Here is a 288358-nt window from a genome sequence, read left to right as displayed (position 1 = left end):
CTCCAGTCACATTCTGCTGGGAGGAGCAGATAACCCAGCTATGCCTCTGCTTCAGATGTTGTTGGGTCCTTCCATTTGATTAAGTTTTGCTGAGCCATAGAATCTGGTTTCACTTACGTTGCCTGTCCATTTTGTTATGCTGCAAGCTGCCAGGGAGAGATGCTGGGAATTATAGCAAGGAGAGGGGGGGAGCGGGTGGCGCTGAGGTCTAAACCACTGAGCCTCTTGGGCTTGCTGATCAGAGGGTTGGCGGTTCGAATCCGCGCAATGGAGTGAGCTTCCATTGCTCTGTCCCAGCTTCTGCCAACCCAGCAATTGAAAGGGGGCAGGGCTTCTGTTGAGGTAGGGGATTAGCTGTGGGAGGAGCTTGTCAGAGCTTGTAGGGCAGCGGCTGAAGAAGGAACAAAAAGGGTTTTCTTGTGTGAGTTTCTTGTGGCTGATTAGCTGCTTTCTCTGTGCAAAGGTCAGAGGGGGCAGGGCTTCTGTTGAGGTAGGGGATTAGCTGTGGGAGGAGCTTGTCAGAGCTTGTAGGGCAGCGGCGCGCGCCTAGCGGCACGCGCAGTTTGATCCATCTTTTAGATTTAGGGGAGCTAGTCTCAAACGTTTGTTGGGGGAGATATAGGTTTATTTGGGGGGATTTATTTGTCCTGTCTTCACGCTTTTTATGATGGAGGACCGCTGTAGTCACCCCCAACGACACCTTCTCAAGATGGAGGGTGAGGGAACAGCTGCAGTCGCCTGTGGTTCCTGCGCAATGTTTGCCATCTTGCCAAAGGTTGCAGGCAGCTTTACCTGCAGCAATTGCATGTTGATTGCCCTCTTAAAAGACAAAGTCCAGCAACTGGAGGAACGTGTAGCTACGCTCCAAAGAATTAGAGAGCTGGAGCTCTTCTTGGAAGCAACAGAGCACACCGTCTCCACCAAGGAGGAGACAGGGGACTCCCCTGAGAAGGAGGCTAGTTCACCAACACAGGAGCCAGATATATGGAGAAACGTGACTCAAAGAAGTAGGAGGCCCAGGGTTCGCTCTGATTGTTTAGAAATACGCAATCGCTTTGAGGTCCTTTCCCCTAGCATGGAAGACGAAGAGCAGACTCCATTTGAGGATCTCTCCCTCATTACAGTCGATCAGGTATATGAAGACGAGCAGCAAAGGCAGTCTTCAGGGAATGTGCAGGCGACCTTGGAACGGACAGCTCACGGAAGAACCCCGACCAGACCTAAGAGGAGGCGTGTAGTGGTGATAGGGGATTCCCTACTGAGGGGAACAGAAGCAGTGATCTGTGGGCCTGACAAGATGTCTCGGGAAGTGTGCTGTCTCCCCGGGGCTAAGATCCAAGATGTAACTGAACGACTGCAAGGAATCATAAAACCCACTGACAAATACCCCTTCCTCTTGGTTCATGTGGGAACCAATGACACTGCAAGCAATAGCCTCCAGAAGATCAAAAGAGATTACGAGGCTCTGGGCAGGAAATTGAAGCAATTAAATGCACAAATTGTCATCTCATCTGTCCTCCCAGTTGAACGACGTGGCCCAGGGAGAGAGGGAAAAATAGTGGAAGTGAACAACTGGCTTCGCAAATGGTGTAAACAGGAACGGTTTGGATTCTTAGATCACGGAATGCAGTTTCTTGAAGATGGACTTCTGGCAAGCGATGGGCTGCACCTCACAACGGTTGGTAGGAATGTTTTTGCAAAAAATCTCAGAAACCTCATCAGGAGGGCTTTAAACTGACTAATGTGGGGGAGGGAGACAGTGCTCCTGAAGGTAGGAGTCTATCAATTGATGAAGATGATCATCCAAATGTCATAGACCGAATGGAGCAAACAGCACGCAGACCTAGTGGTGGGAGGAAAAAATCCTTAAATAGGAGACACGGGGGAATGATTAATGGACTTCAATGTCTGTACACTAATGCGCAAAGTATGGGAAATAAACAAGATGAGCTTGAGCTCTTGGTACAGCAAACTAAATATGACATAATAGGCATCACTGAAACCTGGTGGGATAAGTCCCACGATTGGAATGTAATAATGGAGGGATACAATCTATTTCAGAGAAACAGACCAGACAAGAAAGGAGGAGGAGTGGCGTTATATGTCAGGGATGTGTATACCTGTGAAGAGATCCAAGATTTAGAACCTCAAAGCCAAAGTGAGAGCATTTGGGTCAAAATTAAGGGAGAGAAGAATAACAGTGACCTCATTGTGGGAGTTTACTATAGATCCCCAAGCCAAACGGAGGACATAGATGATGCCTTCCTGGAACAGATGGCCAAGCATGCAAAAGGAAGGGAGATAGTAGTAATGGGGGACTTCAATTACCCGGATATTTGTTGGATGTCAAACTCAGCCAAGAGCATAAGGTCAAACAGATTCCTCACTGGCCTTGCAGACAACTTCATTGTCCAGAAAGTGGGAGAAGCTACAAGAGGAACAGCCATTTTAGATCTGGTCCTAACCAATGTTGATGACCTGGTTAGTGGGGTAGAAGTGGAAGGATCATTAGGCGCGAGTGATCATGCTCTTCTGAAGTTTACTATACAGCGGAAAGGAGCAGCCAAGCATACTAGGACTCAATTTCTCGACTTTAAGAAAGCCGACTTCATAAAACTTAGGGAAGTGCTGGGTGAGATCCCATGGACAGTAATACTAAAAGGAAAGGGAGTTCATGATGGCTGGGAGTTTGTTAAGAGGGAGATAGTAAAAGCACAACTTCAGGCAATACCAATGAGACGGAAACATGGAAGGTGCCTAAAGAAGCCAGGGTGGCTATCTAAAGAACTTTTAACTGAGTTAAGATTAAAAAAGGATGTGTACAAAAAATGGAAAAGGGGGGAAACCACCAAAGAGGAATTCAAACAAATAGCCAGCACGTGTAGACACAAAGTCAGAAAAGCTAAAGCACAGAATGAACTCAGGCTTGCTAGAGAGGTTAAAAGCAACAAAAAAGGCTTTTATGGGTATGTTCGTAGCAAAAGGAAGAACAAAGAAACAGTGGGGTCACTCAGAGGAGAAGATGGTGAAATGCAAACAGGGGACACAGAAAGGGCTGAACTCCTCAATGCCTTCTTTGCCTCAGTCTTCTCCGATAAAGAAAACAATGCCCGACCTGAAGAATTTGGAGCAAATGATTCAGCAGAGGAAACACAGCCCAGAATAACTAAGGAGATAGTACAAGAATACTTGGCTAGTCTAGATGTATTCAAGTCTCCAGGGCCAGATGAACTGCATCCAAGAGTATTAAAAGAACTGGCAGATGTGATTTCAGAACCACTGGCAGTCATCTTTGAGAATTCCTGGAGAACAGGCGAAGTCCCAGCAGACTGGAGGAGGGCAAATGTTGTCCCTATTTTCAAAAAGGGGAAAAGAGAGGACCCAAATAATTACCGCCCAGTCAGTCTGACATCAATACCAGGGAAGATTCTGGAGCAGATCATTAAGCAAACAGTCTGTGAGCACCTGGAAAGGAATGCTGTGATCACCAATAGTCAGCATGGATTTCTGAAAAATAAGTCATGTCAGACTAACCTGATCTCGTTTTTTGACAGAATTACAAGCCTGGTAGATGAAGGGAACGCAGTGGATGTAGCCTACCTTGATTTCAGCAAGGCATTTGACAAGGTGCCCCATGATATTCTTGTAAAGAAGCTGGTAAAATGCGGTCTTGACTATGCTACCACTCAGTGGATTTGTAACTGGCTGACTGACCGAACCCAAAGGGTGCTCATCAATGGTTCCTCTTCATCCTGGAGAAGAGTGACTAGTGGGGTGCCACAGGGTTCTGTCTTGGGCCCGGTCTTATTCAACATCTTTATCAACGACTTGGATGATGGACTCAAGGGCATCCTGATCAAATTTGCAGATGACACCAAACTGGGAGGGGTGGCTAACACCCCAGAGGACAGGATCACACTTCAAAACGACCTTGACAGATTAGAGAACTGGGCCAAAACAAACAAGATGAATTTTAACAGGGAGAAATGTAAAGTATTGCACTTGGGCAAAAAAAATGAGAGGCACAAATACAAGATGGGTGACACCTGGCTTGAGAGCACTACATGTGAAAAGGATCTAGGAGTCTTGGTTGACCACAAACTTGACATGAGCCAACAGTGTGACGCGGCAGCTAAAAAAGCCAATGCAATTCTGGGCTGCATCAATAGGAGTATAGCATCTAGATCAAGGGAAGTAATAGTGCCACTGTATTCTGCTCTGGTCAGACCTCACCTGGAGTACTGTGTCCAGTTCTGGGCACCACAGTTCAAGAAGGACATTGACAAACTGGAACGTGTCCAGAGGAGGGCAACCAAAATGGTCAAAGGCCTGGAAACGATGCCTTATGAGGAACGGCTAAGGGAGCTGGGCATGTTTAGCCTGGAGAAGAGGAGGTTAAGGGGTGATATGATAGCCATGTTCAAATATATAAAAGGATGTCACATAGAGGAGGGAGAAAGGTTGTTTTCTGCTGCTCCAGAGAAGCGGACACGGAGCAATGGATCCAAACTACAAGAAAGAAGATTCCACCTAAACATTAGGAAGAACTTCCTGACAGTAAGAGCTGTTCGACAGTGGAATTTGCTGCCAAGGAGTGTGGTGGAGTCTCCTTCTTTGGAGGTCTTTAAGCAGAGGCTTGACAACCATATGTCAGGAGTGCTCTGATGGAGTTTCCTGCTTGGCAGGGGGTTGGACTCGATGGCCCTTGTGGTCTCTTCCAACTCTATGATTCTATGATTCTATGATTCTATGAAAAGCACACCAGTGCAAGTAGATAAATAGGTACCGCTGTGGCGGGAAGGTAAACAGTGTTTCTGTGGGCTCTGGTTACCATCACAGTGTCTTGTTGTGCCAGAAGTGGTTTAGCCATGCTAGCCACATGACCCGTAAAGCTGTCTGTGGACAAATGCTGCCTCCCTCGGCCTGAAGCGAGATGAGAGCCGCAACCCCATAGTCGCCTTTGATTGGACTTAACCATCCAGGGGTCCTTTACTTTTTTTACCATTTATAGCAAGGAGGGAGTCTGTAAGATTGTTCCCCCTTCTCATATCACTAGGAAACACCATGTCTCGGCCTTCTTTCCTACCCAGAGCTTGGTGATTTTTAAAGGAAGGGGAAGTGGGAATGGCTCTACCCAGGATTGCCTTTGGCAACTTGAAAACATGCAGTATTTCCTGTTGCACACATGTTCTTGATGGGGACCACGAGTGGGTTAGCTTAGTGTGTGATTTTGTACTGCAGGGTCTTCCTTTGTGTAAGCAGATGAGGCACGTTGAAAATGAGCGTGCATGTGGTAACCTCCAGACCATAGAGACAGTACTGAAGAAAGTCTCAATGTTGTTACTATTGCTACTTCACACACTATGCCCAGCCTTAACAGGCTCCCCTGTGTGGCTGATAATGGCAGCCAACTGTGGATTAACCACAGAAGATATGGAAAAGGGGACTGCTCCAGTCTCCAGCTAACACAGCGTTATATGCCACTGTTGACGGGTGCGGCACTGCAAACCAGAATGGCAACAGAAATGCTCCAAAACACAATCCACATTACAAAAGAAAACAAAGAGGATCATTTTGCCATTTAATAACATGGCAGAGCAGATTTAGGGAAATATGAACAGTTCAGAAACGTTGGGCGTGGAGCTTCGGGGAATCACAGCTCTGCTTTTGAATGGGGAGTAAGAGGCCGGGGGCACTGAATTTTGACCTCGCACAGGACACCACTGAAAATTGAGACCTTAAGGTCTGCCACTGAACGTGGTCATGCACTTCTACCTACAAACCGTGTCTTTCTTTCTCTCTTTTTTCCCCTTCTCTCTCTCTCTCTCTCTCTCTCTCTCTCTCTCTCTCTCTCTCAGAAAGAGAGACCAAAACAAAATGGGTAGATACACGAAAGAGAACAAATGTGGAAGGATCTAAGCCACTGAACTTGCTGCTACAGTGAAACCATTAGGCTGCCTCCAAGTTGCTGCTCTTTTCGCGGGCAATGCTGTCGTATACAAGCAAATCCAAGTAGTTCGACTGAAGCTCTTGTGCAATAAACCCCTTCCCCCCAAAGTCTGGGCTTTTCGCAATAAGGGGGAGAGATTGGGGGAGATTGCTCTGTGCTACGTCATCTAACCTCTCCACGAACAAATGGGAATGACTGCTCAATAAATAGTTGGCATCGTCTAATCTCCCTCCAAACAAATCAGGGTGGGCGCTCAACAAACAGGTCACCTGAAAGTGAATTTGTGTCTGTGTGTTTGCTTGAAATCCTAAGAGTGTCAAGTAAGTGGCAAATGGGCCATATGCAAAACATTTCTCCCCGGTTGTGTGAATATTTCCCCAACCTGGTGCTAATATACCAAGGATGGATATCCTTCCTTTAAAAACTAGCTGTGCATAAAAGGCAAATTTATTTTTATAGTATCATCTCTGTGCCTCTTATACCTCGTTCATTGGGGAGAAGCCACACTGGGGCTACTCGGGGGGTGGGGAGGGATATTAAGTGCTGACATTTACCAGGTGGCAACAAGGTCACGTCGGGTATTTTGTACCAAGTGTGTGCATGTAATTATCAGGTAGAATTACAGGTAACAGAGGCTCAGCACATTTCAAGGGGCTATTATGAAGTAGCTCTCTTGCTTACCTTAGCACTACCCTCTTAAAAGCAGATAAGGGCCAGGGGGGATTTTGTGCATATGAAAAGTGTGTGTGCCAATAGGTGCAAACATTGGCCTGGGGGCAAACAAAATAACAGATACAGGAACAGTTTGTGTACTGAAGAAAACAATGCTCACTACTGAACATCTACCAAAACTTAAGGCCGGTGGAAAATCATATACTGTACCTTAGATCTCCCAAAGCAATAGGAGATAACTTCTCCTGTGCATTCACTCCTGGGCCCTGACATCTACTTTTCATCCATCTTTGCCATGTAACTTACCAGGTGGGCATATGACGGAGGATTTGGACAAATCCTCAGGCAAATTGAGCCGTTTTCCAAAGTGGTTCTGAACCACCCCTAATACCTGGAGCCCTGATCAATTACAGCAGGTTGTGGATGGGGTGGGTGATAGTGCTTGGGGATAGGGGATGACAAGGACAGGCATCAGAAAGCACAGCTGCCTTATCTCCTGCTGTATGGAGAGATTTAAAGGACTATGAAAATTCTCTTTGAATCTGGCAACCCTACTAACATCTAAAATCCACTAGAAGAAATAGTCTGAGGGTTTTTTCTCCCCTTTTTAAAAAAAAGGAAACTTGCAACCAAACCAGATTTTCTTTTCTGATGTCAGCCAATCAATCCGTATCTTCTTAAAACCTCAAAGGATTTCTGCTTTCAGCTGCTGAAAGGAGGAAAGAAATCTGCCCATTTTCTAGATTCTTTTCTTCTGCGCCTAGAAGAGAGTCCGACAGAAGTTACTTAAATCAATAAGAAGCTTCGCTTGGGATTAGAGTATCAGGGAGTAGATCTGACGAGACTGGAGTTAAATTACATTTCAAAACGGCGTTTAAAATAGAACAATCACCCTTTCTGAGTCTTGGGTGCCTGGATTTTAGCTTGTTTGGTTTCCTTTAAAGCGCAAAACCTTCCCGTCGCTGAAGAGTTGCCGTCTTAAGTGTAAATCCAATCTAAGCATCTTCTGGCAGAGAAGAAAAGCCTCCCTCACCCCCCAAAAAAATCTCAATTTGCACTTGAAGCTTTAAAAGAAGCACAGCGGGCCAACTTTGCACCCATATTTTTGCATTTCCCTGGCTATTAATGGATAATGAAAATCAGATGACTCACTGCCACCTAGTGGTTTCTGGAAAGAGTGCATCAAGCTCTAGGAGATGATATTCAGAGTGTATTCCATAGAAATCTCTGTCATTTTCCGTAACTCTGAAAAGCGCACAGTTATCAAATGTAGCCTTTCCCGACACAGGCTGATGAACATCCAGGCACCTTGTATAGCTCAATGTGAGCCACATATTTTGCATGCAGAAGGTCCATGGGCTACATGGGCTAAAAACTAAAGAAGAATGGCAACTTAAACTGATGGAATATGCGCAGCTTGCGGACCTAACATATAGAATAAGAGAACAAGAAGAACATACGTTTAAAGACTGGAAAATGGCCATTGAATATATGGAGGAAAATTGTGTATATTTGAAAACGTGGCCAGTATTAAGATAAATTCAACAGTGTAAATAAGTTTTGATGGATGTAATAATGGAATGCTGAATGATTTAGTTTATATAAAATATGCAGGGATTTATGCCATGCAAAATGAACCATGGAAAGAGAAGGGAAGTCACTGATATTTTAAGGTTGTTTCAATGAATATTCTAAAATGTATAACAGAAAATTTAATAAAAATTATGGGGGGGGACCATCTCTTGTCTGAAAGCCACTGCCAGTCAGCAAAGACCAGGGATGGCTAAATGTTTTCGATGTTAGGGCCAGATTCACAGTCAGACAACCCTTTGAGGGCAACATGAAAGCGCTGAGCACAACCACTGCATATGCATACACACACACATACAATTAAAAAAAAGTTTATTTTTGCGATATATAATAAACAAAAACTGTTACACACATCTTGGCTGTCTTTGCATTATTCATAAGAGCATAAAAAGTATTGAGAATGAAAGTAAAATACCATACAGAGAGCATACAATAATACCCTCTAATCCAAGAGATCTCGCCAAAGTCCACCATGCATTTGTGGGAGAGCCCTTGCCTGTTCTTCCTGCCTCATATAAGATATAAATGTTTGTCATGCCATATAGAAAGAAGAGGGGATTTTCCTTCCTTCAGCTACTTGCTGCTGAGCAGAATCTTTGGTACCACAGTTCAATGGTTGGAATTTCCCATGCTAATTGCTTCCAGGAAGAAATATGTTTGCAGCCCTGCTGATCCAAAATAATCACAGGACAAAATTTGGAGTGGTGTTCCAGCACATACTTCTTTCCATGGGAGAATCATGGGGGAACCAAAGCGAACATGAGCATAAAGGAGACATATCTGGCGACGTCTGTGGTTGTCTCACAACATGCCCCCTGGTAGGAAAGAAATTTAGAATGGTGGTATTCCAATAAAAAAACAACCATTCCATAATGCAACAGGTAAAAGAAAGGTAAAGGACCCCTGACCATTAAGTCCAGTTGCAAACGACTCTGGGGTTGCAGCATTCATCTCGCTTTACTGGCCGAGGGAGCCGACGTTTGTCTGCAGACAGTTTTTCCGGGTCATGTGGCCAGCATGACTAAGCCAGAGCAGCACACAGAAACACCGTTTACCTTCCCACAGGAGTGGTACCTATTTATCTACTTGCACTTGTTTTCGAACTGCTAGGTTGGCAGGAGCTGGGACCGAACAACGGGAGCTCACCCTATCGCAGGGATGCAATAGGTAATGCAGTGTAAAAGGAAGACGAGGAACTGGGAGAGAAATGCTAGTATCATAACCAGGAAATCTAATGCAGTAATCCCCATGTCTGAATGCACCCTCAGATTCAAAGGCCTCTCAAGTTGGCTTCTGTGGGTGGAACAGGACCCGCATCTTATCCTTCACCTTAGACAGCAAAATGTATCAGGCCTTCCTGGAATGGACATTTCCGCCCCAATACAAGAAGGAAATCAACCGCCACCTTCACAATGTATTGGCCAAACAAGACATAAAACTAATCTCCCATGGAACTTACATGCAGCCAGCCGCACTTGAAGCTGCTTCCAGTGGCTTCCAGTCAATCAATCCGTGGCCCGTTTGAGAATGGGCACACTCTGGGTAGCCATTTGGCACAAACCTACGCAAGATGTGAAAAATCTGCAACCTTTAGGGACAGAACTAAGTCACCCAAGAATGTCACCTTGCCAAAATATTTTTGAGATGATGTTGTTATGATTATGAGCAGGTGGGCCATGATTATTCAAGAGAAGGAGGTTAAATCAGGAATGAGAAGCACGTATAGGAAGGACAGCTGGGTGCTTTAACTATAAGGTTCCTTCTTGATCTCATTTAGCAGCCATGCTCTCTGTTATTATAAAGCTCTAATGCCAAATCTTGAGGATCCAGCCTCATATTACACTCTGTGAGATCAGTTTCAATCTCACTTATGTTATCTGAACTTTGCAGGATTTACATATTTATTCACCCATTTATTGCCTGCTGCCCATCCTCAACAGTACACAAGGGTGTTGTTGTTGTTGTTTTACAATATTGTGAATTTTTGTCTTTTCATTTTGCTAACTGCCTTGTGATCCTCGGATGAAGGGTGGCATAGAAATTTAATAAATAATAATAAAAAATTCCCCAAATTCCCAGCAGTGTTTTTGAAGGCAAAGCTGCTTCAAGCCCAAACTTTTTCCCCCTCCCCAAACTCAGATTTCAAGACGATGCTCTCTCATTGTATAAAAATGTGCTGGGGCTTGGGTGTACAAAGCCAGGTTTACTGGCACCGGTTCTGTTGTTGCCACCTCCTCAGCTTAGCAAATGTCGGCCAAGAAAATCCCACGAAACAAGAGAGTGTTAGTTCAGGGAACAGCCGCAAACCCAAAGTACAGAGAAAGAACGTGAGGAACCGTGGACCCTCCAGATGTTACTGGACTTGCAACATCCATCAGCCTCAGCAGGCATAGCCAATGGCCAGCGAGTCATAGTTCAGAAACACCAGGTGGGCCAAAGTCTCCCCACACCTGGCATACAAGAAGTGGTCATAGTCGTGAACTTAGTTGGCTTCAGTTTGTTCTGTGATGTTTCCCCAGTGCAAGCACATTACTGAGGTCCAGAGGAGTTTTGTTGCAACAAAAGCAGGACCAACATTTGTGGCATAAAGTTACAGGATTTCAGCACAAAGTTACAAGGCATGTACTGATGGGATATACATGTATATATTGGGAGAAATTCACACTAAAATGCAGGTGAATTTTCATGAGAATACACACACACACACACACACACACACACACAGCCCACAGCTTAAAGGTAAAGGTAAAGGGACCCCTGACCATTAGGTCCAGTCGTGGCCGACTCTGGGGTTGTGGCGCTCATCTCGCTTTACTGGCAGAGGGAGCCGGCGTACAGCTTCCGGGTCATGTGGCCAGCATGACTAAGCCGCTTCTGGCGAACCAGAGCAGCGCACAGAAACGCCGTTTACCTTCCTGCCGGAGTGGTACCTATTTATCTACTTGCACTTTGATGTGCTTTTGAACTGCTAGGTTGGCAGGAGCTGGGATGGAGCAACGGGAGCTCATCCCGTCGCGGGGATTTGAACCACCGAACATCTGATCGGCAAGTCCTAGGCTCTGCGGTTTAACCCACAGCGCCACCTGCGTCCCAAAGCCCACAGCTTATGTACATCTAATTTGTGCACATTCAGCTTTAGGTGCATGACAAAAATTTAAAAAGTGAGCAGGGTTCCAGGATAAATGACTTTGGCAATCCCACCTGCCATTGAACCCAGTGGGTTTTGACTATACACAATTTTGGCTTTAGGCACATTTCCATGTAAGTTTGCAGGCTTAGTGTATATGGAAATATGAAGGGCTGAACTTATGAGTGGAAAAAGGAGAAACTGAGAACTGAAATGGACAGATTCACCCATCCCTAGTTAAGAGACACATGCTGCTACAGGCCTGGTTGGCTCAAGCTGCGAATTGAGATCATTTGTGTCATTTTGGAGGTGCAGGCTGATGAAGTACAGAGCTGGAAGGATGGAAAGAAGGAGCTTGAAGGAGCGGGAGACAGTTAAGCGTACTCTCTGAGATGTCTAGGATAGAGCATGGAAGATCTGCAGATGTTTTAAGGGAACGCTGTTGCATAGGATTTGGAAAACTCAGCTCCAAGGATTGCAAATGTGTCAGGAAAGACATAGAGCTGCTCCTGAATTCTTTACAGATCACTTTCTGACAAAGAAACAGATTTACAAGCCCTTTCCACATTATGGTTTTAGTTATGGGGGCAATCTATGGGGGAAGTCACTCCCCATGGCTGCAATGAGAGTTGGATATGGTCCTTCCAATCCATTCTCAACGAAAAAGAAGTTACAAGTCATTTGCTCTTCTCATGATGAGTTGGGAGGAGACATTATTAGAGACAGAAAGTGCTGAGTACAGAACCATTTTTTTCTTCCTTCTGCTCTCCTTTTATCTGATCATCTTCTCATGTTTTTCCACTCTCTCCCTCTTCTTCCTTCATCCTATAGTGGTGGCTGTGAATGCTAATGAGATGATAAATGGGCCAACCCCAGGCAATCATTTTCGGGTAATTAGTTCAACTACTGAACTTTGAAGAGTCATTTGCTTTCAGCCAGGAAACTTGGGTGGTTAGTTACCTGGTTTCTTGCGATTCTTCAGTGAAGGTGTGGTTTTCTTAAGCACAGGTGTTTCACTTTGCCTTATGGGCATGTTTTGGTCAGAAGGTGAGGGTATTAATTTTGGGGGTTGGGGAGACATCCGGGATATTCAACTGAACAAAGCCTTTGTCTTGCAACTTTCCTCACTTTTTTTTTTAAGTTCCTCTACTTAAACCAGACATCAGAACAAAATACATGTAAACTACCAGTTATTTAGCCATCTAAAATAGATGGTCATTCATTGCAAATTGTAGTTACTCTCAAATGGTAGGTCAGTGCTAAGAATCAGCAGCTGGCAGTCCTCAGGCCAATGCCAGACATTAAAGAGTGTAGCCTAATTTTCTTTCTTATTTTTCTTATCTATCTATCTATCATCATTTACATCCCACCTTTCCTCCAATGATTTCAGGAATAAATAGTTATTCTCGCCATTTTATCACAACAATCCTGTGAGGTAGGTTAGTCTAAGAGGCAGTGACTGGCCCAAGGTCACCTCATGGCTGAGTGGGGTTTTGAACCCTGGTCCTATTCAGACATTTTAACCACGGCCCCCCACTGTCTCTCTTTGCTCTTTCCTGCCTATCACACACATTCCCATGCAGGGCCAGACTGATACATTTTGGCATCTGAGGCAAATCACAAAACACCCACCACCACTGGTGAAGAAGGGTGAATGAAGATCTACCTCAGGAATGGGGGCTGGGGATGGGGGAAATATCCTACACTGGGATCTGCTACCCCTGTTGATCCTGCCACCTGAGGCAGTTGCCTCACCTTGTCTCATGGGTGAGCCGCCCCTGTTCTCATGTAGGAGCGAGGGACAAGAGCTCTGAGAAAGATTTCCTTGAAGCAAACAAAGAAGAGGGTGACGGTGAAAATAAGCATAGACAGAAATGGTGGCACAGCGGAAAGACATTGTGTGGTGGTGGGGCTTGCTAATGACTCAAGGTGCTCTAGTGGGTCCGGGTATCTCGTGGGTAAGCCTCAAATAAGAAACGAGGTCTACATCAGGGGTTGCCATCTTTTTGGGCCAGCGGACACATATGGAATTTTGAGGAGGCGTTGTGTGGGTCGTGGTCACAAAATGGCTGCTGTGGGGTGCGTAGCACTGCAGAAAATGACTGCCACAAGGGACATGGCAGAACAAAATGGCTGCCATGGTGTGTGTGGCATAACGCAGAAAGGCACCAATAAATCAGTCACCAAAGGCAGTGCTGTTCTCTAACTCTTCAATGGTGCTCCCCACTTCCAAACATTTGCTATCTGAGGAAGAGCCTCACTCTGCTTAATAAAAGGGACCGATTTTCACTGAGATAATGACCAGGGAGGGAAAAGCCACTCCACCCCACTAATAATAGGGAGTGCAGGTTTCCCTCAGGCATCTGGTTGGCCACAGTGAGAACAGGCTGCCATTGGCCCAATCTTATTTTATTATGTGCTTCCTAATGACACATCTAGTATCACATCAATCACATTCAGTTCATCTCAGTTTTTCATTTTTCCAGTCTCAAATTCATTCATTTCTGCTTTTTTGTGCACACTTTCCCATAATATAATCTTTTTTTTATTAAAAACAAACAAACAAATTCCCCCCCCAAACTGGAGAACTGCATTGCAAAATTCAGAGAAATGTGTGTTTCAAAGGAGAATTGGCATTTCGCTTTGTGTCTTGTGCGAATGAGGGTGGTTCCCATAAAAATGTGATTGAAATGTGAACTGAACTAATTTCTCCACTATCCCTCGGCACATCTAGTTTGATTCAGAGCTTCTGCCAATTCTCTCCCTTTTATGCACCTCAGCTACTGATTCAGATGCATGAGCCAAGAGGTTGCCAAATGGGAATGTGCAGCTGAGGTACAGGAAGATGAAATTCTGCCAACGCTACCGTTGTGCTCATGTTGGGGAAGAAAGGGCTAAAAGATCCCTTCCTTGTGCCTTGGCTTGCGCAAAAGAGAGATGGTGGACACAGCCAATGCCGAGGAGCCTTCAGCTCTTGCTTGGTTCAAAATATGGCCTTTATTATTATTGATTGATTGATTGATTGATTATTCCCTTTACACCCTGACCTCCCTCCTAAAGGAGCCCATCAGTTCCCCACCACAGCTGCAACAAACCAAACTCTGGCGTGTACACGAATTTGCAAAAGGAAAACAATTAAACGGGAACAATAAAAAATGTTGTCTGAACAGCTCGTTTCTATATGACAAATGTGCGCTAAAGACTGCTTCCGCAGAAAAACCTGGACGTTGTCCAATTTGAAAGAGCGAGCGAGAAAGAGAGAAACGCACACCAAATAAGTGAATTAAGTGTGACCCACCGCATATTATAAATAACTCATAGGAGGAGAACGTTTTAAATCAAATATCTGAACTAATATTTTGCAAGCCATATGATAAAATATTTTTGCTCAAGCCATCTGTTCAGCAATTTGGACAAAGTAATAATCAGCCCTACAGCTTTCATCTCATCAACCGCTGGTGTAGAATCTGCATGTGGAGAGATGACCTTTCCTTCTCCATAGACCCTATGCACACCTACCCACTATGTTGGGCATGGTGTAAAGAAATAGGAGCTTATGCTTTCTCTCGGGTTCTCTCTGCGCAGGTGAACTAAATATGCGCGTACTTGTTTTATATCTTCTACTAAGGTCAGAATGAAATGGGACGCAGGTGGCGCTGTGGGTTAAACCACAGAGCCTAGGACTTGCTGATCAGAAGGTCAGTGGTTCGAACCCCCGCGATGGGGTGAGCTCCCGTTGCTTGGTCCCTGCTCCTGCCAACCTAGCAGTTTGAAAGCATGAAGTGCAAGTAGATAAATAGATACCACTCCAGCAGGAAGGTAAACAGCATTTGCGTGCGCTGCTCTGGTTTGCCAGAAGCGGCTTAGTCATGCTGGTCACATGACCCAGAAGCTGTACGCCAGCTCCCTCGGCCAATAACGCGAGATGAGCGCCACAACCCCAGAGTCGGTCACAACTGGACCTAATGGTCAGGGGTCCCTTTACCTTTACCTTAAGGTCGGAATGAGATATGACGTCAGAAGACCTGTGGCCCTGTGCTTTTTGAGAAACCGGGCAGGACAGCTTGGATTGGTGTTGAAGAGAAAGGGATTTAACTAGGACAGCCACATGCCCTGCTTTACAGTGGAGGGTCTTCTATTTGAAAGGTTGCTATAGGACAGACCTCTATTTGAAGGACTGTCTGGTTCAAGTCTAGTTTAAAGACTCAGAACTGTAAGAAGGGAGAGCAGGGGCCTGTTAGCAGACTGAGCAGGTGCACTGATCCTGGCCACATCCTTGTTCCCCCTTATGGGGAGAGATATTGTTTTTCTATATGATTTTTCATATTTTTGCATCAATACAAATAAAGTAGCACATGCAAATCATGAGGTCTTCTTTTTTGGTGATTCCCTAAGTTACACGTAGCTACATTAGTAAAGAAATAATGATTCGAATGTGGTATAAACATGCAACACCAGATGGTGCCAGAGAGCAGAAAATTTTTATACAAAATTTTCCATACGGGTTTTTAAAATTTTGTTATAACAATCTAATTTCTGACTTATTTATAGCGTGTGGTTTTCTGGTTTTGAATTCCTCTGTCTGGCCACTGTGGGAACAGAATGCTGGACTTGATGGGTCTTTGGCTTGATACAGCAGCGCTCTTCTTATATAAGGGGGACAGGAGGCAGGCAGCTATGGAGGACTCCCTGGTCCTGAATGGGGTAACTGTGCCCCTGAAGGACCAGGTGCACAGCCTGGGAGTCATTTTGGACTCACAGCTGTCCATGGAGGTGCAGGTCAATTCTGTATCCAGGGCAGCTGTTTATCAGCTCCATCTGGTACGCAGGCTGAGACCCTATCTGCCTGTGGACAGTCTCGCCAGAGTGGTGCATGCTCTGGTTATCTCTTGCTTGGACTACTGCAATGCACTCTGTGTGGGACTACCTTTGAAGGTGACCCGGAAACTACAACTAATCCAGAATGCAGCAGCTAGACTGGTGACTGGGAGCAGCCACCTACATTGGCTTCCAGTACGTTTCCGAGCACAATTCAAAGTGTTAGTACTGACCTTTAAAGCCCTAAACAGCCTCGGTCCAGTATACCTGAAGGAGTGTCTCCACCCCCATTGTTCTGCCCGGACACTGAAGTCCAGCGCTGAGGGCCTTCTGGTGGTTCCCTCGCTGCGAGAAGCCAAGTTACAGGGAACCTGGCAGAGGGCCTTCTCGGTAGTGGCACCCAGTGGCGTAGCGTCGGGGTGCAGGGGGGGCCGGCCGCACCGGGCGCAACATCAGGGGGGGCGCGCTCACACTCCCAGCTCTCTGCCCCTACCTGGCTAACTCAGGGTTAGGGGGCGCAAATTACTTGCCTTGCCCCGGGTGCTGACAACCCACGCTACGCCACTGGTGGCACCCGCCCTGTGGAACTCCCTCCCACCAGATGTCACCAGACTTTTGGAAGACATCTAAAGGCAGCGGGGTATAAATAATAATATTATTATATATAAAAACACAGTACCAATCGTGCTAGAAATAATTAAGTATGGGCCTGTAAGATAATAAATATGGCATAAAATTTATCCCAGGAGATTCCTTCATAATGTTCCCTCTGCTGAGGATGGACATCAGTCTCTGAGGTTCTGCAGACATTTGAAGTCCAGTTACTGGAACGCCAAATAGATGAGATTTTGATGTTTGATTTCCTCATGTCAGATTTTAGGAATGATAATTTTCTGGAGGAATTCTGTGCAGTTGGGACTATTTGGATTTGCTTGATTTCCTTGTCACTCAGACCCTCTCAATTCATTTTGGCTCTGGCTTAAAGAAGACACTTCATTGAGTAACATACCAGCTGCTCAAAGAACTTCTGTTGACCTGAGGACAACCACTATCGATCCCATAGCAGGTCACTTTTGGTATTGGGTCAGAAGGTCACTTTAGATGGCCACATGGACACTGAGCGGTGCCATCATTGCTCTAGACTCTTGATACATAAAGAAGAGATCAGCAGCAGAGGAGTTGCCCATGTTACTAGTTTCGCATGATAACCTTGCTTGTCACATTAATATCTCACCCAGGGAATCTAACCCACAGCAGACCCTCGCACTACAATTGAATTAGCATTGGGTTTGGTCCAAAAGCCGTATGTGGATTCCCTGCCCCTCCCCCATCTTCTGGACCTCCGGCTACCGAATGAGCCACATTGACACCAATACCCACAATCAATTTGTTAATAAGGATCGTGGGGAGATTCTGCAGATGGGAAGAGCGAAGGGGGAGAAAGGAGATCATTATTTTTAATTTAAATAAATCAATGTGTTAATAAGAGATGTGAAACATGATGGGTAGAGGAGGAGGAGGAAGAGGAGGAGGGCAAATGGGAACAGCCTCCTCTCACTTTGACAGTTGTTCGATGTGTTTCAAACCTAAAAAGATTCTCTACTCCTACCCTTTTTAGTAATAGCAAATAACTAATTATATACTCCTGAGTTTTAGGGGCATGGGCAGTGCTTTCTTTCTTTAACACAAATTAGAGAATAGGGAGGCTTGATTCCCAGAAGGGTTTATTTTCAAGCCTTCTCTGTTCTAATACACATCTAAGAGGACAGAGGAAATATCTTTTATCGTTCAAATCTCCCTGAAATTTAAGAGCAGCTGGGGATTAAAAAAAAAAATACAGATATGATTCATTAAATTCATCTCATTCCAAAGACACCTTCCTGCCAGTTTATCTTTGTAACTACAGTCATCTCTCCAGAAGAGCACCATTTCCTGAATGTTGTCAACCTGAACAGTTGTGTGTGTGTGTGTGTGTGTGTGTGTGTGTGTGTAAGGGACAGCACTTAGTCTATTTTTCCCCCTTCAAAATACAGAACCCCAATCCTTATTCCTCCCCTTTCCTCCTAGCGTGCTCATTTGTAGAACTAATTATTCAAATTAATAGGAACCAAGGAAGTTACCTTATACTGAGTCAGACCACTAGTCTATTGAACTAGTATTGTCTGCACTGACTGGCAGGTTTCAGACGGGTGATATTCCCAGCCCTCTCTGGAGATGCTGGGAACTGAACCTGAGGCCTTCTGCATCCAAAGCAGCTGCTCCACCACTGAGCTAGGACCCCTTCCCAATTAAAAAGATAAGAAGAGAATTAGCAATTGGGCTGCTATTTCTCTTTACCTTTGTAATCAAAAGCAAAGCATTTCCTATAGGCCCTACTGGGTGCTAAGATCCACAGAGGGGACCCTCTTGGTAGTTTCAGCTCACTCAGGAGTTGGGGTGGCGGGGAGAGGGCATTCTCTGTAGCGTTGCGGAATTCCCTCCCTATAGAAGTGCGTCTGGCTGCTTCACCATACAGCTTTTACACCTGGAATGTGTGCTTCCAGGACCCACCCCATTCTTGTGCTGTAATAATTTTTAACTGGTTTTAATTCTGAATTTTATATTGCTGCAACCCCTCTCTGGGACCAGTTGGTAAAAGGCAGATGATAAATTTTTCAGGAAGAAAAAGGGGGGGAGGAGGAGGAGGAGGAGGAGGAGGAGGAGGAGGAGGAGGAAGAAGAAGAAGAAGAAGAAGAAGAAGAAGAAGAAGAAGAAGAAGACGACAACACTGGAACGGTCTCCTTTGGGAAGTTGTGTGTGGACCCTCCTTCCTTGGAGATTTTTTAGCAGAGGTTGGATGGTCAGCTGTCATGGATGCTTTAGCTGAGATTGGACTAGATGGTCCTTGGGATTCCTTCAAACGCTACAATTCTATGATTCAAGAAGAAGAAGAAGAAGAAGAAGAAGAAGAAGAAGAAGAAGAAGAAGAAGAAGAAGAAGAAGCTCTTTATTCCTTTTATGCCGACGTTAGCAGAGACCACAGGGAAACTGTGCCCTGGGATCTTTCATACGTTCTGTGATCTCTCCCGACATACCCACACACGCACACCCCTCACACACAATATTTCCCATCGTGAAGAGCATGTAGAAAAACATTAAAATATGAATTTCTAGTGAGATACACCCCCCTCAAGCATATGCTATAAGAAACTTGTTAGTCTGCAAAATGCCACCAGATTCTTTGTTGTTTTAACAAGATGATGTTGCCAGCCAGCCCCACCATAAAGGCAAACTAGGCAGCCACTTTGGATGCCAGAATTCCAGAGGAGCCTGCCTGGGCTTTGTAAATGCCTTGACGGAAGGAGATGGTGCCTGCTCTTTTGGGAATATCCACTTTGTCAGTGCGTGCTTACGACTGTGAATAATACTCCAGAGGGGGTTGTATTTAGTTCGGATTAACGAACAGGGAGCACAACAGACTAATAGGTAAGACATACTGAGCATAAACAGAAAAATAAGAAAAGCATATCCTGGTCAGCTCCTGACCATTATGTGCTATTGCTGTGGCACAATTAGATAAGCCAAACTATGATTTACTGAGATTGTGATTTTCCCATAATTATACACTATTTGTAAATTAAGTAGTGTATAAATCTTCATAAGTAAATAAAATAGAACTGTAGCAAGTGGAAGTTCAACTTTCACAGCCACAAGTTTGTCTCAATATGACCTTCGGCAGAATCATTTGCCCCAATCCCGGTCGGGGTCATTTGTCCAAGGGAACAGGCTTCTGAAATGCATCCCTAAATCGGATTAGGAATCCTGCGCTCAATGGTGTGCTAAGCATACGGTCCCTCTTCTCTCCACCCAAATCCAGCTGCGGCAGAAGCGGATGCAAAACTGAACTAGAAAATCAGCAATTCTTCCATTCTGCTGTTCAGAGGAAGGGGGTGAATTTAGTCCTCCCTGTACCTGCCTCTGCCATTCCTTGCTGAACAGTTAATTTGCACATTTGTTGCTTTTCTAACTGGGATGCAGCCCACAGGATGTTAATAACTTACTTTTTTAAGTATTATTATTATTATTAAGCATATTAAATTGGTTAATCTGTGTGATAATGTTCACAATGTGGCTTCTGTCTTTGAGGGAAGCCCATTGTTAGAGCACCTGACCCTGCCACCTTGTCACCTAAGTGATCAGATTATTTCATTCACCTCTAAATACATATGTACCCTACGCATCCGTATAATATAACTCTGCAAAAAGCATTCAGAATCCTCAAGTTTTAAGTGCTCGATTGTGTGAGACACTCTCGGGGTCAGGTCCTGTAATTCTATATGAAATAGATTATTGAACATTACATGGGTATCAGATGCTCTTTGTTCCACAAAGCACTTTAAAAATGTATTACCCATTGAACTTAATTATTGGTGGGGAAAGTCATTTTCACCATCCTGTTAACTAAAACACATACATTGAAACGATTGGCTGCTTGTACGACTCCCCATTATAAAGCCCAGACCAAATCCTTTTGCTTAAAAAATTCAGGGCGGGGGGAGCGAGGGGGAGAGGAAAAAGAAGGCTAGAGCTTATACCATAAGTACTTTGATAAAAATTTATATATAAGATCGGTTTCGTCCTGAACTGCAAATGCCAATCTCCAAAACTGCCTGATTCTAAAATATACTCAGAGCTTGTTCTAATCACAGGATATGTATTCTGAATAAAATAGCCCCTCTATCAGCAGCTAAGTCTCTCTAAGTCATCGTTTTCAATGTGTCCGTTTTTTTAAAAAAAAAAAAATTAATTCCTTTTCAGAAATATTCTCATCTTCTACTAAAAGGAGGGAGTGGGGGGGGAGCATTTTGATGTTGAGTGACAGGATTATGAAGTGACCCTTCAGGTCAGAAGGAGACTTTTTCCTTTTCTCATCAAGGAAATCAATTTCTAAGTCTGAGTCTCTTAAAATAATATATTCTTGTGGCACGCATACAGCTTCTTTCTCCCCCCCACCCCCTTCCCTGATCTGTTATGAAAAGAATAAGAGGTAAAGAGGATCAGGGGTGGCGCTAGAATATTATAATCTGCCACACTCACACATCAGTCTTTCACTAAGTAATTCCAGATAAATTGAGGATTTACATATTTAAGATTAAACGGGGGGGGGGGAGAGAGAAGCCGAGCATAAATAGAGGACCATGAAGAACCAACTGGAGAAGTTAACTCTTAAAACTTATTTTTTATATATATTTTAAAAACCCACACACACACACATACATCTATTATTACCCTCTGAATGCAATGTTTACGAGGAATCCGGCAGGGTAATCTCGATCAGATCAACGAAGCACAAACAGAGATGCCTCAGGCTTCCACCGCCTCACCTCCCTGCCAGGCCTTCCAGTACTGTACTCAGAAATACCAATTACCATGACAGGAAACAGTTAAATGCCTCCAAAGGCTCATACAGGCAGCAGATGGAAAACAGGAGGAAACCAGCTGGAAGTGTGTTTCCCTTAGAACTGATTTTCAACAGCCCATGCACAAATAACGTCGCACTAATACAGAGATAAAAATAAAACATAAATATTGAAAAGGTGACTGGTCAAAGCAACAAGATGGCACTCGAGAGAGAGAGGTAGGTGCTCCCAATTCCTTTGCCCTCAGAGGCCACCACGCTCCTACAAGTGCTTCAGAGAAATCGCACACCTACACAAAAACGAGGTAGAACGAAGCTCCGCTGGTGTGACTTTTAATCTCGCAGCTATGGATTCTGGCTGGAACTTGGGGTCATGATCTCGTAAGTCTCAGAGGCTTCCCTCTTTCGTTGCTCATCCCTTACGCCGCTGGGTATTGCCCTCACCTTCCTGAATTCGAAATAACCCATTTTGGACTCCAACTCCCACCAGCTGAAGCCAGCATGCCCAATGGTCAGGGAAGTCATAAGTAAGAAAACCCTTCTGGATCAGGCCCACTGCTCATCTAAAATAGCATTGTCTTCTCTCCGCAGCCAACCAGATGCCTATGGGAAACCCCATAGGTAAGGAGCCCTCTCCCCATTTGTGATTCTTAGTCACTGGTTATCAGGAGTGGACAGCTTCTGATATATAGGAAGCCGGTGTAAGCTTTTCAACACTGGGATTATGTGTTGGCAATAACTGGTAAGGGTGCCAGTATGGCATGCCCTCATATCACCATCATACTTATGCCACTGAAAGCCATTTTTACTGTGCTTATACGCAATCCCAGTTTCAGTGCTGTTTGCTCCTGTGGACATTTCAGGGCGGACATACCACTGTTTATGCCCCGTAACTTCCTGAAATCTTGAAACTTTTTACTCTGCAATACATTCCGGTTTATTTTTTGTCTGACTTTGGTTGTGCTATAATACCAGAGTGCCCCTCCAGGTGACAGTAATGCAACAACATTGGGGAAGCATTGCAGAACATCAAAGGAAGCAGAATGATGTGCAGGTGGTCGAGTATAAATCCCCAACTAATGCGCTACAGTGGTACCTCTGGTTGTGAATGGGATCTGTTCCGGAGGCCCGTTTGCAACATGAAAAGAACGCAACCCACAGCGGCGTGTCTGTGCACGCACGGGTTGCGATTTGCCGTTTCTGCGCATGCGCATGATGTCATTTTGCGCGTCTGTGCATGCGTGAGTGGTGAAACCCAGAAGCAACTTCTGGGTCGCCGTGGGACATAACCTGAAAAAACGTAACATGAAGCGGACATAACATGAGGTATGACTGTATTATTGCATCAATGGCATGTTGCCAAATATATCAAGGAAAAGTTGCAGAATTACACACACACACACACACACACACACCATTTTGAAGAGGCCAAAGGAAGAAAACTACTAACTTGCTATTGAAATTGTAGTTACAAAGACACGCTTACCATAATTATTGCAATAATCCTTTTAGAAGTGTAACACAAAATAAGTGGGGCCATACTTTTCATTAGCCAACTCATTGCGGAGTCAATTGCTGATTGTTGTTTACTAGTGTTAGCACAAGTCATTTACTGTTTAATAAACAAAATTATCTCATTTCATAGTCTCTCTCTCTCTCTCCCCCTTTCCACAGGACAGATTGTGGATAACTCTAATCTGAAAAGCAAAGCTCTGAGAGTGTATAACGGATCTACTGGCAGTAGAAGCTACCTGGATCTACTGGCAGTAGGTTCCTTAGGATTTGATCTGCCAGGGTTTCACAACGGCAACAACAAAAAGGCACTTCCCTCTCCACTTAAATTTGGCTGGTGAAGTGAAGAAAGTATGGGGTAACCAGGAATGGAATTTGTGTGTAAAAGGACTGCAAACTTAGTACTTCTGGAAATAAGAACAAATTCTTAGCACGCAGAAATGCACACAGAGGCCCCCTCCTCTTCAGCTGTATCTGTGTGTCTTTTGCACTTGGCATCAGGTGTAGATCTTTTATATAGTTTATAAAACAGCCACAACTAGATCCAACAAGCTTGCAATGTGCCCCCTCTTGGCATAGCTTATGAGCATACAGAACTTCCAAGTGTCCCTATTTTCCAGGGATGTCCCTGATTTAGAAAAGCCGTCCCAGTTTCTGGTTTGATCCCGGAATGTCCCACTTTTCCTTAGGGTGTCCCTATTTTCATTGGAGAAATGTTGGAGGGTATGGAGTTATGTGACCTCCCCCCAAAACTGTCTGAAGGCAATCCTATATAGGGAAGGTTGTTTTTAAAAAATGTTTTATTATGTTTTTATATATGTTGGAAGCTGCCCAAAGTGGCTGGGGCAACCGAATAGGATGGGTGGGGTATAAATAGTAAAATTACCGTATTTTTCGCTCCATAAGATGCACCTGACCATTAGACACACCTAGTTTTTAGAAGGGGAATGCAAGAAAAAAATTTTTTTTAAGGGAGCGCTGAGCAGAGCCTGTATGCATCCCAGGCTCTGCTCAGCGCTCCCTTTCACGAGCCGTGTGGAGCATATGTGTAGCGCTTGCAGGCTTTTCCCCTGGAGGGAGAAGCCCCCAAGAGCCACACACACACTCCACGCAGCTCGTGAAAGGGAGTGCGGCACTTGGGGGCTTTTCCGGGAGGTGGGGGAAGGGACTGAGGGACTGCCCTCTGTCCCTTCGCCCACCTCCCGCAAAAGCTGCACAGCACTCCCTCTAGCTGTTCTCGCTTTGGCTTAGCCCCGCGAAGCTAGAACAGCTAGCGGGAGCGCTGCGCAGCTCTCCCTCTAGCTGTTCTGGCTTCTGGGATAGCCGTGCAGCCTGCATTCACTCCACAACACACACACACATTTCCCCTTACTTTTTAGGAGGGAAAAGGTGTGTCTTATAGAGCGAAAAATACGGTATCATTATGGAATGGGACACCCCTATTTTCGTCAGCTAAATGTTGGAGAGTATGAGCACGTTTCATTACAGACATACAGAATTGATGAGGTTGTTTTACATTACATTTGGGGGGGGGGCTTTTTTTCTTTTTTGGTGCTGCATCTCATCACCACTGTGTGATTAGCTGGGCCTCAAATGAAAGGCGAGGAGCTTGTGGCACGTTTGGCAGGGCTTCACTTGCTTTTGTCACAACATAAAGCTGCATTTGAAACACTATTTGATGTATTTCATTTCCTTGTTAAAGAAAGACAAGAAAATGAAAGGAAGAGGTGTTTCCTCTGATGTTTCTTCACCTCCCTGAATGAATCGGGCCTTTATTTTGTTTTTTATTGTGCGGCTGTATTTATTTCTGCCACCTTCAAATGCATATTATTTTAGAGATCTGATACCATCTACTGTTATTGCAGGCTTTTCACGTCTTGCACTTATCAAACGGCAACAGTCAGAAACATGTCAAGGTTCACACAGGCACCGCGTCAGTCGAAAAAAAGCCCCTCTCCTCTCTCTCCCCCCTCAGTATCTATATCTCCACACCCAACAGCTGGCTGAAATTTATAGTTGATCTAGGAGGTTTACCCTCATTGACTGTCCAGAGATCCACAGTCTATCTCCTCGTATACCTGCCATTATCTTTTTACTGGGCTTCCTTCTCTGATTTATTCTGGTCACAGAAGCAAAGGGACTTCTGTCACCAGTAATGCCCGGCAAACTCTCCTCTGTGATTCTTGATCAATTTTATGTCCATGTTCGATCTGTATGAATGAATGAGGGTTTTTCACTGAACAATTAAAGAAGCTCTTTCTACTGAACTTGTTAATGATTCAGTAACGAAGTATCCCTAGGGAATGGGGGAGAATTTCAATTTAGTTTTCCATTTAAACCTACTCAATCTGCACTTCCCGAAACAATATATGAACAGAAACACAGTCATTCTCCTTTGAATATTGAAATGCAGTTCTCTAGCAAATTAATGTATACAAAAATGCATATATTCGGGAAATAGAAAAATGCATTATATCATATAAATTGGCTTAGCAAGAATTATTTATATTAGGCATTATTACACTCCCAAAGCAGTTTGGGAATTGTGGTTGGCAAGAACAGCTTCTTGGGGGCTACACTTTCTGATGAGACCTTGTAAGATAAGTAGCAACTCCCACCTGAAAATTTCAGAACCGCCAGCCTTTGTCCCACAATACTTCACTTCATCCTGCTCCCATGTTTCTATCTGTGCAAGGCTAGAAGGTAGAGAGTGCAGCAATTCAAGCAAGAAATTATACCAAATTATACCAAATATTACAAGACATAGAGGTTGTTAAGAACAAACCATTAATAAACTTTTTGAACAGGTTCAGTGCAGCTGTTGCACTTAAAAAAAAATCCTGACATTTTCAGAATTTGTCTCCTTCCAGCCATTGCAGGTAATGACACTCCCCCACATCACCTGTTGTTGTATTTTTAGACTAACTTAAACTTATTGGGAAACGCCCACTCAGCTTTCCAAATACTGAAGGCTTGTGGGAAAGAACTTTTGGCAGGAGCAGAAGGGGAGGGAAAACTTTATCATCTGTAGCCAAGGATAGGGAAGCAAGAAAAAGCCCAAATCTCTGCTCAACAAATATCCAGCATAGGAAGGCACTAAGGAGATTGTATCTAACCATATTGATTCAGAGTGAGCCTGTTGAAACTCATGCCCGTTAATTTAACGAAGTCTACTCTGAGTATGGCATGTATTGGACCCAACCCTATGCACAGAATCTCATTTCTGAGACCACAGCTTCCGAAGAGCATGGCAGAGGCTTTGACAAGTAGCAGCAAAGCATTACACCATTAGACGTTCCCTCTACCGTCGCCAGTTCTGGAGCCTACTGTCTCTCATTACTTAACCTAATGTGGAGACCAGTAATGCATATAAAAGCGGATAAAAGAATGTCAGCTGGATGGAAAGTTTTATTTTTTTAAAAAAAAATTTTATTGGTTTTTCAACATGTAATATAAAACAATACAAAAGACAAACAATAACAAACAAACATATAAACATGTATAATTTCATAAATTTTTTTTTCATATACCCAAATTCGGCGACTTCCCCATGCCTCCCTTTTCTGCATCCCTGTTTTAAATTTTTTCAGCAACCCCTAATCAAATTTTATAATTCCTTTCTTTAACCCTTTTCTTTCCTCTTATCCAATCATTTATCACTGCAAATCTACTATGCTTAAACCATGACATTTTAACACTCCATAATCTTACAAGAATTTTTAAGATAAAGTTTAAATTTCTTCCAGTCTTCCTCCACCGTCTCTTTCCCTTGGTCGCGGATTCTGCTCGTCATCTCTGCCAGTCCCATATAGTCAATCACCTTCGTCTGCCACTCTTCCAGTGTGGGTAGTTCTTGTGTCTTCCAATACTTTGCTAGTAACACTCTTGCTGCTGTTGTAGCATACATAAAGAACATCCTATCTTTCTTTAACACCAATTGGCCCTGGAAAGTTTTAATATTGTTGCATGCCAACCCAATCTCTGAGCATTGCGAGATTCCAGGGGTTCCAGGCACTAACCCAGGGCTTGAGGTTCCTTTTGGAAAATGAGGCACAGCAGAGGCTGTGGTATCTTTAGGATATGCAGTATGGTTTATTTACACATATGAGCCTATGAGGGAGGTATTCACAGCATTAAAGGGTCTTGTTTCTGCCACAGCAGCAGCCTTACATTCAAGCAGAAATCAATCATATCTCTCTCTCTCTCTCTCTCTCTCTCTCTCTCTCTCTCTCTCTCTCTCTCCCTTTGCAGCCTGCAATCTTTTTGTATTCAGCTTCTAGCTCTTTTAACTCCTTCCCTAACCTCTCAACTCTAAACAGTTGCTTTATCTCCTGAGGGAGGGGGTCCCCATCCATTTACCATCTCACACCGATCCCCCTTGCGCCTTTATACTCTTAATGGCCCATCACCCAGGCGATCACCTCAACACAGGGAGCTAGGCTGGCTTAATTAGCTTTTAACACTCACCAAATCCAGGGAGTAGAAGCCTGTCACCCACAAACTCATAAAAAAATATGTTTTATGTGCGACATTTATAAATAAATTACTCGTTCAAAAGGGATGTGTAACCTGTTGGGTTATTTTCAACTTGGTTGGATATTTTTATTTGTAGGCTGCTTTGTGTTTTATAGGATAGTTTTAATTTTTTTATTGTTCACACATGTATTATCTTGTTTATTCAGGTGTGGGATTTTATTATACCTGTATCTTTTTTTTCTTCCTTTCTTGTATAGTGCCTTGGGTATTTTTGTTTGAAGATGGTTCATTCAAGAGAGAGAGGAAAGAAAGAAAGAAAGAAAGAAAGAAAGAAAGAAAGAAAGAAAGAAAGCGAGCGATGGGTGAGTGGGTGGAGAGCCAATATTGCAAAAAAAAAAAAAAGAAAAGGATAAAGCTCAATCAAAGACCAGGAGTAGAGAAAAGGAGACGGTTGCACTTACTCTCAGAACTTCCTTCGCCTCCTCGGAGAGACTGGACTCTCACTGTTCCTTCATATATTCAAAGCTTCATTTGCATTTGCACTCAGAATTGCCTTTTCTTTTAGCTTCAGACTTCTAACATTTGAGAACATTTAAAATGCATTTTAGCTTTTGTTTTCACCAGTTATAGCTCTTAAAGGTTTCCTTATTTTTCCCTCAGAGCTCATTCTCTCACATTAGCAATTAAAACGTGCCAGTACCTTTTAAATCTTCTCCATAATATGTTGTTACTGCTGCATGCCTCGTGCAATATACAGGCGGGCACATCTCGTCCCCTTTTATGCAGCAAGCCTAAGTGATCGAGAGATGTTAGCAATCAGTCTAAATTATTATGAACCTATATTAAAAGCCTGGTTCTCATAAGCAGTTAGCAATGTGTTTTCTGAAATCTCCCGCAAACCCACAGTCCAGATCTTATTCTTATTCTCCCCCCCAAATAAATAGTTTAATGGGGGTGTGGAATGCGCTTAGAAAACAAATCTTACATGTTTTCTGCTTTGCGGTTCTCCCTCATCAAATGGCCCCTTCCCAGGAGAGTGGCTGCTAAAAAAACAAATCTTGTTTTCCGTAGAAAATCTCCAGATAAGCACAAGGTGAAACATGTTTTATTTTAATCAAAAGCCAGTTCTTAACATTCTTTAACATTGATATTCTTCTTTTTAAACTGAGAGAGATTCTGCAAACTTCTGAATTCAAAAGGCCTGAAGCATCACTTGGGATCTTTTTGTGGGTGAATTTATAAACACAACATTCTCCTCAGCTGTGATTTCCAGCAAATGCATACTGATGCCACGGTGAAGGTGGGAGAACATAGGCCTCATGGCTAGTAATCCTGATAGCCATGCGCCAATCTAATCCAACATCCTGTTAGCCAACTAGACGATCATGGGAAGCCCACAAGCCCTACCCAAGAACAACATTTCTGATTCTCAGCCACTGATATTCAGCAACAAAATTTGTCTTATATCTTTATCTGTGCATTTTAAAAAATTCCTACACGTTCCTGAAGTGTTTTGTGTTCTCTCTGCTATGCATTCCTATCCACTCTCTATTCACTGTAGTAGGGAATCTAAATACAGCTACAATGTTTTCCTCTTTTGGACAAAGTAGATGAAATTAACAGTCACAAGAGATCCTCCACAGTAGATTAGGCCTGGCAGACTGCAGACAATGACAGTATGTCCAGGGCTTTTTGCGGGGAAAGAAAGGGGATTCAGTTTCCTCCAGCATACATATTCCAGCAGTACATTTGTTAGGCTGATTAAAACTCCAAAATTCATATTAGTTTCATATTGTTTAAGGGTAGCAGGGATTTGTCTCCTGCTGTTTCTTACTTTGTAATAAGGTGGTCAAGTGGTATATATTGTTACTTGTGAATAATTTAGAAAAAGGCAAGAAGGCAAGCTCAATATGAGACATGGTCGTATGCTGGCAATTTTACCAGAGCTGGGATAGGAAGCCTGTGGCCCACCAAATGCTGCTGAACTACTGCTCCCAGCATTCCTGACCACTGGCCATGCTAACTTGGACCAGTGGAAGTTGGAGTCCAACAACATCTGGAGGACCATAGGTTTCCCAACCCCTTGCACTAGAGAAAAATGTTGATTTTGAACATCGTTTAAGGGAGAATTGTGAGTATTTTGAAATTATTGAAGGTTCAGTTGATTCACAAGCCTTTGTGCAGAGAATTATGCAAGGGCTATTCTTTGACTGTGCATGGAATCAAGTACTGTTGTGCCAGTTTGGTTGCAAGCAATAAGCCCAGGGCACAAATAGTAACTGAATAATAATTTTATTATTTGTACCTCAGCCATCTGATTGGGCTGTCCCAGCCGCTCTGGGCAGCTAAAATAATTGAGAAGGTCCATTTGGAGCTGCCAAATTTTGGTATAACTGAGGGCGCCATACTACCCAAGATTACCAAGATCCACCCCTGTTTCTGCTCTCTCGTTCTTCCATAACTCCCACACTCCCAAGGAGCCATTCCCAAGAGCTACTTTATACACTAAGCCTGCAACTTACATGCATTTAACTTGTGTGCATTCAGTTTTACGTGCATGGGGAGGGGGGAAATAACAAAAATTAAACCAGGGTGGAAAGGGAGCAGGGTTCTGGGAGAAATTACTTTGGCAATCCCACCCACCATTGAACCCAATGGGTTTTGACTATACACAATTATGGCTCTAGACGTGATCCCCAGAATGTAACGCCCCCATAAGTTGCAGGTTTCCTGTATAGCACTATCATCTTTGTGTAATTTATTGCCTGCAATAAGAACGACTGAAATCTATAAACCTCCAGTGTAAAATTCTGCTGCAGCTTCTTCTGGTTGCTTTGAAGAGTGTGTGTTGCATCATTGGGGTTTTCTTCGAGAGAAGCTGAAGGTAAACTTCACTTATGCCTGACCTCTTTGGCCTTCGCAGCTGGAATGTGTTGGGAATCACTTCTGGCACAGAAAAGGTTAATTGTCTCCTGCTGTGAGGTAGAAGCTGAGCAAAGGATGCCACATTTGGTCAGAATTAGAGTAAATGAGGTTTCCTTTATACCGCTGCTTATTCTCAACATGTTGAAAGGGCATTAGTTCACAGTCACTTTTGCTGGAATTATCAAATCTGCTCAGGAAGCTTCATTAGGATATTAAACAAGACTTAATAAGTGAAAGTGATTTGCATTGCTGATAATCGGGCGCATTAATCAAGGCAGCTTCTGTCCTTCTCCCTCCTCGCGCGGCAATATGCTTCATGCTCTATTGTAAAGCCTCTTTAATTCTGCGTGGCGTCTTAAAAAGGGAAGCGTTTTGTTTTTAGAAAGCCATTTTTATAATGATTTACTTAGCAAAGATCACTATAAATAATGTCCAACTCACTCCTTAGCTTTGCCCATCAATATAATTAATATTGTGTGGGGTTTGTGTCCAGAATATGGACCAGATGTGCTTCCATTTATCAGACGTAGATTGCACTTACTTTAATAAATTCAGACGGAGGAACTTTGGAAGCCAAATGATGACATCTCACACTTTAATCTGAAGTCAGAATGTTAAATTAAAGTACAGATATTTTATGTAGGCTTTGCTGCAATATGTTTTGTCTCACCTCAGTATAAACAGAGAAAGCTAAAGCATGCAGCTAATAACTTCGTGAAATCATTTCAACCATTATTAAATGATGTTGCTTGTCTGGTCACTCCATGGGTTATCTAACCACAATGCTTTGTTCCATTACTCCTGTACAAAGTACCTTATATTTCTTATAAGAGCCATGTGTGGTGTAGTGGTTAAGAGCGGTAGTCTCGTAATCTGGGGAACCGGGTTCGCGTCTCTGCTCCTCCACATGCAGCTGCTGGGTGACCTTGGGCTAGTTATACTTCTTTGAAGTCTCTCAGCCCCACTCACCTCACAGAGTGTTTGTTGTGGGGGAAGAAGGGAAAGGAGAATGCTAGCCGCTTTGAGACTCCTTCGGGTAGTGATAAAGCGGGATATCAAATCCAAACTCTTCTTCTCTTCTTTTTCTTCTTCTTATGGCATACACAACAATCTTGTGAGGTAGGCTAGCCTGAGAGATATGGACTTGCGTTCATGGGATCACCTAGGAAATTATATGGGTGGGGCAGAGGTTTTGCTATGTAAAAACCTTGCAACCTAATGGGCTTTTCCAAATAAGCATGAGAACCCATGTCTGCAAATCTTTAAGAAATGTGTACAAGGTGTCAAGGTCTCCTTTTTGAAGATGGGGACAACATTTGCCTATTTTCAATCTGTAGGGCCCTTGCCTGTTCTCCAAAAATTCTCAAAGACAGACGCTCTGAGATTACATCTAACCCCCAATATTTCTGACTGTTGCCTATGCTGGCTGGAGATGATGAGATTTGGAGTACAGTAACATCTAAATTGCCAATGGTTCCCCACTCTTGACCTAGTGGGTGGTAATACTATGGGCTGGTGGTCATGTGGTCCAATCACAATCCAGTTATTCTGCTTGGAAAGCTGGCTCCTCCCCATTATTGTCCAATTAGCTCTCCTGCGCCCTCCAAACAGGGTATGATCAATCTTAGCGAATAAACTCTGGCCCATTGCCCATGGGCTGCTCTTGAAATTGCCCTATACAGTAAACTGACTGGTAATTTCTATAATGATGTGCCAATGGCATTGGGTTGCTGGGTGCCTTGCAGGGAACCCTTGTACAACGTGTCAGTGTCTGTCATGTCATCATGTCATATCACATTTTGTGTGACATAGCCTTTGGAATTGCATCATTTGAGGTTCATCACCTCCCCCCACCCTCCACCCCCCTTTCTCTAGTGGTCATTGAAGGGTGTTCAGAACAATGCTATCTTTGTCAATAGTTTAGGAGTGAGAACACTCCTCTTGCATTTCCAGGAGAAATCCCTAGGTCAAGGAGACAGTATTCTTCAGTATCATCTATGTAGGCAAGGGGAGCATTAAAAGAAAATATGGACATGATCGTATCCTTTTATATCTTGTTATGCAAACAGTTTTCTTGGCCTTACTTGTCTTATCACCCACTTAGAACAGAGTTTTGCTGGAGTGTTATTCTGGAGGGTGCACTGTGTAAGAGAAATATATATATATTTGTGGGGGATAAATTAGTTATTTGTTCTATTGTTACTTGATGTATTACATTCATCAACCTTTGCAATAACTGTTACTGACCCAAAAACAAATATCTGTACTGCTGAATACATCTTTATTATTCTGTACCAAGGTATTATACTTGAAAAGAAATAAAAAATATGCAAAAAAGAACGTATGGACAGATCCACACAACTCCTGCATTTAAAGGGCATCCAAAACACATTCAATGCACTAGATTTCCTCCGCAGAATCCTGGGATCTCTGGCTTGTTTAGGGTCCTTAGCATCAGTTGCAGAATCAGGAGGTGAAGAGAAGTGGTTGTGACCTCACAAGTACCTGCCAATCAGTGCTGTGTACAGCTGGCCATCACCATTCCAAACTAACTGTTTGGAAATCTCTGCAGAGATTTATGTTTACGCAGCAAGAAAAGTGTTGGTGCATTTTGAGAGCAAATCAACTCTTCTTTCGATGTCTCTCAGTAAGCATCCAGCTACAATTCTAGACAATTTGGGTACATCTCAAAAGCAATACTAGAATGTTCCAGCCATCCCTGATTGAAAGCCAACCTAACATTCGACCACATGTAAACACAAAGCTCAAAAGGTCGCTGAACGGAAGACCTTCTATTCTGAAACACTTGATCCAGCACATCAAGGGAAATCGCCAGCTAAATTAGTTCTGTGCTGGGGCATTTAGAAAAGCAGCAGTACAGACTCAACATTCATTTGTTTGAGGTTTCCTGCTCACAACTACAATGTCTCCTCCCTCTCCTACAAAAAGAAGTACTCGTCATTCAAAGCTTCTTCTTTTTTTTGAAAAACTCCTCTTTTTTTGTTAAAATTCTTCAAATACTTTCCTCTTAAATGAATGCATGAAATGATGGCCTTCCAACATTTCCCCTTTGCCTATGAATCCGAACGATAGGAACCAGGTGCTAAGGCTGAGAGGACATTGTTCCACCAGCAACATCTGGCTCTTTAGGAGGCCATAGGAGAATCTTCAAAGATGCATCTCTGCCTCTCGCATGGTTGGGCTGCCCGTTGCCTGTCGCTTTCTCTTCTTGGATGTAATTTTCCCTTTGATTCACCTATAATTCTGAAGGAACTGATGCATTTGTATCCATTTTGAATGCCGTTCTATACAAACGCTCCATTTGATCTCAAGGCAGATCTTTCTCTTTTTTTATTTCCTCTTATATGATCTCAGTATTAATTTAGGCTTTGGCTCGGGAACTGCACAGATCTACCCTGGGTGATATTATGCATACACCACCATTTCTTTATCCTGACCTAAAATCACAGCCATGCATTCACCTTGACAAAACTCTTAACGTTTGTTAAGAATTAATAGCTTCTCTTCCAGTGTGTTTCGCAAATCAAGTACAAGTTAAGCTGCAAAACTTTATCATTTCCACAATCATACATTGCAGGTGTCGTGGGTCTGGAATATTATTGTGGACTGGAGTGGAGAACAAACAGCGGAACCTTGACTTCATGGAATATTGCATTGTGATTTGGTACGCCCCCAGTAGAGTTTTGCACCTGTCAGGAAATACAGGATTTTCTCATATAGATATAAAATCCTTTTCTTTATCTGACCATTTAAAGTTGTTTAAAGGGGCATGCAGGTAAGTAAAAATAATGGACTAAGAATGTGTGCTATATAGAAATATAGACTTGCTTGTGAATATGTTGATAGTCCACTGTCCTACCCACCCACCGGTATAATATACCCTAGCCTTGCTGTTGGCTTCTGCCTGTCTTGGAAGATAATAAGGAGTGGACCTTTGGGGGTGAAATCAGACCAGTGGAGAGTTACAGTGCCAGCTGTGGCTGTAGAGACCGATACAGGAGCGACATGTTTTGCTGCAGCTGGGGCAGATGAAAGCATCCAGTTGTGCTACTGCACGGCAGTCATTCCTCCTCTGGTCATTGCTGTGGATACTTGACCTGACTGTCTGTCTCCAGGCACTGCGATTGTCTGCAAGGGCTTCCCACATGGCAGGGTTGATGTTCCCAGCCTTCTGGCACATCTGCAGCCATCTTTGTAACACAGAGTTGGTCTGCCAATGGGTTAAGTGCCTGAAACAAGCTCCCCACAGAGCTCCGAAGGAGTGTATCCATCCCCATTGTTCAGGTCCAACTCCGAGGGCCTTCTGGCAGTTCCCTCACTGTGAGAAGTGAAGCTACAGGGAACCAGGCAGAGGGCCTTCTTGGTGGTGGTGCCCGCCCTGTGGAACTCCCTCCCATCCAATGTCAAGGAAAGAAACAACTACCTGACTTTTAGAAGACATCTGAAGGCAGCACTGTTTAGGGAAGTTTTTAATGTTTGATGTTTTAGCGCTATTATTATTATTATTATTATTATTATTATTATTATTCTGTTGGGAGCACCCAGAATGGCTGGGGAAACCCAGCCAGATGGGTGGGGTATAAATTTGTTGTTGTTGTTGTTCTTGTTGTTGTTGTTGTTTACTTGGGGATCCTGTTCCTGCCATCATCCAACCTCAGATATAGAGGCTGACATTAGAGGGAAGCTACATTTTTTTGGGTAGATCAGCAATTTCACATTAGAGTTAGGAACTCTCAGGCGGATGCTGCCCAGACCCGGTGATTGCCACCGCCCACCTCTCCCTAATTTTAGGGCATTTGCAATTGACCTTGCTATGCCGCCGTATGTCATCTGTCATTGGGACAGGGGCACGGCAGGAATTTACCCCACTTGGCTGATTGGCTGTGGCCATTTGGGTTTTGCCTGCCACGTGCAATTCGCCACAACTTGTAGGGTTGCGGATAGGCACTGGTTCATGTGATAGGGATGGGAGAACGGTCTCGTCATTCCTATGTGAAGGGTATTCTGTTAAAGGAATCCAGGGACTCAACTTGGTTTGGTCAACCCCTGAGAGGGGGTTGTGCCCATGCCTGAGTCCAGGGGGAGCATCTGGGGGAGTGAACAGAGTCTGTTCCCAGGCTTTTCACCTGCCTCAGGTGCCCACCCTTGGCTGACCTATTGTAGAGCTCTGGGTCAGCACTACCTGCAAGGGTGTAGGGAGCTAGTTGAACCAGAGCCTATTCAACCACTCACTTTTCTGTAATCAATAAAGTTGTGGCCTAAATTCTGCCAAAAACCCAAACTATAATTTGAGTCAAATGTGCCTTTATTTAGCGGGGAGGTCTCTGGGTTTGAACACACAACTAGCAGTGCTTTTTAAAAGCTGGAAACAAAGTTTAATGTTGCTGTTTTTTTAAAAAAAATAACGAGTGGAAATACAAAAAATATTCCATCATTTTAATAATAAATACATTGCTTCTACAAAGCGCTCAAGATAGACACTTCCAATTTCCTCTAACTCCACCATTGTCATCTAATTTTTCTATTTTATCACAAGCATATAAAATCAATTCCTATCCCTGAAATTCCTAACTTTTCCTTGATCTGTTAAACCACAGGATCCCAGCTACCTTCCATATCCTCCTCCTGCGTTTTCATCATCACTGATAGTTTAATTATCCCCGACTGCTTCCGTAACTGTCAGATCTGCTCTCTTTAGCAGTCCTCCCTCCTCGACATTTAAATGGTTCTTCTAGCTGCCTCAGTAAGCAAAGGCTGCAGTGTAGGCACCGTCCTGGTTACTTTACCCAGAAGGCCTCACTCTGAGGATGGACCTTCTTGGCCCTTACATACATACAGATATGCTTCATTTTATCTGTATGCTGCTTTTCCATAATTCAAACCTTGCTCAAGGCGGCTTAAAACACATTTATCAGTTACACATGATGTGAGACATTAGTGTTGTATACAGAATAAGGTTGGGGAAGAAGAAGAGAGGGGAGGGAGAAGTGGTAATGTGCTGGTCCCGTGGGCTAACCGAGAGGCGAGGTCCGAGTCCAAGGCCCGCCCCCCCGTGGGGGTGGCCGCTAGCATCTCAGACTGAGCATGGGAACATGGGTCTGGGAAGCGCACAGTCCGATTGACCCAGTCGATCTGAACATTGTGAGACTCCAGCCAGTCCATCCCGAGCACCAGGGGAAACCGGGGCATGGTAGCAATGTCCAAGGTTCACATCTCCCGGTGCTGCTGGTGACACAGAACCACTGGCTGGGTCTCCTGAGTAACGGCACCCGAGCGCAGGAGCCTGGAGGCGAGCACTCCTCCTGTGGGAACTTAGTTCCCTCCGCCTCTCTGCCCTGAGCCTCTGCAGCTCAGGAGAAGCTGGAGGGTTACCAGACCCAGAGGCAACCTCAGCTTCCCCTGACAGGGCTGAGAGTAGAGCACCTGCAGGCAATGGGTCCTTCACCCCCTCAGGAGCCAGAGCAGACTCAGCTGGTGCCTGCACATGAGGATCCAGCACAGGTGAGGACCCTTCAGGCTCATGCCCCAGCCCCGGCTCAGCTGGTTCTGGAGGCGGGGAATCCTGTGCAGGCTGGGATTCCTCAGGTTCAGCATCCAAATCCAAATCCCAGGTCATCCCAGGTAAACTTATATTCTTATACTTAGTGTGTATGTGGAATTTTTATGTCAGCGTCATTTGGGTAGGTTCTCTTTCAATCTGAGAAAAGGGATAATGCACATATTTTTGTAAACCAAGAAAATCTTTAATAAAAATTAAAGAAAGAAAAAGAAAACACATAATTAAAACAACAAAAATAGTCATAAACAGTAAATAAAACATAAAAAACACAACCAAATTGATACAATTTCCACATAGGATCTAAAATAAAGATACAAAAAAAAATTATATCAACAACAACCACCGCCAACAACAGCTCCTAAACGATATATCCAGCCCACGAGTCTGTTCAGCAGCTTCAGCTTTTGTGGCTGGAGTCAGTCAGCCCCGCCCCCTTCCAGGCCAGGTGGGAAAGGGCATGCAAGGCAGGGGAGCAGCTCTTCCAGGGCTGACAACCAAGATGGTCTCTTTTGCTAGAGTGAGGCAGGACAGAAGGGAAGATGGAGGTGTTGTAAGCACTGCTGCAATGAAAGAAATGTGCAAAAGAAGTGTGTTAGCAAAAAAGAAAGTAGGAGATGAGAAGAGGAGGAAGGGTGGCTGAGGAAGTGGAAGAGTAGGGGACAGCAGTGGTTGTATGAAGAGGGGGCAAGGACCCTCATAATATCCAATTTATTACAATCTGTTGACAGTCCAAGAATAGTGAGCTGGCAAAGGTGTAGTGATCAGCGTGCTGAAATTTGGCTATACAGATCATAGTTCACATCTCTGATAAACTAGAGATGCAGTCCATCTTGCAATGAGATGTTATAATTAAGCTGCTAGCAAGATCTAATAACTGCATTAAAGAAAAGGAACAAAGTACCCAGCCTCTTCTTGATTTTTCCCCCACCCCACCCTACTAATAAAATTTATTATTATTAGGCCTTTGGTCAGGGCACAGCCTGACTCCCTCCTTTGGCAATCTTCACAGAACTTTAGTCTAATGGTTCCCATCAATTTGAGTTGAATTAATTTTAATGAAATGATTTTAGAATGTTGTATTATTTTATTGTTGTTAGCCGCCCTGAGCCCGGCTTCGGCTGGGGAGGGCGGGATATAAATAAAAATTATTATTATTATTATTATTATTATTATTATTATTATTACTTCTTCTCTGCCTTTCTTTATGCTTGAAAGCCTCAATATCACCTCATTTGTCTGCCAGACCAAAGAGGGTCTTCCAATTACCTTGGCATTCTGGCAGATGACATCATTGCTCCCAGAGCTGCATTCCCCCTCCACTCCAGCACTGAATGGCAGCAGTAAGGCCAGTTCACCCAATACAGACAGGGGGATACTATATCTGCCTCAGCTGCATCTCTGGAGTGGTAGTTCTGTGTATCACCAAAGCATTCGTAGAACCATGAAACTGTAAAGCTGAAAAGCACCCAAGGGTCATCTAGTCCGGGAATAGGCAAACTCGGCCCTCCAGATGTTTTGGGACTACAACTCCCATCATCCCTAGCTAACAGGACCAGTATTCAGAGATGATGGGAGTTGTAGTCCTAAAACATCTGGAGGGCCGAGTTTGCCTATACCTGATCTAGTCTAACTGCCTGTGACACGATGGCCCTTGTGGTCTCTTCCAACTCTATGATTCTATAGGAGTGCTCTGATGGTGTTCCCTCTTGGCAGGGGGTTGGACTCGATGGCCCTTGTGGTCTCTTCCAACTCTATGATTCTATGATTCTATAGGAGTGCTCTGATGGTGTTTCCTGCTTGGCAGGGGGTTGGACTCGATGGCCCTTGTGGTCTCTTCCAACTCTATGATTCTATGACACAGGATTCTCTTTTGCCCAACGTGGGGCTCAAACCCACAACCCCGAGATTAGGAATCTCATGCTTTACCAACTTAACTATCTACAATATATTATAGGGGGAAATCAGAGATATTCAGGCCAAGATGGTCTGCTATGTACCTTTTTGTTAAGAATGATCATTATATAAAATTTAAAAATGCACTTATGCTAAAGCAGTGTTTATAGTTATATACCTATACAAAACCCTTCAAAACTACCGATTAAAATTCTGATGAAGGAAAGTGGAAAGACAAGCAAATGCCATATTGTACTTTTTATTTATAGTTTGGAATAACTTCTGATCAATTGAATTGGTTCTTTAAGTAAGCAGCAGCACAATCTCCTGAAAGATCTGGATACCACCGTATGTTGAAATGCAGAACGGAGTCTGTCTTTTGCTTAAACCAAATGCAAAATTCTAATTTTCAAAAGTATTGATCGAGCGTCCTTAATCCATTGAGATATTGAAAGCAAGTCCTTGGATTTCCATATCTTTTACTTTAGAAAAAGAAAGAAAGAAAGGTTGTGTACCTTTTCATGCAGCTGGACTGACAACTCAAATCATAGCCACTTGGTAGAACATGAATAAGACCAAGAGACAAATCCGTCCCCCAAATTAGGGTTTCGCTTCCCCAGAGAAACACTAATGCAAGGCTACACATTGTGGCTCTAAGTGAAATAGGTGCTGTGCTCTTCTTGATAGGCTCTATTAGAAGTCAGTCGCTGATCATTTATGTATACATGGGAGTGGGGTTCCAGTTCTTGTCTCCCTGAGTCAGGGAGAAAATGCAAGGAAGCAAATGGGACTAGAGAGCACTTGCTTCCAGGCAGAGCAGCAGAGCTCCCTCCTCTTTCGTTTGCATCAAAGGAAGCCCCCTACCATTCAACACCTTGAGCCCACTCAGGGTGACAGTAAAGTACAGCAGATCTTTCCGCCCACTTGACCCAGCCTCGTGTGATTTCAAGGAGCAAGTCTCCGGGGGGTAAATGTTGCGTGCGTGAAATTCAGTCCGCCACCCGTCATTGAAGAGACCGAAAGCAAAAACTTGCACTCACTGAATCACTGGCTGATGTTGACAGATAGAGAAGAGCAAAACCTGGGCTTCCAGGACCACAGTCATGTCTCAGAGGCTATCTAGTTCTCAGTGAAGGATCTGCAATGCAGGACACAACAACATCCAGCCTCTGCTTGCTGTGGAGAATAGGCCACCTTCTCCTAGGGCAGCCTGCGCCATTCTTGAGCAGCTCTTAGGAAGACTCTCCTAAGGTTTAGCTGAAATCTGCCTTCCTGCAATTTCCTGGAGGTTCTCATCCTGCCCTCCAGCGCAACAGAAAACAAGTATGCTTCATCTTCTGCATGACGGCTCTTTGGATATTCAAAGACCATGAACATGCCTTCCCTTAATGTTCTCTGGATGAAACACCAGCCACTCTTTCGACTGATCCTCATAGGACTTGCTTGGGGCAGAGGGCGAGGAAAAAGAGGTATACTGTAATCCTTTCAGAACACAGAGGATCATAGCTATTCATTTGTACATATTTATGCAGGTATTCCCATAAACTATAGGCTCAACAACCAGCTAAAACCTCTTCACATGCTGGGCTTCTCAGGTAGACTGGGGTGGGGGCAAGAGTCTTGATTACCTATTTCCTCCCAAGGTAAGCAGAAGTGACCAAGATAAGCCTGCAGGATAGCTTACTCTATGGTATTAACCTCTTCATGCATTGATTAGATACGATGGTTATATGAGGCTGGTCATCCCACACTTTGCATCCTGAGTGCTTCTCAGATGTCTTATATTTTTATTTTTAAAGACTTTAAAGACATGCCCCGCCACTGTCATACATGGATGTTCTTTACAACACCCCTGTGAGGTAGATTTGCTGGGTGCTTACGACTGGCCCAAGGACACCAAGTAAACTTTATGTTCTGAACCTGCTCAGCCTTTGTCGAATCCTCAACTCACTACCCTAACAAGTTTTGAAGAGGTGAGCTATCCAAGCCATTTGCAACTGACAGGGTATTGTTTTTAATATTAGAGTCAAAAAGCTATGGCGCATTCTGAGGCCTTATGGTCTAAAATCTTAACTTATACTTTTTTATTTTAAAAAAGTATGTAACTTTCTCCAAGAAAATTGGCCTGTCGATTCCCCCCTCCCCCTTTTCTTTTCAACACACAGATACGGGCACTAGCTGGGGGCACTCTTAATGTTTTCAGCTCACAACTGCCATTTTGATGGCTTTTCGTTCCTCCACCCCCGCCTGCAATCCTCTGCCTGCATTTCATATTGTTTTCAAAGGGTCTTTTTCTACAGCTTCTTGTCAGGCCTGCACCCACTGATTCCTGGACTGCCTCCACAGATGGTGGCAGGTCCTCTTCTCTTCAATCGCTTTTGTATGCCATGTACGTGCCTGAATTTCAGCAGTGGTAGACTTATGAAGTCAGGGGACAGTATTCTTTTATTAACTGCTGATAATATTTCCTTTGTCTCCTGTGTTCCTTCCCTCAGAAAAAAAGCACCTGGGATAAGATAACAGCAATTAGAATTCATTTTCTCTTCATTTAACTTGATATTCTATATAATTTCTTTCTGACACATTCAGTCTCTCTAAGTAGCTTGAGATTAGAAGGGCTACAATGACCTGTGACACATCTACAAAATACCCAGGAGTAATTCTTGGTGTTAACCTTCAATAAACGGATGGATTATATTATAAATAATAAGATAGCTAAATATAGGCACAGCCTATGAATTAAACATGGCCCCAACTTTGCATGATGCTAATTTATTCTGGCACATCTTGATCCTTGTGAGGCAGCTGTGTCCTTCTCAATGTTTTTTAATTGTCCAGTAGTTGTCCTTTATCATCTAGCTGCTGCCTGCTGTACAATGTACAGTAAATCTGTTGCCAACCCCTTTACATCATATATGATCAGAGAGGTGGGCTTGGCTTCCGGTACAACTATGGAAAAATCAGGGAAGAATATAGCTACAATAAATTGGTTGCTGTCTCTAAGATACTCTATTAACAATATCATGCTTAGGCAAAAACAGCATGTAGAATGTTGGCCACAAAACAAACATATTCCTGTGCTTCTGCTAAAACAATGATAAGTATTGTGGCACCTTCAAGATGTAAGAATTCGTCCAACAAAGTGGTCCTTTTCGCACAAGGACTTCTACTTACACTATGGACCTTCCCCTCCCTCTTCTCCTCTGAGGGCCCCCCCAAAAAATCTGAGAGTTCCTCCACTTCTCCAATTTAGATTTGGGGACATCCATGGGGCATGTGGAGAAAGGAGGGGATTGAGAAATTGCATTACGAAAGTCCTTGCATGAACAGGCCAACTTTGTTGGATACAGCCATAACAGATTTACTAAGGAATAAGTATTTGTGTCCTAGAGCCAACTTCATCAGATCCATGAAGTGTAATCCTAAGTAGGCAGGTATACATATGGGTGTAAAAGGGAAAATGTGTCAAAAAAACGATTCATTTAGAGATTAAATGCACACACAAGTGTTTCTTCACAACGGTTATCAGAGATAACACCAGTGCTTTTTTTCTAGGGGGACGCATAGGTACGCATAACCCTAAACATTTTGTGAATCTAAGTTTGGCCTCATTGAAGGGCAGTATTTCCAAATGAGTAGGAAAATGAGAGTACCCCTAAACATTTTTAAAGAAAAAAAGCACTGGATAACACCATCAGCATCACTGAGTAAATCCACATTTCTTGTGGGGGCAAGAAACCATTGTCTTAGACCCAAAGAATGGAAGTGAACTTCCTTATATGCTGAAATTCAAAAGTTTCACACTAGAGATTCCCTATGAAGTTCCCTTTCTTCAAGGTTGGTCACTTTAAGGTAAGTAATGGAGAGAGTCCTGCTGTTTTCTTGATATTGCTATTTCAGATATGTGTCCAATGATACTTTTGGATAGCAACCATCCTGTTTTTCCTGCACAAAACACAGAAGCACCAGATTGAGCACAAAATCACTCTGAAAAGTTCCTCTAAGCAACAGTGGGATAATGAAATGGTGGTGGTGAAGTAGTGGTTCTTCACCAGCATCACACTCACAACTTGGCTCTTTCATGAACTCTCACCTGTGCTTTATGATATTTGCTGCAAGTATTCTACTACGTTCTGGTCTATTTGCCTGACTGCTTCCAAACTCCCAAATAACCAAATAGTTCTCGCTGTTGCTTGCTGGGAAGGAGAGGGGATGGAGCAAGGAGGTTGATAAGGTGCAAAAGCACCAGCAGAAGCACAAGATTGGCTCTTCTGGTGTGTTAGCACTGAGCTGACCTCCAGTAAGCAATATCAATGCACCCACTGGACAGGTAGCATAGTGACTCTGTTCCACCTTGGCAATCTACCACTTCCTAACCATCCAGCAATGATGCTTGGGTTGCGAGAGTGACTCCATCCCAACACACATGCCCATTACAGCTTGTGACCCTCTATATGTGGTTGGATTTCCCCTGCAATCAGCTCCAGCCAGCAAGATCAATGGTCTGGGATGATGAGCATTGTAGTCCCATCACGACTGGAGGACCACAGGTTCCCTACCCCGTATCCCAGAATGCTTTTCTGTGGAACAAATTTACACATTTAATTCCTAGTGCTGAATTGCTAACCATTGAGTAATCAGGTGGCGATACATTTTGTGAATCTTTGATGCATGCAAGCCATCCCATCATGTTAGGAGAACGGAAGTCTGAAGAATAACAAACATCAGCCCAGTGGGGCATCTAGGAACAATCAACATACTCCCTATATCTTTAATCTGCTGCTCTTTGAAGACCCCACCTCAACAACCATGCCTCATCCACTTCTTATTTACTCAATTGGCAATCTGAAAAATTCTACATAGACCCACATTCCCTTTAAAACAAAAACCAAAAAAAAGGAGAGCTAGGAACCAGCAGTATATGAAACAATAAATACTGTACCTGCAATTGTATGTTTAATTCATAGAGCAAATTACCAGAGATTACTTGTGCAAGTAGCTACAGTGTCCTTAAAAATATTCTTTAACTGAGAAGTTTTCCGACCTTTGGAGGAAATGCTTGCTTCTAGCTATGAGTAGAAAGTGATTTCCTTCTTTCTCTGTTGTGTTAAGAATCTTTTCTTCTTATAAAGAAGGCACCACAGTGGTTTATAACTGCCATGAAAGCCTGACAGCCTTTTGAGGTTAAGCTACTCAGCAATTCAACTTTTACTACAGAAACTTTGAAATTCAAAAAAGAAAAAAAATAATGTAAGTTTTTGAAGGACATGTGTTGCTGTAGGTGATCCTCTTAATTAAAAGTGATTGCCTGCTAGGAAATCATGCTTTTAAAAGTTTCATGAATTTATTAGAACCCTGAAGGTATCTTTGTATGCATAGGACTTTACATGGCGTTTATGCAATTTTTTTTTTTGTTTCAGATCTGTTTAAAGCCTCACCAACACTCCCTGAGCAGGGAACAGCTCTGCTGGCGTTTGTATGTATTTTTGGCTAATTGAATTATGTGAAAATACATACTAATGAAGCTTTACTAGTGATGTTTGCCGAGGAGAGCATACGACTCATTTCTTCTAAATTAGGGGATCTCTCCCCTTCCTTCCCTCCTCCCTTTTTAGTAGTGAATTAACATTTTTGATAGGCAGATTCCTGCCGAGTTTTGTGACACAGATGACAATTTGTTTTGAAGCATTACACAAGAAAAATTCTTGGGTATATATGTGTGTTGAATTTAAACACACATACGTAATGTATGCATATATTTAAGCAACAAACAAATGAGGCACAATCTGACAAAGGTTAGCCATGATAGGCAGCAGGATCCTGTGCGTGTTTACTCAGAAGTAGGTTCCAAATAGTCCAATGTGACAAATCCCATATACATATGGGTCATGTACATCCTACCAAATTTATGGGTCACAGAATAGTCTTTTTTAATTGTTGCATTTAAATCCCATCTTTTTTCTCCAAGGAGCTCAAGGTGGTTTCATGGTTCTCTCCCTCTTCATTTGATCCCCACAACAACCCTGTGAGGTAGGTTAGGCTGAGAGGCAGTGACTGGTCCATGGTCACCTAGTGTGCTTCATGGTGGTGTGGGGTTTTGAACCCTGGTCTCCCAGGTCCTCGTTCGATACTCTAACCTGTGTGCCACACAGGCTGGGGACTTAGTTCCATTCTAATCCAGTGAGGATTAGCAGCGACCCTAATTTATTATAGATTTATAATGCGCCACATCAAACCTCGCCATCTGAAACCCTGGAGACCCACTGCCAGCCAGTGTTAGCAATACTGCATTGTTTGGGCCAGCGGTTTGATTCCTATGCTCCCAAGTTGCTTAGGTTGCAATTATTGATGTGGGGTATTTTAAAACTACCACAGATTGTGGGCACAATTCAACAGAAGAAAAATCCCTCACTTGTGCCCAGTGAAAAAGCAATGGAATGAGACTTTGGCATCCCATAAATTTAAGCCGGATGTGCAGTCAGAATACTGGTCCACCTAGCTCAGTATTGTCTACACTGGTTTTCAGTGGCTCTCCAGGATTTCAGGCAGGGGACTGTCCTAGCTGGAGATGCTGAGGATTAAACATGGGACTTTTCTGCATGAAAAGTTCTCTACCATTGAGTCACAGAGTTTCAAAGCTTTGCATCAAACCATGTATCCTATGAGAAGGGAAATCTGTCTTTTGATACTGCCAAACATGAAGGCAAGGGTGGGGAACCTCCAGTCCATAGGCCAATCTTTGCCCGTCATGGGGTCCAATTTTATCCACAAGCCCTTTCCCCCAAACCATGCCTACCGGGTGATGTCAGCTGATGGGTGTTGGGTGGGGTTCAATCCTCCTGGATGATCCTTTCCCTGTGGAGAACTTGCTAGGGAAGCAGACCCTGTAGTATAGAGGACTGAACTCTCCACACATCAGCTGCACTAAGCAAGCAGACCTCTCCCCAAACTCTGCAGGTTGATGTTGACAAATGGGTCAGGTGGGTGTGCCTGATGCCCCGCCCACTTGTCAGTCACCTGGTGACATCTTGACATACAGTATAAGGATCTCACCTGCTGAGCCAAAAAGGTTCTTCACTCCTGCATTGAAAAGTTGAGTGAAAACTGGCCACTAAGAGGATATAGACTCAAACTGCAGAGAGCTAACATTCAGCCAGGCTCAACAACCTTCCAGCTGATCTTTAATCTGCCTGTTGATTCAGATCTGACTTTTATCAGGTCGCATACCCAGAATCAGGACTTGATAGCTGCAGGAAAGCCTGTGTAGGCTCACAGCCTCTTCGAGTCTGAGGTCACCCCACTGCCAAGCACATACCACTGCAAATGCTTACATGTCACAGCATTGCCCTCAGCATGCCAAACTGCCAATCAGCCACCATTGCAGAGATTCAGATAGTAAGGTTGTCAAGTACAGTGGTACCTCGGGTTAAGTACTTAATTCATTCCGGAGGTCCGTACTTAACCTGAAACAGTTCTTAACCTGAAGCACCACTTTAGCTAATGGGGCCTCCTGCTGCTGCCGCGCCACCAGAGCACGATTTCTGTTCTCATCCTGATGCAAAGTTCCTAACTTGAAGCACTATTTCTGGGTTAGCGGAATTAAGTACTTAACCCAAGGTATTTTAATTGATTGTCTGATTTTATGTTAATGTGTTATACATTTGATGTTAGCCACTCTGAGCCCGGTTTCGGCTGGGGAGGGCGGGATATAAATAAAAATTATTATTATTATTATTATTATTATTATTATTATTATTATTATTACCACTGTATTTATCTTTAAACCAGGCCTGGACCATACAGTCCTTCAAACGGGGGGCTGTTCTCTGCAATGTGAGGTGCCAATGGATTTTAAAAGCCTGGGAACAATAATCGGTATTCATAACCAAGGTGTCACCTCCAAAATGGCCCTGTCACTAATAGCCACCCACAACACTTGACTTTACATGGGCCTCTGAAGGTGATCTTAGCATTTGGGTAGGTATATATGTGGGAGAAGGTGCTATTTTGGGTAGTCCAAGTGGCAAGCTTTTCCCATGACATGCGACTTGAAGCAGAGAGGAGATATTAATCAGTCCCCGTAGTTCATTATCTGAGAAAACTTTCAATGACTGCAAAACGCTTACGCTTTAGTCATTTTTCTGTCCCCACAGCAAGGAACAGCTCTCTTAAAAGCCACCCAGCAAGTACTCCACAAAGTCAAAATTTGAAACGAGGCCTCCACGTCTGTTTGGCCAGAGTCCAGATGCTACATTCAAGGATTAAGCGATGGAACGATTCAACAAGTGCATCTCCTTAAACAAGGCGAGAAGTGTCCAAAGGATAACAAGCACATTGTCATGCATTGCGCAAACACCATGTTAAAGGAAACCTTGAAATCAAAACAAAGATTTACTTCTCGTCAACAGGAGATTGCTTAACCTTTGTTATTGTTCAGCTTGTCATATCTATGCCATATCGGAGTATCCACTCGCTACAATCGTGTAGCCTGCACTGCAAGTCAAGGCTAACTCAATGACAGGCTTCCCTGGAACAGCTACATATTCAGAAGCTCTCACATGCTGTTTCCGTGCCCCCCACCCTTCTCAGGGTCTCAGTGCCTGGCCTCCCTACCAAATGCTAAGAAACCTCGTTGAGATGCAGGCAATGTCTCCAAGCTCCCATTATGTGTTTTCAGCTCCGAGCTCTGAAAAAATATTGATAAGGGGCAGCGAATGAAAGAGAGAAGTCACAAGATGCTGGAGAGGGTTAACTCTGCCTGTGAGTCTTCATTATTAGTCAGTTTAAAACAACACAACCCATTTCGGAGAGGCACAATTGAGGGCTTCATGCTTCGTGTTGATCCTTGATTGTTTTGATCACTTCTTTTTTCTTCAGTGGGAGAGCGAGAGAGAGAGAGAAAGAGAGAGAAACATTATGTCTTTTATTTCTGCAGAACTCCAATAATTCACATTTGCTCAGATTCTCTAGTCTCACCAAAATGGTCAGCCTCAATCACAGCTATTGTAACATTTCACCCTGAATTATATATTTGTGGAGGGAGGCAGCAGGCTTTCTGGCCAAGCCGTTTCCACACTGTCAAGAGTTCCCCTTTATCAAAACAGAGAAAATGTCTGTTTTGATAAAGGGGGATCTCTTGACAATATGGTAAATGGCAATCTAGCAAAACAAAACAATAGTACTCAGAAAGCACACTGGATTCTTGACAGCCCTTTCTATAACCAGGCACATGTTTGCTATTAATCCCTAAGAAGCCAGCTTTGGCCCTCTGTTCCTAAAAGTCCTAAAACTGAGGTCACATCCATTTAAAGCACAATGATCGCACTTTAAACAGCCATAGCTTTCTCCCACAGAATGCTGGCAACAGTGCTGAGCATTGTTAGGAGACTCTGATTTCCCTCAGCAGAACTTCACCTGTCACCTCAGAGTTTGCAGCTACTGTGTCCAAGATATTTTGCTGGGGCACTCTATCTTCCAAAGAGCACCCTGCCTCGCTAGGTGGTCAGAAGACAGGCCTTCTGGGTACTACCTCTCTCTCTCAACTTTTGCAGAATAGCAGATATTCCCGCTGATTCATTGAGTTAAAGAACCCACATTTGAGTATTATGGGTTCCCAAGGAACACTGCTGTAACGCTGACATATTCATGGCAAATACATTCTGTACTTTTCTGTGTATAACATGCCCCCGTGTATATTTCGGGGTACTAAAAATTAAGAAAATGGGGGCAGGGAGAGAGAGAGATTGACCGGAGTTGTTGAGCTTTTTTGGGGGGGGGAATCACTCACCCACCTGGCCAACGCTGCCAATAGCACACGTGCCAGAAGCCAAAAATCGCCTGCCCACTCTCACCAGCAGCCACCAATCACCCGCCCAATTGCCGCAAAAAACAGCCAATCGACAGCACCCTTCAGTGCAGCTACCAATCACCAGAAAAATCCCCGCTGACAATATCCTACTTGCAGCAGCAACCAATCACCCGTCCCCACTCTGAACTACCCATGTATAAGACGACCCCAATTTTGGACATTATTTTAATGGGAAAAACATCATCTTACACACGGAAAAGTACAGTAAATCACAGAACTGCACCCAAGATGCTTAGGTGTGCTGTAAAACAGGGATTCTCAAAGGGCAATCCTAGGTACATCTATTCAGAAGTAAGTCCCATTGAGCCAAATTGGCTTTCTTTTCAGGTACAAGGGTACAGGATTACAACCTTAAGTGTCATTTGTGAAGATGCAGGTAATTTGAATGCATATAACCCCAAACAGGTGTGTCCCCCCAACTTTTGGTGTTTAGTTAGCAAAGCTGGAAGATAAAGCAAATGATGCTAGTGAGATTTGTCGCTCTGCCTGGAACATGGTCTGCTCTTCAGATCTCCTCCAGTTGAAATGCCCACTAAAACCTTCTGAAATAATGCATGATGTAGCCAGTAGATGTCAGTAAGTGATAATGAAAAAGGATTACATTAAACCCAGCCAAAGTATTGCCACAAGTTTCATTTCAAGTATGTACTGCCTGGCTGCAAACCAGTAACCATAACTCTGTGCCACTTTCTGAAGAGGCCCAAATGTCCAAAATGTTTCTCTTCTACATTAATAGACGTGGAACTCTTTTTTGAAAAATCCGTGTTTGCCTGAAATACACAGTTTCCCAGATTCTGGCAGCAATGACTGTGGTGCACAGTTCCGCAAGGAAGAAGACGCCATGGTGGTATCTGACAAAACTGTATTTCTAACGTGTCCATTTTTCGATCCTCCCTCCAAGCATCTGACTGCCTGAATAATCCACATTGGTGCCATCGAGGCTCAACTCCAGCCTTGAGGGAGCAAAAGTATGTTGAGCCCTCCTGTGTCAGAGAGCCTTGATGATCTTACCTGGTAACAGTGGGCAGCCTCTGAGCAATGTCAGGTCACCCAGTATAGCAGCCATTTCGTAAGCTGCCATGCACATTTGACTTGCACTATATGAAGGCTGGATGGCAAATGCACCACTTGGATGTTTTCATGCCCAGTGCAAATGTCAGAAGCAGTTGGGACAGTCAATGTCCTAAGATCTCACATGGCAAATGCACTAGGTAAAATAAACAAGGTCTGACTATTTCTGGTGCACACCACAATCTGAATTATGGGTGTCATTGTTTATCCATTGATTATGGGAAGGATGATACTTTGCATGCAGACTGCCCATGATTCAGTCACTATCATTTCCAATTAAAAGGTTCAGGTAGCAGGCGACAGGACAGCTTGAGACCCTAGAGAGCCATGGCTAGTCAGAGGAGACAATATTGGGTTAGATGGACAAGTAGTTTCACCTGGTCATCTTCTTGTGGATAAACATCCTTTAAAGTAGACTGTGTGGTTCTGAGTTCTGCAAGCACTGCAACACCACAAACATCCAGTTGTTGTTGTTTTAAATACCCCAATATTTGCACTATAGTGAGCAAATTGAGACCAAACCTATTAAACAGATATTGCTTTCACAAAGTACATGGCTGAAGAATGTGGGCAAATTGTAATATGCTGCTCCTGAATGTGCTCACTGAGAAGTAAGGTCACTTCCAGATAGGGGTGGGTGAATCTGTCAATTTTGGTTTCTCTCAGTCTTTCATTTTTCCAGTCTTCAGTTCACTTCTGCTTATCTCCGTGTCAGTTTGTGAATTTTCTAAAAAAATTTTATCCATCAACATTTTAGTGTATGCTTCTCCTGATGTAACACATTTTTGATGCGATTTGATACACTTTTTTTGCAAAGCAACCTTCCCTAATAGAATGTATATTTGAATATTATTATCACTAATATATTTTTCTTCATGCTGTACTCTAATATATGTGCTTTTGTACACATTACTTGGCTGGAAAAACTACATTGCAAAATCTGCAGAAGTGAGGACTTTGAAGGATAGCTGTCTTTCGTTTTTTTCAGAAAGTGCAAACTGGACAGAGTTGTCTTGCAATGTGAAGTGAGTTGAATTCCCCCCTCCAAATTGTGTCCTCACTAAAAGAGTGCACGTGCTGCGGTGCGACCTGGAGACTGACCTCCTGTGTTGTGGGTGGGTTGGGTTGGTTAGCCACAACACCCGATTGGTAGGTCCCTCAATGTTGGATTCAATCTGGCCAATGGGGTGCAGTCTAAACGGATCGAGGGACCTATATATACCCATGCACGTGACCCAGAGCTTTCTCTTTCAGCTCATGCATTTGGAACAGCCACCCACCTCTCCCTACTTTTAGGGCATTTTGTGATTGACCTTGCTATGCCATCGTGTGTTGTCTGTCGTTGGGACAGGGGCACGCCAGGAATTTCCCCACTTGGCTGATTGGCTGTTGCCATTTGGGTTTCGCCTGCCGCATAGCAATTTGTCACAACTTGTAAGGTTGCGGATAGGCACTGGTTCAGGTGATAGGGATGGGACAGTGGTCTCGCCATCCCTTTGTGAAGGGTATTCCATTAAAGGAATCCAGGGACTCAACTTTGTTTGGTCAACCCCTGAGAGGGGGTTGTGCCTATGCCTGAGTCCAGGGAGGCATGTGGGAGATCTGGGAGGTGAACATAGTCTGTTCCTGGATTTTCACCTACCCAGGTGTTCACCCTTGGCTGACCTATGCTGGTGCCCTGGGTCAGCGCTGCCTGAAAGGGTGCAGGGAGCTAGTCAAACCAGAGCCTATGCAACCACTCACCTACTGTGATCAATAATGTTGTGGCCTAAATTCTGCCAAAAACCAAAACTAAAATTTGAGTCAAGTGTGACTTTATTTAGGGGGGAGGTCTCTGGGTCTGAACACGCAATACCTATTTCCAGATAATCAGTGTTCACGGGGAGGTTATACAGCATCAATTGCTGTCTATGGTGCATTCCTTCTGCTTGGTTTGCAGGGCAGTTAGATAACATCAGGTCATGCAATTGTTAGCTTCACTTTCCTGGTCATTGACCTGTCACTTTCCTTACCGCAAACAATCCAATTTGGGGGCCAGAGCCTAAACTACCCAGAATGCCATTGAAAAACACCTGCAAAGTATCAGGAGTCCAGAAGCGCACTAAGCTCCAATGAGTACTCGTTTGCTAGTACAAGCAATTGCAGCTTTACCTACTTTGGGGGTGGGGGGAGCGTGGAATGGCAAACCAATGAGGCAATGCAATCGCAATTAGCCATATGGATAACACACACACACACACTCCATGTTAATTCCATTTCCTGCACCTAGAAGAGAGGAACGAAGAAGCTGTTTCTTCTATAACACAGTTATTTTTCAGGATATATTATTGGGTTTTTGTTTCCAGCCACGTATTTCATAACTATCTCCAGCATCTCTTACCAGCTCATCCCCATGTCATGTGCCTTCTCCTTCTCCAAGCAGGAAATGGCCTCTGCCCCTCAGCGGGAAGACGGCTCACTCCATCCGGCTTCTCTTTCCACATGGAAAGCCCAGCACAGTTATAAGAATTCCATTCAAGAGAAAACAGTTCTCTCTCTCTCTGTTGTTAATTCCTGTTTTTCTCATTCTCTCTTGTGATGTGTAAGTAGGAAGTTCTCTCAGGGGACACTAGAACTGTGCTATACTCAGTTGTAAGTACAACAATTGTAAGTGCTATATATCTTTGATGGGTTGCCATCTCATCTCGACGTCAGCAACTTGGCTAGCAGTTCTGCTGGGGACCATCTTAGAAATCTTAACCCGTATCGTATTTAAGATCATCTTGAAGGCTGAAAGCATATGTTGTAGAGAAAGCAGGCGAAAGGCCTGCCCAAATTATTACTGTTGCTACCTGGCAATAGTAAATGCACAACAGCCAATGGCAGCTATGGAGACTTCCTTCCTCTCAGGGCCTTCTCAAGACATTTTGCTGCCTGGGGCAAAGGACAAGATGGTGCCCCCTCAACACTCCAAATGCAGAAGCTGACTGGACTGGCAGTTGCATTTTACTTCAACACTAAGAACACTAAGCTCATTGATGGGGTATATGACAGGCCTGTGGCACACATAGCTCTGAATTCCAAGAGAGAGAAATGGTTGTGCGTGTACATGCGTGTGTATTGGGATGGCCACCACTGCTGCCCTCAATCATCTGCTGCCTAAGGTGACTGTCTCACTTTGCCTAATGGTAGGGACGGCTGGGGTTGGGGGCATCAGAACGCAATCAAAGCCATCAAATGCTTGGAACCCAGAAGCTTGAGACAAAACAGGGTCAATTATTTACCAAGGCTAGGTACAGAAAACAGCAAGCGTTTCAGGTAAACAGAGACAGCTAGAGCCTATGAGTTTGTGGATAATGGTATCAAACAGAGGGTGATGGTGATGGCAATGCCTATTATTCTTTTCTGCAACACAGAGGTCACTCTCTTCCCTCCCATCAGAGCATTTTTGCCGTTATTTTTGTTCTGAGATAGCTTGAGTTCCCAAGTCAAAAAGTGGCGCACTTATTCATCTGGCAGGCTTAAGGAACAAAGAACCATCATCTGGTGATCAACAGGAAGAGGAGTGCTCTTGCTATTCTGATATCATCTGCCGGTGTTATTGTTGCTGCTGCTCCAAGTAATAGGATTCTGGAAGCAAGACCATAAATCTTCCATGCTTTGCATTGTCTCATGCTCAGTTGAAGGCCCTTGTTGCTGATTGAGTCATGCATTTTTCATTCGCCTGGCTAACTAACACGCCTCAAGTGAAACAGACAGAAAAGTGCTGAAACTCCACCTCATCTTCTCCTTTCCTTTCGCCTGTGAGCTACAAATAATAAAAAAGAGAGATTCTGTGCTCAGGAAGTGCCGTTGATTGAAAACGTTTTTTGGTGTGTTTTTTTAAGTTCAAGAATAATTTTGGTTCAAGAATAATTTCCCTTTTCAGAAAATGGAAAGGTGTTGAGTGCTCTCTACTGGAGGGGGCGGCTCATGTGGAGAAGCCTCTGGGGCTGTTGAAATAAATGAGGCAAAGTCAAGTAGCAAAACTACATGCTTGAGTTAAGTCCTTAGCTGTTAGCCCTGACTGGCATTAAGCCTCGTGTATTCTTCTAAAGCGGAACGCGGGTGGCACTGTGGGTTAAACCACAGAGCCTAGGACTTGCCGATCAGGAGGTCGGCGGTTCAAATCCCCACGACAGGGTGAGCTCCCCTTGCTTGGTCCCTGCTCCTGCCAACCTAGCAGTTTGAAAGCATGTCAAAGTGCAAGTAGATAAATAGGTACCGCTCCAGCGGGAAGGTAAACGGCGTTTCTGTGCACTGCTCTGGTTCACCAGAAGCGGCTTAGTCATGCTGGCCACATGACCCGGAAGCTGTACGCCGGCTCCCTCGGCCAATAAAGCGAGATGAGCGCCACAACCCCAGAGTCGGTCACGACTGGACCTAATGGTCAGGGGTCCCTTTACCTTTACTTTATTCTTCTACAGCAGTTAAGGGGAACCTGAGGCAACTCCAGGTGTTGCTAGACTTCCATCAGTCCCAGCCGGCATGGCCAATGGACAGGGATGATGGGAGGTGTAGTCTAGCACATGTGGAGGGCCACAGATTAGTCACCCCGTTCAAAATAAAGCCTGCAAACTTGCTGCAAAACCCCTAGTGTGCCCCATTCTTGTTGTCGGTATCCATCTGTTTGGGAGACAATGGAGGAGTGCGTCTTCAGGAGTGAAGTCAAACTGTCGGCATGTTGCAGAGCCTGCTGTGGCTGTAGAGACTGATATGGGAGAGACATGTTTTGTTGCAGCTGAGGCATATAATGTCATTCGGTTGTGCTGCTGCAGATGCACCATGGGGTTTCTTCTCTTTGCGCTCCTCCATTCTAGTTTTCCTATGTATTCAGTCAGGTGTTGAAGGGTATAGATTAGCGGTCAGCACCTTGTTTCCTCTCATGTGATTCCCAGTAGCTGGCATTCTGAGGCTTACTGCCTCTGACAGTGGAGGGAGGACATAGCCATATTGGCTGGTAGCCATGCATAGCTTTAGCCTCCACAAATTTCGCTTAATCCTATTCAAAGCCATCCAAGCTGGTGGCCATCCCTGCCTCTCGTGGGAGCAAAATCCAGAGTTTCGCCATGAGCTGAAAGAAGAAGTGCCTCCTTGTGTCCTGAATCAGCTTCAACGAATAGCCACTGTCAGGAGTTCAGCCTACACTTGAGTAGGACCCTGGCAGAGACACATGCCCAACTGGCATGTTCTCTCCCTCCTAGTCAATCTTTCAGGAGCTTCAAAAGCTTTCTTCAGCCCAAACATCACAGTGACCGATGCCAACCGACACTGGCACACTTAGGGATCTGCAGAGTTTGCGCAGTTCATGCGTAACAGACCTCAGCAACTCAGCATTTTGGCTAATCTACTTTATTTACATATAAACACACACGGAGCACTGAAACATGGCTCCCTCTCTCTCTAGCATCAGACAGCAAAGAGAAAAAGAACAAAGGACAATAGTCCCACTTCACAGAACACAGTAACACAAACATCCTGTTTCCGTCACTTCCCACTCTGTAGAGTCAAAACATATCATGTCGTGTGAAAGACAACAATCCTATGACTGCAATTATAGAGCAGGAATTCTAACAGCCATGGGTTCTAGTAGCATAAGAGAGGGAGTAAAAACCTGCCCTCCACATCATGCACAGCATTTGATAATTCCCGTTTAGAGAAAGAGGTTACATGACAGATATAAAATTATGGACAGCATGGAGAAAGTGGATAGAGAAATGTGTTTCTGCCTCATAGGGCTAGAACTCACGAACATCCAATGAAACTGAATGCTAGAAGTAAAATTAATTATTTCTTCATGTAGTTCATAGTTAAGCTACTTCCACAGGAAGCGGTGACGTTCAGCAACTTGGGTGGCTTTGAAAAAGGATTGGACAAATTCATAGCTACCAATGGGTACCAGTAGCAGCAATGGCTATTCTCTGCATTCACAGTCGGAGGCTCTAGTACTTCTGAACACCAGTTGCTAGAAACCTCAAGAGGGGAGAGTGCTCTCATGCTCGGTGTCAGGGACGGGCTGGAGGAAGAGCAGTGGTGGGAGGTGCCAGCCTGGGAACCCCCAAGAGAAACCCCAGAGGAGGAAGGCTCAGAGTCAGGGGATTGGTGGTGGAACCCTGAGGAGAGGTCAGAGAGAGAAGATTGGGAGGAGGGACTAGATGCTGAAGGGGCAACAGGGTTTAGTGAGCAGAAAGAGCCCGTGACAGAGAGCAGTTTAGACTCCACAGCTATAGTGAGGGGGGTGCTGAAGGATCCAGGGAGTCTTCCTCTCCTGCTGCAACAAGCTCCCCTCCACCTTGGTTTCCAAGAACAGGCAGAATAATAAGGAGAGCAGAACAAAGGCCAGAGGTGCACAGGCTCAGTGTGAGACTGCTTGGGAAACATCTGGGAGAGGAGGAGTCTTAGAAGGGGTGGAAGGCAGGGACCTTCAGTCCTGGCAACTGCTCCCTAGAGGCAAGACCAGTGCTATTTTTCTAGAAAAAGAGGTGTTCTCTTATAAAGGCAATGGCACCCACCTAAGAGGTCCCAGAACTGAGTTCTGACAAGTTCCAACTAGAAGAAAAAAAAGCCCCAGGGAAAACCTACTGGGAGGAGTTGCTGAGTTGTATGCCATTTCCTAGAATAAAGAGTTAACTTTATTTGCACCTTTGCTCCTTTTGTGCTGATCTCCCTCTGACTCCAGCCCTGACACCTGGGTCCTGGCTGAGTGTTTCCCACAGGGATATAGGCAGCCACTGTGAGGAGAGCATTAGCTGGACTGGATTGACCTGATCCATTAGCCTCATCTTGCGTTTTCATATTTTTACACTTCTTTTTCTTTCATAGCTGCCCCTGCATTCCCTATTTGTTATTTATTTATCCCTTCCGCTTAACATCCTGCCTCGTGCTTCAAAAGGCCTCGGGCCTGCAATGTCCTCCGTCACCTGCTTGAGTTTCAAGCTGCAGGTTATACAGCTTGGCAAGCGCATAACCTGATGAGCCTTGTTCCTATTGAGATTTCCTCATCACTATTAATTTCTCCCCTGCTCCTGACAGATTTGGGAGCCACTTATTGAAATTCTTCCTTCTCCCGCCTTAGCGGAATCCAGCTCAGCCGCTGTCAAATCTGCCAACAGACGCAGCAATGCTGCCGTGATAAAATAGGTCCAATTCTCTCCCAATCTTACTTTCCTGGGGAAGAACAGAACTCATTAAATAATTATCAACTGTGACAAGAAAGTCGCCGGCCAAACACTTGCCGCTAATCTAGGCATGACAGCAGGACTATACCTTTCAAAGTGGTAATTAGCTAGATTAACAACAACATAAGTACCAGACAATGACATGGAAAGGACTGTCCCTAAAGGAGAGATTCATTATACATAGGGTTTAGTGTTTGCATGACTTATGAATGGTATTTTGCATCACACAACGGCACTCTGTCTTCTTCTTCTCCCCGCTCCATTTCGGCAAAGGAAGAAGGGAAGGAAGCATAGGTATAAGTGAGGCTGAGTGTCATAAGAAGAGACTCTGGTTCATCCGACCTATGATGGGGACAAATGGCCATCGCTGATCACAGAAACACATGCAAAAAAAATGCACCGCTATTTCCAGAATTAATTAGCACAGCAACAAGGGGTTAGACCAAAAACAATGCACCTCTAGAGAAAGCTGGCCAAAGTCCAGAAAAGTGAATGAAACTATGGTGCTTATTGCCAGCTGAAGTCCCAGCATAATAATTCATATGGTATTTGCTTGCAGAGGACAAATGTCTATATTATAGTGGTTTGTTTGTGTCCATTCCCTAATAACTCAAGTGGGGTTCGGGGTGGTGGGGTACCCCATGAAATGAAACTGAACTTTGACAATTCCAAAAAACTGCAAACACTAGAATGCCAGCTTGCCAGAATGCCAGAATGCCAAAGCCAGTGTGGTGTAGTGGTTAAGAGTGGTGGACTCATAATCTGGTGAACCGGGTTTGCGTCCCCACTCCTGCAAGGAACCAAATGTTTTAAAGTGTTTTTGTTGTTTATATTAGAAGAAGAGGTGTAGCTCAGCATCTCTTTTGCATGCAGAAGCTTCCAGATATGATTCCTGGCATCTCTATAGACCAAAAGTCTGCCTCCGTATAAGACAGCTTCCTATGTCCCTGTAGTGATTAAAATTTGCTAAGGCAATCAGGAATCAAGTAAAAGGGGTTTGGGAGCTGAATTTGGCTCGTGTGTCTCTGAGACCTGTCCCAATATATTTTGCTGCTTGAGGCAACAAGATGGCGCATCCGTTCAGTGATAAGTGGAATGGCAGGTAAATCTTACTTCAACACTGGTGATGGGATAATGTTCTCTGTTTCTCCTGAGGGCAGCACGCTAGCCTAGCAGTTGCAAGGCTGGTGTAGGGCCAACAGCTTTAACCAAGGTAAAATTTTGGTGGCCCAGGAGGAACAGTTAGGGGATTGCCACTGCTGCCCCCAGCATTTGACATCTGAGATAACTGCCTCAGATAGGGCTGGTCTAGAGGTCTATCTGCACGTTACATGAAAATAGTCATGTCTACTTATAATATGGTTACAAGATTTTTTTTCAATGAATCTGGGGACACTGTTTTTGTTTTTTGTGTGTGGGTTTTTTGAATCTGAGTAGCAACAGGGAGTCAGTAGTGGGGATGGTGAGGCAAAAGACCCTGGGCACAAGCACACATGCATATGGTATAAAGGTGCAAAGCCCTTCTTTCACACCCTGTGAAACCTAAATGCACAGTTTTTTAAAAACTGGGCAACGGTGTGCCACCTACCCGTGACTCCCAAACCTTCCCCCTTTGTTTTGACAGTTTGGGGGAGGCTCGGGAGTCATGGGCAGGCAGCCGTTGCCCAGTTTTAAAAAAACTCTGCGCATTTATGTTTCACAGGGTGCGAAAGAAGGGCTTTGCACCTTGCCTGGCAGAGAAACCGCACACCTTGTGCCCCCCCTGGGCAACTTCCATGACTCCTGAGCCTCCCCCGATCTGTTAAAACAAAGGGGGCAGGAGATCTGTACCACCAGACATCCCCGGTTCACCTTCGGCTCTGGTGGCGGCAGTGAGCAGCAAGCAGCTCCTGAAGTCAGACAGAGGCAACTGCGCTACCAGACTGGCTCCAGGCTGCTGAGGCTGCCGCTGCCACCTTTCCCAGGGACAGATTTGCAAATCTGGGGACATTCTGGGGATGGAATTTGTCTGGGGACAGATATGCCAATCCGGGGACTGTCCCCGGAACCGGGGACATCTGGTAACCCTAACTTATAACCCCAGCTCAAATGCTGAAATCCCCTTGATCCCTCCCTCCCCCCCCCAACCTCCCAGGATCCGAGCAATACCTCTGACATCACTCAGGCTATTCACAAAATGAAAATGAAGCGCTGCATAAATATTTGCCTAACTGGAAGAAGCCAGGGGAGTGGGTTGTTTGGAGTGTTTGCGCAAATCCAAGTGGAGATGGATGAGCCGGCGAGATGGCCAAAAGATGTATACAGTTTATCGCACAGCCCTGTTATTTATCACATGATAATCGCAAGCAAATATTTGGTATGGGGATATAGATGCACACATGCACACAGATCCGGACGGAGCCAAAGTTTTCCTGGCGCGCAGAGTCCTCGCCGCCTGCGCTGCAAATTGTGAGTCTGCGGCTGCACTTGTTCCAGAATTGCTTCTCAGCTGCCAGCCCACTGAAGCGCCTCCGGCTTCGGCCTCATCCTTTGTTTGCTTGCCCATTAAAGTTCTTATCCCGCACTCCGTTTTGGCAGAAGATCCCATCATCTCTGCCTTGTGCTGGCCTAGGCCTTTCTCCTGCCTCGCTTTCTATTAACCTACAGCAACAATGGCCAGGAGTAAACTGGAGCAGCTGGTTACAGATTCCCACTATCTGACTGTGAAACAGCTGCTTTGCAGAAGGACCACACTGCAAAATGTATACTGTGGAGCTGGGTCATATTTTAAGCCAACAGAGAACAAGAGAATGAAGAGAATGCTCCTTGTGCCTATTTGATGGCTGGGGCAGGGGGAGGAAAATCTGAGTTGCATACATCACTCTTCCTGGGTGCCATGCCCAAGCATCGCCTTCCAGGTATGGCCTTGGCATTATATCATGCCATTATCTATCTCTGCACCGGCGTCCATTGGCCCTCTTTCATCAGTCCGTGCAAAAAAAAAAAAAATGCTTTCTGGATTTTCAGTCAAAATTAATATTTGTCACTTGGCTATTTTTGGCAAGGCATTTAATAGAAATGGCAAGCACGGGAACCGAATTTGAGCCTGTGAACATTTACACTCAAATAACTTCATTTAGATGAGTGGGAGCAAAATGAGACCGATTCAGAGCACTGTGGCTGCTCTTGTATCTTTGAAATGTTTCAGCACAACCTTCCTCTTTCATCCCTTAAGAATTATGCCCCATCTTGCTGGCACATTTTACGTTCCAGAGTGCCCAATAAGCAATGGAACTGGAGCATACAAGGAAGGACTAGCTGATCAAAACTAACCTTAAATAAATAATAAAATCAATAGAAATGCAGCTCTGATGAAAACCTCTGGCTGAATGCAGAGGAGTGGTGGGAGGCACAGGCTGTGGAACCCACAAGGGAAGAAGGCTCAGAGCCAGGGGGTTGGTGGTAAGACAACAATGAGTGGTCAGATGGAGAAGAGGTAGAAGACTGGAAGGAGGAGGTGTCGGAAGCTGAAGAGGTAACAGAGCTTAGTGAGAAGGAAGAGTCTGTGGGAAAGAGAAGTCCAGAATCAGAGGCAGAAGCAGAAGAGGAGGGAGGCCAAGAAGCAGAGATGAGCCAGGCTGCTGAAGAAGACAGGGGGTCTCCCCCTCCTGCTGTGACCAGCTCCCACCCCCCTGGTCTCCCAGAATCCGAAGAGGTACTAAGGTAAAGGTAAAGGGACCCCTGACCATTAGGTCCAGTTGCGGACAACTCTGGGGTTGCTGCGCTCATCTCGCTTCATTGGCCGAGGGACCCGGTGTACAGCTTCCGGGTCATGTGGCCAGCATGACTAAGCCGCTTCTGGTGAACCAGAGCAGTGCACGGAAACGCCGTTTACCTTCCTGCTGGAGTGGTACCTATTTATCTACTTGCACTTTGACATGCTTTTGAACTGCTAGGTTGGCAGGAGCAGGGACCAAGCAACAGGAGCTCACCCCATCGCGGGGATGCGAACCACCTACCTTCTGATTGGCAAGCCCTAGGCTCTGTGGTTTAACCCACAGTGCCACCCGCGTCCCGAAGAGGCACTAAGAGGGCAGAGCAAAGACAGACAAGTCAGAGAACCTGGGGGACGAACCTTAGAGAGCAGTGGGAAGGCGAGAACCTTCAGTCCTCACAACTACCTCATTGGGGCAAGACCTACTGGGAAAAGTTGCTGTGTTCATTAGGCCTGGCCTTCTGGGTTGTCTTGTTGTTTTGAATAAAGAACTAACTTCACTGAAGCCATGTCAGTTCTTGCTGACCTGCTCCTGGCACCATATCCTAACACAGGTCCCTGTGTAGGAATTTGCAAACCAGCGAAGAAGAGATTGCTTGAGATTCCATTAAATCCCTTCAAACAAGTTTGGCAGTGCTTCTTTATCATGTATATTGACATCGCTCAAAACAGAAAGGTAAAATAAATGGGTGCCTTCCCCTTTTCTGCAAATGCAAAGGAAAAGGAAAAGAGTATTTCTTGATTTCCTTCCTCAGTAACATTACATAAAACTATTACTTACCATTAAAATCTTTAATTAAAATCCTTTCACTAGTTGGGATTCAACTAATGAGTCCTGTCAGTGGAAGCTCAGCAGAAGGACTTCCACTTGCACAATGGGGCTTCTTCCCCCCTCCTCCCCCCATGTGCCCCCAAAATTTGCTCAGTGGGGTTCAAGAGAAAACCCAGATGAGCATGCAGAGGAGGAGAGGAGATTATTCCATCTGGCAAGCTGAAATGCTTGCCCTGACAAAACAATTGCCTTGCACAATTGCCTTGCCATAATGCTGAACTCTTTGCATACCCTTTGTGTACATTTCAGGCTATTGTTACCAAATGTATGAGTACGGAGTTTCCACTGAAATTATGGAGTTTGTAGCACATTCCTTCCAAAATTGATTTTGCTTACTCACAGGATGACTTCATGCCAAGCAAGTATTTGTTTAAAACTGTATTTAGTCCTCCTAGAAATGAATTATAGAAATAAAAGGCTGGAAGAGACCCTCACTTTCAGCTCACATTTAAAGGCAAACCTACCAAACAATGCACTTTTCAAAACAATGCAAGAACTGATATGCAGCCATTCTTAGAAATTTGTGCTTCTCTAAATTTTGCACTGTGGTTGTTCAGTAATGTGTACAAAACTGCATATACTAGGGTAAAGTGAGCATAAAAACACACATATTAATGAAAACAGCATAGACAAATGATTTATATCTCTGAAATTTGCTCTGCACATATGTGTATATTAGGTAAAATTGCATACAAACAGGTATATTGCAAGAAATTCACACTAAAATGCTGGCAAATTTTCATAAGGACTTTAAAAATCATAATTATAATTGTAACCAGAATGTGTGCTGAAATTCATGTCCTTCAGATCTGTCCCAGCTATTGGATGTTGCCTGTTGCTTCCCACTTTGCCCATAGAAGTCATAGGCATAGAGAAAGCTTCCTTATACAAAGTCAAACGATTTGTCCATCTAGCCCAGGGATAACCAATACGGTGCCCTCCAAACGTTGTGGGACTACAGTTCCCACCTGCCCTAGCAGGTGAGTGGTCAATGACCAAGGAGCATGGGAGTTTGAGTCCAACAATATTTAGGCTAGCACAACATTGGCTACCACTGATTTAGCCCAGACTGCTGGTAACAGCTCTCCAAGGTCTCAGACTGGTGTCTTTGCCACCTCCTGCTACAAGATTATTTTTAAGCACATGCCAAGGGTGGAAAATGGGACCTTCTGCATGCAAAGTAGATGCTCCACCACAAACTGTGGCCTCTCCCCAAATGAAAGATCCTCACACCACCAGGCTCTCAGATACAGATCTTTCTGCTCCACTTTCCATTCTCACTGTAGCCCTGAGAAAATCGATGACTGCAGATGATCAGAAGAAAAGCAGATTTGTTAGAAGATCAGATTTCAGAGCAGGAGCTGAGGAAGTCCAGATAAAAACCTCCACCATTTCTTCAATGAAAATGGGAATGTTCCATTTAGCAGCAGCAGCAGCAGCAGCAGCAACAACAACAACAACATTTATACCCCACCCAACTGACTGGGTTGCCTCAGTCACTCTGGGCAGCTTCCAACATATATAAAGACATAATAAAACATTAAACATTAGAAGAAACTTCTCTGTGCAGAGCTGCCTTGAGATGTCTTCTAAAGGTTGTAGAGGAACAGCTCCTTAGCTTGGGGGTCACATAACTCCATACCCTCCACCATTTCTCTGATGACAATTGGAAAGTCGTAAGGAAAAGTGGGACATTCCAGGACATTAAATCAAGAACCAGGGTGGCTTCTGGAAATCTAGGACTGTCCCTGGAAAATAGGGACACTTGGAGGGTCTGGCACTGCAGATCTGGAAAAGGTTCGGAAAAGGGCAACCTAAATGAGTGAGGGGATGGAGCAAGTCTCCTATAAGGGAAGGTTGCAGAGTTTGGAACTTCTTAGTTTAGAGAAAAGGTGGGCGAGAGGTGACATGCTAGCAGCTTCTAAAACCATGGAGAAAGTGGATAGAGAAGGTCTTTTTCAGCTATTGCTGAAAACAACTGCAAGGATGCTGTTTGCCCAAAGCTGGAAAGACAACAAGGTCCCTACCAGAGTGGACTGGCAGACTAAATTTTTGGACTATGCAGAGGTGGCAAGAATGATTGGGAAAATCAGAAACCAGAAGGACCAAAACTTTGACAAAGAATGGGAGAAATTTATATTATATTTGACTGACCACTGTAAACACTTGAGCTCTTTGGCAGGTCTTAAATAACTCTTGTAATGTTACAGAGACTTTGGATATAATGGAGGATTGAAAAATTAGGAGGGTTTATCGTATGCAGTTGAAAAGGTTAACTGAAGAACCCACAGAGGGGAGGAGGAAAGTCTAGAGATTCGGAAGAATCTTGTGCAATTTTTATTATTTGTGATTTTGTGTGTGAATGAACTTGTAAAATCAAATAAAAATCATTTAGGGAAAGAGAAAGAGAAAGAGAAAGAGAAAGAGAAAGAGAAAGAGAAAGAGAAAGAGAGAAGGGTTTTTTCTCCTATTCTCACAATGCTAGAATTCCTGGACATCCAATGAAGCTGAATGCTAGAAGGTCCATGCTGGTAGAAATCTCCTGGATACCATTTGCTAGGAACCACAGAAGGAGAGAGGGCTCTTGAGCTCAACTCCTGCTGGAGGGTTTCCCACAAGGGCTGGATCTAGACACATCAAAAATGTGATTCAGTTAAACGCACTGTAAACTTCATAAGGGGAAATCCTGTTGGTGAAAGTAGGGACTCCACAGCGCCATCTGGTGTCACAGTGTTATGATGCATATAAAGCGCTTATTCTTGACTAATGTAGCCGAGTCCAAGATTGGCCACTGTGAGAAGAGGAAGTTGGACTAGAGGAGGCATTGGCCTAATCCAGCAGGCTCTTCTTATTTGCTTGTGTTCAACATATCTTGTGAACCGCCCTGAGATCTTGTGATGAAGGGCAGTATTAGTAGTAGTAGTAGTAGTAGTAGTAGTAGAGTTGCCCAAAATCCAAAGCCAGAGGAACAAAGGAACTTAATGTGCCCGTCTGAATTCTAGCGCTTAACTTTCTGCTTCCATAGTTTGGATTCAGATAAAGTGAATGTCTCGTCGCCAACAGTTTGACAATGTCCACTAAACAATAATCAGAGAAGTAGCACTTACTTGTAGCCAGGATGATCCTGCAATGTTAGCAATCACAACCACCCTGTTGAACAAAGAGGAGCATTCATGTTAAGTACCTTCATCATGCCCTGCTGGATTAATCACTTAAAAAACTCTTCAGCCATTGCTCGAGTGAAAACGATATAGCAGAGTCATTGATCAGACACAGGAGAGCCAGGGTTTATTCAAATAAATGAATGTGATGCAAACCACATTGTTGTCCATTGGCTCTATTGTGTGGGAGATTTCCAGCAAATATAGGAATGCATTCTGTGCTGATTAACTGTACACATTCCATCATTAAAATCATACGGTTTTAGGCAAAATGATTGTTGGCATCCCTCTGTCTTGGGATACAATGGAGGTGTGCACCTTTGGTGGTTGAGTCAAATTGTTGGAAGGTTACAGCATCTGCTGTAGAGACTGATACAGGAGAAACATCGATGTTTATAACCCAAACAACTTACAATTGTGTTTTAAGGTTCTGCCTTATCTAATTTCATTCTCTCTAATGTGTTTCTTATTATATTGTGCTGTTTTCTTACACTTCAAACCCTGCTGGGGTCTTTGCATATGGGAAATAACTAGACTAGAAAGGGGTTTTCTCAGGACGGTGGAGGGTGTGCGTTCTGCGGGGGTGGGGGGCAAAAAAATGGGGGCCGAGGAGGGTCAGTTGTGGGGGGAGTGAGAAATGTCCCTATTTCCATCTGAGGAATGTTGGAGGGTATGGGATGATGGACTAGATAAGGCTTTGGCCTGTTCCAGAAGAGCTTCTTCTCATGTTCTAAGATTTTGGAATAAGGGCTCTATGACCTGCCCACACCCCTAAGACCATGTAAGGCATTCTACAGATACGCTGAACTTTGGAACCTATGTGCTGGGGTTCCCCGCACACCCACACTCCCAATTTATCATCTTAAAGGCAGGGGAACTTGGTGAGTGAGCCAAGGCCACCTCACTGAGCTTGTGGTGACACTGATAAATATTCAAGCTCATGTCTTTCAAACGTTATTGTGATTCACCTTCCCCTCCTTCCTTCCCCTGCTCCAGTCATCTTGCTGGCTCAGAATTTTCTACTTTTGTCTCAAACCTCAGCTGCCTTCGGTTTATTGCAGATGACTGCTATTGTCTTTGTCTCTGTCTATCCGCTTCGCTGTGTCTCATTTTCCTAAAGTACCTGGCACCCACTTTCCCGTAACGTTGTTCCTTTGTTTCAGGAAAAGCATAATTTCAGGAGACAGCAGAAATACCGTTCCAAAGGCCAGGGGGTGACATCCTTTCTCACCTGATCTTTATTCATATCTGGGTTTAATTGCATTCTTTTTTATTTTCCATTTCTCAAGCACCTTGCACCTCCCTTCCTCCCTGACAGGAAGATGCATTTTGTTTCTCATAAAAATTGCTTTCCTGCAGCTTTTCCATTCTTCAGAAATGTAAGGACCTTCTGGCATCTGGTGGCGTTTCGCGTGCATTGAAACACACACACACCCAGCTTGTTGCTTGTATAACTTATGACATTCTTCTCTTTCTTAAGCTGTGCAGCCCTTACAACCTGGTGTGTGTGTATATATATGCATGTGTGACATTCATTTGCACTACACACACACACACCCCAGATTGTAAAGGCTGCACAGCTTAAGAAAGAGAATAATATCAAAAGTCCCGTCCCAACATTCATTTGCACTTTCATCTGATACTTTCTGTTCCACTGAAATTGGTTCATTTTGCACCAGTGTTCCTTCCATTTCGTTATCTTCTGATGCACATTTTGCATATACATTTTAATGTAATTTTTAAATGTACTTTTTACAAGTGCTTCTGCGCAAGTGTGAAGCGCGCAGAACACTTCTGCCCATGCGCGTGCGGCAAAACCCGGAAGTATACACTTCTAGGTTTGCCACGTTCGCAAGCTGGAAAGACGCAACATGAACCTAACGCAACACAAGGTATGACTGTACTCAGAAATAAGTGCTACGGAATTCAATTGAGATTACTCCCAAGTAAGTGTGCTGAACCCTTCTTGCCAGTTATTATTGCAACCTATCTTAACCCACTTAACCACATATAGGTTATTTTTTTAAAAAAAATTGCAACATTTTATTTCATAAGTGTATATCTTGCTATCATGATTTTATAGTTCAGCATAAACTCAATCCCGTCTCTTTCCCTCACTCAAGTAACAGAGAAAGGTTTGCACCTTGATGATATTTTGCTCTTTGTGTCCTGGATTGCATGAATTCCTCTGGGCATTTTCAACAATTCAGGGGCACTCAGTGTAATGCACTTATATGAGTCCTTTCTGCAATGCAACATTTTATTTCACAGATGTACATTTTATACAAACAATGTGTCCGCAACTGCTAAAAACTAACATTCAAACTAATTGATGTTTTAGATGTTTGTAGTAGACATGATTTTGCATTTGTTAGCCTGAAATCCTCAAACCTTTCCTGAGGAGCACTGATTAATACCCCTTTATTGGGGAAAGTAACAACACATACAGAAATAAAATACATTGCAAAGCAATGCCGTATCTATTTACATATTTACAGTGGTACCTCTAGTTAAGAACTTAATTCATTCCGGAGGTCCGTTCTTAACCTGAAACTGTTCTTAACCTGAAGCACCACTTCAGGTGCTATTTCTGGATTTCTGGATTAGCGGAGTCTGTAACCTGAAGCGTCTGTAACCTGAGGTACCACTGTACTGTGCATTAAAAGGGGGAAAAACCTCTTTCAACTAAAGCAAAAAAGAGTAGCTGGGGAAACCAGCCAGATGAGTGGGATATAAATAATAAATTATTATTATTATTATTATTATTATTAATAATAATAATAGCAAGAGCCCCTGCTGTGGTGGTGGTCAGGTCAAATGGGCAGAGAGAAGGAAATCCACTTCCTAGTTTTCCGTGGATCCCTCCAATACACTAATGAGAAAAACCTGCTTTGACTTTATCCAGTTTGAATGAGACCGTGAGAGTTGTAAAGATGCTCAGAGCAAAACTTAAGAGCTGATGCGAGTCACTACTGGGCTAGGCAAGATCCGACTCAGGATAACGCAGCACTGTATATTCCAATGTATTGAGTGTTAATATCGCATGCTGTGGCTCAGGTATTAGGTGAGTGTAAGGGTTCACATCTGAGCTAACAGGCCGATGAAATAAGTCCCCAGTTTAAAACTCACCTGTCATGATTTTTCAAGATGGCCTTGGGCAAGCTGGTATCTCTTCTGTAATGGTTCCAGGGCTTGCTCGTGCGTAAGCCGGTGCTTATCTCCCCGGCTGGGTGCAAACACCTGGCTGGGTTGCCAAAGTGAACCTTTTCTGTCCGGACAGCCACTCACCCGTGGCTGACTCAATCGCTGGCAGAATCCGTCAGTGGGCGTTTCTTAAACTTCTTCCAGCAAAGAAGCTCTTTGACGCCTAGTCTCCTCCTACTCTCTCTGTGCGAAAGCCTTCTGCGCAAGGAGGGCGTGGGCAATGGAGGACCCCTACTCTCCCTGCTGGTCCCAGGCAAGGAGTCATGGGACTGCCTCGCCGCTTCCCCCATCTGCCCCCCTTCTCCACTGGTGCTACGCTGATTCTCTTCCCCAGAAGATGGGCTGCTTCTCCCGATCCCTGGACGCTCTCTGGAATCCCTCTGGCTTTTGCTCTCTCCCTCTGGCACTGATGGCAGTTCCCTGACATCTTCATTTCAGCAACCCATCTGTAATGTGAGGCTAATACTACTAATATGCATAGAGGACTTAAGAGGATGCAAGTGAAATACTATGAACACTTCAAAGCACCATATAAATGCCAAGTCTTACTTTATTATTGTCTTTGTCAAGAATGGGTAAGCCTCAGGGCTAGGGACCAAATGCAAGCCTTTCTGTTTAGCCCTGGTAACACCTCTTACCAGTCCAGTTTCTGCATGCCCCCACTGCCTGTTTGTGGTTTTGCATGGCTGGAATGTGTCCTTGAACTCTGACCATGCTTCTAGTTTGCCTCCGTGGAGGACAGAGGGGTGTGTGCAAGTGTGGCTAGAAAATAGCCTACTGTACAAAGGTAAAACTCAACACTTGTCGATCACCCCTCTTTTGCCTCTTGCCTCACCCAACAGTGGCATATGCCCAGAAGGGAAAGCAGCACTCGGGCTGGAAAAAGCTTCCTCTCTCCCGGTTTCCAGAACGTGCAGTTGCATTTAAGCCTTGGTTTAAATCCTATACCAAGTGTAAGTGGGCCTAGTAAGCAGGTTAACTGCACATTCACCCAGGATCTGTTACATGAAAATGCCTCCCAATTTCCTTGCTAGTGCAGAAGCTCCAGAAATTGTTGGACGGAAGCCCACTCCTCTCCTAAAAAATGTAACCTACCGAACAAGCAAATTTCTATTTTAAGGTCAAAATATTGTGTCAAAACGCAGAGAAAAATAAGGTCGGGGAAATGAGGAGAGAGGGATAAAGAATAGCATTTTTATTATTATTTTTTAAAAAAGAATGAAATAACCAATTGACTTCTCTGCGGTCAAGGCATTCACGCTGATTTGGTTCCTAATGATCTTCTAGTATGTATTGTGCTCTGTTTTATGTGCACTTATGCTAGTTAAGAGGTGGAGTACAGTGGCACCAGCTTTCTATTATGGTTTGACGGGGAAGGTGTATGAATTTTTAATGTAAACAAGAGCATAAATCTCCCTATCCACTGAATATTTAAACAAAAAGATGGCAGCTTTTTTGGCTGGTACTTACTCATAGTCCCACAAATGTTTGCTAAAGTTGTTTTTTAAAAAAAAAATCAAAACAAACACACAACAGCATGAAAAGGAATCATAGATGAACAAAACCAGCTGTGACTTAACAGCTGCCCCCTTTAGGAGACCACTCAGGAAAGTGCCAAACATCACGGGTGTGGTGGCTTTGAAAAACCAACAGCTTGTTTTTCAAATGGGTCTGTCCTTGACTGAGACAAAGAGCTGTGTTTAAGGAGTGGCATATTAACCATGACCTCATTCATATCCTTTCAAACCTTTTCTGAAGAACAGCCGTATGTGGTGCTAAGTAAAAGCTCTTTGGAGGTATTATGTACTAAGCTTGGATTCTAGAACAATAGGCAGGTAGGATCCTAGAATGCAACAACTGATTGGCTTGCAGGAGAAGACCAATCAGGCTCCAGGAGGAAGTTAATCAGCCTATTAGGCTGGTAGGATTGTAGAATGCAACAACTGATTGGCCTGCAGGAGAAGACCAATCAGGCTGCAGGAGGGAAGCAGAATCAGCCAATCAGACAGGACTCATTGTGTAAATAATTAATATAAAGGCCTGAGGTTGGGGGGGGGGCGATTCAATCACTGTTTTACAAGCTGCAATAAAGATCATGAAATCACTGCAGGACTCTGAGTAGATTTCAGAGTATCCCACCATTCCGTGCCATATTCAGATTATAGGGTTCAACAAAAACAAACAGGACCTTTCAGCCGCATGGTGTGTGTGGGAAAAATGTATTACATGAGGACAATAATAGCAAGTGATGAGTTGTTTTTATTCTGTTAAATTGATGCCCATGGCATTCCACTCCACAACACAGCAGCTTCTGTCATGAACATCTGAGAAAACTCAGATCATTACGGATAACTAGCGAGTTTGCCACCCAATGGCGGAAATGCATCTAGAAAAGTGGCTGCAAAAGATGGGACACAGCTGAGTGAGCTGAATGCTTAGCCCAACTTCCATGTTTCCAGGTGGCTTGACCTCACCTCTCACTGCTCCCCAAGCACTGGTGCACTTAAATCCATTGCAAGTCATACGCTTAAGGAAGCCTAAGTGCATAGGGCTGCATGGCAAGACTGCAGTCTTATGCATGCTTTAGGACTAAGTCCCATAGTGCCTGGATCTCAAACTGTGCTGTGCTTTCTGCCTTAGATAGAGCCTTCCAGCTTTCAAATATCACCTGGATTTCCATTTCCCCTTGCCACCAGCTCAAGTTCCTCCCAGACTCTATTTCTTCACCCTTATGCATCCAGTATTTATTCTTTCCTTAGATCCCTGCTTTCCAGTGCTCCACCCACTCTCTTTCTATATCTAGAATATTTTATTCATTTGCAGTAAAACAGCATTGCTCAGTTTCAACAACACATGCAGTGTTACATCTTTCTATTTATCACATTTAACAAGAAAAATTGAGCAGTGACACTGTCAAATAACTGAACCTCCTACTCCATTCATTCAGTCACCCTGACTCTCGGCTAGGGCTGCTTCACACCCATCCAGCACATGCCTTTGGACTCTTTGCCACTTTGCTTCCCAGCCTCCTGTGATTTCCAGTCACTCAGCTTCTCAGTCTCTACTGATGGAGCTCCTCCCAGTCCTGGGTCCCTGTGGGCTGACCTATTGCATTCTTCCCAGAAGTTGGACCTTTGTTCTCTCACCCACAGCAGTTGGAATGTTTGGGAGTGGGAACCTTCCATAGCCTTCTTTCGACATGCTCCCTGCCGCATGCAGTGAATGTGTGAGGGGAGATCAGGATTGCGCCCACTAGCCATGCACACTGGTGTTGGCATATCCACTGGTCACAGACTGTGCATTTGGTGTAGCATGGAAGGGGAGCTAGGCTAGCACATTTGTTCATAGAATTTTTCCGTGCAAGCAGGGTGTCTCATTTGGTGTAGCATGGAAGGGGAGCTAGGCTTGCACATTTGTTCATAGAATTTTTCCGTGCAAGCAGGGTGTCTCAGCTAAATGCTGCCAGAGGCTTCGCTCCCACCAGAACCCTTAGCACACTACATAGTTGACAGAACAGCGCGACAGCTGTGGCCTTGCCACGCACACCTTCTATAGGGATGTGGCGTTAGAAGGAAAAGGTGACAAGTGTGACAATATTAGTTTGAATTCCTGCTTCCACTTGCATGCTTATATGCAGATGAGATGTAAATTTTGCTATTCTTACGAGACTGTTTTCATAGGTTGGTGTTCCGAGAAATCCTTGTGGGCAGCGAGCAAGGCAGGTTACACATATCACAAGCAAATAATATATTTAATTCTAATGAGCTATAAACGCAGCTAATTGTAGCAGATTGGAGCCCCTTTGTTCATCTCGTGTTTTTAGCAAGGTCACATTGCTTAGCCCTGCTTATCCACGGCATGATCCCAATTTCAAATTTATGTCTCTGTCAATTAAAGTCACTGATAGTTTATCAAACTGATGGCCCGGACAATTTGACATGAGTAATATCATTAGCGGTGTTTAAGTTGGTTTAATAGCATTAATGGAAATAGTAAACATTAACAGAAAAGCAGAATGACCCAATATCTCCCCTCATGGACAAGGTGTTTTTGTTGTTCTACTAATGCAGCTTGACAAATCTAATTTGTTTTGGGGGAAAGCCCTACAGACCCAGATGGCAGGGCAAGGGTGAGACCTCCACGTATTTCTCTACCCCCTAGAAATCATTGCAATCTAGGAAGTTGAATGCCTCATCCCTTGTAGTGATTGCCAGTCACAGGCTAGGCAAGTGTATCCCAGTACTCAGAAATCCCATTAAATTCAATGGGAACGAGTCAGTAGTGGTTCATGGAGCAGAGACAACCTCTCGACACTGGTGTCACTGCAGCTCCTCTGAACAGGGCTGGAGTGAGGTACAGTGGAAGTGGCCTTGGGGCAGTACCAGTGGGAGTGATAGAGTGGTTCTGCCAACCCCAAGCTTGCTGTTGCCTGACCCCAACCCTATCTAGGTAAGTTGCATTGAAGTCAGTGTTGGGGGAGGTGGCTCTCCCTCACCACACCAAGCACAACTGGAGCCAGTCCTAGTTAAGCATGCCTTAAGACTGCAGTCTTGCCACCCAGCCCTATGCGCCTAAGGTCCCTTAAGGCCACAAATTATAATGGATTCAAGTTGGCAAAGGATTGCACTGTTAAATTTCTCTGTCTGTAGGTGCTTTCAAGTCTGGTATGGGCCCACATGAAAGAGATGTGGATGGTGCTGTGGTCTAAACCACAGAGCCCAGGGTTTGCCAATCAGAAGGTTGGCGGTTCGAATCCCCGCAATGGGGTGAGCTCCTATTGCTCAGTCCCTGCTCCTGCCAACATAGCAGTTCGAAAGCACATCAAAGTGCAGGTAGATAAATAGGTACTGCTCCGGCGGGAAGGTAAACAGCATTTCCGTTCGCTGCTCTGGTTTGTCAGAAGCAGCTTAGTCATGCTGGCCACATGACCCGGAAGCTGTACGCCAGCTCCCTCGGCCAGTAAAGTGAGATGAGCGCCGCAACCCCAGAGTCATTTGCAACTGGACCTAATGGTCAGGGGTCCCTTTACCTTTACCTTTATGGGCCCAAATATGGCCCTGGTCCCTCACTTTCCCTTAAAATAAATTGCACCTAAAGTTTTAGCAGGACTGCATGCTGTAACAGTGAACTGCCAAAGTATTCTGCACATGGAGGGCCATGTTGTATTTTTCCGTTCATTGTGCACATTGCACATTGCACCATGATTCAGGCAACCCGGGTTTGCCACATACGCATCACAACCAGGGCCAAGAACGAGGGGGGAAAGCCTGTGGCTGCAGGTGGGATGCTTCCGTGAATCGGCCCATTGTGACACTTGAGAAAAGCTGGAACAGTTTCTGTCTTCATTTACAGAGACTCGCTCTGACAAAGTTTGCGAACCTTCCTTCTGCATTAATGAAAGCAAGATGAGTCAATGATCTTGAGCTGTGCCCTTAGTGTGTCATACTTCAGCAGTACTTATTTAGCAAATCTTTCTTCTCATGCCTCCAGGCTACAGACTGCAGGTGTAGAATGCCCTCTGCTTACAGCCATGAAGGGTTTCTAACATGTTAAGATTTTTTCTGTGATTCATGTTTCACATTTACCTCCTGGGAATTATATCATTAAAAAAAAAAAAAAACCCTTCAGCTTGATTAAAATCTTAGGTTCTAAAGAGCATGTCCACATTGGAGTTTCAGAGCCTTAGCATATAATAAGAAATTGCAGATGCAGTACTAGTAAAATGTATTGTGCTGAATGCGTTTTGGCTCGGGAAACCTTCAGATATTTGTTGGAATCAAACTCCCAGTGCACCCAATGGACAGGGGTGATGGAAGTTGTAGTCCATGGACACTTGGCAGTAGCCAGAAATGACTACATCTTTGATAAGCTCTTGTGTCTCAAGCCTCCTCTGCCTTGCGGGATCTCTTTGGGAAAAGAAAAGGCTAAGGAGTAAACCGTACAAACAAATCCAGAGTGGAGTCCCTAAGACAGTTAGATGATGCCTTGTACGCCTCTTTCCGGCAACTCCTGCAGCCAAGTTGCTGCCTAATTTATTGCTCTGCTTATCTTTGGACCAGGGACGCGGGTGGCTCTGTGGGTTAAACCACAGAGCCTAGGACTTGCCGATCAGAAGGTTGGCGGTTCAAATCCCCCGTGACAGGGTGAGCTCCCGTTGCTCGGTCCCTGCTCCTGCCAACCTAGCAGTTCAAAAGCACGTCAAAGTGCAAGTAGATAAATATGTACCGCTCTGGCAGGAAGGTAAACGGCGTTTCCGTGCGCTGCTCTGGTTCACCAGAAGCGGCTTAGTCATGCTGCCCACAGGACCCAGAAGCTGTACGCCGGCTCCCTCGGCCAATAAAGCGAGATGAGCACAGCAACCGCCGAGTTGGCCACAACTGGACCTAATGGTCAGGGGTCCCTTTACCTTTGGACCACTTCAAGGAGGTCGAGGGGGGCAAGTCTTGTCATCTGGGTAGCCCAGGACCTCCATACACACAACCCTGGCTTGCGCCCTGGGGAGGTCACTTCAGTGTTGCCAATGCAGGGGTTTGGCTTCACCTTCGGAGGTGCACTCCATTGTCTCTGGAGACAGATGGATGCAAACAACATTCCCCACTGGGGTGCACTTGTTGCTGGGTAAAACATGCTTAGGACTGGAATTTAAAGACCTTTCATTTTGTACCACATAGCTGTGGGGGGAGCTTCTTCGTTTTAGCCAGGGCTTTTTTCCCTGGCCGGGGAGCTCATCTCCAGAGCTCTCAGGTGGGTGCCATTGCTAGTCTAAGAGAAGTAGTTCATAGTGAGCTCCTCCTGCACCTCTTTTTCTAGAAAAACAGCACTGGTTTTAGCTTTTAGAATGGTTGTGTGCTAAAAGAATTCTTTCAGCCCAAAAATGGAAACAAGAAGTACCAACGAAAGAAGAGTGGCAGATGAAGATGATAGACTTTGCAGAACTGGCGAAGCTGACAGGAAATATCCGAAAGCAGCATGATCACACATTCTAAAAGGACTGGAGTAAATTTATACGAAACAGTAGTACCTCGGGTTACATACACTTCAGGTTACAGACTCCGCTAACCCAGAAATAGTGCTTCAGGTTAAGAACTTTGCTTCAGAATGAGACAGAAATCGTGCTCCGGCGGCGCAGCAGCAGCAGCAGGCCCCATTAGCTAAAGTGGTGCTTCAGGTTAAGAACAGTTTCGGGTTAAGAAAGGACCTCCAGAACAAATTAAGTACTTAACCCGAGGTACCACTGTATTTGAAAGATTATTGTAAGCAATTCACTAGCAGGGTAGACCTAAGACTTGTAATGGAAAAATTTCTACCTTTCTATATTTAATTAAATTTTGAGTCATTTTGTAAGGAGTGTAATTGGAATTGGAAAACGTGCCAAATGCAATGATATAAAGGTTAACCTTGATAGCCATGAGGCAACTTAAAAAAAAGAGAGACGACTTCTTAACCCCTCAAAGTCAAACGAAAGACCGTGAGAAGGGGGGGGGGGTAGCAGAAGGAAATTCGGCTTCCCGCCCAACCGAAAGCCTCCAGCGCCAGGGCCCGCCACCCCTCACCTCCGGGGCGCCGCGCGGCCAGCCGTGCCCGCGTTGCCTCTAGGACCCAGCGGGTTCCCGGCGCGCTTTTCCCAGGGAGCCGGCCGCGGCCGCCACTGCTGCTGCTGCTCCGGCTGCCCATGCCCATGTATGTGCTGCGAGCTCTGGCTGGCCGGGGCCGGGCGCTGCGGGTGGCTGCTGCTGCTGCTGCGCGCCATTAATAGCCACGGCACAGGCCGCCGCCACGACGGGGCTTGTGCCAAGAAGGAGGCGGCAGCGCCTGGCAGAGAGGAGCCATGAGCTCGGCGAGGAGTTCCGAGTCTACGGCGCTGGAGCGTTTCCAGAGCCCGGGCAAAGGCCGGGGGCTGCGGGCGCTTCGCCGCTTCGCCGTCGGGGAGCTGCTCTTCTCGTGCCCGGCCTACACGTGCGTGCTGACCGTCAACGAGAGGGGCAACCACTGCGAGTGCTGCTTCGCCAGGTACCACCCGGCCGGCCTGCCCGGCCGCTGCCCTTCGGCGCTCGCCCGTCCCCTGCCGGCGGAAGGGAGGAGGCCGAGCGGGAGGCACGAGAAGCGAGGGGGCAGGCGCTCGCCTTGGCGGCGCCCGCGAATTCCCCGCGGGTCCTAGCACCGGCGGCCCAGGGCGCGCTTCTCTGCGGAAGGGAAGGCCCTTCCCGGGCGGCTGCTGGCGGAGGCCGGGCGCGCGCGGGAGGAAGAGGGGCCGGGGCTCCTCCGGCTGGCCTGCCTGCCTGCCTGCCTGCTGCCTGGGCCCTCTCTCACATCCAACAGCCTCCTGCCTCAGCCCCACATGGGGCGCCCTCTCCCGCACCCCGAGACGTCATTCTGAGTGCTGCGTGGCTTTGCCGGTAGCCAGAGAGGCAGCAAACCCACAGGTGGAGAGGAGGATCTCTTCTTCCTGTCTGGGAAACCCGCTGCACCTGTTGGATTTCTGGCTGCCCTTCAGCTGTCTCCCAGGGAACTCGAAAGTGGGATGGGTGGGGGGGATTAGAGGAGGCTTTACACGTGTCCAGGGGGCGTCGATGCTCAATAGCTGGATCCAGGGCTGAAAATGGCAAAGCTGTGATTCAAAGGAAGCCATGCTTATCCTCAACTGTCCTTCAGAAAGAGCATGCATCCTTCTTTCTTTGTAGTTTGAGCTGTCAACTAAAATTCGCAACATCTCTGGACAGTAAAGGAGTAGAGAAAGGATTATCCGGCAGTCAATCATTTAATCTAGTAAAGTTAGTTGAATTAAGATCTTTCCACGCAGTTAGCCTGAGCTTAGTTAGATTTAGGTAGGCCTAACTAAGCCCACTGAAATCAAGCAGTTTAGGGACATCTTGCTCTGCCTATGTTCAGGTGGTTGGTTGCCTCTTAAAACCAATTACGTTCCTTCTTGGCACTGTTAAACTGGCATAAAAAGATGTGGTCTCCTCCAGTGCGATTTATAATTGGCATGGAATATTGTGCAAGTTATCTCTTCCTTGTTAAGAAAAGCAAAACTGAGGCTGAGTTCGGATGGCCCATGAAGGCTTGAGATCTGTACATGCTATACCTTTAAAGCACATTCAAAACACATTTCTTTCCTCAAAGAGTTCTGGGCACTGTAGTTCATTGGATGTTGCTGGGAATTGTAACTCTGTGAGGGGCAAACTACAATGCCCTGAATTCTTTGAGAGAAAGAATGCATTTCGAATGTGTTTTAAAAGATATAATGTGTACACAGCCATGGTTGTTTAGCTAAGCCATGGTTTGTGTTACCTCTGAACCCAAGGTGCTGTTTGCGACTGACATACCAGGATTTGGAAGCTTGTTTGCAGATGAGCTTGTGCTAACTTTGGTTTGCGATTATGACTGAATTCATGGAAAAGTAGCAAACCATAGTTAGGGCCATTGGTCCACTTTATGAAATGGCAGTTGCATCATGGGAATGAAGTTTTATTTTCCTTGAGAGGCTATCGCACCGTGGGTATAGGAGTAAACGTGGAGCTTTTGTAGCTGAGCGAGGAAGGAAAAAGACAGCGAAGAAACACCTCTAAACATGATTTGTCTGCTATATGTCTCAAAAGATCAAACCATGTTTTGGGTTCTTATCTATAGCTAGCACAAGCCATGGTTTCGCATTACATCTGAATCCAGCCTGAGCCTGGTACAGCGGCCCCTAGAGGTGGCTGATGTATAGAAAGAATAGGTAGTAATCTTGGCAGGCAGAAATACCGCAGTCATCGCATGCAAGCTTACAGCTGTCATGGAATCATGTTGGAGTTTCAAGACCTACAGTTTCAAACAGGTGTATCTCTAAGAGAGATTGCTTGCAGAGGCCTCAGTATATTTCATCAGAGTCCTTTGGGTTCTGATATGCTTTAGAGTCTCCTGCAAGCATACTGTGGCACTGTAACTCTTCAAGATTGTTTTACCCCAGGCACTTTATATTACAGTCGTCATAATAATAAGAATCCACAAACACCCATGTATGCATTGCAGCAGGCAGACTAGAAGACCCTCGAGGTCCCTTCCAACTCTGCAGTTCTGTGAGTCTATGGTTCAATGTCCTGAGGATCCCTAATCATTTAGTGTTAAAGGTAATATCAGAGTTGTGTTATAATGTCCACTTTATAGAGGTCAGAATTAGGAACATCATATTTTGTTTTAGAGAGTTTGTTACTCAGGTCTTCTGATTGGTCGTGTGGCTGTGTAAGCTCAAATGGAATACAATTCTATGCTCAGGCACTCTAAATCTGGCACCAAGAAAACAGATTCTGCCATCTGTATAAATTATTCAAAAGAGAGAGAGAAGAAAGCACAATTCTGCCCTTTTTCATAGAGCTATAGAGTTGGAAGGGCCATCCAGTTCAACCCCCTGCAATGCAGAACTCGAACCTAAGACTGAGTCTCATGCTCTACCAACTGAGCTATCCTAAATTCACTCTTTTTTTGTTTTGTTACTTTGCATAAATCATTCTGGTTTTGCCAGTCATGGGGTGGATGAAGACACGTGCCAGCTCCAATTCAGCCACATCTCTCGCTTCTCAGATTTCATCAGGGATTGCTCACATGCTTTCAAGAGCAACCGTGTCATCATATCAAGAGCTGCAAACTTGATTCATTTCATATACCAACTTCATGCCCTCCACCCAAATCATCGAATCATAGAGTTGGAAGGGACCTTGAGGATCATGTAGCCCAACCTCCTGCAATGCAGGAATATGGAGCAATTCAGGAGTTTGTAGCTGTCCCATACCTATTTATCTATCGAGGAAAATCTTTAGCTTTCCTTCCAAACTGTGCTTAAGAGCTCCCTGAATGAGGGTCCGTTAATCCAGTCTCTTACAGCATTAACATGCTCCTAGGTGGAATTCCCTGTGCCTATGGTTTTGCTAGCATTGACAAAGGCTATGCTAATTGGATGCAATGTTTGTAATATTTGCCATGGAATGGTATCATGGCTGTTGTCATAAAATGGTAGATTGATATTTATGTTCTGCTTTGTATTCTTAACTTCTGGATTTTGGGAGTGAAGTGAAACTGATTTGACCCTTTCCTTTCTTTCTGCCTGTCAAAAGTTTGATAACTTTAACTAGTACATTTTCTTTCTATTGGATATCACATATCTTTTCCATCTAGGGTAGCGGTTAAATGGTAACAAAATATATGACTTAAAACAAATGTTGCTCCCAATAAACATGCATCCTCTGGAGGAGTTAACTGTAGCAAAAGATAAATTAACACACAGTATCCTCAAAAGTATTTTGTTAAGCTATTGTCATGGGCCACATAATATGATATTTTATTGCACAGTATCTTATTTATAAAATACTTGAAATGGCTGGGTGCTGTACCAAAATAACACCAGTCCTGCCCTCAATATGAGAGTTTTGCAGACACACTATAAATAGAAAAAGAACTGCGGAGGAAATAAAATAATAAAAAATTGATATACTGTATAAACTTGTTATTTTGACCCCTAAACTCTTTAGGTAAAGGTAAAGGGACCCCTGACCATTAGGTCCAGTTGTGACCGACTCTGGGGTTGCGGCGCTCATCTCGCTTTACTGGCCAAGGGAGCCGGCGTAGAGCTTCCGGGTCATGTGGCCAGCATGACTAAGCCGCTTCTGGCAAATCAGAGAAGCGCCGTTTACCTTCCCGCCAGAGCGGTACCTATTTATCTACTTGCACTTTGACGTGCTAACCTAAACGCTTTAGGAGCATTATTATTACCTACTTTATCTGTATATGGAATAGTTCATGGTTCTTTCATATTACTAATGGAGGCAACGTTGCATATAATATCAAAATATTGACGTGAGCCTCAGGCTTATGTACTCGCCCCTTCCCCTCTCTTCCTCCAGTGCAACCATGAGGAGGAGATTGAAAACTTCACCTTCTGTTTTAGATTAATTGTCCAAACTCCTAACTGTGGCTGGCAGAAATCTTAACTATGGCTGGTAGGGTGGGGAACTAGTTGAAGTTGTCTTTCCACTAACCGTCATTAAGTTGAACCAGTGTTTGTGTCGATACTGATGGCATTACAAACCATGGTTAGCCTAAATTAGAAGTGAAAGTGCCTGATCTTCCTGCAGCTGCAGTGGAGGTGGAGGTGCAGTTTGACTCACTATGCCCCACTTATGTCCAAAAGGCTCTCCAGGCTATTTACTTCTTCATCAAAGATGAGATGCATTTAGTACATCAAAAACTATTCCTTTGCTGCTGGGGTGGGGCATGGACTAGATCCCTTAAGATCCCTTATTATTCTTTGTTGGATTGTAGCCAAATAAGGTTTACTCAGAGTAGAGGCATGTTAATGAACCTAAGTTACTCATGTCCATTGTTTCAACTGGGTCTTCTCTGACTAGGACTAGCGTTGGCTGCATTTCCTTGCTATAAATAATGTACAAATTGCGAGGTATTTGCTGTAGAATTATCAGTTTGACTCATTAAGTCTATAAGAACATATATGCTTTATTTAACTGCCAATTTTCAATGTAAGAGGTGGGGGGTTTGGCCTTAGAGCTCTTGACAAAAAGAATATCATGAGCTTTTCTCTCATGCTGTAATTATTTGATGGTTTTAATAATAATGTAACATAAAAGGAAAAGGTAAAGGGACCCTTGACCATTAGGTCCAGTCGCAGACGACTCTGGGGTTGCAGCGCTCATCTCGCTTTACTGGCCGAGGGAGCCAGCATACAGTTTCCGGGTCATGTGACCAGCATGACTAAGCCGCTTCTGGCGAACCAGAGCAGCACATGGAAACACTGTTTACCTTCCCGCCAGAGCGGTACCTATTTATCTACTTGCACCTCGTGCTTTCAAACTTCTAGGTTGGCAGGAGCAGGGACTGAACAACAGGAGCTCACCCCGCCGTGGGGATTTGAACCGCTGGCCTTCTGATCAGCAAGCCCTAGGCTCTGTGGTTTAACCCACAGCGCCACCCGCATCCCTTATAATAATTTCACACACCCTCCCCCAAAAAACCAAGTAATATTGTTAGAAGTTTCCCCAAGAGGCAAGAGGTTCCAGGGCACAGTGCTTACCTGGGTTTGTCTTTCTTTGGAGAAGAGAACACTGGGGACTTCTGATGGTTTTCTAACATCTTCTAATAATTCGAAGATCTAATAATTCTATTACCACATAAGGAAGTAGTAGAGCATAGTTAGCTAGTAGAGCATAGGCAGTAATAGTCCTGAACATCAATTGCTGGCAATCCCAAATGGGGAGAGTGCTCTTCCTCCAAGAACTTTCTATAGGCATCTGGTTGGCCACCACTAGAGCAAGCCTTTGGCCTGATCCAACAGGCTCTTCTTGTGTTTACAAAATGGCACACTCTCACCAGGCATGAAAACTATCCTGTCTCATTGGATCCACTATGTACCCCAATATTCTTTTCAGTCTTTAGCTAACTCTGCCTCCGTATCTCTTTCTGCCTCCAAACTGCTCTTCATTCATATGCACCTGGCTCGCTCTCCTTGGCTGTTTGCCCCAAGCCTTCTTTTCTTTTTTCTTTTTTTATTCCATTGTAATTATGATCCCCAGAACAACAGAATTGTTACACACTTCCCCAAGATGCTTTTCAGCCTTTAGTCTTCATTTTCTTTATTTGTTAACAAGATATAAAAATGCCTCTAGGCAATGTACAGAAAAACACACACCTTAAAATCACCAGTAAAACCAGATGTTAAAAACAAGTTGGCTAAAAAAATTGCAAAAATTGAATCGTCAGTTTTAAAATTTACATTATATTAAAATACATGTCATGGGTAGGCTTGCTGAAAGAGAAAGTATGATCAAGGTACCTGCCAAACCTTGATGGCTTTGTCATTCACAACTTTGCACCAGGACTATGAAGAAATGTTATTAATACAGTCATACCTTGGAAGTCAAGTGGAATCCATTCTGGAAGTCCGTTAGACTTCCAAAACGTTTAAAAATCAAAGCACGGTTTCTGATTGGCTGCAGGAAGCTCCTGCAGCCAATCAGTAGCCACTGAAGCCCCGTCGGACCTTCAGCTTCCAAAAAGAGTTTGCAAACCAGAACAGTCACTTTCATGGTTGCAATGTTCAGGAGCCAAAACGTTCAGGAACTAAGGTGTTCGAAAACCAAGGTACAACTGTACCCTACTGTGAAATCCCAGACTGTGCTCAGACACTGCTTTCAAGGCAAACTCATAGCGATAGTCCAACCCGCAGTAGCCTAACAGCTGTCTTGCTACAATATCTTAAGTTTAAGTTGAGATGCTTGTGGAGCACTGTTTTGTAAATATATCTGGGAGGTTGCTTGGCTGTGACCATAGGGAGATCCCTATGACGGCACTCAGGTGTAATGTGTTGCATTGCAGTATATAGCACAGTAGGTTTGCTGCAATGCAGCGTGCTCTGGAACTAAGCTCGATAACTTCCTCTTGCAGCCACTGTGAAGAGGTGTCCCAAAGGGAGATGACGTTTATATATATAAAAAAACAGCTTCACAGTTTATCCATTGTATAGAAAACTGTGCTCAGAAAGAGGGCCGCTAATTTAGTGCCTTGGTTGCAGAAAACTCAGCATGTTAAATAACTTTCTCTAGCATTTACGGCTTCAGGGACTGGGGTTGTTACAATTGTTTTCTTTTATGTAAGCACGCCCCAGTGTTAAATAGACACAAAAAAAGGGAGCCTTTGAGCTTCTCCGCAAATTAGCAGATTAAACAAAGTATATTACTTTTATTTGCCAAGAAGCAAATTATATCATCGTGCCTGTTAGATTCAGTCATTTGCAGTGTGCACAATGCAATTAAAGTGATAACTGTGAGCTCCAGGGATAGCTCTTTCTTTTTATATGATAGCTTGACAAACTCATGCTCGAAGAGGAGAGGAAAAGGCTGGTGCACAGAACCACTTTTTCATGTTTAGAAGTGAATATAATTGAATCATCCCCCCTGGTTTACAGGATAATTCCTCTCTCCAGCCCACCCCCCAGTTTAAAAACAGTTATAAGATGCCATCTGAGATCTTGCATGATAGCTCAGTTGGTAGAGCATGAGACTCTTAGCCTCAGGGTCATGGGTTCGAATACCATGTTGAGCAAAAGATTCCTGCATTGCAGGGGGTTGGACTAGATGACCCTTGTGGTCCCTTTCAACTCTACAATTCTATGATTCAGTGACCATATGGGTCCCATGCCTATTGACCAGGTCAGCTTCTGCATGCTGGAATGCTAATGGCCATAGTATTTTTATTAAATGATTGTCACCGGAGAGGCATGACAATTGTGTGCGTTGTCTCTTTTTAAGGAAAGAAGGCTTGTCCAGGTGTGGAAGATGCAAGCAGGCTTTTTACTGCAACGTAGAATGCCAGGTGAGTGTCACAGGAACCATGATGGGCAAAAAAGGGCATTGCTTCTATTTTATTCCAAATGTTTTCATACCTTCCTTCAATCTAAAAAAAAATGTCCAGGGCAGTTTACAATAGGTACCGTATTTTTCGCTCTATAAGACGCACCAGACCACAAGACGCACCTAGTTTTTGGAGGAGGAAAACAAGAAAAAAAATATTCTGAATCTCAGAAGCCAGAACAGAAGAGGGATCGCTGCGCAGTGAAAGCAGCAATCCCTCTTTCTGTTCTGGCTTCTGGGATAGCTGCACAGCCTGCATTCGCTCCATAAGACGCACACACATTTCCCCTTACTTTTTAGGAGGGAAAAGGTGAGTCTTATAGAGCAAAAAATACGGTAAATAGCAAGGATTTATGGATTCAAATGGGTTCTTAGCTGAGAGAGGAAAGGAGTTTGCTGCCGAGGGACGGTGCCACTGTGGAATCATAGCCGTGGCCTGAATAATTCTAGGAATTTTGAAATTGCCATAATGAGTCACAGAGGATCATCTGTGCTGGGTCATAGTATCGCTGAACCATTAGATTAGTAGACTGCTACATGGTCCTAATTGCTTCAGAAGCTTCTGCCTGCTTTAAACATACCAGATGGCTTAACGTTATTTCACTAAGCTGGTGAGGAAGCTTGTGCCTAGCTGAGCAATCAGAAATAAAGGCTGGATTTAGCTTTTGCGGGGAAGGGAAGGAATCTGTTTACAAATGTACAGTCACCGCTGCTGCTAATAATAATAGCGTGCTTAGAAACCAACTGTGCTTTCACTTGGTTAGTCATATGCATTCATTACAGGGGCAAAGGAAGCTGCAAGTAGACCCATTTAGAGTAATTAACAGTTAGTGGGGGCAAAACTTTAATGCACAAAAGCAAAGGCCTCTAACCTTATTAAGTGTTTCTTTCCCTTGCTACTCTGGCACTTACCCACCTGGGATCATTAATAAAAACCCCAGGGTTGCATTTGTCATTTCTGAAGTGTGTTTGGTGTTCTAGTCCTCTGAGCTAATTCAGGGGTGAGGACCTTTTTTTTCAGATCGAGAGATATACTTTCTATGGAAACATCTGGTGGGTAGGGAGGGCATGCTAGCAGCGGGCAGGGCAAGAGGCAAAAGAGGTCCAAACAATGGATGTAAATGCTACTTTTGAACAGTAAACTTCTTTGTCTACATGCTCTCACACACCTCTGCTCTCCATCTAGGCAAGCAAGAGGCATTATCTCAGATCAAGGACACATTCATGCCCAGCGAAAACACTTCATTTTACTTTTTCTTTGTACGGTAGTCTAGGTTCTGTACACACCCCTCTCTATCCTTTATCCAGACAAGAAAGAGTGATTCTCAAGCATTCAAGGACACATTCCAGGCGAAAACACTCCAGGAAGCTGTGAGGCAAGGCTGGCGAGGGGCGTGGCCTGGGGTAGAGGGCGTGGCTCAGGAGGGCGGAGTCCCAGGAGCCAGATAAAGATTCCTGCGGGGCCACATTGGAGCTAATCCACACAGCCATTTTTGAGGTTAGAAACATCACCGGGATGTAAATTGGTTGTTGGAAGGTGTCGCTATATGAAAAGGTTGCACAGGTTACTTGATAGTGCTCTATCTACCTCAGAAAGGGTTGTCATGTGAACAGTTAGTCATATTTTATTTTTGCCAACTCCCCCCCCCCATATTATGGCACCAAATTGAATATTTATGACTAATACAGCGTTTTCATCCTGTCTTTTTGGTGCAAAAATGGCAGGTGGCGTCGTCTTTAAAATTACCCATTTGAAACAAAACAAAGAGCTGAACTCATATTCTGTGTTCAGAATATATCACCCTCCCCCCCTTTTTCTGCTGCTGTTTTCTCCACTGTAGAGACATTGGCCTTGACATACATATTTGCCCCTTTGCTTTCAATGCAGGAATATGCATTTTGACTGATTTCGCCAGCCTCTTCATGGATCAGGTGGGAGCTGAAGCCATATTTCCAAGTCCTGCCACTATGGTCAGAATCATCTAGTTTTAGCTAAGCAGGCATGCTCCTCTCTCCTTAATTGTGTGTGTGTGTGTGTGTGTGTCCCCTGAATATGCTGCCCATCATTTTCACTAGCTGATCCAAATAATTATTCCTTTTAAGAGAATTGGAGGAGAATGGGAGAGAGGAAGCTGATACTCAGGAGTGGAGAAAAAACCTCACATCCACTGGCCAAATGTGGCCCTCCAAGTCATTCCTTCTGGCCCTCAGGACTTGCCCTAGCTAGGAAATGTGTGGCTATCCCCAATGCCGTGAACTCCCATCAGCTCCAGCCAACACGGCCCAGTAGTCAGAGATGATGGGAGTTGGAGTTCTGGGCCATACATTCCTAAACCCCGAGTTGCAGACTGTCCTACGTTCCTGCGCTTGCCTGCTCAAAGTGAGTGCTTCCCACGGCGCCTGCAAGGCAGTTGTAACAAAGCAGCCTTCCAAGAATGAAGGGTTCTTCTATCAGGCCCTCTGGACATTAAAAAGTTGCAGGAGAGTTGAGATTTATATCCAGGTCTTAAGATGTGCAATTATATAATAATTTCATAAAGCCCTTCGGGTCATCATGTGCGATGTAATGCTTTATTCAATAGGACTTCAAGAGACTTGATCTTTATATTTTGAACATACCAGTATTGATCGTGCCTTTTTCATCACACTGTATGAAATGCTTACGGGTTGTTGTTTTTTGCTCCTCACTTGGTAGAATGCTTCTCTTCAGCATTTGGGGGCTTCTTCCAAAGTACTGTAAGAACATTGCCAACACCGAATTCTTTTTCAAAGTTACCTTCAAGCATTGTGTTCCTTAGAACCTAGTCTCTGCTGACTATGTGCTGCACAGACAATCTGTATCACATTTTCATCTTTATCTTCTTCAAAGACTTTGGGTGGTGGTTTGGTTTTTTTTTTTAGGTTTTTTTTTAGTGGCTCAGCAATTCTGTTTTGCAGCCGAGAAGGGCATTGGGGCCTTGATATTGAACTTGTAAGACTCTGTTGTATAGCAAATGTTTCCCTTTCGTACCTCCATGAAAATGCACGCTCTTTGCTTTGGTTTTCTTCACATTACACAGTCAACCCTTACATTTTCTCTAAACTAAAACATCCCAAATGCTGCAACTTTTCCCATCCCCTTGATCATATTTGTTGAGCTTTCTTTTCTTTCATTTGCATCGTGGTGGTCTTGATAGGAGAACTAGCTTGATAGCTAGTTGGTTCCATTCTGCCTTTCACAATTGACGGATCAAAGCTGGCTAACAACCCCAATTGAATTCAGATAACATGCACAGCTATTTATCTAAAATAGTAACAATAAATTTTGGGTCAAAGGAGCATTAGACCTAGTGCCGTCTTCTTTTTATTCCACCTCAGAAACTGGCTGTTAACAGCACTGTAGATAAGTACTTTGAGAGGGCAGCATTTTACAAGTGTAGATATGATGAACTAAGTCTTGGGGACACAGGCTGTTTTTTCCTACTATAAAACACCTCTATTCAATTCTTAATAAGTTGAGGTCAGCTAATTATAGTGGATGCAGCCCTTTATTTGTCTTTTTTCTCTTTCAATGTTTGAAGAAGCTCTCAAAAGAAAAGAAAACATAATGGGAAAGGGGGTGGGAGGTTCCCCCCTTCTTTTCCAACCATTTTGTGCTTCCACTAATATGCCTGTTAACTTCCTCAAGAGGCCACCTTGACAGATAATGTGGGTAGTTTTGGTTCTTTGTTTTTAAAGAGCATCAAAATATTCAGAAGTGATAACAGAAGCATTCAGTGAATTTGTTTCCTGGCATAGTCATTTACTAAAATGCTTGTGCCTTTGTGTGGCAAATAAAAAGACCCCAGGGTATGACTTACCTTTAAAAAAATATATGCACAAGTAAATAGGTAAAGGGACCCTTGACCATTAGGTCCAGTCGCGGACGACTGGGGTTGTGGCGCTCATCTCGCTTTACTGGCAAAGGGAGCCGGCATAGAGCTTCCGGGTCATGTGACCAGCATGACTAAGCCGCTTCTGGCGAACTAGAGCAGCACACGGAAACGCTGTTTACCTTCCTGCCAGAGCAGTACCTATTTATCTACTTGCACTTTGTGCTTTCGAACTGCTAGGTTGGCAGGAGCAGGGACCGAGCAACGGGAGCTCACCCCGTCACAGGGATTCGAACTGCCGACCTTCTGATCGGCAAGCCTTACGCTCTGTGGTTTAACCCACATGTATTAAATCCTCATAATATTGATAGACCCTGTAGGAAAGCTTTTAAATGACAGGCCAATCCTGTAGATCAGGGATGGCAAACCTGTAGATGCTGTTGCGCCTCTACTCCCATCAGCCTCAGCAAGCTTGGTAGGGAGGTTTAAAGCAGGTTTTCCAACTGTGCAAACTCCTTTTCAGACACCCCCCCCCCCACAAAAAAGCTCCAAATGAACACAAAGCTTGCTTAGCTCCTTGCTTATACAGTGGTACTTCGGTTTTCGAACGTAATACGTTCTGGAAGACCATTTGGCTTCCGAAACATTCGAAAACCGAGGCGCAAAGGGCAGCCTGCAGTTTCAATGGAGAAAACTGGAAAAAAAACCGCAGCAGAATCCATTCGACTTCCCATGCACATTCGAAAATGGAAGCATTTACTTCCGGGTTTTCGGCTTCCGAAAACCGCAATATTTGGCTTCCAAGATGCTTGAGAACCAAGGTACCACTGTATTAGTGATGGTTTCTGCATAGCAGTGAGCAGTTCTTACCTACTATACATAGATAATTCACTTATGAATCTGCCTTAGGCATGCACACGCACACACACTCAGAGTACTTTAAGTGTATTTGCAAGGATGTGGCAAAGCATTAACTGCCCGGAGATGACGGTGAAGAAAAGGAGGTTCTGCTCAAAAAGGTGGCTTGTTTAAATATGGTTTGGGCAGTTTAAGTATTGAAGCAGAGCACATTATATAATTTGTGTGCATGGTGTTCCTCAGGTATCTGATCTACCTCCCCTATTTTCCAATGGCACATTTTTCAGCTGCACAGTTTCCCCTCAACACTACATTTTGCATCCAGTTGCGTAAAAAACCTTGCCAGCAAGCATGGCTGAGGGCCAAGGATGATGGGAGTTGTAGTTCAGCAGTGTTGCACAGCCCCAGATTCTCCACCCCTGCTGTAGGTTCAGTTGTGGTGAATAAGTAAGGGCGCATTCAGATGTGGGGAATCTTGCACTGGTTTTCCCAACTGTAATGCTGGTACTTTGGTTCCTTTTCTGGTGTTCCTTTCATGCTGTCGAACCAGCTGTGTAATGTGGCTTTTTGACTGATTTGCTAAATTTCACCCACACCAGTGAGTGTGATGTGTCACAACAACGAATGGACAGCGTCACTACTCCCCCACTCTTTCCGCACATCTGTGCTTCTGTTCCCTTATGAGTCACCCATGAAAATGGCAAAAAAAGAACTGCATGCTGGTATACAGCCCCAAATTTACTCCCGTGAGTTTTCCAGGTTAAGGAGACAGCAAACTGGGTTTTTTCTGGACTCAAATAACACAGGAATGAGCGCTGAACATGCATTATATTCCATTGGTTTTCTGTGTCATGTGAAAGCTCATGTGGAAACCAACTCTTAGGGAAACTTGGCGGGGGGGGGGAATGGAATAATACAGTGTGAACAAACCTTTCAGAAAGGTGAGAATCACACTTTTCTGTATACATGGCATTCTTCTTATCCTCAGGGCTGCAAAGCTATGTTGCCAACCTAATTTTGAAGAACTAAACAGACAGAAATAAGAAGAATGGTAATCAGAAATGTAAATTCACCTTCCCTCCCCTGGGCCACTATTCTGCTTTTTATATAATGTCAAGGGTTGATTGAGTCTAAATTTTCACACTTGAGAGCACCAGTTTTATGAATAGTGTCCTTGGCTCTGTTACGTGGAATCAAGGATGTTAGGCTCTCCAAATGTGTTTTGGCACCAGTCCAATTTGTGAAAAGAGCAATACGAAAATTACATGAGTTTTTTATTCTCTTTTTTAAAAGTGAGAATTTCGCTCGTTCATTCTAGAAATCTTCCCCTGCCCCTTTGACCTTTCCTCCATGTAGACATGCCTAGAACACATAGGCTAGCTTTGAGGCCATCTGTGGGAGATTCCCCGCCCCAGCCCCACAGATTCATTCAAAGTATTGGCTTCCGGGGACTTTTGTTATTGTATTAGAATCCTATAGGCTTCTTGCACATCTGTAGCCGATGGAAGCCATTTTGAAGAACCCAATGGAGGTAGCTCATGCTTCCGCTTTGATTTTTATAAAAGCAGGTGCCCTAGCAAACTTGCTTTTCCAGACATTTTCTCATTCTGTCCTTAAATCAGAGAGAAATATTGTCTGCATAGTCCCCACCCCCACCCCCTTGAACCTACAGTGTCGTTAATACAGCACTGGGGAGTTGGCTAGAACAATGCTGCCCGCTACCAGTCAAACGGCTTAGAAAAATTGTGGAAAAGAATGTTAAATGCGGTCCTGCTGTGATCACTAAAAAGGCTGCTGTCACAGTCTTTCCATGCCAGGTATTACTCAGACACTGCTCCCCTCTTCTGCAATATTCCTGGCTTTTATCTTGTTTTGCACAATTCAGCCATATCTTGTCCCTTTAACCACCTTACTAGTTCACATAGCTCAGTCGGATTCTGCCTGAGGAAAAATTTTAATTAACTATGCTTAAAGAATCAAAGGGTCAGGACGGAACATTGGAAGGACATATTGGCATTGTCAATTTTGTATCTTCCTTAACCTTTTTTTCTTTTTCTTTTTCTTTTTTCGGAAGTACAAACCCAAGTGCGGAATGTGGTATTCTACCCCTTGTGTACCAAAATGTTGATTGTTTAGTGAAGAATCTAAGCTGCTACTTGACAACTTCCTTTCTGGTCAAGTGTCAGATATTGTGACCATGAAATAAAGCCCTTTTCAGTCTCTCTCTCTCTCTCTCACACACACACACACACAGAGCTTTATTATGATTGCTTATTTGGCAAATATAAGTGGAGATTTCTGGGAAATATTTCCCACACAATCAGGTTTCTGAATGGTCACCATCCATTTGCTGGTGGGAAACTGAATGCTGGACTTCACGTAGGCCTTTGGCCTAGTCCAAAAAGGCTCATCTTTGGCTCTTATGCTTATTTCTTGACAACTCTTGGTACTTCCAAAATTTGCCCATTTAATTTTTGTGTTTGTTATGTCCATAATACTCTAGGTATAAAGAACTTAATCCAGTGACTTCAACCAAGTCATTGTCATTAGATAGCTCAGTTTGACTGTTGTGGCCTACCCAATAGATACATGGGCTTAGATAGCATTTATTTCAGAAGGACAAGCTCTTAGGAAGCTGCCTTGTATCAAGCCAGGCTATTGATCCATCCAGGTCAGTATTATCTACACTGGGTTGCAGTAGCACTTTAGGGTTTCAGACGAGGGTATTTCCCAGCCCTGCCTGGAGATGCCAGGATTGAACCTGACACCTTTGAATGCAGAGTATTTGCCCTGTGGTGGAACTGCAGCATCTCCCCATTCCCAGGTCCTTGGCTAAGGGATGAGCTGCAGCTGCAGGACAGTTGTGTTTGTTTTGCATTCTCATTCAGAAGAAAAATGCTAGGTCATCTATAGGTCTCATTGAGTATTTTGTCAGTAGTGTCTATCCTTGGAGAGTTAGTTAGTGGGTGGGTCATGAAATGGAAGCAGAGGCTGTGGAGGATGCGGGGGGGGGAGGGCAAGCAGAGAGCATGTCAAGAGTCCTTTGCAAGAGATGGGAATGTGGGGAGGCTGAACGGTTTGAGTGGGTAGTGAATCTGACTTCTCCAGGCTCCAGGCCAGCTGGCAGCCAAATCCGCAACACTGCTCTTGATCTGTGACCTTGCAACTAGTAGTGATGGCCACCAACTTAGATGACTTTAAAAGAGGATTGGTCCGATTCATTGAAGGATAAAGCTGTCAACAGCTACCAGACATGATGACCATGCTCAGGATATGCCTCTGAATACCAGTCGCTGGGAATCACAGGCAGGGAGAGCACTCTTGCTTTCATGTCCTGCTTGAAGACTTCTCATAAGCCTCTAGTCAGCTACTGGGAGAGCATGGTGCTGGAATTGATGGGCCTTAGGTCTGATCTGGTAAGGCTTTTCCTGCATTCTTAACTAGTCTAGGGTGTGACTTTTATAACATATAGTTTTGGAGCATGTTAAAAACAACCTCATGAAATAGCTCTTTTATCTTCCGATTGGTTCCATCCTTAGCTGACTTTAGCAAGTGTCCTAGAGGAAACACATTTCACTTGACCTCCAGGCCCAGGTGGGGCGCAGGGCATCCTCTTCTCATTTGCAAAGCACAAATCTGCAATGTTGATTTTTTTTTTTTTTAAAAATGCCTGTTTAATCTTCCAGAAACAGGACTGGCCCCTGCACAAGCTGGAATGCTCGGCCATGTGTGTGTTTGGGCAGAACTGGAATCCCTCAGAGACTGTGAGACTCACTGCAAGGATTATTGCCAAACAGGTGAGCAGGACCCAAAGACTTCGGCCAGATTTCTGTTTTGTTTTGTTTGGAGATGGAGAGAGCCAGGGAAGTGACTGTGTGCTCCAGTAGCCTCCGGTGCAAAGTCGCTTCACAACATCTTGTTTGTGTATATGCCGGCAGTTGCTCCTAACATGAGTAGTTGAAGCATCTGCAGTGTTTGTGCTTAAGAACCTCTTGAAGTACTGTGCTCTTGAACCCTTTCCATCTATTAAGTCACCTCCCTCGTTCTTCATTGAATTTCTCCGTCAAACATGCTTTGCGCAAAGTCTTTGGAAAGCAAAGCCTTACAAATGTAATAGCACCTTTTATTCCCAATGTCCTCGGGCACAAGACTTGACTGCAAGCAGTTCACACAGTGTTTTTTGCATTGCATAACGTTGATGTGAAGCTCAGTGAAACAGGGTTTATTAGGGGAACTGCACAAACCTCTGTTTCAGATGCTCATTATGGCCGTGTTGCCGTGAATTCCAAATTCTTCTGTCTGTTTTGGCCAGATTCTCTGCAGTCCAGCTGTCTGGAGGCTATTGGTTCCTTCACATATGACATTACATACACATGGGCTTCTTGGCAGCTTGACCCAGGACAATCTTGTTCCCCAGGCTGAAGACTCAACCAGATGCTCCTCTCACTAGGAAATGAAGCCTCTGTGGCAATATGTCCTTCCCAGATGGAAAGGACACCTTTCAGGGAAGAACGGACCACTTGTACTTAAAAACAGGGAAGGATCCAGAGGAACTGCAATACCTTAAAGACCACCTCTCCCCATATAAACCAACCTGGACTCTGTGATCCTGCTCTAAATCCCTTCTTTGTGTGCCTCTTCCACAAGAGGTTGGGAGGGCAGCAGCACAAGAACGGGCCTTTTCTGCAGTGGCTTCTCATTTGTGGAATGTTCTTCCCAGGGAGGTCCGTCTGATGCCTTCATTATACATCTTTAGGTGCCTCAAAATGTTCCTCTTCTCCCAGTCCCTTGGCTGATGAATACTCTACAGCCTTTTTAACTGTGTTGGGTGTGGGTATTCATCTTCTTTTTAAACTATTTATTTTGTGGTGTTATCTTATGAACTGCCCTGAAGTAGAACCAGAATCTTCGGACGTATATAAATTTAATAATTAATAGATAAAATCCATAGAATTACAGTGTTGGAAGGGACCTTGAAGGCCATCTACATGAACTCACTGCTCAATGTCGGATCTGCAATCAACTGCAGCATTGCTGGCAGACATTCTGTTCCAATCAATATCTTTTCCCAAGGAACTCTGGGAGTTGTAGTTCGTGGGAAACAGGGGTCTTCTAACAGCTCTCAGCATCCTTAACAAAGTACAGTTCCCAGGATTCTGGGTGGAGCCGTGGCTGCTAAAGTATACTATAGTAGTGCTTTAAATGTTCAGTATAGATGTGGCCCAGGTCTCCATAAGTAGGAAGCCCTCTAAGCTGGAGGGAAATCTGACCCTATTTATGGAGGCTTCTCCCAAGGCAAAATGTGGTTTTCTGAAGCATGTTCTCTCTCACTCATAGAGTGTTCGCAGGGAAACAAAGTGGGACCAGTAAGTTTCAAGGTCACAGCTTTGTATGTTATCATAACGCTCCCAACTTCTCTCCCCCTCTGTAATAATGATTTAAAAAAATCAAACCTCCTAAACAATGGCCTTTGAAGAAATTCTGTACATTTTGAGAACTGCTTCTGTGATAAGGGTGACCCAGATGCAGTGGGGAGAGAGGACTCTGAAGGCATGCTGGGATGGTAGCTTGCCTGACTCCCCCTGTGCTTCTTTCCTTTCCTTTCTTTTTTAATTTTTTTTAAACACACTCTAGTGGTGATCCACAAACAAAATTAGATGTTTAATGATGAAAAGTCATTGGAATAAATTTGTGCTTTTATAGCTTGCAGGGACGTGGGAGGGAGCCCTACATGCCATATGAAAGCTAAATATGCAAACCATAGTCCCTGAACCTCAGCTGCTGGGCCACCTGCAAACCCATATTTAATGGCCAAGATTACAAAGAAGTGGCCTTAGGCCAACGCTGGAGTGTTGCTTTTGAACTCTGTCAACATTGAGATTATTCACTTTCCTCAAAGCAAAGTCTGCCTTCTAATAGCTTGCTGCTGTTAGTTGCTTTCTGCAAATCTGCAGCTAAAAGAAATTACGATTTTCGTTTAAAAATAATAATTAAGAAATACTTGTTCTGTTTGTGCAGGCATTTTCACAGGAGTTTTGGGATATAGTGGCCTAGGGTGTCAGCAGATTTAAACCAGAGTGCAGTTTGTTGACTCATCTGGGCAGTGTGCGTGTATGTGTGTTAGAAAGGACAGTTGTGAATAAGCTGATGGAATGTGTGTGGGATTTTTTGAAAATGTCACTTTTCTTTTCTTCATTACTAGAAAACACACCCTGGAAGGACTGAGTCAGAAAAGCTCCTTTCTATAACAGAGTTTGAATCCCGTAAGTATAGAAAAAAGGAAGACTCCAAGGGTTATTCCATAGGGGGTTCAGAAAGCATTTTGTAGCTGTTCAACAAAACCTGCCTGTTTTTACATCTCTCTCTCTCTCTCTCTCTCTCTTCCTGTAGTATTGAGAATGATATTTATTCATCGCTCTTTAGATAAAGTCTCAAAGTGACTAACAGTACATCAAAAATACAATGCAATAGGCAAAAACAATAAAAAACAGACACAATACAGTACCAAAAGGTTACATTATCACTTCTGTTATCATTGTTTATCTTGAATACAGTGAGTTTTCGTGGAAAAGTCACAGGCTATATATACCCTCTTTGGCCTTGCTGTTTGCATTTTGCCTCTATAGCTTTGCATATACTAATTATAGCGCAATACACAAACATTTTATGCACGTGCTTTTCTATATCTACCTCAACAAGGTGTCCCATTCTCCTTACCCCCCACCCTGCTGCCACCGCCAATGGTTCTATTGTTCCCCTTAACTTGGGATAAAAGTGAATTGAAATTCTGGTCCATTGATTACACTTCTGTCTTGTCAAAACAGCCTTCCTGGCAACTCGGGTGACTTTGGTGGATTGTAATGTGAAATTTTAAAACAGCCAGCATTGTTACCAGGGGGCATCTAGTCAGTGATGGTACAGTTGCTTGATAGTGACAGTGTCTTTGGGGCTAATTGCAGGGCCCTCCAGTGTTGAGTTGCATATCTGTCACTGCCAGTCAAATCTGACATGTCCTCGGCGGTTGCCGCATCCCAAATGCTCCAAAGGTGATCTAAGGAGGAGTGAAGGCCTGTGTGTGTGTGTGTGAACTTATTTCCCCAGCTCAAGGCAGAGCTCAAAACTGAGCCGCTATTAAGAAGGCTAAGCAAACTGGAATTGCCTGCCAAGCATTCGTAGTGTTGCTCTCTTCCTCGGTGCTGACAATAAGGGGAACAAGTGAGCACAACCAATCACATATTAGAGAACTATAATGTTTTAGATTTGCCTTCTGCTCAGTCGGAACACCTTGAGATGCGGTCATGAAATGCAGCTATCTCTAGGAATAAATGTACAACTTTTGTGCTTTTGACAAGAATACCACTTCATTTATATTTATTGCATTTTTAGGAAGACCATTTTAAAAAAACCCCACCAACCTTCTGGCTTTAGCATATTAGGTTGTTTAATGTGTCGCTTTTTCAGGCAACTTGATGCTGAATTGAGCAGAAGTGGGCTGCAAGATCACATTTTTATGCTGTATGGGGGGGGGGAGGGAGAAGAGTTTGGATTTGATATCCTGCTTTATCACTACCCGAAGGAGTCTCAAAGCGGCTAACATTCTCCTTTCCCTTCCTCCCCCACAACAAACACTCTGTGAGGTGAGTGGGGCTAAGAGACTTCAGAGAAGTGTGACTAGCCCAAGGTCACCCAGCAGCTGCATGTGGTAGAGCAGATACGCGAACCCGGTTCACCAGATTACGAGTCCACCGCTCTTAACCACTACACCACACTGCATCTTCTCCCCCCCCACCCCCCTCCTGCCACACACACACACTCACTCTAGGATCTCTATCATTTACTGAAGTCTGGTGTGGCATTTATCAATATTTTATTTTCGATTGATTGTTTTTTTAACCAGCGTAAAAACCCAGTTTTGATGTCCTGTGAGGAACTGTTCTTCCCACACAGGGAGGCCTTTCATTAGGTGTCATTTAATTCAGTGGTTCAGTGGCTTACTTGAGCATTCGTTAGTGGTGCATTGACAAATACACAAAAAGATTACACAGTGCGTTTCATAAGCCAATATTATTCCCAGCTAATATATGGGTAGAAATGTGCCAGCTGTTAGATGCTTCCTGGCATTGTTCCCTTCCACAAGGCCTACAAGGAGGAAAATGATACTCCCTGCAGTTCAAAGAAGAGTTCTTGTGACTGATTCTCTTTTCTTCGAGGGCGTCCTGTCTTGAAGCAGACTTCGCTGCACTTCACTGCAAGTAAATTGGTCTTTGTATTGAAAAGGGATTTCTTTTCCTTTGCAGATCTCGATAAGCTTGACAATGAAAAGAGAGAGTTGATTCAGAATGACATCTCGGCTCTCCATCACTTTTATTCAAAGCATATAGAATACCCTGACAATGCAGCTCTTGTGGTCCTTTTTGGTCAAGTAAGATGGATTTTAAAAAGGGGGTAGGGGGTTAGGCTGGATCCAAATGGCACCTTTGGGAGCACGTGATCTTGCACTGAACCAGAAGTACAGGAAGTAAGGTTGAAAAAGAAGCTTAGAATTGTGTGCAATTTTGTGTGATAAATCCCACATTTTGGGCCTTGCCAGCCCCACAAAACTCTGTCAGATGGGGCAGGAGGAATGGACTTTTCTTCAAAATGGTTTAAGGGTGTTGCATGCACTAAATTGAATCATCCCCAAAAACCCTCTATTAGAAGCCTCCTAGTGGTTCTGGAAACCAAAGCCTTGGCAAATAATTTTATGCATGTTTGCATATTACATTTCTTCAGTATTTGTCCCAAAAATGTAAAGTGTGGAAGTGATCTATGCAGTTCTCATTTCCCCCCCTTTTGATATAGCCTAGTACTCAGTCCCATTTTCTTTAGCTTTTACCCTTTTAATTTATTGTTGACTTTCTTTAAAAAAGAAACAATATGTATCATAGAGTAGATATACAAAATGCAGACCAATACATAAACATACTGAGCACATATTGTAAACATAAACACTATATATTAGGAAATGATTTTTTTTACAAACATCGAGATAGTAATGTTTGATGTCAGTACATGACATGAATGCTGTTGTATACACATTTTAAAAGATGCTGCTGTCTAAATGATGTAATGGAAGGTACGGCTTGGAACTGAATGTCATTTTGAGACTGAGAATAACACACTCAGCTGCCTTTTCGTCCCACCTGGTTCCAGGATGCTGACACACTCTGCTTCAGCTCAGCCCGGCTGCCACATCCTTAATCTTCCACTATAAAACTAAATTGCAGGCAAACTCTGACCTCCCTTCTTATAAAGCTAGTCGCTCAGCAGCAAGACTTGATTAAGAATAAGCAGCATTCTAATCAGATTAATCAGGATGGTGCAGACAAATATGGTCACTTAGGCATGCAATGCTCAACAAGCCAGCGGATTTTTAATTTCTCTCCGTCTTTCCCTTTCTCTCAGGTGAACTGTAACGGCTTCACAATTGAAGATGAAGAACTTTCACACTTGGGATCAGCGATATTCCCCGAGTAAGTGTTTTAGATGCAGTATCTCCTCCAGGGGGGGAAACACACACACACAATTTCTAAGATCTATCAATTAGTTTCCAACAACAACAACAAAATCCCCCAATGCTGTAAGTTATTTGCAAAGCTGAGCAAGGCATCCCTTTCTCAGCTCTTGGAGTCCTGCACACGGCTCCCTTCCTCTTCGTGTTCAACATCTGTGCCTGTCTTATGAACCAGGTCCTCACCGTATACCAGGTCTGAGTGGTCCAGGATCTCAAAGGGCCAATACTCGGGCCAATACGGTAGTTGCCTTGAAACTGTTGAGATTTTAAGGTGCTTTGCTGTGGCTATGCTGTAAGCAGCTGTTTCCTAGGACTTCACTTGTGGAGGTGAATTCTATAAGCTGATAAGACATTTTGTTGTCTTTGAGATTCCTTCATGAACTCGCAAACTTTGCCCTGATCGTACAGTTGTAATAATAAACTTCATAAAGAGACTTTTGAGCTGCTTTGCACATAACATTAAATCAAATACAGGCTTGCTGCAAATGCACAGGTTTCCAGAAAGGCGTTTGCGGCTGCTGAGCTACTGCTCTGGTCCTGCTGCTGTTGCACTGCTGTGAGCTAAATCATGGTTTGCCTTAGTGAGCCATCCAAACCCAAGCTCACGGTTTGTTTCACTCCAAGCAAACCATAGGCTTTAACCAAGGTTTGTCTGGAGGAGATGAGCCTCCACAATGTTAAGCCAAACTATGGCTTGCTTTCCATGAGTGTAATAGCAGGAGGACTATGGGGAGGACTGCAGGTGCGATCCATTCCCCAGGAGCCCTCACACTTGCACATCTGCGCTGAGCCATGGTTTGGCTTGGTGTTATGTGCAAACCAGCCCATTCAACACAGGTAATGGTTGCAAGTCCTGCAGTATACAGTGCTCTTCCTTGTGGTCTTCAATATTGCTGCTCATGGAACAAATGGGTGCCCTTTTGTTTTTGTCAGTGTGGCGCTCATGAACCACAGTTGTTGCCCCAACGTGATTGTCACCTACAAAGGGACCGTGGCTGAAGTCAGAGCTGTGCAGGAGATAGAAGCTGGCGATGAGGTAACTGTGCAGTGAATGCATGCTTTCAAGGGATGGGGAGGGACTGGTTTGTAAAACACAGGGCCTGCCGTGCACCTGCGGTGTGTCTTTCCATCTCTGTGGTAAACTCATCCTCCACACCCCGTTTGAGGATTCTCCCCTTCATTTCCGAATCCAGTTATGACGATGTGGTCTTTAAACTCTGGGAGCCAGCACCTCCCCCTCTCGAAATGGTGGCTTCTTTCTCTGACAGAAACCACACCTGGTATTTAAAGGAGGTCTCCTCTCCAAAATGGCAGCCCCCTCATGAGTTCTCCCTCACTTCTCCCCACAAGTATTAGCCAGACTTAACCCGTGTTTCTTAAGCATGTTGTTTAACCATGTCATCCTCCTCTCTCTGAGGAATGGGGATTGGATGTAAAATAGGATGGTGCAAAAGGTTAACACGGGCCTGCTGTTTTTCAGCAACAGAATCATGGGTATTTCCCCCCCCCCCTTGAACTCAGGTTTGAAGAGATCACTTAAATAGGCCAAGGGTAGCTTCAGATACTGCTTGCAACATGTCAGGCCGGCCTGTTTCATAACCTAGCCCACTCCACTAATCCACCACACAACTACCACTCCCTTCCCCACAGATCCATGCTCACCTGACGTTCCCACGAGGGGCGAGGACATCGTTTACTTTTGCTGCATTCCAGAAATCCCAGTTGTGGGGTTATTCAGGAAAATATTTACGTGTTCCCTTTGAATGTCTTATACTTATTCATTTATGTAAAATAAAGACGATTAAACGGAATAACAGCAGTGCCAACAGAAAGAGTGTGTGTTAACAAGTTGGTAGAATATTCCTAATCAAGGGAGTATTGAACTCCTGGAAAAGGTTCTCTGTCATTCAATTAGCGCAGAAGCGCAACAGATTTATCCTCTGTGGTGTGGCCTGTGCCTCCACCTTCTGGCTCAATGTGGGTACTGCATGGGAAACCTGTCAAGATTTCTGTGTGTCTGCGTGTGTGTTTAGATTGGCTTCCATATTTTCTGCCTGGAGAAAAGCAATTGAGATGCACTCACTGTAGGATAAAAACAAGCAACTGCAAACTAAAATCAACTTGCCCTGGGCATGTTGAGAGAAGGTGAAGGACACACATGCACACAAACAAGAGCAGGCTCGATGGAAAACCATGCGTTGGCGCTGGAGCAGATATGTGTTTAGTTTTCCTTGTAGCCTTTTAATTGTATTATATTTTGGGTGAGAAATTTTAAGATCAGCATTTGAAACTTTCTCTCTTATTTTATAACCGGAAGAAAATTATTTGAGTTTGCATGTATTTGTGTATTTGGAGTTCTGTTTTCTGCTTCTGCTTTTGCTTCTTCTTCTGGGCAGATAAGATACTTTGCTAGCCAAAGCAAACTGAGTGGCTGTTTACTTTTTTGCATCCACAAAGAGGCTTAGAATAAATGTGTCTCTGCCTATATGCCCTTCTGTGTTCAGACTTGCAGCAAAATTCAAAATCCAACAAAAACAAATCTCAAGATTCCGGCCATGATATAGAACCCTGAGGTCATCTAGTCCAACCCCCTGCAGTGCAGGAATCTCAACTAAAGCATCCATGGCAGATGGCCAGCCAACCTCTGCTTAAAGTACACCACCTTCCAAAGGAGTCTATTCTCCATCTATTAACAAGAGTATTGGTGGTATCGAACAAAACTGATCTGCTGACGCACAAAATTTTGGTTGTGCAGTGGAACTTCCCCTTCCCTCCCCTCCTTTTGGGAGATGGTGGGTCCGGCTCCCCACAAGGTCTGAGGGACGGTGGACTGGCCCCATCCTGAAAAAGTTTGCTGACCCCTGGCTTGGAACCTTCTCCAGGGAATCTGATAACATCAGGTTCCCAACTGCAGGAAGGCCTCTGAGCTGGATGCAGTTAGGCTCCCTCTTCAGAATAAATGTAGAAATGGAGCAAGCATGGATAGGGATGTTGTGTGTGCACCTTCCCACTTTAAGCTGACACATGTTCAGCCATTAAAACCTTCAGATTCTATCAGTAGTAAACAAACTGAACTTGGGCTGTATTTTCCTGGGACTTAGCCCTGAAACCTGGCGCATTGTGCAAATGCAGCAAGTTTCTGGCCACTCACTGCAACTAGTATGTAGATCAGTGTATGTTTATGTATAACCTGTAGCATTTTAATATCTATCTGTTGTAATATCTGCTGTTATTATATTACCCGTCTGTCTTTTCCAGATTTTTACCAGTTACATTGACCTGCTATATCCCACAGAAGATAGGAATGATCGATTAAGAGATTCCTATTTCTTCACTTGCGATTGCAGAGAGTGCATTACTAAAAAAAAGGTGATTGTATTTAATAGAGTGCACACGCTTTATTTATTATTAAGATTTATAGCTCGACTTTATAGCAAAGGCAAAGCATTTTTTTTGGTTTGGGTTCTTTACCTCATCATCATTTATTACCATCTAATATCTATATTGTGCCTGTAATATGAGGCCTTAAAGCAGATCTGTGACATGGCGTACCTCCTGCTTCCAATTCCCATTGGTGCAGCTGTGTCTGGCTTATTCAAAGTCAACCATTTAGACTGCGGGAGTAGTGGGCTCCACATTAGTTACTCCCGTTGGGCTCCAGCTCCAGCCATCTCTGACTACTGACCATGTTCCCTGGGGCTGGTGGAAAGAGGAACCCAAGAACTATCATGTTGGTCACTCTTTGTCAGAGCTGGTTCAGCTGCACATCAGCGCAGAGACTCAGAGGTGAGCAGCAGAGTTGATTCTCTATTCAGGGAAACAGAATACAGACAGAGAAACCTACGGTCAAGACTGGCCCCCAGTAAATCAGTTGTCTGAATTGACAATCTGGGCCTCCCATTTCTCCCTAAGTCTCCCCTCTGTCTGGCTGTTTTCCCAGCAGACTTAAACTCCCCCTGTGCTCTTTGCTCTGCTACATTCAAGGCCCTCCATGCCCTTGGAGACGAGGGAGGAGGAGGGATGAATATAGTAGGACTGCTGCAATCTATTGCAGCCTCACCCCCTACCTCCTCCCTAGCTGCCTGTCCTATGTCTGCAGTGCTTTCCGTCTCCTCTTCCTCTCTCTCACTGAAGCCTGTTGCTTGTTCTATGAGTATAGGGCAGTATACAAATTTAATGCATAAGCATCAACATCCAACCCTTCTGGCCTTCCCCCTTCATCCTCTGACCTGTTTTCAGTGTCGTCGTCCCCCCCAGGCTTCGAGCCTTCCTCTTCTGAGGCTTCCCGAGGGAGTTCTCCAACTGAAGCCTCCCACCACTCCTCATCGTCCAGCCAGTCGCTGACACCCTTGCAGTAGGGCTGTGGCTGAGCGCAGTCTTACCCCCTGTTCCCCCCATAAAGCTTTGCCACAATCTCTCCCTCTCTCCAGAGAGCAGATGCAGCATTTGGGATGATCAAGACATTAACCTGAGAAATTTGGGGAAAGGGTGTGTGTGTTAAGGGAACATCTCCCAGAAATCAGCTTGCTGGGGGAGGGGGAATAGCCACCATGCTAGCTCCCCAGAAGGTGGGTCACTGGGAGGGATGTTGCCGCTGTGCAAATGCACCAACGGAGCCAATCTGGTGTTCCTGCTGGTGCATTCGTACTGCACCAACCTCTCCCCCACCTTGGCCTCCCCATACAAGCAGCAGCAACCCACCCACCAGGAATTCAGCGCAGTGGCTCCACCCACTTCTGGCAGGCAGCATTTGAGTCTCACGCCATCCAGGGTCCAAAGCAGCCCCTTTAGTATGTGGCATCTTCAGGCAGTGCTTGGAAAGGTTCCAGCTTAAAGCCCTAGGGTGTCGTTGGATAGGGAATACTGACTCTGTATAATGGAGCTTCCTATCACCCTAACAGTGTGTGGAAGACATGGGTAGGCAACAGGGTGCCCTCCAAATGCGGCTGGACTCAAACTCTCATCATCCTTGACCAACGTGGCCATGCTGGCTGGTGGGAGTTAGAGCCCACCAACACCAGAGAGCCATCCATTGGCTGTCCCTGGAGATAATCAGTCAGGGACCCATGCAGATGCTACAGCGCTACCCTCATGTCCTCTGTGAGAAACTCTGGTTAAATTTTATCATGGTTTTAAGTTCTCTTCTTTTAACATATCCCTATAATCTCTCTCTCTTTCTCTCTCTCTCGCTGTGTGTGTTTTGCACAGCTATTGTTGGTTTCTGTGTGGATCTGCTTTTTGTCTCGGAGCTGGGGGAGGCCTTGTAACTCTCTCGCAACTCTTCCCTCAGGACAAAGATAAACTGGAAATCCGCAAGCTGAATGAGCCTCCATCAGCAGAAGCCGTGCGAGATATGATCAAATATGCCAGAAATGTGATTGAGGAATTCAGGAGGGCCAAACACTACAAATATATCCTTTGGTGTTCTCTTTCTCACTCGCTCTCTTTCTTATCTGTGCTCTCTGTTTAAGCTGAACTTTAGATTCAATTGAGCAGCCTCATTTTGTTGAGGCATGTCCAAAAATGCAATTCCCCAGCGTCAGGCTGCTGTATTCCTCTCTCATCTCCCCCCACCGCTTGCTTTGTTTCTCGACCCCAGAGTTTCTTTTCCAGCAAGTAGGTTTGGTTTCCCTTAGAGCTGAACTTGGCTGCAGTAAAGCAAGGTAGAAAGTGATTTGCAATTGCTCCAGAGTGTAATTTTTTTGACCAACAATGCAAGAAAGGGAGCGTGCAAAGCTCTTTAGTCTAATAGAGTAGGTGCGTGCGAGACCCTCCACTGATTTAAGATTTCTTTGGGGTTATTTTACATAATTGTGGGGTGATTCCAGGTGGGTAATGCAATCCTAGCCCAGCCCAAGGATGGTCAAAACAACAGAGTCACTGCCACAAATGGAGCCCTGTTGCTTCCTACTAACAGGGTCGACAGTGTAGAGGGGTTTCCTCTCTAGTAGCTGGACTGGTACAGGATCCAACAAATTTCAGGGTCCTATCCTGGCAGTGGGACACGGGTGGCGCTGAGGGTTAAACCACAGAGCCATGGACTTGCCGATCAGAAGGTCAGCGGTTCAAATCCCTGCAACGGAGTGAGCTCCTGTTGCTTGGTCCCTGCTCCTGCCAACCTAGCAGTTTGAAAGCACCTCAAAGTGCAAGTAGATAAATAGGTACCGCTCTGGCGGGAAGGTAAATGGTGTTTCCATGTGTTGCTCTGGTTCGCCAGAAGCTGCTTAGTCATGCTGGCCACATGACCCAGAAGCTGTACGCTGGCTCCGTCGGCCAGTAAAGCGAGATGAGCGCCGCTACCCCAGAGTCAGCCATGACTGGACCTAATGGTCAGGGGTCCCTTTACCTTTACCTTTATCCTGGCAGTAGCTTTGTGCTGGAGGTCGGGCCTCCAGTGCAGTGGAGCCCCCTCATTGGAAGTCTGTGGGTCTGGGCCTGGAAATAGGTCCATGTTTCATTCTCACTCCCAAGCTCCATATCTGATGCTTCAGAGGGGCGTGCAACCCAGTGCAAAGCAAGCTGAATACTGCCACCCAACAGTGTCTCTATCTCAATGGGCTTACATTTCCTCTTGTTTGCCTGCATTGTCTTATCACTGATCCCAGACAGGGGCTCGGAACCTTCCTGGGAGCTGATGAAAATGCCAGAGAGAGACTAAGACTGATAATATTTCCCCCCAATTCCATTGACAGTCTTAGCCAGCAGTTTCATGTAGATTTTACAACATCATGTGGGAGAAGATGGAATTATGTGCTCTTTGAAATGCCTGGGTATAAGAGTCCACCACCTGACCGTTGAGCTATCCGAGCTCACGACCTCCACCCAAGATACCTAATAATAATGTCCAGATGCAGTTTGCCTCTGAATGTCATCTGCTAGGAACAAATACTTGCAGGGCTGTCATGGCAAAGATGGGGCAGGCTTATCTTCTGATGCTCCTGGAGAGCAGTGGGAATGGCAAGGAAACAAGTTTTTTAAGCTAAACCTCAGGAGAAAAGTCTATGCAACAGAGGAACAAACTGCCTCCAGATACCCTGGGCTTCCTTTGTCTAATCAGAGGCCCAGGAATGTCTTTCTTGCATCCTGCATTGCACTTCTGGAGTGGAGCAGGAACTTGGACCACACGAGCTCTTAAGTCCCTTCCAACTTGTGTGTTTCTGCAACGGAGCAGGGCTATACGTTTCTGTATGGAACGCTTGTGATTTTGCTTAAGAAGACTTGGCTTTTAAGGAACAGGTGTTCCGCTGTGTAGCCCTGGAGTCATAACTGGGCATTCGTTCCCCGCTTACTTTCTGCGCTCCTTAACTTTTGGCTTACCCCCAAGTGAACTGCTCGAGGTTTGCGAGCTTAGCTTGGACAAGATGGGCGCTGTGTTTGTCGAAAGCAATGTTTACATGCTGCACATGATGTACCAGGCTATGGGAGTCTGTCTGTACATGCAAGACTGGGAGGGTGCTTTGCGCTACGGGCAGAAGATTATCAAACCATACAGGTAGCGTTCCTGAATTTTTCTGTGTAATTTGTATGAAGTGTCTCTAAAGAAACACACCCACCCAAACACACCTTCACCTTCCAATTCAATGAACTGATCTCATTAATGACTGTTTCTGTGTAAGCCAAGCCTAGCAGGTAGAAGCAAAACAAGATAATTATGTGCTTGTTATCCCAAGAAATCAACTCCTGAATTATTTACATATTTCGGAAGTGGGGCTGTCAGCTGATTGAAGAATACCTAGTTGATTGTGTGAGGTTTAATGTTATTTAAATCTCCATATGAATGAAATGGTAGCTTTGAAGGAAGAAGGAAAGCATTTTGTTGTAACTGAATGGGAGAAGGAACATACAAGTATGTGTTGCAACGGGCATAATCTTGGAGCTACTCCTTCCTGTGTGATGGAAAGTGGGAAATCCCCTTAGAATTTTTCTAGAACAGTCCTTGCCAGGTGCAATTTTTATATGAAACACGGTTAGCACTTTTAAAAAGTAGGTTGTCTGGTGATTCAGGAGAATCATCCTAGTAGATAAAATGTCTCCCCCCGGAAGGTTAGATTTGATCTACCGAGATAAATCACTCAGTGGAGGAGGGGTTAAATCTGCATGACAATTTTTATTTAAATACATATATTTGAACATATTTTATCCAAAATATATGCATATTGGTACTTGTTTTCTGCTGGAAAAGTGGAAACTTTGGAGAAGTGCAAAAACTGCACATTTGTCTAGGAATTGTAAGTGGCTCAGAAACTACAATTAATCCAGAATGGGGCTTCTAGATTAGTGACTTGGAGCAGCTGCCGGGACCATATAACACCAGTCCTAAAAGATCAACATTGGCTCCCAGTTCGTTTCTGAGCACAAATCCAACTGTTGGTGTTGACCTTCAAAGCCCTAAATGGCTAAACCAAGAAATCTTTAATAAAAAATACTTTTAAAAAAAGCCCTAAATGGCTTCGTCCCTGTATACCTGAAGCAGCATCTCCACCCCCATCATTCAGCCTGGACACTGCGATCCAGCGCCGAGGGCCTTCTGGCAGTTCCTTCCTTGCGAGAAGTGAAGTTACAGGGAAACAACCAGAGGGCCTTCTCGGTAGTGGCACCTGCCCTCCCATCAGATATCAAGGAGATCAATAATTATGACTTTTTGTAGACATTTGAAGGCAGCCCTGTATTGGGAAGCTGCTAATGTTTGAGGTTCTGTTGTGTTCTTTTATATTCTGTTGGAAGCATCGCCCTGCAGCCCATGCAGAGAGGAGCACAACCAGCAGCATGTTAAGCCCAGAGACTGTGGAATCGCGTGACACACCCTACCGTTGTGTGTGAGCCAGTCGCAAGGCTGCTCAACGAATTATCTCGGGGCATAATTTTCTCTCCAGCTGTGGAGTGTAAATGAACATCTCCCTTTGAATCAGATGCCAGTATGAAGTCATAGATCAGCTGGTGGGGAGCGGTGACTGGGAAAACACAATGGCACATTCTTCCCCCGGAGCCCGAATCAGATTTATCACCCTGGTGATTTGCCTAGGTTTTGGGGGGGTTTTGGTGGGGGGACTTGGAGACTGATCTTCTAAGCTGGTTTAGGCTGGCTGCGCAACCAGTGGCATGCTGACATTGCAGCTGTGAGATTGCTCTTGAGTTGCCCCTCTGCTCACCTGATCTCTGGTCTAAGTGTGTAGTTTGCCCTGCAAAAGTATGAGCCTCATTTGACCAAAGTCCATTTCGTAAGACGATCACAAATTGACCATGTGTGTATATGTTGGCAACAGCCGGAATGCGTTAGCAAAAAGAAAGAAAAGTGGAGCGCACCAATAATTCCTTCCATTGAAGAATAAGAGAGCAAAGTATATGCCTGTGGGGTTATGTCTGAATAAACTAATCCCGTGAGATCAGAGTGGAAAGGCGAAGGGAACACTTTGATAGAATGGAATAGTGGCAGAATAGAGCACATGCAGCTATGACACAGTTCCTTGATTTATTAAAAGTAAATGGATAAATGTTATTTTTACAAAGTATTTTATTCTTTGTGCAATTTGTTTTATGTTTGTCCTGTACAATTCATTTGGTGAAATTGTTATGCATGTTTAAAAAGAAAATGGTAAATCAACCATTATCAATAATTGCATAAAAGGAAGGGCAAGATGTGTGTCTTGGCCTGCCGAGCTGTTGCAAACAAACTTTGTAGAACTGAGGTTTCAAGTTCTGGTGAAAGCAGATGTTGTTCCTGTTTTTCTTTTTTTGCAGTAAACATTATCCTTTATATTCCCTCAATGTGGCCTCCATGTGGCTGAAACTGGGGAGACTTTACATGGGCCTGGAAAACAGACCTGCTGGCGTTAAGGCTCTCAAGAAGGTATCCTCACCCCACCCCCCAGCCCCTTAGATGCCCTTATGACATGCATATAAATGTTTCGCTTGGGTAGAAATTCTGAACTGCCTTTGCATTGCTATAGTACTTAATTTTCCAGCCACCTTCTACATCTTCCTGAATTGGCAAAGTGAAAGTCCTCCTCCCATTCCAAAATGATTATTTTAGAACTCAAATCTACGGATAGTACTTTTGCTCCTACCTTTGATGCCCCAAATCTCCTTCAATTAAGGTGGCAGCAACCAGCAGTTCAATTTAATTGGTACACACGGTTTTCCCAACAGGATCCGTCACTGAAAAGTCACTCTCAGCTTCTGTGGTTTTGTGTACAATCAAGAGCTGTTCAGAAACTGAATGTTCTTGGCTCTGATGGAAGCTGGCATATGGCACAAAGCAGATTGCATTTCAGTAGCTGTCTTGAATGTTAGTGCATATGGTAGTCAAAATATTTTTTCCCCTGTAGCTGGAAAACCTTGTTAGGTGGGGTGGGGGTGCACGCAGTGTATTGATTGGTTGTGGAGGGTTTTGGTTTGGCCTCCCCTTCCTCCCCTTCACCTTGCAAGGACTTTGCTGTGGAGCCCTCTCTATACTGACAGACATGTGAGCATTAGTTGGTAGGGCATCCCTAAGGCAGTGGTTTAAAAACTTCTTGAATTCACGGCTCCCTTGACCAGCTACATTCTTTCCGTGGCACCCCTGTGGGGATCAGGAGCCTAGGTCTGTCACCCCTTGCCTGCAGAGCTGGCAGCCTCTCACCCTTTTTTGAACACCCTTGTGGAGTGTTCCCTCAGCCTCCTCTCCTCTCCCCTCTCCTTGGAAGTGCTCTGGACAGCTGTTGCCACCACCCTTGGTCTCTGAGCTGCCCCTCCCCAAAGAGAGATGCCTCCTCACACTGCCCCACAGGGGCCTGGGACTTGTCTGTCCATTCCCAACAGCAAGGGCTGGCAGGCTGGCTGGCTGGGCTCCCTTGCCCGCTTGCTTGCTTGCTTTCTCCGAGGCTGCCTCAGCTTCTGGCAACCAGTACCCCCTGACCAGACCCAGAGGAACCTGAGGAGCTTGTAGCCAGGGATGCCGCAACAAACAGCTGTGCAAGCCTTTGGGAGGCAGAGACGCAAGAGGAGGGAGGGAAGGAAAGAGGGACAGAGGCCAGTTTTGCCCACAACACCCCTGACCATCATTCAAGGCAGCCCAGGGTGCCACGGCACACTGGTTGAAAACCACTGCCCTAAAGCAAAGATGGAAAAAACAGCTGGATTTTGTACATCGACCTAGAAATGGTGTTGTTGAGCTTCACCAGTGAATCCTAGGCTCGCTGTGCACAGCTTCCTTAATTTTTTAGTTACATTAATTCAATAAGGAAGGGACGGCTAAAACACGCTTCTGCTGCACAGGTGTGCACCATCAAAAGGAGGATTCAGGTGGACCTTTTAAAAATAGCATGTAAAGTATTATTTTACAGTGCAATCCTGTACATATCTATGTATAAGTAAATCCCCTTAAGTTCATTAGAACTTGCTCTAGGTAAGTGGGTACAGGCAACGACCAATTTGCACGCGGGTTCTGTTCTTGATCCCCGTGCACGTTGACGGAGCATGCATAAGCCTGCTCCATCCCATTATACCTCACTCCACCCCCTTTTCCAGCCACTTCTGGGTTGCCATGATGCATGCGGTCGCAGTTGCATGTCGGTTGGTCGTTGCCTGCATAGGGTTGCAGCCTTGGCTACAAACTTTATTTTGGAGTTGAAGACCAAAGTAGTGCAACACAGGCTTGAAATGCAGATCCCAAGAAGTCGCCTCAGTGCCAGTGGTTCCAGGCAACTTGGCAACTAAGCTTCAGCTTCTGTCTGCAGCATCTGAATGTTGTGGCTGTTGCGTCATGAACTCGGGGGGAAATTGGTTACAGGAGGACCAGCAAAGGGCGATGCCGGAGGAGATACATGGAGGGTTGTGGTCATCCCAGTTAATGGCTAAAGCATCACACTCTCCCATTGACCATCCAGACTCCATCTTGCTTTCGAGTACAAGCAGGCCCAAATTCTGCTCGAAGCAGCTCTGTTTGAGAGTCATCTTCTGGTTAAGTTTAGAACAGAAAGGCAGATACAATGTCGTTTAACTTTTTGCTTGTCTGTGCCTTTCAAAAGAGTTTGGAGATCTCTTAGGATCAAAAGGTGCTGTGTATATAATAAGGTTTGATTCTTTACAATCAAATGGGCTGTTTTCAGTTGGGTACATTTAAGGGGACAAAAACCAGTCAGAGGTTTCTGACTCTTTGGAATCCCTGACGAGAACATTTCATAAACCAAGGCTGTCTGAATCAATTGTATTTTTTCTCTCCCTCTTTCGCAGGCAATTGCCATCATGGAGATAGCACATGGGAAAGATCATCCATACGTTATAGAGATCAAAAAGGAATTAGAGGCCCACTGAGTCTTTGAATCTATGCAATCCTTCAACCTTTCTTTAAAAGCCTTGCTATGGAAACTTCAGGAGTGCTTTGAAAATTGACATGGGATGAAAGCTTTTCTGTAAAATAATTGGAATGACAAACATGTGGTGCACCCGGGCCTTACCTCTTGCATTCTCTGAGGTTGATGTGAAATATCTTGAGCCTTAATGAATTAATTTTGAATGCTTTTCCCCCACTAAGGAAATGCCACGGTTTCATACAGCTAATGCCTTTGATTGATCATGTGCAGAGATGACCAATTCTTTTCTCTACAGATTTTAATGTACTATGTATCTTAGCCATGCAAAGCAATTAATTAAAATGGGACAGCCTTGCTTGAGCCTGCTTGATTGCTTTCCTTCTTATTGTGACATGAACTTTGTCATTCAAAAAATGCATTGCAGGCATATTCGTTGTAGCTGCAACGTTTGTTGTAGCTGTAACATTTGCACTCCAAAATTTAGTTACAAACTTAGCTCTTGCATATATTGACTCCAGTTATTCATTTCTAACACTGTGTGTCCACGCTTAGGATAACAATGTCAACATGGATAATGGAAACATACTGTTCCCTGCAAATTGTGTATGGATGTATTAGCACACGTTTCTGGGGTCTTACGTATCTTCAGAAATAAGGAGAGATGTAGGGTTGACTTTACTATTGTTCTTTGGTAAGAACTGGATGCAGTATCACCCAAGAAACTGGTTCCAGTCAATTGCCGTATTTTTTGCTCTATAAGACTCACTTTATCCCTCCTAAAAAGAAAGGGGAAATGTGTGTGTGTGTTATGGAGCAAATGCAGGCTGTGCAGCTATCCCAGAAGCCAGAACAGCAAGAGGGATTGCTGCTTTCACCGTGCAGCGATCCCTCTTGCTGTTCTGGCTTCTGAGATTCAGAATATTTTTTTTCTTGTTTTCCTCCTCCAAAAACTAGGTGCGTCTTGTCGTCTGGTGCGTCTTATAGAGCGAAAAATACGGTAGCTTTGCAGCCCAATCTTAGCAGCTCCAAAACAGTAAGTGGAAGATTCCAAAGGGCAGGACTAGAACCAAAGAGTGGAAAATACAGGGAAGCCAATTTCAGCTAAACATTAGGAGAAACTTCTTAAGAACATAAAGAGTCCTGTTCCATCAGGTCAGTGGTCCATCTAGTCTAGCACCCTTTTCTCATAGTGGCCAACCAGATGCCTTTGCAAAGCATGCAAGTAGAACCTGACCTCAACAGCATTCTCTACTTAGAAGCATTTCTGCCTCGGGCAGTGGAGGTAATGAAAAGAGGTAATGCTCAGCAGTAGAGCAGATGATGATGATGATTATATTATTATTATTATTATTATTATTATTATTATTATTATTATTATTATTATTTTGCTGGAGATATTTATGCAGAGGCTGACAAAGCCGTCTGTCATGGATGCTGTCATTTCATCCTCCATTGTTGATCCTGCACTGAGTAGGAGCTTGGATGAGATAAAATTCAAAGCTCCCTTCCACCTCTGTGATTCTCCATGTGTGTGGGAATTTTCTTTTTCCAGTGTTGCATATTAATGTCTTCTAGGTTGAGAGTTTCATAAAAGTTCCCTCCATTTAAAACCTGAAGCCTTCTGTACTTGGCGATGTTTTCAGAGCAGTCATTGTAAGTGGAACTTACCTGAAAGGATGTGCTTCTATGGAATCTGGATAAACTATAAATGAATGAATGAATGCCAGCAGCATAAATTCTCAGTGAAATCCTATGCACGTCTACCTCGAAGTAAGTCCCACTCCTTTCAGTGAGGCTTATGCCCAGGTGCATGTGCTCAGGATTTCAGCTTTGTGGTTTATGTCTTGGATACACATGGCCATGTGTAATGGCTTTGGATAGGCATGTGGCTCTGTATTTCCCCCTCCTCCCTTAAGAAGGCATTCCTCTTCTGCGGAAAGCAAGCATTATGATGATGTGCATCAAGATACACCTTAAGGTGCACATGTTTGTCCAGGGCCCTCCACTGAGCAGCTGAAGCTCCACATACAGGTTGTGTGTGGAACAGGTCTGTGTGGAAGTTAAATGGTTAGATCTGCCCTATTTGTGCTCATGAGTAGCAGCATTTAGTGCACAGAGGCAGTACAGACCAACTGCATGCCGTGGACAGAAGTACTGCCTCGGCTTTCCCTCCCCTCTGAAGGTACTGCCATAAACTCTCACACTTCAAAATATAAGGACGAACAGTTGGAAGCTAACACTTAACAAGTCCATAGAATGCCCTGAAGCACATGTTTTACAGGAAATGAAATTAGTCAATGAAACATAATTTCCAAGCAGATGGGCCATGTCTTGATACTTTCAGATAGCAGAGTTTTAATCAAATGCTTGCTATGGCTGGGATGCAGCAGTTGATGAAAATCTTTCTGTGAATTGCATTGCTGCTAGCGGATGGGACAGTGTTACCAAACTCCAAACAAAGGGTGCTAACAGTGCAATTCTAAAATGGAAGGCAATTGGAACTAAATCGAGTAGTGGCTGTACCTTAGGCACACATGCAAAGGAAAAACAATAAGATCATCTATTTACTTGCTACCCTTTGCTATCTCATCACGTCAAGATGTCTGCTAGATAAGAGAGTGTAGAATTGCTATCAGGGATCAATATGCACACTGCTGGATGGCACAGTTAGAGACGGGTGTCTTTTTATTTTGGACTCTGTTTACAAGCCTTGGGATGCTCCTGGGATGCTTTGAGACAAGTCACTACTACCATTGTGTGTGAACTGGGAAATAGCATGTGAGCGAAGGACTTTGTGTGCAGGTCACACAAAATGAAGTTGCAAAGGCACTTTTTAAGTTTTTTTAATATTCTAGTAAGATCAGCTTAGCAGCCGTAGTCTCTTCCACCACCCATCCTCTGAACATACATCCTACAAACATACAAGCATCACTTACCTCCCAGCATGCAAATTTATTGTGCAAAATTCACTGCACTCATTTGTCATCCTGCAAGCACTGTGGCATTGCAGTGTAACCTGGGTAATATTGCCCTAATACAGGGGTCAGCAAACTTTTTCAGCAGGGGGCCGGTCCACTGTCCCTCAGATCTTGTGGGGGCCGGACTATATTTTGAAAAAACAAATAATGAATGAATTCCTATGCCCCACAAATAACCCAGAGATGCATTTTAAATAAAAGGACACATTCTACTCATGTAAAAACATGCTGATTCCCAGACCATCCACGGGCCGGACTGAGAAGGTGATTGGGCCAGATCCGGCCCCCAGGCCTTAGTTTGCCTACCCATGGCCTAATCCATCAAGAATGTTGGGAGATACATGGTCTTGCTTTGCACCAAAGTATCAGACCAGGCATTTAAATTGACATCATTCCCCATCACTGAGAAAATGCTTTAATACATTCCTTCTTTCACAGGTGCATGGCAACCCTCCCATTTTTTGCAGTCATATATTATGCTGGGTGGTAGACATGGGCACAGTCCTACTCTATGATGAGGGAAGTTACAATGTTCAATAAATGTATCCCATCCGTTGTCTTCAAATCAATAAGGTGACCACTAGAGTTTTGAGGGCAGAAAGTTTTATTGCATAATATGAAGGCTAAGCATAGTCTCTTACAAAACAAAAACTTGAGGCAAAACTTTCTTTCGCTGCAAAAGGCAGGTATTTACACAAAGGTAGTGTAAGGAGTAAAAAAAATATTGCAATTATTAATGCTAAAGAAAACTTTATAAAAACAGGAAGGAAAAGGAAAAAAGTGCAAAAATACTGTCAAAAGTCAATCGGTTCCATACGAAACAAAACCGACAAGCAAAAGCTTATGTTCTGATATGAATATACATTAGGGTACAAAATAGCATGCATGCATAGATTTCTTTTATTTAAAAACAGACTTTCAATAGTACAAAAAGGTGTCTGGCAGTCATACCGGATTAATGGAGATAAAAATAGTTGAACTCAATTGTTTACAAAATTTATACATACAGAAGAACGTAAGTCTTTCTCATAATGGCTCTGGACTCAACAAAGTAAATCCCTGGTGATACACAAAAATACTGCAGTAAAACCAGACTAACAACAATCCAGTGATGTAAAATTGATTTAGCCTGTTAGTCTGTAAAACACAAGTCAGATATGATTATACAGGTGCAATACAGAAATAATGCACATGCAACCGTTCTGTAAAACAGATACTCCTGTTTACACAAAGAGAGAGAACGTTCCCATCAGAGGTGATCCCAAAAGGCTAATTTTAGTTCCTTGCAGCTTCTATTTTATTATTATTAATGCCTTTAAAGGCAGCAGCAGATAGCAGCAGAAAAACAAGAGTTTTAGAAGAACAGGGGCTGCGAGGAATTAATTTCCAGACGTTATGTTTTGGGGGAAGGGGGAATTTAGATTTCGAACCTGTTAATGGAACCAGGGTTCATAAAAAGTGTTTCTTTTTTTCTTTTGTGTGTGCCCTACCATGGCATTTAAGCCACTTTGCAAAAATCTGCAGCATACAACTATAAAAACATCTGTAAGGCAGGCGGCAAAAGCAGCCAAAAACAGATAGGCAAGCCATGACCAGTCTAAAAAAATCAACCAACTGACATTAGTCCTCTTCAGGTGTTATTGCCCTCAGATGCAACACAGGTGGAAAGGAGCTGCAGAGACATGACCTAAGCCAGGGCTCAGCAAACTTTTTCAGCAGGCGGCTGGTCCACTGTCCCTCAGACCTTGTGGGGGGCCAGATTATATTTTGGGGGGAAAATATGAATGAATTCCTATGCCCCACAAATAACCCAGAGATGCCTTTTAAATAAAAGTACACATTCTACTCATGTAAAACCATACTGATTCCTGGACTGTCCGCGGGCCAGATTTTGAAGGTGATTGGGCTGGATCCAGCCTCTGGGCCTTAGTTTGGCTACCCATGGCTGCCCTAAGCCCTTCTCCTGGAGCTGTGAAACACCTCCCAGCACCTTGTGTGATCTTCCAGGGTTCTCAATTGTTCAGGGAGCCTCTGCAGATACACAAGGTTCCACAATGCAGAAGTTCACATAAAGCTAGGATGTACAAGGGAGATTTCATCTGGTACCGGAAGACAGCAAAGATGATGACTGGAATATGTCCCTGAGCAGTGCTTCCATAATCTGGGGACAACCAGATAAAAAGACCCGCATCTACAAAAGCTACCCATCCAACATTAGAAAGCAGGAATGTTCATAAAATAGGAACCAAATATCTATGTTTCTGAGAATGTTCATATGGGAGAAGAATGTTCTTACAGTACACCTAATGGAGGAAGCCAGAGGAGGCCTTTTCAGGAAGATTTTAAACTGTGAGGAGATCCATATAAGAGAAAGCAATACTTCAATAATTTAGGGCTTAAAAGGCCATCGCCTGCACTTTGCATTGGACCAGGAAAACAACATAGTTGTTTCAACATCAGCATCATAAGCTCACTGTGGTTTTGCTCGATGTCTGGACTAGCTGTAATCCCCAATAATAATATGACAGGTGTGACAGTCGTGACCTGGATATCACTAAAGCAAGAATCATCATGGCCAGTTTGGATTTGCCCAGGGAAGGGCATAAAACTACTGCTGCCATCTTACACACGCTTAAACTGTCAACAAGACTCTCCTACATCTTTAATAAAAATACATTAAAAAAAACACCAAGACTCTCCTAAAAGTTAACAAAGTACTGGTCATCCAACAAAGTCAGAAAGAAAGGTCATGGAGTTTGGGTGCACAGGTCAAATGTCAGTCAGGGCGATTTAGTAAAGCATTAATTTTCTGCAGAAAGAAATGGGGTTCCTATAAACATCGCTCTTCTTTGTATGCAGATACCTGGTTAATAACAGTTTATATTAAACTCCCGTGTTAGATGAACCCTTGGGACACGACCCAGCTTTCTCAACAAATCTTGCTTCTTTCAGCCCTCACAGGACCCATTCTTGAATAGGCATGTGGTTTTTCAACTAACTTTATCTGGATTACGGGCTACTGAGCAGAGACTTGTGTTAATAAAAGAAAAACAGCCAAAGGGCTGCATAATAAAACTATGGCAAAGTAATGGAAAGCAACTCTCTTAAAAGTCCTGCTCTCATTTATTCTGGGGCAAATTCATTCCCAAACTTGGATGCGATCCGAGAAGGAACTTGGGTTTTGAGAAAGCACATCATTGAAATCACAACCTTAAGTTTTACTTTTGTCAAGTGACCCTACTAAAACCGGGGGGGGGGGGGAATATGGACCACACCAGTATTGATAAACTGGTGAGTGTTATAATTAAGGGTAGAGAGGAATAACTGAAGATATGCAAGGATCTCTTGTTTTGAGTAAGATGTTAAGAAAGTTGCCAAGGTCAAATCTAATGTGAAAAATCACACTAAATTTAACAGGTGTTTTAATTAAAAAAGAAGGAAAGTCACTTTGAACACCCATCAGCCATTTTAGGAATAGCATGAAAATTGTTGCTTATTATTTTAGCAACTATTTGGCTCGCTGGTGAGCATTGTTCGCTCACTGCAGGAGGCTTTCCCTTGTAATTTTGTGTGCAAGATGTGTGCACTGTGACAAAAAGCCTTGGCGGCTTTGCATCGACTTTTCCCTTTTAGCATCCATTATGCCTGCTTATTAAATATGGCTCTTTTTTTGTTTGCGCACTTCCACAAAAGCCAAGAATATACCCATTCCAACCCAGATCTCGTCGTAATCAGACCTCGGAGTGGTTGATTTCCCCCATCTTACTCCCTACCTGTCAGGCCAAATGGAGCAATGGGACTTGACAGCTCTGGGTTCAAACTTAATTCATCATTAGGAAATTATTCAAAAAGCTATAATGAGATAACTAATTTAATACACTTTGCTTCAAGGTTTATTCCTTGGCCGGCTTCCCAGATACAAAGCGTCTCTGTGCAATTATCATGCAGATGCCACTAGAAGACTTTAAATGGTTGCAGCTAATTTAACAAGAGATATGTTGGCATCGGCAAGGAGATGCTGGACTGAAAATTGGAGTTAACTAAGGAAGCAGCAGAATTTCTAAAGGTGCATCAGCGAGAGGCTTTCCCCGTGCTTTCTTCACTTCATCTCAATGTGGTCTACCATTTCATTAGGAGGTATAAAGTCTGATTGATTCATCAATTAAAAACAACACTTTCAGGGAGAAATCCTAAGCTCCCAAGAAGGGCAGTTGGGAGTCCCACTGGAAACTGTGCCTCTCTGCAATCTGAAATGGAAGTCTGTGGCTACAGGCCTCCGGGCACTGAATGAATGTCATTGGTGGCACTGAAATGTCATTGGTGTCCCAAGGGCGAAAGGGTTAAAAAGAAGGTCACATCAGTGGCAGATCTGGATCTAGTAGATTCAAAGCCCCGTCATTGCCGAAATTGGCCCCCAGAATTGGAGCATGGGGGGAAGGGGGAGAGACTAAACGAGTGGAGTTATTTTCCCTCCCACTGGATTTCCATGGGATTAAAAAAACAAAAACCTTTCATTTCTTCCAATGGAAGAGGAAATGCCTAACAAATAAAAAGTGGGTGGGGGAGAACAATGGAATTCCCTCCATGATGTATTCCTCCACCTCCCTCCATAGATTTGCTCTAAAGGTCAAAGTGTGCAGCTTGATTATGCACCAGTACTTATAAAAGGGTACAGATAAGAAGCCAGCACCATCTTAAAATACAGGTTTCTCCTTTTCTCTTACACAGAAGAGAATGCCTGTTCTAAGATGAGCTCTGCTATGACGTTTGTGTGCATTACCTAAACATAAAGGGAATTCATTTCTAATGCTCTTTGCTTCAGAAATTGAGGGCTGGGCTCAGCTAATCAGTGGTTCTCAACCTGTGGGTCCCCAGATGTTGTTGGACTACAACTCCCATCTTCCCTGACCACTAGTCATGCTGGCTAGGAATGATGGGAGTTGTAGTCCAACAACATCTGGGGACCCACAGGTTGAGAAACACAATTGGACTCCCCCCCCCCATTCTTTGTCCTCCCCACACAACACTCCTCGTGCCTTCCCACATCTGCTTGGGAAGACTGGGAGAACCCCCAGTGCTGGCGGTGGAGAAGGGAGATTTAATACAGTAATGTCTGAACTGACGGAACTATCACCTTAGCGCAACATCGAGTTCCACCCACTTTTTTTAATTCACACTTAACAAATCCATACGATTGATTAAATGAATAAAAACTGGGATTTGTCCCTGCTTTCTTTTGTTACATCCAATGTTGCTCTTGGGGAAGAAGGGTACCAGCTGCCTGCCAACCTCAGCAACAGCTGCTTAAGCACTATTGCCTGAAATTGACGGCATGCAAGGAAATAAACAAACAGAAGGCCAAAGAACCAACTACAGAACATCATAGATGCATCGTTGAAGGAGGGGCCATGCACAGCTTAGAAGAGGAAAGCACCCTCTTCCTGCAAACAATTCCATGGCCAATAATCAGGTTTCCCAGTTGAATGGCCACCGGACAGCCACTGCCGGTCTAGACTAGGAGGTCACAGGTCTGACTCACAATACAAGGCAGCTCCTGATGTTCGAAAGTATTTCTTTACCATAAAAACGTACTCTAGGAATCAGAGCGTGGATATTTATGGTACCTATGAGGTCTGTTGAAATGAGTGGGAGCTGTGAAATCTCTTTGGCCTGCACAGAAGTTCCCAGTGGCTGGTTCCCTGAACAAGGCCTGAACAGGCTTCCAACTTTCTTTTGTACTAGAACTCTGATGTCCACCAAGGGGAGAAAAAGTGGGAAGCGAAGAATAAGAATTAAAGAGAAGGGAGCCTCTGAGCGCGTGCTCAGCCAAGGAATTTGTGATCATTACCAGAATTAAATCCACATACTGTTTTCACACAAAATCAGTTCCGGTTTCCCTCCCAAATGTTCCATAAACTCACTGATAGGGCTGGGTGGGTGGGGATTTTGCCCTGTCTGCATTTTTTTTAAGCAAACAAGCCCCATTCTCATTTCCTGGGGACAAAGGCATGGAATGGAAAATCATCACTCTTCAGGTTTTGCACTTTCCCAAATTTTGCTACACGCTAAAGTACCAAAAATTTGTCTGTTTTAAAAAAAAATCTGCATTTTACAGTAAAATACATTTAGAAACCCGTACATTTCTTCTGCATTAAGATATGCAGTTAAATACACATTTAGAATACGTTTTTAGATTTGTATTTAAATACGAGTTTTTGTACAGAGTTTTACTTTTCTAAAAAAAAAATAAAAAAAAAAAATCAGATTTAATGTGAAAACAAGGAGGAATGTGACTGATAGCCAAAACATGTGACAAACTGACACACAACCAGAAACAGGACCAGGTGATCCATTTCTACTCACAAGATCCTTTGCTTAGTCAAGTGAAATCGTTTTCCTGAGCCATTTATGGGAGAAAAAGGAAGTGAAGTGCGTCTGGGGTGTTAGAGGATAATGTCAATGACAGATTCTATTTAAACCATTTGAGCTTTTTTTGTGGCTACACATACAAAAGTATTGCTTTCACCATCACCAAGACATTATGAGCATTCCTGCCCAAAGCTGCTCACCTAGATGTTAAAAGTCGACTGGAAAACCAGCTGCTTTCCTATAAAAAGCTGCATGCATCACACAGAGCAACGTAATATTACAGGCAGCAACTGTTTGAGGCGCATCTGATATGTGTGCGACTACACACACACACGCATCACACCGAACGCAGAAGTGACTCGAAAACATCACAAAAATGTCACAAAAGGGGGCAGAACAAGGAGGGGGCTAAATGGGGTGTTTGCAGCCTTTTCAATGGTGTTTCAAAATACATGGTTTCACTTAGATGTGCAGTGCGTTGGAACGTAACCCCTGCGTAAATTGGGAGTTGCCTTTATAGAAAAAGATACTTGCTTTTAGATTCGGACAAATTCCATTATTTTTTAATATGAGTCACCTCTTCTATGCCCTGAAAATAGGTTGCATCCCTCCAAATTGAAGAATAAAAACAGCATACCAGGTCGTACAGAAACGCAAAAGTCGAGAGAACGCTGTCAGATAGGAACTGTCAGGTTGTAAAAAGAAGGTCAGCCATATGAAATGTGTTTCCATAATTCCAAAGTCATAACGTGTTTCACAAATTAAGAACATTCACACATCATTGCGAGGAAAAATAATAATAATAAATTATCTCGTATAAAATAATTTGTAGGAAGAACAAGGTCTCCCTACTGTCAATTTTGCGTATTCGTCACAAAATACTGCCAAAAGAACACGCCCCTCCCCCCACAACAACATGGAGGGAGGGATTCTCAGCCAGATCCAGAAGGCTGCATGTATGGGGAAACAGCTGGGTCTCTTCTGAGGCTGTTAAATGAGTCTAGAGTTTTGCAGGAAGAGGATGAGGACTTGATAGACAAATTTATACTGAGCGATGGTTTGGATCATGAACATCCTTTGCTCCCTCAGGTGTTGCAGCATCACTGGAACATCCACTCTCTGCAAAATCGAAGGAATATAAATATGTAAAAATATGTACATGTACAAATATAAATATGTGAAAAAAATTGTGACGTGGGAGAAACCGTGAAGCCGGCTATCCCTTCCCTCATGATTCCTGCCGCCCCTGTTGCTCTGTACATTAAAATAACAAATGTTAATAACATAAGGTAAGTAAAAGATGTATCCATTTTAGAACCCTAAAGTAGTAGAGGTTGCCAGGACATCACCCTGTTTGCCTCTACATAGTTCCATCCTCATTTCAGACATTGTGATATATCGGTATAGCGCTATGTTTAGCTGGTGATAGATCACGATGTTGAAAACCAGACATCACCCAGCCCTTCTCAGTAGCTATCAAAACTGGTACGTTGAATGAAGTTGCAGAAAACAGAGTGGAGATAGGTAAGATGGCAAAATTAGAGCAAACTGCAGATGGAGCAGCCATTAAAAGCATTTATTATCGTCTTCATATGAGAAAAAGAGAACAGTAATGACTTCCTAGAAAAGAGGTTGGGAAATCAAAGGACATCTGTCACTGAGCAACAGCCAGCTCTTTCTTCCAGGCCGCAAGCTCCTCACCTGAGAGGATTGCTCGCTCTGCATCAATGGCTCGACAGTCTCCCCTCACTCACCTAGTGACTACAGTCATTAGGGGACTGGCGAATCTCTTGACCCACCAGCCAGGCTTTTCCCCTTTGTAGAATTAGTACACTTCTCACCTCATCACTTTATCTCACCAATGACCTTCTTCAACTCTGCCATTATCTTTTTGACTGGAAGAGTCACCCTGTTAGAATTTCACTCCTCTGTTGCTGGATGTGTGATTGTTACATCACATGTCAGTGTTTACTTTCTAGGCTTGGAAAATGTGAGAACGGAAGTCAGTCTTATCTCTCTTCTGCTGTACTGTACTATTGTACTTTTCTTTCTCTCTTGGAGAAGAAGTGAGAGGACGCCATGATTGCTTTGTCCTGTATATATTGCTTAATAAATCACTTAGAACGCTACACTCATGCTTCATGATCGTTTCTGCTATACTCTGCTGATTGAGCGTGCACATTTGTTCAGATGTGTCGCTGGTGCGCACTGGGAGTAATTTGTGATTGTCCCGGGCTGCGCTTCATAAGAAAGACACCCAGAGAGGTCTGTCTCATTCCGGGGGCTGCGTGTGCCCCCCAGGCGTGTTCCGACAACCCCAAGAACAAATGCCTTCTGTCCTTTCCCTCTAAATTAACCTCAGGATTTCACACCAGTTTCATTCACCAAACCACGTTCGTTTCCAGTGTACAGACAACCTCATTTCTGAAACTTCCCTTTCCACACAAAAAGGGGCTTTCCCAAGCTGGTTCCCAACAGATGTTTACAGACTGCAGACCCTCATCAGCCCCAAGCCGGCTTGGAGTTTGTGATCCAAAACATCTGGAGGAAACCAGGTTGGGGAAGACTGGCACAGACCATGCCAATGTGGCAAGAGCCTCTTTAGCTCCCTTGCCACGGAAATAAGAGGACTTTGCTTTGATTTCATGTAGGCCGCTCTGGGAGCCTTTCTGGCTGAAGAGAGAGGTACAAATACTCTAAATAATTGCATCTTGCATCACAGGGCTTGTTCAAAGGATGCACTTTGGGAAGTTCTCAAGATGGTAGTAATTTCACTTCTCATGCATTCCTCTCCCTCGCCGCGAGGAGAAAGACCATACGGAGAGCCCTGCTCGATCAGGCCAAAGGCCCATCAAGTTCAGCAGTGACCAACCAGATGCCTATGGAATTCTGCAAGTAGGATTCTGAGGCAACAGCACTCTCCCGGTCTGTGATTCCTAGCAACCAATATTCAGAGGCATAGTGCCTCTACAGTGGAAGGGGAACACAGCCATCGTGGCCAGTAGCCACTCAGCCTTATCCTCCATGAATTAATCATCTGGCCTGTACTAAATTTTTGGAGGGTCAGCAGTTCCCCAGCTACCCAAAGAAGCTGATGAAACCAGCATTATACTGAGGCAGACAGCTGGCTAGAACTGTCTGCTGCTCTCCAAAGGCCTCAGGCAGAGATCGTGCCCAGCACTGCCACCATGACCTGGTGTTTCAGCTACAGTGAAATCACAACAGTCTGGGACAAGAGAGAGCATATTCTTAGCGGCTGCACCCAGATTATGGAACGCCTTGCCCCGTGAAGGTTGCTAGCTCCTTCCCTCACTCCTTTTTGCCAGTAATATTGATTTGTACAGCTTTTATATAAGTTTGCAATCTGCTCATATATCGTTCATGAGCTATATATTTACAATAAAGCAAAAGCACTGTACAGCTGAATATTGTTCTGGTATTTATCATTCTAAGGCATTGCAAACAAGAGACCCTCTTTCTACAAACTTACTTGGTTCTTCTGTAACATGTTTGGTCATTATTACGATGGTTTGTATTTTAATCAAGCTAATCTGCCAATCCTGGGGTGCCATTCTATTTCCAGTTCTTTGCAATACTTATTTTTGCAGCTGTCAATAACTGAAAGCCTTTTTATTCTAGCAGGCTTTTATTTTATGAGGCAGACAATGTTCAATCAATCAATCAATCAATCAATCAATCAATCAATGTTTATTATGGCGAACGGTCAGCAATAGAGGCAGACAATGTTCTTAGGGTGTTTTGTTTAAACCGCCACCTGGTCTCTTGGTCTCTCTGGAATTGTTTTGTATTGTTTTCAGGAATGGCAATTTTTCATGTAGTTAGCTGCCCTGAGCAGTGTCTTTTAGGCTAGGAGGCTGGGATATAAAAAATTAAATAAAGGAAAACTTAAATAAAGGAAATCTTGTTGCGTGCAAAGCATGGACTAATGTACTAATGAGGGCAAATATTATTATTTTTTAAAAAAATAGTGCAGTCCAGTTCATGTATTACTTTCTCCCTGAAAAGAATGAGAGTGGGGTACACATACCCAAGTCTAGAACCAGGTAGACAGCACCAACCAGAATGCAAAGCCCGAATAGGACCACATTGACCAGGTTTCCTGATGGAGCAATCCATTTGAGGCACCTCATTCAGGCAGATGCAGGTTAAGAATGCCAGCTCTCTATTCTGAAATTTGCTATACTTGCACACTCTTACTAAAGAATGCTGCTGTGCGGAATCTGATAAACAGCTCATGATCTAATTGCTTTGCTAAGCCAGTTAGAACTTAGCCTGGCTCAGGCATGGGGGCAGGGAATGCAGACCAGTTGGGACTCGCACAGCCCAGCCCAATAACTGAGCATCTGCCATATTTCTCTTTTCCCCCCTACCTGATGCAAAAACAAATCAGTTGCTACATCCTTGTTTTCCAAGTCAAGCTTCCTTAATGTTTAGCGATCTGGGAGAAATATTTTATATGTCACGGCATACTTATTGCAACTCTCTAAATGAAAACATTTTCTTTTTTGCACTCAGTATTGCAAAAATGTGTTTTTCATTTTGCCAGCCCATATCCGATTACCTTGGTTGGCCATTTTGTTCCTGAAAAAAGTACCTTAAAGGTGGTGGGTGTGTAGAGGAAGCAGCACCAAGAGCGCAGTTCTTACTTGAAAGAAAGTAATGAACCTTGCTTACCAGTCTTGGGGTCAGGTTATAAAACCTATCTAAAGGGAATCGCATAATAGTTTGGAAAGGTGTTGTAAACGGACGTTTTGCTTACCTTAAGCTTTGCAAAGAACTGTCAACAGACTACTTCTTGCACCGCTCCATTTTTTCACAACACCTGACAACCACTTTGGGCATCTGCTGAAGCAATTTGCAAAAGCTTCCGCCAGGCTTTTGGGTGTTTGTTGAGACTTAACCTGGTTAACCCTCTGGAATTTGTGGACCTCCTCCCCACATACTTTCACGTTTTGCAGCAGGAACACACCTGTATTTAAGCAAGAAGAGGCCCACCTTCTGAAAGACCCGTTTGCTCACCTCATTGTGCTCCAAGCAGCCAATCATGAGCTCCGTCAAAATGACGACCCCCGTCCTCCCCACGCCGGCGCTGCAGTGAACTACAATTGGGGGGTTGCAGTTGTTGCTGCTGTCCAGGACACTGTTGGTGTGGCGTCGCACAGATTGGATCTCTTCCAAATAGGCTGCGTGGCGGGAATAAAACGGAAATCGCATTCCTGAAATGCTACCCAGCTTCACATAAAAAGAGGACAAATGCATGGAGGAGCAAGCTTCCCTTTAAATTATGATAATTTACCATTCTTAGAAGACACTAATTATTTGGCCTCTGGACAGCAAACAGCACTGAGTTAAGCAAGAAGCAGCAGGGTGTCAATTACTACTTGGGACTTCGGTCCTTTAAATTAAACAGCTCTTTTTTTAAAAGAAAAAAATAACACACTCTCTCTCTTTCCCCCCTCTGCAAATCCCCAAGTCCCTTAAGCAGATGACTGTAGACATTACTTACAGCAATTCCTGCTATTAACAGGCTGGGATCAGAACAGCAGCAAGGTCCCCTTGAAACAAATGCCTGTCAGAGCCAGTATCTAATGGGCAGGGAGCATCCATCTGGCCCTCTCCTTACCTTGCAGAATGCCTCTGAATTTCAAACATGCCTGCTGACTCTCTCTCTCTGTCTCTCTCAAGCAGGCCTATTTCATGCACAAATTTTCCTACACAGAGAAAGCCCCGTGTAGGGTAACAAAGAAGGAAAGAAAACAGTTGCCTTGCATGATAACAGACAGTCCTCTTAAAGCGGGTTATATGTCACTGAAAGTCACCCCCCAAAACCCCTCCTCAGTTAAGTAGACATAGGAAGGGTGTGTGGTAAGCACACCAGCTTCATTGCTAATACTATCACCCTCCACAAGTGGCAGCCTGGAGATGGAATCTGCATTACAAGAGGCTCCCTGCTGCAGTCATCCTTCAATTTGTGGAAGCCAACCAGGGTGTGAGTGTGTGTGACAGAGCTAGCATGCTCAGACCCACTAATCCCGCCACTAACTCACATGCTTACTAAACACAGACCTATTTAGGAGTGAAGAGGGCTACTGTCCTTAACAAAACCTAAAGGCTCTGTGGTCTACATGAACCCAACCTTTAAAGAAGAGACATGTTGCATTGTGCCATAGGCTTCCAAGGTTCATCAGCTAAGAGTAGGGCCTTTAGAGTGGTGGCACCTGCCCCTTGGAATGCACTCCCAACGAACATCAGGCGGGTACCTACAGTATTAGCATTCAGGGGCCTGCTCATTTATCTGTCACCCATGTTTTCCCTGATGGGGGCTCTGTCTATGTATTAATATGATCTACTCATTTGTGATGTATTATTTGCTTGTTTCATGAACGTAATTTTGCTGTAGTTTTCATGCTGTTCATCGTCACAATCATTTTTTCCAAATTCTGATGATTTTCAAAGTTTGCAAATAAATGCAGGGGTGCCACCAGAGTCTGTGTTGTAACGACATAAGGAAAAGAATTTGTGCAACTATCACACATTTTTAATTTTATTTCAGGGATTTAGGCAAAGTCTGAGTGCTGGCATAATCCAGTTTCTTTTCTTCTTAAAATGAGCAACAGCTCTTGGGCATGCTGATTCCCATCTATGTTAGCTGGTAATTCTGGAGATGCCAGGGAATCAATCTGGGATCTTCTGCATGCAAAGCACATCCTCTTCAACTGAGCAATGGCCTCTTCCTCTGCTCAATAAACACTTTACGCGCAAGACCACCTTAAGCCTGGGACAATGGACCATCATCTCAATCCCCATTCCATGGAGTGATCTGCAAGCAGCTTCTGCTGCCATAAACTCCAGGAATTTCACACAGCCTCTAGGCTGGCATATGGGGATATGCATCCCCCAGATTAGACTCAGCTGACTCCAGCTGCTGATCCCTAGCATGCATGCTTTTCTCCTGCCCTAGTAGTGTCAAGGGAAACGAGGCAAAACCCTGGCAAAGTGGAACTCCTACACAAGGCCTAGACACAATTCCACAACAAAGCTATTGACACAGTCGAGAAAACATTTCCCTCCCTTTTTGTTATTAATAGTTTTTCACATATTCTTTTTAACATACAGTTCAACTTTCGGTCCCTCTCCCCAGCCTGCACACATCCAAATATAATAATAACCAGGCAGAGGGCCTTCTCGGTAGTGGCGCCCGCCCTGTGGAATGCCCTCCCATCAGATGTTGAGGAAATAAACAACTATCTGACTTTCAGAAGACATCTGAAGACAGCCCTGCTTAGGGAAGTTTTTAATGTTTGATATTTTATCATATTATTATTATTCTGTTGGAAGCCACTCAGAGTGGGTGGGATATAAATAAATTATTATATTATTAATCTTCCCTACAACTAAAGCTCAACAAATAAATGTCAGTATCATTATATAGCGCACATATATATATATATATATATATATATATATATATACACACACACACACACACACACACACACACACACACACCATATATATGTATATATATGTGTGCACATATGTGTGTGTGCATCAGCAAATAGTTCTAAGGACCCACTCCAATATTTAATTCAACTTCACTGATGTCCTCACTCAAAACAAAAAGAAAGCACCCACGTTTCAAACACACACACACACACACACACACACACACACAACTTACAGAGAAAGCCTTGTTCTTCTGGGCAACCGTGATCCGGCCAGTCGGTGTACTGCAAATGCCACACCGTCTTCTCCTGCCCCAGCAGAAGGTGCTTGACCTTGAGACCCGTCGTGGCATAGCAACCCGAATCGGTGCGGAATTTGGTGGTCACCTTGAACTTCCCGTAAGTGGCTGAGCTGTGCTTGGAGCCGAGTTTCGGCCAGTAGCGATGGCTCTTGGCTCTTCCTCTTTCCTGTCCCACAGCAAAAGGAAGGAGAAGCAAAAAAAAATCAGCACTGTCCTGTTCTTACAGCCACAAGCCACAGTGAACAATGGGTATGCCTAAAAATCAAGTACAGTGCCAGTGTGGTTTAAAGCAAGGGTGGGAATACTTCAGGAACACAGGCCAGTCGTGGCCCTCCAGGCCTCAAAACTCTACCTAGGCCTCACCCATCTCTAGCCTTTGTCCTTGAAAGTTTTGGCTCAGCAGATTCCAGTTGCTGATCCCTAGCATAAATGCTTTCCTCCTACCCCAGAAGCTGCTGTAGGGTCAAAGGAAACTGGGCAAAACCCTGGCAAAGTGTAACTTCTCCGCAAACTGACCCCTTCTCCCTCAGGGCGCCATAATAAAGCTGGTGCCACCAACCAGTGAAGACTTCACAGCTACAGAACAAGTGAAGTCAAGCACAGTATTACATACCCTTAGGCACACCTGTATGGACTGTACACACCGCAAGCAAAATCTGAAGACCCGTGTAAAGGAATTAAGAGAATGGCTCGAAATAATTGTTCACAGTCCCAAAATGTGTGTTGAGACTAATAACGGCACAACAACATGCAGCCTCAAACGATGCTGTGTGCTCCAGACAAAGCATTTCTAGTGTGTGTTTACAGCACTGCACAGAAAATATCACAGATGCGCTTCGTTGTGGGGGATAACAACAAACCCAAAGTTCAAGCAACCACCTCAGGGCATCATGTTATAGTTTCCCAGAAAATAGCCGAGTGAGGACATCAGAGGAAAATGGGGAGCGGGCAAGGGACTGATCCTATTTGACTGTTTCCCCATGAACATCTCCCTTGCCTCTGTGCATCCTGGGGTTCCAGGAGTGCCCTCTTATCACGGAGTGTGCATTCATACTGCAATTACTGTCTGCAAATTTCCACCGTCTCAGGACAGTGGAGATTCCTCATTGTTTCCAAGCATCATAAAAGCCATAATATGAATGCGTGCATATAATCAGAGTTCAGGTCATAAGACAGCCCTGTTGCCTGCCACCGCTTAGAAAGAGGCTTTCTCTGTGGTCAGATTACTCTGTAACTGTGCATTTAATGGACTCTTGCTCCCCCTTCTGAACAGCTGATAGTGCTAAATGTTTAAAATGGGGAAAATCGGGCCACACTATTTAAACAGAACAGCTGTTCCTGTGTGCCTGTAAAGGCAGCATAGTTCTGAACAGGATGCAGGGCTGGTTACTTGTGTGTGCCAGGTTTATAGCACAACATACAGTTGTGGGATTACAACAGAAATAACTGTTTTGCTTGGCATGGGAATAAAGGCGACTTTTTCTCTCTCTTTTTACTGGATACTTTAACTGGAACAACAACTTCTGATGTATTCGCAGCTGATAAGGATGCTAGTAGTGCAGAGGTGGCCTTGGATGGGTTGAGAATATCATTCTTCTCAAATAAGGGCAGCTTTGTGTTCTCAGAATTCACTGCTTTGTTTGGCATGCAGCAATCTTCTAATGGAGCTAAACTTCCATCATTACACTGTGTGGCCAGCTAGACTGACACAAACAAGGTTGTAAGGGGTTGAGTCATCCCAGGCAAAGGTTCAAAGGAAGTTTGAAAAGCAAAACAGCAAACAGGAGAGCAAAAGGACCGGCAGAGAGAAGCAGATTGTCATGGAGAGCTCTTCCTAAATCTTCAAAACATGCACGCAACTATTTGAACCTCCCTTAGCGTACACAAGATAAAACATGGTCCAATCTCAAGAGTGGCTCTCGCTCTTATCCTCTAGCACAGGACAAGCTGATCAAAGGGTAGAGAGCAAGCCCACAGAGGCCCAAGGAATGCATGCTCTCAGGTTTGAACTAGGACTGGGTGGGGAAGAGAAAATGCAAGCAAACAAAACATCTTTGAATGTACTGCCTATCTCTGCAGTGAGGGTCGACCTGAGGTCGGTGGCAGGCCCACTTGGACGAATGCCATTCCAAGAGGTTTTCTGAGGGGACAGCTCATTGCCACCAGGACTTTTGTGGCCGTGGTGGTGCAGTGAGCAACTCCCCCCCCCCCCCAGTGGTGGACTTAGGGGCCTCAAATTTCAGTGGCGCCCTGTGCAATGTCAAATCCCCGCCCCCGCCTCTCACCTTCCATTCTACACCACAGTTGTGGTGCCCCTGCAGCACCCCCAAGGCTTCACTCCCAGTGCCACCAAACCGGTCATGCTCCTCTAAATCCACCTCTGCCCCATTCTCCCCCACTTCCCTGCCCGAAGATGGGCCACCAAATTGTGCTGTTCTATCCGAGTATCAGATGCTAGTGACTAAAATGGGGAATGTGTATCACCATCATGTTGTGAACCTCACCACACCTTCTGATGGGACACATTTATAAGATATAACGCTGGGACAGACGGAAATCTGCCTTTGTCCACATTCACGCCATATATGTAAATTGCTACGACAGCAACAGTCATGGCTTCCCCCAAAGTTTGTTAAGGCTGCTGAGAGTTGTTAGGAGGCCCCTATACACCTTACACCTCAGGGACGCGGGTGGCGCTGTGGGTTAAACCACAGAGCCTAGGACTTGCCGATCAGAAGGTCGGCGGTTTGAATCCCCACAACGGGGTGAGCTCCCGTTGCTCGGTCCCTGCTCCTGCCCAACTAGCAGTTCGAAAGCATGTCAAAGTGCAAGTAGATAAATAGGTACCGCTTCAGCGGGAAGGTAAACGGCGTTTCCGTGCACTGCTCTGGTTCGCCAGAAGCGGTTTAGTCATGCTGGCCACATGACCTGGAAGCTGTACGCCGGCTCCCTCCGCCAATAAAGCGAGATGAGCGCCGCAACCCCAGAGTTGGTCACGACTGGACCTAATGGTCGGGGTTCCTTTACCTTTACCTTTATACACCTTACAGAGGTACAATTTGCAGAGTTCCCTGTGAAGAGGACTTGGGAGATTTGTTAGCATGCAACCACATATTACATACCTCCTCTGCTGTCACCATGGCTATCACATTCACCCCTTCTTCCCACACCATTTGCCAGAAATCATGGCATGTTTGTGGCAAAGGTCCTTGTGTGGCTATGTAGTGCCATTCTTCTCCGCCCACTGTAACCTGAGGTAGAGAGAGAAAGAGAGAACAATAGATTACTATAAAATTCATGCCACAATTGAGCATCTTCACCTCTCTCTTTCTGCCACAGCAACTGTGCATAGTTAGGGAAGGGCCTTAGCTCACTGGTAGAGCTTCTGTTTTGCACGCATGAAGTCCAAGGTTCAATTCTTGAATCCCTGACATCCTCAGGTTGGGCTGGTTCAAGACCCTGGAAAATAGCTGCCAGGACACTGGTAAACCATACTGATGGACCAATAGTTTGACTCAGAACCAGATACCGTCCTATGCTCTTCGTCATGAGCTCATAAAGGTTCATGCTTATCAGCCAGCTTAACCCACTCACCCATCCTTGCTGCTGTTACAGCAACATGCAATTTTCTTACATGCACAAAACATGACCCTCTGTTTATATTTTGGCTTTAGGACCTGGTTGGCTTAGCTTCAGAGGGCAATGTTGGAAACAAGGAAGCAACAGAAAATGACCAGGGCTGTGGAGGAAAAACAACAGTTAATGCAGCGTTCAGAACCCCTTTCCATCCCTCCTGGGTGGTGGGGTAGAGGGGAGAAACCTGAATCAGAAGATGCAGGTCTGCCTCTGGCACATGATGATGACGACGATGATAACAACGACAACAACAATTTATATGCCGCTCACCCAACTGAGTTGCCCCAGACACTCCGGGAGGCTTCCAACAAATTGAAACATTAAACACAGTAAAACATCACACATTAACAACTTCCCTATACGGGGCTGTCTTCTAAAAGTCAGATAGTTGTTTATTTCCTTCACATCTGACGGGAGGGAGTTCCACAGGGTGGGCAACAAGGGAGCCGCCAGAAGGACACTGGAACTGGACCTTAGTGTCTGGGATGAATGATGGGGGTAGAGACGCTCCTTCAGGTATACAGGGCCAAAGCCATTTAGCGCCATCCCAAGATTCAAGGCCTATATAAACATGCTCCTAAGGTGAGCACATCATTATGGTGTTTGTGTGTGAGAGAGATAGACATGTTTATTTCATCTGAAGTGAGAAACACCAAAGGCTGTTGAAAAACTAGTTAAGAATGATCCCAAAAATTTCAGTGAGATTCAGAATCTGGACATAGGAACGTAAGTAGAGCCCTCCTTGACCAGGCCAAAGGCCCATCTGGACTAACATCCTGTTCTTATTGTGGACAACCACATACCAATGGGAAGCCCACATGCAGGAATTGAGTTCAATGACACTTTCTCCACTTGCAATTTCCAGCTACTGGTATCCAGCAGCATAGCGTGTCTATATTCCAACAGCTCAAAAGTAAAGAGAAAGTTGTTTGCTGATGTGGAGATATGAGTGCACCCACTGAAAACAGATTTCTTCTTTTTTTAGCATACACAGACTGAAGGCATGTTAATCTTGACAGCCAGGATCAAAGCAAAAAGGGAAAGGCAGACAACCCTACTGAAGCTTGGGCCTAGCAGCGTAGGAGTCTGGGGCAAGATCTTATCGTAGTGTTACAGGAGTTTTGCTCCGCCGTGGTCCAACCGCCCAGCCTGCTGGCAAAAGGCATGGACAAAAAACCCATAAATAGTCCAGAGGGAGTGCACTGCCTGGAACGCGGCAGCACTCTGCGGCCCTGACTGCAGGATATTAAAAATTGATAACTGGGTGAAAAACACTCGCTGCGTGGCAGAGGTAAAAATCTGCAGATGCAATTTCACCTTCTGAGCAAAAGAACATCTGCTTGGCTTCTGCAACAGCCCCTTGGAAGAGGGGGAGGGGGGAAGTGCTGGCAGCACACAGGGTTGTATACTACTAAGCATCAGCACATGTCGCTACATGCGCTACAGAACAATGTGGGTACGTCCGAGGCTGACACACAAGATGAAATATGAACTCTTAAAAGCTGGCTGGGGAGAATTCTTTCTGGGCCCCTGCCACCTGATGGAGCAAAATTATGCTCTCAGAAATGATTTGTCCCCCCCCCCAATGGATGGGGGGGAGGGGAATTCAGATTCCGTAATCAGTCATCCAAGCTGAGGTAGGTTGTGCCAAAAACACACAGTATCTGCTACCCACCAGATCTTTTGGCAGAAATCTGACAGGGTTCTGGTTTTAGAGAGGTGTTTTGACTCAACAAGGGCTTAGCGTTGTAAATTTATGACCAAACCAAGCTTGGAACTTGGTACGGATGTCTTGCAGCCAAGATATGCTCATAATTTAATACTGTTTTGACCAATGCAGAAAATGTTCATAAAAGCAGATCCGTTCAAGTTTTGTCAAATCACCCTTGACCATTAGGCTTGCTGGCCAAGGCTGGTGAGAGTTAAGAGTCCCAACAGCATCTGCAGGGCCACAGATTCCTCACTCCTGACGCAAAGAGCAAAGAGGTTTGCTTCCAGAGCCACTCTCCTATAGGCCGTACAATTAAAGCGTATTTAAAGCACATTTCCGTCTCCCCTAAGAATTCTAGGAAGTGGAGTTTATCCCGCACAGAGCTACAACTCACAGGAAATTAACCAATTGTAGTTCTCAGGTTTCTTTGATAAATGTACGGTGTGTACGGTAAAAGTAAAGGAAGCGGGTCTAAACCACTGAGTCTTTGGGCTTGCCGATCAGAAGGTTGGCGGTTCGAATCCGTGTGATGGGGTGGGCTCCCGTTGCTCTGTCCCAGCTTCTGCCAACCTAGCAGTTTGAAAGCACACCAGTGCAAGTAGATGGTGTGTACACAAGCACAGTGGATAAGAGTCCTGGATGTGGACAGGAGAGACCCAGATGCAAATCCCCAGGCAGCCATCAAGCTTACTGTATAACCCTGGGCCAGACACTCCCTCTCTACTTAACCTACCTTGCAGGGTAATTAGAATAAAACAGAAGGGAGAAGGGTCACGAATGCCACCCAAATCTACCTTCCTTTCACAGATTGTTCAGCTTTTCCAAATTCAGGGTACAGAATGTAGGGACGGCATAGGGCCAGGGTCTGAGAAGCAGCAGAGTTCAAAGCAAGGTTCAGCAATGGACTGAGGATGGCAGAGATTTTCCTTTGCAGACAGCACCTAGGCTAGAACCCAGGGTGCCTTACTGGGCTCAAGGCAAAAGTCTTTACAGAACCTGCAGCACTCGCACAGCTTTCCAGCCTGTTTTTAACTTTTGTTGCAAGACACTCAGAGTAACAGGAATGAATAACTGATAATACCTGCACTGGTGGAATCTGGGCAACACGCAAATCTACTTGTACCAGGCATCTTTGTGCGTGCTCTGAGTGAATTGTGAAAACCACAATCCACACTGAGGTTTCCCCCCCCCCCTACCAGGCTCACAAAGTGTCCTCAAGGAAGCCTGCTGTCTTCGCTTACAAAAGAGGGACATAACAATGTGATCCTACTTATGTTTGCTCAGGGCCACTGGGAGGCTGCCATTCAGAAGAACATCATGGCAAACTGGAGATCAACCTGGCCCTATTCCCTGGTCACAGAGGGAGAAGCTACACTTGGCTTCAGCTGCCAGCTGCCCCAGGACTGCACAATTGAAGGGCAGCACACCCTTGCCCCTGGCTTTGGCCGCGGGACTTAAGGATCCTGGCTCCAGGAAGAACAGTATGGCAAAGGGAGACTAACGTGGCCGCATTCATCAGCCAAAGAACAGAGCTTGCTTCCCCCTACCTTCCCTGCCAGAAATAACACTGGTGAACTGGTGCTCCGAGTTTGCTTTTTTCCTCCTCCCTCCCAAGTCCCTTTTCCCTTTGTGCTGTTGCCTCTACATTGTAAGCCTGACGGAAGGGACTGCCTTATTAATGATTGCTTTCAGTTGCTTTGTGTGGCTGAAGAGAAGGGTAAAAAGAAAAAAGAAAAAAAAGCCTTGTGTCAGCCCAAGCTGAGTCACGGAATAAGGTTATTGTGAGGACGAAGAAAGGTTAAGGCGGGAGAGGCACTATTCATGTTTAAAAAATGTTTAACAAATTATAATTATTACAATCCTGTGACGACAGGCATGGATTGTATATAGGTTAATTGAGGCTGAGAAGAGTGTCTGGGGACTGGCCAGCCCGGTAAGTTCACATCCCAGCACAGTTCACATCTGAACTCTGGCCTCCCAAGTTCAAGCCCAGCCTTCCTACCCACTAAGGCAGTTTCTTTCCGTCCCCCCAGTCTTTACCTTTATGTGTGAGGCGTTGATGTAGCCCGTGTTGTTTTCTTTGGTTGGGACGAGCTCCACGCGGTTCTCCTCATACGGAATAACTTCTCGGACACGGTTACGCTCGGAATTCTCCGGAAGCGTCGCTGTGGTAAAGACCCCGTCTGCCTTCCTCTTTGGAATCTGCTCATATTCAGTGAACACCATCCCCTCTTCTAGTTTCCTCCTCAGGATTTTGCACTATTTTCAATTTAAAACAAAACAAAATCACAAAAGAGGGCATTCTATTCAAAAGTGATTCCTCATATAAAATACAGTCAAACCTCGGGTTACAGATGCTTCAGGTTGCGCGTTTTCGGAAGTACCAGAACAGGTTATTTCCAGGTTTCGGCACTCACGTATGCGCAGAAGTGCCTAATCGCAACCTGCACATGCGCAGACGTGGCGCTGCGGGTTGCGAACGTGCCTCACGCACGGATCACGTTCGCAACCCAACATCCACTGTACTGCAGTTGCTTGTCTTTCAATGATGAGATAAGTCATCCGAGGAGCCCCCCCAAAAAAGAATGCTAAGGGTGTCTATTTCTTCCATCTTGCCTGCATTAAACTCTCTACCAGAGTTACGTTCTCTTCAGGGTGGGGTGGGGAGGTATTTTACAGATGACACCATAATCTAAAACTCCTGATAATCTATCCCACCTGTTTCACATAGAAGACAGTTGAGAAGAAGTATACACTTGAGGCCAAAGGACCATTCAAAGAACAAAGAGGTGAAATCAATAATCACCCCATCCCCAATTACCTTCTCTGACTGTAACATTGGGGGAGGGGGGTTTGGAACCATTTTAAAACCCTTTCATTTCCTAGGGGATGAAAAAATATTGCATGGTCCACCGGATCAAAATCTGGTGAGAGGTCTAGGAAGACCAGCAGGGCTGAATTGGCTGTGTTGATCTTTAGATGGAAATAGTCTGCAAAGGCTAGAGTCTCAGTCTTACGATGTAAGGACCTTTGGTCATGGAAACATCCTCGATGAACACTACTATACATTTCAACCACATCCGATATTAGCGTGATCACACACACATGTGCCACACCCGGAAGTGACTCAAAAATGTCACAGAAAAGAGGGGAACAGGGCGGAGCAGGGTGTTTTCAGGCCTTTTCAACTGTGTTTCAAATATACACAATTTCACTTGAACACGCGGTGCCTTGGAACGTAACCCCTGCATAAATTGGGAGTTGCCTGTACCCACAGTTATGGCCACAGCTAAATAATGATGGCAGTGCTTGATTGTGCAAACACTTCGTGAAAGACTTAAGGCCACTGAAGTTGTAACGGTGACAGGCAAATCGTTGCGAACACAGGAACCAAGGGAACTGGGCATTGGGGCAACATTGTTCCTACATTGGTGTCTAAATTTCGAGGGAAATGATAGCGCCGAGTGAAAGTCTGTGAAACCATGGTGCACATTTGCACGCGTTGAGTGCATCCATACTGTGTAAGTGAGAAAAGAAAATTACTAACAAGCACTGTGGGTGTGCAGATAACAGCTGCCTAAGTCAGTTTCCATTTATTTTACTTTTATCCTACAAAAACATGCTTATGGAACAACAAATGTCTACAGGTGTGTACATTTCATTTATTCCAATACCCTTTGGTGCTTATGGAGACTTCTGTGGGCAAAATACTCTTCTGTTGTGAGGCAGAGGTTTTGCACAAGGGCTCATGGCTGAGGTAAGATTTGCATGAGCCAGCTCTGTCCCCAGTTACACACATCCTTATGTTACACCAGCAGTCTTATGCACAGTCGTGATTTCTGCAGCCGTGTGCTAACTGGGGCATTGCAATACATCACCTGGTTTTTAATACTTCAGAAGCCGTTGCCGACAGAAACCAAAATGGCGGCTCTTTGTTTTGCTAGTCCTATTCTTACCCGCTCATCCATTGGCACCTTGACTGCTTCATCCTGGCTGTCCTCAGGCACTGGAACTCGAGCGACTGAGAGACCATTGAGCGCTGCCAACATCAAGGGCCTCTTCTGGGCCTCCAGGCCTGCCATCTTCTGTTTCTCTAGATACTTTTGGCAAGAAAAGGCATGCTTTCATCTCGGGGTGATTAGAAATAATGCCAGCAGAATGTTGGAATGCCTTTTTAATCTCCCACAAAATCTACAACTCCGGCCGAGGAGTGCAGATGACGGCCATTAGCAGAGCAAATCCAAATGCGTCTCCTAAACTTCCTATTATTTCCCCGGGGGGCCTGTTCCTACATGAGTGCAGAGCTTTAATTTCAAAGGAACAGTCCCACGATACAGGGGACCTGCGATCAAAAACAGTCTCTCTCTCTCTCTCTCTCTCTCTTCCTCCCGCCCCCCTTGCGTGCTGTGTGTGTTTTTGTGTGTGTGTGTAAATGTTAGGCACAGAGTGAGCCACATCAAGCAAGCCAAACAAACCACAAAGATGATACATAAGCCCAGGCTGGTGGCGGATTTTTAAACAGCATTGTTACATTGAAATTAGTACAATGGGCTCTGTTGAGCGTAAAGTGAATAAATACGGATCCAACGCCCACCCCACCTCCAATTCAAGAAAAGGCCAATTGGAAATGCTCCGTTGCCACCAGATAGAGGTGTTGTGGAAGGCAGCAAAATTGTGACATGTAAAACGAGAACGTTTCAAAGCTCTAAAACGAGTTAAATTATTCTTTTGTGTGTGCGTTTTCCCCTGCCTCTAAATTTACTTCCAAATGTGGGTTCAACATTCAGAAGCACCATCAATTCTCCTAAAACTAAGGGCGAACAAAGCACTTTCTAGACCTACATTTTAATTGCTGTGTTTTAAACAGGACTGTTTTACTGCATATTTTAATTATGGGTTTTTTTTTTAAAAAAAACGAACACGCTTGTGCAATTGGTTTTTATAACTGTAAACCACTTAGAAGCTGGTTTCAGCCTTTAGCAGCATATTAATTTATTATTCTTAATAAAAACAACAAATTGTTAATTTTCACTGCCTTCCCTCTGAATGAATGGACTCTTCTGTGACCTTTTGATTGGCAAGGGTCACTGCCAATCTGGGAGCACCCAGCAGTGGCTCCACCCATAGTGTGTCCTCTGCCAATCACAGCCGCTTAGATGGTTGATATTGGGGGAAGGCGCTCTTCTCGGCTCTGCAATCGCTCAGTGGGCTAAGGAATAGCTGCAAGTCAAATCCAGGTGTTTCCAGGAAAGCTGCTCTTACGGCACTCCCCAAGCCTTATCGCCTCATCATCCTCTGTAGTTGGCAGAAGCATATAACTTGGGTGTTTCCAGATCTGTAAGAGGCAATGCATTTCTGTCTAGTTGCTTCTGGCTGACCTGGAAACTGCATAAACGAAGGAATTAAGCTCTTGGGAGTGGCTGTGGAAGAAAACCTTGCCCTAAAATGAATTAATATTCTTCAGTGTGGGTAGCTTTTGATGGTGAGGGGGAAGAGAGAGAGATTGGAGGTGTGATAATGACTTCAGCTATTTTGTATTTTTGTCTGTACTTGATGAAAGAGTCCAGGCCTCCTTCTGCTCCAGCCTCTCATTCAGGACAATGGAGTGTGTTAGGTTGAAATAAATAGCAGTTTAAAAGTTTTTCAGGGTGGTTGAATCAGTCCAGTCTTTGTTTGCAAAGCCTCCTCACAAAATTACTTGTTCTGCCTTTAACTGTATTTGACAGAGGCTGAGTTCAGATGTAAACTGAGCCCATGGTTTGTTTTAATAACTAGTTTTATTCTTCTTTCAATGAACCATCATTTAAACTAACTATAGTTTGTCCTTTTTGGATACAACAGTAAGTTCTGGTCAGTGAAAAACTGTAAAGGTGCTACTATTTCCTCATTGCAGTTGTGTATAGAGAAGAGAGGAGAGGAGGAACATGCAAGCCCAAGGTCCACGTCTGCTCATTCACATAATTCTGAACAATGGTTTAGCATCACTCCAGAAACAGGACCAGTGGCTGTACCAAAGTACGCTCACAAACAATGGTTTGCTTGGAGCCGACAAACCAGGATCAAGAACCACAGTTTGAAGCTGATTTGCACACAAATAATTTGTGCTAATTCTGGTTTGTTGTTGAATTCACAGACAACTGACAAACCACAGCTAGGACCTCAAGAGGTTTCTGCACCATGGAGCTGGGAGTCAACTCATGAAACTGAGTTCTGAGTGTGTGGGAAATGAAAATCAGACAAGCAGCTCCAAACCATGGCTGCCTATTGTATACTTCCTCAAACTATGGTGTGGCTTAATTATGGCTGGCATGCTGTCACAGTGCCTGAATCTGAATCATTACATGTGAAGCTCTTATACCTCAGAGGCATGATTAGGAGCTCTGAACCCAGCATGGCAGAACAAGAAAAAGGTATGCAACAGAGTCAAGTGCTGTGAACAGCACTTCGATAATCTCAGCATCATTCTTTAAATTAAGTTTCTAGCCAGTATGATTACAATCTCAACTTTTACTAAAGCTACATTCTTGATCTGACTTCTTGACAGCCAACACGATTAAAAAACGGTGTTGACTTTACCTCTCCTTTTAAGACTGTCTAGCTCAGTGGTTCCCAAACTTGGGTCCCCAACTGTTTTTGGACTACAATTCCCATCGTCCCTGACCACTGGTCCTGCTAGCTAGGGATGATGGGAGTTGTAGTCCAAAAACAGCTGGAGACCCAAGTTTGGGAAACACTGGTCTAGTCTTTCAATGGCTCTGCAAAACTTTAAAAAAAAAAAATCTATTGTAGCAGTTCGATTGAGAGATTCCACTCCACCCCACCTGTGTGCTAATTGAAAATATACTTACCCTCATCTCTCTTTCTATGATACTGTCTTCAATCGAAAACATTTCCGACACGGGCCTCTCCTTCACTGGCTCTTTCTTGACTCTTTCCTTTACACTTGTGAGGTCCGGTTCGGAGATGGATGGGCCGAGCGAGGACCCATTGACTGAGGCCTGATCAGTCCGAGATATGCTGATGGCTTTCGCAGGACCTGGCCTGACAGCCCTGGCTCGAGAGGCGGCCAGCAAAACGTTCGCCTGCTCATTCCTCAGGGCTCCGTTGCTGACGCTTTTCCTGGGGCCCGGATACTCAGGGGGAGGTTTGTTTGGTATCCTAGCCAAGGCAGCCTGCAGCTGAGCACTGTACTCCACGTTTTCATGGAGCGCCGCCATGGAAGGCACCGATTCCGAAGCTTCTTCGTCCTCTTCGCTTTCGCTGCTGTGTATCAGCATTGTGGCGTCCGAGAAGGTCTTCTTGTGGTGGTAGTGAGGGAGCTGCTGGACCTCGTGAGCCCTGGGCACCACTTCCTCCTGCTGCACCTGCTCGCGCAACGTGTTCCTGCGTGGCAGGGGGGCGTTGAGGCTCTTCAAAGCCATCGCCTCTATGCCGCGCACCATGTTGCTGATCACTTCCAAGCTGTGGCGCTTGTTGACAGCTGCGTGGTGCTTGACCGCCATAAGGGGCTCACTAACTTCCTGGAGAGATTGATGAACCACCGGGGAGCTGTCCTCTTGGAAAGTCTTTACCAGGAGCTGAACCTTGCGAGTGACCAGATCGGGGCTGCTGCCGCTGACATACTTGTGGCGGTGACTCGCGAGGTCGGGTGTGCTGGTGGCAGGACGGGGGCGCGGATACGGCGGCGGGGGCCTGAAAAGGTAGTTCTTTAATATGTGCGCCGTACCGCACCTCTGGTTGTTGGGGACTTGCATGTTGGCCAGTTCCGGGGTGCTAACAGTGTGGGAAATGGAACTGGCCGCTGCTTTCGTCTGCGCAGCGTTGATGGGGTTCACTTGCTCAGATGGCGCGGCGTGTTTTTTGTAAGTGCCCTGAGGCCCGTATGTAATGGCATAAGGAGGCCTCTCCCGGATCTCCGGTTGACTGTACACAAGGTCTTTGGGTTGGTTGTACGCATGGGTGTTCCCAATGTTGAGGTTCCTCAAGGACTGGCTCTGGCTGTCCGGGTGGACAACCCCCCTCTTCATCTGCCTCATGACCGTCTCGTAGTCTGGCGTTGGCCTATAGGAAGGCACGATGATCGCGCTGTGCCTATGGCTGGGGATGTAGTCCGCTCTCATTATGTCACTCCCAGGGATGCTGAGGTTGGAGGACACCGGAGAAGCCTGGATGAAGTTCTGCGAGTGGTTGAGAGAGTTCATGCTCTGGGCGCTGCACACGCTGCCGTTGGGAACGTTGCCGTTCAAGTAGCTGAAATCCATCGCGCACCTGTCCAAGCTGCTCTGAGATCTACAGTAAAACATATCTTCGTTTCCGTGAAAAATGCTGTCTGTGGGCAGGAGAAAGCGAGAAACGAACAAGAAACATCATGAGCAAACAGGCTAAGGACAGTGGAGTAAGAGATGAGAATGTAAGGCGGGTTTTTTGGTAGCGTGCAAACAGGAATGCAATTCCCAGCAAGTGGTATTCAGAGGCATATTGGGTCTGACAGTGGAGGCAGAACATTGCCATCATGGTAAAGGGACCCCTGACCATTAGGTCCAGTCGTGACCGACTCTGGGGTTGCGGCGCTCATCTCGCTTTATTGGCCGAGGGAGCCGGCGTACAGCTTCCGGGTCATGTGGCCAGCAGGACTAAGCTACTTCTGGCGAACCAGAGCAGCACACGGAAACGCCGTTTACCTTCCCGCTGGAGCGGTACCTATTTATCTACTTGCAATTTGTGCTTTCGAACTGCTAGGTTGGCAGGAGCAGGGACCGAACAACGGGAGCTCACCCCGTGGCGGGGATTCGAACCGCCGACCTTCTGATCAGCAAGTCCTAGGCTCTGTGGTTTAACCCACAGCGCCACCTGCGTCCCTTAAGTAGGAGAGAGGGCCTTCCAAAACTCTGATGACGACATCGCCGTCCTGCCTGCACAAGCAGGGTCTCCCCACTGCTAGCTATGGAAGGGGAAAGAGCCCAAGGCACTCGTGGAGCCGGCCATAGTCAGGAAGAAGAATGTGTTCAGCAGGGATAGAGCTACAAATCACTTCCTCTTCCATTAAGAAAATGCCAATGTCGTCACAAGCCAGCACACTCTTGCAGGCAAATGACTCTTAATGTGCACACGGATTGCCCATCCCTGCAAAACACAGGGAGACATCCCTCCCAACACAGGAGACTTTCTATAGGCACATCTCCCCAGATGTGTGAAGCAAACTGTCTCACCTCCTCCACCACCACCTTGTTTATGTAAACAGGAAGCCTGCTTGCTCATCTTAACACACATGGCGCTGGATTAGGGGTACTCAGTCATATTACTGTAATACTGAGTGTAGTGAAATTTGTTGGTGGGGAGAGGATGCAAAACAGTGGGTTAGAATTAGAAATCAGCCAAACAGTGGGGTAGAATTAGAAGCTCTCGGCCTCTAGTGCAGGCAGAAATGACAGTGCAGAAATAGTAATGATCAGGAATGGTCTCTCCCCTAACCCACCCTCTCCTGTCAGACTCCTGCCATTTAAAAATATACATTCTCTCTCTCTCTCTCTCTCTCTCTCTCTCTCTCTCTCTCTCTCTCCCTCTCTCTCTCTCTGCAGCACAATGAGAGAAGTGGGGCCGGGTGGGGGGAGAAATACACTCCTATTTGAAAGGGGTGGTATTTCCCCCCCTGACCATTAAGCCAAAGCTTGGTGGGACAGCATATACTGCTTAAACAGGGGGCCACTTCAGCACAGTAGCCACGAGATTCAACTACTAACCAGGAGGTCTCTGGTTTCAATCTCACACCTGCCACAAGCCAAGTTGTTGGCCTTAGTACAGACATGGGGAACTTTTGGCTCTCCAGATGTTGCTAAACTACAATTCCCATCAGCCCCTGGGAGCATGGCTGATGGCCAGGGATGGCAGGGGATGTAGTTTGGAGCAATATTTGGAGAGCCAAGGGTTCTCCACACCAGCCTTACGGCAAGGCACTGTCTCTTGTCCTCATCTCTTTCTTGTGGATGTGTAACCATATTGTCCTGCCCTACAGGTTTATTACGCAGGTAAGTGAGATCAAGTTTGTGAAGTGCTTTGAAAAATCTAGGCAGGCTATACGTGAACAAGTGGGATCTGTAACAAAATGTTGCAGCGTGGAATGCTTCTGTTTAAGGTCCCAGACACTCTTTCCCCCCCTCCCTTCCACGTTCCATTCCTTCTTCTCTCTACTCCTAGCAGCAGCCTGTCAGGATGACCATCGCTTGACGACTTAATAGTCCTATCAATGTATTATTTACTATTGCTGCTGTTGTTTTTAGTCATAATATTTGTGATAAATACCTTGTGAATTGTGAGTTTCCGTGTAGTGCTCTCCACACTGGAGGTGCATAGGTGGCATAATAAATGGGTGTTGCCTTGGCTAAAATGCAAAAAGAAAAGAAAAATGCAATTTGACACAGAGTTATAGGAAACAGTGTTCTCATGAATCAGAATCCTTGGTCCAGCTAGGTCAATATTGCCTACACTGACTGGTAGCTGCTTCCCAGGTTTCAAGCAGGGAAACTCTCCAAGCCATACCTGGAGCTGCCAGTGTTTGTACCTGGGATATAGCTCAACCACTGAGCTATGGCCCTTCCCCAAATATTCACATCCTCCCCCCCCAAAAAAAAACATTTAATGACAGGGGTCTTGTACTGACTTTTCAAGTAATCTTTCCACAAAACTATACTACTATACTATAATATACTATAGTATAGTATACTATAACTATACTACAGATCAGGCACAGGCAAACTCAGCCCCCCAGATGTTTTGGGACTACAACTCCCATCATCCCTGACCACTGGTCCTGTTAGCTAGGGATGATGGGAGTTGTAGTCCCAAAACATCTGGAGGCCTGAGTTTCCCTATGCCTGCTATAGATTTCTGTAGTTATAAAAAGAGCTCTAGATTTCTTTTTCCCCATTTCCTCGGTGCTTGCTGTTTAGCTTGTCACTTATCCCAAGATATTTACCAAGGATGATCGACTCCAGGTGGGCCGCCGCCTAATAGGAGGAGGGGAATTTGATTGTCTGTGGGAGGAAAAAAAATGAAGGGGGGTTTTAAAAATAAATGTCATTTTGAAGAAGAATGTACACATCATACTGTTAACTTCCAGTGTTTCGTATGCGTGGTATTGGGGAGTATCTGGAAGAAGGGACCCCAGAAATATGTCCTGTGACAGGAACTCTGAATAAACGATATTGGCAAAATACCAGCTATGGGAAAGGCTTAAATGAGAGGCCTTTGGGTAAGCCAGTGGGGTAAGCTTAGGGTGTGTAAAAAAATTATCCTGAAAATGCAAGGAGGGCAGGAGTGAAAGGGAAAGAACTAAAGCAATTTGAGAAATGAGGACTGGGAACACAAGACTGTTCAACGTAGTTTAGGCAAGGAAGAAAACAAGAATCTGGGAGCATAGCAAGTCACTCAAGAGGCAATGAACACACACAAGCCAAGAGAGGAAATATTAAATAAGTGCTGGGCATGATGCTAGAATAGCAGGATGCATGGCGGGAGAACTTAAGAAGAACTAGAATGGAGGAAGAGAGCAAATGAAAGAAAAAAGCATTCACAAGACAGAGCAGGAGCAAAGTGCTTACGTGTAGAGAAGAAAGGTGGAATTTCTCCTCTTACAGTTTCTGATCTGGTGAACGACGTTATGTGCAATTAGAAAATAAGACAGACAAGAAGAAATGCGAACAACAGAGCCATTTTCAAAAAAGCACAGACTAGAGGGGGAAAAGGTTTTCGGCTAGCAGTCACAGGCCTTGAATAGTCTTCTAAGAGAACGATTAAACCCGTGTCTTATTTTATTGATTTTTGAAGGCATCGCCCATGCCTTAGGCAAGGCTGCAAAGGCAGTCAACCACAACCAAAATGGAAATGGAAGTACAAAATGGAAATACAGCATAAAACAAAACAAAACTAGAAAAAGATGAGATACCAAATAATATTATAACCTAGCAACCAATAAGTGGAAGCAGGGCAAAGCCATCTTGCAGCCACCATGAAGATTTATAAATGGGAATAGAAGGGGCAGGGAACAGCACCCCAGAGAACATTCTCTGTGGCAACTCCTAAATTGTGGAACTCCCTCCTCACAGAGGCCCATCTAGCAACATCATTATATGGATTCCACTGAATGCTGAAGACATCGCTTTGGCCTTGGCCTTTGGCAGTTCAGGTATTTTTGTGGGACATACCTCTTCAGTATTGTTTGATCTATAACGCGCTGCCGTTGCATGGAATTGACTCACACCCTGTGATTGCTATCTGAGGCCCTTGTCTGTGCACGTCCTCCACGGGAAGTTCAGAGGGCAGCAACACAAGAATGGGGTTTTTCATTGGTAGCTCCCCACTTGTGGAAAGCTCTCCTCAGAGTGACTTGCCTGGAACCTTCTTTGTCTAGTTTTAGGTACGAGGCAAACATTTTCCTTTTCGCTTGGGCTTTTTGGTCCTTAGCATGAAGGCTTTTAAAGTACAGTGGACCTTCCAGATACGAATTTAATTTGTTCCGGGGGCCCATGCGAACCCCGACAATTTTGCAAGAAGAGGCGCTGTTTCTGCACACACACGAGGCACACAGAGCACTTCTCTGCATGCGCGGGCGGCAAAACCTGGAAGTATACACTTCTGGTTTTGCCGCATTCGCAACCCAAAAGTTATGTTACCCGAAGGTAACGTAACCCAAGGGTCCACTGTATTTGTGTCCTCTTTTGGTGATTCATGGTCTGCTAGACCTGTCTTTTAGGTTTTCATTTATAGGGTTTGTTGCAAATGGTGTTACTATTTCTGCTGAGTTTGCACATCGCTCTGAGTTATTTTTATAAGTAAAGTAACTAAATAATAATAATAATAACAATAATAGCAATAATAATAGCTTAGCTTGGTTTTATAAACTGTTTTCCTTCTTTTAATTGTACGATTGTATGGCTATAAACAACCCTGGTTGACACATGGAGATCTGCACATTGTCACGATGCATCCCAAATTATAAGATTATAATTATATTTTCTTTCTTATATTATAATTATAATCTTAGAAGGTTGGATAATCTTAGTAGGGGAATGGCTGTGACAACCACAAAGGGGTCCCTGCACTTCTGAATATGCCACTAGACCACTGGCAGCTGCCCTGCCTGTACTACTGCCCACTTCTGGCCAGACGTTCATCTATCAGAGGTGCTGTAGCTGCATCTGATATGGCAGATCCTGCACCTAGGAGAGGGTTGGTCTCCACGGTTTCCCAAGGTCCTTTTCAACTCTCCCATTGCAACCAGTGTGTTTCGGATTGCGGCTACCCTTTCATCCTAAAATGAGCCTCCAAGTTTACAATCGAGAAAGCAAGCATCATTTTTGCAGGCCTTTCCTTCGATTTCTGAACTAGAGCAATGTTTCCCTTTGCTGTGTTTCTGCAGGTGAGGGTGGGGGAGAAGGCAGGTGGGGAACAAATAATAAAAAATGGCCTCCAAAAGCCTAAACCGAAATGAGGTCGCTTCACATTTCACGAGCAGAAGCCAGAACTGGAAAAGGGGAAAGTACTCACTCTGTGCAGATGTTGTTTTGCTTGTAAAATTTGTGCTTTGCAGCAAACAGCCGTGAAATATACTTGGCATTTTCAAGGTCGTCCTTTAAAAAGTTGAAAGGGTGGAGGGGGCAGGGAGACAAGGGAATGCAGGAAATACACTTAATTACACTGTGACTGGCATAGCAAAGGGTTATGTAATGGTGAACGCGCTCCTCTGAAATATTCAGTAGGAATAATGCTTTGCTCAGAAACACACAGGCACAAATGCCAGCATCCAAGTCCCCATATCATAGGGATACTGGTGCTAATTCAAGAGATATGCTAATGCAAACTAGTCACATCATTGGGGCCCAGAGAAGAGCAGTCCAATGGCGAAATGGTGCTATGACAAGTGTCAATCCTAAGTCTTCAAGCCCTGTTTCTTGGAAGCATCTGGCTTGACAGGGTGCAAAGCAAGAGGCTGAGCTACAGCCACCAATGGTTTGATCCAGCAAGGCTTTTCTCGTGAGAAATCAAATGGAGTTTTTTTTAAAAGACCAATATCTGATTTAAAAGGTAAAGGTAAAGGTACCCCTGACCGTTAGGTCCAGTCGCAGATGACTCTGGGGTTGCGCGCTCAACTCGCTCTATAGGCCGAGGGAGCCGGTGTTTGTGGCCAGCATGACTAAGCCGCTTCTGGCGAACCAGAGCAGCGCATGGAAACACTGTTTACCTTCCCGCCAGAGCGGTACCTATTTATCTACTTGCACTTGACGTGCTTTTGAACTGCTAGGTGGGCAGGAGCTGGGACCGAGTAACGGGAGCTCACCCCATCGCAGGGATTCGAACCGCCGACCTTCTGAACGGCAAGACCTAGGCTCTGTGGTTTAGACCACAGTGCCACCTGCGTCCTTAATATCTGATTTACAGGAGGTTAAAGAGAAGCATCAGGGTACAGCAATGAAGCCCATCCTATGAGGTCCGCAAGGCATTTGGCTGCCCACTGGTAAAAATAAAATAAAAAAATGGACTAGATGGATTCTGGACTCAGCCTGCAAGGCAGTTCTTTTGTTGCTACAAAACTCGGTAATACTGGTGGCTAACAATTAGGGTTGTGCACAGTTCCCCTGACCCAATCCAAAACCCTGGATTATTATTATAATTTATTAAATTTGTTTACCGCCCTTCATCCGACGATCACAGGGCAGTTTCCAATATGAAAACACAAAAATACATACCATAATCACAAATAAAAACACACACCCAATTTAAAAGGCCATAGATCAAGTTGAGCCACCTTGGATTGGCCCCGAATCAATCCATGACTTGGAGCCCATGTTTAATTATGATTGGGAGGAGGGGTGGAGGAAGAAGCAGAGACTCCCTCCGAACAGAGAGCAGGAAGGTTCAATCCTGCTGGGTGCTTCTTTGCAATCACCTTCCGTATGGGAAAGATACTTGCAAAAGTAGTGCAGCCCGCAGGATCAAATTCTCCACTCATCAGCTGGTGAGTGGAAGATTCAATCTGTTTTGTCTACGTGTTCCATGTTGAGAACACACCAGTGAAGCAGACCCCTGCAGCTTTGCCCTCTGATGTGCTGCCTCCTGACAGCTTTGGATCACTCTGGGCAGCCTGACTTGATCCAAGGCTGTCTCAACCTAACTTTGCCCAAGCCCTGTGCCGGCCAGGCTTGAGCTGAATCCAGTGCACAGCCTGCTAACAACCTCAGTTATCATTCACTGCAATCCCTTTCCAAGCTCCTGGGGTGGGTTTGATCTCATGGAAGTTAAAATAGCACACTGGGAAATCGTCTGCAAGAATCCATCACACTTAAAATGTATACAATGAAGATCCTGTGGTTGGAAGGGGGAAAAAATAACCCTTAAGGCTGATCTTTTAATGCTTTGCTTACTGTATGAAAGAGCACAGTTTCTTCTTTGTTGAGCAGTTCCACAGCAATGGAAGACTTGTTGTGTGTTATATTCCCGATATCATTCCACCTGCGGAGAAGCAAGTTTGCTGAAACAGACATGCCATTGCCAAACAGCCAGAGTTGTCATGATTCTTTCAGTACAAGGAGAATGTTCAGTAACTGTTTGGCTCAATCAAGCTTCTCCATGCTTCAGCTTGTGAAAATTATTATCAATGACCTGGCTGCATGTACAGAGTAATCACCTAAGAAGCAAATGTAAATGCCTCTTTGCCTCCAACAAATTCATGTTAATGGTTCTGCAGATGGGAATGCTACGCAGCCAGTGTAGTAAAGTGGTTAGCAGGTTGGATGAGGACCTTAGGAGACCAGGGTTCAAGTCCCCATCAGCCACGAAGCTTCCCTTGTAACCCTGGCCTGACTACCTCATAGGAGAGGGAGAATCACCTGTACTCCCTTGAACTCTTTGGAGGAAACATAGTATATAAATGCAACAATGAATAAATAGATAAAATAAAACACCTTGTTTTAGGAGGGGAAACAGCTGAAACACAAACGGATGTGTTGCGTTTATCACTTTGAAAAAAAATAATAACCTCCTTTTTTTGTGCAAACTCATGGCCTATAACGAAATACAAACAGGGCTGTATCCAACCCTGCTGTTCTGCTAGAGCAGCGAATTAGTCCCACTTAGAGCAAAAAAGAAATATGAGCAGCTCTCAGCCATCACCAAAGGTTTTCCCATATATATTTCAAGGTAACAAAAAAGAACATATAGAAGGAGCTAGTTGGTGTCATCAAAGAAGTACATTCCACAATGTCTGTGCCACAACTGAAATGGCCCTATGCTGGACCTCAGTTTATGAAGGCTCCAGAACAGAACCTCAAACTAGGTTTGAGAGCCTCTGGAACAGTGTGGGAGGTAGTACTGGGAACAGGAGCCAGGCAGAGGAACTGGCAAAAGAAATCCTCCCTCTCCATTTCTCTTTTATCAGTGGGATCCTGTCATTGGATTAAACTGAATGAAATTGGGTTGGATCCAGTTTTCATCCATCCAGCCAAGTTGATGGAAATCAAGCTAGCTTTGGATCGGTCAGACACAAAGTTTCCTGATCATGTTTTTACCTGTAGATTACTGTGGGCCTTCCCATTCTGTTCTTGACAAAAATCCCCATGCAGTATATTCCAAGGTGCATGTCATTTCCTTGATTGTCCTACATGAATAATAATAAAAAATGTAAATGTTCAAATTTTAATTATACCAAACCTTGAAATCAGCAGCAATCACAATATAAAGAAAAAAAGGAGAGAAAAACCCAACCCCCAACAAAATCCCATTTCTTATCTAGATGCCTTTTGCATCAGATATTTTGGGCTGAACAAACCTCCCATGAGAAGATCTGCCCCGCTGACAGAATGGACATATATCGCGTATCAAGATTGAATCCACAAGGCCGCTTGCTCCTTTCATATAAAATATTCCAAAGAAATATCACCAGAGGCACAATGGAGCCATATCAGAACCAAGGACCTTGCTGTGTCTCAGAACGAAGCACAATTTGATTAACTTCTAATTGCGTTTTTCTCTGGATCCACCAGAGAAATGTGGAGTTAGCTCTTACAGCAATGCTTACTGTGCCCCCTCCAATTTGTGCTTATCTCACTTTGGTGCTCACCAAACACTACAAAAGAGAATGGATTAGAGAATTGATTTGCCACAGCGCAGAACTTTAAACCTTTGATTTCTGTCAGTTGTCCAAAAGGCTCGACATGGAATACTGCATCAATTTCTGGTTTCCGGTGCAAAAATCAGTAACTTTGAGGCAGGCTGTCACAAGATTCAGAACACAAGCGAGGAGCCAAATTGTTTATTTCCTTCTGTCCCTTCAGGCGAAACAGACCGTTGTCCAGATTCTTCAAATCAGCTGAAGCTGAGACAAGGGCAGATCTTCAGCTGAGATGTGCCTTAGGGTAGAACTCAGATTGCCCCTGGCAGATAAAGCTACAGAATACCTCCACAAACAATGAATGTGGGGGGGGGGTGGAGCGGGTGGAGGCCGACTTTGAAAGCTAAAAACTGCAATGTTTTGACTTATTCTGCAAGCTGGTTGCAAGCTGTTCAGGACGTTTCATATTTTCCTAATACAATAAAAGGCCTCAGTTGGAAATTAAGTTGGAGTTCCTTACCTTCACAGGGAAGCTTTCCTGCCCAAACCCATCTAGTCGTTCTACTTCACTGATGTATAGGAATTCTGCATCCGCTGCAGAGATGCCACTGTAAATCGAGTTAAGAGAAATATGGGTCAGGATTGCCCAGAGGACCAAAGATTCTAGGTTGAACCCTTGGAATTTGCTAACTTAGAATTATATAGGGGTATCCAACATGTAGAAGGCTAGTTTTGTGTCCTCCATATGCTCTTGAACTACATTGCCCATCATCGCTGACCATTCGCCATGCTGGGCGGGGTGGGATCCGATGAGAGTTGGAGTCCAGCGACATCAGGAGAATGATGAAGAAGAAGAGTTTGGATTTGATATCCCACTTTATCACTACCCGAAGGAGTTTCAAAGCAGCTAACAATCTCCTTTTCCCTTCCTCCCCCACAACAAACACTCTGTGAGGTGAGTGGGGCTGAGAGACTTCAAAGAAGTGTGACTAGCCCAAGGTCACCCAGCAGCTGCATGTGGAAGAGCAGAGAAGCGAGCCTGGTTCACCAGATTACGAGTCCACTGCTCTTAAACACTACCCACACTGACTCTCACACTGAATGGTACATTGGCTGCCCTTGATCTAGGACAATGATAACATTCAAAGGCCAAAATATTTTGGGCAACCCTCCTGTCCCCCCAACTTAAACCTAGGCTATCCAGATCTCATCAAAAACAGTCCAAAGCTGAAAATGAGCAAAGCCAAAGGAAATTTTATACTCATGCAAAAATGGTACAACCCAGTCATTATCTGATGCTAGTATCGGCTTCTGACTGGAATTAAGCTATTCTTAAGCTTAATTAAGCCCAGTATACCTGAAGGAACATCTCCACCCCCATCGTTCTGCCCGGAGGCTGAGGTCCAGCGCCGAGGGCCTTCTGGCAGTTCCCTCATTACGAGAAGAAAAGCTACAGGGAACCAGGCAGAGGGCCTTCTCGGTAGTGGTGGAACGCCCTCCCATCAGATGTCAAAGAGATAAACAACTACCTGACATTCAGAAGACATCTTAAGGCAGCCCTGTTCAGGGAAGTTTTTAATGTATGACATATTAGTGTATTTTTGGAAACTGCCCAGAGTGGCTGGGGAAACCCAGCCAGATGGGCGGGGTACAAATAATAAATTATTATTATTATTATTCTCTCTCAACCTCATCACCTGCTGTCAGCAATAGATAACAGCCCCAGCCTTCACCAGACACAAGTGCATTCCGGTGCATGTGCAGCATCACGGTGCTCAAAAATAATTAGCAAGCACAATCTCCTGTAAAGGTAAAAGTAAAGGGACCCCAGACCATTAGGTCCAGTCATGGCCGACTCTGGGGTTGCGGCGCTCATCTCGCTTTATTGGTCGAGGGAGCCAGCGTACAGCTTCCGGGTCATGTAGCCAGCATGACTAAGCCGCTTCTGGCGAACCAGAGCAGCACACGGAAACGCCGTATATATTTCCTGTATGTCATAATCAAATCATGCTTCTGGGAAACTTACAAGGCAGGCTTGAAAGCAACAGCGTTTCCTCTGTTGATTATCCCCAGCATCTCCTTGTCAGAAGCCCACTGCCTTTGAACTTGCCGAGTCCGTTTTGTTACAATGGCTGATAGACAAGGAGCCACCCTTTCCCTAAGAGATGTCATTCCAGACCATATCAAAGCCATTGGCCAAAGCAGAAACACAGGTTGCAGGAAATAGCACCGCAGGCTAAACCTACTCCAGAAACAGTTGATAACGAAGGAAGGCAAGCTGCCTTATCTGACATTTTGGGGTCTCACCTGTGTTTTGTGTGCACCTTGGCTACTTTGTCAGTCAGCTCCTTCAGGGCTGCTTCGTCTTGGATCCAGTCCTAGAGAGACGGAAATAAAACAATGATCAAGGAGTTGGAGCAACCTCCCTAGAGGCAAAGGTTGCCATATTCAGTGCTTTATTCATTTAGAAAAAAGGTGAGTAAGTGGTAACATGACATAAGTGTGTACAGTTATGCATTGTGTAAAGAAAGTGGGCAAAGCCATTGTCTTCCCTCTCATATAGCAATATAATGTTATAGATTTGGGTGGACCACCACCACCCAGAACCCTATAAACCCTGCATTCTGAGGTGGTAGAGTCCTTCCAGGACTACAACATCATTCTCTTGTAGATGAAAGTTCAACTTGGAAGCCGCCCAGCATGCAGCCTACAAACCATCTGGTATAACAGAAACTACTGAGCAAAAGAAAGAAAGAAAAAGTGCTTACAGAGCAAACACTTTCATAGAACCCATCCAAGCAAACTATTCGTTTTGCAAGAAAGGGTACAGGTAATTAAACTGACCCATTAAGAACACAGGAAGCTGCTTCATAGCAAGGCACACAATTCTATGCTCTCCCAGGTTTCAGATATGACTTTCTTAGTCCTATTTGGGAATACTGGAAATGGAACCTGGGACTTAAGAGCATAACAGGCCAAAGACCCATCTAGTCTAATGTCCTGTTCTCACAGTGGCCAACCAGGAAGCTATGGGAAGCCCAAGCTCAGGACCTGAGCACAGCAGGAATATCTCCATTTGGGATTCCCAGCATACTGCCTCTGACAGAGGAGGGAGAACTCAACCATGGTGGCTAGTAGCCAATGGCAGACTTATCCTTCTTTTGCGTGCAAACCTATCTTTACCACTGAGCCTCAGATCTTCATCGGAGAGGGGGATTCCTCTCCAATATAGACACAATCTCCCTTTCAAAGAAATATAGCCTAGGGGTATTCTATTGCACAGAAAAACATAAAATAATATTGAGAAAAAACAGCTCCAAAGGGGAATCGCTAAGAAAATAATGCAGGAAAGAAGAGCTAAGTTTATTTCTGCGACGTACTTAGGGTTTTGAGATCAAAAGCTTTGCTGCTGGTTCTGTTTTTAAAAAATATGCAGTCCAATACATTTGTGATCTCAACAGTTAGGGGGAGAAAGGTTGTCTACATTGTAAACACGGTTTGCGTGTGGCAAGGGTTATCTATTAAAATCATCCGGTGCAATAGTACAAAATGGAATCTGCTCATAATTTCAAAGTTGAAAAGAAAAAGAAAAAAGAAAAAAAGCCATCAAACTCTGAGTGATTATTTTGGAATGCCTCAAGGCTGTGTGTATGTATACTTAACCAAACTGCCTTCGTTCTTGCTCACTGGGGGCCTCCCCATAATATTTGTTCCTGACACTGAAAAATGTGAAAGCGGTAGCGTGCTAATGAAAAATGGCATGCTACGTGCCTGTACACAGCTGCACACCTGCAAGGCGTTCTGTGTACATAACTTTGTTCTTTTCACCGCTGAAGAAATGCCATTTGACACATATTGTAGCTGCACAAGATCAAACACAGTCCGAAGGCAGCAACCTTTCACCGGTTCTCAAGTTTGCTATTCCCCCTCCCCCCCCACTCGCAGGAAACACCTCACCCGCCAGCAAAATCTTTGGTCCATTGACTATGCAGTTAATAAGGGCTTACTATTAGCCAATTAAGTAAACTATCCCATGCGGACATCTAACTCTTTCCAGTGGGTGGACACCGTTAAAAAGCCAGGCAGGATGAAGGTACCAATTACAGCGTCAAATTTGGATGTGGGAAACCTTCCTTCAAATATCCAGTTAGCTATTACATGGAATGGCAGATTACACGTGCTCATAGCACTATTTTAGCTTCCCAGTACTCCCACAAAGTAGACTTATGTATGCGTAACTCAGAGTAATGAGATGAAACTCCCTGCCAAGTGTGTGAACAAAAGAAGGGCCCTGCAGGATCAGGCGAAAGGCCCATCTAGTACAAAATGCTGTTTCCGCAGTGGTCAGTCAGATGCAGGACATGAGCACAACATCGTTCTCCTGATCATGAGCCCCAGCAACCGTTACCATTAGCAGCTATTGACAGCCTCATCCTTTATGAATTTGTCTAATCCCCCTTTAAAGCTGGCCATTGGTACGTCCCGGGGAAGCAGATTTCGCAGTCTAACTATGCACTGGGTGAAGAAGTACCATCTTTTGTCTGTCCTGAATATACCACCTGAACAAGGTTCTGGAGCGAGTGGTCGCAGACCAGATCCAGGCGCTTCAGGAAGAAACTGATTTCCTGGATCCATTTCAATTGGGGTTTAGGCCCAGTTTTGGCACAGAAACTGGTTTAGTTGCCCTATATGATGACCTCTGTTGAGCAAGAGACAAGGGAAACATGTCCCTGTTAATTCTTCTTGACCTCTCAGCGGCTTTCGATACCATCAGCCATGGTATCCTTCTGGAGCGACTGTCCGAACTAGGGGTGGGTGGCACCGATTTGCGGTGGTTCCAGTCCTACTTGGATGGTCATTCCAGAGGGTTTTGCTTGGGGAATGCTTTTCAGCCCCATGGCACTGTCAATTTGGGGTTCTGCAGGGCTCAATCCTATCCCCCATGTTGTTTAACATCTACATGAAACCGCTGGGTGGGGTTATTCGGAGGTTTGGGGTAACTTGTCAGCAGTATGCTGATGACCCACAGCTCTATTTCTACTTTACATCTGCAGGTAAGGCAATGGAAGTGCTGGACCAGTGTCTTGCCTCAGTAATGGACTGGATGAGAGCCAACAAACTGAAACTCAATCCAGATAAGACTGAAGCACTGTTAGTGGGTGGTTCCCTAGATTGGATGGGTGGGAGATTGCCTGCTCTTGATGGGTTACACTTCCTCTGAAGGAGCAGGTTCGTAGCTTGTGGGTACTCCTAGATCAGGGGTCAGCAAACTTAACGCGCCTCGGGCCAGTGTTTCCAGGCCAATCGCACAGCGGGGTGGAGGGCGGGGGAGCGCGTGCCCATACGCGTGCGCACACGCTACTTCCAGCGCACTTCTGGGTCGGAGGAGCACCGGAAATAGATTGTGTGCATGTGCACGGGCCTCCTCCGACCTTGATGTGCACTGGAAATAACGCTTGCGTATGCGCAAATAATGTTTGTGCATGCACACAAGCTATTTCCGGTGCTCCTCCAACCCGGAAGTGGGCAGCCGCGCAGTGCCGGTAAGAGCGGGTGGCGGGTGGCGGGGGTTGCCGCGGGCCGGATAAATGAGTTCCTCGGGCCTTATCCGGCCCGTGGGCCTTGGTTTGAGGACCCCTGTCCTAGATCCTTTGCTGTCGCTCCAGTAAATGAAGTGAAAGGTCAGTTTTTGCTCCTCCTCAGTTGTGTCCCAGGAAGGCCCACTTGACCAGGGAGGAGGCAGTGACTGGTGTACGTGCGCGGGCAGGGCTTGGGAGGCAGGGTTTCTGGAAGGGGTGGGGCTTTTAGGCTTTTGTGGGAAGTGGCCATCAATATACAGTAAGCCCTCAACTTAGATGGAGGTTACATTCCAGGGATCGCACCTAAAGACAAAATTGTGTATAGTTAAAACAAAACAGGTGCAACAGTGGGTGGGATTGCCAAAGCCTTTTCCCCAGATGCTAGTCCCATTTCCATTTTTATTTAATTTGCCAAGCGCATAAAGTTGAATTCGCACAAATTAAACGTGCGTCAATTGCGAGCTTACTATAGTCCAAGGTAGGAAGAGACAACAAGCACTTTTCTCCACTGACTTCTTGAAATTTGCTGAAGGTCACGGCGGATCACTTAATGAGCAGAGCTTGGGTGGCCATTTGTCATGTCTGCTTTAGTTGAGATTCCTGCATTGCTGCTGGTTGCATTAGATAACCCTCAGGTTCCCTTCCAACTTTACAATTCTATTATTCTATGAAGCAGGAAAAGTCTACATGCAAAAGGTGAAATGAAAGATCAAGGTGTATGAACTCACCATAGGAAACAATACATATTCCCGGAGAAAATCATGAGATGCAAATTGATGGAAGTCTCCAAAATCAGCTGGAGAGGAAAGAGGGAGAGAAAATTAACCCGCAAACCACATTAGCTCAGCGCTCCCTGCACATGAAACTCTCAATCTCGAACAGATACAAAAATGTTTAACATGCAGCGAACTGGGATGTCCAATGCAAATATTAGAGCATGGTGTCAACCTGTGACTTAGAAGGAAAACCCCAATACGCCCTACCAAAGGAAAGACCTTTTCTCACCAGAGGATATTTTATTCTTTTAGTAAAAAAACCCCTTATTTAACTTAAACACAGATTGCTTGATTCCTCCCAATTAAACACTGCCATGGAATCCATTTGGATGAAGAACAGTTTAAAACTATTTTAAACAAACTAAAACAAAACATACATACATACACACAGGACCAAAAATGTTCTGTTTTCATCACTTATATTTCTAAAATATTGCAAAAAGGAACAGCTTGGGGGTGTTTCCCAATTAGGATGATGTCATCCTCTTGATCACAAATCAACAGATCACAGATTTGAGGTAGGGTTTGTGGATTATTTTTATACCTGGCTTTCATTTTCATGAGTGTACCTCCCTCACCTCTCTTTCTCTTAGAGAGACACCCCCATATTTGTGACCCACCAAGCCAAACACAGTTAATCAGGAGCTATAATCTTCCAGATCATTATGTCTTAGAACACATACTATAAATGACAATGGTCTGTGTTCAGCTTATCACAAATCTCTTCAGGTAGGTATGATAGTATGCAAGCCCTCTCTTTTCCTACTATCTTGTCCTCTTGTCCTACTCTGAAAAATGGTGGCGCTGTGGTCTAAATCACTGAGCCTCTTGGGCTTGCCAATCAGAAGGCCAGTGGTTCAAATCCATGCGATGGGATGAGCTCCAATTGCTCTGTCCCAGCTTCTGCCAACCTAGCAGTTTGAAAGCATAACAGTAAGGTAAAGGGACCCCTGACCATTAAGTCCAGTTGTGACCAACTCTGGGGTTGCGGCGCTCATCTCGCTTTATTGGCCAAGGGAGCTGGCGTACAGCTTCCGGGTCATGTGGCCAGCATGACTAAACCGCTTCTGGCGAACCAGAGCAACGCACGGAAACGCCGTTTACCTTCCCGCCAGAGTGGTACCTATTTATCTACTTGCACTTTCGAACAGTTAAGTTTTCTGAGCGTTTCTGTTGAGAAGCTGGCAATGGAAGATTCAATGCCTATCCTTTTCTAAGGTGGAGATAATCAGTTGTTGGTCTTAATAAGTTCCTTCGCAAAATGGAGACAGACAATTCAAGCGGCCATGGAAAAGAGAACATGCATTTTTAGACTTCTTCCGTTTTTGAAGTCTCCAACCCTTCTAGGCGAGATGGATGAAAATTCTGCCCGTAAGTCAAAGTTGCAAGGTGAACTCTAGCAGAAATGTTCTTTCTGTAACATCTCGAAGGTCGCAGAATTCTTTTTCTCATTATTTCTAGCAGTTTCGATATCTTTTTAGGAACTTGTGCAAAAACTTTTCTTCCAGTCATGAGGCACTGTAGGGCATTGGATTTTAAATTCTGGTTGTGGGTTGCTCTACATATGAGCTTACTCCGTTAGGGATGGGAGTGACTGAACAGGGCTTTTTATGTATTCAGCACATAACATCATGCAAATAAGTGTATTCATTTTTCAGATGTTTTGGAATTGGGAGAATGAGGGTAGAAGTATTTCCTGAAGGCTATAATACTGTCTGTAAAAGACTCTCCCACCTACACCGCTTCATTTTAACAGAGAGAAATATTGCCCAAGAGCTCTTGCTTTCTTTTATTTGAATCAGATCAAACACTGCTGAAAAGGTTCTCAAGATGCTGGAAATTCCCCTCGTAAATTACACTAGTCAAATATTCTTGCAAAGCCTTCAAGACAATTTCATATGATTACTGGGTGCCAAAAATGCTGTTTCATTTCATTTCACATTATAAATGTGTGTTTACTTCTAAACTAGAGAACACAAGTAGATAAGAAACTGTGCATGTAACTCTTTTTATTTTTTAAAAAATCTGCACACAAACTTTTAAAAACACACACACACATTTAAATGAAGCAGGGGGGAACCTGTAGGAATTCCCTATGTCACTTTTCAATCAAGGACAATGGGGGGGGGACAGGGGAAAACTGTAACTGATTGTACATTTGTTCCTATATTTTATTTTATTTTTTTAAAAAAAGGTTATGCAGAAAATGAACAATGTGAGCACATAAGGCTTTCTGAATGCCTACAACACTGGAACAATAAAACACATTCTATCTCAGTGAACAGTCACAGTAAAGCTTTTGGAGATATGCCCTGAGAAAAAACTGGCTTAGTTTGGCAGTAATGAGAAACAATGATTTTCTATTATGAGAATGCGCTGTGGTGAACCTTGGTCTCATGCAGTCATCCTCGCATCTCCTCCCTTCCACTTCTAATTTTTAAACTAACCACAGTTTCCTATTATGTGCTAACTGTGGCTTGTTCAGACTATGATTAATGAGAACAAGTCAGAATCTGGAACCACTTTGATCCTGATTGGCTATCATTAAAATCACAGATTAAACAAACCAGTTTCCCGAGTCAGAAGTCTTGGGGAACTCTGGTTAGTTTAAAACAGGGGTGTCTAACCTGTGGTCCTCCAGATGTTGCTGGACCCATCAGCCTCAGTCAACAGGGTCAATAGTCAGGAATGATGGGGTTTGTAATCTAACAACATCTGGAGGGCCACAACCTGGCCAATCATGATGTAAAACTACTACTTTCCATCCCTAGGTTATGAAACAGAAAAGGGGAAAGAGGAAGCAGAAGTACACTCATTCATTTAGTGGGAAACCATGGTTTACCCACTAAAGGAACTAGACTACTGTTAGCTAGTCACAATCTATAACAGTAGCTGCAGGGTAGGCGGGGACTGGATAAGGCCCGTGGGACTTGTTTATCCGGCCTGCGGCGACCCCTACCACCGCCCACTGCTGCCTGCTCTTACTGGTGCGGCGCGGGGACCCACTTCTGGGTCGGAGGAGCACCAGAAATAGCTTGTGCACATGCGCACGGGCCTCCTCCAACCCGGATGTGCACTGGAAATAGTGTTTGCGCACGTGTGGGCGCATGCTTCTCCGACCCACCGCGCGATTGTCGCTCAAGACACTGGCCCGAGGCAAGGAAAGCTTGGACCCCTGGCCTAAGAGCATCAGGTGAGAAAGCACGAGTTATGGGTTCAAGGCCTGTTCCTAAAATGATTTCCCCCTCTGTTTCAACATTTGTTCACTCTCAATATTTGTAGTGTAACTTCCAGCTAACCAGGATGGGCAGCTACATAATGAGAAAGAGAGAGAAAGAGAGACAGACAGACAGACAGACAGACAGACAGAGAAAAAAATACAGTGGCTAGAATGTTAAACTGCACTACTCAATTTAAATTACATGTTTCAATCTCATGCAATAGTCCTGGGAATCTCCACCCAAGGAAATGCTGCGAAATAAATTTCTAACACTTACAGTTATGCCAGGAATTATTTATTGGGGGCTGAATTCCATACATATACTATTTCCAAATTATAAAGTGGCACTTTAAAAAATGTCAGTCAGTGGCTGTCATCTGAAATATTTTGAATCAAGCCAGCTACCATGCTGAGCAGGTTGCCACATCTAGTCTACAGTAACTGGAACTTATTCCTGTTGCAGTCAAATAACCAGATAATATGAGAAAGAGTGAGCTGGTGAGTTTGCCGTACCTTGAACCGCCAAGGCAGCTAACTTTATCCCATGTTCCCGTGAAGATCGCAATCGTCCATCAAGAACATCTTTTTTTACCTGCAGGTAATACTGATACCTGTAAACAAGAGATACAGCAAAATGAAACCAACAGTATCTACACTTGGGATTCCCCTCACCCCACCCCGAAAGAACAAATAGATTGCTGGGCAATTACATTTATACCCACACATTCTACATGGTTTGTTGTGCATTTGAACCAGAGGGGAGAGTGCTTCAGGATGGAAGAGAAATACCTGTTCTAAATTCCAGGATTCTCAACTGCATGCAGAGCCTACATAGCAGACTCCTATGCAAGTTTCCTCAGGCTCCCTTGTGGTCAACGGGACTTACTCTTGCCTTTTCCTGCTGTGATATATCAAAATCCAACCAACACAGTGCTCCTCCAGATACAGTCCTCCAGATACAGGTTGAAGTAGCTTCGGGTTGAGTGTTTTCGGGTTGCGCTCTGCAGAGACCCGGAAGTAACAGAATGCGTTACTTATGGGTTTCGCCACTCGCACATGCGCAGATGCTCAAAATGATGTCACGTGCATGCGCGGAAGCGGCGAATTGCGACATGCACATGCACAGACACGGGTTGCGTTCTGCTCTGGATGCAAAAGGGGCTCCGGAACGGATCCCGTTCGCATCCAGAGCTACCACTGTAGTCTGCTTAATAAGCATTCATCCTGATTTACTTTCACAAAGGCTTGTGTGGAGGTTGTACCCACTGTTCACTGAGCATTCATTCTAATACATATGCATGGGAGTTATATAACAATGAGCATTCATCATTCTCCTCCCTGTTCTGTGTTTACAGTGGTACCTTGGTTCTCAAACTTAATCCGTTCCGGAAGTCTGCAAACCTAAAATTTCCAGTATGTGCTTGAATCTGACCCTGAAAATACTGACAGTCTGGAGGCTGCTAATAATAATAATCTATGAAGATGTATTGTAAGAAATCAATGGAACTCTCTAATAGGTTTTCGAAATAGTTCCTATGGTGTTTTTGCAAGATGTTAGCTATGAGTCTGGAGAATCTAAAAAATGCCTGCTGAAAAACATTTGTTTATTGATAGGCAAAGCTCTTCTTCTCATTCTCCAGGGCCACTGAAAGATAGAGATGCAGGAGCTGGCCGCTAGACAGCACCAAAGTTCCGACCAAGCCTGAATTCTCCAGCTTGCTGCACAGTTGTGACATTATAATTAAGAATGCACTTAGAGCCTGGCTGAACACTGGAAAAGGCTGGGGAGTTTCGCTACATGCTAAATTTCTGAAGGCCTTTGGGGTTTGTCTAAATTAGGTTGCCTGGAAAGAAAACTAAGCCTGAAGTATGTGAACAGAAGACCTTCCGTTAGCAATGGGAGCAGAGTTTTCCCTGTTTTGACTGTACATATAATCGCTGCAAGGCTGCCAATCTCATTTCAACGGGTATGCATGGGAGTGGAAAACAAGTCCAGGCAAAGATGGAACTACAAGATGGTGGTTTCCCTTCAGCAGAAAACGTGAGTTGTAACCTTACGCACCATCAGATGCATATCACGGCATTTACAATAACAGACTAGAGTTGCACTTGGGGAGTAGAACAGGGCAAAAGTTTTAGCCCATCCAAGTGAGAGCAGCAAGGCGGAACCATCTCTTTCTGTCTGAAGCCCTGTCACATTTTTTTTAATCCTCATTGCTGTACCATGGAACACATATTTAAACAGCAGCAGTATCCATTAAGCAGTGACGCTTGAAAATGTTGTTCAGTTATTTTTAAGCAAACCGACCAGCGTAACTCCGTTGCCCTGTTCTGTTCATAGACCATGTCCGTGTGACTAATACATGAAAGGGGTTAGAGCAGGCTTCCTCAACCTCGGCCCTCCAGATGTTTTTGGCCTACAACTCCCATGATCCCAGGCTAGCAGGACCAGTGGTCAGGGATGATGGGAATTGTAGTCTTAAAACATCTGGAGGGCCGAGGTTGAGGAAGCCTGGGTTACAGTCATTCTAGAACATTCTTTCTCACCCCCGGATGTTGGACCACAACTCCCATGATCCCTAGCTAGCAGGACCAGTGGTCAGGGATGATTTGAATTGTAGTCTCAAAACATCTGGAGGGCTGAGGTTGAAGAAGCCTGGGTTAGAGTCATTCTAGAACAGCCTTTCTCACCCCTGGATGTTGGACTACAACTCCCATGATCCCTAGCTCACAGGACCAGTGGTCAGGGATGATGGGAGTTGTAGTCCAACACCATCTGGGGACCCAAGGTTGAGAAAGGCTGCTCTAGAATGCCATGATTGTGGGGTTGTTGTTGTTTTTTAAAAAAAGAAGCAGCTCAGGCATCAGAGATGGGCCTTGCTGGGCCTCTTCAACTCCACTTTTTAGCTGTTCTCAAGGAAGTATGAAGTAAAAAAGCTGAAAGCATCTGCAGAAACATACACCATACAGAAACACTCAGTGGAAGATCTTAGTTTGTTGACATAAGATGGGTGAAACAAAATGGCCTGCACTAATTTCTGTCTCATACCATGGGCTGCATGCTGTTTTTTCACCTGTAAGAACTATAACCGCCAACTGATCGATTGAGCAAGTACAAATTGGGTCAAGCACAAGCGCAGACCAATGTGATCAAGTATCAGGTGCTCACACCATTCTATCAGGAGGTGTGTACCACACAATGTGGGAAATTGGGCCTTTAGTGTGGTGGTACCTGCCCTCTAGAACTCCCTTCCATCAGTATATGGTTTTTTCAGTGCCTGCTGAAGATGTTCCTCTTTCAAAAGGTCTTCCAAAAATCTTTATGTATGTGCTGTTGCAAACTTCTTTTTCATAATGGTTTATAACTGTTTTTATATATGCAATTGTTTTAACTATTTGCAACTATTATATATATGCTGTTATACTGTAAACTGCTTCAGGATGTCTCATGGGAAGTGATTCATAAGTAAGAACTTTCTAGTGTTTAAACTGATTAAGTTTAGGTACATCTGCATAACATCAAAGCCTCCCCAAAAATAATTGTTATTAAGTATATTTTATTCAGATCACTGATATATTAACAATTATTCCAATTAACAGCCTTAAATTAATAACATTACAATAAACTAAAGATAGCATAGGGTTTACACTGCTACTGAACTTATTATTCCAGAACATCTAAACAAAAACAAAACAAAAAACACACCCCACAATTGCTCTATAAATTTATTGGGTTGATTTACACATATTCTGTTATAGTAGGTTAAACTGATCATCATCACTATGGCCCAGATCTTTTTGATTCATTCAAACTCTGTAGCAGGTATGTTCTCATTCCAGTTCTTTGCAGTCACGGCGTTTACAGCAGTGGTAAGCTTAATTTCCACTTCTTGATCATTTCTGAGGAAACGTATTTTAAATAAATATATTTTTAAGATACTAAAGGAACTGTGTGGAGTAAAGAAACCAATATGTTTGAGGGGAAAGGCCATTACCTTGCTATAGTAATACGCAAGGATGGAAACAGTTGTTGTCCTCCCTCACAAATAATAATAATAATAATAATAATAATAATAATAATAATAAACACCTGTATGCTTTTAACTTTCAGCTCAATCCATTAAAATTAGCCTCTGCTGAATAATCAATGGAAGCTTTTGCTAATCAAACAAGCATTCCAGCTGTCTAAACCTTGCAGCTTTACTGTGACTGTAGGGTGTTTCATCAGCACAATTAATTCCACTTGCAAAATGGACCTTTCCTCCCCTCTCTCTGTGTGCACCCCCTGCCTCCCCCAAATCTGTTCTGGAAGGTTGGGGAAAACTTCAGAAAAGATTTAGGGTGAGAGGAAGGGGGGGGAGTTCTGTTGCACCCGTGCAAATCCTTGCACTGATGGAGCTTGTTTCTTAGCGCTACACTGGATGCAACCCACATTCTAGATTCTGGATGTCTCCAAGCTATGCTTTCAATTGGGTGTATTTGAAAAAATTAAAGGAACGTGCTTAATAGCAGCTTATAATATGAAACACGCATCTTGGTTGCCAGCACGGTACAACTCCTTTTAAATTCCTCTCTATTACGTAATTACTGGATGGACGGGTAGCCTGTTAATTAAACAGCCTAGACCTGTTCCCATCCTCCTGGTAATTTCTCAGGGATTTGAATGGTTTTTATTTTATTTTTTAAAATGAAAATGATGCCGAAGAAATATTGATTCGGCGAATCATAGAACTAATGAACATTTTCTTAAAATGTAGCAAGTTTGGGATGACAGGCATCCCAGTCCCTAGCAGCTTAAAGATAGCAGTGAATTGCGAAACAGGAACTGGAGTAGGCTGATATGTGTGTTATAAGAGAGGCAGTGTGCTGCGGCAGCGAGAGTGATGGGCTAATACCAGTCCAGAGAGACCCAGGTTCAAATCTCCAGGAAGCCACAAAGCCTGCTGGCTAATCTTGGGTTGCGGACTTGCCCTCTGAGTGGAGAACCATATACGCTTCCCTGAAGCTGTTAAGAGATAAGTAAGGCAAAGGGACCCCTGACCATTAGGTCCAGTCGTGGCCGACTCTGGGGGTGCGGCGCTCATCTCGCTTTATTGGCCGAGGGAGCCAGCGTACAGCTTCCAGGTTGTGTAGCCAGCATGACTAAGCAGCTTCTGGTGAACCAGAGCAGCGCACGGAAACACCGTTTACCTTCCCGCCAGAGTGGTACATATTTATCTACTTGCACTTTGACGTGCTTTCGAACTGCTAGGTTGGCAGGGGCAGGGACCGAGCAATGGGAGCTCACCCCGTCACGGGGATTTGAACCGCCGACCTTCTGATCAGCAAGTCCTAGGCTCTGTGGTTTAACCCACAGCGCCACCCGCATCCCTAAGAGATGCGGATCCCTAAGGGATTCTCTTAGGGATCCCTAAGAGATGTTAAGAGATAGGCAGGATAAAACAATAATTGATAAACAGATCAGGTTTAAGGCAGTGCCATTGGGGCAGGAATGCCAGCCTTGGAAAGTGAAACTGATGGATGTGCTCTCGCTTCCACCTGTTTGGCTACTTCTCACCAAGATAGTAATCCTGAGCCTGCATACCAGTTCAGAGGACTGTCCATCATGGAAACTGGCAGCAGGGTTTCAGACAGACATCATCCACTACACATCTTATGGTGTGAAATGGTTGGGGCAATATGTTTTTCGCACCATACCTCCGAGATCTCCTCTCTTCTTTGATTCCGGGCTCGTTCTCTCCTTTCCTTTGTTGAGGGGGAGGGCGCAGGGTAAGGGTTGGGGACCTGCCATCACCAACTGGGAATTAATGTTCTCCCACAAATCTTACTCATTTTTGTCCTCAACAGATTTCAGGTTTTGGATGCACTAAATCATTTTTTATTGATATTTTTTGAATAGGTTAGTTGCTTTACTTGCCTGGGGCAACCTGAAGTGCCTTGCAAACAAACAAAGAGAAAGACAAGAAAGCCCCCATATAGATACATTAAAACCAAGGCAAAAGAGACACTTAAAATAAATGTATTAAGATTAAACCTTTGGGGTGTTTTTTTTAAAGGGGGCAGTAATATAGCCTGTGCTTTTGCAACAAAATGGAAGGCATGTCTCAACCCAGTCCTTAGTGCCTGCCCTTGAACTCTTGAATTAATTAAAGCAAATTACAGGGAGACAAAGTACAATGCATAAGCACACCAAACTCCCTTCACAACCACCTATTAATCAGGGTTAATCCAAAATACCAGGAGATTCAGGACAGTACCAGAAACATGCAGGTTTTGGGTTGTTGGTTTGTTTTTTTCAAACATCACACACACATTTCTGGAATAGCCTCCAATTCTTTACTCCCTTTTCAAAGACATTCTTGAGCATACCTCAGCTGAACTAGGACCATAAATTGTGGCAAATCCGAAACAAGGTGACAGCAATTAAAAAAAAAAAAAGCACAGAGGCCCAATGGGATTAACCCAATTTGTCAAGCTTGGAAAGGAACAAGGAAAAGGCAATTTAAAAAGAGAAAAGGCAGCTGAAATGAGTGGGGCAGGAAGCAAGAGGGTGGGGGAAAGAGCATGCTTTCCTTTCCTTTCTTTTTTTAAAAAAGTCCCAGCTGAACACCATGTGCTTCTTATAATTAGAGTGCTGAACAGTTTGCACTGGGCATTGGCTAAGTCAGTGCCTGCCACTCGAAATAATGGGTTGGAATTCTCAGCACCCTGCTTTCCCCTGCTGTGAACACTCTCTTCCCAGGGTCTTGACTCTTGATCTTTTATTTGTGTTATTATTTGTAAAAAAATATTTTTTATTAAGAATTCAAACAAAACATATTGTCTTAACACATATCATCCTTGATCCCCCCATTTCCCCCCTCCCCCCATAAAATAACCCCCCTCCCCTCCCCTTCCCCGACTTCCCTCAGCTCCAATCTCTGGTTTCTCTACAGATGCTATTCTCTGCATGTTACATAATTGTATAAATCCTTAATTTGTCTGACTGATTATTGTCAATAAAAATTTTGTGAGTGTTTATTCAAAACCTGCCAAGGAGTCCAGTTCACTTTGTTGTTTCTTTAAGTACTTTGTAAAAGGTTCCCAATCATCTTTAAAGTCACAGTTATCCTTGTCCCGTAGTTTATGAGTCAATTTTGCCAATTCTGCATAGTCCATCAGTTTCTCTTGCCACAGGTCTTTAGTCGGGGTATCCTCGTTCTTCCATATTTGTGTTATTTTTAATACAGGAAGAGCCCTGCTGGATCCAGCATGCTGGTCTCAAGGTGGCCAACTAGGTGCCTGCAGAAAGCCAAGAAGAGCACCCTCCCCACTTCAGCTCCCCAGCAGCAACTGGTATAAACAGGCATAGCTGTGTAGTGGACATAATGATATCGCTCTCACAGCTAGTTGCCATTGACAGTTTTATCATTCATACATAGCAGCTAAAGGGGCCCCAAGTATTATTTATGAAAGAAATGTCAATTTAGCACTACAAGGCAATGCTTTATATGGGGAACTTGAATTGAAAAGTTTTGGGTAACTGGGATTCACGTGATGGGGGTCAGACTATCCCACAGACAACTTCCACGCACGGTAAGGAACACAGCTCACCATAATAGAGTTTAATTGTGCCAAGCCACACCAACTGAATCATCCCCAAATATGCTTCTGCTTGCTCTGAAAGGGACATGCCACTAACATTACAGTGTGAGGGAAAGAAGCTTGGGTTACATACTGAAGCAATGTGAGTCAACAATTTGAAGATTCCTCTGGTATTCAGCCAGGTTAATAGCCAAGTCAGATGATGAGATTCATGCTAAAAGAATCTTAAGTATATGGCAAGCAAGGCCAAATGTTAAAAATGAGATGCGCTGCAAAGTCTTCTTGTAAAAATGCTTTCAGTACGTGGAGCGCGTGGAACCATCCTTGGTGGATCGTTCCTTTACAGTGGTACCTCAGGTTACAGACGCTTCAGGTTACAGACTCCACTAACCCAGAAATAGTACCTCAGGTTAAGAACTTTGCTTCAGGATGAGAACAGAAATCGTGTAGTGGCGGCACAGCAGCAGCAGGAGGCCCCATTAGTTAAAGTGGTACCTCAGGTTAAGAACAGTTTCAGGTTAAGAACGGACCTCCAGAATGAATTAAGTTCTTAACTCAAGCTACCACTGCATATTTATCATTTATTTGTTGCCCATGGAGTAACTTACTGCAATCCTTTTGTTTTTTTCCACATTTCAAATATGTGGTCCAGAACAAGCGTGATGCTGAAAACCATGGCATGCCTGATTATTATTCCCATTTTACAGGTCAGGATTTGTTTCAAATCTTCCTAAGCTGTCTTTCACGGCTATGTAGCCTTCCCAAGACAACTTGCGTTAATAGCAAATGCACAATTTTAACCGTAACACTGGAACATATGATTCAATTTTTTTTTTAAAAAAAGAGTCAGCTTAAATAAGCCCAATGCAATAAAATTCAATAGCTACCAATAAACCCCCCCGGAGGAGAATGTGCAGCAAAACCTTCAAGTAAAAACCAGGGGAAACAAATGAGTTTTAAAAACTTTCCTAAAAGACCTGAGGCAGCCCATCATATATATCTTGGAAGGGAACTCCATCACTGAAAAGGCCCAATTTCCAATGTACTCCTCTTCTTTTGTGCCGTGATTCAAAGTTTGAAGCAAACCTCTGTTGGCTGTTTTGTATGCACTGGGAAACTATGAGATGCACCTTCCTTGCAAAAGTGAAGTTGAATTGCTTTGATTCTGCTTTGGTTCCTTGTATGCAAGGGAAATACACCTTAATTTTGAAAGTTCACATAAAACAGCAAACGATGGTTTGCCTTGAATGAAGAAAATAGACAGAAGAGAGGAGAGAGGGTGAAAGGAGGAGAAAGCATGTGAGCCTGAGACAGATTCTCACAGTGAAGCGACATATTATCTTCCAGGTTGTAAGCAGTTTGTATAGAAATTGGCATGATAAGCCTCTTTTAAAGTCACTCTTACTTGGAGGCAAGTCTTACTGTACTGAACATGACTTACTCCTAAGTAAGTACAGTGGTACCTCGGGTTACATATGCTTCAGGTTACAGATGCTTCAGGTTACAGACTCCGCTAACCCAGAAATACTACCTTGGGTTAAGAACTTTGCTTCAGGATGAGAACAGAAATCATGTGACGGCGGCAGCAGGAGGCCCCATTAAGCTAAAGTGGTACCTCAGGTTAAGAACAGACCTCAAGAACAAATCAAGTTCTTAACCTGAGGTACCACTGTATGCATGGGCTTCAGCTGTAATTATGTAGAGATGCCCTTTGCAATCCCAAGCCAACGTGGGTCACCTCTCAAGAGGGGTTATGTAAAAGTGACATCCTTGCACCCAGCAGCTCGCGCCCAGGTATGTTTACAGCTCACTACAACGCTAAGCTCTGCAGAAACGCCACAGGTCTGGGCAAGCGAATGGAATTCTTTTGTGACTTGTAGGCTCAACGGTGTTGTTAACTAAATCCCAGCTTCAGAATCACCTGTGCAACAGGATTGTTTTCAAATTATACATTCGGTTACCCTCCGACGACCCGATTGCCTTCGGGGTTGGGTACGCTGGCAATGGAGTCTGCAGGCACTGGGGTGTGGTGTGTCATGACCCCGCTAGAGGAGTCCTCATCAGGGAAGAATCTGGTACGATTCCTTTTAAAATCTCTGGGAAGAGGGATTCAGTGGTAAAGCACTGTGGGAACTGTAGTTCTGGGAGGGGAACCGGAGCCTCCTAAGAATTCTTGATGCCCTTAACAAACTACAGTTCCCAAGATTCTTTCGGAAGATGTAACTGTTCAAGTGATGTCACAGTGCTATCAAGGTACAGTGCGGACGTAGCTTAAAAGTAAACTTGGCAGAAATTCTCCTTCATTCCACATGCAACAGGGCAGGAGGGGAGAGCATGTGAATGCAAAGCTTTGCCTGAGTGTAGCACCTGTTGCTTAAGGTTCTGTGCAAACCAGCGACATTGTTATCCGACCTGGGCAAAGACTAAGCAAGTCCTTTTACTGTCAGAGTCAAATGTACACTGGCATTGGGTCTGCTCACTGGTGTAGCTTGATGATCACACTGGAATGTTGCTGTGCCAATAGAGGCTGTGGAGAGATTGAACATCTCATGAAATTTTGAGGATATATTTATATTTCCCTTCAAATTATTCATCAGCCACTCTCCAGTGAATTATTTGAACGCCCTAGTAGAACAAAGCTGCATTCATTTACGTTAGTTACCCATTCACTGACCTCTCACAGTACATAAATTCCTCACTGTTAACTACATGGGGGTGGGAGAAAGAGGGGGGGAAGTTAATCATATTCGGATAATTATCTTTCTCCTCCTCGCACAAGTGGGAACTACCATTTATTTTTCTGCGTAGAAGCATTTGCAGAGATGCTTTTCCTATTTTCACTTGAGGAAAAATTACATCCCCATTACAGAGAAATCTACAGATTGTAAAACCCAAAAGGTCAGGGCCACTTTAGTTATTTCAAACAAGTCATGCTGAAAATGCCTCGTACAATTAGTAAGTTGTCTCGTTTTAATTATTGCTTTCATTTTTTCCCGTAACAAAGAGGGTTAATTGAACTCTGCAAGCACTAAGATGCAAGAAAGGCGCAAAGGAAATTGTGTCACACTTTTCAACTCCCATCTTCTTTCAGGCTCGTTTGCATATGACAATGGTTATGCAAATGCAGCTAATTACATTAAGCTCTCCCTCAACAGTTTATACAAGGGATGGCCAGTTCTTGAGTTCATGGGAATGACTCTGCAGCCCTGACGGAAACCCGGGGTCCATACTTTGCTGCAGAACACAATTCTCTAATGGATCATCAACCTCTAAATTCAAACTGATGTTGTCTAAACAGTAATGGATTCACAATTCTGGGGCTTAGGCAGCATAGGAGTCATCACTGGGATGGAATGGTGGCCGAGGAATGCAATACGTGGTTCCAATTTAAATATAATACAGCCAAGAGAGGGTAGTTCTCAGATACAAGAGTGAACTTCAAGATGCAAAGGGTGCTAAGTGGGTATGAATGCAAAAAATAAGGTCCCCACGTGCAATGGGGCTCCCCACCCCATCCTACCCGTGTGCCCCCTAAACCTGTTCTGGGTTTTCTCCCCAACCCTCCAGAGGCAATTTCAGGGGCAAATGGGGAGAAAGTCTGGACCTCTAAAGCCCTAAACGGCCTCAGTCCAGTATATGTGAAGGAGCTTCTCCACCCCCATTGTTCTGCCCGGACACTGAGGTCCAGCGCCGAAGGCCTTCTGGCGGTTCCCTCACTGCGAGAAGCCAAGTTTCAGGGAACCAGGCAGCGGGCCTTCTTGGTAGTGGCACCTGCCCTGTGGAACACCCTCCCATCAGATATCAAAGAGAACAACAACTACCAGACTTTTAGAAGACATCTGAAGGCAGCCCTGTTTAGGGAAGCTTTTAATGTTTGATGCATTACTGTATTTTAATATTTTGTTGAAAGCCGCCCAGAGTGGCTGGGGAAGCCCAGCCAGATGGGCAGCGTATAAATAATAAATTATTATTATTATTATTATGATGATGATGATGATGATGATGCAAGCGGACCTCATTCACGCACATGACAACTTAGTTAAGAACATACAAATAGCCTGCTGGATCAGGCCCTCTAGGCCAGCACCCCGGTCTAACAGTGGCCAACCAGTAGCCCAAACAGCCTGACTAAATAAAGCAATCGTGATTTCTTTCTTCAGCAGGGGAAGGGTTAAGTGGCCTATAAATTATTAAATTAAATTAATAAAACATATAAATAAGTATTACCTTATCTTTACATACCGCTACCACCTGACATAGGGAAGGGCTGTAGCTCAGTGGTGGAGCATCTGCCTTGCAACCTTCACAGGGCTGACCCAAGACATTTGCGCACCTGAGGCGAACCACAAAATGGCATCCCCACTCCACCAGGGAAGAAAAGGCGAGTGAAAGATGTACACCAGAAACAGGGGGTGGGGAGAAATCAAATCAACCTTACATGACTGTTGAAGGCTGCTGTGGGGTGAAAGAGGCCTGCTCTGAATCAAGCTGGGTGGGTGCAGACTCCAGAGAGCAGGCCCCACCATTTTCTCCCTAAGGATGGGCCAACACTGCCTCCGAGAGGTGGCATTGTGGGGGCTGTCGAGGAGGTGGCAGATCCAGCCTCGAAAGAGCATGCTGCATTATTGTCTTGGAAGATGTTTAGTAAGGCCAATTCTGGGGTGATTTCTAATACCTGCTTGGTTATTTTACTTATTTCTTGTATGGTTGTTGTCCAGAGTAGTTGGATTTTGGGGCACTCCCAGCACATGTGGAAGTATGTGCCTGTGGTGATACACCCTCTCCAGCATTTTGGTGAGGTTCCTGGGCGTATTAGCGCTAATTTTCTTGGTGTTAGGTACCACCTGTAGGTGAGTTTCAGAGTGAGTTCTTTTCTTTTCATTGATATGGATTTAAAGGGGGGTTTAGACCACATTTTGGTCCATTGAGTGGTGTTAATCTCATAGCCTATGTCATCCTCCAGTTGTTTTTTGACTGCATCTAGGGAGTTCGTGGGGGGAAATACAAGAGAGAAACAATGCACACACTTTTGTAAATCAAGAAAATCTTTAATAAAAAAAAATATGAAAGAGCATGCTGCAGCTGCTGCCACAGCAGCAGTGGGCGATGCATTCCTTGGAGGCTGGGTCTGCTGCCTCTCTGGATGCTGCTGTCTGAGGTGGTTGCCTCACCTTGCCACATGGGTTGGCCGGCCCTGATCCTTGGCATCTCCAGGTAGGGCTGGGAGAGACCCCTGTCTCAAATCCTGGAGAGCCATTACCTATCAGAGTAGACAACACTGAACTTGATGGACCAAAGGTCTGACTCAGTATAAGGTAGCTTCCAGTGGAACTATGAGTACTATTAACCAACACCTAGTCTGGTTACATTTTGGCAGGGCCACCTGGTGGAGCCATAATTCAACCCATAATCTGGCACATAAAAAGGTCAAAAAGCCTGCTTGCTTCTCATGAGCAGCAAGGTGTTTTTGAACGTTTGGAAGCAGAAACCTTCCCCAGCGGGAACCGGGACAGCGAGCAAGGGCAAAGAATTGCTTGTGCTGAGATTGCAAGCGGGTAGCAAGGAAATTGATTTAAGCAGTCCCACCCCACCAGCAGCATGAGATGCTTAGGTGATGTCACTGTTTGGGCAGGAACACTATGAATCATCTTTGTTGCTATATTTATAAAAAGATGCAAAGGGGCACCCTCCTTCTGCACTGCCAACACTCTTTGGCACATCATGGTCTCAACATGCCCAGGACCAAACCCTTCCCAGTGGATTAGCAGATTTCCCCTCCTCCTTGTTGGTGGTTCCTGGTGGTTTCTGCCAGGCAGAAAAAGAGGGATGACCTATCTGCTACAAAGTGATAAACTACTACTAGCAGTGATAAACTACTAAGCTGTACTAAGGCCTTCAAGACTGCTGCTTAGGGTTTATGTGAACACAAAATGTGGTGGTTGATTTGGGGAGATGCCCAAGGCTTTCTTACCTAGGAGTAAGTCCCAACCAATTCGACAGGACTTACTTCCAAGTAGCCATGGGTAGGACTGCACTGTGAATGATCAATTTGTGGTGTGAATTCAGGATCTTTGTTCTTGCAGGCAAATTTCATAAACTTCCCCATTGTCAGATATTTCCATGGTCTGATTCAGATGCAAAACTAAAATGGAGCTTGGTGCTACATAAGTGAACCTGCTTAAACTTCAGGCTCAAGTTTCCCCCTTTCCTTTTTCAGTGCACGCCAGAGGAGGAGATGGGGAAAATCTGCTTCAAGTGCAAATTGTGGTTAATTTAAACCATGTTGTACTGAATCAAACCATAGCTTCTGATGCTGGATTTTTCCAATAAACCAAAGGTTAAAGTAATTGCTGTTCCTGGTTTGGATATAATAACAAACCTCAGCCGCTTTAAACCCAATACAGTGGTACCTCAGGTTAAGCACTTAATTCGTTCCGGAGGTCTGTTCTTAACCTGAAACTGTGGTGGTGTAGTGGTTAAGAGCGGTAGACTCGTAATCTGGTGAACTGGGTTCGCTTCCCTGCTCCTCCATGCAGCTGCTGGGTGACCTTGGGCCAGTCACACTTCTTTGAAGTCTCTCAGCCCCACTCACCTCACAGAGTGTTTGTTGTGGGGGAGGAAGGGAAAGGAGAATGTTAGCCGCTTTGAGACTCCTTAAAGGGAGTGAAAGGCGGGATATCAAATCCAAACTCTTCTTCTTCTTCTTCTTCTTAACCTGAAGCACCACTTTAGCTAATGGGGCCTCCCACTGCTGCCACGCCGTCGGAGCACAATTACTGTTCTCATCCTGAAGCAAAGTTCTTAACCCAACGTACTATTTCTGGGTTAGCGGAGTGGAGTGTGTAACCTGAAGCGTATGTAACCTGAAGCGTATGTAACCCGAGGTACCACTGTAGTGGGTATTTCCAATTTCTTCACACCTGAAGAAGAGACAGGTAAAGTGCTTGCTCTTAAGACACAAGCAAGCTCATTCATTTTAGCTGCCAAATGTACAAGTTGGTCCCCGTGCTTCTACTTAATAGGGGTTGTCAACTTTACTAAAACCATGTTTAAAGTTACAATATGCATTTTCATTGGAAACTCACAACTATCTTATAGAAAAGTGTGCTTCGAGGTGTAACTCAAATGGAAACTTGCTAATCAGGTATCAAACTCTTTTGTTCCTATTCCTGAGCAATCCCACCCCCTCTTCCCGTAAAACGTACAACTAGAAACACATTTTTTAAAGCAAGAAAAAATATACCTAAATCTGAGCTTCTTCTTGATACTACCACACCTAATTTTAGATCATGCCAAAGCACCGTAATGTTTTTTTCCCTTTCCAGTTCACATTGTAATACTTTTTTTTTTTAAGGGACTGGGAAAGCAGCAGCAGTTCTGTAGCTGAGAGCCAAAGGAAAAACAGCCCTGTCATTTCCAATATAAATACAGCACATTGCTGAAAGAGCTCAAATGATAAGCAGCTTTCCGGTCTTCCTTGTGTCCTCAAACGAGGTTTGCTCTGATCACTGACTCAGTTGTGTTCCCATGAAGTGCAGAGGAAGGAAACCAGAATACCATGAATTCAGGAAACTTCTTTTTTTCTACTCCTGTTCAACCAACCAACTAACTAGCCACATTGGGTATGGCTCACATCTCCAGGTGGCAATGAGAGTGAACAGATTTCAGCAAGTTAGATTACAGCGAACTGGGGCTTTCAATACAGTAAAAGGCGCCTGCGGTATGCCCACATTCTACACCTCCCAAGCCTTGCCCCACCCCTCATTCATCCTAAAATTAACTGTTAAGTTTTGAGGGTGCTGGGTGCCCATCTTAACACCTGAGAGGGACTGTAGGGAAGGAGATGGTCTTTCAGATATTTGAAGCCTATGCTAGAGAACTGAATGAGCCTCCACAGCATTAAATAATTAAAAAATAGTCCAGTAGCACCTTAGAGACCAAGTAAGCTTGTTCTAGGTATAAGATTTTGTGTGCATGCACACTTCTTCACGAAAACTTATACCTAGAACAAACTTACTTGGTCTCTAAGGTGCTATTTTTTTATTTTGACTGCGTCAGACCAACATGTCTACCTACCTGAATCTAGCATTAAATCATGTCAGTTTTGACTATGCATCAGTGTAGAAATCGATCAAAGGTTCTCGGACTGCCCACTCCATAGACTCCCCAAGTATTACAAAGAACGAGTTCACACATGTATATTTGTGACGCTCTGACTTTGCAACGCCATTGCGCAGGTGAAACGGGCAATTGTTTCATGCCAAAAACTTTCAGCGAACCTATGTGTACCACCTCATGTCACCGAGAGATATGTCAATGCATATTACACGTGCGCCTGCTGCCTCAATGATATAAAGCTGCCATCAGAATAATCTGAACACCCCCAGTCCCGCCCAGGAGAAATGCATTATTCTACAGCAGAAAAGCACATTGTACAATCCTATGCACGTCGATTTAGAAGTAAGGCCTGTTGTGTCCAATGGGGCTTAATCCCTAGCTGTAAAACTGTTTAGAATTGTGGTCTTTAAGAAGGAAGTTCTAAGCAAACCATCTTGCTTCTAGCGTTTTGATCTTACCACAAAATGTTTTGTTTGCCTCTAAGGTTTTAGTTTCATTTGGCAGAGCCATGCCATATCACTTGCTCCACGTGCCAATAGAAGCCACGAGCGTTTTACACACCCCTTGGCTACACTTTTCAAAGTTCATTCATTTACGAGTCCACTTTTCTCTCAAGACATTTGAAGTACGGTACTAAAGTACTGCTGTTTCCCACGTCGTTCTGAGTGTGTTTGCTGGGGGAAGGAATCCTCAACGTTTCTAAAAATTATTTTAAAATATTTTCTTCTTTAGACATGCTTTTTAACAGTTAACGTTTAAAGCGCCAAGATGTGTATATTATTTTTAAAGTTGTTTTCCCCCCGAGCAGCCCAATCTCAATCAAATGTAAAGCAATCACACAAAATAAGACACTCATTTCAGGCCATACATACAGACTTGATCTGGAAGGTTTCTGACATAAATGGCATTAACAAAAAACTGTCAATGTAAGCGGTGAAGAAACTGCATTTATTTAACCCAAAATCTAGGAGGAGCGTGGGATAGGCCCAATTAAACCACAGTTTTGAGCTAACCTGAATCTACCCAATCCAGAACCCTCATTCTGACATTAGCCAAATAGGGAAATGTAGATTGGGGAGATGGGTGATTGAAAATGACTCACTTGCAGCATCATGTATAATGTTCAGCTGGGACCTGGACAAAGGAACTTTTAAGTTAAATAATAAAATACCGAACTCTCCTAACCTTGCACCAGAGTCTGGGGAATCCACCTGCCCAGCCCTTTGTTTCAAATTAACTGTAGCCAAGCTTAACCACAGTTTGTTCCCACCAACAGTCTCCCCCAAACAGCACCCTTCTTGTGGGTGGACCAGGTGTAGACCATTCAGCCCCTTGAATGGGTAACCACTGGAAGCCCTGAAAAAGAGCAGGACATGACTCGAGTAAAATAAAGAAATAAATACAGTGGTACCTCAGGTTAAGAACTTAATTCGTTCTGGAGGTCTGTTCTTAACCTGAAGCTGTTCTTAACCTGAAGCACCACTTTAGCTAACAGGACCTCCTGCTGCCGCTACGTCGCTGCCGCGCGATTTCTGTTCTCATCCTGAAGCAAAGTTCTTAACCCGAGGTACTATTTCTGGGTTAGCAGAGTCTGTAACCTGAAGCGTCTGTAACCTGAAGGGTCTGTAACCCGAGGTACCACTGTACTAATTACCAACATGAAATTGCTCTAATATCTACAGACAGTAAGTTGCAGCTAGATATGTCTGACTTTTCCAAATTAGGCAATACACACTTCAAATGTTTTCAAATACTGTATGAATATTCTGCCTTCACCTCCCTGACCTACACAGTCTCCCCCCCCACCCCATTTTTCAAGGCTGAGAGCCTCAATATGGTCTTGAGATATTTGCCGCAAAGAGTTCAGGCTTCAGTACTCAACACAATGGGAACAAGCTCTCCATTCACTGGTGGGAGTCAGCAGGGAAAAGGGTTTGCCATCCTCAGCAAATTATTTTTATAAACAGCGAATTAAAACCATGAAGGCGCTCTCATTCCAAAGCCCACAGGAGAAAGTTCTGACCCCTCTAGAAGAATCCCGTGGAATGAAAACAAAGAATCCAAGAACATTAAATCCAACACATGACCATACAAAAACACCCACTATGAAAAAGTCACATAACTTTCAAAAGGTGCCTGGCCTAATCTATTCTGTTCCAGGTTTCGCAACAGGTCTGCAACATTTTACCGATAATACTGAAGGAAAGCACGGCTATTAAAAGTGTGCCAAAATTTGGCCCCCTTTGCAAGATACCTGCAGCCATGCAGGACCTATTTTCCTATGGTGTGCATTGTGAGCATGAATTCTGCAGCCATGTGCATGAGACCAGTGTGGGTACTTGGGGTGGAAAAAAATGGGGGGGGGGATCCACATCCTGGAGCACAATAATCTGATCAGCAGCCCCCAGTTCAAAGGCAGACTGGTACAGTAGGATACCGAAACTAATCAAGGTAACGAAAAGTGCACTGTTTAGAAACAATAGTTACCTGACCAAAGGATTAATATTTGCACTAAAAACTGCAAAATGGAGGGAAGACACTTAAAAACAATGTTCTCACACTGCCAACAGTTTTAAACATGCAAAAAGAGTATATTGCAAAGACAGACTGAAATGTTTGAGGAAACTATGAGTGCCTTTTTCCTTTCTGGGAAACAATGGGTGCAGGGAGAGATGGAGGCACAACTGTTTTTCCTTCTTGATTTATAACTCCCCTTGCCATCACAAAACAGATTTTCATCCTGCATCATTTTCCAGGAAAGTTAGAATCACAGGATGAGAAGAACAGGCTGGTAGATAAACAATGACAGAACACTGCTCGCATTACGAGTTCCTCACTTTATCTTACTTTGTTTTGGATGCCGAGACAGAGAAAAAAAGATGTATCTGGGAAAATTGATCCTGGTTAGAATCACGAACTATGAGCCTGGCATGGAAAAGGCAGACAAAATGGAATCCACAAAGACGGATGAGTGAAATTAGTGCAACTCAGTTGGACTTCAAAATACCGCATGATAAGCCAACTTGCTGTCCTCTGCATAAACATCTAGTTGCCACTGTGTTTTTGATGTGGGGGCCTTTTGTAAATGTGACCTTCAATATTTCATACAGATAATTATTTATGGTGTTTTTGTTTCCTCTCAAGCCCTGGAAAATGTCACACTGGTTAGGGAATGGACCTGGTATAAGGAGCTGAGTTCCTTTGGCATTGGACATCTTAGAGGCCCACAGCAGGCTTAAGGATGATTCACACAATCAACCCATGTGAGAAGGATGCGTGAGGGGGCTCAGCCATGCTACAGCCACACCACCTGTTTTAACGTTACTCCTGATTTGTTTCTGTGCAGATGTAACACTATTGCAAAGTTAAAGCAACCCGTAAACGGAGGGGGGAATTCACACTGGAAAACACATGGAAGGTCTGCACCAGGCTTTAAAATTTACTGAAAATGTAAAAAACAAACAATACTGTACTTCTTGAGCTCTGTAGCCTGCTTTCATATTACACTAATTTCAATGCAAGTGAATAGGCCTTGGCACATTACAGTTCAATGAGCCTTGAGTAGATTCAGATGCCACTCATATCCTTTCAGAAAGAAGTACATAACCTGTGTCTATCTAGAAACACTAAAATGGCAGCTCGGGATTTCTGCTGGAATCGTCCACAGTGACCTAGACTGGAGAAAATCTAGAGCCACTGCTGAACTCAACGAGGCTTGTTTCTGAGGAGACACGAATAGGATTGCAGCGTAAGTCAGGTAACACGGCCATATGGTGGATTTTGTCTGTGCAACTAGAGAGCCGTGCAAACATGGCCGTTTGATCTGCAAGTATTATAAACAGGGATCTATATCAGCATCAAGGGATGCATTACACTTGAAGAGCCGACTTAAATTAGCAATCCATGCAAATATCTGTCCTTCAGAGGGCCATAAAGACTGCTTTATACCAGGTAACTATTCAAATCGCAAGTGCTTCAGCTACACCAGACAAGTACTGTACTTCCACCTGCAAACGGCTGCCAATACAGAGAACAGCTGGATGGCCACAAATTTGCTGTTTAACAGGTCTGTAATTAAAGTACTGACTTTTTTTGGGGGGGGGGAAATTGCTCACATTCCTGCCTGATGTTGCTTAAGCCTCATTTATTTATTTAATTTCATTTGTGAATTGCTACGTATGAAGCACTTTGAAGCAATCTTACAATACAATAAAACCACAAATAAAACAACTGCATGCATGAAAACAATCAAAACAATTTTGAATCCAATGCAGACACAGTGCTCAGCTACATTGGCAAAGAAAACGAGCTTTATGTGTGTTGTTTATGCTTTCTAATACCGTGACACCAGATGGCACTGTGGAGTTCTGATTTTGCTTACCCCCTTCCCCTCTGAAAGTCAGCCTAAAATTGCCTCCATATGTAAATCTTATGCAAATGTATGCCACGGACAGGTCCCCAGAGTTTTTCCAGTACAGTGGTACCTCTGGATGTTAACTGAATCCCTTCCGGAGCCCCGTTCACATCATGAGCAGAATGCAACCTGCGTCTGCACGGGTCGCGATTCGCCGTGTCTGCGCGTGACGTCATTCTGAGCATCTGTGCATGTGCAAGCAGCGAAACCCGGAAGTAAATTTTAATGTTCTGTTGGAAGCCGCCCAGAGTGGCTGGGGAAACCCAACCAGATGGGCGGGGTATAAACAATAAATTATTATTATTATTATTATTATTATTATTATTATTATTATTATTATTATCATCATCCATTCTGTTACTTCCGAGGCGCCGCAGGCGCAACCTGAAAAGATTCAACCTGAAGCAAACGTAACAAGAGGTTATGACTGTACCTAGCAACTCTTCCTGAGATACCTTCCCTGCAAACCATGGTCTCAAAACTGGGAGCAAATGTTACATTCAGCAGCGGTCAACAGTGCTTACGTCACCTTGTGGTAGGTGAACCATTGCTGCTGGGTGAGCCAGGCAGCAGCCAAGTCAGCATAGTACCATTGCACCAGCACAGTCAATCTGGCATCTCCCCATTTGGCACCTCACCCCGCCTGGTAAGCAGCAGCGACTCAGCTGCCAGGAGGTCAGGTAAGCCTCTCCACCCCATTGAGCCGTCTGCTATTGGTGACACCTGCAGCAAGGCAGCGGTCTTAACTATGAAAAGTATATAATGAAACAGAGCTTTGGGTACCTTGTGACTTCTTGCTGTAGTCTGGCAACGCTGGGCACGTAGAACATGACCCCAAAGAACAGCAAAGGCTCGCTGGCAAACTTGTCCAGCTGCTTTTTCAGCGGTTTCTCCAATTCCACCCATCGCACTTGCTGGCTCTTGCTGTGAAACCAAAGGCCAAAATAGTGTGTCTGGAGAGGGGGAGGAAGAGTTTGAAAGCAGGTTTATTCGCTGGGCAAGTTTACAAAGAGCAAAAAACCCTCTCCCGTTTCCTTCTTCCCATAAATTAAAATCTATGTGTATTAACAGTTACCAAATAATAATAGGTTTCGTTTTTAGGAACCTAAGAAGTTGTCTCAGACCAAGTCAGAGCTGCAGAAATATCCAGAGCCGCTGGTACAACGTCTGGCATTGAAACCCCAGGGGGACAATTCACAGCCCTACCTTAAGATGCCAAGGATTAAACCAGAGGCCTTCCACATGCAAGGTAAATGCTCTACTGCTAAGCTACTGCTTCATTCTTCCATCCTATACTAAATGGCAAACTAGTTAGTTCTCCAACTCTGGCCATCCAAGCTTGGGCAATAATTCATGTGACTTTTCACAGCAGCTTAGAGGTGGAATTTCACAGGGCATCTGGGCTTGTGAATGGGTTCAAGACATTATGGGATTCTGGCACCAACATACACCTTGCACTTACAATTTATGATCAAACAAAGAGTAGGAAACAACCGATTTTTTACCAGTCCTGAGATCAGAATAAATATAACACTTCCTCATCCCTTGATTAGTCCTAAGGGATCAGAAATAAGCAATTCAAAGTGTTGGTGCTGACTTTTAAAGCCCTAAATGTCCTCGGTCCTGTATACCTGAAGGAGCGTCTCCACCCCCATCATCCAGCCCGGACACTGAGGTCCAGCGCTGAGGGCCTTCTGGTGGTTCTCTTGCTGTGAGAAGTGAGGTTACAGGGAACCAGGCAGAGGGCCTTCTCGGTAGTGGCGCCTGCCCTGCCTCCCAGCAGATGTCAAGGCAATAAACAACTATTTTACTTTTAAAAGACAACTGAAGGCAGCCCTGTTTAGGGGTGTTTTTAATGTCTGATGCTGTATTGTTTTTAATGTTCATTTGGAAGCCGCCCAGAGTGGCTGGAGAAACCCAGCCAGATGGGCGGGGTATAAATAATAAATTATTATGATTATTATGATGATATCACACCTCTCTCAAACACAAGTTTCCTCACTCCCCGCACCCTCCCAAATGGCTTGATGTTATAACTGGTTAAAGGAAAAATGTAACTCAGAAGTAGAGAAAATGTTTTGCATGCAGAAGGTCCCAGATGGGGGAGAACTCTACTGGAGACCCTGTAGGGATAGATGAACAAACAGTCTGACTTCATATAAAGACAGCTTCCTGCATCACCACGGACATCAACCATGGTTAGCTCTAATCAGAGCGAGTTCATGAACCAAGGTTTGAAGCCAATTTCAGATCCTAGGTTAGGAACAAAATAACCGCGTGGTTTGTTCCGTTCCTTTGTGTTGTCAGAGCAAGCGTCCGTTTGTCAGATTTCAGTGTGGATTAAAGTGCAGGCTGGTTCAAGTGACTTGCAGTCTGCCAAGGCATTTTATGGGCTCCACATGCATAAGTTGACAATTACTCTTACTTCAACACTGGCCATGGAATAGGACAGCATCCATCAGTATATACTTGATGGCAACAGGCTAGTCGACCAGCCTGTGACACACACACTGCTTTCCTCTTCAGTGGGCAGGCAATGGTGTGGAAGCTCAGGAGGAAGGGCTGTAGGGGTTGTCATCACTGCCCCACCCTGAAACTCCTGCTGCCTGAGGCCTAATATTTGGGCCAGCCCTGCTGTTTGCTGGTCCTGCCATGAGCTTTGGAAGCTGCAAGGCAGCAAGAGAGGTAGAGGCAGAAGGCGGATTCCTCACTGTCTGAACAAGCAGGTCAACCTCTTTCACTGCCTCTTTTCCAGGTATGGGCAAGACATTTTGCAGTCTTGTAACTCCAGTACAGACATACAGAAAATAAAGCTAAGTGTCTGTGGAGCAGAGGTATCAAGGTTACCGTCTAAGACAACCCAGTTGCTTTAAATATCCTTTCACAACCCTTGAAATCAATCAAAGTCTCGCTTCATTCTCAAAACCAAACACCAGAGATCTCAGTGAAAATATGACACCAAACGCAAAGGAAGAAACGCAACAATGGAATCAGAGCAATGACCATTATTTCATGTATCAGCGTAAATTCGGGTTTCCAGCACTGGTTGTGTTAAAATGAGTGTCCCATGAGTCCAAGCAGTGGGTGTGGTTTAAACTTACATCATTTTGAGGCAGTACAGTAGAACAGTACAGTAATTAAAAGCAGCTTCTAACAGAAGCAGCTTCCAGTGGGACTTAAAAATAAATAAATAGATGTACTACAGTCAGGAAAAGAGGAATAATTCTTCAGAAGAGATTCCAGAAACAATGTTATTTATTTATTTATTTTAAAAGGATTATCTGAAGCTCGTCCAACATTCCAAGCAAAAAAAAAAATGAGCGAGAGCAAATTTCTCTCCTCGGTGCCTGGAAAGCAAGTGCTGGTTTGCACAGAAAGCTGCCCACTGCATACAGCTCAAGACATTTATGTGATGACTGGAGCAGAGTGAGTGGGGGAGGAACTGGCCTCGATGGAAAGCAGCAGGAGCAGGAATGGCTTATCCTGCATTAAAAGCACATTGCTTCACTAGCCGAACAATCAGGTTGCATTCGCAAATTGTGAATTTTGTCAGTAAAATATGGGGGTGGGAAGGGTGCCTTGTAACTATTTTCCAGTGAAATACAGTGGTACCTTGGTTCTAAAACTTAATCCGTTCCAGAAGTCTGTTCAACTCCCGAAATCGTTTGAAAACCAAGGCGCAGCTTCTGATTGGCTGCAGGAGCTTCCTGCACTCAAGCAGAAGAAGCATCGGAGGTTCAACTTCCGAAAAACATTGGCAAACCAGAACACATACTTCCAGGTTTGTGGTGTTCGGGAGCCAATTTGTTTGGCGACTAAGCTGTTCAAGTACCACTGTACAGAAATATTCACGGGAGTGAAACTCTGAACATGTTTGATGCCCTGCCTCAAGAGGAAACATCAACACGAAAAGGAGCCTTTTCGCTTATGGAGAAACAGAATGAAGTTCTCTTTCAGACCACTTAAGAGAGTTAGGACCTGACAGGAAATATCACTGAATCACCATCCAAACCGTAGGTAATGGACTTTTATGTAAGCAGGGTACGTTTGCCAAAGTTCCACTCAGTGATAAGATCGGGCCAGTTCCAAGAATAACATGACTCTAATAAACAGATTCCAAATGACAAACAGCTCAAGCTAAAAATATGCCAAATTGCAGGCGGCAGATGGTCTTTTCCTGGGTTACCCTCACCTCTCGCAATTCCAGCCTCTGAGCCACGGCCTCCAGACATTCCTGCCCGGTGCTCTCCACAGAGAGCGTGCACTCAATTACGTTGTTGTCCAACAAGCGGATCCGAGTCATAAAGCAGTTCTTGCTCCGGACATTGTAGCGCCTGGTCCTTCGCAATTTCAACCCAAACGGCATGGCTGCTGGGGCTTCGCCTTCTCACGCTTTAGATCTTCTTAGCAAGAGAGACTTGAATATCGCTGCTGCAGTGGCTGCTCTTCTCCTCCAGGTTTGGGAAAGGTTGCCCATGCCAAAGGCAGATCCCTGCTGGGGGAAAACACACACACACAAATGGAGAAATGAGGTTTATTTGCTTAGGGTTAAGTGGGGCAGAAGATTTGCCTTTATGCAAGTAACGGTCATCGCCTTGCAAGAACAGTTAAAACCAGCTCCCTCCCACCCAGACAGAATTATCTTCATCGCCATCGCTGATTTATTAATCACCTTCTAAGCCACCATCTCAAGGCAATTTACATATAATTAAGAACAATTAAACTTGACACAAGCCAGAAATGACAACTTGCTTTGAAGGAGCATGCTCTGTCCCACATGCGCAAACACAACATTCTCCACAGTAATGGCATTGCAAACGTACACTGTCCTATTTTAACTCTCTGACCGCATCCACACGTCATGTTAAGCTGCAAACCAGGGGTCACCAAACTTCTTAGGCTCATGGGCACTTGGGGATTTCTGAACAAGTGCCATGGACATCACACTCTGTTGTTTTTCTCCCACTTCTCCAAATTAACCTCCATCCCCAACAGAAAATGTACACACACACACACTCTTCTTGTTTTGCCAAGCAATGCGGTTCAATGTCGGATCCAGTAGACTTAATCTGAGTCTTGCAAAGCAGGCAGAGAGCTGAAGGAGTAAACGAGAGAAGGAGTAAACGAGACATCACACTTCCTTCTTCTGTTCTATGAATAAAATTGTCACCACCCTCACCACCTCATGACTAAGGGGGCAATGGGGGCAGGGGCATTCAGAACCCTCGTGGATGCCAGGGGAAGACCACATGGACATTATTCAACCCACAGGCACCTTGCTGGTGACTCCTGCCATAGACCATGGCCTACTGTGAACAAGCAACACGGTAGTACATGTGGCTGAATTGCTCCCATGTCGCCCTGTCCTTCCATGAGCCAGAAGAAACAAAACAAATTTTCCCTAGAAACTGTGCTGTGCATATAGACAGCCACTTTGGACACACAAGTTCCCCACTCCCCTTCTCCTGAGTGCCTCCTCTACTGTCTTTTTAGCACATACTAAACATGTTCCTCTTTCAACAAGCCTCCTAAATGTATTTATCCCGGTTGGCCTCTGTGCTGGATCTGAATTGATTTTATGTGTGCGTTGCTTTTTTTAAACAGATTTAAGTTTAGAGGGTTATGGTTATACAGCGGACGCTCAGGTTGCGAACGTGATCTGTGCGGGATGCAAGTTCGCAACCCGCGTGTGCGCAGACGCGGGTTGCGTTTCAGCGCTTCTGCACATGCGCAAAGTGCGATTTAGCGCTTCTGCGCATGCACGACCGCCAAAACCCGGAAGTAACATGTTCCGTTACTTCCAGGTTTTGGCGGTCCATAACCCGAAAAAACGCAACCTGAAGCGGCTGTAACCTGAAGTATAACTGTATATGTGTGTGTGCACACACGCAATTGTTTTTAACTGTTCTACATATGTAATTTTTTATATATGTCACTATATTGTAAATTGCTTCAAGATGCCTCATGTGAAGTGATTCATAAATGAAATTATTATTAGTACTAATGGTTGTTAAAATAATAATTCTCTCCTCCTTTCCCCCATGACTGTAAACCATGGGTGAGGAACCTGTAGCTCTCTGGCTCTGGTTGAATTCCAACTCCCATCAGTCCCATTGGTTTTTATTTATTTATTCCCTGCCCTTCATCCCAAGGTCCCTAAGAATGATGGCAGCTGGAGTCTAACAAACCTGAAAGGCCACAGGTTCCCCATCCCTAGTGCAAACCATGGTTTAGAGCTACATTTACAGCAAACGCTAACCCTGTTCCCTCATAAACCTGAACTGGAAAACATGGCTCCAAGACTAGCAGCAGCCATGGTTTGCATCTAACTCTAAACCATGATTAACTCTGACACGAAAGGAATTCACTCTGAAGCAGAGAGCAAAAATCGTATTTGCTCCCAAGGACAACTCATAATTTGCAACCATGGCTTATGAAAAGCCAAGAGGTTGTGTTGGATTAAAAGGCATTTCAAGTACTAAATAAGAATTAAGTTTCTTGGAGGAATAAAACCTCAAGTTCTAATATATGCCTATAGCTAACGAACCTTCTGCAATATGCCCAAGACAATAGCTTGATATGAAGTAGTGGGAAGAATGAAAGGAAACTCAACAAAGGTCACAGAGGATAGGGCTACGTAGTGCCTGAGTTCTGCTTTTGTACACTGCAGTTTTGCCGGTGGACTTTATCTAAACTTATTGTTTCATTAAAATACATTTCCATTCACTAGAGCAGTCACACCCTTAGACTAAATTAACTATTTGATAGTTCTCTATTAAGATAAATAAAGATAACTTCCATTCTTTTCGGCATTCAGAACTCAGCTGGAAGAGAAAGAAGGAAAACGCAAACTGCAAACACTCTATACAAAATGTAGACAGAAAATGGATAGATGAAGGCTGCAATCCATATACTTGGGAGTAAGACTCATTGAACTCAATGGGGTTTACCTTCAAGTAGACATGTATAAAATTGCATGGTCAACACTGAGCAAGGAGGAGTCAAGATATCATTTTGCTCCTATTCGGAACTACGAATTCTTAAAAATAAAGAACAGGGCACTTTTCCTCCTTTGTTCTCTTATGGAATTAAACTCATGTAGCTTATTTATCAGAGAAACCATGAGACATTGTAAACTAGTATTCCAAGAACTTGTTTGATTTCTTGCCATGGAATGTGCTTTACAACTTGTAACACAAAGCAAGTACAATTCGATATAAAGGTTTCTTTTCAAAAAATAAATAAATAAGTACATAAATTTATCTTAAATAGGCCTGCCCAAATGCTTTGTGCATCTGTTCACAGTGAAGGCACAAGATGCTATTTAAAAAATGCCGAGAGAAACATTCCCGTGAAACAAGCTGTGCTTGTACAGGATGGAATGTAATACTGATTTTGGTCACCTCCATCAAATAAAACACCCTTCAGATGGTGCCAATCTGTACCTTTAGATCCTGCAAAGGGGGGAGGGTGATTTACAGGGAAAGTGTTGTAAGCATTTTCGACATGCCTTGACTCAGTTACTTTCCCACTCCTAGATCAGGGGTGGGAAGGTTGATCAAGATCCACAGGAGGTAGGAAAGCAGGTAGATCTGTGGGTGCTTTGCAGTGGTTGGGAGAGTAAATATCTGACTCACAATTCCTCTGCAAAAGATCTCTCTCTCCTGTAAACAAAGATAATGAAAATAAAGAAAGCTTAGCAGGAAACCTGGGATGATATTTTCGTGTGAAAGGACTGCAAGCTCAGTTCTGTTGAGGACAGAGAAATCCCTGAGCTGAATGTGTGCTCATACACTCCCCATGCCTAAAATCTATGTGGATGCTTGCTCTCTTCAGCCACTATCTTGCAGCTGACTTTGACTGGTGGACCCTGAGGTTCTACTAAAACAGGGCTGGGGAACATGTGGTCCTCCAAATGTTGCTATACAGTCGTACCTTGGATCCCAAATGCCTTGTGACTCGAACATTTTGGCTCCCTAACGCCACAAACCCGGAAGTGAGTGTTCCGGTTTGCGAACCCAAACGTCCAACGCAGCCTCCAATTGTGTGCAGGACGCTCCTGCAGCCAATCAGAAGCCACACCTTGGTTGTTGAACATTTTCGGAAGTCGAATGGATTTCCAGAATGTATTCCAATCGGCAACCAAGGTACGACTGTACGACCCATCATTCCTGGCTGGGGCTGATAAGAGTTGGGAATCCAAAACTGGAGGGCAAAAGGTTTCCGACTCCTGTACTGAAAGAACAAAGTAGATCTTACAGGCCTAAAGAGTTGAGAGTAAAGTCTCCTTAGAAGAATTTTTTACAAACCTTTCTTAGAAACCTCTCCTTAGAAGAATTTTAAAAAAACCTTTCTGGGAACAGTTCCTGAAAGGCAAGTCAGAGCCACAAAGCATGCAAAGCTGAAAACTTTCCTTGCTTTAAATTTGAATAGCGTACGAACTCCTTGGTACATGGTGGCATCTGGTAAAGTTTCATTACCAGACGGTTCCCATGGTGTCTGTCTTGCTGCTATCTCAGACCCACATTCTGGATGTAGCAGCTACTAAATATAAAGGGATAGCCAGGATTTGGAAGCTGCGTCGAAGAAACTTAAAGTAGCTAACATACACCAGGTAGTTTGCCTGTATTGATTCTCCAAGTTATTCCCTGACAGGCTCTGCCTGCATAATTTTTGTTTGATGTTATCTTGCACTATCTGAAGGAAATGTTAATGTAAGGCTGACTGACTAGAACAGTAAACCACTCCACGCTGCAATGTTATCTTGCAATTGTATCATAACTTAGCTGGCATGCCAATCTTGGAGAAGGCTGGCTTATGAATTCCTTGATGTGCAGCAGCAACCTGTTTAAAGTTTCTTTTGCATAGCACAGAATAACAGCAAACAAGCCTCACTAAACTCAGCAAGGTGTGCAGCTTTGGTAATGCCTTCCATTGTTTCCAGCAGGAATTTGGGTGACTAATTTTCTGTTGTTCAGGTCAACATGTTAAATGGAAGAATAGCTTACAACTATTCCCATCAACCTCCTTTATGTCACAGGCTTATGGCAGCATAGCGTGCCAGGCTGCAAAACACACACGCAAGTTCATCTTAGATACATACATGCATACATGTTAATATACAGTGGTGCCCCGCAAGACGAATGCTTCGCAAAACGAAAAACGCGCAAGACGAAAGGGTTTTTCGGTTTTTGCGTTGCTTCGCAAGATGATTTTCCCTATGGGCTTGCTTCGCAAGACGAAAACGTCTTGCGAGTTTGTTCGCTTTTTTCCTAAAGCCGCTTGAAGGGGCGCAGTTGCGACGGACCGTGCTTCGCAAGACGAAAAACATCGCAAGACGAAAAGACTCGCGGAACGAATTAATTTCGCCTTGCGAGGCACCACTGTATACTCTTTCCCTTTTAAAAAACAAAATATTACTAACAGCCTCTGGAATTCTTCCAGCATTCCGTATATTACAGAACTACAGCACACCTATCTGAACTATGCAGTTCTGGGCATGGCATGGATAAGGGGATAATTAGCACAACTTGCTTGATGAGGTGCAAGCCTGCACTTTTAAGAGAGGGCATTAAAGAAGTGCCAAATTCCAGAGACAGGTCTCATCTGGAAAGATTTGCTTACTTACCTGCTGTTGAATATGTAGCTCCAAGAATAAAAGCAGGTTTTTGAAAGGAACAGTTTTTCAGCTAGCTAGCAGCTTCTAGAGCTTCCCATTTCAAGTTACGATCGATTTAGCCAGTATTTTTTTACCACATACACAAGGCTATGTCCAGCTGTCCGGTCTCAAGTGCTCTAGCAGGGTCCACTGTGGGGAAATTATAATGGCAGGTAGCTTCCCAGATCCAGCTGCCACCACCAGATAAGCCCACAGCTGGGGAAGGGACCAGCCAGACAACAGGGTCCCTGGCTACTAGCCATAATGGCTATGCTTTGCCTCCACGGCTGGAAGTAGTAATGCTTTTCTGAATCCCAGTTGCTGGAAACCACTATCCCAATTCAATTCAGGACTTCCCACAGTTTGGGGAGGGGAATGTTAGGAGTTTCAAACTCTGATCTTGTTCAGTTACACATACTTTGGTCCTGCCTAAGCCTTTCTTTCTAGTGGAAAGCAGGAAAGATGCTCTCGAATTGCCACAGCTGGCTGTGACATTCCTTTTTAAGGTTGTTGTTTTTTCCTGGCACTTCTCGCTTGTGCTGCTGCTGCTGCAAAAAAGGCTTCCCTCTTGGAAATATCCCTAGTATATTCATTCATTTCAGGAATGCTTTGTTCCTCGTGGTTCCACCCCCAGGGCTGTGGGGAGACAGAGATTATGGAACTCTTAATCAGTACTGAACAGTTAACCATTAAGTCAGCACCCTGGGCTACATGGGCTGCCAAGCAAAAGTGAAGGAACCTCCTTGTCTGTGGTTCAACGTTTTATTCAGCATTTGGGTTTGTAGTGGGAACACTGTTGACGACACACCTGTTTCCTTTGGTATGGAAAGGGATGTGTGCCATTAAACATCCATTCATCTGGCTGCCCTAATCAAAAAAAGAAATCTTCACGGTAAAAGTACACAGGGATGAAAGATACGTTACCTGTCACAACAGCCACATAAAATGTGGGCTGGAGCTGTTTTGCAATGAAACAGACTCTGTTTCTCTGTTTGTTTATAAGATTTCTTGATACCCACTCTCATAAGGTCCCAGGTCAGGTTACAGCAGTATACTCATACAATTTAAAAGAATTGACGCAGTAAAGGAGTTTATACGCAGCTATTAAAAACAAGTAAAACAATTTCAAATGGATAGATGTAGAAAGCAAAGTTCCCCCAAGGATCAGTACTGCGACCTGCACTTTTTAATTTGTTCAGAAATGACCAGGAGTCAGGGGTGAGCAGATCGGTGGCCAATTTCCTGACGACACTAAATCATTCAAGTTTGCTGAAACACAAAGGGATTGTGAAGAGCTCCAAACGGACATCCCCAAACTGAGTGACTATGTTGTGAAACGGCAAATGCAATTAAATACAAACAAATGTAAAAATGATGCCTGTCAGGTCAAAAAATCTTAACTTCACGTATACACTCATGGGGTCTGAACTGGCAATGACTGACCAGGCGTGAGACTTGGGGGTAGGTGGTAGACAGCTCAATGAAGATGTTGAGCCTGTCTGCGCAGCCGCTGTGAAAAAGGCTGGTTTTATGCAAGGGATCATTGGGAAACGAATTGAAAATAAAGCTACTGATATCATAATGCCATTCTAGAATTTTGTGGCACAATTTCATTTGGAATACTGTGTACAGTTTCCATAGGCTCACCTCAAGAAAGGATATTGTAGAGTTGGAAATGGTTCAGAAAAGTACAACCAAAATGATCAAGGGGAAGAAGGACTTCCCTATGAGGAAAGACTGCAGTATTTGGGACTTTATAGTTTAGGGGAAAGGAGAGTTAAGAGGTAACATGACAGAAGTTCATATAATTATGCAAGGCATGGAGCAAGTGGATAGAGAAAAGCTTTTTCCCCCTTGTCATCACACTAGACCTCATGGATGTCCAATGAAGCTAAATGTTGGAAGATTAAAGACAGATAGAAGAACGTTCTTAGTCAGAGAGCACATTGTTAAACTATGAAGCTCACTCCAACAGGAGGCAGTGATGGCAAACCGACCGGTACAAGTTTGTGGAGGATAGCACTATCAATAGCTACTACCCACAATGGCTATGCTCTGCCTTCACACGGTCGGACGCAATAACACTTCTTAATACCAGTCTCTATAACCACGCGAGAGAAGAGTGCTCTTGAGCTTGCGGGTTTCCCACAGGTATCTGATTGGGCACTGTGATAACACGATGCTGGAATAGATGGGACACCGGCTTGATCCAACAGACTCTTACGTTCTTTTGAGTTTCATAATTTAGGGGCTGACACAGACAAAGCCCTCTCCCAGACAATCATTTCCCACACTTCTGAGGGTGGTGGAACTACCAAGAGATCAAACTGTTCTACTTCAACTAGTGTGTAGGGATGCATATCAGGGTCACGTCTCAGGGCATATTTTTAGCAGAAACTTAAACCTAGTTTACAAGGAATTCCCGCACCGTAGGGAACTATCATTCTGCAAAGGATTTCTAACAGAGAATTCTTATTCCTTCACCAAACAATTCCCAGGGTCATTAGGCAGAAGGATATAGCTGTTAAAGTTCTATAAAGCTTATATAATTTTGCAGTATAGATCTGCCCCTAAGCTAATGTAGGTCACTAGAGTGGCACCACCAAGATTTTCCTTGCTGCTTTTTCCTCCCAGAAAGGGGGGGGGGGCAGAAATAAAAGTAGGTCAAAGAGAGAAGTTGAAAACTAGAGAAGGAAGTAGAGGGGTGTACGGAAAGAGAAAATATATACAGTACAGAAATTAAAGGTTGGTCTCCTCTCGCAACACTGCCTCTCTCAGTGTGAGATTTTACAGTGAGAGATTTTACTTTCTTGGGCTCCATGATCACTGCAGATGGTGACAGCAGTCATGAAATTAAAAGACGCCTGCTTCTTGGGAGAAAGGTGATGGCAAACCTAGACAGCATCTTAAAAAGCAGAGACATCACCTTACCAACAAAGGTCCGTATAGCTAAAGCCATGGTTTTCCCAGTAGTGATGTATGGAAGTGAGAGCTGGATCATAAAGAAGGCTGATCGCCGAAGAATTGATGCTTTTGAATTATGGTGCTGGAGGAGACTCTTGAGAGTCCCATGGACTGCAAGAAGATCAAACGCATCCATTCTTAAGGAAATCAGCCCTGAGTGCTCACTGGAAGGACAGATTGTGAAGCTGAGGCTCCAATACTTTGGCCACCTCATGAGAAGAGAAGACTCCCTGGAAAAGACCCTGATACTGGGAAAGATGGAGGGCACAAGGAGATACACTTGGGACTACAACTCCTATCATCCCATGCTGGCTGCGGCTGATAGGAGTTGCGAGTCCAGCAACATATGCAGGACCACAGCGCAGCCACCCGCCGATTTCTAGAATATTCCCCAGCCTATACACTTACACTGAGGCCTAGCTGCTTTCAGGCCTCAGAGCTGCTATGTAACTTGCAGGTAGCTGCTGCCCCTTTCAGAGCACTGAATAAGGGCAACACTGAATAGAGAATTGTTTTGTGTGTTTTAATTGCTTTAATTGCTTCAAAAGCTGGGACAGGAGAAGCTGCATTTCTACTTGCTTCTCTGTCTCTTGAAGGGCAGAAGTCCATTCCCTTTTCAGAACGTGCCTCTCTCCTCCACTCCCCCAGTTTGTAATTAAATCCTGACCAGTATAAATCTCATAGAAAGCAATCGCTAAAACCTTTTCCAAATAACTTCGCTTGCATGCCTGCATGGAATGGCATTCTTAGCATTAATTCACAGTAAGCCTTGATATAAATCACACGGAGCTAACAGCTTATGAGTAAGTGTGCTTGTTTCAAAGGCAAACCACACTGCCACCTCTTTTGAAAAGCTAAAGCAACAGTTCAGAAGTGAGCTAATGGCCTTCTCTCCCCGCCTCGTCCCCCCACCCAAAAAAGTATTATAGCATGTTTTTCCCCAATGCATAATGTGTGGGCTTAACTAGACTGATACAAATAGTATCCTTACAATGAAGATTTATTGCTGAAATAAGAAGGGCAGGGGGCAATCCTTATTTGAAATTACTGCCTGCTGCCAGCGAACTGGAATGCCTTAGAAAGGGACCCCTTAGTGTTAACACTTCACCCCAATTTGTTGCATGCTTTTTCTCTGAGGAGCTCAAGATGGGGTACATAGCTTTTCCCCCCTCCTTCATTTACCACAACTACCCTGTGAGGTAAGGTTAGGCTGAGAGGCAGCGACTGGCCAAAGTCACCCACTGAGATGCATGGCTGAGTAGGGATTTGAACCCGGGTCTCCTATGTCCCAGTCTGACACTGTAACCCAGGGTAGTCCATGCAGTCCTCAAGGCCATTTTTGGTGGCCCTTGGCTACAGTTGACGCACACAACCCGCTGCATCCCTCACACTGCCTTCCCAAAACCAGCTAAGTGAATCCCAAAGCCTAGTTAGCCCTTTCCCAGCTTTGGGAAGGAGTGAGGAGGGCTCTAGGACCCTGCCAGAGCCTTCCCAATGCCCAGTGCCTCACTTAGGTAGGTAGCATGAGGACTGGATGGGGGGGGGTGCATCAATTTTTGGCCTTGCTCCCTTCCTCTGCATGACAAGGCAGTGCATGGCCCACAGTTTCTGTGTCGAAGTACTCTTGCGGCCCACTTGGAGTGAGAAGTTGGACCACCCTGCTCTAACCACTACACCGCACTGCATTTGGATGCCGTAATAATCATCTATGAAAACAAGAGGGGAATTTATGAAAACACTGGCTATAAAGATAGAAATCAACAACCGCTTATGAAGAGGGCAGAAAACTACGTAAAAGAACAGCAAGGGTTCTTTCCGGGAGACGGTCACAATTTATATAAATAGCTCAAATAACAGGCTTTTTTGGGGGGTGGCAGGTTTAATATTTGTAAGTCTCAGTGGTGTAAATGCTTCCAGGGAAAGCGATGCTATTCAGTGAACACATGCTACTCCATGAGGCAATGGAAAACTGCATGGAAACAGCATCCCACACATATGTATTGGGAGGCATGAGGCAAGGGGGCTGAAGGGGAAACCCCAGCTTCAGAAACTAGCCCACACACTTGGCACAGCTGCCCAAGGAGGAGGAGGAGGAATCGTCGTCTTGGTTCAGGAACCCTTTCATCAAACAGCAATTAAACCTGCCAAGTGCTTACAAGAGCACAGTGTCTGTATTTTTGGCACTCTCTTTGCGAATTCCGAAGAAGTGGCTGAAATTTAAAAGCTCCTTTCAGTCACTTATGTGGGCCAAATGTAATTGATCGGTAGTCCAGATTTACTTACCTATATCCCTCAAAGAACTCAATGTAGCATAACACGGTTATCCCCTCCAATTCTGTCCTCATGACACTCCTATGAGGTAGGTTAGCCTGAGAGACGGTGACTGGCCCGGGATTACTCAGTGAGCTTCATGGCTGAGTGAGAATTTGAACCTGGGTCCCCCTGCACGTAGCATCTGACACCTTAAAACATACTTCCCCAGCATGGTGCCCTCCAGCCAGCATGTCCAGTGGTCAGGGATGAAGGGAATTGTAACCCAAAAGGTCTAGATGACACCAGGCTGAGAAAGGCTCCTGTAACCACTGCACAACACTGTCCCTTGGTTGCGGCCAATGGATGTAAAGCACTATACAGTCATACCTTGGGTTAAAGTAGCTTCTGGTTGAGCGCTTTCGGGTTGTGCTCTGCAGTAACCTGGAAGTAATGGAACGTATTACTTCAAGGTTTCGCCACTTGCACATGCGCAGACGCTCAAAATGACATCACGCGCATGCGCAGACGTGGCGAATCGCGGCATGCGCAGACGCGCATTGCGCTCTCTTCAGGATGCGAACGGGGCTCCGGAACGGATCCCGTTCGCATCCAGAGGTACCACTGTAAAGATAAATAACAAGAGCAATTTATATGGCACTAGGAAAAGTAATTGTCGTCTGTGCTGTAGATTCATGTCCTGATAAGAGTGACAGCTGCAATGCGATGGGCTGTCTCTTTCCCTGGCCAATGTTGTGACAAAAGACCTGAAGTTATAAAATCTAAGGATCTATGAGGATTGATCACAGAGCACTAAACCAATTAAATTATCGCTTGTCTTTTAACTTACGCTAGGTTAGCCGTTTGACAACAATGAAACAGAGCTTCCCATACAAATGTTTTATTTTAATTCACTTGACAGTTTATTGGCAGTGGGAACTACTCAAGTGTAATAGGACGGCGTTCAAGACGCATAACTGGAAGAATATCAAATTACCACAAGCAATTCCACTGATGGGTTTCTTTTGGTAACCACAGTTGTTTTGCGTTCTGACATAACATTAAACTGAGGAGGAAAGAGAGAGGGGGAAAGTATGAGCCCAAGACTTACCAAAGCTGATTCACATAATGCTAAATCGGAATTTGGCTTTATGTTCAAATGAGACGTACATGCAACATGCTCCTTTGTTAGGGCCAAATGGCAGGGTAAAGATGTTTTAAATTCAAAAACTGTTTCATTGCCCTCCCCACATTTACAAACAGCCAACTCACTCAAATTATTTTCATTTTAGTGTAATAATTTGCAGTCTGTCAACAAACCTCCTTGATAACTTTCCAAGGAAGGTGGTGCCCACATCTAAACATACTCTCTCTCTTCCAGATATTTAAATAATGTTGTCCCAGTTCATTATACATACACCACTTCCATTTTACGGTTGCTGCCAGCTTGCTGACCTATGATGCCTTATTTTAGCCATCCAACACAAGTGGCATTTTTAAAATAAAAATAAATGGTAGTTTATTACTACAGTGCTGCATATTTGCCTACAATTTATCCTTTCTAAAAAACAAAAACAAAAAAACCCCTCATCTTCTCCACCTACACAGAAATATCTCACAAGCGGTTGTTTCTTACCATCGCTTTCTCTCTCTAAATCTGCAACAGGAGGGAGAATTGTTTGCCTTTCTAAATTTAGATATCCATGGATACATACAATATTTTTCTCTGTTTAAGCTTGGCAGCTCAAACTGATATGGAAAACAAAAGTGCATTTCATTACAGGAAGTCTGTGCTCTTGATTTACAGAAGAACAAAACAGTACATGCTATTGCATCAAATCAATATAGGGAGGAAATATTCTCAAAAGAGATTTGAATGGCTTACAAGGGACCAGTATAATTTAATCTTCCTGGCCTCATGTTTTCTGAAAAGCTACACTGTTTAAGGGAGGACCCCATACTTGGGGTTTTCTTGTCATGTATCCATCCTCCCCGGTGCCAAACACTCCAGCGCCAACATCTGAGAGTCCAATTGAGGTTTGGGATCTTTTCAAGATAAGTACTGGTTAAACCCTATGGAAATGATGGAGAACAAAACCCACAGATTCTCACTGAAAGGCTCAGCAATGAGATCGGGAGCACCTAGCTTACACATCATTTACACAGGGATAAATGACTGTAGTATGAACACTTTTCTTTTTACAAAGCACGGCAATTCAAAACTGCACAAGAGTTGTCACATATAATACACAGAGGTAAGACACACACACACACACACACACACACACACACACACACACAAACCCAAGGCTATTCCAGTGTCCCATTTGAAATTTAGGTTCCTGTTCTAGAACTCAGGCTTATTTGATGGGGTAAACTTCACAACCTGAGTTTCAGCTGTTGGGTATAAAAAATGTACCCCTTTCAGATAAACAGGGTGTCTGGAATACAAGTGCAACTTTTTAAAAAAACTTTCTAACTAGTGCTGAGGTAGCTTAAACTCTTCTGTGCTATATTGTATGTCACCCATTTTGAGGAAGAGATGTTGGATAGTCTCATTTTAGACTTTAATAACAATCTTATGTTGTGTGCATTTATTTTATGAGGACTGGTCTTGGTGATCACAGGAAAAGCCATCTTCCATCACCTTGCTATCCTTTCCTTACGATTCCTACTTCCAATCTAAGACCAACCATTGGTTACAACCCAATCACCACTATCAGAATTTCAGTCAGATAGTAAGTATAACTGCAAGTCACATTTTTTCTAAGTGTGGCATTTTAGCACAGAATGCTAGTTTAAAAAAATAAAAATTAGCTCTCTTTTTAGCTCTCTTCTTTTACCCCCATTATCCCATCTTCATCCCTAACATTTCTCAGTGCTAACCCTGAGACAGACACACAGAAAGAAATCCCATAAAAATGTATGACTTTGCCAAAATGGTTAGCAACATATGATCATGATTTGACCTCAGAAAACCCTATTATGTGGTGATCCTCCAAAACTAAGATCGAATTATTCTCTCTGGAGTGAAGATAATTACAGGCTCACAAATGTATGAGACCATACAGTTCTGACACGAAAATTTTCAAATTAGCAAACCACTTATTTGTCTTGGATCTCAGAAATGAATCTGGTACAATCCTACCAGACCATGGCAACACTAGGAACCTCCACCCTCTGTACACGAAAGGGAGAAAAGTCTGTGATGTGAACAATCCCTCTGTACAGAATTTGCATTCCCTTAACTCAGATTGGAATGCTCAAGTGAACCCAAACTTTTGACTACTCATTTTAAAACAGGGTTAGGCGGTGTAAGGCCCAGAAACAGTATCTACTGTACAACACTAAAAGTAGAAGCCAAAGAGTATACAGTGGTACCTCAGGTTAAGAACTTAATTCGTTCCGGAGGTCCATTCTTAACCTGAAACTGTTCTTAACCTGAGTCACCACTTTAGCTAAGGGGGCCTCCTGCTGCTGCCGCGCCGCCGGAGCATGATTTCTATTCTCATCCTGAAGCAAAGTTCTTAACCCGAGGTACTATCTCTGGGGTAACGGAGTCTGTAACCTGAAGCGTATTAACCTGAAGTGTATATAACCTGAGGTACCACTGTACCAGAACTACCCCCTGGAAGCCAAGGACCTACACAGGGGAAAGATGTGGTGGGCTGGTTACGCCAAACAGGCATTGCGTTGCATACCAAAGATTTGAATACCTTTCAAATTACTTCCTAGGTAAAATAATTCCCTCTAATTACAAGTTTAACCTGTCAGTTGCAACAGAGCTCTTCCTCCATGCCCTCTCCCCATTCTGATATTGGCTCTCCCTTCCCCCATCGCCCCACCCTGGCATTATATAAGCTTAAAGATGTTATTTTTGTCTTCAGAAGACCCCTATCTTCAGCAGGATTTTAAAAAAAATGTCTAGAGTACCAAGGCAGCATTAAGTGCTTCAGGGTTCCCGGTTCCATGCCATCCTGCAGTCAACCTGTTTTGCTCCTGACAGGCCAAAAAAATTCCTCCAAAACACCCGACTTCAGGATTAATTCAAATCCAGAATGCTCAGCAGGATGGCTTATTAGCTTCTTACTTTGCACATGGCATGAAACCATGAGAGAAGTTGGTTGCTTTTGAGCCCCAACTCTTCCAAGTTGCAACACCCCTCCACCCTTATTCTTTCTATGTTGACAAAACAGATGACTGAAGTTAGTCTTCCCATTTGGCTGGGGTCTGTGCCAATGCCAGAAACCCTCATATGATTGCTCAGTTCAGAACTCGTTCTCAAGACTATGGGGTTATCCAAGTCATTCTTACTTTTGGAAAGATAATTTATTTATTGCAATTATACCTCACTGTTTTCTCCAAGACGCTGATCTATAAAGGTTAAAAATAATACATTGTTATGACTATTATTAATTACATGTCCTTCATCCTAAGGTCCCACAACATTAATATTAAAACACAACACTTAAAACAGTTTGAATCAACTTAAAATCCCTAGCTGCAAATTTATTTTGGAAAATGACTTCATCTTGTATCTGAAAATGCTCTTTAGTTTAAATTTGTTTTCTGTTGCTTACAATGTCAGTATGTCCTGTATTTACCTGAATATCAATAAAATTAAAATCACAGACACACGCAGACTGTCAGGCATTCTGTTCAGAGGTTTGAGACTGTAATTCATTCCCCCTCCTATCACTGTAGAGTTCTATTTTGATGACTTACTTTTGCCTCAGGCAATTTTTTTTAAAAAAAGGTCGCTGAAAAAGCCACAATAGTTGACAAATCCCAGAGAACCCAATCATATATATTGCTTCATACTGCGTAAAAGGTACAAGTATTCTTTTCATGTAACATCCCCACTCATGCAAGAGATCTCTTCATCATCTGATATCATTTCTAACTCTTAGCTATTAACCTGAAAACTTGGTAAGGAGTATATAAAAAGGCAAAAGTAAAGGACCCCTGACAGTTAAGTCGAGTCGCAAAAGACTCTGGGGTTGCGCGATCATCTCGCTTTACTGACCGAGGGAGCCGACGTTTGTCCGCAGACAGTTTTTCCAGGTCATGTGGCCAGCATGACTAAGCCGCTTCTGGCGAAACCAGAGCAGCACACGGAAACGCCGTTTGCCTTCCCGCCCAAGCGGTACCTATTTATCTACTTGCACTTTGAAGTGCTTTCGAACTGCGAGGTTGGCAGGAGCAGGGACCGAGCAACGGGAGCTCACCCCGGCAACCTTAAATTATGCCCCTTCTTCTTAGTATCCCTTATGCCTGCAACTGCTCCTCTCTTTCCTTCAAATCCCTCATCAAATTTCACTTTTTACATGGTGCTCTTGGTTTACTCCTCAATCCTCATCCCTAACCACAGCTTCTCACATTCATCATTTGCTACCCTTGTCTCCCCTCCCTCCCTCCCTCCCTCCCTCCCTCCCTCCCTTCCCCACTGTCAACAATGTGGATTCTAAGTTCCTTGAGAGCAAAGATCCATCTTTTTCTTCCTTTTTAATTTTTTTTTTTACAGATATCTATAAAGCACTGTGAACATTGAGGGCATAGTTTAAGTTGAGTGGGTGGGATTCAAGATAATGACGTGAGCTGCGGCCTATACCTTTCACTCTGCAATTTTAAAATTTTTAACTTTTGATGAGCCACTTTATCTGTTTTAGAGTTTGGGGCTTTTGAAAAATAAATTACAGTGGTACCGCAGGTTAAGTACTTAATTCGTTCCGGAGGTCCGTACTTAACTTGAAACTGTTCTTAACCTGAAGCACCACTTTAGCTAATGGGGCCTCCTGCTGCCACTGCGCTGCCAGAGCACGATTTCTGCTGTCATCCTGAAGCAAAGTTCTTAACCTGAAGCACTATTTCTGGGTTAGCGGAGTCTGTAACCTGAAGCGTATGTAACCTGAGGTACCACTGTAATTAATAATCTGGTATGACAGCCACTTGTGCAAAGATGCATATATTTTTGTATTTGACTTGAGTTTGCTCTCAGGAGTCATGAGGAGATGCAAGAAGCTATTCACAACAGGGAAACTCCATTGTAGAATAACAAACCTTCCGTGCACCACCAACTTATCAGAGGTTTCAGGTGTAGGTGGTCAGATCAAGATGACAGGATGCCTGCAATTTTTATAGCTGTCTGGAAGAGGGAACGCCATCATATGTTGGTTGCATGACAAGCAACACTTACTGAAATGCCGTTTTCTACAACAACTATTAATATCTGCTGAACTTCCTTTGGCCAAGAGGGCAAGGCTCGTGTGCCTTTAATAGTTGTGCTCCTGTTGAACTACTCTTGTCCTCTTTTTTGCCTGGCTATCCTAATACAATCCAGTAAAAGCAAGAAGAATTTTGTGGCAACCACTAAAAGACATGCTCAGCTGTGCCTTATTTTGGGAATCTTGTCGTAGACTCCTAGAATTCAGCCAGAACTCTCAGGAGTGCTTCCAAACGAGATAAAAACAATAAATTACATATTGCTACGTAAAAATGGTTGGGGAGGAGTAAGTAGCAGCAGTTTTAATAGGCTTGGGAAAAATGAAAAGGTTACTTTCTGGAACCAAAAGTATCAACGGTATTGTGTCAGGCATGCCTCTCTGTGGACAGAATTCCATAACTGGGGCACCACCACCACTGAGAACTCTCCCAGTCACCAGCTGTTTTGTGTTAGAAGACAAGGTACACAGAAAAGATCTTTGACAAGGACCTCAGCATTGAGGTCGGCTTCCATGGGGCTAGGTCTGTTTCTCCTTGCAGTTTTGTCAAGGAGAAAAAGCACTTCAGAAAACATAGCACACCACAGTTTTGATACTATTATGCCTAAAACTGAGCATTCCTACACTGAGATTAAGAGATTATAGGTCAAGCAGCTCATTCTTCTGCAGGCATGCTTCTTTTTCTCAGTCGATTTGAAAAGCAAGGAGCGGGCAGCGATGTTCCTGAATTCACAGGTCTCCAAAATTCCCCTCACCAGATTGTCAGGGGCAACAGTTCATCACTCTCTGATGAGGGCCATGTTCAAAGTTACCTATGAAGCCTGCCCCCCACCCCACCAGTGCTCAAATTACACGTGAGTCAGAGGCATGAGGTATAATTTGTCTAAAACTGGAGCAAATCAAGGGATGGGGAGTCAATTGTGCACTTCACTGAGAGACCACCTACTTCACCACTGGAATTCAAACTCTATTCTGGAAAGCTGAGGCAGGGCCTCCCAAATTAAATTTCTTCCCCCTTCTGTTTACTCCAACTTTGGAGAGACAAAGTGAGGTCTTTCATTGTACTGACTGAGCTCTGAAGTAGGGAGAACCAAGGGCAATACAAGAGACCTCGCTTCCACCCAGTTCTGGAGCAGAGCAAGGAGGAGGGTTTTCTCACATGACACTGAATTTTGGAGAGGTTCATGCTGCTTCTGCCTGATCCCAGAATAACATGAAAGGCCCTCCCTCCTTGGAATTCTCCGACATGTGCAGAGAATTTGAGAGGAGAACATAACCACAAATTATGGCTAGCTAATAAACGAAACCGAAACACGTAGACCCTCCAGTAACTCTTTAGAAAAAGTTGTATCTAAACCACATGTGACTTTTATTAGTTACAAGAATTCATTTCTATATGTTTCCCTCCCTCGTGTTCAATATGAGAGAAGTGCCATTACATGAGGACTACATGTGCTCTCTATCACTGGTGATACACCCCACTGAGAAGTAAACATGTTCCTAGCTGCATAGCTCCATCTCTTCATCTGCATAACCCCCTCCTGGGTCATGTTTTTTGCTAGAGTGTGGCAAAAAGATGGGAGCTGTTTTTCACAGGCCTCTGTCTGTCTCTCTGTCCATCCACACACGCAAGGGAAGAATTTTGTTCCAAACTGGACAGCTATACATTGGAACAAATGGGAGCCATCCACTTCTGTCACAGAGAGAAAAGGGCTGTACAGTCATTAAGAATCAACTCCCACTTCTATCTGTGTACTTGTTGTGACCCCTGAATGCAGGAGCAATCTAGGTACAGGGTCAATGGCTGCAGAGGAGCTAGCTAAGGAGCCAGACCAGGTGCAGGGCTCTGAGCTCACTGCCGGGAATCAGGAGACCACTGTGCCTGAGGATGTTGGATAAGATCCCCAGGAGAACCTCCCATAACAGGCCAAAGGGTTGGCCACCTAAGGTTCTGGAAGTTCTCCACGATGGGGTGGAGCCTAGAAGAGGCAGAGGCTTTAGAAGACCTAAATCTGCTCTCAACCTCTGTTGGAGTAAAGTGGCTCGCTCGGAACTATCCGTGGTCCTGCAACACCTGACCTGCTTCGAGGTCTTCTCCGTAAGCCCGGACATCCATCCAGAATGCGACAATATTCCTATCATCAATTCTGCTTCTTGGTCGCCCTGCGGGGATTAAAAAGCTGTAATCGCATTGGAGGCGTGGGGCTATGCAGACCCAGTCCTGCCCCTTCTCCCTTCTTCCTCACCCAACCCTACCCCATTCAGCAGAATCCTGAACAGAGGCACTTCTCACTGCAGCTCCCACTTTTTCTATTATTTAGCAAGACTTACACACCACCACATAAAATAAAAAGTATATGCTGTCAGGACAGAGTATAAATTGAATAAATAAATACATAATAGTATAAAATTGTAACTAAAAAATAGCAATAAAAATAGTAGACATCACAAAATATATAGATAAAAACAATAGTTTTAAAACCAAATATACATTTTTTAAAAGTACAAGTCTGGGTATGGTTTTCTAAACAAAAATATTTTTATCTGCTGTGAAAAACAGTACAAAAAAGCACCTGCCTAATATTATAGGCAAAGAGTAGCAGAGAATATGTTCCACCACACTAAACAATCAATTTCTCACAAGTTAAATATATAAGTAGATACCGGAGGGGAACACTAAACACACCTTGGGGATCAGTTTTTCAAGCACTGCAATCCCATCTCACACTCCACATTTCTTGTGCTTTCTTAAAACCTGAAACCTTTTTGGTTCTTTTTGCTGATATCTATATCACAACTTTATTCCCTTTATCTACCTAAACCTGTTACCTTATAAGGGGTGGGGGGTTAGACTGTGCAGGTTGACCAATAGGAATTTCCCATGGGAATCTCTCTACATGGGAACAGTAAATATATAAAAGTAAATATTTTGTAGGAAGGAATACTTTTGTTATTCTAAAATGCAGTAACTGGTAACCAAAACAGCAACTCCGCGTTACTGGAACAAAACAGAGTTTCTGCATGGCTGCGAACACTTTCCTTAATTTTCTAGCCAGATTTCCCCCTGAAAAAATTAAGTCACCTAAAACAGTATATAGCTGAAATAAAGCTAGTTAACAGCCTTTCATCTGGGGATTGAAGCTCTTTCAGGGGATGGATTTATTTATCTCTTTTACAATTAACCCGGTCATTAACAATCTCTCAGATTAGATAAGGGACTAATTAGCAACCAAAAGCAGAGGGAGATGGATTCTTTTCCTACAGTTGGATAAATCTTTTCACTTTGCCTTTGGGAGGAATGTTACAGTTCATCACTTAAAAAAAACCCAACAACACACACTGGAATCTATATGCATTAATTCTCTGAAGTGTGTGAAGATTTGCAACTACCCTCTAGGACTGAGCTAAGAGCGAAAGAGGCAAGGGAGACTGGTCAGTGATAAACTGGGCAGTTGGAAACTTTTCTGTCAACATTTATTTATTATATAGCATTTAACGAAAGGCCAGTGTTTATATGTGGATCAGTGGTGGCTGTCTGGGACTGACAGGAGTTGGTAGTCTGATACATCTGGAGGGCTCCAGGTTGGGAAAGGCGGAGTTAGTTTAACATAATGACTAAGAGATTAATAACAGAAGAGGAAAGGTCTACGGAGTCCAGCATCCTGTTGTCAGAGGCCAACCAGATGCCTGTGGGAAGCCCCCAAAAGGACCTGAACGCAACAGTACTCTCCCCACTTGTGATTCCCAGCAAACAGAATTCAAGGGCATTCTGGCAATAATATTACCTTCCATGAATTTGTCCTGTGCTTTTTTTCCTGGGGGGACGCATACCCCTAAACATTTTGTGAATCTAAGTTTGGCGGTATTTCAATATGAGTGGGAAAGTGTTGTTGTTGTTTAGTCCTTTAGTCGTGTCCGACTCTTCGTGACCCCATGGACCAGAGCACGCCAGGCACTCCTGTCTTCCACTGCCTCCTGCAGTTCGGTCAAACTCATGCTGGTAGCTTCGAGAACACTGTCCAACCATCTCGCCCTCTGTCGTCCCCTTCTTCTTGTGCCCTCAATCTTTCCCAACATCAGGGTCTTTTCCAGGGAAGCCATTCAAGTTGGTGGTCATCAATATGTCTTGTGGGAGACAACGCCATAGTTTAGCTATGCGCTTTGTGAAGAAGTATTTTCTTTTGTCTCTCCTGAATCTCCAACGTTCAGCTTCATTGGATGGCCCCATGTCTTAGTACCGAGAGGAAGGAAAACTTGTACAGTACACCTTTTCTCTAAACTAAAAAGCCCCAAAGCTTTCCATATAAGGGAGAGGCGCCAGCCCCTTAATCGTTTTAGTTGCCCTTTACTGGCTCTACAGTCTCCTTTCTGAGGTGAGGTGATCAGAATTGCACACATTATTTCAAGTGCCATCTTCCCCAGCCATTAGCCAACTTGGTGGTCTTAAGTAAGCCACTGTCTCAGCCTCATATACTATCCCTTACAGCGTGTCTCAGTGGGACTCTGTTTGCTACTCAACTTAAGATGAAAAGGGAATGTTATAGAAATTTGGACAAGTTTGTCCAATAAAAGGCAGGACGGCGGCTTTTTCAGTCTGCAGCAAATATAAAATGCTTGCAGGTCAATTATCACACACATCCAAACTGCAATGAGGGCTTCTCTAACAATGTTTCAAACCACTTCTAGGAAAGTGAACTATTCCTATAACTCAGAGTTTTTCCAACCTTTCTGAGTCCACAGTATTCTTTCTGTGGCACCCCTGTGGGCCTCAGGAGCCGTTATATCACCCCTTGCTTGCAGAACTGGCAGCTTCTCACCCATTTTCAAACACCCTTCCTTGTGGAGTGTTCCCTCAGCCTCCCCTCCTCTACCCTCGCCTTGGGAGTCCTCTGGGTAGCCGCTGCTGCTGCCCCTGGTCTCTGAGCTGCCCCTACCTGCCCCAAAGAGAGGTGCTTCCTCACACTTCCCCACAGGGGCCTGGGACTTGTCTGTCCATTCCCAACAGCAAGGGCTGGTGGACCAGCTGGCTGGACTCCCTGGCCTGTTTGTTTGCTTACTCTAAGGCCGCCTCAGCACCTAGCAACCAGTACCCCCTGACCAGTCCCAGAAGCACCATTCTGCTGGGGAGCTTGTACCCAGGGCTGCTGCAGCTGTGCAAGTCATTGGGAGGCAGAGTCGCAAGAGGGCATCAAAGGAGAGAGTGAAGGAAAGAGGGATAGAGGTCAGTGTCGCCCGTGGCACACTGGGACCCCTGGGGTGCCATGGCATACTGGTTGAAAACCACTGATATAATTGAGTTAAGCCAAAAAAAGCCCTTAATATTCAGGCCTGCTTTTCTTGTGATAGACCATCTGCTTCTGGGTATCAGAACTGGAAAAGAAAGCTAATGGGACTGACCTTGGTAGGGCTTTTTCTTAAGTCGCTTGCGATGATGAAGTGGTGCCATTATTAACTTATTTGCAAAGAGCCTCTTGATTTATAAACTGTGGCCACAGTCCCCATTCCTTATCATTTACTCTCTGTATAGCAATGGCAACATCTGTCTCCACAGATGTGAACCCATGCAAATGAGACATATGGGCTTAGGCTGGCACTGGTTTGATCACAGGAAGAGCTCCTGGCAGGGGAGCGCAATATAAACTGTTCAGCAGTCTGCCCCTCTTAACCTACCGTTGGTTGGAGCCTGGGCACTGTTGGAAACCAGAAGGCTACTTTCTTGGTGGGCCCAGATCCAGCCTAACAGATGGCCAGCCAGGAAGGCGTGCCAGAGAAACCAGAATGTGCATCTAATTTGATAATTAAGGGCTGCATTCCCCTCCAGACACAATGAAATGGAAGGCCACACATGACTTCTGGCTTATAGTGAGGACAACAGCCCTCTAGTTCAAAACTGAGCTACTTTTCAACTTGGGGGAGGGGGAGGGATAAGCAGTTCACTGGTCCCCAAGGAAGAATTATGAAGATTACAGCACTTCAAGAAAGGAATGATGAGTTGGGGTGGAGAGCATTAAAACATATACTTTATCCAAAAGCCCATTTTCCATCTGAGGTACCAGTGGATCTTTGCCAAGACAGTACTGTACGGCGTCTTCACTTAAATTTCATGTTGAATAAAAACATTGGCAAGAACCTAATAAACCTTTTACAGAGATCTAAATTCGAGCTTCCTGTCCAAAAAGTCATAATGCTGTTGGGTTAGAGAGAGAGAGAACAAGGAAGCTTTAATTTCAGGGGGAATTGCACATCAAATATAGTTTTCTAAATGTTTAAAAATAAATGTGTGTCTTTGACTTATGGTTGCAATGGCTAAAAAAATCCAAGTACTATGCCTTGGCTTAAATAGGTGTTGAGAGAAGATTTCCAGTGTCATATGTGTAGTGCAAATGTGTCATTCCATGGTTAATAAACTTGGGCTCATGCGGTCCCTTTTTCCCCTTAACCTTTTCATACCTAACCACAGTGCAGTGTTGCATCTTCACCAGTGTCAGCGCTAACGACGGTTATTTTCAAAACAGAATTTGAAGTAGGCACACTGCATATTCTACTTAAAGCTAACCATGTTAAACAGTGCAGATATAACACTGTAACATGGTTAGCCTTAAAAAGGAGAGGAAGAAAATCAGAAGAGGAACATGTTAAAGATTAAGAAATTTGGAGTCATTAAGTCTTTATCAGGCCAAAGAGCTTTCCTGCAGCTTAGACTACTTTCCCAGAAGTATGTTTTCAATGTGGAAAAAAATTCTGAGAAATTAAAGATCTTATGTATTCCTGCCAAACGGAAAGTGATTAAAGCAGCCACCTTAGGTTACAGCTTTTGCTCTCTGCAGCTAATGTACAGATTCTTTCTTCCCAAATGAGCTATATGTTACAGTTTTATAGCTCATTGTTCTTTGTAAAATGGCAACTTGTCACTTGCTATTTCTTGGCTATGAAAATATTTACACCATGGAACTCTACAGGCCGCAACAGAATTGCAGCAGAACGGATTCTCATGTTACTTTCAGATATCGTGCAAATCCACGGCAACTACTTTTGTCTCATCAGTTTTGGGTGGAATTTCATTTGAATGCGTTCTCCTATGATGACAGTGATTAGGATCAAACAATGGCAAACCATTTAAAGCCAGTGTTTGTCCTAAGTGTGGTAAATACCAGTTTTCGTCATCGGAGGGTGCTCACAGGTGTGAGCTAGCTACTAAGAAGTGGCATTCTAAAAAAAAAAATCAATGTGGTAACTTGACCATTTCAAAAGTTAATGTAAGAATCAATTTAAAATAAGAAGCAAAACAAGTCATCTCTGAACTCACCTCAAAGAAATCCATAGCATCTAAGAATTTCTGCTGCTATTCTAATAAAACCCCTGTTTTATTTAAAAAGTAACAGGTTTATACATTCTGAAGCAACAAAGGGGGGAGAAATTAATGAAATATATAGTAAATCGGGGAAACACCATTTAGAAGATATAGATTACAGAAGGAATTCGACACCACACTAAAACAAACATTCTGTCAGCGCAAGCATTTCTGCTTGGCCAATGGAACAACCTCACCTTTCCTCTCCCCGAACAGTGTTCTGTGGGTTCTCCTGACCCCCGCCAGAGCCAAGTGGGTTGGGGGACATGGAAGGGGGAGCCCCTAAACTACTTACTTGAATCCAGCCCCGTTTTTTCTATATAAAAGAGAGTGAGTGTTCAAACGCTGTAGACTAGTACATTTAGATTCTCTCTCTCTCTCTCCCTCCCTTGTTGGCATCTACTGCCTGAAGAGACAATGGAGTGTGCTTCTGGGGGTGAAGTCAAATCGCTGGCACCAAATTGACCTTCCTGTGGTGAAAGACTGGGCAGTGTGTATGGAGGCCCTGGGCTGCCCAGACGACAGGACCTCCCTCTTGGCCTCATTGATGTGATCCAAAGGAAAGCAGAGCAATACGTTTGGTACCAGCTTGGCTGCAGGAGTTGCCAGAAGGAGGCGTACAAGGCACCATCCAACCATCTTAGGGACTGCCCTCTGGATTTGTGTAGGGTTTAGTCCTCAGCCTTTTCTTCTCCCAGAGATATCTTGCAAGGCAGCAGACGTATAACAATAACAAAACAAGCAGCCTTTGAAGTTAGTGTTTTCTGTTTATTCCCTCCTGATATTCTAGAGTGACTGGATGTCTTCAGGCGTGTATCTTTGAGGGCCCTTTTGATTGAAAAACGACTCATAAATTTTAATATTATTAGTATACAACAGCAGGCATAGGTGTCACTACCATTTCCATTTCGAAGTCATTACAGAATCTGAATCCAGAAAACCCTGACCTCGTTAGCACCGGGACACAAAATTTCAAAGATCCATTTCAAAGATGAATAGAGAGTCATTTGTTTTTCCCCACAGAGGTTTTTAAAATGGAAAAAGCCATGGTAAATTTCAACCAGGTTGTTTCCCCAACGTAGGTCTTTGTGAAACTAGCTCTCTCTGATAACCTGCCAGGTTTGGATGATCTTGTGGGCATAACATAAGGCTTTCTTTTATTGAAAAAGCTAGCTTTGGAGGACTACAGTCACAGCAAGCGTGCTCAGGTGCACAACTGACACTGGCCGTGTTTCACCAAGCTGTCCATTAGGAAAATCAAATGGCTTGTTTGTTTTTAAATGAGCTCTTTCAAACGGATCGTTTATAAGACAAAGAGAGAGAAATCATTAGAGGCTTCAGATAGTCACAAACTAAAACATTTTCTCCTTTCTGGTTTATTTTTTTCTGAGTGGAGGGCTGAATGTGACCATAGGGAGAATGAATGGTACCTTAACTCAGGAAGCAACAGAAAAGCCTTAGGAGAAATCAACATTCTGCAACAAGTAATTTCGTCATCTGCAAATTGTGCATGTGAGGTTGCAGGCACATTAAATCCTACTGAAGTCTGGGAAATGAATGCTATGATCCACACTCTTCCAGCCTTAAAAAATGTCCTTATCTATAGGTCAGGGAACAATGAGATTCTAGCTTAGTATATTCAAACGTAGTGGCAATCCCAATGTTGCTATATATGGAAATGTACCAAGTTGTAAAGGCAGGCATGCATTGAAGCTAGTTAGTCTGAAAAGTTCTTAAGCAATGCAACTTCTCATCAAGGGTATCATAGAGCTTGGAAAAGCACAGAACTAGGGCAACCAAACCAAAAAGAGAGAGGCTGGACGGACTATTTTATGAGGAAAGATTGCCCCCGCGCCCCAAAAATATGGGCATACTCAACATATAGGATTCACTGCCACAGGAAGTAGTGAAGGCCGCTTGTTTAGATGGCTTTAAACGGGATTGGATAAATCCATGGAGGATTAGGCTATCAATGGCTACCTGTCCTGATGTCTATAGGTGACCTCCTTGATTGGGTTACAATTCCCAACATCCCAACCACTGGTTACACTGGCTGGAGTGGAAGCATCTGGCCTCCCATCCAAGTACTAACCAGGCCTGACCCTGCTTAGCTTCCGAGATCAGACGAGATCGGGCGTGTTCAGGGTAGTATGGGACCACAGGTATGAAGTTCACGGCATGTAATGCCTTAAGAGAGAATATTATGAAAATGATATACAGGTGGTACATGACACCAGTCAAGCTTGCAAAAATCTATCATTTGCCCGATACTAAATGTTGGAAATGTAAAGAAACTGAAGGTACATTCTTTCACCTTTGGTGGACGTGCCCAAGGATTAAGGCTTTCTCTGAGAAATGATCTATAATGAAATGAAACAGGTATTTAAATATACATTTCTGAAGAAACCAGAGGCCTTTCTCCTGGGCATGGTTGGCCAATTGGTGCCAAAGAAGGATAGAACTTTCTTTATGTATGCTACAACAGCAGCAAGAATACTTATTGCAAAGTATTGGAAGACACAAGATCTACCCACCCTGGAAGAATGGCAGATGAAGGTGATGGACTATATGGAACTGGCGGAAATGACTGGCAGAATCCGAGACCAGGGAGAAGAGTCGGTGGAAGAAGATTGGAAGAAATTTAAATACTATTTACAGAAATACTGCAAAATTATTGAATGTTAGAATGATGTTGGAATGAAGTTAAGTGGTTTTAGCAGTAATGCTACAAAGGAGTATGTAAAAATGGATTGTTAACAGGTGAGAATGTAAAGTTATAATATATTAAGATAAAGGATTAAGATAAAAACAAAGAGGGAAAGGATTTGCTGAATTAACTAACTGAACTGGAATACAAAAAAGGGAGGTGTGAGGAGGTCAGGGAAACAAGTAAATGAAAGACAAAACATGGAAAGATTGATTTGTTTTTAATTGTTTTTATTTTTCTGTATTTTGTATTCTGTGTTTCTTTTTTCTTTCTTTTTCTTATTTTTGTAATCTTTTCTGAAACTTTAATAAATAGCATTTAAAAAAAATGGAGTGGAAGCATCTGAAGGGCATCATGTTGGAGAATGCTGACCATCACTTTATCTCACTTGAACCCTGGTAAGTATAGGAAACATTTGAAAGCTTGCTTGGGGTTTTTCATTTATTGTAATAATTGTCTTTCAGTTGTCAACAACTTTATATGAACAACTTAAGTTAAACATTCCACAGGGCAAGAACAAGTCCATGACTATTCCTGAAGAAGGTCTTTCGAACCTGGCCCTAATTGCCAAACAATTTAAAATATCAGGCCCAGAATAATGTTTGCTGAAGTGTTTTTGATTTCATTCTTATATTTTGGGTTGCCTTGCCACAGAATGCCAAAAGCAAATACTTCGGGATATTCTACCTCTGAACACATTAATATATACACTGATGAATTAAGAGTGCTTGTAGATATAAATAACCATGATTGCCTTTCTCTGATAGGATGCCCACCAGAAACTTTCAATAGAAACCTGCCATTTTGGAACATAAAAATATTTCTCATGATGATGTTTCCCCTCCCTCCCTCCCTCCATTTCTTTCTCCTGGCCCATCCAGTCTGCTAACAGCTTTGCTCTTTATGCCAGCAAAAAACATAATGCTTTAAACATATTTGAGATGTACAATTAATATTTTGACACAAGAAAAGGCTTTCGTGTTTGTTGACTGTGCAGAACTATGATTATTCTTAATAGTTTTCCATGAATATTCTTCTCACATCGCACCCAAATTTTCAAAGCAGCTTATCCATGCTTGTTCTCAGAAGGCAGTTATGCATTAGTTTGCCTTTTGCATCAGAAATGAACCTCAGAGTTGTCACCAAGCTGATCATTATTCCATTGTTGTAACTGACAAGGGGTGGAGGTAATTTGCACTGCCTTGTTGGCTTCCGTCATTAATGTTGACCTCTGTTATTGTGAATATATGCAGGATTTCCCTGGCAGACTTGCAAATGGCAATTTTGGATTTTCAGGCTATGGTGTAATTGGCTGCCATGAGTTAACAACTAGCCATGTCACCTGGTGATCCTTGAAGGTTAAGACCCCTTGACAGCTGCTATTAGCTGTGTGAAATTTGCCATTCAGTTGCTTTCACTTGAAGTTTTGAAGGGCCATGGCCAAGGGGTGGGGCACATGCTCTGGATGCAGAAGTTTCAATCCCTGGCATCTCCAGGTAGAACCCTGGGGAGTTGCTGCTAAGCCACTGTGGACAATGCTGACCCAATGGTCTGTTCTGACATATGTTTAACGTGATGTGTCAGGTTGCATGGTTGTGCTCAACAGAGCAAGAGATGCTACCTGATGCTACAAAACGGTTGAAGGTGTGGCTAACTAGAGGAAAGTGGGAACCCCAATTTAAAACCAAGATTTAAATGGGGAAAGAAGAAAAATCACACTGAAGACTAAAATCACCTGGAAAATATTATTTGCCAAACAGCAATGACAGATAGGAAGCAGCTAGAAGGTGGAGAACTCAACAACAGTCATTATACAGGCATGAGAAACAGCCAAGTTTGCTTGGCTGTGTTAGACTAACACGGTCCTCTGGTTTTGCTTGGGCCTGTCCAGACCTTTAGTTGAAAATAATCATAATCACTTCAAATTCTGGGCATTTCCCCCACCACCACCACAACTCTTGTCTCCATGAAAAGGGGAGTTCTATGATAAGACCTAATCTAAGAAACTTGAAGAATGTCAAGTATTTTCCTTGGTCAAAAACACACACAGACAAGCACACAGTTTAACTGATTGCAGCTGACCTTGCTTTTTGTGCTAGAGATAGGGTCATCACAGGTTAGAGCCCACAGCCCAATGGATAAGCCTAAGAATTCCGAAGAGGAGACACAACTAAACGAAAACAAAATGCCTTTCATGTTTTTACAGATACCTGCATCCCCACCCAAATTCTGAAGAATAAGCGAACAACAGCCACAAACTAAGGGCCCAGGTAAATCCCAAGCTATCTTTTCTCCTTGCAAGAAAAGATTAAACTTGTATTCCAAAAAGAAGCAGAATAAGGAAATCCTTAAAAAGGAAAAGTCAAGATCAGGTCACACCTATTTTTTCCCCAAATCTTAAGTGCTTCCTTAAAACATTACCACATGTAAAGCGAGGAGCAAACATATTAGTTGAATAGCTTTGGGACTAGATCTGTGAATCTCAGAGTACCATCAAAAGACATGCATGTGCCAGGATCTTCTCAAAGCCACTTCATCCAAATCTGATGCATCTGTACAGTTCTGCTGGTCCCCAGAGAGAACACATGGGGTAGTATTCAACACTGCTGCAGTGTGAGCTGTCGAGAGACCCTCCAGATCAGAGGTGGGGGCATGTGAGGACTGCAGAGGAGGAGAAGAGAAGAAGAAGAGTTTGGATTTGATATCCCGCTTTATCACTACCCGAAGGAGTCTCAAAGCGGCTAACAATCTCCTTTCCCTTCCTCCCCCACAACAAAGGTGATGTGAGGTGAGTGTGGCTGAGAGACTTCAAAGAAGTGTGACTAGCCCAAGGTCACCCAGCAACTGCATGTGGAGGAGCAGGGAACGAACCCGGTTCACCAGATTACGAGTCCACCGCTCTTAACCACTACACCACACTGGCTCTCACTAGAGAGGAAGAGGAAGTCCTGTTGCTCAGGTGAAACTCAGTGGACAACCACTGGGTCATGTGGACCCAATATCCACAACAGCTCCTCATTTTTTTTTATTCTGCATATGTGCACTATATGTGTGCTATATTCATGTAAGGTAAAAGGTAAAGGACGCCTGGACGGTTAAGTGCAGTCAAAGCCAGCATTTGTCCACAGACAGCTTTGTGGGTCATGTGGCCAGCATGACTAAACCGCTTCTGGCACAACGGAACACCGTGACGGAAACCAGAGCGCACAGAAACACTGTTTACCTTGCCATCGCAGCAGTAACTTTTGTATTGTTTTATTGTTGTTAGCCGCCCTGAGCCCAGCTTCGGCTGGGGAGGGCGGGATATAAATAAAATTTATTATTATTATTATTATTATCTACTTGCACTGGCATGCTTTCAAAGCACTAGGTTGGCAGGAGCTGCCACAGAGCAACAGGAGCTCACCCCATCGAGGGGATTCGAACCACTGACCTTCTGATCAGCAAGTCCAAGAGGCTCAGTGGTTTAGACCACAGTGCCACCCGCATCCCACACAGAGCAGCCCTCTCTGTTGAAAAGCCTTGTGTTATTAGGGGAACCTCAGGAATGCCTTTGAAGCAGACTATAAAGAGTAGGCATATTCATATAAAGGCCTTCAGGTACCCTAGTCCCAATCCATTTAGGGTTTTAATGGAAGTGATCAGATTACACATAATACAGTAGTTGTTTTTATACTGGAATCTGAAGATTAATTATATAGGATTTGGTCCCAAAAGCGTGAACTTTAAATTAATTTATGTCATGCTCCAATTCCAATTTGGGCAATTCATCCCTTCCCCAACAACTTCCTGTATCTTATTCCACAGGGTTAATGGAGGCCCACCAAACATCCAGAGAGGTTTTTCTGGAGTGCAGGAAGGAAGAAGCAGCAGGAAACTTAAGAAATAAGAAAATTTATTAAAAATAAATTTTAAAAATATCCTTTAGGACTATAGCTTCCATATTACAAAAAGGCAGGGAGTGGTGGTCCACCCATTTAGATCAGTAATTTATGGCGTTCTCAAATGTATAGGAAAGAATTAAGCAAAGTTATGGTTCCTTCCCATATGACAATAATTTTCCCAGTGACGGGTCAGATTCCAAAATTAGTCATAATTCTTTCGTGCATGGTCACTTGGCTGCCAAGCATTGCCATAGTGGGTAAAGGCGGAACAAGGAGCTATAGGAAGGCATGTTGCGTTGTGAGTCAATGTAATTCTATCTAGAAGCAAACCCTCTCAACTTCAAATTTGAGGGCTGCTATGCAAGTTGAAGGCCACAATCCTATGCATCATTTATTTGGCAGAAAACCGAAGTTTCTTCCATGTTTGATCTGCTCTTAATGGTCAAGAAGTTTGGGTTTGGTGACTTGCTAGGATCTGCTTTCCTGAGGCTTACTTTTCATCTTTTGAGGATGCTTATGGCGAGAGCTTAGCAAACTGTGGGCTACCTCTCTTCTTTCCATTGCTGCTCTGAACATTTTGGAAAGATGGTGGGATTTTTTTTAAAACGTAACAAATTTAAAAAATAATAATCCCAGCAGCTCAAAGCAAAATGCTTTTCTCCAACCATATTCAATCCCATTGCAACAGTCCACAGGAGAATCCCAAGCCTGCTCCTATTTTAAATAAAACCAACAGAGCTCTACAAATAGGAAGCGAGGGAGAATAAAATAAAAGGGGGGCTTTGGGATCTTTCAAATGGGAACCTGTCAACGCTTAACTGATTTTGTAATGCAAAAAGAAATACTACGTAAGAAAACCTGACACATCTCTCCCCCAGCATTCATCACATTTTTATATCATTTGTGCTATCCTTTTATTATTTACTACCTACTCTAAAAAAGAGAGAGGTCTCTTGCATTTCTCTTTATATCAGAGCTGTTCCACGTGTTCTCACCATTTTCACTGCCAATCTCTTACGGAGACTATGCCTCCCCCTCTCTGGCCACTTTGACAAGAGGATCCATTACCAAAGAGGTTTTGTTTGTTTGCTTATACCAATCAGTTCATTGCTTAGAGTGCAAATGGCCAGCCTGAGTGATTTCCAGGCATTTCCTGAGTTCTTTTCCTGAGCAGAAACTGCACAATTTGATGCAACAAGCCTGGCAGGAATGTGTCATGTAAGGAAGTGCTCGTGGCTACTCAGCCTTGTAAACAGCCGCTTGCCTGCTCACTTAAAGATCTGTTGTTCTTGCAGAAGGGCAACTGCAGTGAAATTAATTGTGGAAATACTAAAGTCCTAGTTTTGGGGGAGGGGTGAAGAGGGCAGGATTGTGGGCAGGTTGTTGAAGCCAAACACCCCATTTTACCCTCCCAAGACCCTGCAAGACCTTAAGGTGGCTCTGCTCCTTCGCTCAAGCGTACAGATGATGCACATTTAAAGAGTGCATTCTCACAAATTAACAGGCAGGGACTTGTAGTTTCTGCAATTCTGTAATCATAGGCATTTTCTCAGTCTTTAGCAGCTGTTGCAGAAGATGCCTTGAGCTCTCAAGTTTCAAGCACCAAGACCCTGCAGGCCAAGTAGTTAGAGATTAATTCATTCCCCTGTTGACAGCAAGCCAGCAGAAGCAACAGCAATCATAATAAAGTCACTTTCTCCAGCCTTCCTCAATTACAAATCCTTTCACCAACGACCTCAATCTAAACCCGGGTGTTTCAAGCCTGACGACACTTCCAAAGTTCAGAAACAAAAGCAGTTACAGAACTGGTGGCCTTAATCTGTATGGCATGCAAATCTGCATCACTGAGATCTATTTGAATATTATATTCAGAGCACAGGGTTAGACCTTCCCTACTGCACAATTCTGGAATTCTTCATTGCAGAACTCACCAAGCAAAAATCCCTGGTGTGATCAGCCTGGGATCACCTCTCCGAATTACAGTGGTACCTCGGGTTACATACGCTTCAGGTTACATACACTTAGGGTTACAGACTGCTAACCCAGAAATAGTGCTTCACGTTAAGAACTTTGCTACAGGATGAGAACAGAAATCGTGCTTCGGCGGTGCGGCGGCAGCAGGAGGCCCCATTAGCTAAAGTGGTGCTTCAGGTTAAGAACAGTTTCAGGTTAAGAACGGACCTCCGGAACGAATTAAGTACTAAACCCGAGGTACCACTGTATATACAACTTTAAATAAATTCAAGACAGGAGCAGAGGAAATGCGTTATCTAGGGCAGACCATTCCTGTTTGTGTTAAATATAAATTGCCCTACATAAAACGAAGGACTTCCAATGAGTGCTAAGTTGCTTAGGGCTAGGATGCAAACTTTACCTATGGATCTCAAATGAGCTCTGTATATAGCAGAGAGAAATGAGGAGGTTACCCTGAATTCATGAAATCATGCTCTTTGAGGAAGGGCCATAGCTCCATGGTAGACCAATTGCTTTGCATGCAGAAGGTCCCAGGTGCCATCTCTGGCATCTCCAGATAGGCCTGGGAGAGAAATCATGGAGAACCATTGCTGAATGGTCCAGTAGGGTGGACCTCCACGTTTTTATGCACATCCTGAAAAGGAGTAAAGGAAGAAAAAGCTAGGAACTCTATCTAACCATTACTTCTTAGCTGGAGATATCATAATGCAGGTGTAAATGTAAAATAACCATGTCCACTGTCTCAGGCTAAAAATGACCAAGCCATAGAATCATAGAGTTGGACAGGACCATGAAAGTAATCTAGTCCAACCCCTTCAATGCAAGGAACTTTTTGCCCAACGTTGGGCTCGAACTCACATCCCTGAGATTGAGTCTCATGCTCTATCGACTGTGCTGTGAGAGTAACAAAAGTTCCTTAATGCCAATAGCATTGTTGCATTCTTATTGCTTGCTTAATCCTGCTACTTCATGAACCCTAGATGCAAGTTGGTCACACTATAATGATATTGTATTCTCACTGCTTGTCAACATCTGCTGTAACTCAAAAGGGGCTAGATGCTCCGGCCACTTCCATCAAGGAACTGTCCCCCTGTATTCGGAAAAGTACTAAAGAAAGTGTGTCTGTGTTGTAGCACAAATGACAGGATCAAATGGGAAGGAAATGGTGTTGCAATTCGAAATGGAAACTTACCCAGCTGCACTGTTTTAAACAAAATAATTTAAGTTGCTCCAGGCTGCCCCGATACACTTCCAGACACGTTCTACTGCAAAAACCAAAGGACATTCTTGGGGAAGAAGAACCAGAGTTCAGTTGCAGAACACATGCTATAAATGCAGAGTCTTGAGTTCCAATCCTCAGCATCTCCAAGGAGAGCTGAGAAAGACTTCAGTATGAAACCCTGGAAAGCTGCTGCAGTCAATCTAGACAATGATGAGTCAGGTGGACCAACCATTTGATTCAGTAGTAGTGTTTGGATTTCACGCTAAACCAGGCATCCCCAAATTCAGTCCTCCAGATGTTTTGGGACTACAGTTCCATCATCCCTGACCACTGGTCCTGTTACCCAGGGATGATGGGAGTTGTAGTCCCAAAAATCTGAAGGACCAAGTTTGGGGATGCCTGTGCTAAACTATAGTTTTTTGTTGTTTAGTCGTTTAGTCGTGTCCGACTCTTCATGACTCCATGGACCAGAGCACGCCAGGCACTCCTGTCTTCCACTGCCTCCCGCAGTTTGGTCAAACTCATGCTGATAGCTTCGAGAACACTGTCCAACCATCTCGTCCTCTGTCGTCCCCTTCTCCTTGTGCCCTCCATCTTTCCCAACATCAGGGTCTTTTCCAGGGAGTCTACTCTTCTCACGAGGTGGCCAAAGTATTGGAGTCTCAGCTTCAGGATCTGTCATTCCAGTGAGCACTCAGGGCTGATTTCCTTAAGAATGGATCGGTTTGATCTTCTTGCAGTCCATGGGACTCTCAAGAGTCTCCTCCAGCACCATAATGAGCCAACCCTTTCCCCACGTTTGTGTACCCTGCCCCTCTGGCGCAGTCAGGTGAAGGAGTTTGGACGCTTTCCCTTCCACTTTTTATTAACCACGGTTTGCTGCATCATCCAGACCAACAAACTATGACTAACATGATGTTTAGTGAGTTTCAAACAAAGCTGACTTCAAATAATGGTTGTTGCAGCTGCCTTGATTAAACTGTCACAGTTACCAATAAGGAACTATAGGATACAGCTATGCGGTTAACCGAGTGAATAATAAAACATACCAGGAGGAAAAGGATGTGTGGTTTATGATTACAAAAGGTTCCATGATAGCAGCATGAGTATTAATACTTGACAAGGTAGGCCCTTTGATGCTGGGCCATAGTGAACCAAAAAGGTAAAAGTACCTTTTAAACAATTCGCTCTAATTTTAGCTGTTGTGCAAGGATACCTTTCTTCTGCCAGCCCAAAACCAGATCTCATTTAATTCCTAAGGTCTTAAAAGGAAGACAGCTAGTCAATCATTTTGAAAAATGTGAAAGCAGCACACAGACTGGTGCCTTCATTAGGAAATGAATCTGGGCCGCACATTGTCTCTCAGGTGGTTCAGTGTGCAGAAAAGTTTGGCAAGAATTTTAAAAATGTAGTGGTTTGAGTAATACTATACCCAGAGACGACCCCAGTTAGTTTCACAGACTGCAGGAGGGACAAAGTGCCCCCTAAAGTATGCAGGCCCAACCCAATTATGAGAAAAATGTGGCCTCCAAACCAGCGTCTGCCATGGGATCAACTTCATGGGCTCGGGTGTATTTCAAACAAGAAAAACACAACTCTGTGGATCACATTTGTGCCACATTATACCAGCCATTCCTGAGTGATGTCAGCTTAGCCAGACTGCACCAGAAAGTACTTGCCAGCCGACTATCAGAGCCAAATGTCTTTCACAATCTGACTAACCCTACAAAGCCACTGAATCATATTACAACGTAGCAAACTGCACAAGTTAAGTTGATTTAATCAACTCCAATCCAACACCAGAGCAAAAGTGTGACAAAACTGGCTTAGGTAAACAAATATACACTCCAAACATGCACTGGCTTCCTGGAAACCATGGTCTGCAGAACAAAACCCAGCACTGTGGACATGCATTCCCTTTCCCTAACTTCATCCCTTCCAGAGCACCTTCTCATCTGCTCCCTCAGTCCAGAGTTAGGGTTAAACCAGGAATAGGCAAACTCAGCGCTCCAGATGTTTTCAGAATACAATTCCCATTATGCCTGGCCACTGGTCCTGTTAGATAGGGATCATGGGAGATGTAGTCCCAAAACATCTGGAGCACCGAGTTTGCCTAAGCCTGGGTTGAACCCATGCTTGCAGGTTCATAATAGCGAGTTGAGATTAGGCTCACTCAGACTCATTTTCGCTCAAGCACATTGTGTTAAACCATAGTTCAGCATGATGTACAAATGCGGCCATTATGTCTGCGATAGGCCAGGGTTTCTCACACCTGTCATTGGTGCTATTTATTGGTGCCACTGTTTCTCGGAAGCTGCCACACCCTGCTCCACCACCACCACCATTTTTTAAATAAAATAAAAACCCCACAGTCCATTCCAATCCAAGCTGGTAATTATAAGAACCATGCAACGTCAAGACTTTGAGGCCAAATTTGTTTTCCTCTTTTGCTTCTGAGCGATAACTTTTTAGGTTCTGTATCTGAGGGCAGGGACTCTCTTGCATTATTTTATTGATTCGTAAGCCACTCTAGAAGCTTCTCCAGCATGAACACTTTGAACAAACAAACAAAATTCATGCATATAGTTCCTTTCTGTTTCGGATTTGTCTATGCCTCTTAGTTATGCCCGGTTTAGACACTTGTGGATTATGCAACACTGTATATGACCAGATCTGTTTCACAGGAGCCTGTCCCACATTTAAGCAACAACAGTAGAAGAAGCGCATAGCATCTGCTGCCAATTAATGGCCAGCTGAGAAGAGCATTGAGACACATCAACACCAGCTGCCTATTAATTGCTCCCATGAACAATGTTGCACCTAGGCCATCACTGCTACTATACATGATCAATGAAAGATGGCAGAAACAACAGTTTCCTCATTTTAGATTACTTTTTTAAAAATGAAACCTCATCACAATCATTACTAAGGCTGTCCTCATTTTTCTGGCATGCTTTAATTCCGCAATCAGGCATTTACTGCAGAATCCAATACATGTTTAAACTTGGAAATAAGTCGCACTGTGTTCAATGGAGCTTGCTTACCGGTAAGTTTACAAAGGATTAAAACTTTAGCACTGAAGCTCCCATAAGTCTACACAATCTTAAGGATCAGCTTGAATAATAAGATGTCCAGTTAATTAATTTATTAAATTTATATCCTGCCCTTCCTCCCCAAGGAGCTCAGGGTAGCAAACAGAAAGTAATGAAACAATAAGGCTGCTTGGACAAGTGAAACCGACCACCTGACTCCTTGATCCTTGCCCATCCTGGTTCATCAAAGCAAGCCGGGAAGTGCTGGGTGATGGTTAAAGAAGCAGTTATTAAACTGCTTCTTTAAAAACCATCTTTGGACCCGGCCAATATGGCCAACTATTGCCCAGTCTCAAATCTTCCATTCTTCGGCAAGGTGATTGAGCGGGTGAACAACTCCAGGCATGCCTGGAAGATACGGACCATTTGGATCCCATCCAATTGGGATTCAGGCCTCATCATGGGAAACTGCCTTGGTTGTCCTGGTCGATGATCTCCAGCGGACCAGTGAAAGCTGTTCCCTGGTCCTGCTGGATCTCTCAGCAGCCTTTGATGCCATCGACAATGACATCCTTCTGGACTGTCTAGAGTAGCTGGGAGCACTGTTATACAGTGATTCTGTTCCTTCCTCCTGGGCTCTGTGCAGAAAGTGGTGTTGGGGAATGAGTGTTCAGACCCCTGGGCTCTCACTTGTGGGGTGCCTCAGAGCTCCGTCTTCTCCCCCATGCTTTTTAACATCTATATGAAGTCGCCGGGAGAGATCATCAGGGAGTTTGGGCTGGGCATTCACCAGTATGTGGATGATACCCAGCTCTACCTCTCCTTCAAATCTGAACCAGTGAAGGCAGTGAAGGTCCTGTGTGAGTGTCTGGAGGCAGTTGGATGATGGATGGCAGATTGAGGTTGAATCCTGACGGGACATAAGTACTGTTTTGGGGGGACAGGGTGTGGACAAGTGTCGGGGCTTCCCTGGTCCTGAACTGTGCCCCTGAACTGTGATGCCCTCCCTGTGGAACACCAGCCCTTCAGATATCAAGGAAATAAACTGACTTTTAGAATACATCTGAAGGCAGCCCTGTATCGGGAAGTTTTTCATGTTTGATGTTTTAGTATGTTCTGATATATGCTGTGAGCCACCCAGAGTGGCTGGGGAAACCAAGCCAGATGAGCAGGGTATAAAAAAATTATTATTATTACTATTATTATTATTATACAACAGCTTTCAATGCCAACACAGCTGCAGACTGGGAAGGATCTAAATTTAAAAGGCTTGTTGGAAGAGGGAGGTCTGAAAAGTAAGGCACCAAAAAGACAACAGAGTCTGCATCTGACTAATATTCAAGAGGAGGGAATTCCAAAAGGTAGGTGCCACAATACCAAAGTTGCTAGTTGGTGATTAGATTATACATCTGAGTTTCTATCATTGCCATCATCCCATGGGTATAAATTTATGTTGAACGACTGTTCTGAAACAGGAGACATGGGCCATAATAGACAAGTCGGAAGAAAATCCTCTTTTATTAGAGCCATCCAGGTTGGCTGCCCTCATCACTGCCTCCGGTGAGAGCAAGTTCCACATTAACTATATATGCACTGCACAAAGAAGTACTTTCATTTGTCTTCCAACATTAATCTTCATTGGATGTCCATAAATTTTAGTGCCTTGATATAGAGAAACCTCCCTCTATTTACTTTCTCCAAACCATAGATGATTTGATAAAAACTTGCCTCTCTCTCACCTTTTTGCTAAACTGAAAAGTCCCAAACACTGCAAGCTTTCTTCATAGGGAAGGTGTTCCAGCCCCTTGATTGTTTTGGCTGCCCTTTTCTGAACCTTCTCCAACTCTGGAATATCCTCGTGGATGTGAGATGACGGAACTGTACACAGTCTTCCAAATGCAGTTGCACCTTTGCACTTTTGCGGGGGGGGGAGTGGGGGCTTGGATTAGGTGGAAGTGTCCTACCACCCAGCCCTGCCCATCTCCATTAGCTGCCCCCCCCCAGTTAGGTGTCATCTGCAAATCTGATGAGCGTTCTGTCAATTTGTAACAGTATTTGATAGGAAATTGTGGGAAGAGGGGGTAAATAAACGTTAAAAGGGCCGATATGGAGTGAACGGTGTGTGCAAAGTAACTGAAGAAAGAGTCTAAGCTGATTTGGATGGAAAAATTGTTGGCTTACTCCCCAGCTGGTGTTGGACTACAACTCCCATCATAGAATCTTAACAGTTGGAAGGAACCCAAGGGTCATCTAGTCCAACCCACTGCTATGCAGAAATCTCAGCTAAAGCATCCATGACCGATGGCCATCCAATCTTCTTAAAAACTGCCAAGGGAAGAGAGTCCACAACCTCTCGTGGGAGTCTGTTGTTGGACCACAACTCCCATCATCCCCGACCACTGATCCTGATAGCTAGGGGTGATGGGAGTTGTAGTCCAACAACAGCTGGGGACCCAAGTTTGAGAAACAGTGTTCTAAATTTTATCTAAACACACAGATAAGCATATGCAAATGTTATGCACATTTATGCCTATGGGCCCATTCCCCCAAATCCTTTAAGAGCCAAGCAACTGCTACCCACTAAGTTCAATGGAATTTACTTTTGCATATGTGAGCATCAGATTATTGCCTAATATTTATTGAATCCTGTTGATAGGCCTACTTAAAGCCTAATCAAGTATTGCAACTTAATTGGATTGTGAATTGCACTGCCCTCTCTTCTAACACCACTAATTAGCATCCTCATTCAAGTGCTTACTACACAGTGATATCTTGAGATCTTTTGGTCAGGCACTGTATGCTCATTCATGCTCCTCTTTGGTATGAAAAGAACTTCCTCTGCCAGCCACAACACAGAAGTACATCGGTTTTCAAGCCTCTTCAGAAAATATTTAATTATGTCCACAAAACATGCCTAACCCCGGCCATTTGTTTGTAAGGCCACCAAACCCTGACTTTTCATTTGACCCAAAATTATATTAACATCACTATCATCAACAACAAAATACTTTTATGCGTCTTGCAAAGTAAATAACGTAATCCATGTTGTCAGAGTTCAAAAAGATTCACAAATTAGACTGCAATCCTAACTCCACTTGCCAGGGAGTAAGCCCCAATGAATAGAACTTTCCTCTGAGTAGCATTGCACTATTAAGACTCCCAAAATACACTCGTGAATTAACTGACTTAATTTCAACAGTCTTGCTTGTTTTAAGATAGTTTAGCATTCACTCAGAAGTAAGTCCACCTGAGATCAGTGAGACAAATATTACTTATTAATCATTATGACAAGGATGCCTCTAAGTACCGGTTGCTGAGAAGCACAAGTGAGAGAGTGCATTTGCACTTGTGCCATGTTTGTGAGTTTTCCATACGTGTCTGTCTAATAGAAGAACATAAGAAGCGTCTGTCCAGCATCCTGTTATCACAGTGGCCAACCAGATGCTTGTGAAAAGCCTGCAAGGAGAGTATTAGCGCAAAAGCACTTTTCCCAGCAGCTGGTATGCAGGGTCATACAGTACTGCTTCTGATAGTGGAGGTAGAATATAGTCATCAGGGTTAGTGGCCCTGGCTGGCCACTGTTGGAAGAGAATGCTGGACTAAATGGGCCTTTGGTCTCATATGGCAGAGCTCTTCTTATGTTCTTAAAGCACACTGGAAAACAACACTATAAATGGGAGCTGGGAGAAGAAGCTTACAAAGGCACCCAGGCCCTCATCCACCATGCCCACAAGCCAGATCCAAAAATGACTAATGATGGACAATATGCTGGGCTTAGTTGCCGGAGACCCCAAAATTGAGTGATCTGCTTCGGGTAAGTCACCACCCCCTTGCCCAAGTTACCTCACCACGCAGCTTGTCTGGTTCACACATCCCTGGCTATCATAGGATGACTACAATATCAAGTGGCGCCTGTATGTATGAGCCATCACTATCATATTAGCCCAGACACATTGCTTTTCACTTAAACCAGTTCACACATTCCGCAGTCAGGCAACTCTTGCACAATTATCAGTCTCAGCAATCCAGTGACCCGCATTTATGTGCAAACCAAAAAAAGTCCAGATCTAGACATTCTTTCCAAGGCTACTGCTAAGCACGGCCTGAATACAGTAGATCCACCTCTCCTATCCACTGGGGAAATCCAGATGGTGGAGACCACATTATATACATTAGCAACGCAAGTTCTGGACAAAACATTCCAGCATGCAAATATATGAACTGCCAGCATCCAGCAACAAGGGAAGCTGCCTCAATGCCCTACTGGTTTCCCTGAAGCATCTAGGTGGCCACAATTGAACTAGGTAGACTCTAGGTTTGATCCACCATGGCTTTGCTTGCATTCCTAATGGCTAGTGAGCATCTAAGCACGCCAGCTTCGAGCTTGTAAAAGTCCACGCATGACTAGGATCTACAGAAATCACTTGTGTGTGCTTTCTTTCTAAAATAAACATTGCAAATATAAAACAGGTCTTCCTATTACATAAACTTTTCAGCATGCACATTTCACAGGAATAAAGACATCACAGGGGGAAATATTTAAAGCAAGACATTCCGTATCTGACACCTTCCCTTCATTATCCGCACCTTTCATTATCCACATTCCAAGAGACTACAAAGAAAGAAACTTGTAATCAAAAGGGCCCTTTTGCCCACAGAGTTCAAAACTAGCAAACCTCATCCCATTTACAATGTTTAAGTGCACACACACAGAGAGAGACCTTATTCTGTGTATATACTGGACCGCCAGTGACTCATCCCTTAAAAGATAGCTTTTGGAAACTTTTTTTTATTTTTTAGATTAATAGATTTTGTCAGACAAGGAACACAAGCAGACGCCACCACATTCCTTGCTTCTTAACACCGCAGTTTGCCAGCGCTGGGTGACCAGTATAGACTTGACTGGTAACTAACAAAGAGCAAGAAGGTAAATTCACCCAGCAGAGAGTGGGAGGGGAGCTGGCTGAAAGTTGAGCAAAAGATCCACGGAGCAGAGAAGTTCGTTCATCTGTTTACCGGCTTCAAAACAAACAACAGAAAGAAGCAAAGGAATGCGATCCCAAACCTGCTTACCTGGGAGCAAGTTCCACTGAACCTAATGAGACTTACTTTCGAGTAGGCATGCACTGTAGGTTACAAAAGTGGTGTTTTGTCTAAAAGGCCCTTTGAGTTTCAGGACTCCCTCTACATGCAAAGCGTGCACATTAGCCAACCCTATTTAAAATCGGGGCGGGGTGGAAGGGGGAGAGTAAAAGAAGTAGAAGCTTGTCTCAGAAACTGCATGCCAACTGCTCCCACATTTTATAGGCAGACTTTCCCCCCCCCCTAACGCAAAACACACAGCATCGTCTTATCACAAGATTCCAGCTTCCTGTTTAATGCTATAAACTGCGTCCAAACTCTTCAAATTCGCCACCCCCCGCTTCGATCCCAGCACTTACCTGTTTCTTGGGTCACCCAAAAGCAGCTTCTTCTCCCCAACGCGCCTCGTCCGCTGGGATCCCTTCCTTTCTCCGCCCCCAAGAGAAAAAGTAAAGCTTTTATGCAAAGCACACACGCACGCATACAAAACTCCGTGAGGAAGATCCAGTGATGGATGCGCAAAGTTTCCTTCTTCACCAAAAAATAAAAAAAATATCCACGCAGCAAGGGGAAGAAAGTTTTAAGTTGATCGCTGCAATAATACTAATAATAATAACTGGAGACGCGGGGGGGGCGGTGCTGTGAGAAAAGGGAGAATCTGGATGGTGGCGAAGTTTTGTTGGGGAGTAGCAAACAGGGAGAGAAAGAGAAGGAAAACCGACTCCGCCTTCTCCTCCCCCTTCGCTAAGAAACACACTCGTGCGTCCCAGCGGCGCTGGGGAAAGTTTGGAGAAGTTTGAGAGAGGAGGCATAAAATTCGGGAAGGAGGGCAGGACGGGCTCTGGGACAGGGGGCGGCTAGGGAGCCAGGAGGGTGGGGAAAGGACGTGAGGGAGGGGATTGGAGTCCGGATTATAAAGCGAGGAGGAGCCGGAGTGGCGGTCGGGAAGCGCGCGCGCGCACGGCGCTCTTTCTCTGGCGCGTAACGCGGAGCTGCTTGGAGGAGCAGCCGCCGACCTCGGAGTCACGGCCCAGGAATGCCAAGAATGCGGAGCGGCCGCTGCCACGGCAGGGCAGGAGACGTCGGCGGGGACTTGGCTTTCTTTCTTTCTTTCTTTCTTTCTTTCTTTCTCACCTCTTTTCCCTCCCCACCCCCTCTTTTTTTTTTTTTTACACGGCTCACACTATACATATACAGTATGTATATAGCAAATGAATGGAAGAGAGGAGTGTGGAAAGGGGGGAATGGGCTGTTCGTCCAGCCCAAGCCAAGGATGATGCCTTCCAAGTGCGACTCTCTCCCGAGGAGGGCAGAGCAGATGCCAAGGGAGGGAGGAGGAGGAGGGAGGCGCCGAGGTGGATGGCAACGCGGGTGGGGATTGCTCTGCAGGAAGGCGCGCTGCAACCGCGGGCACAGTAGGGGAGAGGAGAGCAAAGACCCGATCGCTGCCTGGGGTGGAGGGGGGGGGGGCAAACTTCGGATCTGCAAGGGTCCTCCTGCCGCAAAGCAAAAGAACCGGGAAAGTCGCGCTCTTGTGTTTTGTGTGTCGCCGACATGGGGAGGGAGGCGCTTCCCTGACTCTGAAGGAAGTTTGGGCTTGGAGAAGAGGCGGCCTGGAAAAAAAAGAAGCCGAAAGGGAAGGTGGCGGCTTTTCCCCTCCGCGGGTGGAAGCGGAGTTTGAGAGGGATGGCTGGACTTGGCGGACGAAGCCAGGCTTCGCGGTTTCGGCTGGCCCCTTTTATGAAAGAGTTCGCTTGAAAACCGCCTCGCAGGCCTGGTTGCAGGGAAAGGCCTTCACAGTTCTGTCCTTAGCTTGCATTTTAAAAATGATAGCTTCCAACTCCGGGGAAGGAACTTAAGGATCCATCTGCACTATGCATTTAAAGCAGGATCAGTTGTGGCTTTGTTAAGGATGTTGGGAGGTGTTAGGAGACGCCCCAATCCCCCCACAGAGCTGCGGAGGTGGATCCTTCTTCCCAAGAAACTTGGGAATATTGCCACATGCCCACAAGCTTTTCACAGAAGACATTGGGATATACTTGAAACGCCATTATGTCACATCAAGTGCCACTCCGGCCTTTACATGTTGTCAAGGCCTGCTCTGCTTCCAATATACCACGTGGTGGACCATCAACCCACAGGCCTGATCCTGCCCTAGTGGTCTGCTAGCCAGCCTGATCCAATTTGGTGGCGGCCGCCAGGGGTTTAAAAAAGACCTGCCATTTGGACTCTTAATTTCTTCTACTTTAGATAGCCTCAAAAGCTTTTCAGTTGCTTGTCCTTCAGAGGGTTGCAGAAGAAGTTGCCTGTTCATTGTTGTTTCCTCGTGAAAATCAAAATTTAAAAAAAAGTTTTGTTTTGTTTTGGAGCGCAAAATGCTAGCAGGGATGGAATATTTTTTCATCATCATATTGGCTTTTCAACCTCTCTGCCAAGTCCAATGCCACAATAAGGATTTGAATTGCCCATCCCACATTAATTGTGCTATGTTTATTTGCTTTACATGAGCCTGCCCTCAGTTCACTTCAAAGTCAAACACAATGGTATTTGTTGCTAGAGAGAAAAACAATTGTATTACAATATGTTAACTGCTCAAAATATACCCCTGCCTGAATGTGCATGATGCTTTAGTGTAGAATTCACATGTTGATATGCACTTACATACATTTCTACGTATGTGCACTTTGGACAAGATGCATCATACACTCACATACAGTCAGAGAGTTGACTTCTAGAAATTCTGGGGAAGGAGATGAACCTTGAATATTGTTTGTGGTCACAGGTTTTCAGATGCAATTGTAGGCATATACACATGAAAGAAAGCCCTGTTGGAAGTATCGCTACCAAGGGAATATGGTTAGAACAAGAAGTTAGAATCAATAATAGTAGTGCTTTATAGTTACATTAAAGCTATGGTGCAGGGTTGAGGAACCACTGGCCATAGCTGTCAACTTACAGATTTGAAAATAAGGGACCAGCAGCCAAAATAAGGGATATTCCGGGCACAGGTATGTTCAACTTCTGAGCCCTTCCGAGCCAAATAAGGGACGCTTGACAGCTATGCTACTGATCCTCCAGATGTTTGGCCACAACTCTGAAACGGTAATGTGGAATGCCTTGGTATGGTGAGAAGTTTGAGGTGTACATACAGCAATGGCGCCTCATACCCAGACCATCCTTTTGGAGGGGGTCTGGGACCCTTTAGTTAGCCAGCTACATCTCTTATCGTGGGTTTGGACACCTGCTGATAAGGTGGCTGATTTCTTGTCTATCACTTAGTCATGGGCAACAGGGCTTCAAGATCAGCCACCAGTTAAAGGAGCGCTGGTGTCTAGTCACTTAGTCCCTAAGAATGTTTAAGTTTGCAAAAAAAATAAAAGGGCCTTGGAAACGCCATGAATCTTAGCATAGATCAAGACTATGGAAGATGGCTATTTCAGGAACCTGCCCATTGTTTCCAGGGCTTCCCAGTGACTAAAGGGATGTAAATTATTAGTTTTTTGCTTTTCCCTTTGTTCCTTGTTTTCACATCCTACCTGTAAATAAAATATTATCAAGGAACAAACCTGGCATGCTTATTGGTTTGTCCAAATCCAAAAATAATATCTATTCTTGGCAGAACAACCCCCCATTGACCACTGGCTGGAACAAATAGGAGCTGGATTCCAACAATTACCAGAGGACCACAGGTTCACCACCCCTGCCATAATTCATGAAAGTAGTTGTAAACTGGCCTTTGCAGATGTTGCACCAACCATGTTCTTAGAAAACTCATTCCATACAGTAGATGGAGAGTAAATGAGAGCCACCATTGAGAAAAATTCACAACTGTACTTTATTTTATTTTTAATAATTTTCTTTTTTTATAATAATTTTTATTAAGTTTTCCATTTAATAATCCAATCATATCACATTAATTATTCCAAATTATACCAATACATATCATAAAGTCTATTTTTTAAATAATTTTCATTTCTCAAAACAAAACAAATATCCAATATCATTGTTAAACATACATTTTCCAATTTCCCCCCTTCCTGTTGACTTCCCTCAACTACCATTTCTGGTTTATTACATCAGATGATACATTCTGCTGTTTATATACAATTTTATGTTATCACATTGTTATACTAATTGTTCTCTGTAAATAAATTTGTAAATGTTTATTTAAATCCTGCCAGTGAGACCATTTCTTTTTGTTGTTTCTGCAGATATATTGTAAAGAGTTCCCATTCTTTTTTTCAAAGTCACTATTGTCCTTTTCATGCAGTTTGTCCATTAACTTTGCTAACTCTGCATAGTTCATCAACTTTTCTTTCCATTGTACTTTTGATGGTACTTCTCCAGTCTTCCAACTGTACTTTAAAACATACAACAATTAAAATACCAAGACAAGATTAAAATTAACTCAACTTTCTAAGCATCTGGGTAGGCCACATGTGATAAAACATTTGGCTGTTAACTTATGCCCCCTATGGTCACATCTACACTGTACATTTAAAGCACTTGTATACCACTTTTAACAGTCATGGATTCCCCAAAGAATCCTGGGAGCTGTAGTTTGTTAAGGGTGCTGGTATTTGTAGCTCTGTGAGGGTCCTACATTGCATGGTGTGGATGTACTTTCCTTACCTTGCAAAAACAAATAAATGCTGCTAAAAGCTACAGCAGCTCTGCAGTAATTGTTAGATGCATACCTGGTGTTATGTACTTTGCTGAATCCTAGAACAATAGGATCCAGAATGCAGCAGTCTGATTGGTCTGCAGGAGCCACCCAATCCAGCTCCAGGTGGAAGTGAATCAGCGACCTGATTGGCCTGCTGGAACAGCCAATCAGGCTCCTGGATGAAGTGAATCAACAACCTGATTGGCCTACAGGAGCATTCCGGAATTAGCCAATCATGCGGGGCCCATTGTGTAAATAATGTATATATAGCTAGACGTTCTGGGGAAAGCTTCATTCATTGCTACTATGAGTTGAATAAAGAACATGAAATTCACACTCTACTCTGAGTATATTTCACCTGAAATGTACTGAAATCTAGAATGACCACATGCTCTACCCTTTGTAGAAAATCGCTGGAAGGAAGTGTAATTCAACCACTGTCATGTGTTTAAATGGGACTGTAGAGATTGCCTCCATGGCATTAAATTCTGGATGACCTTCAGTATACATATTGAAATCTCTCCATGCAGATGGAAACTTTTGAAAAAGGTTCCAAGGTAATATTAACCAGGTTACACTGTTTGTTGTGCCGCATAGCACAATGCCCTGGGGAACTTTGCATGTCACACCCTGAGTTGGTAAAAGGAAGGAAGGAAAAGAAGAAACATTCCAGATTTGGGCTGGAAGTCCTGCAAGGAACACAGATAAGATAAGACCTGGATGAGCAGGTCTAAGTGTGTGTGAAGCCATCTATCTATCTATCATCTATCTATCTATCTATCTATCTATCTATCATCTACATCATCTATCTATTCCTGATGTTCTTTTTTTAATTCAAAAGCAAAAAAATACTATATAAAACATAGAAAAGGGAAAACAAAAAACCCATGCAATATAGAAGGCACAGCAAAGAATAAACAGTCCCAGAGTTCAATTTATATACACTGAAGTTGCCAAAAGTCCATAACTGCCGGTGTGTGTGTTTTTGTAGGTCTTTGCTGGATGCACGTGTAATAAAGTCATGCCAGGTGACGTAAAATTATAGTGGCTTTTCTTTTCCTTATGAAGCTCAGATATTATGTGTAATTTTCTCCACTATTGGTAAAGTCTAAATTGTTCTGTACTTTGTTGGTAAGTTATGGCTGTCCAGAGTTTTTGCACTGCCAAGTTTTTGCACAATTTGAAAGTGTGAAATTAAGTCCTTAGACTTGATATCCTTATTATGTCCCATAAGCATAGAAAGCAAAAATAATGCTAGAGTAAATTCACTGTTATCATCTGTAATACTAATCAGTTCATTTTGTACATAAGACCAAGCCCTCATATCAGAGTGCATTCACACCAGAGGTGATGATATGTATCTTTAATCCCACATCCCCTCCAAAACACAACTGATTGTGGAGGTAATGAGAACCCATTGCATGTACCACCTTTACCACTGATGTAATATTTTTTGAGTGGCCTCTTTAATATTAGCAGAAACCATCTCAGGGTTGCTTGACCTCAATTTGTCCCAATCTTTGTCTTCGATAACGCTTCCCAGATCTTTTCCCCATACTTTTTTTAACCACCATTTTGGATATTTAACAAGATTTTATATACCGGTAAACCAAAAGCATAATTTTCTCAAGGCTCACCAGTGTTCAAGTGCTCATGTTTTTGTATTGGTATCCTTCAGAATATGGGAAAGATGGTGCATTTTTAAAAAGGTAATATTTTTATAGCTGCACAACAACATGTTCTAGAGAGATAACTGTGTTATTCTGTTGCAGTGAAAATAACACTTTTGCCGAAGCTTAAAGACCAGCCCATTTCTTTATTTATGCCATCATTTACAGTGCTACAAGTATCTATTTTTTTGTTTTTTTATCAATATATGGCATTTCAAATGCCTACGTATCAAATAAAAAGCATAACAATTTGACTCCGATTTTGTTTTTTTACTTGATACACCGGAGTTTCAAATGTCGCATGTTGATGCAAAAACAAACAAAATTGGTTTGTAGTACTGTAAATTATGGCATAAGCCACAAAACTGGAGGCGGATGCCTACATTTCTATACATGGTCTTTTCACTCTGAAATAAAATCTACCATATACACACACACACACACACACACACACACACACACTTTCATCTAGCTTTGATTTCCTTGGTAATGGATTGAGAAATGCTGGTATGGGATTTTGAACCAAAACTATCGAATTTTTAAATGAACAGAGCTTGAGAAAGTAAGGGCTACTTAATAACACAATTCCCTTGGCATCTTCTGAAGATGCACACACTTTTATGAGTTTAGAGTATGCATCTAAAATTGCAAATTTAAGTGTGTTTCCAATGATGGCTGCAAAACTTATGGGGATATTGGGCATAAATTTCACATCGAGATAAATCCTGCATATTTATGTTATAGATATGGCTCTTAAAAGTGGTTATTTAATCCTGGTGATGTGTGGAATATATAGTGCTTGAAGTAAACATATGAATTGTATAAATGTACAAGGCCTTTAATAATTAACTTGATTAATAAATAACTGGATCAGGCTTGGGTACTCTGCATCTCGACTTTGGGTGCAGCAAAAGGTCTTAAACCCGAAGAATTTACTAAGGTCTGGTCCACATAGAGTTGCCAGACCTCCCAGGTTGAGCAGAAGTTTTCATGTTTGCCTGGGTGGCAAGGGGAGGGCTTGAATCTCTAGGTAGATGAGAGCAGCTTCAGTCCCTGCCTTATCCAATGAACACTTAAATGTCTTTGGGGGTTGAAATATACTCGGATTCGAGAATGGATTTCATGCTCTTTATTCAGCTCATAGTGGTGAGGAGGAATGGAAGTTCCCCCAGAATGTCTGCTTTATGTACATTATTTACACAATGGGCCCGACGTGATTGGCTAATTCTGGAATTCACCTGTAGCCCAATCGGTTTGCGGATTCACTTCCACCTGGAGCTGGATTGGGTGGCTCCTGTGGACCAATCAGACTGCTGCATTCTGGACCCTATTGTTCTAGGACCAATCAGACTGCTGCATTCTGGACCCTATTGTTCTAGGACCAATCAGACTGCTGCCTTTTGGATCCTATTCAACTTAGTACATAACAGGGGTTTTTCTGAACAAGCAGTAATGTATTGTGGCACCTTAAAAAGTACCAAATTGCATAATGGCATACGAACTGGTGAAGAGGAATACAGTGGTATCTCGGGTTACAGACGCTTCAGGTTACAGACTCCGCTAACCCAGAAATAGTACCTCGGGTTAAGAACTTTGCTTCAGGATGAGAACAGAAATCGTGCTCCGGCGGCACGGCAGCAGCGGGAGGCCCCATTAGCTAAAGTGGTGCTTCAGGTTAAGAACAGTTTCAGGTTAAGAACGGACTTCCGGAACGAATTAAGTACTTAACCCAAGGTACCACTGTATAGAGAGTAAGGTCAGAGGAAATTAAATGCACACTTTGGCAATTGCATCATTAATCCACAACAGCAGTTCACAACAAGCATAGGTTGCAACGTCCTCCGCTCTGCCTTCTCATGTGTTGTACTGCAGTTAATGCTTTAACATGTCATGCTTAATGACATCAGCAGGACCCACCAACTAGCACTTGTGAGACCCAATGACATAATGATGTTGCCATTGGCTATGGACCATCTGTGATCACAAAAGTACATGGCAGGTGAGCAGCTATAAAGGTGGGCCTTTTCCTCTTTCCCAACAGAACGTACCAGGCTACAGTTGTGACCTTTCGCATTGCCCAGTCTTCTTCCACTTGAAGGAGAGGAAATGGCAGATAGACAGAGGCAATCACCTGGCTGTGGAAAGCGACCTGACAAGGTGAAATACAGGACATAAAGGCAATTTAAAACCAGAAAAAAGTAAAATGATGAACAGTACAAAATACATAAAATGCTCATCCAGCAACATATTAGTAAAGACAAGCCCTACCCACTAAAAGATGAGTACCACTGCTAATTAACCAAAGGCCTAGAAAGGTATTTGCCTGCTGCTGAAACACAAGGATGGTGCCAGGCATATCTCCCTAGGGAGAACATTCTACAGACACGGGGGAGCCACGGAAAAGGCCTGTTCTCATGTGGCCACCCTCCACATCACTCTCAGGTGGAGCATATGGAAATAGCCTCTGATGAAGAGTACAGACTGGATCATATGGTTCAAACTACAGTGGTACCTCGGGTTACATATGCTTCAGGATACATACACTTCAGGTTACAGACTCCGCTAACCCAGAAATAGTACCTCGGGTTAAGAACTTTGCTTCAGGATGAGAACAGAAATCGTGCTCTGGCAGCATGGCAGCAGCAGGAGGCCCCATTAGCTAAAGTGGTGCTTCAGGTTAAGAACAGTTCCAGGTTAAGAACGGACCTCCAGAATGAATTAAGTTCTAAACCCGAGGTACCACTGTATATGTGTGGGAAGACATAGAATCTCAAGGCTCACTTCTCATGTACAACTATCTTGGGACCAATGTCATGTGTACAAATTCTGGGTGTTGCACAGGCACCAAATATCCTTTCAGAACTCTTAATACACAACATGTACATTAGCAGAAGCTACAGCCAATGGCATTCATGCTGCGCAAGACGGTACTTTTTAAATTTTGTGATGTGCGCCATAATTAATAAGTAAGTTTATTTTTCCAATGTCTGATGTGCCAACTAATAGTTACATTTAGTAATTGTTCTTTTCTTTTTTTTTCTTTTGGAAAAGGAATTTGGATTACACAATGCTGGAAAACAAACCTGTTGTCATGAAGCATGAGCTAACATGTTTTAATACTTTATGGCTTACAGTTGCTAAAGCAGCACACTGAGCCAAATAGTTTTCACTAGGTTATCAACCATAAAAATAAAAAAGACATCAAGCAAGATAACAGACTCAACTTGTAGACTAAAAGCACCATTGTTTTTTCTCAACATTTTGGAATTTTCTCTCATTTATCCCTGGAGACTGAGATGCTGATGTGTTCTTATTTATAGAGCCATGTTTCCTATTTTTGATTATAATTTTCCCAATAATTCAAGAAAAGTGCTCCAGGCGAGAATTCTCAGACTCCATAGCAGCAGGGCCGGGCCAGTGTGTGTGTGTGTGTGTGTTTGTGTTATTTAAATCAAAGTTACTTGAAGTGCAATTCTACACATGCCTAATCAGAAGGAAAAACCATTGAGTTCCATGGGCTTTATTCTCAGGTAAGTGGGTATAGAGCACAGATGGAAAATCTCAGGTTCAAAGGGCTAAATGCAGCCTGCATTTATCTTTATCTGGTTCTCAAAACTCTATCCGAGCCACGTCCCTTAGACCACAACTCTCACTGGCCCTGCTCTGTGCAGTGGTGGACTTTGGGCTCTCAGATTTCAGCAGCGCCCTGTGTGACGCTAGAATCTGGCGCGCCCCACCTCTCTCACTCCATTCCACAGCATTGTTGTGGCGCCCCCTGCAGCACAGCACCCAGTGTGGCTGCACCGATTGCACTACCCTAAAACCGCCTCTGCTCCTTGGCCTCCTCTAGTGATTTTACCCAGCTAGAATGTGCCCTTGAACTGTGATAACATATATTCCTTGGCTGGATGGAGGTTGGAGAGTGATGAATGTCTGGGCACACCCACCACTGGAATGTGGCCTCTGGAAGGCTATCCACAAAGGAATGTGGCCCTTGACCTGAAAAAGGTTCCCAGCCCCAGGCAAATGAAATAAAATATCTCACGTAATGGTTTCTGATTCTTAGGTGATATAACCCCGCCACAACCTACACATCCAAAAAAGAAAAAGGCATGAGGTCATTGCTTTTGAAATTATTGCCTTGACTAGCTTACAGACTCAGGTCTTTCCTTTATCTGTGCAAGTCGGCACTTAAGAGTGCGAACATAAGCAGTTGCTTTTTCAACAGTGATGGGAATACTGATCTTCTGCCTGAACTGAAGCCTGTTAAGTTCCGTTTAATATATTTTAATGGGATGCTAGCATGGATAATGGGGAAAGGGTCAGCGTAAGAGGTCTGAAGGCCAGTCACAAACTGAAGGGTGAAGGGAAACATAATAACCATTTGCATCTGCCTAAATGTCTATTCAAAAATGAGGATACGTTCACATGAAATGAAAATATGTGTTAAAAAATGTATGTTTGTCAGGGCTGAGGAATGGCCCATACTTCATCATTAGCATTCTGCTTGCATGAATCCTTTCCCTCCAGCAACTGGAGGAACGTGTAGCTACGCTCCAAAGAATTAGAGAGCTGGAGCTCTTCTTGGAAGCAACAGAGCACACCGTCTCCACCAAGGAGGAGACAGGGGACTCCCCTGAGAAGGAGGCTAGTTCACCAACACAGGAGCCAGATATATGGAGAAACGTGACTCAAAGAAGTAGGAGGCCCAGGGTTCGCTCTGATTGTTTAGAAATATGCAATCGCTTTGAGGTCCTTTCCCCTAGCATGGAAGACGAAGAGCAGACTCCATTTGAGGATCTCTCCCTCATTACAGTCGATCAGGAATATGAAGACGAGCAGCAAAGGCAGTCCTCAGGGAATGTGCAGGCGACCTTGGAACGGACAGCTCACGGAAGAACCCCGACCAGACCTAAGAAGAGGCGTGTAGTGGTGATAGGGGATTCCCTACTGAGGGGAACAGAAGCAGTGATCTGTGGGCCTGACAAGATGTCTCGGGAAGTGTGCTGTCTCCCCGGGGCTAAGATCCAAGATGTAACTGAACTACTGCAAGGAATCATAAAACCCACTGACAAATACCCCTTCCTCTTGGTTCATGTGGGAACCAATGACACTGCAAGCAATAGCCTCCAGAAGATCAAAAGAGATTACGAGGCTCTGGGCAGGAAATTGAAGCAATTAAATGCACAAATTGTCATCTCATCTGTCCTCCCAGTTGAACGACGTGGCCCAGGGAGAGAGGGAAAAATAGTGGAAGTGAACAACTGGCTTCGCAAATGGTGTAAACAGGAACGGTTTGGATTCTTAGATCACGGAATGCAGTTTCTTGAAGATGGACTTCTGGCAAGCGATGGGCTGCACCTCACAACGGTTGGGAGGAATGTTTTTGCAAAAAATCTCAGAAACCTCATCAGGAGGGCTTTAAACTGACTAATGTGGGGGAGGGAGACAGTGCTCCTGAAGGTAGGAGTCTATCAATTGATGAAGATGATCATCCAAATGTCATAGACCAAATGGAGCAAACAGCACGCAGACCTAGTGGTGGGAGGAAAAAATCCTTAAATAAGAGACACGGGGGAATGATTAATGGACTTCAATGTCTGTACACTAATGCGCAAAGTATGGGAAATAAACAAGATGAGCTTGAGCTCTTGGTACAGCAAACTAAATATGACATAATAGGAATCACTGAAACCTGGTGGGATAAGTCCCACGATTGGAATGTAATAATGGAGGGATACAATCTATTTCAGAGAAACAGACCAGACAAGAAAGGAGGAGGAGTGGCGTTATATGTCAGGGATGTGTATACCTGTGAAGAGATCCAAGATTTAGAACCTCAAAGCCAAAGTGAGAGCATTTGGGTCAAAATTAAGGGAGAGAAGAATAACAGTGACCTCATTGTGGGAGTTTACTATAGATCCCCAAGCCAAACGGAGGACATAGATGATGCCTTCCTGGAACAGATGGCCAAGCATGCAAAAGGAAGGGAGATAGTAGTAATGGGGGACTTCAATTACCCGGATATTTGTTGGATGTCAAACTCAGCCAAGAGCATAAGGTCAAACAGATTCCTCACTGGCCTTGCAGACAACTTCATTGTCCAGAAAGTGGGAGAAGCAACAAGAGGAACAGCCATTTTAGATCTGGTCCTAACCAATGTTGATGACCTGGTTAGTGGGGTAGAAGTGGAAGGATCATTAGGCGCGAGTGATCATGCTCTTCTGAAGTTTACTATACAGCGGAAAGGAGCAGCCAAGCATACTAGGACTCAATTTCTCGACTTTAAGAAAGCCGACTTCATAAAACTTAGGGAAGTGCTTGGTGAGATCCCATGGACAGTAATACTAAAAGGAAAGGGAGTTCATGATGGCTGGGAGTTTGTTAAGAGGGAGATAGTAAAAGCACAACTTCAGGCAATACCAATGAGACGGAAACATGGAAGGTGCCTAAAGAAGCCAGGGTGGCTATCTAAAGAACTTTTAACTGAGTTAAGATTAAAAAAGGATGTGTACAAAAAATGGAAAAGGGGGGAAACCACCAAAGAGGAATTCAAACAAATAGCCAACACGTGTAGACACAAAGTCAGAAAAGCTAAAGCACAGAATGAACTCAGGCTTGCTAGAGAGGTTAAAAGCAACAAAAAAGGCTTTTATGGGTATGTTCGTAGCAAAAGGAAGAACAAAGAAACAGTGGGGTCACTCAGAGGAGAAGATGGTGAAATGCAAACAGGGGACACAGAAAGGGCTGAACTCCTCAATGCCTTCTTTGCCTCAGTCTTCTCCGATAAAGAAAACAATGCCCGACCTGAAGAATTTGGAGCAAAGGATTCAGCAGAGGAAACACAGCCCAGAATAACTAAGGAGATAGTACAAGAATACTTGGCTAGTCTAGATGTATTCAAGTCTCCAGGGCCAGATGAACTGCATCCAAGAGTATTAAAAGAACTGGCAGATGTGATTTCAGAACCACTGGCAGTCATCTTTGAGAATTCCTGGAGAACAGGCGAAGTCCCGGCAGACTGGAGGAGGGCAAATGTTGTCCCTATTTTCAAAAAGGGGAAAAGAGAGGACCCAAATAATTACCGCCCAGTCAGTCTGACATCAATACCAGGGAAGATTCTGGAGCAGATCATTAAGCAAACAGTCTGTGAGCACCTAGAAAGGAATGCTGTGATCACCAATAGTCAGCATGGATTTCTGAAAAATAAGTCATGTCAGACTAACCTGATCTCGTTTTTTGACAGAATTACAAGCCTGGTAGATGAAGGGAACGCAGTGGATGTAGCCTACCTTGATTTCAGCAAGGCATTTGACAAGGTGCCCCATGATATTCTTGTAAAGAAGCTGGTAAAATGCGGTCTTGACTATGCTACCACTCAGTGGATTTGTAACTGGCTGACTGACCGAACCCAAAGGGTGCTCATCAATGGTTCCTCTTCATCCTGGAGAAGAGTGACTAGTGGGGTGCCACAGGGTTCTGTCTTGGGCCCGGTCTTATTCAACATCTTTATCAACGACTTGGATGATGGACTCAAGGGCATCCTGATCAAATTTGCAGATGACACCAAACTGGGAGGGGTGGCTAACACCCCAGAGGACAGGATCACACTTCAAAACGACCTTGACAGATTAGAGAACTGGGCCAAAACAAACAAGATGAATTTTAACAGGGAGAAATGTAAAGTATTGCACTTGGGCAAAAAAAATGAGAGGCACAAATACAAGATGGGTGACACCTGGCTTGAGAGCACTACATGTGAAAAGGATCTAGGAGTCTTGGTTGACCACAAACTTGACATGAGCCAACAGTGTGACGCGGCAGCTAAAAAAGCCAATGCAATTCTGGGCTGCATCAATAGGAGTATAGCATCTAGATCAAGGGAAGTAATAGTGCCACTGTATTCTGCTCTGGTCAGACCTCACCTGGAGTACTGTGTCCAGTTCTGGGCACCACAGTTCAAGAAGGACATTGACAAACTGGAACGTGTCCAGAGGAGGGCAACCAAAATGGTCAAAGGCCTGGAAACGATGCCTTATGAGGAGCGGCTAAGGGAGCTGGGCATGTTTAGCCTGGAGAAGAGGAGGTTAAGGGGTGATATGATAGCCATGTTCAAATATATAAAAGGATGTCACATAGAGGAGGGAGAAAGGTTGTTTTCTGCTGCTCCAGAGAAGCGGACACGGAGCAATGGATCCAAACTACAAGAAAGAAGATTCCACCTAAACATTAGGAAGAACTTCCTGACAGTAAGAGCTGTTTGACAGTGGAATTTGCTGCCAAGGAGTGTGGTGGAGTCTCCTCCTTTGGAGGTCTTTAAGCAGAGGCTTGACAACCATATGTCAGGAGTGCTCTGATGGTGTTTCCTGCTTGGCAGGGGGTTGGACTCGATGGCCCTTGTGGTCTCTTCCAACTCTATGATTCTATGATTCTATGATTCTAAGTGCAGGAATAAGAATTGTAGCCTTATTGCTACACTGATGCCAAAAAGCAAACTATTCCAAACACCATGCTAGAGATGTTCCAGAATGTGGTAATCTTTCAAAACAAGATCTAATATCAGTCATCTGACAAACCTGGTACAGCTAGAGTCCTGGTTATACAGCACTCCTAACATTTTTTATTTAAAAAACCCCCACTGTAGACAGATTTCTGCTTTTCCTGTATAAAAGCGAACAGAATTGTTTTGCCTTTTCCTGTGGAAAAGGGAATCACCTAGTGGCAAGAACAGATAAGGTATTCTGGTCTTTGTATTTAAAAAAATCAGCCAAAGCTCATAAATGAAAGGAGCACATTATCAGTTACAGAATAGTTAACATCTTTATTATTGCATGCATCCTGGACTTAATTTTAAGTGGAATGACCTGAGAACAGTTGCTTTCAAATATATATGTGCCCCATCTATTCCACCTCCCTGCTCTTGCAGTGGCCAGCCAGATGCCTATGAAAAGCCCATAAGGACCAATAACAACAGCATTCTCCCCATTTCAAAGCACTTATTTCTTCAACTTTAACAATCCCATGACAAGCACAGTTTTAAATAGGGACTTCATATTTCAATCTTACGCATGTTTACTTAGAAGAAGCAAATCCACAATATCTTCATCCTATACCGAAACCAAACTTAATTACATGTAACTGAACTGAGCCCATCATCTTCCCATTTGCCTCTATATTTATTCATTTCTTATCTACATGTTTCCACTTATTTTACGAATTCCTATGCCCCACAAATAACCCAGAGATGCATTTTAAATACAGTGGTACCTCAGGTTAAGTACTTAATTCGTTCCGGAGGTCTGTTCTTAACCTGAAATTGTTCTTAACCTGAAGCACCACTTTAGCTAATGGGGCCTCCTGCTGCTGCTGCGCCGCCGGAGCACGATTTCTGTTCTCATCCTGAAGCAAAGTTCTTAACCCGAGGTACTATTTCTGGGTTAGCGGAGTCTGTAACCTGAAGCGTCTGTAACCCGAGGTACCACTGTAAAAGGACACATTCTACTCATGTAAAAACATGCTGATTCCCGGACCGTCTGCGGGCTGGATTGAGAAGGTGATTGGGCCGCATCCAGCCCCCGGGCCTTAGGTTGCCTACCCCTGAACTAAATAAAGAAAACAAATCTCTCTGGGTGACACATCACAAAAAACAACCCGGTGCTCCCCAGTCTCCACTGCTGGTCTCTTCAGCAGTGAGGACTGGGCATAGCAGATCCGTCCAGGCATAAAGAGCAAACAAAGGGGGTTCCAGATTCCGCACAGCCTTTTCGTGATTACTGTCTCTAATCCACGAGAGTTCATGCCATGCTAAACTGGTTAGTCTTTATTGCTGTGGTGGCTCATCTCTCAGCACGCCTCATGTTGTGGACTACAACTCCCATTACCCCTGACCATTCCCCATGCTCGCGGGGGCTGATGGGAGTTGTAGTCCAGAAGGTTTGGCGGGATCCCACGACGCGGGCTACCCTCGCTTTACAATAACTCCTTTGTTGCCTTTTGTGACACGACTCTGAAAGGAACTCTTGGCGCGTTCGCTGTTGGATAAAAAGAAAGCGCAACGTCACCTCCCGCCTTTATTTTCCGCCCTCCCAGCCAATGAGGTTTGAAGAGGAAACCCAAACTCGCCACTCAGAAGCGAGGTGCCGTCACACCCGCCGGTGATTCCCTATTGGCTCAACTGAAGAACGCAGGAAAGAGATTGACATTCGGGGCTGGCCAATCGGTGTCCCGGCTTGTCCTCCGCTAACCGCCTGCGTCGGGGAGATGGTGGCAGGTTTGAATCCTCTGTAAGCGCTGAATGAGGAGCGAAGGCGAGATCCTGGGTGTTGCAGCGGGAAACGAAGGTAGGAGAGCGGATCTTCCCGTGGGAGGTGAAGGATGGACTCAGAGCAGAATATATGTCTTGCATTATTATTTTTATATTATGCACAGCTTTCATTGTATAGTTTATGTATCTGTTTATCGTGTGTATGCATGTATGTATAGATATTTATCTATTTGATGTGATGTTCAGAAGTTTAAGCCTCATGAAGTTCCATAGGGCTTACTCCCCAGTAGAAGTGCATACGTTTGCACTGACGTTCTTCAATAGATTTCTAAAAAGAAAGAAAGAAGGTTGCAGGGAAGACTTAACCATGCACTTCAATACATGTCTGCTCATAAGAAACTCTGGTTTCATCCAGTGGGGCTTCCTCTCAAGTAAGCGGGGGAATAGAATTGCAGCCTTACATCCAGGTAGGTGTAAAATCTAAAATGAATGGAAATTTTGAAGCGGTGGGAAACTGCTCCCCGCCCCTCTCCACCTGTCTGGGAAACACAGTTTTTGGAGGGTTCAAAATGTTGCATTTTGCAGTACTTGTGGGTTTTGTTTTGTTTTTTGTAAGTGCTCTTTACATATCAAAATAATAATAATAATAATAATAATAATAATAATAATTTATTATTTATACCCCGCCCATCTGGCTGAGTCTCCCCAGCCACTCTGGGCGGCTCCCAATCAAGTATTAAAAACAATACAGCGTTAAATATTAAAAACTTCCCTGAACAGGGCTGCCTTCAGATGTTTTTTAAAGATAGGATAGCTACTTATTTCCTTCACATCTGAAGGGAGGGTGTTCTACAGGGTGGGCGCCACTACCGAGAAGGCCCTCTGTCTGGTTCCCTGTAACCTTACTTCAAAAGCCACTTTGTCATTCCAGGAACATAAAACTAGCTTCCGGGCCCAATTCAAAGTGCTGATTTTGACTATAAGCCTTAAATAGCTCAGGACCGCAATGCCTCAAGGTCCACCTTCTCTCCATATAAACCGTCCCAGACTCTGCATTCATCATCTGAGGCCCTTCTTCATGTGCCTCCTCCATAAGAGGTTTGGATGGTGGCAACACAAGAACAGGCCTTCTCTGTAGTGGCTCTTCATCTCTGGAATGCTCTCCCCAGGGAGAAGCCTGGCACCTTCATTATAGATTTTTACATTAAGGGTAAAAATGTATCTGTTCTGCCTTCTAATACAGTGGTACTTCTGGTTGTGAACGGGATCCGTTCTGGAGGCCTGTTCACAACATGAAAAGAGCACAGCCCGCAGCAGCACGTCTGCGCACGTGCGGGTTGCGATTCGCCGCTTCTGCGAGTGACGTCATTTTGCGTGAGCGGCGAAACCCGGAAGTAACCCTTTCCAGTACTTCCGGGTTGCTGCGGCACGTAACCTGAAAGAACGTAACATGAAGCGGACGTAACATGAGGTATGACTGTAACTATTTGGTTGGTTACCATAGGTTACCTGGAAATTTATGTAGGTAAGTGAGTGCTGGTAGAAAGGGAACCTATCTGTTTGTCCAGTCTCCTTGAGAGACTGGTATTGAGAGTCATACTGCCTCTGATCCTGGGTGAACCATGTAGACATCATGCTTACTAGAAGCCATTGGTAGACTGATCTCCCATGAATTCGTCAAATCCCCTTTTAGAAGTTGTCTAAGGGACCATTGGTTAGTGGGTCATGCTGCCTTACTCAGAGCAAAAGCAGCATCAGCTTCTTTTTACAGTGTGTTGAGTCCCTCATGCGGAGAATGGCGCTGGGCACCTTTGGAATGAAGGGCAAGATATAATTGTAATTAATATTAATCATTATACCCAAAAAAAGATAGTGACATATATAATCAAAACAATATAAGATCATAAAAACATAGTGCCTGGCAATGGCGTACCTGCATAGTGGATCAGCCAAAATATGATGGCGATCGACTCACCTAGGACTGTCTCAGTCATCACAGTCACTGCATCCTTTGCAAGTTAAGCTGCATCTTAGCTGTTCCTGGCCAGGGGATAGGGGTTGTAAGGAGCACTGTAAACCTTAATTTTCTGCCCTTCTGTCAATTCCTTCGGGATGAGTGTTAATTATGCCTGCATTTTTGGTGGTGTAAATTACACTGAGCTCTGTGAACGGGGCCAGTGAAATTGCAGCACAACTTTATTTATCCCTCTGCTTGCCCCCAAAACACTCACTCCCTGCCTTGACAATCCCCCCTTTTTTTGCCCTCCTAATCAGAGGGGCAGCAGAGCTTTCCTTCAGCCACCATCAATAGATTTGGCAGGGTAGGTCATCCATGCCAGCTTGAGGCCTCTTCAGCTGGGGAGATACACCACATCATTAAAAAAGAAAATATTTTACCACTTTTCCAATTTTTCATAATCAATAGCCTTGCGGCTACTGTGGTACTATACTGACAAAAATAGAGTGGCTTGCCAAATTATTGGAGTACTACAATATATCCAAAACAATGGGAGAAATTGGAAGGATCTCATAAGAGAAGATAGACAGGGACTGGAAGGTGTTTAAAGGATACTTGCAAAACCATATTGAAAAATCAGAACTCCTGTTAGAATAAACAAGTTCCGTTTTAAATACTGGAATACTAAATAAGATGGATAACAATGTGTAATAGAAAAAGAAGCATGAAATTAGGTTAAAGGTGTGTGAAAGAAAGTAATAGAAGTGGAAAGAAATTGCAATTGAGTAGATTGGAAGTCTAACACAAGGGTGGGGTGAGGGATGGTGATGGTGATGGGAAAAGGAATTATCTGTGGGAATAAAAAAGTTCAAAAAAGTAAAAATAAAAAATAAAAAATTTTATTAAGATTTTCCTATAATAAAACTGCAATTACAGGAAATGCAAATGGAATAAGTAAAGTATGGAGTGCTCTTTTAAAAGTAATTTATTGCCCTTACCACCCACAGAGGACAGTAGTTCTTCCCAGCTCTCACCTGAGATCTTTCCTTTCTTCTCCCAGTCTCTCACCCAGGGAGACTAACCTTTCCCTGTCTCTCACTCGGGGTCCTCCATAAACCAACTACTACCTCAATGAGTATGCAGTCTATGGACCTTAATAAAGGCCACAGACATAGAACTCCAAAGGGAGAAGAAAAACAAAAAGTGAAAGAAAAAACAAAAAGTGAAATAGAGAAGAATAAAATAAAAAGAAGAAAATAACAACAACAATTAGTAAAAAAATAAAAATAAAACACACAACCACATCCTGATCTCCCCCAAATGGCCCATCTGAAGGTTAGGATTGCAGCATGACTTAAAAATGTTTGCATACTTGCTTTTTATTTGTATAAACCACTTAAAAATTGGCTTTGACGTTAAGTGGCATATAAATTAGTAATAATAATAGGGCTCAACCCACGTGTGTGTGTATAGCCAGTCAACAGTATAACAAAACAAATAAAAGAAAACATTTCTATATGTAAAAAATTACTTCCACCTATAATGACTTCTGCCCACTTTCTAAATTAGTACATAACTGAGGAATAAGACTCATAGACAAAAAAATCTATCCTTTATTTCAATCATATGGACCAGTTTTTTCCAACCTGGTGCCCTTCCAACAATTTGGGCTGATAGGAATTGTAGTCCGAAACATTTAGATTGCACCAGCTTGGCAAAGGCTAGCAGAGAAATATTTGTGGACACTCAAAAGGGCAATGCCTTTAAGGTCATTATTTTTCTTTTCTTCCCCCTTTTTTGTGAAGCCTCCTGTTCCTTAAGGGGTTGGAATCTGACGAGATGAGCTGGGCTGTGGAAGAGTGGAAGGAAGGCCTTTCCACAAGAGCCCTTCACAAGATTCAAGAACTTGAAAGTCAACTTGAGAAGCTCAAAAAAGAGCGGCAGCAAAGGCAGTTTCAGCTGGAGTCTCTGGAGGCTGCTTTGCAAAAGCAGAAGCAGAAGGTAGTATAACTATATAGATATAAATATAGCACCAATTTAGGGGACAATCTGATATTGCTAGTATATTCTCATAATTTTTTCATTGCTTCAATTAAAAAGGCACATACTGGAAATATGTAGTATTTCTGCTTCTAGCAAGTTTTTACTGTTCGACCAGTTTAATGACTAGAAGCTGAGAGGGGAAGAGCCACAGTGGGCAGAATCACAATGGATGTCATATATTATCCTTGGGCGCAACTTAAAAAGGACAACACTATAATTTATGTACAAGGACACTACACTGGCTAGCTTTGGTTGAACACTTAGATTAGACTTTTCATATTCCACTCCAATGTTATGTTGATATCCCATTGATAAACAGTCCAGAGAAAAATAGTAACTCTTCTCCAGAACTGATTGACATGGTTTTTCACAGAACAGCAGTGAAAATCATCATCACTTTTAATTTGTATAACGTCTTTCTAACTTACAACACTCAATTTATAAGCTGAAAAAAACAAAGAATGTATACCTTATAACAATCTACTGCAATACAAAAAAGTGATAATAAAACATAGCTTTAAAATAAGCAACCTACATCAAGTCATACCGGGTGTGGCTGTGTACTCTTCCGATTAGGTAGAAAATGAAAAAAACGAAGGAGCGACGCTGAAGAGAGAAAACCAGAACCTGATGGAACTCTGTGACAGCCTAGAGAAAACCAGGCAGAAACTTTCTCATGAACTTCAGGTGAAAGAAACACAAATCAGCGTTCAAGAAGGGCAACTCCTCTCGAGCAAGAAACAAACGGAAAGGCTTGAACAAGAACTTAAAAGGTGAGGTTCTACGAGCCAAGTTCCTCCCAACCAGGGGTTAGCCATCTTTGCTCTATTAGATGCAAGGTAATTTGCTTCTACGTGAGTATGTAAGACAGTTATTTGAGCTTGGATCACAATGAAATCATGGTTCACTTGTCCCAACGATTTTAATGTGACCTAAGTTCAACTAATTTAGTCTGAATCCAAACTTACATTTCTTATTATTAAGGTAACTTTCTATGCCTTTATTTATTTTTTTATTAAAAAATAGATACAAATACGAACTAGAAAAAAGCCAGAAAACCTTTGCTGCTGCAGATATATCTTTCAATAGTACACCACAGAAGAACTTCACTGCTCCTTCAACACCAAGTCACAATGGTATGCTTTGTTTTTCTCTTAAGAACTTTATGGATAGAATTCCTAGATGTACCCGTATGTTTTTAAAAGTTAACAATGATGCAGTCCTGCCCACATGGCCAACTGTCATCCATATTGTGTCTTGTTCATCTTGAGGGCAAAGTGCCCAGACAGTGACTGTGTTCACATGTAGTGGTAAACCGAGGTTCTTAAAAAGCAAACCCTTTATTATTAAAATATATATATAATTGTGCATATACCTAAGCATTTTCAAACTTCCTGGAAAATTAAAAAGCCATTTACAGTAATATTGCGGATTTTATCAAAATGCCACATGAATAAAACCAACCTTATTAATGTAACAAATAATGCTTAAAACTTAGATTTTATCTTTAGTTTCTTCATAGCAACATATAATATCCCAGTATCTTATGTTTTGAATGCTCTTTTTATGTACAGTATTGCCCAACCGGCCTCCAGACTCCAGTTTTTCTCTATAATTTCCTTGTTTCCTCAACATTATGTCCAGCTTAACAACTGCTTTTTGCTGTCAAATATTTCCATCTTTCCTCGTTTCCAACTATCCTTCCTCACTTTTGAATGCATAATTCTGACGATCGTTAAATGTGCAACACTTGGATACCAATGTTCTTTGTTACTCTTTTTCCTTAACACAGTTCAACAAACATAAAATTAGTAAGCCAGGGCTCTTTGCTTAATACACCATATTGTGCTGGTGCATATAAACAGCTGCTCCTGATTTGTTCCTCCTCTGGTGCGAGTGGATGAACAAGCCAGAAGAGGACAGCTTAGCCTTATGCCTGTACTGTGGTACCTTGGGTTAAGAACTTAATTTGTTCTGGAGGTCCGTTCTTAACCTGAAACTGTTCTTACCCTGAGGTACCACTTTAGTTAGTGGGGCCTCCTGCTGCCGCCGCACCTCCAGAGCACAATTTCTGTTCGCATCCTGAAGCAAAGTTCTTAACCCGAGGTACTATTTCTGGGTTAGCGGAGTCTGTAACCTGATGCGTCTGTAACCTGAGGTACCACTGTACTTGGGACAAAAGTTTGTTTCACCCTAACAAACCATACTTGTTAGCCAGCCTTAACTCATGGTTGGCTTCTTACGGAAAAACAAACCACAACCCCAGGTTCAGACATAACACTAGACTGTCCTCTATACAGTGGTACCTCGAGTTACAAACGCCTCAGGTTACAAACTCCGCTAACCTGGAAGAGTTACCTCGAGTTGAGATCTTTGCCCCAGGATGAGAATGGAAATCGTGTGTCGGCAGTGCAGCAGCAGCAAGAGCCCCCATTATGAAAGCACGCCTCTAGTTAAGAACAGTTTCAGGTTAAGAACGGATTAAGTTCGTAACTAGAGGAACCGGAACAAATTAAGTTCGTAACTAGAGGTACCACCTGGTTTGTTTGCCCTAGGGATGGCGAATCTGCAGCCTTCTAGAAATTGTTTGACTGTACCTTCCATCAGTCCTAGCCAGAATGACCAACGGTCAGGGATGATAGGAGCTGTAGTCCAGCAATATTTGGAGGGCCACACATTCTGAACTTCTGGTTTACAAGATGCCATTCTTCTAGTTGTCAGGAAGCTCTTGCTTTTTGCACGCTCTGGTTTCTTAATCCAAGTCCTTTAGCTTGTGTCTGTATGCAGACAGAGCCATTATGTATTGTAAAGGATGCTCCTTACATCAGAATGGCATGATTTGCTAGTATGCCATGTTGAGAAACATCACACTTCAGTATCTTTGTTCTTTTTATAAGGACACACAGAGACGTATAACATTTGCTTCATAAGCTTATTGAGATGTTTATTTTTTGCACGAACAGATTCAAAGTTTGAGGAGCTTCAAGTAAAATACAACAAAGAAACAGAAGAAAGGAGGAGGTTGGAAGCTGAACTGAAGAGCGTGAAGTGTCAAGTAATGGTATGAAACACGGCTTAGAATGCTGTTAACACAAAGAATTGGTTCAGAATAGGAAAGGTGGAGTTTCTCAACCAAAAGAAAGCTAAACAAAATAGTGAAGCAGCCCACAGTTGACTTTCAGATTGCAAAACTGTCATACAGGTTGAAGAATGATGAATGGGTAGAGGTTTTCATTCTCCTCATAAAGAACAGTATGCTAGAGAGTGACCTCTGTTGTTTGTTCCAGCTCTCAGTAGTCAATTCTTTTTCTCTGAAGAATCTTCTGTATTGAGGCCAGTCCAATTAGGTAAGCATTTTTTCCCTCTCTTCTTTTGTTTTTAAAAGAAAACAATCCCCTCGCATCCTGAAAGTACTATAAGTCGCAGAGAAATTGCCCGGCAACAGGCTTCCTCCTCTGTGTTCTCATGGCAACAAGAGAAAACGCCAAGCCGGCCTTTATCCAGTAGTCAAGAAACTCCTGTGAGCAGCGGGTCAATGCCATCGCATTTTCCTTGGGAATCTGGGACAACTCCTAGTGACAAAGACCGGAGATCGGCAAAGAAAGAGTTCACCAGCAGCGTCTCAGACAGTTGCAAGGACTCTTCATTCGTTGACAAGATGAAAATCCAGAACCAAGGTATCTCGCAAATATTGTAACAAACTTGAACTCGTTCTTGAACTTTGCAGTTAGTTAGCTTCCTGCAACACAATGCAACTGATGTCCTTGCAATGCTGGCACTGCAGTGGTATAGTAGTGCTCATTCCAGATTGCAAATGCTTGCATCAGCGATGGAGAACCTGTGGCCCTCCAGATGTTGGGTTCCATTAGCCCAGCCACGAGTTGGGTATGATGGGAGTTGGAGTCCAGCTATATCTGGGGGTCTACAGGTTCTGCATCCCTGAGTTACATGCTTGCCCAAGATCAGGACATTAAAAGGTGTCCTGCAAACATCATCATCATCATCATCATCATCATCATCATCATTATTATTATTCTATCTAGAGAACTCAAAAGAATTTAAGTATGATCCCCCCCCGATTTTATTATAAATATCAATACTTTACAAAACAATATATACTTAACATTACTTTACATATATTACATACAAAACATACAACACATACTTCACCTTCACCACCCCTTCTACCTACCTACCAACCAAGATGCGAACATACTGTGATTCTTGACTTCCAGCCAGTCTCACTATGTAATTTTGTCACTCGTTAAATCTATGCACATTTCATTTTGCTTATTTTGTTTTTCTTTTGTAATAATTGCATCTTTTCTCATCCAACTTCTCTATTTATTAGATTTATTTATACATCTGTCAGGAGATTCGTATTTTCTATACAAATTTTGAGATAGTCTTTAAATATTGACCAATCTTTATTGACTCTTTGTATGGTGCTTCCTCTTAATCTCCCAGATAATTTGCAAGCTGTGAGTACTCCATCATTTTTACTAACCAGTCAATATTCGTGGGAATGTTATTCCTTTTCCAATTTTTGGCTATTATAATCCTAGCTGCGGTGGTCGCGTATATAAATATGGGTCGAGCAGTTTTTTAAATTTCTCGTTGCATAATACCAAGTAAAAGAGCCTCAGGTTTTTTGTTAATGGAGAATTTAAACATTTTTAAAAATTTCATTGTAAATAACCTCCCAAAATTCTCTTATTTTCTTGCACTCCCACCACATGTGGATAAACGTTCCTAGTCCTTCTTTACACCTCCAACACATATTCGTGTTATTTTTATATATCTTTGCCAATTTGACTGGGCTTAAGTTCCACCTATATTGCATTTTCATTGTATTTTCTTTTAAATTATAACATAAAAGTGAACCTAATATATTTTTTTCCATAATCGTTCCCAATCACTCATAGGTATATTATGCCAGAACTTAAGTATGATTTTTAAGAGGGTTTCAAGGCAGATGTGTTTACAAAGCTAAGCTAACAATGCATTTTACAAACTCGTATGCAGAGATGATTTCAATATCTCCCTGTAGAGAAGCAAGCAAACTCTGTCCAAGATATATGAAGCAACACTATATTATTCACACTTTTGTGTATATACAGAGTTAAGATCCAAGATTCAAGAACTGGAACGTAATCTGCAGATTCAAACACAGGATTTGAAATCAACCACGGCTAAACTTCAGGAAACTAAGCTGCAGCTGGAACATATAAAAATGGAGTCGACAGAAAAAGATACAGCTCTGAAGAAGAGTAGAAACGAAGTAACTAGAATTAACGCACAACTTGACCAGACCATGAATCAGGTAAAGTGCTTTCTTAAATCTTAGACTTTTTAAGAGGCATTTCCCACATGCATGCACAACACTCATTGTATATTTTTGTGGATCTGATATTAGAGAGACATTCATATAATCTGATATCTGCTGAAGCAATGCTTTTCAGTGGACCTCAGTAGTGGTTGATGTGGAACAGAACCATGGAACCACCCTCCCGACATTACCTATGCAAGCCTGATGTAGTGGAATTCAACCCTGTTGTCCAGTCTACCAGTCTAATTAATCTAGTTTGCTGCCTAATATGATTGTAAATTTAGGATTGACTGGCCAACTCTCTCTCTCTCTCTCTCTCTCTCTCTCTCTCTCTCTCTCTCTCTCTCTCTTTCTCTCTCTCTCTCTCCCTCCCTCCCCCCAACCAACCAACCAACCAAAAAAAATATAAAATCCTGGCCCTAATTTTCCATTATGCCATATACTGAAATAAGTTATGGCTATATCTGTTGAGTTGTTGTCTTAGCTAGCAAGAACTGGGGAAAAAGTATTTTAACAGCAGCAATCCTACCTGAGCAGGTGAAACGTAGTCTTTCCCATTGCTCTGTGAGGGTGACAACTTCCTGACCTCATGCTTCACAATTATTCATCTATAAATCATTCATTCTTATTTGTTTTATTCTAAGGTGCTCTACTGTTCCCCCCTTTTCCAGCTATAATTTAATTCAGCTCATATTAGTTCCAGATAATTCTAACCCTTGTGATATTGAAATTACTCGTTTTATAGCACACCGCATCCGAGGAAAAGGTGAAAAGGCTTTCAGAGGAGCTGAACTGCCAGAGACAAAATTTTGAAAGAGCCCAACACTCTTTGCAACAGAAAATGAAAGAGAAGGAGAAAGAGTACCAGGAGGTAAAGCCAGGGAAGGGGGAAATTTTCACAAGTGAAAGGGGGGTTGGGGAAGCCCATGGGTCCCTGGAAGGATCCTGCTAATGTTCAGTCCTGCATTGCACTTCCATCAGCCCACATCCACAGGTGAACAGCCTGTTTATCGGCTTGTTTCTTGATTTCTTGGGCATCTTTCAAAATACCAGGACTATCAAGGTTTAACGAAGGTTTGCATTTCTTTTAAGAATGAAGACCAGCAGTAAATTTAAAAATATATATTCCCATTTCAGTCCATGGAAAAAATGCTTCTTTTTACCTTCCAAATAAGCGTGCATAGGATTGCAGCTTTAATCTGCCCTGCTCCTTAATATTTCTTTTGTTCCTGCCACAAGTTGCATACCAGCAGATACATTTGATTTCTCTCCTACGTCCTCCAATGTTGCCTACTTAGGCTAGGATCCACACACCTACGTAAGCTAACATGCAGGGTGTGCAATTTTCAGTGGAGTTTTTGCCTTCCCCCCTTTTTTTCCTTTGAACTCCTAACCTTCATGCCATGTCACAAGCTGCTTTTGAAACTCTTCTGGTTTCCAAAGCAATTTGCCATAGGAGGGCAGCTGTTCAAGAAAAACTAAGTCTCTAAAGCCCCACTGGGCTGATGGTACTAGTTTTACAGGCCATAGATGCGATTCAGTGAATTGTATATGCAATTGAATCCTTCCCACCCTTCTTGTCAACAGAATCATAATGAAAAAGACTGAAGTGGAGCAGTAGAAAATATCTATTTATATATTCCAGTTTCCTCATTGTTCCCTTCTTAGTAAAAGGCTCACCAGCAAAAAGACATGCAGGTCTTCAGGGTGCATAGCAACTGGGAAGTTTCACCCTTTTTTTTTTCTTTTCCTTCACCACCTGAGATCAGGTCAGGAATATCTGAGAATTTACCACATTCCTGGTTTATAATCATTTTGGTTTTCCCTAACGTTGTTTTAGGAAGCATCTCTCCAGCTCAATCAGGTGAAAATGAAATTGCAAGGGGAACTGCATCAAGCCAAGAACAACTACAATCTTCTTCAAGCAGAACTCGAGAAAGTAGGTAGTTTTTAAACATGGCTATTAAGGGCGAGGGATCCTAGAACTTTATAGAGTCGGATGGGATCTTGGAGGTGATCTTGTGCAGCTCCCTCAGCGCATGAATCTTTCAAGTCAATGACATTTTTTTAATAATAAAAAAACCAAAAACCACTCAGCCATTGCTGAAATAACTCCAGTAAGGGACAGCTCACCACTTCCTGAGGCTGTTTGGTTCACCAAGAACCCTTTAATTAATTAATTAATTAATTAATTCAGTATTTTTATTACATTTATATCCCACTTTTTCTCCAGGGAGCTCAAGGTGGAGCACATATCCCCCTCTGCATTTTTTCCTCACAGAAACCCTGTGAGGTAGTCTAGGCTGAGATATAGTGAGTGGCCTGAGGTCACCCAATGAGCTTTGAGGGGATTTGAACCCTGGTTTCCCAGGTCCTGGGCACTAGGCCACCCTGGCTCTCTTAATGCTGAGCAGAAATCTGCCTTGGTTCTAGGCCTGCTCTCTGAAGCAACAAGTCGGCTCTGTCTTCTGTCTTCTCCCCTTAGCCCTCTCCAGGCTCAACAAACGTGGCTCTTTCAAACGTTCCTCATAGGTTTCTAGACCCCCTCCTCATCCCAGTCACTGACCTCTAAAAACATGCTTCTAAGTGGCCTCTTCTGTGAATCCCCAGCTGCACTGAGAATATTTCTGTATCGTTTAATGTCACACGTGGCTGCAAAGTAAAACGTGCCATCTTTTCCCCTTTAGACTAAGTCTGCAAAGCAGCAATTGGAAAAAAAGGTTGATGATTTTTCACAGAAGTTGAGTCGAGCGGACCAGGCTACTCAGGCAATGCAGCTGAAGGAAAGCGAACTGAAAAAAGCCTGTGAGGTAAACAGAATTACAGGAATAATTGCATATTTACGACCCATGGCCTGGTGTCGCTGATGTGAATCCCACTTGCCCTTTCAGTTCTGGCAAAGAAGAGATATATTTAGGAGCAGGACACTGCATGACCCATCAACTGCACAGTTAACAATATCACTGTGACCTGGCCCAGAGCAGTCAGAATGGCTGCCAGCCGCGATCTGCAAGCCAGAGAGAGCGCAAGTGTTAGTGGCAAGAGATAATGCCTTATGACCGTGTATCGACCATCAGCCGATATATATTTGAACTTGCAATCTGCAGCGAAGGGCCTGGTTAGGTGAAGGGTACTGTTACTGCAAACTTGAAATTATTTAGCCACTCCCACTGTAGCCCCGTGAAACACAGCCCACAGTTTTCTGTAGCAATCCCCTCCAAACCTCTGGAGAGACTTTGAAAGGTGGCATCAAGGAGGCTTTTGTGAGGTATCTTCTGCCCTCATTACTGTGCATTCAGCCAAACAAGGAAAGCTGCAGGGCTGTCTGGAAACGCCTGTGACTGCTTCCCATCCAGTGAAATGCAGCAGACTCCATTGCTGCTGCAGAGCCTCTGGTCCACGCAATGTCCAGGCTCCCAGACTGGCTGAGGTTTTGCCAGACCCCCGGCTACCTACGCTGTTATTGGGGAGGGGGAGGTGACACTGCAGGGCCCCATCATTAATAAGAGGCTCCGGCAAACGTTAATGCTCCTTGCACCTGTCATCTCAAAAGAGTGATGTGCATAGCTGTCAACTTTTCCCTTTTCTTGCGAGGAATCCTATTCGGAATAAGGGAAATTCCCTTTAAAAAAGGGAAACGTTGACAGCTATGGTGATGTGTCTGCTGGTAGCATCACTGGAAGAACTGGGATGTGGGAGGAGAAAAGCCAAGCCAGGGGTGGGGATGGAATAAAAGAGTATCTCGTTCCTTCCTTGTGCACAGTTTGATGACGAAGGCCATAGCTCGTGTCTTCTGTCAAAGTCCCGTGAGCTTATTGGTCCGGCCCCTAATGATAATCACACAGTATGCAAAGCCCCATTGCTCTCTGCATCCGTTTAAGCCACTTGACCGTGATCGTATTCCAGCAGTGCTTTTTAAATCGCCGGCTAATGGTCCTTATGCTTGTGCTTAAAACTGTTAAGGAGCCTTTAACTGCAGGATGCTCATTACGCGCTGCGCATCCAAAAAAAAAAAAAGTCAGAAAAACCCTGAGCTTTTGCATTTGGGCACTTGTGTGGGAAACGTTGGCGCTGCAGTTTGCCTCTTCTCTTTCTTATGGGAGCTGAGCGGGGGTTGCGGCACGGGGCGTGCGGGGAGGACGGGCGATGAGCAGAAGCAACAACAAGTTTAATCTTGCTCTCGGGCTGATTTGCTTAAATAGCTGGAAATACAGACCTGCTTTGCCAGCAAATTTCCAGCTTATGCTTCCCATCCTGGTTGTCCCTTCTCTTAAATTTGGCTTTGGTGTGTTTGGTGCCCATCTGCTAGTAGTAACTAGATGGATAATTGAGGGCTCGAGACCAACAAAGCCCTGCCAATGCCATCTGTTATCTTAGCAGCTCAGGAGTGGGCGGTATGTGTTTGTACGTGCCATTTTCTTTAGGAACTGGCTTTTTATTTTTGCTTCCCAAGAGGGAGTGAGTTATGATGACAGGGGCCAGTTCTTTTTTCTTCTAATGCTTTCAAGGTTCAGTGCAGAGTGCTCCAAATTGTTTCACACTCCTTCCTGGGGAAGAGTTTAGATGCAAGGCGATCGTGTGTTTAGGATCTACTGTTCAGGAGGGCGGCTAGCTTTTGATTTATCTATCCGCGAGATACCTGCTTTCTGCAGAAAAGACTTGGCTCCTAAGCCTCCATGAGTTCTAACCCTGTCTCTGATAGCAGTTTTAACTCAGAGACCTTTGGCTGCAGACTTTCCCTCTTCCATTAAGCACTAAAGGGGCCGTGATTGGGTTGTGGTTCTCTGATACGCCCCCCCCTTTTTGACCTGCAAAACCCCCTTGTCCTGGCATAATTTATAACAGGCTAGAGGTTTCCTTACTTAGCATATGCCACTTGGCAGCTGCTTAGAGTGCACTGCCTGTCAGCTGTAGCCTGCCAGTGTGATAATATTTCTGCTGCCGTTCTCTTGGTGTATAAGAAATGATAGGGCAGTTGTCAACCGATAACTCTCGCTTGATGGAGGAGGAGGTTATTTGCGTTTGTGGAAAAGTGTGGTGGAATTGGGCTACTGGACCAAACATGGCTTCTTTTCAGAAGCCTTCTAAGCCAGAAAGTACATAGCATAAAATGCGTTTTTTGTTTCCCACAGCTGAATTGCTCAGATGTGTGCAGAACCTCTAGATGTCAGGAAGTCGTCATTCTCTTTTGCATCTTTTTTGTCTACTTAGTTCAGATAGGGAGAGGGTAAAGGTAAAGGGACCCCTGACAATTAAGTCCAGTCACGAATGACTCTGGGGTTGCGGTTCTCATCTCGCTTTAAAGGCCGAGGGAGCCGGCGTTTGTCCGCAGACAGTTTTTCCGGGTCATATGGCCATACTTGCACTTTGATGTTCTTACCCCATCACCAGGATTTGAACCGCCGACCTTTCAATTGGCAAGCCCAAGCGGCACAGTGGTTTAACCCACAGGGAGAAGCCTTATATTTCAGTGAATACTGTCTTGAACTATTTGTAAAATTATGGTCCTGATGTTGTGCAGTTGTCTTTGTATTATACATGTAACACATTTTTGTGGTTTTTTCCTTTCAATAATAATAATAATAATAATAATAATAATTTATTTGTACCCCGCCCATCTGGCTGGGTTTCCCCAGCCACTCTGGGCGGCTTCCAACAAAGATGAAAAATACACCACATTGAGGACTATAAACCTTTAAATGATTATAAGCACATTTCAGGGTAACTCTTCTCTCTTTTTTTCTTGGAATACACTGAGGAACATCATTGCATCTGGCAGACATTAGTTGGGATTTACATTTAGAATGGGTGTGTCTTAAGCAGCTAGTGTAGCTTCAAGTTCCTTTCGCATTTTAGAGACTTTAGCCCTACAGACTACCTTGATACAGTCCAGAGCATATAGACCATGTGTGGACTGGTAAGGCTTTCCCCAATAATTATTTACTTATTATTTAAATAATTTCTGTACTGCTTTGTATGTAAAAAAAACAACAAAAAATTCCTCAAAGCGCTCCACAACCTAGCATCAAATGAAGCATCAAATGAAGCGTTGCAAAAGCATCAACATAAAACCTTACAGATGAAGGTCAAATACAAAATAACGCATTTCAACCAATGTATTATCAGGAAAAGAAAGCATTTTCTTAAATATAAAAAATACAGTAAAACTCCACTAAACAGCATCATTGGCAACTAAATGAAATAACTGGAGTAGAAGCTGTGCCTACACTCCTAACCACCCCTCACACCGTGGCAACCTCTCCAAAATACACCCTTAGCAGTTCTCCTAGTCTCACTCATGCATTCCCACCAGGAATACAGATAACAAAGCTAATTCCCAGCCAACCATTTATTACAAAGCAAACATCTGGTCTACAAAAATACATAGCAGCATTAAGCATAATTGACAACCAGCTCATTCACCCACCTCAGACTAAGGCCATATAGTATATAAAGAGCAACACTTCCACCCCTCCTTCCTGTCTCTCTCCAATGCAGGGTTCGGTTCAGTCTCTCACATTAAGCAGCTCTGAAATGCACAAGTGCATGAGAATCGAGACAGTTGCTCTGGGTGGCAAAAATGCAGTTCTAGCTACTGCCCAATAATAATACATCACACACTTCCTCCTACCGGATAATGCATTCAACAGTTCAAAATTAAAGGGGTTGGCGCCCTCACGGCGATCCCTAAAGGCCTTCATTTCAGCAGCCCTCTTATCTTGGTCTGTGGGCTGGGAGGCAAGTCAATTAGCCACAGCCGTTTCCACTCTTCTCCTGATGATGGGACTGTGTGGGACAGACGACCTGAAAAGGTATAGCCGGCTAGATAATTGCAACGTTCCTACACATAAAGTGCCTGAATTATATGTTTGGGCTTGGATGGTAGGCTATACATCCAGAAAGAAAAGAAAGTACGGTTCAAGGTCACTGTTGTGCCTGGAATCACATTGGAGACTTCATCTCCCTTGATAGTTTTCCTAGCAAAGCCTTCTCAGCAGTCGTTTTTGTTTTATTTCTTACTGGACCCTCTATTTGCAATTTAAAAGTTCCCTGCAAGCAGTGGCTATACTTTAGCAAGCTGGAGTTGTCTATGCACGCTCTCCTCCCTTTCTCAGCACATTGCTCCTACTTCCATTATGTCTGAAAGCAAGGAGCTATGGTTTGAAGGTCAGCTTATTAACCAGGATCTTAAACGATAGGTAGTAAACCGACATTAAACCATAGTTCCCCATTTTGGGCATAATGGGGGAAGTGTAGTTTAAGCTTCTGAGAACTAATACGAAAGGAAGGGATTGGGTACCCAAGATTGCTGAGGAAGGGGAGAAGACCCGCTGCTAGTTCCTGGCTTGGTAAACTATGGTTTAGCAAACTCGGAATGTATGTCTTAGCTGGCTCAATGAGTCAAAGAACCTTAGTCAAAGGTAGCCAATTCTTTAACTGTCACTTGTTTAATTCTTGCTGTCCAAGGAAACAAAGAAGCAAAATGGCCTCCTTCACTGCCAGTCGGCTCAACAGTTGCAAGAAATTTGTCAGTTAAAAGAAGAGCTCTGTGTAACCAAACGACTTCTGCAGCAGAGTCAAAACGTCGTTGAAGATATGAAAAGTGAGTCACCAATTTTTATTAGGTTTCCTTCCCATTCCGAACCTTATTCTGTGTTTTGAGGTCCCTCTGTATAGCATATACTGAGTTAAATCTTGTTTAGCATGTTGTAAGCAGCTTGGGCGACCATTGTAGTTTTTGATAACTGGATAAAATAATAATAATAATAATAATAATAATAATAATAATAATAATAATTTTTATTTATATCCCGCCCTCCTCAGCCAAAGCCGGGCTGAGAGCGGCTAACAACAATAAAAGTAACACAGTTTACATAAAATCACAATCAATTAATTGAAATGCATTCTAAAGTCAATTCATTCTAAAATCAATTCAAAATCAGATTAATGGCAACCATTGGGCTAGAATTCTTTGCAATATGCATTATGTTTTGCAGTGTACAGGGAAAAAGATAAGATCCAGGTGTGTCTGTGTAAACCTTAAGTTACCAGATGAGAACAAGTGGGATAAAATAGATAAAGTAAATAAGTAACACTAATAAAAAGAATAAAGGAATCTTACTTTTTGTAAATTAAATACTTCCCCTTTTCTTTCAATTACTTGGATTGCAGATAAAAATTTCTCTCTGGAAAAAGAGTTAAAACTACTTGAAGAGAATCTGAGCGAACAAGAGAATCCTCTCACTTTGGAGAAAATGAAACTTGCTATTTCTGAATTGGAAAACCAACGAGATTCTCTCCAGCAGCTTCTGAAGCACAAAGAAAACACCATTGAAGAGCTCAGTGTAAAACTGGAGGATCTGGAAGCTTTGCAGAAAGTTCTTACAGAGTGTGAAGGACTTAAAAAAAAGGTTGAGGTTCTTTCCCAGTGGAAAAAAGAAAGTGGGCAACACATAAATGAACTTGTTTTAGAAAAAGAAGATTTGATGAGCAAGATTTGCAGCCTGGAAAGGGCCTTAATGACCGAACAACTTAAAAGTAATGAGAGAGTAAAAGCTTTAGAAGGTACGAATGAAAACCTTTGTGTGGAGATTAGAAATCTCAAAGCTATGGTGGAAGACAAAACAGCAGAGCTAGAAGCAGAAAGAAAAGCCCACAATGACCTTCAGGATAAAACAGCAGCATCTGAGGAAAAACACAGAAAAGAGAGAGAAAACAATTCACTGAAATTGTCTGAGTTCACCAAACAAGTGGATGTTCTACAGAAAACACTGGCGACGGTAGGAGAGGAAATGTTGGAAAAGGACAGATGTATGGCCTTTTTGGAAACATCCTTAGCTTCCCACGTGCAGTTAAAATCCAGCCTCGAGAAACAATGTGAGGAGCTGGTCCAAGCCAGAGATGAGACAGAAAGAAAACTGGCTGCCGCAGAGCAAAGGCATAAAGATTTTGTTAGGGAGAAGGAAAAGCGCATAAGTGAGTTGGAAGCAGCTGTTTCCGAAAAGCAGGACTTGGTCACTAAGACTTTACAGGCTCTCCAGGAGAAAAACAAGACATTGCAAGCACTGATCGCAGAATCAGAGAGGCAGCAAGCAGAGATTCTGAATTTAAGAAGCAGTAACTCTTTCCTTGAGGATACAGTGCAGCAACTGAAAATTACGCCTCAAACAGTTAGCCACAAGGAACCAGATGCGTTGGCACCAATAGCCTTAAATAAAAAGCTAATTGAAGGAGTTAGTGATGAAAATCTTGGCCTTAAGATTGATATCAGTGCCCTAGAGCAAAGAAATCTAGACGTAATGCAGACCAGCTTCCGTCTGTCCAGAAGCCAGAAGGAGAGGGAGGAAAGCCTCTTGGAACTGTCAGAAAGGCCTAAAGAGAAAAGCTTGTTGCTGTCTAAATCTGAAGAAGAATCAAAAAAGAAATGTGGATCAGTGGAAGCAGAGAATAAGAACTTAGAATGTGCTTTAAGGGAGCAAGCATGCCATTCTGAAGTGGAGAAAGCCACATTTGAAGAGCGAGAGAAGCAGCTCATGAACGAACACGAGGAGCTGAAGTGTAAGGTCGTGTCCTTGGAGAAGGAAAATAACACTCTGCTTCAGCAGCTTGAAAAAATGCAGGCAGTACCTGAAGAAACTGAGATTCTAGGACAGGAAAGGGCAGCACTTCATAAAATGCAGCATCATAACGCTGTGTTGCTGCAAGAGAACGAGGAACTTGTCAAGGAACTGGAAATAAGGGACGAACGTGCAGCTGGTGGCTTTCCTGTGGAGAAGACTTCACTGGGACAGCTGAGAGGATCTGTGGAAGAAAAGGAGGAGGAACTGAATAAATATCAGGTTCAGCTAGAGCTGCTTCAGATGGACCTTGAGGATAGAGAGGCCTCAGTAGAGAACTATGCTGATCAAGTAAAGCAGCTGGAGAGTGCTCTGAGAACTATGGAAATAAAACTGGAAGAAAACGAAACAGAGAGAGAGAGGCTGAACCACGAATTGCAAGCTCTTAAAGATGTGGAAAATCCACATTTAGAGCTTACAGAAGAGGAAGGGAATGGCCAATCAGCAGCACATTTCAATGCTGTTTCCAAGGACAACTTTAGCGGACAGATAGATGCCAAGTGTTCGTCAGTTCCTCATGATCTGATGCCCAGCCAAAGTGATTATGTCCGATTAGTAGCCTCCCTACACATGACAATGAGCAAGCTCAATGAGTTGGAGAAAATGTTCGAACACCTGCAGATTGAAAAGTCAACATTAGCATCACAGCTGAAAGACTCTCAATTGAAATGCATCACAGGCGCAATGGCAGAAGAGCTCATCGGCAGAATTAATAATGGAACAGAAGAGAGCGCCGCTTTTTCTGGTGGCTTAATAGATCACAGTAAAATAGCAGCCCAATCTGATATTGAGCAAGTGCCCTTAATAGCTCTGGAATGTTGTGATGGACTTGACTGCAAAGGTTTGAAGCCATCCAGCAAAGAAATTAAAATGCACTTTGACGGGGTCAAGGAAAAAATCTTCTCTTTGAAAAATGAATATAGCAGCTTGCAAGAGCAGCACTCGGGTATGGCCGCCAAAATATCAGAGCTGCAAAGCTATGTTGACATGCTCAAGGAAGAAAATGCTGCACTATCAACCAGCCTCGACCAAGTCACTAATTCTTCCTTCACAACACAGGTAACCCCTCTTCTAATGAATGAAGAATTTCATTCAGATGGAAAGTTCCCCATGAGATTTCCTTCTTGCAGCAAAATCTCCTTGTGTACAAGTCCAACTCTTATGGAATCTGATATCGACTCTGATCAGTACAGACCATCAAATGAAATAAGTGACCCAAGTGGTAACAAACAAGCTGATCTAGAAAGTACCCCTGAGGAACATGGCCACTTTCTTTCAGAAGGGAATGACAGTGACCCACAGGCCTGTATCATGAAGAAGGGGTGTGCCATGCCTGAAAGACATCATTTAAAAAAGAGAGTCGAACACCTCCTACGTGAGGCTTATGAGAAGTCCTTCAGGATGCTTGAAGACTCATTTGAGTCGCATAAAAATCTTGAAGACGAAGAGATCCAAAAGATCCAAGAACTGCTCCTTTCTGTAAGGAAGGAAGTTGATGGTCTCCAAAAGCAAAATATATCGGAAAGCAAACAGTGGCAACGAAAACTTAATGATGTGGTCTTGCAGGTGGCATCTAAATTGCCAGCCGAGAAGAAACATCCTGACCTGTTGCCTCAGGAACTAGAGGAACCACTGCAAGGCCTTGATTTAGGTTCTCAGTCTCTGCTTTGCGTTGACACCGAACACGTAAGTGTGCCTAATTTCTTATCATGCAGTTTTGCATGTATGTTCAATAGATTACCCATGTGTACTGTTTTGGGAGGGAAGGGAGGAAGTCTCTTTAGACTGGGAGCAAAGGCTGTTCAAAAAGCACGGTGGCTAACTTCAGATGTTTTGTTGGACTTCAACTCCCATCATCCCTGACCCTTGGCCATATTGGCTGGGGCTGATGGGAGTTGTAGTTTAACAACATCTGGAGGGCACCATGTTAACTATCCCTGTTTTAAAACTTATTTCTTTCACACACGCACCCAATTTGAAACTATTTTGACAGCCTTGAAATGCTGTAGTTTCTGTATTCTATGAAACAGTGAATCAAGATACATAAAGATTTGGTTTTGTATCCGAATTCTGAAAGAAGAGCTTCGCATCAACTTACTCATTTTTAAAGCCTCAATTTATGGCCATTATTGCCAGTTAAATTCTGTCCCTCTCTGGCTCCAGCCAAGAAATATGCTCAGAGAGGGGAAAAGAGTATGCTTGACAGCAAAAAAGCAATCTTGTTGAGTATGCCAAGGTTGCTAAATATTAGTATTTCAGTTCCAGGTTCTTTCATACACAGTGGTACCTCGGGTTGCATACGCTTCAGGTTACAGACTCCGCTAACCCAGAAATAGTGCTTCAGGTTAAGAACTTTGCTTCAGGATGAAAACAGAAGTCGTGCTCCTGCGGCACGGCAGCAGCAGGAGGTCCCATTAGCTAAAGTGGTGCTTCAGGTTAAAAACAGTTTCAGGTTAAGTACAGACCTCTGGAACGAATTAAGTACTTAACCCGAGGTACCACTGTATTAAATCCAGCAACAACAGCTATGTGTGATTATTGCTACAGTGGGCCAATTTATGTAATAGGGAATGACATCAGTAGGTGGGAAGAGCCTGCTTTGGTGAAATGTTACGTAAGAGATGAGGTGTCCTCAAGCATTTGCCTGAAAATGTGAGCACCAAGTTGTGTAGCCAGCAGGGCCCACATGCAAGTCCTGCCCCCAATGTCATCATGTGCTCTGCCCCCACCTGCCCAAGTTCCCCAGCCTTCCCTGTGTTGGACTAGGAAGGTCTGTGCAGCAATTACATTTGCATTTCTCTGAAAGTGAGTAGAGCTCTCCACACAATCAGAGGACCCTGCTGAAAACCATTTCCCCAGGTGATCAACAGGAGGGCCCATATTAGAATATTAAGTGTGTTCTTTATCTACCAAAACATTACATATCGGTTCCCATTTTATTCGGCAGAGGTCATTGGCATTGTTTTTGAAGATGTGTTTATTTTTTTGCCACCCTGGACTCCTTTGGGGAGGAAGTATCACAGTTAAATGTAATAAATAAAAGAATAAATATATCAGTTTGATAAAAGTGACTTATTAATTAAAATGACTCTCTTTTTCCCATCTACTTCTAGCAAGTCCAGATTCCCGCTAAGCAAGCAATTGATCCCTTGGGTCAACTGGAACTGTATGGCATGTCCAGTGAAAGCACAACATTTGAAGCTGAAAATAGTAAAATATCAGCAAGGGCAGGTGAAGCGAATAGAACAGAGGATGAAGAATCTATTTGCCAAGCAATCTGCATGAAATTTAGAGAAAGAGGCCTTCTGGACTTAGACACAGAATCCAGAAATGCAATAGATATATCCATAAATTCTCCAAACTATCCTCGTGAGTTATCGTTTCTTCCTTCTCAAAACACTGATGCGATGCCTGTGAACACCTTGGAAAGCCAAAGGGCCCCTGAAAAGCCTCTGCTAGAAGTAGAGCAGACATGTAATAAAATCTCCAAGCCCTTCCCTGACGTGGAGGAAAGCAGTAAAAGAGCTGATATTCTACTAATGGAGATCCAAAACCTAAAGTCAGGCCTGGATTCAAAGGACAAAGAGCTGGCTGCAGAGAGAACTGCTTGTGCAGAGTTGGACAAAACAGTTGTAGCACTCAAAAAAGAAAAAGGAGACTTAAATGAGTCACTTAAGTCTGTTACTTTTGATAACCAGCAGTTGTCTTACAGCCTTATGGCTCTTGGAATAGAACTTGAGAAGGTAAAATCTGATATGGAAATGTACAAGGCAAGACTGTCCAATACAACAGAGACTCTGGAAGATTTGGAAATGGACAAGGCCGACTGGACTGAGAGGCTTCTTGAAACTGAAAATGAGCTGAGAAGGATAAAATCTGAGAAAGCAAATATTGAGAACCATGCCTTATCCATGGAGACCGACATCGAGGAGCTTCAGTTAAAGAACGAGCACTTGGAAAAAGAAAACGAAAATAAACTGAAAAGCATTTTTGGCCTTCAAGAGCAGCTTCATATACTCGTCACTGAGAGAAACCAATTTAGTCAAGATCTGAGTGCTTTGTTGAAGGATAAAGAAGAATCGGATCAAATGTGCCAGAAAATGCAAAAGACTATCAAAGAACTTGAGTCGAGTAAAGGGGATTCTGCTGAATTTATCAGGATATTGGAAGCCGAAGCTAATACTCAGGCAAAATTGCTTCAGGCCGCGAAGGCCGATACTCATCGGTTATCAACAGAAAAGGACAGACTTCTGCTGCAGTTACAGAATCTAGATCAGGTTATGAGGGCTCTTGTGTTAGAAAAAGAGGCAGTGCAAAGCCAAATAGAGCATCTGAATGAGGAAAAAGAAGTGAGCCTTAGGGAATATGAAACTTTACACAGCAAGTTAAGTATCTCTGAAATGGAATATGCCAAGATATCAAAGTCTCTGGAAGGGTCGCTAATAGAAAAGGGTGAACTTGCAACTAGGCTGAACTCAGCACAGGAGGAGTTGTCTCAGCTGCGACGGGGCATCGAGAAGCTCAAAATAAAAATAGAATCCGACGAAAAGAAAAGGTGTCACCTTGCGGGAAAACTGAAAGAAAGCGAACGGAAAGCTGACTCCCTTGCAGACAGAATTGAGAATCTCGAAAGAGAATTGCAGATGTCGGAGGACAATTTGGAAGATGCAATTCTTCAGGCAGAGACGGCTAAAGCAGAGACAGAAACAGCCACTGCGGAGATAGAAATGATGTGTGCGACTTTGCAAAGCTTGGAATGTGAGGTGAATGCCTTAAAGTTAGAAAAAGGATCTCTAGAGAGAGAGCTGAAAGAAAATCAGGATAAAGTATCTGATTTAGAAGGTCTTAATTCCATGCTTGTGAAGCAGCTAGAAGAAAGGGAGAAGGAGAAGGTGCAAATTAGAGGTGAATTTGAAAACGCACTGATGTCGATGGAATCCCAGCTGAAACTGGCCCGTGAAGAAGTTAAACTTTCTCATTGCGAAGAAGAGAATTTCAAGACAAAAGAACAGGATCTGATGGATGAAGTTGCTTGTGTCAAAGAAGAGAATGGATGGTTGGCTCATCATCTACAGGAAGCCAAACACAAACATTCTGAAATGGAGCATTTGCTGGAGGTCCTCGCCCAGCAATTCCAAGACCTCATACAAAAGCTGGATGACAGCGATCCTGTTCTGGAGCAGTTGCCAAAAAATGAAACTCTGCAGTCTAGTCTTGAGGCTACAGAGGTGGAGTTGGAAGCTGCAACTTCTGAAAAACCTGCCTTCCTTGAAAAGGTACAGCATATTGTTGACATCATGAGCAGAATATCTTGTAAGTTAATAGGTTCCTTCTGAAATTAAAGGCTGATTTGGGGGATTTTTTTAATATTGAGGGAGTTTTCTAGAATTTGCATGTAGAGATTAAATGCATTTTACCTGACGCCAAATAACAAAGTAACATTGAGTGACTGCAGATGTGGTTCCCAAAATCAAAATCCACTTTATTTGAAGAAGACAAGCTGATATTTAAGTTTATAGTTCTATTGCAATCATATCTGTAAAGTATGTTATCTGTAAGTATAACATGATATATGTAGAGCAGGCATAGGCAAACTTGGCCCTCCAGATGTTTTTGGCCTACAACTCCCATGATTCCTAACTAACAGGACCAGTGATCAGGGATGATGTGAATTGTAGTCCCAAAACATCTGGAGGGCCGAGTTTGCCTATGCCCGATGTAGAGCATAATCTTAGGGATGTTTTCTCAGAAATAGTACTCAGTGTTCAGTGGGACTTACTCCTAGGTAAGTGTGCATAGGATAGTAGCTCATGTCTATTACTGTGCTACTTACAGCGTACACAGTACAGTGGTGCCTCGCAAGACGAAATTAATCTGTTCCGCGAGTCTCTTCGTCTTGCGGTTTTTTCGTCTTGCGAAGCACGGCTATTAGTGGCTTAGCGGCTATTAATGGCTTAGCGGCTATTAACGGCTATTAACGGCTTAGCGGCTTTAAGAAAAAGGAAACAAACTCACAAGCCCATAGGGAAATTCGTCTTGTGGAACGACTCAAAAAACGGAAAACTCTTTCGTGTTTTTCATCTTGCGAGGCATTCGTCTTGCGAGGTACCACTGTAAAGAGTTGCTGTGATGTGCAACATAGCAGCCGTGTTTGCACGTTACGGTAAATCGTAGTAATGCTTTACTGCGAAAACGCAGAAATCTTCCCTTTTACCCATCTCATCTAAATGGCAGGAAGAACAAACCATTATCCCTGGCTTAGTGTTATGTCCGAACTAGGGAGTGTGGTTTGTTTCATTCCGAACAAACCAAGGTTTGCTCAAACACGCTGCAGTTGGTAAGCCGAGAAGAAACTTTGGTTTAGTGTCTAGATTAACATCTCCCTGGCCACATGGGAGGATTGCATTGGGAGCCTTCTGCATGCTTGAAGTGAACCATTAACAGCATGTGCAAACTGGACTCTGCTTTTGGATCTCTGGCATAGACAGCTAGGGCCTGTCTGGTGCAAACCGAAGGACATCAGTAGACGTTTGTTTCGTTTTATGGAATTCATCAGATGCTCTAGTTAACAGGTCCTGTTAGGAAATAGCATAGTTGCCCCAACAGTGTGGGTGTTATGGAAGGAAAGGAGAACATCCATGCACTTTACTTTGAACTAATGAGAAGTCGGTTTTGCATTTGGCTGGGTGATTATTGCTTCTGCAGCATTAATTGCATGAATGTTTACCGGTTTATTTTTATTTTATTTTGCAGGCAAATAGCCACCAGCAAACAGTGCAACTCAAGACAGAATTTGATTCTTTCCATCATAGATTTCAGCATTGGCTGAAAACCTACACAGAACTAAAGCAGGAGAAAAAGGTGATGGTGAAGCAGATTCATGAACTTCAGATTCAACTGAAGAAGATGGATCCAGGTATGTAGTGCAGGCGTGGGGAGCTTTTCCCATCCTGCAGGCAGGCCTCCTCCCTCAACCCCACCTTGGGCCGCTTTGACATGTGTGTGGGGCTGCGCACCTATTAATCACCTAACAGTCATTTTAAGCTCCTCATCGTCCCTTTGCAACCCCACATCTGATGTCACGTGTGAGGGGCAGCTGGCCGTGGTTTGGGGAGGAAAGCCTCAGGGGCCAAATTAGGACCTCTGCTGGGTCTAATTTGGCGTGTGGGCTGGAGATTCCTCATGCCTTTGTGTGTATGTGTGCAAAAATGCAACAACAGTTTGCTCATCAGTAGCCCCAGCTGACATTAGAATGCAAAAAAGTATTGCTGTTCGTTCTAACCCTGAAAAAAGGCCATGCTGGGATTCTGGTTGTGCCATGGTCAGCATCAACCCACTATCTAGCATAATCATCCTGGTGTGCATTGAGCTTTTATCTACAGCCTTCTGCACAGATGCCTTTTTTATCCCATTCTGGGCCAGCTCCTGCCACCCTACTTGTTATTTCATCCACTGGCAACAGCAGAGAGGAGGTCCCCACCTCTCATTTTTCATATGAAGCTTCTGGCAATTTCATAGTAGTTAGGTAGTTGCTAAAATATTCTAACTCATCATTTGGTGCAGGTGGCCCACAGCATGCATCGCCCACAAATTACATCTTTTAAAATAAAAATTAAAGCAATTATAGCATTCCCTGAAAAAGCACATTGGAAAACCATCAGAGAAACTAAAGACAGGAAATGAAATAGATACCCAGTGAGTGGGAGTTTCACAGCATTGGTGCCACTGCAGAAAGGGCCATGCTCCAGGAGGACTGAGGAAGATCTTTAGGTCTTAAGATGAACTACATATCTAAAGGAGTCGATCGTGTTTGGTGTCCACTGCTGCTGAAATGCTCTTTACAATATTTTCAGGTAAAGTATATTGAAAGTCTCTGTTGCTAATCCTTCATTTATTAATGGCTGTTCTTTCATTGCATAGGTTCTGATAGGAATGCCACTGCAGAAGAGATAAGGTTGGAGCTGGAAGAACTGAAGGAACTGGTTGAAGAGAAAACTGCAGAAGCTGATCAAAACCTGGATAAGTACTGTACCCTGATAATTGATTATGATAAATTAGAGGAAGAAAACGAGATGCTAAAGACACAAGTCTCTCTTCTGAACACTCGGCTCAAACAGTCATCAGACTCTTCCAGTTCCCCTCTACAAAGTCCAGGAAGCCAAACAAAAATCACTAATGGGCTGCTTGTGGAAAAGGACTTATCTGAAGATATTACTGTGAGGAGGCAAAGTTGTCATGAAAACAGAAACAATGGTGAAAGTGCTACATCTCCTTTTCCAGAGGCTGCCTCAAAACAAACTAAAAGAAGAACCACATTTCAACAGCACAGCCCAAAAGTGCCCCTAGAAAATGCAGAATTTGAGTCAGATGGTTCCACAGAGGTGGGAGGCAAAGGTAATCACTTTCACAACAGTATTGATGTTTGTTTAATAACGTTCCTGTTACAGCTTGATACAGAGGGACAATAGAGGTAACTGAATCTATCCCCCTATGTTTGCCCTTTACCATTTTGTATTCTCATTTGTATGACCAGTGGAATAAAATTTAAGGCTGCCATTACAAGGCATAAGGGTGTAAAATTCTGCATGTAAAGTGATCATCTTCATCTTTGGCAATCACTCATAGCCGAGTAATACTGTCTTCCATGAACACGGTCTTAAGAGTGAGTCTGTAAGTGACTGTGGAAGCCAATTCTGGATCCACACGTCCTTCCACAGTAGGGACATAGGTTTCCGGACGGAAGTGGATCATGGTGAGGGTTTGCCAAGCGTGCCTTCCTCTTAGCACGTTTTTCCCTTTCGACCTGAATCCAAGTGTCTTCAAAGCCCATGACAGCTTTGGTAAAGACTGTTCTCCAGTTGGAGCGTTTGCAGGCCAGTGTTTCCCAATTGTCGGTGTTTATACTACATTTTTAGAAATTTGTCTTTAAACCTCTTGCATTGACCACCAGCATTACGTTTTCCATTTTTAAGTTTGGAATGGAGTAGTTGCTTTGGAAGATGTTGATCAGGCATCTGAACAACATGACCAGTCCAACAAAGTTGATGTTGAAGAATAATCACTTCGACACTGGCGAGCTTTGCTTCTCCCAGTACACTGCCATTAGTTCACCTGTCTTCCCAAGTGATGTGTAGAATTTTTCGGAGAAACAGTTGATGGAATCTTTCGAGGAGTTGGAGATGGCGTTTATAAAGTGACGAGAGAGTCGTCTAACACTATTGCCAAACCTTTACAACCGCAGAAGTATAATATACCCAAACATACGGTTGCCTGCAAACTGCTTTTTCCTGCGATCTCTGTAAAGGGAGATGTTCACATGGAAGGCTTTTCTCCAATCGACATTCTCAGAAAAGGCTCAGCTGGATTTAAGATTATTGCCAACAACAGGAGTGGGGGCAGCAAGATACAGTGGGGGCATTCTGGTGAGGGCAAGAGAGGCCTTTGTGGCCATTGGAGCTGCAGCTTGGAAACCACTTAACCACTGATGAAATCGCTAAGCTTGGGACTACTCAAGAACGCAAGTCTGTGGGCTCATTCCATGAATGCTTGACTCCTTAATAGCCTTGGGGCCAGTGGCCTCACATTATGCAGATACTAACTAGCAAAAGGAAACCATTATCTTTCAAGCTGAAAGCACCCACCTGGGAGACTGCAGAAACACTTTATCTGTAGAACTTGAAATGAAAATAAGTATATGTTCCTGTTGTAAGGATTTATGTCAGGGAAGGGCTGTGGATCAATGGTAGATCAGCCGCTTAGCATGCAGTAGATCCAGGTTCAGTCCTTGGCGTTTCCAGGTAGATCTAGGAGTATATCCTGTGTGAACTCTTGAAGATCCACTGACAGTTCACAGCTAGGTGGACCAATGGTCTGACTGTAGAAGGGAACTTCCTATATGGCTCAGTTGGTTAGAGCATGGTGCTGATAATGCCAAGACTGCAGGTTTGATCCCCGTAGGGAACAGCTGCATATTCCTGCACTGCAGGGGGTTGGACTAGATTATCCTCAGGGTCCCATCCAGCTCTACAGTTCTATGATTCTATGATAATCCTAATTGACAAACAACACACCTCTGTAAAACCTTGCATAGTCTTCAGATGCTGCAGGGCCGGAATGCATACTGTACAGCAACAAACTACCATTCATATTATTTATTTTTTCTTTTGGGTATCTTACTCATCCTTCAGCACGTTGCAACAATATAAAAACGCAAGATTAAAATCAATTTATACAATTTATACAATATGAATGGTATGAAACTACCATTCATATTATTTATTTTTTCTTTTGGGTATCTTACTCATCCTTCAGCACGTTGCAACAATATAAAAACGCAAGATTAAAATCAATTTATACAATTTACAGTCAGAAGAATAAGGTGGTATATGGGGCCTAACTTGTTTAGGGATTTAAACACTACAGTGGTACCTCGGGTTAAGAACTTAATTTGTTCTGGAGGTCCGTTCTTAACCTGAAACTGTTCTTGACCTGAAGCACCACTTTAGCTAATGGGGCCTCCCGCTGCTGCCGCGCCACCGGAGCACGATTTCTGTTCTCATCCTGAAGCAAAGTTCTTAACCCGAGGTACTATTTCTGGATTAGCGGAGTCTGTAACCTGAAGCGTCTGTAACCCAAGGTACCACTGTAATATGAGCACCTTGAATTGGACCCAAAAAGCGAGCTGGCAACCGTTTTTAAACAGTTGGTTGTTGTTTTCCTTTTTATTTCTTTTTTGTTTTTATTCCTGTCATAGTTTTTAAAATGTAACAAACAATGATCACCACGCACTTTCCTCCCTCAGGATCTTCTGATATTCCTCCAGGAAATGGCAGCTCTTGCATTTCCCACGGGTTAATTCCCAGAGCGAGTCCCTGTCTTGTCCGCCCAAACTTGAGATCGCCACCGTTTACTGATGACTCCCAAACAACTGAGAGCGACTGCTTGCTTGAAAACCAAAAAGCAACACCAGAGGGCAGCAAACTACAAAAGGTAACTTGCGCGTATTATTAAACATGAGTTTGAATGTACCAAAGCACAAGAAATTCAGATTGTGAATGTATCTGAGCAAGTGGTTATGGGAGTGTCACGTTCTACTTATACAAGTTGTGAGCATATCAGCATGAAGACGGGGAAAGTGAATATAGGAAGAAGTGACCATAAATTAGCAGCAGAGTTCTTGTATGGCTCCCCCCCCAACCCCAGTTATAAAATCCGAAGAGAACTTTGTTATAATAATAATAATAATAATAATAATAATAATAATAATAATAATTATTATTATTATTATTATTATTATTATTATTATTTATTATTTGTACCCCGCCCATCTGGCTGGGTTTCCCCAGCCACTCTGGGCGGCTTCCAACAAAGATGAAAGATACACTAAAATGTCACATATTAAAAACTTCCCTGAACAGGGCTGCCTTCAGATGTCTTCTGAATGTCAGGTAGATGTTTATCGCTTTGACATCTGATGGGAGGGCGTTCCACAGGGCGGGCGCCACTACCGAGAAGGCCTTCTGCCTGGTTCCCTGTAACTTGGCCTCTCGCAGTGAGGGAACCGCCAGAAGGCCCTCGGAGCTGGACCTCAGTGTCTGGGCAGAACGATGGGGGAGGAGACGCTCCTTGTTGTGTAGATTTGGCTTACAAATCATGAAGCCTGTATGGAATCATGGTACATGTTCAAGAACTTAAAAGGGATGTTCGTGTATTTTTGTGTCTTCAAAACACTTAATTGAGTACCTACCTGGAGTGAGTGCTAAATACATAGGTGTATAGTTACAGGTAGGGAGCTGTGTTGGTCTGCCATAGTCAAAAAAAAAAAAATCATTCCAGTAGCACCTTAGAGACCAACTAAGTTTGTTACAGTGGTACCTCGTGTTAAAAACGTTTCAGGTTACAGACCCAGAAATAGTACCCCGGGTTAAGAACTTTGCTTCAGGATAAGACAGAAATTGCGTGGCAGCGGGAGGCCCCATTAGCTAAAGTGGTACCTCAGGTTAAGAACAGTTTCAGGTTAAGAACAGGCCTCCAGAACAAATTAAGTTCTTAACCCGAGGTACCACTGTATTGGTATGAGCTTTTGTGTGCATGCACACTTCTTCAGATACCTGGTGAGGTTGATGGACTTCATTTCATGCTGCTCAAGGTGATGCCTTCCATAGTTCTAGTTACAGGTAGGTAGCCCTGTTGGTCTGCCGTAATCGAAACAAAATAAAAAAAATCCTTCCAATAGCACCTTAGAGACCAACTAAGTTTGTTATTGGTATGATTTTGTGCGCATGCACACCTCTTCAGATATCTGGTGTATAGGTGTATAGTTAAGGTCTAGTTTTCTTGTTCTGAAAGCTTTGGGTCTGACTATTAAATCTACCCAGAAAACTTATAGAATAACACAGAAAAGAGGCCTGCTGAATCTTGCCAAAGGCCCATCCTTGGTCAATTGGTTACCCATGAGAAGCTTGCAAGCAGGGCATGAGCACAATAGCACTGTCCTAACTTGCAGTTCTCAGCTACTGATTGACAGGTACACTGCCTCTAACACTGGAGATAGTACACAGCCATCATGCCTCGTGGTTCTGATAGCCTTATCCCCCATGAACCGAATCTTACCGTCTATGCAAAACCCTGCACCTGTCCCATTTCTTGCTGGATTTCTATACCTGTGGTTCCTGGCACTGGATACCCAAACCAGCTGCTTGGAGCTGTGTATGGAATTTCCAGCACTGGGCGTTTGTGCATGCAGTACCCAAAGTGGTGGCTGGTGTTCTCAGTTCTGGTCCCTTTTTGCATGGTGTGGAGTGGAATTGAAGAACTAAAGCCGGCCTCACCCCTTCCCCTATAGGAATGGGAGTGTTGCATTCATGTCCTCTAGTTATCTCAGAAGTGGAGATTTACTGCTCTCAAAGCTTTCACACCAACTTGGCCTGGGCCTACTGCTGTTTGTAGATCTCTTTGAATCAAGGTTGTCTGTTGCTGTACTGCTTCCAGACTTTGAATCTCCCTTCCTAGAGAATTTAGACTGGCTCCCTCCTTGTTGTCTCTCTGCCATTGGCCTTTTTATTCCATTAGGCCTTTGGAAACTGGCTTTTTAAGGCAAGGGCAAGTATTGCCATGGTTTTCTTGTTGTTACAATCAGTATTTTTAATTGATTTCTTTATATTGTTTTCATTCCATTAGTGCTTAATTAACCGTTAATGGCTAACTTTTCTATGTTTTTTGCTTTTTCTGTTTTGCCTGCTTTTTTGTATTTTTATCTGTAAGCCATCTTCAGTCTCAGTCTGAGAAAAAGGTGGAGTATAAATACATATAACAATAATAACAATAGTTTAACCTAATTATAATATAATATAATATAATATAATATAATATAATATAATATAATATAATATGGGACGCGAGTGGCGCTGTGGGTTAAACCACAGAGCCTAGGACTTGCCGATCAGAAGGTCGGCGGTTTGAATCCCCGTGACGGGGTGAGCTCCCGTTGCTCAGTCCCTGCTCCTGCCAACCTAGCAGTTCGAAAGCACGTCAAGTGCAAGTAGATAAATAGGTACTGCTCCAGTGGGAAGGTAAACGGTGTTTCCGTGCGCTCTGGTTTCTGTCACCGTGTTCTGTTGCGCCAGAAGCGGCTTAGTCATGCTGGCCACATGGCCCGGAAGCTGTACGCCGGCTCCCTCGGCCAGTAAAGCGAGATGAGCGCCGCAACCCCAGAGTCGTCCGCGACTGGACTTAAAGGTCAGGGTCCCTTTACCTAATATAATATAACCACATAAACAAAACACAGAATCCTTTGCTAATTTCATCATATATCTAGAAAATTAGGATGCCAAATTCTAAAACCAGCAGTTAAATGTTGCACTTCATTCTACAAGTTGTTGTTGGCATCTGTCTCAAGAGACAATGGAGTGTGCCTCTAGGGGTGAAGTCAAACCACTGGAGAATCACAGTGCCTGCTGTGGCTGCAGAGACCGGCAACTTGCAACTGCTGCCTCCCACATTCTACATTCTGACAAAGGTCTTGTTTGAAACATCTCTGCTCATATGATCTAGTGCCTCAGTGCTGGAATAATAACAATAACAAGTCCCTCTTTTCCTTACACCTTTCTCCATCTAAAATTGGACTTTGAGCAGGTCCAGCCAGCTGACCATAAGAGGCAATGATGAGGCTTACATGGGAGCAGGGCAAGGGTTCAGTAGGCCAATCCAACTGACTTTTGAAAAACATGGCCTTCAGCTCCGCTACTAGACTCAGAAATGCGAAAAGTAGTCCTCGCCATTGGAATCAATAAATGTCTTCCTTGCATGGATCGATACATGTATTCTTTTTATGTGTGTTCCCAGATAAATGATGTGCGGCTGCAAGAAATCCTAGCTGCTGGTTCGCCCATGGGCTTTGCTCCCAGGTCTCCCCTTTCAGCTTGCAACCAGTCAGCCCAAGCAGTTGATGGAAGACCTGCTAGGACCCCCAGTGCAATCGAAACGAAAAGCCCTCAAAGTACTGAAGAAAACGAGCTGGACAAAGCCTGCCACGTGCAGTAAATCTGGATTCTGGACTTGAAATGGTGAGAGCAAAGGGTTGTTTAGGAACTGAAAATCCTGAAAGATTTCATTTGGCTGATTGACATCCGATGCTCTTTTAAATGTGTTGCGGGAGGAGGAGATTACTGGGTTGTTTTTGTTCTTATCTTTATTATATATTTTGCATTTTTTATATTGCAATTTTACGTTGCGAACCGCCCTGAGATCTATGGATGAAGGGCAATATACACATTTAATGAATAATAATTTTGTCCATTTAGTTTTTTCATCCACCTCCCCCCTCCCAAAATGTAATAAAAACCTAAACAAACTATTGCTTTTGTGTAACTTCTTTCCTGATAGTTTTAGAAACTCAAAAGCTTATCCCGTTTTTGCGACATTTTGGTTTGTCCTGATAAAGGTATTGCTCTTTTGGAGATTTTCTCTTCTTATGAACCAACACAGTTTAGAAAATAGTTGTCTCGAAAAGGAAAAGGGGGAAGCAAACGACAAGGAAATGGTTGTGTACAATAGGTCTGCTCTGACATCATTTGAAGTAAACCTTTTTGGAACAGTAATTTTCAAATAGGAACACACTGCCTCAAGGACACTCATGCTCCCATCAAGGTTACAAAGTACCTGAGGGATACAGATTAAAGACTTTAGGGAACAGAAATAGCTTGCTACCTGTACAATCCTGCTAAGTGGATACCACCCCTGCTTTTTTGCTCTCTTTTTTTTTGAAACCGACTTTTCCTGGAATCGGTGCTTCATTTAATAGAGGTGGCACATAGCTTTCCAACGCTTTAAATCTGTCAGTGGCTGGGTTTGCACAATTAACCATAGTTTATAAGCCAACTTAGGGACGCGGGTGGCGCTGTGGGTTAAACCACAGAGCCTAGGACTTGCCGATCAGAAGGTTGGCGGTTCGAATCCCCACAACTGGGTGAGCTCCCGTTGCTTGGTCCCTGCTCCTGCCAACCTAGCAGTTCGGAAGCACGTCAAAGTGCAAGTAGATAAATAGGTACCACTCCAGCGGGAAGGTAAATGGCGTTTCCGTGCGCTGCTCTGGTTCGCCAGAAGCGGCTTAGTCATGCTGGCCACATGACCCAGAAGCTGTGCTCCCTCGGCCAATAAAGCGAGATGAGCACCGCAACCCCAGAGTCGGCCACGACTGGACCTAATGGTCAGGGGTCCCTTTACCTATAAGCCAACTGTGAATCCAGCATGGTTTGGTGGTAGTTAATAACCCATGGTTAAGCTGCTGTGCTGGGTTTGGAGGATGAAAACCATGGTTTAATAAACCATGGTATGGTAGGGTTCGTTGAATTTTTCAAATTTCAAAAATGGGTGCCAAAGTGTTGTGACGTGACTTGGTAATTCTAAAGATATTTTGGCTAAATTAATATAATTCAGTTTTGCCCTCTAAAATGGTATGCCCTAATGCAGGGGTCAGCAACCTTTTTCAGCCATGGGCCAGTCCACCGTCCCTCAGATCATGTGGTGGGCCAGACTATATTTTTGCAGGGGGGGGGGGGATGAACGAATTCCTATGCCCCACAAATAACCCAGAGATGCATTTTAAATAAAAGGATACATTCTACTCATGTAAAAACACCAGGCAGGCCCCACAAATAACCCAGAGATGCATTTTAAATAAAAGGACACATTCTACTCATGTAAAAACACCAGGCAGGCCCCACAAATAACCCAGAGGTGCATTTTAAATAAAAGGACACGTTCTACTCATGTAAAAACACGGTGATTCCCGGACCGTCCGTGGGGCAGATTGAGAAGGCATTTGGGCCACATCCAGCCCACAGGCCTTAGGTTGCCTACCCCTGCCCTAACAGTAAAGTGTTGCATGTGAACCAGGCCTGTTTCTCCCAAATCAATGCAGACAAGCATCAAAAAAACTGTAAACTCTGGGGTTGCCATTAGTCCAGAATTTCCCAGACATAGCTCTCGTGAACAGCTTTTGGCGAATTTTTTGAGAGGGAGAATTTGTCAAAAAAGCTCAACAACCTGTGTCTGGATTTTCACTTTTTGAAATATGGCAACTCTAAGGTAAACAGTTCTGCCTACCTAGGAGTTCACTTTGGTGTTTCAAACAGCTCCCACACCAAGCACACACACTGATCCTCCAGTTCATTCTAGAAATCCAGCCCAGTTCATTTTAACCCTTGGAAAGCCGAGTGCACCAAGCTCACACCTCTCTCCCTCTCTCTGTTTTCTCTTTCCAAAGCAGGAGCCAAGGAGGAACAGCAGGCATTGCCCACAGCCAGAGGTGCTTTATTCATTTGGGGTGGGGGGTGGGAGCCTCTTAGCAGGCGTTTTGAGCTGTTCCCTCCCTTGTCCAGAAACAGGAGCAGCAGCTTGGAGCGGCAAAAGACTCTGCAAGAAGTAGGAAACCCCATCATAGAATTGTAGAGTTGGAGGAGGTTCTGAGGGTCATCTAGTCCAACCCCCTGCTATGCAGGAATCTCAACTAAAGCATCCATGGCAGATGGCTATCCAACTTTCTGTTCAAAAAACCTCATGGGACGAAGAGTGTGCCATTTCTTGTGGGAATCTGTTCCACTGTAGGAACAGTGCTTGGTGTCAGAAAGTTCTTCCTGATGTTTCATCAGAATCTCCTTTCTTGGTTTGGTTTGGTTTTTTAATCCTGTGAACCACCTTGAGACCTGCGGGTATAGGGCACTATATGAAATTAATTAATAATAGCCATTGGTTCTGTGGGGGGGGGGAGAGAAAAACTAATGGAGCTTGCGTGCCTCAGCCAATGTTAATATTCAGCCCTGCAAGCTTGGAATTGCCGTTTAAAATACAAGAGTTGGGCCCTCTGACCATATTGTACATAAAAGTTAAGAGGGCTACACTGTGTTATGCAAACTAAAGTGTTTATTTAGCCTGCTGCCTGACTAGCAATTTGGCCTTACAAGATGCTGCATAGTCTACCCATATTGGACCGGTTCTTGGGGCATTTTTGTATGTGGGGTTGGCAGGTTTCTCTGCAATGAAAGGCATAGGGCAACAGTGACATCTGCTGGCATATTTTGAACTTTAAAAGCCCTATACAGTGGTACCTCGGGTTAAGAACTTAATTCGTTCTGGAGGTCCGTTCTTAACCTGAAACTGTTCTTAACCTGAGGTACAGTGGTGCCCCACAAGACGAATGCTTCGCAAGACGGAAAACTCGCTAGACGAAAGAGTTTTCCGTTTTGGAGGTGCTTCGCAAAACGAATTTCCTATGGGCTTGCTTTGCAAGACGAAAATGTCTTGCGAGTTCCTGCGTTCCCCCCCCCTTTTCTAAGCCGCTTATCCGCTAAGCCAATAAGCCGCTAAAAGCCGCTAATAGCGCTAATCCGTCAATGGGCTTGCTTCGCAAGACGAAAAAAACGCTAGACGAAGAGACTCGCAGAACGGATTCTTTTCATCTTGCGAGGCACCACTGTACCACTTTAGCTAATGGGGCCTCCCACTGCTGCTGTGCCGCCACCATGCAATTTCTGTTCTCATCCTGAAGCAAAGTTCTTAACCCGAGGTACTACTTCTGGGTTAGCGGAGTCTGTAACCTGAGGTATCACTGTACCAGGTTAGCGGAGTCTGTAACCTGAAGCGTCTGTAACCTGAGGTATCACTGTACCAGGTTAGCGGAGTTTGTAACCTGAAGCGTTTGTAATCTGAGGCATTTGTAACATGAGGTACCACTGTACAATGGTTACTACTTACGGGTTGATGTGCCTGCTGCTAGTGATATTTCCACAAGGAGGAAGACACAGGACACCCCCATTTCATGGGTTGTGCACTTGTTCCTCTCCATGCATTTCACACTCATTGTTTATTAACATATTAATATAAAAATAGAAAGTTGCTGTGGCTACTTCTGAGGCACATTCGAAAACAGAAGCATTTACTTCTGGGTTTTCTTCTTCCGAGACACTCAAAAAACAAGGTACCACTGTATCGTTATGTGGAAATTGTTTAATTGTGTTGTGTACTTTTTGATGTTTTATTCATTGTTTATGACTACTTTTGTTAGTAATTATGCAAATTTTTTTAGTGTTGCAAGCTGCCTTGAGTATGGTTTGAACTATGGAAAGGTGGCATACAATTGAAATCATGTATGTATGTATGTATGTATGTATGTATTCATCCATTCAGTGGTGTTGCTCACGTGATGTTAAAGCTTCAGTCAGTGGAACAGGAAAGGAAGGAAAAGTCCCCCAACCCCTAAATTTACTCAAGGGTTGGGAGATCGTCCAGAGCAGATTTAGGGTGGTGGTGGTGATGTATGCAGGCATTGGAGGCCAAAGTCAGGCTATATGCATGCAATGCAGGCCTAGGCCTTAAGGCCTCCTGGAGCTCCATCTGCATAACAGAAGACAGAGAGGATTCTAAAACCCTCCAATGACATTGTTAGGAACTGGCAGGCAGCCAATCCCTGCTGAGATAGGGCCATTGTTGTGATTTGCTAATTGCAGCATTAAGGCGACCTATCACAGATGGGGTGTGTGTTTTGCCTTGGCCGGCTTAAGGGATGTGGGTGGCACTGTGTTCTAAACCACTGAACCTCTTGGGCTTCCCAATCAGAAGATTGGCAGTTCGAATCCCCGCGATGGGATGAGCTCCCGTTGCTCTGTCCCAGCTCCTGACAGGCTAGCAGCTCAAAAGCATATCGGTGCAAGTAGATAAATAGGTACCATTGAGGCAGGAGGGTAAACGGCATTTCAGTGCACTCTGGTTTCCATCACAGTGTCTCATTGCGCCAGAAGTGGTTTAGTCATGCTGGCCACATGACCCGGAAAGCTGTCTGTGGATAAACGCCGGCTCCCTCGGCCTGAAAGTGAGATGAGCATTGCACCCCTTAGTTGCCTTTGCCTGGACTTAACCCATCAGGGGTCCTTTACCTTTTACCTTTACCTAAGGTAAATATACTGGTCCAAGTGCCCCTGTTTGTCAGTCTTGTTCCTGTTGCTACAATAAATCCTTTTGAGCTGAAATCTGGTCTTGGGTCATGCCTGAACCCACCTACACCTGTGGTCACCAAAAATTGCTTTGCTTCCTATCCTGCAGATGGGAGCTTGACCGTCATCTGAGCAAAGCGGTCGGATACAGCCCATGTCTCGGCTTACTTTCATTTGCTGTTTTTTTAATGTGTGCAAGCTTTGTACGTGTTATTACCGACTAGTCTTGGCTAGAAATTTATGGACACATTAAGAAGGGAGGATATGGATGGGGGAGGATATTTATTACTTTGTTTTATTGGATTTAACATCAGTATGTAAGCAGAAGCTCTAAAGATGAATGGATGGTCGTTGTCAATGGAAAAGGGATGGTAACAAGAGGCTGGGAGCTTAAATGGGGTCTCCAAAAAGGATTTTGTAAACTACAGTCAGAGTTTGCTCCCAAGAGGAATGCCCTTGTTAGGCAAATGCAGATCTTTCTTCAGCAGTTGGAAAGCAAGGACATAAGTTGTTGTATGAGGACGTGAATTGCCTGCGTCTTGGAACTAGAACTTGTGCTGGTTTTAATCAGAGTGATTTCATTTGCTTTAATAGAGCTATGCTGATTTATACTGGCAATTATACAGGAGCACCGCACAGTTTTAAATAAATTTATAGTCCTTTTGAAAATAGTCAAGATTAGCTCGTTCCTTTTCTGTCTTTCCTGCGTGGGCTCGGAAAACCCCTTAACGAAGCCAAACAGAGTTGTCTATATGACAGCTCACATTAATGGAATTATAATGATGTCACATATACAAATAAGAATCTCTCTCTTTTTTTCTCTTTTCAACTATATAGATGAGGGTTTTTTTTAGCTGTCTCTGATATATAACAACCAGTTTGGCAGGGAGCAGGGTGTATTCCAGTATTTTGGGGGTCTGGGGTTAGTGTAGTGTAGTGGTTAAGAGTGGTGGACTCGTAATCTGGTGAACCGGGTTTGATTCCCCGCTCTTTCACATGCAGCTGCTGGGTGACCTTGGGCCAGTCACACTTCTCTGAAGTCTCTCAGCCCCACTCACCTCACAGAGTGTTTGTTGTGGGGGAGGAAGGGGAAGGAGATTGTTAGCTGCTTTGAGACTCCTTAGGGTAGTGATAAAGCGGGATATCAAATCCAAACTCTTCTTCTTCTTCTTCAAAGTGAGCCCAGACATGGGACACTTTCCAGAACAGCCCTTTTGTTCCTCTCTTACATGGGTTGTGTTGCTGCAGTCACTAAGTGGCAGCAGTGTGTAAGCTTGATGAAATCCCGCGAGATCTCGTGAGATTTCAGTAAGATATTGCCAGTGGTGTGGGGCACCTCTTGGGCTTCTGCCACCCAAGGTGGCCGCCTCACCAGGCTTCATGGGCAGGGCAACCCTGATTTTATCACCCTGTTTTAGAATTAGTTGCAGAAAAATGCCGAATGATATGGTCATTTTCACCCCTGGTATGGACTTTTTAATCTACTACATTCTTTTTGAGATACCTGACACCAAATTGTTGGTACAAGTTAGTACTGTATACTAGTTCAGCTATGCTTTCCAGAAATATGTCTGGTTTCTTTTGGGGGGGGGGTTGTCCCTCAGAGTATGATGGCACTCCACCACACTTGGCACCAAACATCTCTCCACTAAAGAAAAAAAAACCCCACACATCTTTTCAGTCGGCACCAGGATCATCTACACGAGCGTTCCATATGCACCAGCTGGATAATCTTCCTAAATCAACTCAGGACAGCTGGGGGCAGCAGATAACAGTAGGTCAGTAATATTATATGTGCATCTAAATGGGAAAGGTTCAAGAAAGGCACATTATACATTTTATCTCCGAGGGATATACCATCCTATTTATACTGATTCTAAATATGCTAGTAAACAGATCCAAAATACAAGAGAAGCACAGTTAAGCACAGCAGAATGCTGAACTTAATGATAAACATTAAATAGTCTGTCTGAACAGATCTTGGGCCTTGGGGCCAATGGCTCATTAAGTCAGGAAAGGCAGAAAGAACTGGGGTAAATCTGACTCTTGCCATAAACATTTAAGCTTCTTTTTAGCCTTCAGCGCCTAAATGTGCTGCTCTTACGTCTTTTTTGCAACTGTGCATAGTGTGTGTGTGTGTGTGTGTGTGTGTGTGTAGTAATAGCTTTGTTCCAACCTCACAGTGTTCATCAGTTACAGAAATTTTGCAATAATTAAATATTCCAGGTGGAATCCAATGTCACACTCTTACGAATGTTCTGTCTGCAGAAGCATTTCAGCCTGTCAGGTGGAATGATCCTCCCCCTTGTACTGTTCTGGGGTTTCCCCCGACTCCCCTGAGCCAATTTTGGGGGGCATGTGGTGGGGGAGGAGAGAGGGAAAGCCCCATGGAATAAGCAGAAGTTTTTGTGTGAGCCTTCTGCTGACAGGGCTCCTTAGGTCAGGCATCCCCAAACTCAGCCCTCCAGATGTTTTGGGACTACAGTTCCCATCATCCCTGACCACTGGTCCTGTTAGCTAGGGATGATGGGACTTGTAGTCCCAAAACATCTGGAGGGCCGAGTTTGGGGATTCCTGCCCTAGGTAAATCCCACCCATTCACTCACTCACTCCAGTGTTAGAAACTGAGATATGAAAGCTAGGTGCTAAATTGCACCTTGTACCTAGGTTATGAGCGCAACAGCAGAATGTCTAGGTACATTTTTTTATAATGAAAATACAAAGCTGAAAATGAATGAACTGCAGCTAAATTCTTACGTTCATTTTCACATGGTCTAGTCCTTCCCCTGCCCACCACCCTAATATTCTTAAGAGGTTCTCTTCTCCAGTCTTCAAAGAATAGCTGGATGTGGGGGGGACAAAAAATGGTCCTCCTTTCCTTCCATTCTGTAGTTTTAATCTGAATTTTCAGGAGCTGTACTGTACCCAGAGCTCAGAAACTGCTCGCGCCAATGAAATTCCTTGTTGCAATATGAAGAATATGAAGAAAATAGAAAGATTTTTAAGAGAAAAAAAGGTGCAAAAGATCCCGACAGAAAAGAAAGACAGACTGAACGCCCCAATTGAGAATGAGGAAATAACTGAGATTATAAAAGAAATGAAAAATGGAAAGGCACCAGGACCAGATGGTTTTACATCCAGTTACTACAAAGAATTGAGGCATACCCTGATGGCACCCTTGAAGGAAGTCATGAACAACATTCTGAAACAACGAGATATCCCGGAAACGTGGAAAGAAGCCTTTATTACACTCATTCCCAAGCAAGACTCCGACTTGACACAAGTAAAGAATTATAGGCCGATCTCACTGCTGAATACAGACTATAAGATTTTTTCTGGAATACTACCAAAAAGATTAAAAAAGCTACTGCAGGAATTTATCCATGTAGATCAGGCAGATTTTCTCCCTGGCAGACAGATGAAAGACAATGTGAGAAATATAATAAATATTTTGGAATATCTGACTGCCAGGAATGAGAAACAAGCTATATTAATGTTTGTAGACGCGGAGAAGGCTTTTGATAATATATCGTGGGAATTTATGTTAAAAAACTTAGAAATGATGGAAGTTGGAAATGATTTCTATAATGGAATAAGGGCAATTTACTCAGAACAAAGAGCAAAATTGATTGTAAACAACATACTTACAGAAGAAGTTAAGATACGAAAAGGAACCAGACAGGGATGTCCTCTATCACCACTGTTATTTATAACGGTTCTGGAGGTCCTTTTGTGTTCAATTAGGAATAATGAAACAATAAAAGGAGTGACAGTCGGTCAAAATGAATATAAAGTTAAAGCCTTTGCCGATGACCTGGTAATAACGATAGAAGACCCTAAAAACAGTTTAAATGAGGTGTTAAACGAGATAGACCAATTTGGTAGAGTGGCCGGATTTACGCTAAACAAGAGGAAAACTAAACTAATGATTAAGAATATGGATCAGAGTTTAATAGAAGAAATGCAAAGAGAAACAGGGATTGAAGTGGCTAAAAAGATAAAATATTTGGGAATTTAAAGGTAAAGGTAAAGGTACCCCTGCCCGTACGGGCCAGTCTTGCCAGACTCTAGGGCTGTGCGCCCATCTCACTCTATAGGCCGGGGGCCAGCGCTGTCCGCAGACACTTCCGGGTCACGTGGCCAGCGTGACAAAGCTGCATCTGGCGAGCCAGCGCAGCACACGGAACGCCGTTTACCTTCCCGCTAGTAAGCGGTCCCTATTTATCTACTTGCACCCGGGGGTGCTTTCGAACTGCTAGGTTGGCAGGCGCTGGGACCGAGCGACCGGAGCGCACCCCGCCGCGGGGATTCGAACCGCCGACCTTTCGATCGGCAAGTCCTAGGCACTGAGGCTTTAACCCACAGCGCCACCCGCGTCCCGATTTGGGAATTTGGTTAACCCCAAAAAATATTGATTTATTCCAGAACAACTACATACCGGTGTGGAATGGAATTAAGAAAGATTTAGAAAGTTGGAGCAGAATGAAATTTTCTTTCTGGGGTAGAATTTCGACGATCAAAATGTGTGTGCTTCCAAAGATGTTATTCTTGTTTCAAATGATCCCTATAATCAAGGGAACAAAGATCTTCAAAGAGTGGCAAAGAACGATTTCAAGATATATCTGGCAGGGCAAAAAGCCAAGAATACAATTTAAGTTATTAACAGATGCCAAGGAAAGAGGCGGTTTTGCCCTGCCAGACCTGAAACTATATTATGAAGCGTCTTGTCTCTGTTGTTTAAAGGAATGGATAAAATTAAAAAATAATAAACTTTTAGATTTAGAAGGTTTTGATAATAGATTTGGATGGCACGCCTACCTATGGTTGGAGAAGAAGAAAAGTCATAAGGGTTTCGACAATCATATTTTCAGGAGCTCCATAATAGAGATATGGGATAGGTATAAAAATATTTTGGAACCCAAAGTTCCACACTGGTTATCACCATTAGAGGTAATGAGTGTAAAGAAAATCAATATGAGAGGGAATTGGATAACTTATGGAGATTTAGTAATTAAAGAGGGGGAGAAATGGAAAATGAAGCCATATGATCAAGTTAAAGATTATGTCTATGATTGGTTGCATTACCTTCAGGTAAATTAAATGTTTAAAAAGGATCTTAAAGAGAGGGGATACATAGAAAAAGAATAGAAATTTCAAATAGAGATAATAAACAATGATGTTAAGACAATGTCAAAAATGTATAAAATGCTATTGGAATGGCAAACAAAGGATGAGGAGATAAACTCAGTTATGATACATTGGGCCAGAGATTTTGGTTACAATATACAATTGGCGGATTGGGAAAAAGTATGGAATGAAAATATGAAATTTACTGCATGCACGGCGTTAAAGGAGAATATTATGAAAATGGTATACAGATGGTACATTACACCCATAAAGTTAGCAAAAATGTTCAAAACATGTAATAAGTGTTGGAAATGTAAAGAAAAAGAAGGATCATTTTTTCATATGTGGTGGGAATGTAAGATGGTAAAGGGGTTCTGGGAACTGATATATAATGAGTTGAAAAAGATGCTTAAATATACGTTTGTAAAAAAACCAGAAGCCTTTTTGTTAGGAATAACAGGAAGAGAGATAAATAGAAGGGATTACAAACTTTTTCAGTATGCAGTAACAGCGGCAAGAATATTAATGGCCCAAAAATGGAAACAAGAGGAACTACTGACTTTGAATGAGTGGAGAATGAAACTTATGGACTACGCAGAACTGGATAAAATGACTGGAAAAATTAGATACCAGAAAGATCACAAATTCATCGAGGACTGGGGAAAGTTTACGGATTATCTGAAAACTATATGTGATGAACAGATAACGCTAGTGGGTTTTAAGGAGGTTTTGTGATAGTACAAGGTATATTGTAAAAAAGAAACACAGATGGAAGGATATTATTAACGGGCAATATTATATATAGAAAATGCGTGAAGATAGGAAAAATGGATGATTGGTGGAAGCTCAAAAATTGGAAATTTGTAAACATGGTTGTATGGATTTATTTGTAATGGAAAAATGTAATAAAAATCTATCTATCTATCTATCTATCTATCTATCTATCTATCTATAAATAAAAGAAATTCCTTGTTGCAAAATGCACCTAGGAGTGTCAAACGCTCATCCACTAACATTACTCAAAGTCCAAACTTTGACTTTTCACCTGCTTCTAGTAGTCAGTGCATTTGGATGGAAATTGATACTGCATCTTCAGAAGAGGGGTAGGAAGCAGGATGAGATACTTTTAGTACAATCCTATCCATCCAATCCTATCCAGGGACGTGGGTGGCGCTGTGGGTTAAACCACAGAGCCTAGGACTTGCCGATCAGAAGGTCGGCAGTTCATTTTTTTTTAATAAAATATTTATTAAGATTTTACAAAAACCTAAGTTTACAAAATACAAAAAAGACATATAAAAAGAAAAGGATACATAAAAAAAGAAAAAAGAAAAAGAAAAATACAAAAAACGAATAGATAAAAAAGAATTAAAAACAAATCCATTTTTTGTAACTTTAAACTCATTAGCTTGTTTCCTTGACCTCCTCACACCTCCCCTTTTTGTATTTCCATTTAAATAATCAAATCAGCAAATCCTTACCCTCTTTCGTTTATCTTAACTCTATATCTTAACATATTATAACTCTATATTTTCATCCATTATCAATTCATTTTTGCATATTCTTATTAACTTTGTTGCTAATGCCACTTATTTTCAATCCAACATCATTTTAACATTCATTAATTTTACAGTGTTTCTGCAGATAGTCTTTAAATTTTTTCCAATCTTCTTCCACCAACTCTTCTCCCTGGTCTCGGATTCTGCCAGTCATTTCCGCTAATTCCATATAGTCCATCACCTTCATCTGCCACTCTTCCAGGGTGGGTAAATCTTGTGTCTTCCAATACTTTGCAATGAGTATTCTTGCTGCTGTTGTTGCATACATGAAGAAAGTTCTATCCTTCTTTAGCACCAATTGGCCGACCATGCCCAGGAGAAAGGCCTCTGGTTTCTTCAGAAAGGTATATTTAAATACATTTTTCATTTCATTATAGATCATCTCCCAGAAAGCCTTAATCTTTGGGCACGTCCACCAAAGGTGAAAGAATGTACCTTCATTTTCTTTACATTTCCAACATTTGTTATCGGGCAAATGATATATTTTTGCGAGCTTGACTGGTGTCATGTACCACCTGTATATCATTTTCATAATATTCTCTCTTAAGGCATTACATGCCGTAAATTTCATACCGGTGGTCCACAACTGTTCCCAGTCAGCAAACATAATGTTATGACCCATATCTTGTGCCCATTTGATCATAGCAGATTTAACCGTTTCGTCCTGCGTATTCCATTTTAACAGCAAGTTATACATTCTTGAAAGTATCTTAGTTTTGGGATCTAACAGTTCTGTTTCCAATTTTGATTTTTCCACCTGGAAGCCAATTTTTTGGTCCAAATTATAGGCCTCTCTTATTTGATAATAATGAAGCCAATCTCGCACTTTATCTTTTAATTTCTCAAAACTCTGCAATTTCAATTTATCTCCTTCTTGTTCCAATATTTCCCAATATTTCGGCCATTTGGCCTCCATATTGAGCTTTTTCTGAGCCTCAGAAGGTTGGCAGTTCAAATCCCCGCGACGGGGTGAGCTTCTGTTGCTCAGTTCCTGCTCCTGCCCACCTAGCAGTTCAAAAGCACGTCAAAGTGCAAGTAGATAAATAGGTACCACTCCGGCAGG

At 43.8% G+C, this 288358-nt stretch overlaps 3 protein-coding genes across 6 annotated transcripts; 2 read left to right on the top strand and 1 right to left on the bottom strand.

The window, feature by feature from the left end:
* Window positions 1-75768: 75768 nt before the first annotated feature.
* On the top strand, window positions 75769-110337 carry SMYD2 (SET and MYND domain containing 2). The gene is made up of 12 exons (XM_053383194.1): window positions 75769-76037; window positions 83324-83387; window positions 91821-91931; window positions 94337-94397; window positions 96432-96556; window positions 97579-97646; window positions 98621-98723; window positions 100946-101056; window positions 102978-103098; window positions 105005-105179; window positions 107426-107534; window positions 109898-110337. Exons 1-12 carry the CDS (start codon window positions 75856-75858, stop codon window positions 109976-109978), a joined length of 1311 nt encoding a protein of 436 aa, XP_053239169.1. The 5' UTR covers window positions 75769-75855; the 3' UTR covers window positions 109979-110337.
* Window positions 110338-119871: 9534 nt separating this feature from the next.
* On the bottom strand, window positions 119872-226685 carry PTPN14 (protein tyrosine phosphatase non-receptor type 14). Of its 2 annotated transcripts, none has more exons than XM_053383192.1 (19): window positions 225936-226685; window positions 183424-183726; window positions 180015-180184; window positions 159629-159726; window positions 155848-155915; window positions 151848-151918; window positions 150061-150148; window positions 148999-149087; window positions 147856-147943; window positions 145982-146064; window positions 143412-143469; window positions 142739-142817; window positions 139288-140768; window positions 136396-136539; window positions 134480-134698; window positions 130215-130343; window positions 127027-127258; window positions 124365-124528; window positions 119872-120443 (listed from the first exon to the last, which is right to left on the bottom strand). In XM_053383192.1, exons 2-19 carry the CDS (start codon window positions 183595-183597, stop codon window positions 120315-120317), a joined length of 3564 nt encoding a protein of 1187 aa, XP_053239167.1. In that variant the 5' UTR covers window positions 183598-183726; window positions 225936-226685; the 3' UTR covers window positions 119872-120314. The 2 variants fall into 2 exon arrangements, with proteins under 2 accessions (XP_053239167.1, XP_053239168.1); XM_053383193.1 differs by having other exon boundaries at window positions 183424-183723.
* A 15444-nt stretch (window positions 226686-242129) lies between these two features.
* On the top strand, window positions 242130-275974 carry CENPF (centromere protein F). 3 transcript variants are annotated; one of them, XM_053383187.1, is made up of 17 exons: window positions 242130-242252; window positions 245955-246134; window positions 246753-246949; window positions 247203-247312; window positions 249140-249237; window positions 249562-249853; window positions 251297-251499; window positions 252251-252376; window positions 253346-253444; window positions 254193-254315; window positions 258973-259108; window positions 259678-262808; window positions 264236-266398; window positions 267876-268038; window positions 269043-269516; window positions 271924-272111; window positions 275466-275974. In XM_053383187.1, the coding sequence occupies exons 2-17, from the start codon at window positions 245973-245975 to the stop codon at window positions 275661-275663; spliced, it is 7863 nt and encodes a 2620-aa protein (XP_053239162.1). In that variant the 5' UTR covers window positions 242130-242252; window positions 245955-245972; the 3' UTR covers window positions 275664-275974. The 3 variants fall into 3 exon arrangements, with proteins under 3 accessions (XP_053239162.1, XP_053239161.1, XP_053239160.1); XM_053383186.1 differs by having other exon boundaries at window positions 245948-246134; XM_053383185.1 differs by having other exon boundaries at window positions 245939-246134.
* Window positions 275975-288358: the final 12384 nt, after the last annotated feature.

The sequence above is a fragment of the Podarcis raffonei genome, chromosome 3 (genome assembly GCF_027172205.1).
Source record: "Podarcis raffonei isolate rPodRaf1 chromosome 3, rPodRaf1.pri, whole genome shotgun sequence".
NCBI lineage: Eukaryota > Metazoa > Chordata > Lepidosauria > Squamata > Lacertidae > Podarcis > Podarcis raffonei.
Note: the sequence above shows the minus strand (reverse complement) of the source record. Positions and strands in the feature narration are given on the sequence as shown.

Coding starts and splice junctions, on each gene's coding strand:
- PTPN14 (XM_053383192.1), bottom strand. CDS start 183,597: ATGCCGTTTGGGTTGAAATTGCGAAGGACCAGGCGCTACAATGTCCGG. Junction 142,818..143,411: donor CCTGGAGTCGATCATCCTTG/GTAAATATCTTG, acceptor TTTGCATTTTAG/CCAAGGCAACACCCATTTAT. Junction 124,529..127,026: donor AGAAGAACAAGGCTTTCTCT/GTAAGTTGTGTG, acceptor CCCGCCACGCAG/CCTATTTGGAAGAGATCCAA.
- CENPF (XM_053383187.1), top strand. CDS start 245,973: ATGAGCTGGGCTGTGGAAGAGTGGAAGGAAGGCCTTTCCACAAGAGCC. Junction 252,377..253,345: donor AGGAGAAAGAGTACCAGGAG/GTAAAGCCAGGG, acceptor ACGTTGTTTTAG/GAAGCATCTCTCCAGCTCAA. Junction 268,039..269,042: donor ACTGAAGAAGATGGATCCAG/GTATGTAGTGCA, acceptor TTCATTGCATAG/GTTCTGATAGGAATGCCACT.
- SMYD2 (XM_053383194.1), top strand. CDS start 75,856: ATGAGCTCGGCGAGGAGTTCCGAGTCTACGGCGCTGGAGCGTTTCCAG. Junction 96,557..97,578: donor TTGTGGTCCTTTTTGGTCAA/GTAAGATGGATT, acceptor CCTTTCTCTCAG/GTGAACTGTAACGGCTTCAC. Junction 105,180..107,425: donor AAGATTATCAAACCATACAG/GTAGCGTTCCTG, acceptor CTTTTTTTGCAG/TAAACATTATCCTTTATATT.